The sequence below is a fragment of the Tursiops truncatus genome, chromosome 13, assembly GCF_011762595.2.
Source record: "Tursiops truncatus isolate mTurTru1 chromosome 13, mTurTru1.mat.Y, whole genome shotgun sequence".
NCBI lineage: Eukaryota > Metazoa > Chordata > Mammalia > Artiodactyla > Delphinidae > Tursiops > Tursiops truncatus.
The window spans coordinates 34,734,549-34,967,711 of NC_047046.1; the positions used below are offsets into that span (position 1 = coordinate 34,734,549).

A 233,163-nucleotide genomic window follows, 5' to 3' on the forward strand; every position below is an offset into this window, starting at 1 on the left:
GGCCGGCCTCTCTGTCCACTGGCCGCCCTGGGCTCTCATTTGCAAGCAGTCCTGGAAAAAACATTCTTACAGCATAAGAGAACCTTGGTGGCTTGATGTCAGCCAAGGAAACTTGTTTCTATTGTCCACATCTTTCCCTGGGGCTCTGGGGAGCCCCAGTGGCACTTGGTTGGCCAACAGGTTTTACCAACCTGATGAGCAAAGACCACGCGGAGCTAAGGGTCTGGTGTGGCCGCCCGTAGAGGAGTGAGGGGCCTGGGCTTCCCGGGAACAGAGCGTGCTCTCCACGGGAGGAGTCCTGCTTTCCTCAGATGACCTCGGTGTTCAGTGTGGTCGGTTTTGTGTTGGGCCTCTTGTTGCCTGGGAGCTCAGGAGTCCTTACAGCTGCATCTGCTGCGAGCTGGGCAGCTGCGGGTTCAATGTGAATGTCCAGCGCCCCCTGGAGGAGCCCCCTTTTCAGCTGTGGGGCTCACATGGGGACTCTGACCTCCAAGCACATCTAGTCTGTCTGTCTTTACAAGCCAAGAACAACCCCCAAGTGCACGGCGTGCATGCTGAGGGATAACAGTTGCATGGTTGAGATGAATTGACTCAAGCTTACTTTCTGCAGCCATTGAAGTCATTTACTGTAGTTTGCTTTTCGGCAGCAACTCTCAATCCAGAAGGCACCAGACTGAACTGGAAGTGTTTTACATCTTTATTGACACTCCCTGTCTTGCACTTAAGTCGTACATGTCATTCAAGGAGCCCAACAAGCCACATGACAGTCTCTCTCGTGTCCCTCTCAGCCAGGCAAACCCGGGGTGGGGGGGGGGAGGGGGTGGCGAGCCAAACCTGGGACAGCCCACTGTCCACCCTAGGTCTGTGGTGGCACATGCCACTTCAGTGTTTAAACTCTTCTCCCACATGCAGGGTAAGTGAAGACAGAAGCAGCTGGCGGCAGCTCTGCTCCAGCAAAGCCTGGCCACTGGGGCCAGCTCTGCCTCCTCTCAGCGGCTCGTCCTTCTCCAGCAGCAGGGCGTGATCCCACCGGGCAGCAGTTGGAGCCTCCGCGGTCAGCACCCTGTACGCCCAGCACAGGCCCCTCGGAGAGAGCGCGGGCCACGGCAGAGCCAGAGGTGGGAGCTGGGAGACGCAGGGGAGGAGCCGGCGGGCAGGCAGGGGCGCTTCCGACTCTAGGCGTCGGGGCCACGTTGGCCCGTGGTTTGCTCCTTGCTGCCTTGGCAGCCAGACGTGGCCTTTACCTGGGGGAGGTGGTGGGGTGTCTGCAGGAAACTAGACCAGTGCTCCAGTCACACACACGCTGAATACATTAAAGCTGCCGAGTTCCTACAACTCTCCCCTTCCTTTGCCCGGCCACCTCAGAGGTGGGACAGGAAAGGATATAAGAAAACCCCACTAAACGTGGAGTACATTTCGTCAAAGTCTGTGTGCGCCAACCTGCCCCCGGTCACCACGATGTTGACGCCGTCCCCTGCCTTCAAGTGCACGATAAGGTGGAACGCCCCCGGGCCCCCACAAGTGTGCACGGCCCCCTGGGGCCGGTGGTATTCCAGGAATTCTCTCTTGTAGCCGGCCGTGTGCAGCTGTGCCACGCTGGCGTTGGCGACCGAAAGGACGGCTTCCACGTACGTGTCCCTCTCGGGGGTGAGCGTGGCCGTGATCAGGTAGCGCCCGTCGTACGGAGCTGTGAAGACCCCTGGTAGGAGGAGAGCAGACACCGGTGTTCACGTGACACCATCACAGCCTTTTGCGACAAGCTGACAACCCGGATGAAGGCAGACCAGCCTCTGGGTTTGCCCTGAGTGGCCTGGGTTTGGGCTCAAAGTCCTGCTCAGCCTCCCCCCGGGAGGCAGGCGCACTCAGGGGCGCAGCCCCTCTGCATACTAAACCCACCCAACAACAGTGACAGCCCCCTTGGCCCACACTGCTCTCTGCACTGACCTGGTCCTCGCTGCAGACCCAGCAGCAGCCTGAGGGAAAACTGGCCCGTTCCCCCTCACCGCCGGTCCTGGCTGCCTCTGGGGAGTTTTCTCTGTCACTGAAAGCACCTCGAGGCCAACTTAGAATCGACCTCACGGGCACAATAGCCACAGAACGCCTTAGCTGCCTTCTGGGGAGGCAGGACCAAAAACTCCCCACAAGGTCGGTCATTAACGTAGGAAGAAGAGACACCGAGCCAGGGATGCAGCCACAGCCAGCCTTCCTCCGGTGGAAGAGCCAGGCTCCCTGCTGGACCAGTACCCAGCTGGCATCCACGCGCAGCCGCGAGCTGGTATTTAGACACGCTCTGGGGCTGGGAAGGCAGGGGAAGGGCTGGTCGGAAGTGGGGGGGATAAGGTTCGCAGATGTTGCCCATTTGCAAAGCAGCGGCACGTGGGCCCACAGCCAGACCCAGTGCTGGCAGGAGCGGCCATTGCCCAAGGGCTCCGGGAAGGGGGCTGGACATGGGCCACTGACCACGGGCTGAGAAGGAATCTAAGGGGCCTGAGTCTTTAACCTGCCCTGAAATGTGCCAGGCCGCCCAGCTCCCTTGCCCAGCTCTTCTCAGTAAATTTAGAGCCTGGGGACAGACGGACCCCAGCACTCCGGGCACATGGCCAGCGTCTGCTCAGGGTCACGCAGAACTCTCTTTACTGAAGACCTGCTGGAGAGAGCATGGGTATCCTGGGAACAGGAGAGAAATGAAGGTCACGGTCCCTGTGTGCCGAGAGCACCTGGCCTGTCGGCGTGGACAAGCTGTCCCCATAGCCGAGACTGCGCGGAGTGAGGGCCCCAGGGGAAGCCCAACTTGAGCACAAAGCGAAGCAGCCTTCTCACACCCCCGCCTCCAAGCCCGTTAAAACCAGAGTGTGATGCCGAGCTTCACGCCCCTGGGCCTGGAGGCCAGGAGCCCCGTTTTTCTACGCTCTGCACTTCATTCACTCTGATGCTCGCTAAAACCCGAGGCCCGTGGTCCTGAGACCCGGGGCCAGGGCGGCAACTCACATCTCTGCTCGCAGAGAGCCGATTCCCTCCCAGGGGCCACACAGAGCCCCGGCCACAGCAGCACGTGACACCCAGGTCCGCTGGTGCCTGTGGGCGGGGGGACAGCGGCGGACCAGGGGGTCCTGGCTCTCCTCCCGCAGGCGCGATGCCCACGGCCCCGAGGACAGCAGCCCAGGCACCGGGGTGGCCTCCCGTCCCCGCTGTTCTCGGGGGCTGGGGACCACATGGACCGAACCCCCGTCAGGGCGAGCGGTTCTGCCCCAGAGCAGGCGCCCCGCACTGCTGCTGACCCACTTGGGGCTCAGAAACCAGGAATCCCGCAGGCGGCGGCGTGGGCGCACCTGTCGTGGCAGCGGGGAGGGACCTTCCTCGCAGCCTCCCGGCTGGGAGAGGCCTCCCGAGCGGCCGTGTGTGCGGGCGGACTCACCGGTGCTGGGGTCGTACACGTCCCCGTCGTTCACCAGCACTTTGTTAAAGAGGACGACGCCCGCATCGCTGGGGAAAGGCTTCCGGGTGAGCCCCGCAGAGAAGGACACCAGAGACGGCGCCGGGACCCCTGGGCGGAGAGAGGATGCGCCTTCAGTCAGGCCCCGTGCCGAGGCCTGCGCGCCGTCCCGAGGGGCTGCCTGGGCCTTGCATTTCGCCTCAAAGTGGGCACACCCCCTCCTCACACCCTGGGCCCAACAGCGCCCTTGTCAGAGGGGCAGGCAGTTGGTGGGAGTGCGCATGTGTGGATTGCGTTGGCCGCTGCGTGAGATGGGAGGCTTCGCGCATGCGTGGGCCTTGTGCATGATGTCTGGGGTGGGGGCACTGAGGCCCCACAAGGTGCTTCTGTGTGAGCGCTTCTGAGATGAGAGCTGGGAGGCTGCGCGCGCACACGCGAGGCGGGGGCTTTGTGCATGCGTGATGCTATGCGGCGGGGGGTGGGGGCGGTGCACGCACGCGCGTTTGTGTTCGTGCACACGCGAGCAAGTGAGCCGGGGAGGGCTGCACCCGTGCTAATCGCCCAGAGGGAGGAGACAGGACCCGCCGTGGGGGCGGGGGGGGCGGGACAGGGGCTGCCCAGGACCACCCGCCTCGGCCTCCCGTCCCGGCTAACGTACCTGGGGAGGCTACAGGCGGTGACTTGGGGTACCCTGAAAAACAAAACGCAGATGCAGTGTCAAAGCCCTAATAGCGCACCTCATTTTCCTGAGCCCCTCCTTTTCTGCCTGTTCCTCACACTGTGTGTAAGTAGACATTAAGAGCACCCACTCCCAGCTGCCTGCACAGAGAAGACAGCCCTGAGGACGAACTGGCTGGGGGGAATAGGAAGAAGATGGACTGGAGCCTTGGGGCCCAAGCCGGCGAGCAGGCTCCAGACTGACATGTCCACTCCCACGCTCGCCCTCCAGGAGCAGGGACTGTTCACTAGCTTTGCCCCCAGGTAGACTGGATGCAGTGTTTGTCGTGTGGATGCGTGGAAGGAAGGACAGACATACAAAGGAACAAATTGCCCAAAAGTATGTAAGCATCCAAGATACGTGGAACAGAAGGAAAACTGTCATCTTAGAAAAGTCCCCACACCTGCCTAAGGGAGCTGGGATCACTGGAGCTTGGGGTGGCTGAGAAGGAACGGCAGTGACCCCACCTGCCCAGCAGGCACGGCGCTTCATTCAGGCAGGCTGTCCTTGCCTGTGGCTGAGTGCCTCCAACCGGCAGCTTGGTTGAACTCTGAGGCGACTGGCTGGTACTATCCTGTGACAGCTGACGTGAACTACCCCAAGCAGCGTCACGTGTTTATATGCGCTAGCCCAGAGCCTCAGCTTCCTCACCTGTCAGTAGAATATCAGCTTCACGGTGCCGTAGGGAAAGCTGTAGAGCCAGCCCCTAGTTCAGCCCCTGGCATGCAGTGGGTGTCCCATAAATGCTCCCTTTTCCTTCTCCCGCCTGCCTTCACCTCCTCCACCACCACGGTGCTGACCTTCCAACTCGCATGAAGCACTTAACTGGCCAAGCACTGACCTAGGCTTTTCTCCATCCTCACAATAACTCTCTGAAGTCCTATTATTATCTTCTCTTTGCCGTTGACAGAGCTAAGCCTTACAATGACATAGCTGGGGTTGGAGCCAGAACCTTCCAGCCTACCCACTTTGATGTGTGCTCATCTTTGCGGCTACGCAAGCTCCCGGTATCCTCTTGGTTTCCCCGGTACACTTCCTGCTAGGGAGATCAAGGAGCTGCCTGTGTGGTCCATGGTCCAGGTATTACAGCCCATGGCACAAATCTATTTCTAAGTATGATGTACTATCCCCAGAGTACCACAGAACCTTTGGAGAGCCAAGTTTTGGACCTTGTACCCTGAAGGCTGCACCCATGACCCGCAGAGACCCTGCAGCAGCCCCCTGGGGCTCAGGCTGCCCCCTCTGTGCATCCTCACCTTCCGTAGCTCAGATGCCCCGCAGCGGGGGACCCTTACCTGGTGCTCCCGCGTAGCCTTCGGCCCTGGGGATGGGCCCCTGCCCAGTCTGGCCGTCCACGCCCCGGGGCAGTCCTCGCCCCGACATGCCCATCCTGCCCGGGGGCCCGGCCTCTCCAGTCTCCATAATGACCCCGGTGGAGCCAGGCAAGAAGGGCAGCCCCGTCCAGCCTGGCCGCAGCAGCGGGGGCAGTGGCCGGGGGCGTCTCTTGGGCAGGACAGGCTGCTGGCCTATGTGCGGCTGCTGTCCAGGGTCCTTGGACGGCGGTGGAGGGGTCGGCGGTGGAGGGGTCAGCGCTGGAGTAGATGGCTTGGTGGGGGCCTTCCCTTGGGGCAGAGGCTGGGGTGCTGCTGAGGGCTCCTCCGCTGAGCATTTGGAAAGTGGAAAGAAATACACAGGGTTCAAAACCTCAGACTTGACTGCTCAACCACAGGCCCCTCTGTGAGACTTCCGTGGGCATGGCTCCCTGGAAGGTGTGTGCTTGGGGGGCTGGCCTGTGGCCTCTGCGGGGTCCCTGGGCTGGGCCCACCAGCAGACACAAGAGCAGCCACCACAGAGTGGGGACAGCCTGCCTGGACCCCCTGCCCAGGGGAGGGGGACCTTCACCCTCTTTCTTCATGATGGTCGTACTCTCCAAAACAGCACCCGAACCTCCCTGATTTCACTACATGGTGATACCACAGGGGTATCTGCCTGCCTGCTGCCACCCACGGCCTTGCATTCTCTCAAACAAGCTAGTCTCACGGTCGCAGTGGACAGCCTCACAAGCCGAGGACCTGCTGGGTGCAGACGTCACGGGACCCAGGCAGGTGTCAGGGAGCTCGGGCTGCCTCTGCAGCAGGCACAGCTCCCAAAGGAGCGGCAGTGCCCCCCACCTCTCACCACAGCCTTAAGATCACCAACTGAGGGAATTTCCACTGCAGAAAAGTCGTGATTCACATTTCCCTGCCCTCTTGGGATGGCGCTATGACACAAGCGGGAAGCTGCCACCCTTTCCTCCTATGAATACATTCCTGGAACTAACCTTCCAGGAAGCCCTTCCTGAAGGTCTGTAAGACATCTAAAAATAACCAGGATTGGTCACAATACCATCCTCAAAAGCCAAACCCCACCCACCTCCTCAATCTGTATTATGCCTGCAATGGCCCAGCTTCCAAGGCTACAAAATTATGACCAAGCAAAATCAGTAACTGCATTGTGCCCCACTGCCTAGTTTTGTTTTAAAACTCACAAAGGTAATTATGGCAGATCGAACCCATCTGGTTCGTTGCTAGCCCACCTCCAGCCCCAAAGGGAGACTACTTCTCAAATAGCCTTTCCCACCCAGTACTCCATGAGAGGATTAATCCCTAAGGAAAATGATTTGAATGAAGTGATCACTTTTTAATTTCCCCCATGGATGGTACAGAACTAATACCATTCTAGATGCACTGAAGATAAGTTAATTCACACCATACAGTGGAAAGGCATCAGGCCTTAATTCTCTTCAGGACTCTGGTGGGAAGAGTTGAGCTGGGCATAGAAACTGAGGCAGAGCAATTCCCAACATGGGGACACCACCAGCCACAGTGAAGGACAAGAATGAGAAAGGAAACCAATGAACAAAAAGGAACTCTAAAGAGATAATACAAGAAAATAAACATGTAATAAGGCGTGCTCCTCACTAGCAAGGATGCCCACAGGCTTCGCCAAGTGTGTAACTTTAGCTTCTGCACTAAATAAACCGCTTCATTGCGTGCTCTCCCACACGTACTGTGCTTCTAATAAACGCTGTGCCTGCTTTAAACAAAAACAAAGTAATAATCTCAGAAACAGAAGACACTGCATCCAAAGTATAAGAACAGATTGGTATTGAGAGAGGCCTAACCAGAGAATAAAGATGAGTCTTTGCTGATTAAAAATATACTTGCCAAAATAAGAAAATTCAATGAAACATTTGGTAGATAAAATCAAGGTGCTCTTTCAGAAGGTAGACCAGAGAGAGAAAATAATGGACAATAGGAGAGAAACCATAGGAAAATTAGACTCTTTCCAACCCAGAAGTCTTTCCCAAAAAGAAAGATCAGAAAAACGGGTGTAGGGATGATGAGGTAGTAAGGAGAAACTCAAATACACAATTTCTCAGAACTAAGAAAGATCCCAGCACAATTATTAAATGAAAGACCCAAACCAAAGCATATTCAGAACACTGAGGATAAAGAGAAGACCACACAAACTGTCGGGAAAACTAAAAAGTGACCTCAAATCAGAAGGTCATCACCAGGCTTCTCAACAACAGTACTGGAAACCAGAAGACAAAAGAACACCTTCAAATTTTGAGGGAATATCATTGCTAACCTTGAATTCTGTACCCAGCTAAAATATCTGCCAGTTGTGAAACTAGAATAAAGACATTTCCAGGCATGCACTATTTAAAGACAAACAAACAAGCAAAACTGTTGAGCACCCTTTCTTAGAAAGCTATTGGAAAATGTACTCCACTGAAACGAGAGTAAACCATGAAAGAAAGAAATGCAGAGTAAAGGAAAGGGTCTAAGACAGGAGAGAGGTTCAAGAAATTTCTAGGATGGTAGTGAAGGAAGTTTCAGATTGAAAGCCTTAGAGCAAGTCCAGAGAATAAGCAGTCCAGACTGGGTCAGGAAGAGAGAACTCCCGGAGAGGTCACTGATTTAAAAAATGGAACTGACAAATGATCTGATAATTTTTATGGTATTGAGAGGGTGTCAGAGAGTGAGAAGAATCCAAAACAGATATGTAAAATCTAGCAAATAATAATGCAGCACTACCACTAATTCAGAGGAAAGCAAAACGAAAAGCAACGTGATCATATTTGGCCATTACTGAGCTGTTTAGCTCCTCATAGCATAAATACTGACGATTTTTGTGGCATAACTCCACTGGGAGCTGGGAGGAGGGGAAGCAGGGGGAGACACGAGAGAGCCTAATAGGCTAATGTCTACAGCTGATAAGTAATATATATAATGTCAAATAATACCCATATAGAGATATCTAAAGCTAATAAATTGATGGTAAACATCAGGGGGAGAAAACAGCTGAAAGTGGCACGTGGCCACCTCTAGGGTGAGAAGGGTAACAGGGAAAAGGGGGCAGGAAAGCTGGTTTTCATTATGAACTTCTCAGAACTATTTCATTTTTATAAGACATAATTATGGAAGACACCCAGGGCCTGTTTCTAAACTCTTTTCCCTCCAGTCCAAGCTCAGGTCCTTCCCTGTCTGTCTCCCCTCCCTCCTCACGCTGTTTCCAGGCTCACAAGCTGGCCTCCCTCCCAGGGGCACAGGCTCCTGCCCTAGCCCCACCTCCCTTCTCTGCTGGAGATGCTCCTCCAGCATCACTCCTCTCTCCTCCATCTCTTTCCTTCCACCCCACCAGCTCCTTCCCTTTAGCCCATGTTTATGTGTCTCCACCCAAAATTTAAAAACAAGTACTTTTCCTCAGTCCTACAACCCTCAATGAATTACAGTTGGCAAAGCACCTAAAAATAGCCAAGTACAAGCCCGTCAACTGGGTCCTTATTTTGGTACCTATCCCCCCCAAACCCTTTAAACCAGCCCTCTTTCTCTGAAGCCCCCCTATCTGTCGCTTGCCCCATCACCTAGTCCAGGTGCTCTCACTTATCACACACACCCCGATCTGGGCTAAGTCCAGCTGATTCTAATTTTGAATCGTCCTTTGCGTCCTTCCTCCACATCTTTCTCAGAATACTCTTAGAACGCGTCCTAGTCATCTTCCCTGCTCAGAAATCTCCGGTTGTCCTCCACTGCTCATAAAATCCAACAGAATCTCCTCTGTCATCCGTGTCCCCACCCCCTGCCCCATCGCCTCCTGCCACCTTCAGTACGCCCACGGGGGCCCGGCTCTCAGCTGAACATCCCTGCCTTTGTGCTTTGCTGTTCGCACTCCCTAAAATGCCTCTTCAGGTGCCCCCACCGAAACACACCTCTCCCTGCAGTCCCGGTTCAGATACCCGCTCCTCGTGAAGCTGGCATGAATCTGCCCAGTAGGGCTTGAACATCCTGCCTCCGAACCATGAACCACTTTGGCCTCTCAGGGGTCTTTGCAGGTTTTTTTCATCTCTCCTTTCTTGCTAGATGATGAGCGCTTGAGGACCCATTTTAATGATCTTTTATCCCCAGGGCCTGGCACGTGACATTGAGACATCTAAGTATTTGGTGAATGAAGGAAGGCTGGAAGTACAGCAGGTACCATGGGCTGCACCCTCACTCCTGCCAACCATTAAATGAGGTGCCCTAATTTTGCCAACGATAATCGTTCTGGGGTCCTATAAGGGCAATGCCAGTACCTAGAGTCAGTGATGGTTCTCTTTTACGTTCATCACTCCCTCAACACCCAGGCTTGTCATAGCAAGTGGAAGGCAGGGGGAAACAAATGAACAACCTGCTTGGGCCAACTATCCTCCGCCAATCTCCGTGGGGAGTCCGTCCAGCACGCTGCGCAGGACAGGCAGCTCCAGAACACCACTCACATCACGGCAAAGACGGTCATGAGAAAGCGGCCCTGGATCCAGGCTGCTCCCCAGCCCTGGCCCCCAGCACGGGCTCAGCCCAGTGCGTCACGTGGTGTTTCTAAAGCACACATTCATTACATGGTTGTAACAAAGGTTGGACAGCATGTTGCTCACTCTGGAAAGATGACTCTCGTCTTTCCAAAGCGAACATATGTTTCTAATCCAGAGAGTGACCATTTGTACTGAGTTCCTCGTAAGAGCCAAGTGTTGCTGCCCATGTTTCACGTGCGAGGAATGATCAGCCATACGTGTGCTTGCTCTCGTTCCAGAACTTGCCCCAAGGCGTTGGTCCTGATGCCACAGTGTGGCCTTGTGCCACTGTGTGCGGGATGGGCAGGGCCACAGCCTTACCAAGGATGGACCTGACCCCATGTAGGAAAGGCCACTCCCTCTCCATTAAAGTTCTTATTAAAAGCCAATTTCAACCTTGCTAAGACAAAGACCTGCCTAAGGAAATCCGCAACAGTCCACGAGACTGACATGCCTTCCTCCGCTCTCAGGAGCCTGGGTGGCCTGGCTCCTCCTGCAGCCGCCACACAACCCTGCAGAGTGGCAGCTAAATCGCCCAAGTTCCGGCCCCGTGGCTGTGCCTGGCCACTTGGTGGTACCTTGTCACAGAGCAGGGATGTGGGGACAGACACGGGCCTTGGACGTTAGTCTTGTTGGTGGTGTGGCTGAGGGAAAGCCACAGAAACCTCCTGAGTTATCAGCTCAGCCATCAATCGGGCTAAACCGGCAAAGACTCCTGACAAGCAGGCGGAATCGGTGCCAGTCAGATGAAGTGATGGGTGCAGGGGCGCGTCCCTGACTGTAAAACACTGCAAACGTCAAGGGCAATTCCCAGTTGGGGGGAAGCTGAGCTGCCTGGCCTCCCAAGGGTGTGTCTGCTGACCAAACCCTGCAACTCCGGGGGACTATTTTAAAGAGGTCAATCAAGCCTTATGACTTCATATTTTCTTTCTTTCTTTCTTTCTTGGCCACGCCGCACAGCTTGCAGGACCTTAGGTCCTTGACCAGGGACTGAACCTGCGCCCTCAGCAGTCACAGCGTGGAGTCCTAACGACTGGACTTCCACAGAATTCCCAAGACTTATGACTTAAAAAAAACGATCCACATGCTGACATACAGCAGGCTAAGTGGACGGAGGGCCACACTGCCCGGCAAAGCTCAGCTCTTGGGAAGCGCCTGAGAAACGCGAGGCTCAGCGGGAGGTTCTGCGGGACTCTGGTGCTCTCACTGACGGGCACAGGGCGGGCCCGAGGCAGGGGCTTCCAAGGAGACGCTTGCTGGTCTCCCTGCAGAAAGGCTGAGGGAAGACGGGCCGTAGAGGCATGTGAAGGACTCTCAGGACTGGGGAGACAACCCACAGAAACCCTGCACTGCTCCCCTGACAACAGAGGAAGGGAAACCATGCGTTCGCAGGAACGGTCCTACTCTGAGCAAATGGCAGTCGAAATGCTGCTTTGGGCTTTGGTTGGAATGAAGAGGAAAAGCATTCAAGCTCGTCCAAGGGGCGCCGTGGTTTCATCACAGAAGGGCCCGGACCGACTCTTCCTCTAGAGGACAGAGCCCACTGGCCCAGCCGAGAAAGGAGTCCAGACGCGATCACACAGAAGCTGGTGGAATCAGCCTCAACAGGGGAAACAGGCCGGCATTTCTGAAAAGTACAACCTAGAGAACACTGACACAGAGAGACGGCTCCAGCCGCTCCTGTTGACATCGGGGGCAGCTCATGTGGGACGGAGACTCATTCGATGTCACTGAATCCCAGAGAGGCCGACCCAAGCATCAGCGCCACTGGGGGATTTTTTTTGGTAGAAATTCACAAGCTGATTCTAAGTTGTATATGGAAATGCAGAGAGAGGATCTACCTGATTTTCAGCCTCACTATAAAGCGGTAGTAGTCAAGGCCTAAGGAGACACGTCAACAGCGAAGAGCAGAGTCCCCCAGCGGATGTGCACGTCACGGTGGAGCTTGCGTGGGTGGCGCTGGGTCAAGTCCAGGATTTTATCCTCTCTCCTCACCGCCCTCCCGCCCCCGCTTCTCTTCTTTCTGGGCACGGCAGCCCCAGTGCCGCCTCTGAGGGGGCCTGCCTTCCACTTCTGGGACCAGAGCTAGGGGGTTCTTTGTTTTAATTACAAATTTAATTACAAATTCCTGGATGTGACCTCATCCCTGCTGAGCAGGAATCTCCCGAGTGAGCCCGGAGTCCTTATTTTTGTAAAGCTCACAGAGGATTTTGCACGCAGCTGTGGGAGAGCCCTCCCGGAACATGGCAGTTCTAAAGTCAACGTTAAGATGGAGAAAGGCAGCTGCAACTTTCACCAACTAAAGAGCTTTACAACAACCAGATGCTCACAGGGCAAAAGGGCAGGTATCGTCTGGAGTTGGTGTGGTCTGAGTGTGGGCAGTTTGTTTAGCCTTATATGTATTTATAAAACTCTGACTTACTCCATCATAATATCTTGGACCTACACTGGCCCCAAACTCAGCCAATTTCAAGTTGAGGGCCAAAACCCTCATAACACTGGCATCAGGCCACACTTCCCCTGGCCATGCTTTACGGTTAAATGCTTATTTGAAAAATCTGTGCTTTTTCATTCTTACAGCACAGCTTAGGCTAAGCAACTGGATAAAGATGGGATTCTTAAATCTGTAATACCCCTGAATGAAACGTTATTAATATAATTCAAAACTAAAAATAGAACTACCATATGATCCAGCCATCCCACTCCTGGGCATCTATCTGGAGAAAACCATCATCTGAAAGGATACACGCACCCCAATGTTCACTGCAGCACTATTTACAACAGCCAAGACATGGAAGCAACCTAAGTGTTCATCGACAGAGGAATGGATAAAGATGATGTGGTTCATATATACAATGGAATACTATTCAGCCATAAAAAAGAATGAAATAATGCCATTTGCAATAACATGGATGGACCTAGAGATTATCATACTAAGTGAAGTAAGTCAGACAAAGACAAATGTCATATGCTATCACTCATATGTGGAATCAAATTTTGTAAAAAATGAAACAAATGAACTTGTTTACAACACAGAATCAGACTTACAGATATCGAAAACAAACTTATGGTTACCAAAGGGGAAATGTCAGGGGGAGAGGGATAAATCAGGAGCTTGGGATGAACACACACACACTACTATATACGCTAGATAACCAACAAGGACCTACTGTATAGCACAGGGAACTCTACTCAGTATTCTGGGATCACCTATATGAGAAAAGAATCTACAAAAAAGAATATATGAATATGTATAACTGAATCACTTTGCTGTACACCTGAAACTAACACAACATTGTAAATCAACTATACTCCAACAAAATTAAAATTTAAAAGAAGAGAGAAAAAAAGTATTTATGAGAAATTGCCCTAAGACATTTGCAGAAGAGGTGGCAGATTAGAAAGAGGAAGCAGTGCCGCTGTCACTGGAGTTGCTGAAACAGTGCCGCGACGTCCGGCAGGCATGGCCCTTCTCGGAACCGTGACGCAGGGGAGGAGAACTTCCCTGACGCGCAGACTATTCCCCTGCCCCATCTCGGCTCGGGTGGGAGCCCCAGGTTTCTCAGCAACGGGAACTCCCCTTATGTCCCAACTGGAAGGGGAACAGCAGAAACGTCACAGTCTGGTCCCGGGGCCCCGGCAGAAAGCAGACTCTGGCTTTCAGCCACGCTGGGGGCAGACCCTGGAGCTGCCAGCGACAGAGCGACCCCTACCCGACAATTTCAGTCAACGTGGGGACAAGCTGCAGCTAAAGGAAAGGGACAGGGTGCTGGGGAGATGGTGTGAAGAACCAACACTGAAAACAGGAGCCAGTGGGACGGGGCACAGAAGCCCAAAGCCTAGGGCCACATCCACAGAAGAACAAAGGACTTCTCCATCTCCTTGCCCTTCACAAGCTAATTTATTTGAACATGAATCCTGAATGCTAGGAAGGGGAGATTTCTAGGCTTTTTACACTTTCTCCCTGACTCCCAGTTTAGAAAAGAAGAAAAGGAAAGGGAAAGAGGAAAGAGACAAAACCCTCTGGCTTTCTAGAAACACTTGACAGAGCAGCCAGGAGCCCCACACCCAGGGCTTTCATCCCATGTCTGCGGTGTGGACAAGCCTGCTCTCACTCCTCTGAGGCTGCAGGCCCGGGGGCTGGTAGGAAGAGGAAGAGAGAAGTTCACCCAGGAGCAGAATGAACATCCACCATAGGGGACAGAGGGTCGACATCACAGCTGGTATTTACTGAGGGATTCCCAGGTGCCAGGCACTATTTAATACTCCACTAGTTAGGAATATTAATCCTCATACTAACTTTCTGAAGTATTATTATTATCATGATTCGCTCCAATTAACAGGTGTAGAAAGTGAGGCATTAAGTAGATAAATAACTTGCCCAAAGTCCCAAAGAATGTGTAGAGTAGCTGGGATTGCAAACCTGGGAAATAATAATCACTTCCTGGCTCTAAATTCTCCAAGAGTTTCTCATGATACTTAAAATCCGTTATCACAGCCTATAAAATCCCACCTCATCTGACTCCTACTCCCTGACCTCACTGCCTAAGACTTTCCCCCTTGCTCACAGACCCGATCAAACTGGCATTCTGAGTCCTCAATCAGGACAAACACATTCCTGCCTCAGGGCCTTTGAACATGCTTTTTCCCTCTGCCGGGAACACAGATCTCTGCAGGGCTCGCTCCCTCATCTTATTCACGTCTCTGCTCAAAGGTCATCTCCACTGAGCAACCCTCCCCGACCTCTGATCTAAAATACAAAGTCCCCCGTCCTCTATCACCCTCTCTGTTGGGTCTTTCCCCACACACTGATCACCAGCTGAAATCAGATCTTCATTTGCTGAGCTGTGCATTACGTGTCTTACGCTCTAGAGTGTAAGGTCCTTCAGGGCTGAAACGCCAGCCCTAGGACATGACTCAGTAAGCATCTGTTGAGTGAATGACTATATAAATGAAGGGGTGGGGCATATGGGGCCCAGGGGTGTCACACCCACATCACAGAGCGTTAAGGTGAGACAGTCATGAAAATACAGTGGTTCTTCACCTTTTAGAAGTTAGGCAGTGCTGGGCTTCCCTGGTGGTGCAGTGGTTAAGAATCCGCCTGCCAATGCAGGGGACATGGGTTCGAGCCCTGATGCGGGAAGATCCCACATGTCATGGAGCAACTAAGCCCGTGTGCCACAACTACTGAGCCCGCACTCTAGAGCCCGTGAGCCACAACTACTGAGCCCGCATGCCGCAACTACTGGCAACTACTGAAGCCTGCGCGCCTAGAGCCCGTGCTCTGCAAATGAGAAGCCACCACAATGAGAAGCCCATGCGCCGCAATGAAGAGCAGCCCCTGCTCGCCACAACTAGAGAAAGCTGCACACAGCAACGAAGAACCAAAGCAGCCAAAAAATAAATTAATTAACCGAAAAAAAAAAAGAAGAAGTTAGGCAGTGCTGAGTCCTAGATGACAGGCATGGACCTTTCGTCCAAAAAAGTAACCAAACATTTTTGTTTGGTTTATAATCTCAAGGATCAGAGGGATAAATTGGGAGACTGGGATTGACATATACACACTACTATATATAAAATAAAATAGATAAGTAATAAGAACCTACTGTGTAGCACAGGGAATTCTATTCAATACTCTGTAATGACCTATATGGAAAAGAATCTAAAAAAGAGTGGATATGTGGATATGTATAACTGATTCACTTTGCTGTACAGCAGAAACTAACACAACATTGTAAATCAACTCTACTCCAATAAAAATTAATTTTAAAAAAATCTCAAGAATCTCTTTTAAACCCCAGGGAGGAACATCTGCACCAACGACGCAGGAGGTGGCAGGTAACAAACAGACTCGGATCTATCTGAGCGTCAGCTGAAGCCCCTTCTGCTGCCCCGGCTGCCTCGTGGGTAGTTCTGCCCCCTCCGGGTGCTTCTAAAGAAAAGAAGGGGGTCTGTGAACAGGGCGGTAGAAACAGCAGAGTGTGAGTCCCTGGCCCAGCAATGTGGCTTCTGGTGGCTACATCCTGCATTCTCAGCTCTGGACCTTGGCTCGCAGTGGGAGAGATGATGACTGTCGTTAATATTCCCTCTGTCCTGACGCCCACCAGCCGCATCACCTTGCCTTGACCAGTGGAATGTGGCAGAAGGGACACCATGCCAGCTCCGGGCCTCGCCTGGAAGAGGCTTCCGCTTTCACCGTGTGATAAGTCTGACTACCCGAGACCACCTGCTGTGAGGAGGCCCAAGTCAGCCACACGAAGAGACAGGATGGCTGTGTGGAGGGACCCCTGAGGCACCGGACACGTGACCCGTCTGCCTGGCCCTCCCAGCCCAGCCGGGCCCACCAGCCCCCTGACTGCAGCTGAGCGAGTGACTCACGCTGACACCAAATGGAGCAGAAGAACTGCCAAGCCAGTTTCCTGACCCGCAGAGTAATGGAAAATGATACAGCTCTGTTGCTTTAAGCCACCAGGATCTGGAGTAGGCCGTCACACAGCAGTAAATAACGGGCCCATTTACACAACTCCTCAGCAGGGATGTCCTCCCCTCCTGCTTTGCTGAACCCTACCCACCCCTCAGTATGAGCTCCAGTAACGCCAACGCCTCCTTCCAGAAGCTTCTCTCATCACTCCACCTCACCCTTCACTCCACCAGCCCCTGAACACTCAACCTCCTCATCTTTGGAGGCTCCCTCCTCCGAGAAGCCCTCCCTGACTTCCACAGTGGCCATGTGCCTGTGCCCGTGACCATCTGTCTGCCTGTTTCCCCTCAGAATGTCACTGTCACACACACTGTCACACATCCACATACTGCACAGACATAGCTCATTACTCCCACAAAGTACGGGTTCAGTAAGATCCAATGAACTAAAAGGATAAACCCTGACACCACTCACTGGGCCCTAACACACCACCTCATTCATCCTCTCTGCAGACCAGTGCATGTCGTTAGCCCCGTGACTGAAAACGCCTGGAGCGTGAGGGTCGTGCTACTCACCTCTGCACCCCTCACAGAGCCCTGCGCATAGTAGGTGCTCAATAAATGTACTGTTGACTCTTTTTTTTTTTTTTTTTTTTTTTGGCTGCGTTGGGTCTTCGTTGCTGCGCCCGGGCTTTCTCTAGTTGTGGTGAGCAGGGGCTACTCCTCGTTGCAGTGCACGGGCTTCTCATTGCGGTGGCTCCTCTTGTTGTGGAGCACGGGCTCTAGGTGTGCGGGCTTCAGTAATTGTGGCTCTCAGGCTCTAGAGCACAGGCTCAGTAGTTGTGGCGCAGCATTTGGGATCTTCCCGGACTGGGGCTTGAACCCGTGTCCCCTGCACTGGCAGGCGGATTCTTAACCACTGCACCACCAGGGAAGCCCCTGTACTGTTGACTCTTAACTGGTCCATGTGACCTGAACTCCAGATTCACCCACAGACCTCTCATGCTCCGGTTCTCCTAGACCTGGATGCACTGCAAGGATGGACAGACTCTGCCCGTTTGTCTCTTTCCAATCAATGAAATTCTCGGAAATCCATGCTTTCTACACTCAGAACAATGAGTTCATTCCGAAAGGATCATCTTTTGGAAGCCACATTCTCTTTAAAGGCGCTCACCCCCGACCCCTCCTTTCACAGCCAAGCGTGAAGGAGTAAACACAGCTTCCCACGCTGCCTGGGAGCTGCAAATCAACTGGAAATATCTGGTTCAATCTGTTGTTAAAAAGCACAGTCCAGACAGAACTGTCACCATGAGGGACAATCATTCTATGAATACACACATAGTCCTGTGACCTTTACCCAACATTCCAGAGATAGGGGAGCTGTGTGGGCCTGGGGGGAGGGGAGGGGGAGGGTTATAAATATAGGGACTGCCTGGGTAATTCCTTATCTACAAACTCCTTATCTCTGGGAAGGTTCAAAGCACTTCCCACCCACCACCTGGGACCCTCCCGCCTCCTGTGGACCAGGCCCTGGCTCTCCCCGGCCAGGCCAGGGCTCCTCTGCTTCTCCCACTCCAGCCTCCCCTTCTCAGGCTGTAAGTCTCAGATAGGACCTGATCCTAAAATTCTACAAGCTCACACCAGGCCAGGAACTTGCATCAACAGGTAAGGGCCTTTGTCACCTGTAGCTGAGCAAGGTGGAAAGGTGATAAAGGCCAACAAAGAAGACAGGACTGGTCAGGAAGTGGGGTCCTCTCGGGCACATGGCTGGCCCTCCCCAAGTCCTCATGGACCCAGTAAGTGTGCGTTCATCTCTGGGAGACATAGGGGAGATGTGTGCAGGCCTGGAGGACAGCGCCTGGGGTCCTCACCCCACCTCCACCACTTCCCAGCTGTGCGACCTTGGAACACATCCCTGAGGGGACTAGGCCAGTGCTGATTCAAATAAAAAGCGCTCCATAAATGTGAGCTCCCCGCTCATCCCTCCCGCGTGCATTAGAAAAGGCTGGCTCAGTACTGAGGCTACTGAATCCAGGTACAAGGGAGGCTCTACCCTTCAGGGATGACGTGCTGAACCCCCAAATAACAGAAATTAACTTGACTATATCACTCAATACTATTAAGGGACCATTCATCCACTCAATTCATTAATTCATTCAACAAACATTTGTCGAGCGTGGCACGTGCAGCCGGCATTGCCCTAAGCGCAACTTACGAGCGTCCTTGTTCTGGACACTATGGGGCTTTAAACAGTTACTGCCCCTGAAGTGCTTTTGTCCACGGTCCTGTCTCTGTCTTTGGAAAGGAATACAATGCATTCTACCTGCCATCACGTAGGCCCTAGATTTTAGGGAACAAGAGGATGCTCAAAGCGGATGCTCTGTCATGATAATGACAGAGATTATGACACCAGCAAACAGAAGTGATGCTCACACGGAGGTGAATGGACACACACAGGAGACTCCCTGAGTAGAAAACAAGACAACATATCCACTGCCCCAAGCTGTTATGCCACAGATCTGACCCCGACTCTAAGCTCACAGACATGACAGTATAGATCGACCTTCTACCACCTACCTGCGGGGAAGGACCGGTTCTCCTTTTGTATTTTCAATTTGCTGTCGGCTGATCATTTGCAAAATGCACAGATCGTGTGCTTGAACGCTACGGTGATGTCAAATTATGTTAAAAGTTTCTAAATACTTTCTCTCGCTGTTGGTATTTGCCTTAATGTTACCCAGCACCCAACGATTCACAAACTGGCCCCCACCTATGAAGCACACTTCGGTTAGCAGTGATGTAGTTAATTCCACAAACCATCCAAAACCTAGCATAATACGTGTTGCAAACAATTACAAGAAATGGAATTGTAAAGGTCCACTTACCTGCCGATGGTTGAAATCTGATCAGGTCTTGCAAGTCCGTAGAAATCTGGAAAACATGGCTATAGAACTGCTGGACTGAATTCTTCAGGCCAGAGATGTCTCTGGAATGTGCCCGGAGCGTCCCGTTCATCTGCCTGACACAACTCCAGAGGCTGCTGACATGCTTGTTGAGCCCTTCCTTGATTTTCTGAAGACTTCCTGAGATGGAGTCCAGTTTGCTGCAGGTTTTCTCCATATGAGACACCCTGTCCTCCACCACAGAGACCCCCCTCTGGACCCCGTGTGTCTTCTCCTTACAAGCGTCCAGCTCGGCGAGGACCTGGCCCTGCAGCCGCTGCCACCTCTCCTCCAGCTGGTCGCAGCAAGGCACCGAGGCGGCCGGGGGAGACGGGAGGGGTTCAGCCCCCTTAGGAGACCCACGCCCTGCAGCCTTTTTACCTTCTCTACCACTGCTCAGCTCATTATGAAGATGACTCACGTGGTCTTCTGTGTGGCTTAGTTGAGAATAAAGAAAACTAAAATTCTGTTGAAGTCTCTGGATGCTATGCTCGGTTTCTTGAAACTTCCTATGCATTGTGTCATTTAGAGATTTCAAAAGGCTCAAAGCATCACCTGCTGAAGGGTCGTCTCCATTTCGCAAAGTATCTTCTCTCCCACGAGGCTCTCCCTGGAAGTTCTGTAGGCACATATCCTCCACCACTTGCACTTTGTCCTTCAGGTGGTTTAACTCCACCATGACCTGTTTGTTCCCAGCCCCCGAACCATCAGGCAGGGCTGACGCTGGGGGAGCAAGTTCTGCCTCCGAGCCGTTGGCCATCGCCAGGAGAGCGCTCCCCAGCCGCTCCTCCAGAGACTGTATTTTCTGATCAAGAAGGTGCTTCAAGTCATCTACCTCCCCACTGATGGTCCCCCGGAGGGTTTCTTCAATGTAAAAGCAGTGTTCCTCTGCATTCTTCTCTGTCACGTTGATCCTTGCATCCAGTTCATTCCATCTGGCGTCAAAGTCCACATCTGGCTCTGGAACTACGAGGCGGTCAAACTCATTGTCTAGTCGTCCGTTCAGCATTCTAGTCGCTTCAGCAACTCTTTCAATTTTCTGGTCTAACGTCTTGACCTGTTGCCCAAAGTCACCATTCTTGGCACCGTCACAGCAGTTTGCCCTGGTTGGAGGGTCTTGGATCCGGGCTCGAAGGTCACTGATTTCTTTTCTCAGGTTGGTTTCCTTCTCTCCTATAAGCTCCATCACTCCCAGGTAGCTGCTCCCATAGTCATCACAGTGCTGCTGGAGACCAATTAGCTTATACTCACATGAGTTCTTCAGATCAGCCAGCTTCCTGTCCATTCCCTCCATGAGCTCCTCTCTCAGGGCATCAATCTGACTATCGACATACGCTTGGTAGAGCTCATTGGTCGTCATGGTGACCGTAGGGCCCTGGGCCGCCTCCTGGAGCTGTCTGAGCTGCCCTTCATAGCCCTTCACCTTCCCATCCAGCTCGTCCAGCTTGCTACTCTTGGTCTTCAGGGCATCCTTGACTTCAGCCAATTCAGACTTGATGTCCTTCATGCCAGATTCCTTACTGTTGAGGACACCAGGAAGCTGGACCGTTTCTGGTTCTCCACCCACGGCACTGTCGGGCACTGGCTGGGGGTGCAGGTTACTGAGCCACGATGCCAGCATTTTGCTGGCGTCATCCTGAATGGAGTGTTTGAGGTTTTCATTCACTCCAGCAATGGAAGACTGGAGATCAAGAACCGTCCTTGTGAGTCGGAGAACCTTCTCCTCAAGCACCTGGATTTTCTTTTCCTGAAGTTCTAGGGGCCCCTGTTTTGGATCTACAGTCCGACTTAGTTCTGCTGCAGGAGTTGGTGACAAAGTCTTCCCAGGCTCTGAGACTCGGCTTGGTTCACTGTCTGTTACAAAGAAAGAGTTGGACATGACTTAACATCTTCTACCTTTACCCAGTTTCTGCAAAGACAATAAACAGGGTATTCAAGGGATTCACTTACAGCTCCCTTCTCACTGCAGGTAATTATTGTGCCAGAGTCGAAAAGACTATGGGCTTTAAGTAAAAGAGACCTCCAGGGGCATTCTGGCCCTGCTGTTTACAGCCTGCCCTCGAGCAGGCTAACTCACTTCTGTGAACTATAATCCCCTCATCTACGAAGCAGAGGCACTATCTCCCCTCTTGGGCACATCATAGATACTCAATGGCCTCTTTCACCCTGAAGGGAAAATTCTTGATTTGCGTTATCATATGAACATACATCATTCCCTCATTAGTAACTGCACCCACACCCCGGTGGTTGACCGCATGCTGTAAAACCACAAGAACCCACTTGAGATCCACCCATTAGCAGTTGGGTGGTATGATATCACACGAGCAGCAAGTTATCCTCCAAGCAACCCCTAAACGTTTGCTTACTTTTAATAGCATCCCTGTGCCAAAAGACTCTCATAGACATCGTTCGGTGCTGTCATGCAGCTGGGGACACTAACAGCGAACGAGAGATAAAGCAACAGAGTCTACTGGCGTCTGCCAACAACAGAGCTACGTGGCCCTAAGCAGTGAGAGTCACTAAGTCAAAGAATACGAACATTGAATTTGTTTGTGGCCAAGCCCCGCGTGGCTTGCTGGACCCTAGTTCCGGGACCAGGGATCCAACCCGTGCCCCGTGCAGTGGAAGCACAGAGTCCTAGCCACTGGACCGCCAAGGAATTCCCCAAACATTCCATTTTTGATAATCCTACGTTAAGAAATGTACCCTGCAAGGAAACAGTCCAAAAGAAAAAAATTATTATAAAATAATTGCGATGAGTCATAACATGAAAATAAACTAACGTACAGAGAGAGAGAGAAATTAAACAAAAAGCAGGTTATCAGAATCTGAGGCACTGGACTTCCCTGGTGGTGCAGTGCTTAAGAATCTGCCTGCCAATGCAGGGAACACAGGTTCGAGCCCTGGTCCGGGAAGGTCCCACATGCTGTGGAGCAACTAAGCCCGTGCACCACAACTACTGAGCCTGTGCTCCGGAGCCCGCGAGCCACAACTGCTGAGCCCGTGTGCCACAACTACTGAAGCTCAAGTGCCTAGAGCCCGTGCTCTGCAACAAGAGAAGCCACTGCAATGAGAAGTCCGCGCACCGCAACAAAGAGTAGCCCCCGCTCACAACTAGAGAAAGCCCGCACGCAGCAACGAAGACCCAACGCAGCCAAAAATAAATAAATAAATTTATTTTTTTTTTAAATCTGAGGCACTAGGAGAATAAGCAGCAAACCACGCCCTTGAACACAGAATACAAGGAATTCTAGAATACCATCGACAAGCCTACAGATGATACTGAGACCTAGCGTGTAAAGTGGAAAAAGTCACACACGACATAGGTTACAGTGAAATAAAATGCATTAATGTAAACTGACAAACACTGGAAGTAAATTTAGAATGTTGTCGATATTTGAGCTTCATGTTCATTGTTTTCTCCTCCTCTAAACTTTTGCAGATGATCATATCAACAGTTATCATTCACTAAAATCAACATAGTGTTAAAACCAAGACTGGAATTCAGATGTCTAAATTCCCAAGGAGAAAACTAGAAAGAACACCTTGTTTTCCATACTGAAAAATGTATTCTATCTCAGGACACCAGAAATAAAATTCATTGAATCACGTACAAATGAAATGTTGTTCTGAGCAAAGGAAATTTTTTTCTAAGGGCTGGAGAAGCAGGGAAGGATCAGGATGTAAGCAGAGGTTTTCTTCATACACTGCTGGTGACTATAAGAATTGTTACCACTTTTTGGAAGGATAATTTGGCAAGTGTATCAAAATACTCAGAATCCTTTTGACTCTGCAATTACACTTCTAGAAATTTATTCTAGTAAATAATAAGGATGAATCCAAAAATTTAACAGGAAAAAATACTTATTCAAATACTATCTATAATAATGAAAAACTGCAAACAGTCTAAATGACCAACGGTACAGGATAATGTCCAAACAATGACACTCTATGAAGCCATGAGATGATATTGTAGTATATTTAATGACATGAATGTTTTTTCATGAAGTTAAAAACTAAGTTCCAGAAACAGTATGTTCATTACAGTGATAGTGGGTTGAGGATAGGCGCTTCCTTTCATTCTCTTCCGAAATCTCACTAAAATGGCATAAAACAAAACAAGCAAAACAAACCCCAACCAAGTCACATATAAAAAATTGGGAATCAGAATGGTTTTGGACATTTTCACAGTGCATTGGAAACTAGAAGAAAAAAAAAATTTTAATTGAAGTACAGTTGATTTACAATGTTATGTTAGTTTCAGGTGTACAGCAAAGTGATTCAGATATATATATATATGTATATATATTCTCTTTCAGGTTCTTTTCCCACACAGGTTATTATAAAATATTGAGTATAGTTCCATGTGCTATACAGTAGGTCCTTGTTATCTATTTTGTATGTAGTAGTGTGTATATATTAATCCCAAATTCCCAATTTATCCCTCCCCCGCAGTTTTCCTCTTTGGTAACCATAAGTTTGTTTTCTATGTCTGTGAGTCTCTTTCTGTTTTTCAAATAAGTTCATTTGTATCATTTTTTTAGATTCCACATATAAGTGGTATCATATGACATTTGTCTCTGACTTACTTCATTTAGTATGATAATCTATAGATCCATCCATGTTGCTGCCAATGGCATTATTTCATTCTTTTTATGGCTGAGTAATATTCCGTTGTATGTATACACACCACATCTTCTTTATCCATTCACCCGTCAATGGACACTTAGGTTGCTTCCATGTCCTGGCTATTGTAAATAGTGCTGCAATGCACACTGGGGTGCATGCATCTTTTCAAATTATAGTTTTATCTGGATATATGCCCAAAAGTGTGATCGCTGGATCATACGGTAGCTCTATTTTTAGCTTTTTAAGGAACCTCCATATTGTTCTTCATAGTGGCCGCACCAATTTACATTCCCACCAACAGTGTAGGAGCGTTCCTTTTTGGAAACTAGAAGAAAATTGAGTGATGCTTTCAAAATTCTAAAGGAAAATTATTTCCAACCTAGAATTCTGAAGCTGGAGTAAATATATTTTCAGAATATCAAAAAGTTTACCTCCCATGCAATCCTCTCATGAAACTACTAGAAGATGTGCTCTACCAAAACAAGGGAATAAACTGAGAAAAAGCAAGCAGGGGGTACAGGAAGCAGGGAACGGATGGGAGAGAAGTCAGTGAAGGTCACAGGGTGGCAGCTGTGAACAAGGACAAGCAGATGACCAGTCCAGGTGGGGCAGGTGAGAAGGCTCTAGGAGAGATTTCTTCAAGGAGATGAAACCGATGTGTCTGAACAAAACGAGGGGACATGTAGATAACCAGCGGAGAGTCTGGGTTGAAATAGGGATAAAAATATAGAAAACCAAGCAAAGGAAAACATACTTATTAACTCTAGAGAAATCCAGAAACAGTGTAGGAAAGGCAGCATGTTCATAGTACACTACAGAGCTCCGCTGTAAACATTATATAACTACTACAATGTAACCAATAAATACTGAACAGATAAAAACACAGTATAACTGAACGGAAAGGATGGCAGTACAGGAGCCCCATGTTAGATGAAAGGGACTTAAATCCTCACCTTCCATAATGAGAAGTCAAGGGGCGTGGAGGTAAATTCCAAAAGACCATCTAACGAGTTTAAAGCAGTGCTCACTTCAGCAGCACATTTACTAAAATTGGAATGATACAAAGAAGATTAGCACGGTCCCTGCACAAGGAGGACAGGTAAATTTGTGAAGCATTACATATTTTTAAGCAACCTAAGTGTCCATCGATAGATGAATGGATAAAGAAGATGTGGTATATATACACAACGGGATACTGCTCAGTCATAAAAAAGAATGAAACAATGCCATTTGCAACAATATGGGTGGATCTGAAGGGTTTTATGCTTAGAGAAATAAAAGTCAGACAGAGAAAGACAAATACTCTGTGTTATCATTTATATGTGGAATCTAAAAAATAAAACAAATAGATGTATATAACAAAACAGAAACAAACTCACAGATACAGAGAACAAACTGGTAGTTACCAGTGGGGAGAAGGAAGGGGGAAGGGGCAAGACAGAGGTAGAGGATTAAGAGGTACAAACTATGCAAAAAATAAATAAGAAACAAGGACAACACAGGGAAATATAGCCATTATTTTGCAATAACTTTAAATGAAGTATAATCTATAAAAATACTGAATCACTGTGTTGTACACCTGTAATTAATATAGTATTGTAAATCTATACTTCAATTATTTTAATTTTTAAAGAGTTTAAAGTAATTACCCCTGAGAAGGGAAAGTGGGAGAGAAAGGGAATTTGCTAATACCCCTGAGAAGGGAAAGTGGGAGAGAAAGTGCTTTTCCTAATAGTCCTTATAAAGCTACTGAACTCATTAAACTACATGTATGTTTAAACTTTTATAAAATAAAAAGTAAAACTAAACAAAACAGAAATAAACTGTCCACTATGATCCAACACGCCCCCTCACTACTTGTCTAGTGTCTGCCTTTCATGAGGTCAGGGATTGTGTCTGCCTTGATTTTCTCTTTTCCTAAGAACCTAGTATAGAGCCTGCAGATATAGAATAAATATTTGTGGGATGAATGAATGAATTTTTCTTTAACAAAATGTATGCGCAGAAATAGAAAAGAGAATAGTGTTCTATAGTAAAATGTTAACAGTAGTTGTCATTTGGTGGTGAGACTATGTGTACTTAAATATTTTTCCTATAAACATTCTGTAATAGATATGCATTACTTTTATAATAAAAATTATTTTAAAGTCTGTTTTACGGACAATATTGGGAAACACCACTAGTTTCAAAATCGAAAACACAGGACTTCCCTGGTGGCACAGTGGTCAAGAATCCACCTGCCAATGCAGGGGACACAGGCTCGAGCCCTGGTCCGGGAAGATCCCACATGCCGCGGAGCAACAAAGTCCGTGCACCACAGCTACTGAGCCTGCGCTCTAGAGCCTGTGAGCCGCAACTACTGAGCCTGCAGGCCGCAACTACTGAAGCCCATGCGCATACAGCCCATGCTCCGCAACAAGAGAAGCCACCACAGTGAGAAGCCCGCGCCCCGCGACGAAGAGTAGCCCCTGCTCGCCACAATTAGAGAAAGCCCACGCACAGCAACGAAGACCCAATGCAGACAAAAAAAAACCCAAAACAGACTGAAAACACCTCATGGGAAAATATAATCATTTAAAGATGACTTAAACATTTAACTCATAAGAAAATCTAGGTTTTTCTCACTGAACTTTAAAAAAGAAGAAAGATAAAGTGATGTAGAATAATGTCAAAATATTTTTATCCATAAAAGTCAGTTTCTTAATGTTACACTTAAAAGCCAAGGTGAAAATTATCATTGCTTGCTAAGCTATTCATTGAGTTTGTGCTACTTCACTTAAAAAAAAATCAAAAGCAAATTTAAGAACAGCCTCATTGGACACTTCTAACTTGGGGCTTAGCTTTGCAAATATCTCACCCCAAACAGAATAAGAATGATTCTATTTACCTTTTTTTTCTTTTTGAAAAAGAAACAATTTTAGTTTCTTCAAATTCAGGTTTATGGGAGCTTGTACATGAAAAGTAAAGTAAAAACAACCCAAGCATCATTACCTCGTTACACTTGACTCTCTTTTGTCTGTGCCTCAGGCCACACAAGGCTGAGACCAGCAGCATCTCCCACTCTAAGGCCTTGGCTTTCACAACCAGTTGGCCCTAACAAAGCAATTTACTTTTTTTTTTTTTTTTTTTTTTTTTTGCGGTATGCGGGCCTCTCACTGCTGTGGCCTCTCCCATTGCGGAGCACAGGCTCCGGACGCGCAGGTTCAGCGGCCATGGCTCACGGGCCCAGCCGCTCCGCGGCATGTGGGATCTTCCCGGACCGGGGCACGAACCCGCGTCCCCTGCATCGGCAGGCGGACCCCCAACCACTGCGCCACCAGGGAAGCCCGCAATTTACTTTTTAAAAGTCTGTCTTCCGATCGCTACTGCTTCTGCAAATAAATTTGTGTGCCATGTGTCTACTGCAGGCATATGTGCGTGTTTGGGGCAGAACTTGGAAAGCTCCACACATCCTGTAGTGTGAAGGAGCAGGGGCGGCCGGCAAAGCAGAGCGCAAGTCAGAAGGTACCTGTGGCTTTCTTCACGCTGCTTCTCGGCCGAGCGGGCGTGGGGCGGGGCGTCTTCACGGGGTCTCTGGGACCTTCTTGGCAGTCTCCTCCCCTGAAGCCAGGGCAGCACCTCCATTCCAGCTGTGTCACCGTCTTGTACCTGGTGACGTATCTGGGTCTGACATTCACACGATAACTGCCGAAGAAAAAAGGTGGCATCTCTCTTTACTGGCTGCTGTTGCAAACACCCCCGGCCCCCCTGGCTGAACCCGAATGAAGACGCTCCAGGTCACTGCTCTCTCCAGGCTGACCCAGCGGGGATCACTGGTCTCCTCTAGTCCAGCCCTGCCCCCCTCCTTCCTCCAGCTCCTGCATCCACCTGCCCCCAGGTCCCCTCCCACTAAAGGCTGGAGAAACAGACAACTCAGAAAAACTCGGCCCATGAATCTCATTGGATGTGGACATTGTTCACAAACTGGGCTTTTATTTCACCGACAAACTTATACAATTCGCTGCTTTGTGGCGGTTTTTCCAAGGTAAGTCAGGGCCATTTGGTTTGTCTTTTAGAGAAACACCCCGGGTGCCCTCACCTCCCATGGCCCCCTGTGTATTCACCTCGGCACCCTCTTTCCCAACACCAACAAAGGGAGCAGCGAGCCCCCCTGGAGACGCATCTCACGCTATTTGTGTTCAGATCTTTTTAAAAAGATGCCCCGGTCCACACAGCTAATGACAGAAATAAGGAAGCAGAATTGGAACCATTCAAAAATCCCGTTTATGGTGCACTTGTGTATCACATAGAGACCCTGGCAACAAGCTGGAAAGTCCTTTAGACCCAGGGCTGGACCTCAGCCCAGAACAGACAGCGCTCAGAGGGACCAACCAGGAGCTCACCCCCCAGGGCCCTCCCTGCTCACAGCACGGAGGCAAGCCGGCTCCTGGGTCACCCCGGCTTCTCTTTCTGACTGGGAACGACAGCTCTCTTGAACCTCGTCACTTTCTCTTCATTTCCAACACCCCAGCACGAGCAGCTAGCCCCCTTTTGGGACCGATTCCCAGAAAGAAACGGGCTTTGCATCACGTCCTCAGGGCTGCTGTGTGCTGCTCAGGGGGGCATCCGGGGGCCTGGTGCCAGCCTAGTGACTCCATCAGGCCCCGGCCTTGTGGCAGGTAGAGTTCAAAGCTACATTCCTGAGAAAATTATAAATGGCTAAATGTAGTGGACTTCTGGCATCCTCCCTGAGGGTCCAAACCATGACACCCCAAACCTCACATGCCAGGAACCACCTCACGTGCCAGGACAGGCAAGGCGACCCTTTGGAATTCCAGGAGGGCCCGCTGACAGCACTGCCCCAGCGGGAGTGTCCCAGCACTTCACTGACCCGTCTCACCTGGTCTTGTAGGGCAGTGGTTCTCAACCTTGGCCGTGTGTTAGAATTACCAGGGACCTGTGAAAAACTACCCATGCCTGGGTCCCACCCTCAGAGGCTCTGATTAATCGGTCTGCAGTGCGGCCTGGGTGTGCGGATTTTCAGATGCTTGGGTGGGAGGCGTTTTAAGGAAAACTGATGAGAAAGCCCAATAAGTAAAACAGAAAAGAAGGGCTGCTCAGGGGGTCAGGGGCAAAGCAGGTGCAAGATCGGCCTTCCCGGTTCTTCATTCTCTCATTCCCGCCACGTCCCCCATCAAGGCCCCACTATATACATCATTCCTTTTTCACAAATGAGAAAACAGAGGCTCGTAGAGGTTAAGTGACTTCTCCCAGTTCCAATGGTCAGGAAGGGCCAGGACTGGACTTTGAAGCCGTGTGCTCGCCTGGACCCCGCAGGGCCCCCCCCCGGCGCACAGAAGCAGCCAATCTCGCTGGCAACTGCCTTCAATCTGAAGCAACCGCGCCCACCCAGACATGTTCCAAAAGGGCCCACAAGCTGGGTAAGAAGGCAGCCTGAGCACTTAATTCGGTCCAGGTCCACACTAGCCCTCAGCCCCCTAGGACCCCACCTACCAAAAGCATCCTCTGTGTGGTCCCAGAAACTACAGGAAAAGAAAGAAAAATTCCACTTCGTTGTTTTGCAGGCTCAAGCACAGCATAATGCTGGAAAAATGTGTCATCTCCGAAAAACTTGGTTCCTCTGAGCATTGAGGACTGAATGTGAAAATGTGTCTGCTCTGGGGTTTTCTCCGTGTGCCGGGAGATGACGGCCCTCATTAAACCCTTCTGGCCGTGGCTGAGCCGGGCCGAGGGGCCCAAACCCCGCAGCTTTGATGCCGAGGGACGACCCCCCACCCCACCCGGGGGACTTAGCCCCTCACTGCCCAGCCGAGCGCAAGAAAGTTCTTGCTTTTCCAACACACTTCATTCTTTTCGCTGAAGGCAGTGATGATTTCAGCGCTAGCGCATAACTTAGGAAAGCTCCCTGGAGCACCCTCCTTCCTCTCCGCCCCACCCCCCACCCCCACCCCTACCCCTATTGCTCTAGGTTTCCGGTTTCAGTGGACTTCAGGTTGACTGCATCTCCAACCAAGTTTCCAGCCCCGCGTGTGAAAGCAGTGACAGCTGGAAGCCACTGGGGGCCACCTGAGCTCACGGCCACATCTCTGTGCCCGAGAACACGATCCCTGAGGCACCGGCAGGTCCCCAGGACTCATTTCAGGGGGGCGTGATGGGGGGAGGCGGGTCTGTCCAGCCCCACAGCCCTACTGGGATATCCTGGCAGAAACCGGGCTGCTGCTTCCACTGGGGCAGCCAAGGGGCCCCCCAGAGGATGGGGGAGCACCAGGCAGGACTCCCAGGCCTGCCCGCATGCCCTGGATCCGCGGGACAGTATCCTGGCCAGGGGGCCTTAAAAAAAAATGCTTAGGCCTTTACCCTCAAAATTCTAATTTCATTGGTCTGAGGTGGGGGGACCCAGGTGTCTGTACCTTTCAAAAACTCCCCACGTAATCGCCAAGCGCAGCCAGAGTTGAGAAGCACCCCAGACCCAGGCACCCAGGGGCCCAACAACCAGGCAGCAGCCCAAGCGTCACCCCAGGGCCCCTGGGAAGTGGGTGTTTGGAAGATGCTCCGTGGACATTTACTAAATCAGCAAACTGCACCCAGCTGGGGGCGGCCAAGGAAGGGCCCGCAGCCAAAGGGACAGAGTCACTGCCCGGCGGGGCTGGAGCCCGGAGGCTGACTGGGCTCCAGCCTGGGTCCCCATCCCAGCCTCGGGTCAGGTCTGTAACAGCATCCCTTCCAGGGGGAGCCCCGATCAGCTGCCTCAGGCACCCCTGGAGGTGGGCAGTGAGCTGCCCCACAGCCCTGTCCACTCTCCCCAACTCTCCCCCCCCCCCAAGCCCTTTTCGGGGGTGAGACAAGGGGTCACCATTTTTACAAGTTCAGTCACGATGTCAAGGCACCAGATGGGCCCAGGAGATGCTAATGAGAAGGAAGTTGGAAGAAAAGGACTGCAAGAGTTGAATCAGAGCTCAGGGACCACATGACGAAGTGTCCCTGTTAAAACAGAATGGGACAAAGTGTACATCCATTTGACGTCACCCCCACCAAGATTCCTTCCCACTGGTGGGAGGTGAGACCTCGCCTCACCTGCTTCCATTCACATTTGTATTTGCTCATCCAGAGTTCCTCCTCCCTGCCAACCGCGGGGCCCTTGAGGGCAAGAACGCCTGTTGGCTCTGCTCTCTACAGGACCCCCACTTTTCAACACAGTGTCTGTCCTATTGTGCTTAATAAATAACTGAGTATTAATCGTTAATCAGTAACTGATTGATCAAACAATTAATTAATGACACTAGGCCTACTTTTGACAAGGTTTGGGGAAGTCCAGTGTCCATAATAACAACCCCAGAGCGACCCTCAGGTCTAACCCAGCTGAACCCAGGAGGTTCAGTCCTCCCAGAACCCAGTCGAGCTCCAGGGTCCACAGTCATGTGAACAGGACAAGAATCAAACACCAGAAGGTGAGCCAGCGCTGGGCTTTCCAAGACAGCCATTAACCGGGGGGCGGGTGTTTAAATGTAAACTGATTAAAATTAAATAAAACCGAACATCTACTTCCTCAGTCACACTATCCACATTTCATGAGCTTTACAGCCACAGTGACTATGGTATTAAATAAACAAAGTGAATATCTCCAACATCACAGAAAGTTCTGTCGGACAGGACTGGGAGAGAGCGTCGCAAGATTGTCAAGGGAACAGCAACGGGCTCACGTCTATCTGTTCATCTGATTTCTCCTCCCATCTCCCCAGCACTGCAAGTAGAACATTGCTCTGAAATAACCACACATCACTGGCACAGGACCATCTAGACAGTGGTTCCACAAAGTAAGGATCTTTTCCCTGCATTTAGTGTTTACCTGTATTTTATTTTAACACTCTGCACAAACTGAAAACCCAGAGGACCCTGGGGGCACTCATTTGACTGGGATTTCTCCCAAGAATGGACTTGACAGTAAACTCCTCTCCCTCCTCCAGTCCCTGGCTTGCCCCCCAAAACCTGGAGTCAACTCTTGTTGCTTCATTCCGTGTGTGTAGCTCCGCCCAGTATCAATCAGAATGGGACAGAGGATGGAAAAGAGGCGCTTCCCCTCCCTGGTAGGGAGCACCCAGGCCTGGGGAAATAACCACCTCCCCAGGGACAAGGAAAGTCCACACGAAAAGGTGAGAAGTCATCTGCCAGAGTTTCCAAAGGCGCACCCAGGGCAGACCTGGGTGTCTGGCATTCAGCCACTGCTCCAGGTTTTCCACAGGGCGGTTCACTGCAGCCACAGCAATCCCATTTTTTAAAACCGTGGTACAGTTATGTACGTACGTAAATACACATTACATAAAATGTACCATCTTAACCGTTCTTAAGAGTACAGTTCAGTAGCACTAAGTACGTTCACAGTGCTGTGCAAACATCACCACCACCCATCTCCAGAACTTTTGCATCACCCCAAACTGAAACTCCGCACCCATATTAAACACTAACTCCCCATTGCCCGCCCCAACCCCTGGGAACCAGCATTCTACTTCCTGTCTCTAGGAATCTGACTGCTCTAGGGACCTCATATAGGTAGAATCGTACAGTATTTGTCCTTTTGTGACTGGCTTGTGTCACTTAGCATAATGTCCTTGTAGGCGAGGAAAAGACTTTGCCTGTACCCTCTTAGATTTGTTCCTGGAGTCTGTGAATTAAACTGACAAAAGACAGATTAACAGGAGAAAAAGACTACAAATGTTATTGATATGAATATTTTTATGTGCATGGGGGCTTCAGGAAAGAAGTGAAAACTCAAAGTAGCAGTTAGACTCAGAGGCTTATGTACCATTTTAACAAAGGATGATAAAATGTGGAGAAGGAATCAGACAAAGGAAAGGGAGTTTGGGCTTCTAGGGGCAATAAGTTGTGGGAATGTGGGTAGGACACTAATGGGTGATAATGGCTATTTTAGTAAGGTTTCTTTTTTTTTTTTTGCGGTACCCGGGCCTCTCACTGTTGTGGCCTCTCCTGTTGCAGAGCACAGGCTCCGGACGCGCAGGCTCAGCGGCCATGGCTCACAGGCCCAGCCGCTCCGTGGCATGTGGGATCTTCCTGGACCGGGGCACGAACCCGTGTCCCCTGCATCGGCAGGCAGACTCTCAACCACTGCGCCACCAGGGAAGACCAGTAAGGTTTGTTTATACAGACTCCTCTCTGTGCTGGCTCTCTGTCTCTGGTGATTAGGGTCACACCCCTCATCCCGGTATAGGAGAGGCAGGAAACTCACACCCCGCTTTTGGGAATAAATGGGAAGGGCAGAAAGGTCTTATCTCTGAGGTTTCTCAATGGCCTTCAGCTCAAAATAATCAATATGGAAAAGTGGCATGTTTTGAGGTGGTCTTTCCTGATCCCCTTCATCTCAGGCTCATCCATATTATAGCATGTATCAAGATTTCCTTTTTAAGGGGGCTTCCCTGGTGGCTCAGTGCTTAAGAATCTGCCTGCCAATGCAGGGGACACGGGTTTGAGCCCTGGTCCAGGAAGATCCCACATGCCGCAGAGCAACTAGGCCCGTGCACCACAACTACTGAGCCTGCGCTCTAGAGCCCGTGAGCCACAACTACTGAGCCCACGTGCCACAACTACTGAAGCCTGTGCGCCTCGAGCCCGTGCTCCACGAGAGAAGCCATTGCAATGGGAAGCCCGCACACCACAACGAAGAGTAGCCCCCACTCGCAACAACTAGAGAAAGCCCGCGTGCAGCAACGAAGACCCAACACAGCCAAATAAATGAATAAATTTATTTTAACAAATTTCCTTTTTTACACAGAAATTCACTTTTACAAAGTTGGGTCTCAGCGCTCTAATTTAGAAATTGCCAAGACAGTGGACTGAGTTTCTAGGAACTGCTTGTGACAAATGGGTTTGCTTTCTCTTTTGTTGTCATTCTACCAATCAATGAATAAATAAGTGAACTTTTTATTAAAGTAACACTTTGCCAAAAGTAAATACAGCAGTGGCTATAAAGTTTGAAACAGAAGGGATTTCAGAACTACATGAAGGAAAAGTTGTTCTGTACTAGCAGAAGAGACACTTCCATCTGAATCCACTGTGTCTACTGACGATCAAAAAATTGGCCATTTGAGGGGCTTCCCTGGTGGCGCAGTGGTTAAGAATCCACCTGCCAATGCAGGGAACACAGGTTCAAGTCCTGGTCCGGGAAGATCACGTGTACCATGGAGCAACTAAGCCCGTGAGCCACAACTACTGAGCCCATGTGACACAACTACTGAGCCCACGTGCCACAACTACTGAGCCCGCGCACTGCAACTACTGAAGCCCGTGCACCTAGAGCCTGTGCTCCACAACAAGAGAAGCCACTGCAATGAGAAGCCCGCGCACTGCAACAAAGAGTAGCCCCTGCTCGCTGCTACTAGAGAAAGCCTGCGTGCAGCAACAAAGACCCAACGCAGCCAAAAATAAATAAATAAATTTGTAAAAAAGAAATCGGCCACTTGAAACCATGTGCAAGACAATCTGAGGAGGTGACTCTGGTTCCCAAGGCTAACTGTCCACATTCTGAAAAAGTCTCCCCCCACGAGAGAGTGAAGAAACCAGATAGCCTTCTTCCAGGTTAAAACACATCACACACACAAATCACAGTTCTCATCTTATCTTTTTCTGCTCCATTGCACATTTTTAATTAGATCCCTGCCTGAAGAAATTAATAATGTGGAAGGAAAGAAATGCTCAATATTTTGCTTGACTCCTTAGGACAAACCACTTAAGTTTTAAAAGTCAGAAGGCTTGGGCAAATATATTTCTGAAATACAAAATGCATCTGATGAATCTCGAAGTCATATTGAGGCACCTAATTAAAATCAGATTACAATACAGCTTTGTACATTTTTTTTTTCTTTTGGCTGTGCTGGGTCTTCGTTGCTGCTTGTGGGCTTTCTCTAGTTGCGGTGAGTGGGGGCTACTCTTCATTGTGGAGCACAAGCTCTAGATGCACAGGCTTTAGTAGTTGCAGCACGTGGGCTCAATAGTTGTGGCACACAGGCTCAGTAGCTGTGGCTTGCGGGCTCTAGAGCACGGGCTCAGTAGTTGTGGCGCATGGGCTTAATTGCCGTGCGGCATGTCGGATCTTCCTGGACTAGGGATCGAACCCATGCCTGCCAATGCAGCGGATTCTTAACCACTGGACCACCAGGGAAGTCCCTGCTTTGTACATTTCTTAAATCACAGACCCTAGACCAAGGCAATGTGCTCAAAATGAAAGTGTATGTATAGCAGATTGTCTGTTTCCCAGTACAAAGGAGATTCTTGCTAGAGAAACCACAATTGTAAGCTGTTTCTTTTTCCATTTCTTCTTGAATTAATTTCCTTCCGTACTTAGAGTGGCAAGTTAGATTCAAACCCTAAAACCCTCTTTACTTCTCAGCCATTTTCTCTGATCATACAGCATAATGAGTAGAATAAGTTTTCCCCACGACGGATCACCCTCCTTAACCCTGAGGACAGAAAAAATTCTACAGTCCTGAAAGAAAGGTGATTGAAGGAAAGCCCAGCGGCTCAACTGAGAGGCTGTCCCAACTCGGCTGCAACAGACAGTGAAGTGTCATTTTCAGATTTACCATAAGAGCGGCCTGTACCTTCCTTCGGAGCAAACTTGCATTGCTAAAAATGACATCATCTCCAAGCGCGGGGCGCGCCCAGCAGCATGAAATACAGTTTACGCGTGTGTGCTATGGAGTCCGCATTCTTGGTTTTAACTTCCTCACTTGGGGAAATACATGACAGAGCTCAAGTCTGCAGTGGGGGAAGGGCGAGCGAGCGCGGAGGCCTCCAGGGCCCGAGCACCACCCCGGCTTTCTGGCGGCAGAATAATCCAACACTAACGAAGGCCCACGTTCCCCTAACAATTCTTTTGGGGAAGGGCCATCGCCGCTGCAGGCTGCTTTCCGCAACTCCATTGTACAGGATTCCATTTCTCGAACTCACATCTCATCTCCTCATCCCCGGAGTCAGGATCACAGAGCACCCTCCGCCCCAATCGCGCCCAGATGCGCTCATTCCCCATGTTCCCACGGTGTGGCCCGGAAAACAGCTGCGGCCTCAGCCTTTGGCGTGATGCTCACCCCAAGGGTGACTTTCTGTGGTTCGGGAATGCAAATGTTTCTTCTCAGAGCCACTGAATAATTCTTGATCATTTCCTCTTTCTTTAAGAGGAAAAATGATTTCCTCAAATTCTCCTACAGAAGTCACAATAATTTCGAAAGCCCTTTTCCTGTGTGTCCCCTGCCTCGGTTTGCAACATTCCTCCCCCCTCAGGCTCCAGTCACTCTGTGCTTTCTCTTTCTCAACTTCCATATCTGCCAGCCACCCTTCAGCTTGCAGCTGCCCACCCGTCATTCTCAGTACAAGCAGCCCTCTGGATCGGCGGTTCCGCGTCTGCAGGTTCAACCCACAGCAGATTGAAAATATTCATGCAAAAAAAAAAAAATCCTGGAAAGTTCCAAAAAGCAAAACGAATTTGTCATGCACCCAGCCACTATGTATTTATATAGCATTTACATTGTATTGGGTATTATAAGTTATCCAGAGGTGATTTAAAGTATACAGGAGGATGTGCATAGGTTATATGCAAATATTATGCCATTTTATATAAGGGACTTGAGCATCTGTGGATTTTGGTATCCGTGGGAGGTCCTGGAACCAATCCCCTATGGAGCCCAAGGGACGACTGTACTGCTTTTCCAAACAGAAAGGGAACTGGCTATGATACCCCATCTGTAATCAATTTTGGACCTTTGGATGGTGACCACGGATGGTGGCAAGCTCTTAAGCAGGCCTCACCTGGAACTTGGTGGCAGTCACTTAGAAGCTTAGAAAATCCTAAGACAGTAGGAGTTTCTCTGCAGGTATAAAGACAACATTTTCTTCCTTTGGGCCAACTCATTCTCATTAAAAAAAAAAGAAATCTGGGAATTGAAAACACAGGAACACTTATATTTCTTTTCTAATTTATATCACACTGGGGGAAAAAAGGACCAAACTGTTATAACCTAGTTTCATATTTCTCACATTGTCCAGGCGAAGCCCATATTACTTTGTGTCTTTTAAATCCACACTTAACAAAGTAGAGACATTTACATTTGCCTGCCCTCTGCTTACAGGGAACATGGTTTTTCTTTGGAAGATGCTACCACAACCCAGCCCACCTCCAGGCCTGAAGGTGTAGACAAGGAGAGGGGGAGGGGCAAGATAAAAAGAAGCATTTTGCTTCTTTGCTTTTAAATAGAAAGGGGTGATGGAGGCTGTGGAGGAGAAAGAAGCGAGGAGGAACTTTTCTCCAAGGAGACTTGGGGTGGCCGACGGATTTTTAAGGTTGGGAACACCTGCCACGTCCGTTAAGCCATTTGTGTTGCTACAGTATTCACTGAGCCCTCGTGCTCATACCGGCTTGTAGAACTGGATTGTTCTTAAGAACCTGAGGGTGTGGTGTTCCATACCTTGGCCAGACCCATGTGGTTCCGAGAAAACCCCCCGGAACCCAGGTACTCAGGGACTGCAGGACAATAGAGTGTGGGAAATGTCCCAACCTAGAGGGAAGCTTCCAGGCATCACAGTTCTTGTAAGTTGAGGGGAAGTGAGACAAATACACAGACTTGGAGGTGAAGAGAAGTGGCTTGCTTTCAATCTCCTTAAAATCTTTTTTTTTTTTTTTTTTTTGCGGTACGCGGGCCTCTCACTGTTGTAGCCTCTCCCGTTGCGGAGCACAGGCTCCGGACATGCAGGCCCAGCAGCCACAGCTCACAGGCCCAGCCGCTCCGCGGCGTGTGGGCTCTTCCCGGACCGGGGCACGAACCCGTGTCCCCTGCATCGGCAGGCAGACCCTCAACCACTGAGCCACTAGGGAAGCTCTAAAATCTTTTTTTTTAAGAAAAATTACATAGATTGCATTATCTTGTTTTGTTTATTTAAATAAAACCACTAAGATCTGTGGTTTGCATAGTAGCTCTCATCCTCCTCATAAGCTGGGGCCTAAGCTGTCCCATTACCCAAAATCTTCAGTACAATTTACTTCAATGAGTCTTTGCAAATAAAATATACAAGCAAACATAGTATTTTCAAAGACGTCTCAAAAATAATCTTTAAAATAATTCCCTATATTTTCAGTATTTAACTTTTTTTTTTAAACATCTTTATTGGAGTATAATTGCTTTACAATGCTGTGTTAGTTTCTGCTGTATAACAAAGTGAATCAGCTATACATATACATATATCCCCATATCTCCTACCTCTTGTGTCTCCCTCCCACCCTCCCTATCCCACCCCTCTAGGTGGTCACAAAGCACTGAGCTGATCTCCCTGTGCTATGCGGCTGCTTCCCACTAGCTGTCTGTTTTACATTTGGTAGTGTATATATGTCCATGCCACTCTCTCACTTCGTCCCAGCTTACCCTTCCCCCTCCCCATGTCCTCAAGTCCATTCTCTACATCTGCGTCTTTATTCCTGTCCTGCCCCTAGGTTCTTCAGAACCAAGGTTTTTTTTTTTAGATTCCATATATATGGTTAGCATATGGTATCTGTTTTACACTTTCTGACTTACTTCACTCTGTATGACAGACTCTAGGTCCATCCCCCTCACTATAAATAACTCAATTTTGTTTCTTTTTATGGCTGAGTAATATTCCATTGTATATATGTGCCACATCTTCTTTATCCATTCATCTGTCTATGGACACTTAGGTTGCTTCCATGTCCTGGCTGTTGTAAATAGAGCTGCAACGAACACTGTGGTACATGACTCTTTTTGAATTATGACTTTCTCAGGGTATACGCCCAGTAGTGGGATTGCTGGGTCATATGGTAGTTCTATTTTTCAAAATGCACTTCTATCTTTGGTCACTGTATCCTCCATTTCTTAGAGCTGTGTAGCATGAACCCTCCCAAAATCAAAGCTGTATCATACTTCACCCAGAGAGTCAATGTACGCTTACACCTCGGTGAAAGAGCTTTCCAAGGTCACGATGAGATGACCAGTTCAGGAATCTAAACGACAATGTATATCATTACTTTGCTTGATTTAACTGGAGTCTATCATATCACAAATCCTCATTTTAGCTGCAAGCCACTGTATTTTCATTCATCACGAACAATCATTTCAAAGACTATACGTATGTCACAATTTCCATTTTAAAAACAGCCACGGGGCTTCCCTGGTGGCGCAGTGGTTGAGAGTCCGCCTGCTGATGCAGGGGACGCGGGTTCGTGCCCCGGTCTGGGAAGATCCCACATGCCGCGGAGCGGCTGGGCCCGTGAGCCATGGCCGCTGAACCTGCGCATCCAGAGCCTGTGCTCCGCAACGGGAGAGGCCACAACAGTGAGAGGCCCGCGTACCACAAAAAACAAAACAAAACAAAACAAAACACACAGCCACGGACAGTTGTTCAAACTTATGGTCTCCGGGCCTGAAACCTGAAAACCAAACTCAGCACATATGAGTCTTAACAACGGGAGGAAAAACAAGCTAAAACCTTTCTCTCCCAAGAATGAACGTTAACGCAAACTATGGGCTCTGGGTGATGATGTGTCAGTGTAGGTTCATCAGCGGTAAGAAATGCACTGCACTGGTGGGGATGTCGATAGTGTGGGAAGCTGTGCATGTGTGGGGACAGGGGTTTATGAGAAATCTCTTACCTTCCCCTTGGTTTGCTGTAAACCTTAAACTACTCCAAAAAAATATAGTCTTAATAAAAAAAATTCACATGCTTTCTCTTTCATCCATTCATTCAGTAAACAACCTACGGGTGCCCACCAGGACCACACTAGGGCTTTCCTTGGGCCACCAGTATCTACTATGGAAGAACCATACTTAGCTGGAGCCCATATACTCCTATTATCCATAACAGTCACTGTTCTGGTGCCAACTAGCCAAAGACCAGTTACATCAGTCAGGACATATATAATTATTTTTACCATAAGGCAAAAATTTGCAATAAGACTAAAACTATGGGCTGCTTCTATAAGAATAGACCCAACTGCCCACATGCAGGATTAGAGTTGATTCCTGATCAACAAAGGTGGTGAATAATGAGGTCCTGATCGTTCTGTGGATAAAGGCAATACTGCCATAACCTCCAAACAACAGTCCATGAACGAATTCACCTTCTTTCACAAGGTAGGGCCCTTTTTACCCACACTGTTGACAACGGACTCACAGATGCTCAGAGACCCTAAATCTCAGCAGTGCTACTGTGCGTGAAGCACAGCGAAGTGGTCACCTGGCCGTTCCAACTCGGTCACTGCTCAGCCCTCCACGGGCAGACCCACTTCTTCCGCTACCTGAGCACCGCCCACCGGGGACCCCGGCCAGGCTCCCGACAGGGCCCCTCCTGCCGTCCCCCAGACCCATCCATCCTCTCCCCTCTCAAATTGCCAGATTAACATTCGGAAGCTCTGCTGGCGTCCCTGATCTAGAACCTTCCATGACTCCCCTTCGCCTAAACGATAAAGCCCGAACTCCCAACCCTGGGTTATGGCTTGAATTCTCTGTCGCCCCCAGAATGTTGGAGTCCGAATCCCAGTATCTGGGAATGTGGCCTTATTTGGAGGTAGGGTCTTAGAGGGGTAAGCAAGTTACCATGAGAGCATCTGGGTGGGCCCTAGCCCTCATAAATAAGGGGAATGTGGACAGAGACATACAGGGAGACGGTGACCATCTACAAGCCAAGGGGAGAGGCCGGGAACAGAGGCCCCTGCACAGCCCGTCAGAGGGACCAGTCCTGCGGACACCGAGACTTACTCCTCCCTTCACCCCCTCCTCCAGGCCGTGGCTAACATCCTCTCTTGGCCTCTGCTGGTATCCTCTCCCATATGCATATATTTTCAACTGGAACCTGCCTTCAAAGCCCTGCTAGGATGTCACCACCTACAAACAAGTTCTCAGATTCCTCCTGGCTGGAAATAGTTTCCTCCACCTCTGAACATCCTCAGCTGTTTGTGCTTCTCTCATTGCAATTCTCTTGCCTACCTTTTACTTTGTAATTATTTCTGTTTATGTCTCATTTCACCTACTGGACATGAACTTCTGGAGGGCAAGAGAGAGGTCGGGTTCCTTGCTGTGTCCCCATGGGGCCTAGTCCTGGGCCAGACAGGGGCCGTGCCCAAAAATATTTGTTTAATGAAACCAAGGAACAAAGACTCTTCAAATAATAAGCCTACTTTAACCCTACTGAGCTGTGTGCCAATTCGAAATGGTGTATGCTAATTACGCAGCCTCAATTCAACATTTCCCGGGGCGAAAACGTGCAATGTGTTTTTCTTACTCCATTATGTTTTATCCAGCGTGTTCTACATCTGTTACGTATTTACCATCTCAATGGGTCTTCGGATAAATCAGAGCAGTAACCTTACTATCAGTATAAATGAGTTTCCACACTGTATTTCACCAGGAGTCCTCAGCTATAAAACAACTGTATACAAATGGTGGTGGACACATACAAAGGAATCCTACTGAACAATAAAAAGTAATCAGCTATCGTTCCGTAGTACAACATGGATGTACCTTAACATAACCATGCTGAATGAAAAAACCTAACGCGATACCACAGAGTGTTGACTCGACATAAATCTCTAGAAAAGGCAAACTCATCTGCAGTGATGGAAAACAGATCATCAGTTACCTGAGGAGGGAATGTGTGTGGGCAGCTGGAGGAAAGGATTACAAAGGGGTGTGAGGACATTCCTGGGGGTGATGGAGATTCTCCATATCCTGGTGTGATGTTGGTTTCACAGGTACAGACACATGTTAAATTATACAACTTTAAATATGTACAGTTCATGTAAATTATACCTCCATAAAGCTTTTATATATATATATGTACATTTTGTATATAATATACGTATTTTATATATAAACATATATTTTATATATAACATACACCTTATATATATATTTTTATGCATTCAGGTACTTTAAAATCTCATCAGGGACTTCCCTGGTGGCACAGTGGTTAAGAATCCACCTGCCAATGCAGGAGACACAGGTTTGAGCCCTGGTCAGGGAAGATCCCACATGCTGCGGAGCAAGTAAGCCCACGCGCCACAGCTACTGAGCCTGCGCTCTAGAGCCCGCGAGCCACAACTACTGAGCCCATGTACCACAACTACTGAAGCCCGCGTGCCTAGAGCCTGTGCTCCCAACAAGAGAAGCCACCGCAATGTGAAGCCTGCACGGCGCAACAAAGAGTAGCCCCCGCTCGCTGCAACCAGAGAAAAGCCTGTGCGCACAGCAACAAAGACCCAACGCAGCCAAAAATAAAATAAATTAAAAAAGAAAAAAATCTCATCAGAATTGCAAAAGCAAAGTGCTAGATAGTCTTGACTATCTGATTATATATCTCAGTGAAGAGAAAACCCAAACCAGCATTATTAAGTCTTTTTCAGAGTTTCAAAATGAGGATTTAACTAAAGTTTTGTTTTTTTTTTTTTTTTTAATGTATCAGATTACTGTTCAGACACACAACCAATTGTTTTATCTACTGGGAACTCAGGCCTAATATTTATTTTTGTACTTCTGAAGGTATGGACCAGTGATTAAGGAAAATACAACAGAATTTTCCTTTTTACAGCCACCTTCAAATTGCCATTTTGTGTAAAATAACACAAAACGTCAAAGATGTAGATGAACATTTTAGACATATGACAAAGAGTGGCTCCTCACCAGGATGGCTATTTCCCACTGTCGATTCTGCTAAGGAGGGCTTAGAGGGCGCCGTGCAAATTGGTTCAGGAAACAAGCCATGAATGGTATTTCTGCCTTCCCCCCCTCCTGCACCGTCAGTGAGCAGGGAATCTGGGTTACATCTTGCTAGTTGTCTTCTGCAGTGATGCAACAGAACGACTCCCAGATACCTTGAGAGTGGCCAGAAGATGACGCAACATGTTGGGATGAGAACAGGCACATCGTTTATCATGACGGAGCCAGGGCCCTGACGCTGCACTGCGGTCCTGGAAAGCTGCTGCCCGAGCAGACAGCAGCTGGGGCATCTCCAAGGTGGGCCACCTGATGTATAAACCAGGCCTGAGCACCATCAGGGCCACGGCCGGCCTAGAGATTCTGTAATGTTCAAAATATCCAGAAAGGCTTGCGATGCCTCCCTGCGCAAGGCTGTCATCCCCCCAGCATGTGAGAGCTCTTGGGGTTGAAACCAACAAGAGCCAGAGAATCACTTTATTGGTGAAAAGATCTCTAGTGAAGGGCTGGATTGTGAAACTCGTCCCCGCCCCGAGCTCTGTTGCAATCACCACCACAGCTTTCGGGCTCCGCTTTCAAGATACACGGAAAAGCTTCAGTTAGCAGAACACAAGTGGCATTTTCACCACCATGGTTTAGAAAAAAAAATAATAATAATCTAGGTACTTCTCTCACGATCCTTTAACAGCATCCGGGCTGGGCAGATGCCGGGAAGCAGCTTTCAGCAAGAGGGAAATCTCTAGTACCTCGTAACGGGCCATGAGCAAATCTCAGACAAGATGATCTAGTAAAGCCCGCACATTCGAGTGACCCTAACCATCACAAATGTGGAGAAAGATGGGAGCACGACGGGAAAAGCTGAGAAGTCTCACGGCAAATTCCCTTTCGTCGGAAGGTCAGCTTGAGAAGACCTCATCTAAACTACCTGTCTCAAATTTCTTTGAACCAAATGCTCAGCAAAATACACTGTCCTGAAAGGCTGATGCTGCAAAGAATAATTTTTAGGCGTATTCCTTAATCTTCTAATATTTTTTTAGGTGGAAAAAAAAAAAAAAGCAGCAGCTGGGTCCTGACACACCCAGAAAAGTTTGCTTCCACAGCATTTTCGAACCAGGAATTTGGTTCGTTTGAAACCTCCCTACTTTTTTTCAGCACCCATCACCACTTTAAAACAGGAAGGAAAGAAGAAAACTTATTGGTGAGCTTCGTTTTCATCATTTCATTATTTTTTCCAGTGGGAACTGCTGTCATACTGAAAACTACTCTGTTCTTCTCTTGATCCTCGCAGGAAAATCGTTCGTCAGGCAAAGCCACGCTCACGTCGTTTTATCAAGTGGGTCATTGTTATTTTTAAGTCCAGAAAAGTGCTTCGTCAAGCACAGAAGCAGTTAATTCTGAGTAGTGAAACAGTCATGTAACCAACGATAAATCAGAACATTTGGGTGACAGTCTGGAAGTAATCTGAACACTGGCAGTCTGTCAGTTTTCGGTTTTAAAAAAAAGTATGTAAAACACTGGGTAACTGTCATACACAGTACCTGCCTCATTATTCACACTCAGTAAACATGAATAACATCTTAATGTTCCCAGCACAAGGAAGAGGAGTTTTTCCAAGAGCAAAGAGTTAAAACAGCGTGCTCTTGGCTGGATGCAAGATGGCCTGGGCCTCAGCGAAGGCATCCCTGAACACCCAGCTGACCTGGCTCTACGGCCCCGCCATGGACACCCAAACACCTGCAGAACCAGGAACCAAGGTTCCCATGGCAACCAGAGCACTTATTTAAATCGACTGTAACCGCTTGCGTGCTTTCCCCAAAGACACTCTACGAGTGGCTCTGCTTCCAAAACAACCTCTGGGTTTAACTTCACATTGAAAAGTCGATTTCAATCATTTCATTTTCTTAATTATTATCTTAGGTCACTGAATGTATTTATTTCATTCTTAAGCACCTCAGCCGTTCTCTAACTTGGCGGGAAAGTCAAAGTCTTCAAAGAGGAGACCACTCGAGAAGCAATAAATCCAAACAGTGAGAACACGGGGTGTTCGTTAGACATGGCTGGTGACAGCTCGGTCACCTCCCCCATAATGTAGAGATGAGGAAAACGCGCCTCAGAGAAGCTGAGTGACTAGCCTGAAGTCACACAGCTCAGCGGTGGTAGAGGTCGGGCCAGAAGCCGTATTTTCTATCTCCTCTTCCAGAACACATTGGCCACACCAGCCAGCCTCGAGGGACTACCTCAGGGGACACCTGCCCCCTGACCTTCCCCCGCCATCTCCCCTTTTCTCGCTGTCTCAGAACTTTAATTCAATGACCAAGTGCCAAAGTGGTGGAATCACGGATCGTTGGAGGAAGACCGGTTAATGGGAATAACATGAGGTTTCACAAAAACAAACTCTTTTCCTTAAGGCCATAACCGCTACGTGAATCCTATTCATTCTTCTCCAAGATAAGAAAGCTAGAAAGTATAGTCCATAAGCATAAAGTTCTTTTTCCAAGACCTCAATCTCTGCCCTACCTAATCTCCTGGCTGAGCTTGTGATGAGAATAAAATAAAATAATGAACGTGAAAATGTTCTGGAAACACCAAAGGGCTCTACAAACACAGCATCTTATCTACTGGGACCCCAGGAGGAGGAAAAGAGGAAAAAAAGCAAAAGAGCAAAGCCACTTGAAAGGAAGGCCTGAGAAGCCCAGGGAGGCAGAAAAGGCTGGTAAGGACAGGGACCTGAAGAGGGGGAGGCAGCAGGGCCCTAAGCAGCTCTAGGCGCCTCTGTGCAGGTACTCCTTCCCCAGGGCTTGATTTGGGGTCCCTCGGTACCAAGGAGCAAGCGCTCGTCACAGCCAACGAATCGCAAGACGTTGGCTAAAAAACAGAAAGAAGAGACACTCTCTCAAAGCTATACACACAAAAGGCACATTTGGAATCGAAAGGAATTCTCTTTCTAGAGACATAAAACACGTAGAATTGGCTCTAGAAGATGTAAGCCCTCATTTCCCCCCCCCCAGTCTCAAGTGTTTTCTCTTTTTAAGCTTTTCCTGGCTGAGATTGCTCCCTCATAGAAAACGTTTCTTCCAAATGAATGACCATCTGCTCCCCCTAGAATCGAAGGATTAGAGTAGTTTTGGAAACTCGGCACTCGGAACTCACACCTGCTGCAAATGCACAAATTCTCCCTCTGTGTTATCACAGCAGCAAAGGCTCCTCGAGTGGGCCTCACCCAGCTCCCCTGCCTGACTGATGAGATTTTTTTTTTTTTTTAAGGGCTATTAGGAAAAATTTCACCAAGACTCTACACACCCAAGAAAGGGGATGGGGGCCGGGCTGGGTGGACGCTGATAAACCCCCGTGAGTTTGCAGTATCAGAGGGAAGTGAATACAGGGGAATAACCCTGCCTTACATCTGGGGTCCTCCGTGTCCTTACCAGCGAGGCAGCTGCTCTGCACACTGGACGCCCCCGAACGCCTCAAATACTAACAGCAGTCAGCTGGACCAAGCTGAGTGGGAGGGTCCAGGAAGGAGAAGAAAGACAGTGCTGTTTGCCACCAGCCGTGCACCCAAGCATGGCCAGCCCACGTGGAAGGGGGCTCTAAGGGAGCTCAGGCCCTCCCCTCCCCCTCCCATCACACCAGGGCTGTCAGTGCCACAGCGTCACACGTGGTCGCGCGCACACACACACCCCCTCGGGCTGCTCCTCAGAGGGTGTGGGTTTAGACAGCAAGGGGTGCGGGGGTGTGGGGTGGGAAGAGCCTAAGGCTTAGAAATGACAGACCTGGATTTAGGGGTCCAGGCTCTGCTACTTCCTGACTATATGCCCTCCTGTAAAATTGGGATAATGCCCTGGGGTTGCTGTAAAGATGGAAGATAATGAACATAAAGGGGCTCATCACGTTACAAGGATGTGCTCTGGGGAGAGATGCTCACCAAGTCAGCCCTGGACACTGTATCAATCCTCCCAAGAACATCAACCTGCCCAATTCCCACCTCACAGGAAGAATTCTAAGTCGCCCACATCCCCATGTCTCCCAAAAGGTGTCCCTAAAACCAGCCCATGACCAAGACTGACCCTCTCCATGCTCAGGTGCCGCTGCGGAGACCCCAGACTCGGACATGGATCCCCAGGGACCATCCCAAGTGCTACGTGGTGGGTGTGTGGGGGGGGCAGTGTGACAGTGACAGTCTACCAAACGGGCGGAACTGCCAGAGGTTTTTTTTTTTTTTTTTTACAATGAATCAGAAAAACTCTTCAATGCAATGAAATTTTAAAAGATTTATGCCTTCCTTAACATGGAAGTGTAAAGTGAAACAATGATCTCAGAGGGAGAAAAAATCCTTACATCCATCTTAAGAATTAGGAGTAAATGGTAAAGCACGACCCAACTTTATGCTACTTCAGAGTCTACAGCTGCTGCCCTTCCTCCTCAGCGGATAATTATCACCAGATAATTCCCCTTATCTCCTCTTCAGGTCCGATCAGCCACCCTTAGGAATTAGCTGAGGGAAGACAAAGCGGTGTCTGTTGACACAATCCTGTGCTTTGGGGATCCAGACCGCTCCCACATCTAGTGCGCAAGAGACACAGACCGACAGATAGAGCCCTCATTTTAAATTCCTAGTGACAGAAAAGTCTTCATAAGAATTAAGAATTCTCTGCACACAAGAATGGTATCACTACCTCACAAGCATCAGGACATGAGTTTTTTTTTGTTTTTTTTTGTTTTTTTTTGCGGTATGCGGGCCTCTCACCTCTGTGGCCTCTCCCGTTGCGGAGCACAGGCTCCAGACGCGCAGGCTCAGCAGCCATGGCTCACGGGCCCAGCCGCTCCGCGGCATGTGGGATCTTCCCGGACCGGGGCACGAACCCGTGTCCCCTGCATCGGCAGGCGGACTCTCAACCACTGCGCCACCAGGGAAGCCCAGGACACGAGCTTTGAATGGTTTTTCCGGAAGCATACTTTTACCTCCATCCCCCGGTGACAAGTTTCAAGGTGGTGGCTCAGCCGGGGGGCACAGGTGTGGCTTCCCCAATGTCTCAAGCTCCACCACTCCAGCCTCCCTAGTAGTATCCTTTAAACAACCAGCCTAACAACCCAAACAAAGAAAGCAAATCGGCCAGTGATTTCATAACATAAGAAACTGCACAGCACGGTGGACAGTGTGAAAAATGATGTGGTCCACTGTATCCTCACAAATGACCCCCGGGAAAGAGAGTAAAGCACATGGGCGTGAACACACATGCACATGCTTGCACACAGACCAACGATGCTCACTCACTTTTATATGGGAATTGCCTTCCGTGAAAGAAGGTGGAAATGTTCCTAGTAGTTGAGTAGTATGCTAGTGACAGAAGGCACACACTCAAACACACACATATACACACTCTCTCTCTCTGTGTGTCTGTCTCTCTCTATTGTTACAGGGACAGAGGCCGGTCCACAAAGGCCAGGTTTGGAGGCAGCTCAGCCACTTACCTGTCAGGCGACCACAGGAAAGTCAGGGAACTTCTTGCCTTGTTTATTCATTGGTAAAATGGGGACAGTGGTATTCATCTTGAAGGGATGTTGCAAGAATTAAACTAACATATGGAATGAACAGCCTTAACACAGTGCCTGACACACAGAAGGTTCTTTACGGCTTCAGGAAAGTGATTACTCAAAATGTCCACAAATCACACAGAAACCCTCTCTGCTCCCAGTTTCACAGGACGACACCCAAATTCACAGTCTGGAATCTAAGTCTCTCCATATATGCAAACGGAGCATCGTCTAAACCTTCCGGAAGCATACCCGTGCTAGGTCCCCACAGCCCATGGCGGCTGAGCGCCCAACGCCTCGCCGGGCTCAGAAGTTCTCCTCTTGTTGCAGGACTTCCCCATCGAACCCCTCGTTTCCCTGACGATTTCCCCTCAGTCTCAGAGCATATTCAGTCTCTCCCTTTGGCTTTTTCACTTTTGTCCTAAAACATGCCGAGTTTTCTAATTCTTCACCTGCTCAACTTCCTTTTCCCACCAAAACCTTTGCAACACACTTGATCCCTGGTAAAGGGGTTTCCTCACGACCCATGCCCTGAATCTCACCCAAGTTACAAGGCCTATACCCCCCGCTGACCTGAAGTTGCCTCCTTCTGCATAAGCAAATCTTCCTGCTGCCTAAAAGCCCTGGCCTTTCTGGTCCCCTCGGCCTTCCGGGCTTCTCCTCCCGGGGTCTCTAAGATGGATCTCCCTCCTCTGAAGTCTTGGCTTTGCTCTCTCTCCTCTCTTGGCTTCTCTTCCTCCGTTCTCTCCACCGCCCCTAACAATTCAGCTCTGCTCCGACTCTGTGAAGTCCTCACGGGCTCCTACCTGCTTCTCCCAGACACTCGACTGTCACCAGCAGCTAAACTTCACTCCTCATTCAAGCATCTTGCCAGCCTCCACGCCTGCACGTCCCACACCCGGAAAGGATCCCGCAGTAACTCCAGGCTGAGTTTCCCAAGAACCTTCACTTCCACAGGTCTCAGGTTCTAAGGATCAAATAATGAAAACCTGACAACACCTGTGAATTGAGAGGCGTTACTCAGGCTCCTGGACTCATCAGAAACACCTGGGAAATTCCGTGTTAAATGCCCCTTAGAACCAGAGACACAGGCAGTGTGACAGCACTGTGCCCTCTGACAGGTTACACAACTCAATGTGACCAAGAGCAATTCAATTTCGACCTCATGCTCTGCCTACAGCAAGTGGGGAATCTCTTCTAAGTTTCTGCTTGTTTTGTTGGGAAGGGGGGTTGTTTGTTTTTCCTTTCAGTTCTCACCCCAGCCCATGTGCAATGATCCAGGGACCACTACCACCTCATAGGCCTGAAGGCTCATCTACTGCCTTCTGACATAAGGTTTCCTGCAGCACAAGTTCCAGTCTGTCCCTCTGCTTTGCCCAAGACAGATCCGCCTACTGGCTATTCTTTGCTGTAAAGACAACTGTGCTCTGAGACAATCAGTTTATTCTTAGGGGAAAACAATTAATTTCAACCATCACATGCGTTCCCCAACAGCCACTGATTCACATCAGCTCATCCTCTGATATCTGGCTTACACAAAAACACAAAGACTTGCCAGATGACAACTGAATGAACGTGATGTATGTAACAAAATCTGTACTCTGTTGCTTCACTTCCTCTTTTTTTTTTTTTTTAAGACAGTGAAACCTTTATAAGGAAGAAGATTAATTCTTCCCTTGGTCTTTAAGGACCATTCTCTCCTGACAACCACTTAGCTGAATCCCCCAAATCTAACTTGAAAAAACAACAATCGCACACTGTCAAGCAAGTTGTTCCTGGGGACTTTAGAAATCTACAACACCTACAACCGAAGAGGTCAGTTTTATGGGGACATTTGGACAAAACTCGCCTGTTCACTGGCTAGAGCAAACCTCTAGAGCAAACCTCTCAGCTAATCCTACATGTAAGTTTTCAGCAGTATACATTTTGGAATCTTCTCTGTGCCCCAGAACACACAATATGGATCTAATTAGGCCCAGCTGCTTTACGTTAGTAATAAAATTGAAAGAAAAAGAGAGAGAGAAGTGGAGGTCGGTGGCTTTGTTCGTCCCCTCCTATGCCCGGCGATGGCCAGGCCGGTGCATCCCCAACGCTGACTCCAGGCAAAACACGCTCCTTAAAAACCCCAGCGAGCCTGGTACCCTGCTCAGCGCTGAAACTTTTCAGCTGCTGAGTTTTCACTCGCTGGAAGAGATTTACTGAGCGGCTGGAGCCCAGCGCTCTGACCCCACCCCCGCGGCCCCGGCGCGCCCCGCCCGCCCCTCGGCTCCCGGGACTTACACGAGCGCGGACGGACAGGGCATCTGGTTCCAGGCACAGTTGTACTGAGCCTGAATAAAACTCTCACTTCCTTCCAGCACCGAGCAGCTCACGTTCTTGTTCACGATGTAGGCGCACCAGTTCCTGGGGTGGAGAGAGAGGGAGAAGGGCACGGTATAAACCGGGAGAACAATGAGGCTGGGGGAGACGGGACGAGCCGACCCGGCGGCTGACCGCGCGGGGCTCGGGGAGCTCGTCGTCCTCGCGGAGGCGGGAGCACGACCAGCAGATATTCGGACGGTGCGCGGGTGCGCCTTTGGAGAGAGTGCACCTTTATCCCACAAAAGACAGACGGGAAGAGCCCCCACGGCCCCAGGGGCCCCAGTAATTCCCGGGGGGAGTTTCCTGATCGCCCTGCTCTGCGGGACACTCCTTGCGCCCCACGGCCCCGGAGGCAGCACTGCTGGAGGCGAGGGCGAGGTTGCCCGGGACGCCCCGCGCCGGCCACGGAGCGCGCGGCCACCGCGGAAGAGGCGCCGCCCCGGCAGCCCGAGGGGGAACCCCGGCTGCGGCTCCTCGCCTCGGCAGGGCAGCTTCGGGGCCGGCGGCCGGTCGGGGAAGGGCAGGCGGGGGCCCACGGCTGTAGGCCGTCCTGGGGCAAGGAGAGGCCGCGCACTTACTTGTTCCTGGCGCTGGGCCGCGCGGGGTGCCTGGGCTGAGGGTCGGCGTGGCACAGCCCTGCGCCGCCCAGGGCCAGCAGCGCCAGAGCCCAGAGCCAGGGCGCGCGGGGCCGGGGCCGTGTCCGCTGCCACATTCTGTGCGCGGCGGGCGCGACCAGCCGGCCGGATCCGGAGCGCGGGTCGGGCGAGCGCCGGGAGGTTGCAGGCTGCCCGGGCGCGGCCGAAGGCAGGAGGCTCGGGCGCTGCGCGGCGCCCCCACCCGCGCTCCGCGGCCGCCCCCTGCGGCTTCTCGCTCCCACTTCTCCTTTTCCGCCCCGTGCTCCCGCGCTTCTCCCCCTCAGTGACGCACAGGTCCCCCCGGGTGCCGCCCTCTTTATTTCACTTCCCTCTCCGGAACGTGACTCTCGCTCCACCACGTCTGTCTCCAGTCCTCTTGCTTCTCGGCAGGGGGTTGTGGGGCGTGAAAGGGCTGTAGGGTTTGGGAGAAGGGTCTCTGTTACAGAATTTCCAATTACTCATTCCTTTGGTCTCATCCCAGGAGCGGGGCAACTCCGCCTCCCACCTTCCAGCAGGCGCGCCCGGCCCCTCGGGAAGGGCCGCCGTCAGCGAGTCTGGCGGTCCACACGTCGGGCCTGGGTGCCGGCTTCCCAGGGCGAAGGAGGAACATCTTTATCAGTCCTTTATCGGATTCCGATTTCCTCCTCTGGCAAGACGCGGCCATTCCTCCGCATTTGAACTTGAGAGTTTAGGGGAAATGAACGCGGGTCCCCTTCTCTTTCTTTCCCTTACGCATCCATTAAATAGTTTCTAAGTCAACGTGCGGGGCAGCAGGGGACACTGGAAGCGACAGCCCCACCACTTCCCAGCAGATTCTGAAGCACAGCATCCGGCTCTAGTATACAGATCATCTCTCGCAGCCTCTGCTTCTGATGTCCTATTCTGAACTTTCTTTTTCTATCAATATTAAAGACATTTACCCCACAACAATCGCCTTTGCTTCTAGACAGTTCAGACACTGCTAGACATTTGTCGTTTCACTTGCTTGCATATTTTCTGCCTATTTTTTTGGGGCAGTTTTCAATCCTGTTATTTAATATGATTATATAATGAGCCATAATTATAATTTACCATAGATCTTAAATTTTCCTTTAAAAATACTACTTAATGGCTGTATAGTATTTCATTTTATTTCTGCCTGTTTTTGAGTTACACTAATCTCTACCAATTTCTTTTGGGGATGAAGCAACTCTGCAGAAGAATGTTACATAAAATCCCCACTGGAGTGTTGTGTTCTTGGGGTGAGGAGAGAACTATATATTGATATTTGAGTTAACTTACTGCATCTAATGAACCGGAGTGGGGTTATGTGTAGACTGCATAGATTAACTGCAATATCTGTGAGTTGACGGGACACTGTTGGCTGTGAATTGTGATGTGGACCATAATAACACTCTGCTATGTTCCCTACTGTAACTAGATGAAACTAGTGGTCCATTTTACTTGATATGCTTTGATGATGTTGTAGGGCCTTTTGATTTGCAAATAGAAGAAAATTCCCTAAGTAGAAACTTCACAAGAGCGAAGCAGAAAAATACACCATGTAAGGACATAGTCTGTCCATGAACTCTCTAAATGGAAGATCATGCAAATAATGGACTGATGTCATCCCAGCCTTCGAAAGAGCCACCCTGAGGGGGAAGGAACAGAAAGGGATAAAAAGCTGTCTTGCATAACCCTATCTCTATCTTTCTGCGTGGCTTCCCTATCCTTCCCATCCTAACACCATTTTTGTCCATGAAGTGTCTTAGGGAAGAAGCAGAGCACAGAAATGAAGGAGAGGGACAGAAGGGGAAAAATGGAGGAAACACACAAGTTGTGTATGTCTACAGCTGACAGCTAACAAACCACAACTTCTCTTAAATACTGGTAATTCTCAAACTTGAGAGTGGGTCAGACTGATCAAATCACATCTAGTTTTTTCATTGACTCAAAGTTATACCGGGAAGCTGTCTTCCAGTCCAAGAGTTAGGGACCAACTTTTTATTGAGATGACCACGACACCAAATTTAATCAGCTATAAATGGCATTTATCAGTAAATAAATGTTATTCTGAGAATCTGGTATGTGCGAGGCACCTTGCAAAAATAGTAAGTCATGGGTGAGTGAACACGGACGGGGGGCTGTGTTTACAGAGCTCCCAGGCCTTCCTGTGCAACGAACCATGTGATGTTTCTGATGTGCAGTCAGATAAGTTAGACAATATTTGTCCCATGCATCTCTCTAGACACATTTCCACGGGTACCCACTGTGGGGCTGCTCTGGGAAGATGGAAGGCTTGAGGCCAAGATCTCAAAAGACCCTTTTCTTTTTTTCTTCTCTAGCCAGAGGAAGGGACCCTTCAGACTCAGGAAACAGAGAGACTTCCAGAAGAAGCAAAGCAGGAGAGGCTTCCTGGGGAGAGGGTGGAAGCACCTCAAGAAACAGTCTAACTGGGCAGATCATCTGGTCCCAGTCATAAGCAACAGAGTGGAAATGATGGGCAGAATGCTGCACGTGTGAATTCTTTGTAAGCCGCCAACTTCCTCAAATAAGCACTTGAAAGCTGTCAGTTTCCTGTAACAATCCAAAGTAATTTCTTTCTCTTTTAAAACAAACATGCCCCATAGTGACTTATATTCTTGATTGTGTCACCAACTTACAGAACCGAACTTGGGTCTGCTCTCCCCATGAGCAGCAAAGCCAATCTACTGATACCGGGTTGTGGTGAAGGAAAGTACAGCATTTATTGCAGGGCACCAAGCAAGGAAAACAGGCAGCTCATGCTCAAAAGACTCGAACTCCCCTTTGGCTTTCAGGGAAGGGTTTTAAAGGCAACATCTGGGGTGAGGGTCGCAGGATGTGTGATCAGCTCGTGGACTTTCTTTTGATTGGCTGGTGGGGAGGTAACAGAGTGATGTGGCAGGACCCTTAAGCATCAGTCCTCTGGTTCCACGTGCTTATGGTCAGCATCCTCCACCGGGGTGGGGGGGGGTGTCTTAGTTCCTGCAGAACAACTCAAAAATATGCGTCAGATTGTTGTGTACATCCCTTGAGGAGGAACTAGGACTCTGTTTTATTGCTCAACTGTTGTTTAAGCTACCGTTACTTTTCTTGCTTGACTGCTTTTCCTTTGTTTCTGCATTCCCTCACTTCTCTAATTAGTAACTGCTTGAGTCTGCTCTTTGGAACGCAGGCAAGGCCTGAGAGACTAAAGCCTTTTTCTCTACAAAGAAGAAACAGGGAACACAGAGGGGCTTTTGTACCCAGAGAGGAATCACAGGGTCCTGCTAGGTTACAATCTCCACTTCTTTTTTTTTTTCTCTTTTTTTTTTTTTTGCAGTACGCAGGCCTCTCACTGTTGTGGCCTCTCCCGTTGTGGAGCACAGGCTCCAGAGCACAGGCTCAGCGGCCATGGCTCACGGGCCCAGCCGCTCCGCGGCATGTGGGATCTTCCCGGACCGGGGCACGAACCCATGTCCCCTGCATCGGCAGGCGGACTCTCAACCACTGTGCCACCAGGGAAGCCCCTTTTTTTCTTTTTTTTTTTAAATAAATTTATTTATTTTATTTATTTATTTTTGGCTGTGTTGGGTCTTCGTTGCTGGGCACGGGCTTTCTCTAGTTGTGGCGAGTGGGGGCTACTCTCCGTTGAGGTGCACGGGCTTCTCATTGCGGTGGCTTCTCTTGTTGCGGAGCACAGGCTCTAGGCACGCAGGCTTCAGTGGTTGTGGCACATGGGCTCAGTAGTTCTGGCTCGCGGGCTCTAGAGCGCAGGCTCAGTAGTTGTGGCGCATGGGCTTAGTTGCTCCGCGGCATGTGGGATCTTCCCGGACCAGGGCTTGAACCTGTGTCCCCTGCATTGGCAGGGGGATTCTTAACCACTGCGCCACAAAGGAAGCCCTCCACTTTTCTTGATATGCCTCAGTCCTGAGGGGAACAGGGGCTGGACAAGAAAGGGAATAAGGTTTTGTTTATTTATTTATTTTTGGCTGCACGCGGGCTTTCTCTAGTTGCGGTGAGCGGGGGCTACTCTTCGTTGCGGTGCGCGGGTTTCTCATTGCAGTGGCTTCTCTTGTTGCAGAGCACGGGCTCTAGGCACGCGGGCTTCAGTAGTTGTGGCACACGGGCTCAGTAGTTGTGGTTCGCAGGCTCTAGAGTGCAGGCTCAGTAGTTGTGGTGCATGGGCTTAGTTGCTCCGTGGCATGTGGGATCCTCCCGGATCAGAGCTCGAACCTGTGTCCCCTGCATTGGCAGGTGGATTCCTAACCACTGCACCACCAGGGAAGTCGCAAGAAAGGGAATAAGATTTCGGATAGAGAGGATAATCATAAACTCAGTAGGGGAATTCGGATTTAGGGGGACTCAGTCCCATTAACTAAAGCAAAAATGCAAAGTAGAACTATTTCATAAAATCCATTCCTTCACTATTGGTCATGATAAAAGAGCTCATCAGGCTCTGTACTTGGGGGGTACTTCTCGTGAAGCAGTGAGCCTGCTGGACCCCTACCACACCCAGACTCCCTTCAGTTGCCTAGAGGAGGAGAGTGGGTGACCATTACAGAGGCAGCAGGCGGGTTCATTGCCTCCACCCCACCACCAGTCATCTGGGCACAAGACATTTGATCAAGATGAACTGATCTGCATCTAGGATGTGGTCAAGAGTCATATGACTTGGCCTGGGTGTCCCAACCTACTCATTCCTCATCTTTTGTTTTCTAGAACTCAAAAAAAGTCTCCCCTGATTTCTAGCTGTAATTTTAGGTGTCTTAACTTCTTTGTGCTGTTTACTAATGATGAAAAACGGAAGTCCTTGAAGATAAGATATCTTGCATAAATTTTGATTGCAAAGCATTTCTAACATAATACACCCTCAGAAAATGTCTTACACATTCTTAAGTTAGTGATCTTTGTTTATTTGTTTTTGTTTTTTTAAGTGCGGTTGGGTAGGGAAGGAGAGACAGAAATGCCTCCAAGGAAAATGAACTGGCTGCACCACGTAGCTTGGTCTCTGCTTTGGAACGCCAAGATTTGGTTGATACAATTTTGTGTAGCTCCATTCGCCATAGGCACAGCATTTGACAAGGCACCTTTGGAAAGAAGTCAGTGAGTCCCCAGACTTCAAAATTTACAAACAAGGGCTACTTTCCCATCTTGTCAAAGGCTTTGCTCAAATAGACCCAAACTGAACAAAGAACAGTCGCTCTCTTCATTTTTTCCTAACTGTATATTTGCAAATATCCCATCAGCTATACAGAGCTAAAGATTCAAAGTCTCTTTATCTTCTGAACCCAAGACTGATCTTATTTATCAATTGATTGATTTAATAGCATTGTGAAAGATGATGGCCATTATGTTAATCATCTTTCATGAGAGATGCCAGGAGCATACCTCCCTTTATGGGTCAGGGGTGTGTGCCTTAATACATGCTAAACTATCATCTGAGACCTTCAAAACTGCGAAAAGTTGAAATTATGCCTGAAATCACACATGAAAAAAAATGTTTAGGAGCTCATGCAATGGACTTAGCATACTGTTCAAAACTGGGTACCCTCACCTCCTGAGCAGAACGACGGGGACAAATCAAAAGCCTCCCAATCCTCCATTTCCTCTTCTGGAAAGGGGATGTCTCATGTAGCTGTTGGGAGGGTGCATTGTGTTACCACAGGTACACTGTTTAGCACAGTGCCTGGCACAGGGTAAGTGGAGGATAAATTTTCACAACTGTTATTGTTACCACTTTGGTACTGCAAAAAATTTGCAGTCAGGTCCAGGAGCTTTGTCATCTTTTTGTTGTGTCCACTGATGTGGGAAGCTGACCATCTACTGCAGTTCTTCTTTCCAAATAAGAAATATATATCAAGAGAGCACGTGCACAACTCAATCAGAATGACTCTAAGTGTGGTCGTCGGGAACAGAACACTGGGTTCTTGACTTCTAGCTCAGTTTTCTTTCTACTGCTCTCCAAGAGAAAACGTATAGCTCAGCTGATTGTTTAGGAGATTTCATCCTCTACATTGCAAAGGAATTTATTTTAGGACAATTCAATGAAATCTTTGGGAGGATTAATAACTCTATAAAAATAAACTCAGATCATCAGGCAATTCGATAATAAGTTTCTTCTTCTTCCTCAAACAGATGAAACTAGTAACTAATTCCATTTCCTTTAATTTTTTTCAGATGTTGCTTAGATCTAAAAATGCTTCCTATAGCTAACTGTGGGCCATATACTGCATTTGAGAATTCAGTGCTGTCACACTGATGGTGTGGTTTTGAACACATTTTTTTCTTCATAAGAAATATGGCAAAAATAGGCTCTTAGAATTTTGTTTGTTTACAAGAGAATTATAATAGCTTAGGCAATAATGCTTTCATATATATGAGTCACATCAAACTATGTTGTATAGTTCATGATTTATTTATGGAATGAGAGTCAATTGTTCTGGAAACAACAGAGTATTTTAAATAGGCAGAATGTGTTTGATGATTGTAAAATAAATTGTTAAAGTTTAGGACAATCTTGGTCCATACTCATTAGAATAGTATTCATGAGCAAATGAACTCTTTCTAGTATTTCAGGTTGTGCAGTTCTAAACCATGTTTCAAGTATTTAAGTATAGTCAGCTCTCATTATTTGGTGTCGTATGTTCTATTAAGTTGCTGCAAACACTGAATTCATGAATACTGAACAATTGCTTGCAGAGGAAATACAGGAGTAAGAAGCCTCTGGTCAAAATGTTTTTGTCAACCAATCAATACATAACCTTCTTTTCTGTGTGTTTCTATTTAAAGACACCTTGTTTGATATTTATTATTGATTCATTGACAGTGAACTCACAGCCAACCCCACTATAACTTGTGCCTGAACTAAGCTTATCTCAAACACATGTTTTCTCCATAAGGCACATCACAGCCTTCTTGCGCTAAGGAACACAAGACAGCGCTTCAGCACTGCGCTTGGGGGCCATTTTAAACAACGAAATCACCAAAAAAAGCACAAAAATGCAAAAAGCATAGAATTCAATTTTCCAGGAAAAGGACACTTCTTTACAGTATGAGACCTAAAACAAGAAGGCAGAGCACTGCCTTGCTAGACCTCCGCTGGAAATGTGCACAGTTGGGCAAGTCAACATTTTTGCCACTCTGCTCAGGTCCACCGATGGCCACGAAAGTGCTCTAAGTATTGCTTTTGTAGTTAAAAATAAATTCCGTGAAGAGGCAACTTCACAAAATATAGAATCTGTGAATAATAAAGATTGACTGTATTTCAACTTAAGTCTGGGAACTTTAAGAAAATATTACATCTGGGAGGAAAAGGCAAAGTTCTTGGAATTTTGTGGCCATCAATAGATTTGTTTCATCAGTAAGCATATTGAGGAAGTTCTGCGTATGGAACACTGCCAGGCAATATGTGAGCCAGAGAAAAAAAGATTTAGTTCTTTACCATCTTAATTGGCTGGAAAGCAAAACACACATGTATGAAATGACCTAACACATACAAAGTTACATTCAGTAAATAAAATATTGCATAGTAAAAACAGTGTACCTAGGTTATGATAAAGAAACAGAGCCTGAGGCAATCAGAAAAGTTCAGTATTAATTAGGAAAGACCGTGGAGAAGTGTGGGTTTGAGTTGAGTATTTCATTTTTTGTTTTGTTTTGCTTTGCTTTAAATCAGCTATAATATCAAAACCGAATGTGATTTGCAAGAGAGGAAGGAGCAATTAATGTGACCTTGTACACTGTATGTGTTTAGTAAATAAAGACATGGGCCAGCTTGTAGATTAGCTAAGCCAAAGTGTGTGGCCTTAGAAGTAGCCAGGAGGTTGCAGCAACGTGAATGGACCTAGAGAGTATCAAACTAAGTGAAGTCAGTCAGACAGAGAAAGACAAATATATCACTTATATGTGGAATGTAAAAAAAAAAAATGATACAAATGAATTTACTTGCAAAACAGAAACAGACTCACAGAGATAGAAAACAAACTTATGGTTACCAAAGGGGAAAGGGAGGAGAGGGATAAACTGGGAAATTGGGATTAACAGATACACACTACTATACATAAAATAGATAAACAAGGACCTACTGTAGAGCACAGGGAACCATATTCAATATCTTATAATAACTATAATGGAGAAGAATCTGAAAAAGAATATATATTTTTTATTTATATATATGTATAACTAAATCACTTTGCTGTACACTTGAAGCATTGTAAATCAACTATATTTCAATTTAAACAATTTAATTAAGTTAAAAAAAAAAGTAGCCAGGAGATAGGTGAGGTGGGGAGGCCAGTTGGGATTGAGGGGTAATGAACACGAGGAAAGGGTGAGGATGTGTCACTGTTAAAAAGTACAATATAGGTTGGTAGAAAAAACAAACAAACCTCTAGTTCTTTTTTCCCCTCATCTAAAGAGAGGTAGGGTGACCAGATGTCCCTGATTTGCCCAAGCCAGTCCCAGGGTACTCCTGTTGTGGATCAGTTGACACTGTTAATTATCCTTAGTGTCTCCTTTCATCTTCCAAAGTGCCTGGGTTTGGACAATAAATTATATGGTCACTCTAAGGACCTAAAATGAACTGAAAATCACAACTCTGTTTAACACCAATATAGTGTTTATAAAAACTGAATGAAACATTAGTAAATATCAATGCAAATGACAAAATCAGAAAATAGGAATGAATTGGACTGCTGTAAGTCATAATTTTACTCAGGGCAAGTGCTTCTGTTCTGTTATTGCCTCATGCAGTTTATTTATTTATTTATTTATTGGCTGCGTTGGGTCTTCGTTGCTGTGCCTGGGCTTTCTCTAGTTGTGGCGAGCAGGGGCTACTCTTCATGGCGGTGTGCGGACTTCTCATTGTGGTGGCTTCTCTTTGTTGCGGGGCACAGGCTCAAGGCACGCGGGCTTCAGTAGTTGTGGCTCGCGGGCTCTAGAGAGCAGGCTCTGTAGTTGTGGCGCATGGGCTTAGTTGCTCCGCGGCACGTAGGATCTTCCTGGGCCAGGGCTCAAACCCGTGTCCTCTGCATTGGCAGGTGGAATCTTAACCACTGCGCCACCAGGGAAGTCCCTGCCTCATGCATTTTGGTGACGTATTATATTTTAGAAAGTTGATTAGGCACTGGAGACTTGGTTTGTTTAGTTGGTTGTTGATGAAGCTGGTTATTTTTTATTTATTTATTTATTTATATTTTTTTGCGGTACGCAGGCCTCTCACTGTTGTGGCCTCTCCCGTTGCAGAGCACAGGCTCCGGACACGCAGTCTCAGCGGCCATGGCTCACGGGCCCAGCCGCTCCGCGGCACGTGGGATCTTCCCGGACCAGGACACGAACCCGTGTCCCCTGCATCGGCAGGTGGACTCTCAACCACTGTGCCACCAGGGAAGCCCATGAAGCTGGTTATTTGCATGAACTTTCCTTGGCTCTGTCTTCTCAGACGTAATCATTTTAAACGTCATCCCCAAGAGCTACGGAAGAAGAACACAGTGCCGTGGCTACATTCTGCTTAAATGCTCCGGCCCAGCCACAGCTCCTTTAAATAGTGCAGAGCAGGGAAGACCCTACTCAACAGCGGCTCACAATCTAAACCCGCTAACATCTTTGAACACTTATTGGTTGAAGAGACTAAAACAACATAAATAATCAGCCATGAGCAGATAAAAGTTGCTAATGTCTTTTGACTAACGGTAACTACAATGTGAGACCAGAGTTTCACATTCAGAGAATGTTGAGGGGTCAAGGAAGAAAACTGCCTTCGTTTTTTATTGCATTCTCACATGTTTTTCCCCATCTTTTAAAAATATCAAAACAAACTACGGGACTTCCCTGCTGGTCCAGTGGTTAAGACTCCGCGCTCCCAATACAGGGAGCCTGGGTTTGATCCCTGGTCGGGGAACTAGATCCGGCATGCCGCAAATAAAGATCCCGCACTCTGCAACAAGATCCTGCATGCAGCAACAAAGACCCCGCATGCCGTAACTAAGAGCCGGCGCAGCCAAACAAACAAATAATAACATCTAATTAAAAAAACAAAACTTTATTCTCTGAGTATTCTGAGGTTATGCTTTCCAAAGCGCTGTTGGGGGCAAAGTGGTGTCAGGATTCCTGGGAGAAATAGGAAGGACATTAGAAAACGGGCACCAGAATTCAGTTCCTATGTTTTTCAACCCTGAAAGAATCTTCACGTTCCTGCTGGGGATTCCAATTTCATAAAGGTTTTTAAAAAATAAATATTTGTAGATTGTGGTTTTCTAATGTAAATTTTATCAAAGGATAGCATTCTTGCCAACAAGTGCATAAAATGTGATAAGCTCACTGAATTTTTCACAAAGGGAAGGCAGCCGTGTGAGCAGCACCCAGATCCTGAAGCAAAACATGCCTTCAGGGCCCCTCACAGTCCCTGCAATCATTAACCCTCCCTTCCCCACAGTCACATCAATTCTGACCTCCAACACCATCACTTAAAGATTTGTTGAAGAAAAACTATTGATTTGTCTTATTTTGTCCATAATAACTGGCACAGTGCCTGGCACATAATACTTGTTTAATAACTTGTTTAATACTTGTTGAATGAGTGAAAGAAAGCAAACGGGTGTCTAACTTTTACAAGACAGTGGATCAAATTAACATACATAATATACTAGGGGGAAAGGGGCATTACACTGGGTGAGAACTGGGATCTGGGGATGCTAACTTGGACAAAAGTTGAAAACTCAAACTTCGAACAGAAGAGTACATTTTAGTTTTATCTTTTAACAAATGTAAACAATTTGAATAAATCTAATCCTCTGCAATTTTCCTTGGGCTTTAATCAACTCCGCTCACATCACATCCACTGTAACTGGTGAGGCCAACCTCCAGAGATCTTGTTTCTCTTTCTCATTTGTAAATGGACCCATGCAGCCAAGAAATGACTATTTTCAGCCCTTCTCCACCCCACTCTGAGGCCCAGTCAGTCAGAAAACAAAATAAGAGTCACCCTCTTCCTCAGCCAAAGCATGTGATCTCTGGCCAGAGCCCTTCCCGCCCTAATGAATGAGGTAATGAGGGGCCAAATAAGGTTTCATATGTATGTCGCCTCAGAATTACAGTTTATCTTCACTGTGCTTTTAAAAAGCTGGAATTAAGAACCTAGCGCTGCCAAATCACAGCTTAGAGAGATCTGTCAACTCTAGAGATAACAAATAAAAGGAAAACCCATTTCAAGCTTTGAACTGCTGCTCCTAGATGATTCCCAGGGAAACACAAATAAATTGTCTTCAGAGGACAGATTCATTATGAAAAACCTCATTAAGTTGGGGTTTTACATATTTCTTTAAGATACTTCCAACCTTTAAAGGAAGCAAGTCTGGAAATGGAAACTATTTTGCTTAGAGGATGAAACCCTCCAATTTACACCACCCCCCCGCCCCCGAAACATGTCATGCTTTATCATAGATGAACCTTCAAAGGCAAGGTGCAGAGATAAAGGCCAGACTGGAGAAACACACAAATCCACCAAATCCATTTAGTCTACATTAAAACTAGCCTTCAAAAACAGGAGTGTTTGATCCAGAAACAAATCTAATTTGCCTGAGGAGGAAGAGCAGGTCTTTTCCCTTTTTTACTTTTTTTCTAGTTATGTTTGATTGGAGGCCCATAAGCAAGTATAATCTTTGCATAAACTGTTCTCTGTGTGGAATTTTCTGCACGCCTGGAGAACTTCACCTATGAGACCCTGGCAGTCATTCGTTCTCTGAAGCTTTCCAGGTGCCTCCAAGCCCTCTCACATGTTGCAACATATAACTGATAAAGAATTGATAGAGGAATTGATTTAACAAATGAACAAATCAACAAGAAAAAGAATCCAGGGACTTCCCTGGTGGCGCAATGGTTGAGAATCCGCCTGCAACTGCAGGGGACACAGGTTCGAGCCCTGGTCTGGGAAGATCCCACGTGCCGTGAAGCAACTAAGCCCGTGCGCCACAACTACTGAGCCTGCAGTCTAGAGCCCGCGAGCCACAACTACTGAAGCCTGTGCGCCTAAGAGCCCGAGATTTGCAACAAGAGAAGCCACCGCAATGAGAAGCCCATGCACCACAAGGAAAAGTAGCCCCCACTCACGGCATCTAGAGAAAGTCCACGCGCAGCAATGAAGACCCAACAACGAAGACCCAATGCAGCCAAAAATAAATAAATGAATTTTTAAAAATAATAAATAAGTTCCCTCTGAGGAAGTGACATTTAAAAAAAAAAAAGAAAAAGAATCCAATAGAAAAATGGGCAATCTGCCCTTCACAGAAGAGGAAACGCAAATGGCCAATGAAAAATATGTTCAGCCTCATTAATAATCATGGACGTGCAGAGTAATACCTAAGTAATTAATTAATATCTAATGCAAATAGATACCACTATGTACTACCAGATTAAAATTTAAAAGCCTGACAATACCAAGTGCTAGTGTGAATGCGGAGAGAAACTCTCCCTCACTGCTAATGGGAGTGTAAGCTGGTACAACTGCTTTGGAAAACAGTTCTGGCGCTTCCCTTGTAGCGCAGTGGTTAAGAATCCTCCTGCCAATGCAGGGGACATGGGTTCAAGCCCTGGTCTGGGATGATGCCACATGCTGCGGAGCAGCTAAGCCCGTGCACCACAACTGTAGATGTGGCCTGTGAGCCACAACTACTGAAGCCCACATGCCACAGCTACTGAAGCCTGCGCGCCTAGAGGCCGTGCTCCGCAACAAGAAAAGCCACCGCAATGAGAAGCCTGAGCACACAATGAAGAGTAGCCCCCGCTTGCCGCAACTAGAGAAAGTCCATGCGCAGCAACAAAGACCCAATGCAGCCAAAAATCAATCAACCAATCAATTAAAAAAAAAAACAGTTCTGCACTACTTTTTACATTTGAACAGTCACGTACCCTAAAAGCCATCAACTGCACCCCTAGATGCATAACCTAGAGATGGATGAAAAAATTGGGGCTGCCAAGGGGAGAGCCTCAACACTATTCTTTTCATCTCAACAAGCCCAGAGTAAGCAGCAAACCCTATGCCATAGTGATGGTTCTATCTCTGTGCACAATTACTATTGTTCTTTTCAATGAATTAAAACAGTTTCACAGAGTTGTGATTAGAAATAATGGAATATGTTTAGCCCAGTTTCTAGGAATTTGTCTATTTCATCTAGGTTATCCAACTTTTTGGCATACTTTTTGGTTCATAGCAGTCTCTTATAACCCCTTTTATTTCTCTAGAATCATTAGTAAAGTCCTCACTTTCATTTCTGATATTAGTAATTTGTGTCTTTCTGTTTTCTGTAGTCCATCTAGTTAAAGATTGTCAATTTTGAACCAATTTTTGATATTAATTTTCTCTTTTTTTATACTCTATTTTACTTATCTCTACTCTGGTCGTTATCATTTCCTTCCTTCTACTAGCTTTGGGTTTCATTTGTTCTTTTTCTAGATCTTCAAGTTGTAAAGCAAGAGTGTTGATTTCAATCTTCTTATTTTTTAATATGAGCATTTATAGCTATAAATTTCCCCCCTCAGCAGTGCTTTCATTGTGTTCCATGTTTTGGAATATTATGTTTTCATTTTCATTAGTCTCTAAGTATTTTCTGATTTCCCTTGTGATTTTTTCCTTGATTCATTGGTTGTTTAAAAATGTGTTGTTCAATTTACACAAATTTATGAATTTTTAGTCTTCTATTTCATTTATTTTTAAAATTGAAATATAATTCACATACTATACAACTGACCCATTTAAAGTTTACAATGCAGTCGGTTTAGTACATTTACAAACATGTGCAACAATTACCACAGTCATTTTTGGAACCTTTTTTTTTTTGCGGTACGCAGGCCTCTCACTGTTGTAGCCTCTCCCATTGCGGAGCACAGGTTCCGGACGCGCGGGCTCAGGGGCCATGGCTCACGGGCCTAGCCACTCCATGGCATGTGGGATCTTCCCGGACTGGATCACGAACCCGTGTCCCCTGCATCAGCATATGGACTCCCAACCACTGTGCCACCAGGGAAGCCCTGGAACCTTTTTATCATCTCACGTAGAAACCCTATATTCCTTAGCTATCACCTCTGGTAGTAGTTTCCTAGGGAAACTTTGCCATTATAAAGTACCAAAAGCCAGGTGGCTTGAAACAACATAAATTGTCTCGGTTTTGGAGGCTACAAGTCTGAAATAAAGGTTTTGGCAGTGCCATGCTCTAAGAATCTCCTGTTTTAGTCTCCTTAGGCTGCTATAAGAGAATACCACAGACTGGGTGGCTCATAAATGAATTTATTTCTCACAGTTCTGGAAGCTGGGAAGTCCAAGATCAAGGTGTGGGCATATTTGGCATCTGGTGAGAACCTGCTTCTTGGTTCACAGAAGGCCGTCTTTTTGTTATGTCCTCACATGGTAGAAGGGATAAGGGATCACTCTGATGTCCCTTTTATAAAGGCACTAATCCCATTCATGTGGGCTCAACCCTCATGACCTAATCACTGTCCAAAAGTCCCACCTCCAAACACCCTCACGTTTGTGAATAGGTTTCAACATGTGAATTTGAGAAAGACACAAACATTCAGTCTGTAACACCTTCGTCGCCTCTTCTAGCTTCTAGTTCTTTGGTTTGTAGATGCATCATTCTCATCACATGGCCATCTTCTGCCCACATGTCTCCACACGATCTTCTCTCTGTTAGTGTCTGTGTCCAAAGTTTCCCTTTTCATAAGAACATGTTAGTTACATTGGGTTAGAGCCAACCTTAATGATCTCATTTTCACTTGATTACCTCTGTAAAGACCCTATTTCCAAACAAGACCAAATTCTGAGGTACTAGGGTTTGATCTTCAGGATCTTTGGGGGGCATACAATTCAATCCACAAGGTTAACTCTGTATCCTTTGGCTATCAGAACCCTACTCCTAGACACCCCCCACCCCACCACTAAGCAACCACTAATCTTTGTTTCTATAGATTTTCCTAAATTTTCATAGGAGTGGAATCATACAGTATGTGGTCTTTTGTGACTGGCTTCTTTCACTTAATGTTTTTGTAGTTCATCCATGTTGTAACACGTATAGGTACTTTCTTCATTATTATGGCCAAATACTATTTCACTGTGTGGATGTTAAAAATTTTGTTAATTCCTTGATGGACACCTTTTAGTTATTATGAGTAATGCTGTTATAACATTCATGTACAAGTTTCTGTGTGGGCAAATGATTTCATTGCTCTTGGGCATATACCAGGAATGGAATTACTGGGTCATGTGGTAATACTATGATTAATCATTTGAGAAACCACCTGATTCAGATTGTTCTCCAAAGTGACTGGATCATTTCACATTCCCACCAGCAATGCATGAGGCTTCTAATTTCTATACCTTCTTGACAAAATTTGCTGTTATCTGACTTTTTGATTATAGCCATCCTAGTGGATGTGACTTCTCATAGTGGTTTTGATTTGTGGTTCCCTGATGAATAATGAGGTTGCACATCTTTTCATGTGCTTGTTAGGCATTTGTGTATCTACTTTGGAGAAATGTCTATTCATATCCCTTGCCATTTTTAAATTGGGTCATTTATATTTTTATTATTCAGTTATAAGGGTTCTTTATATATTCTAGGTATGTCCCTTATCAGGCATATGATTTGTAAATATTTTCTCCCATTCTGCTGTGTTGTCATTTCATGTTGATAGTATGCTTTGAAGCAAAATTGTCTAATCTTGATGAAATCCAATTTACCTCATTTCCTTTTGTTGCTCTTGATTTTGGTGTCATATGTAAGAATTCTTTGCCAAATCCAAGGTCATGAAGATTTACCTCTATGTTTTCTTCTAGGAGTTTAAAATTTTTGCTCTTCTATTTAGGTCTTTGATACTTTTTGAGGTAATTTTTGTACATGGTGTGACGTGGGATCCAAGTTTATTTTTGCTTGTGACTGCCCAGTTGTCTCAGCACCATTTGTCAAAAAGACGATTGTTTTCCCTTTGGTTGATTCTTGACACCCTTGCTGAAAATCAATTGACCATAGAAGCATAGATTTATTTCTGAACTCTCTTTGGATAACTGTTGCTTTCTAGTAAATTGTGAAACTGAAAACTACATCTGCCTATTCATTGTTGCACATTTTCTCTTAGCCTCTGCTCATTTTTCTTCATTCTTTTTTCTCTGTTCAACCTGCATAATCTCTATCAATCTATCTTCAAGTTCACTAATTCTTTCTTCTGCCAGTTTAAATCTACTGTTGAGTCACTCTAGTGAATTGCTTATTTCAGTTATTGTACTTTTCAACTCCAGAATTTCCATATAGTTCTTTAACATTTTTCTTTTTATTGATATACTTAATTTGATAAGACATTGTCATTGCACCTTTAATTCCTTAACCAAGTTTTCCTTTAGTTCTGTGAACATATTGATAATGGCTAATTCAAAATATTTTTCTGTTAAATCTGACAACTAGTAGCTCTCACAGGTAGTTTCTGCTGCCTTCATTATTTCCAGTGTAGGAGTCATACTTCCCAATTTCTTTGCATCTCCTAATTTTTTGTTGGAAATGGCACATTTTAGATAACATATTGTAACAACTTTGGGTACTGGTTCACCATCTTCTGGGGCTTATTTCCTTACTTAGTGACTGGCTGGATTATTTTAGTGAAATCTGGGCCCCACCCCATCCCCCAGTGTTAAGTTGGATGCTCCTCTTCAGCGAGGCACAGCTCTAGGTGTGCCCCACAGTCACTCTGGGAGAACAGTGGTGGTGTTAGGGCTCTCTTCTCTTTCCTCAACCCTACAACCAGCTGTCAAACTCCATTAATAGCTGGTTGACTGCTCTATTTTTTATATCAATGCCCGGAACAAAAATTCCTGCACAAACTAATTTAATCAAAGTATGGCTTTTTTGATGGGGATGGAAGTTTCTGAGGTGTTTGATATTTGTTCTAACCCAAGGTGGGCTTCTTCCAGGTGTCTTATTGCTCCATTCTCTCCTGAAAACTAGCCAGCCTATATCTTCATTAGTTCCATGGACCTCTTCCCAATTCCCTATACAACCTCCACTATTTTTGAGAATGCTCTTAGGTTTAGATTTCTCCATGTTGTGAACGAAGCCAGTTCCTTTGCGAAGTGATTAGGAGCTATTTGTTTGACATGTTTATCTCCCCTCCTCCCTCTGAAACAAAATCTCAGAGCCAGGGCTCTGGAGCTGGGAATGATGGCAAATTTCTGAGTAACATCTGTGCCCTAGGAGCTAAACGTGGTAGAGGCGGCAGTAGCCCAAGATCCTCTTGGCTTGCTTCTCCTAGGGTGGAACCACCACCTCACGAGCTAGAGGAAGGGCTATCAAGGCTCCACTATTCTCAGCATGCCAGGTCCAAGGCGGAGCCTCCATCCCACAAGTGGGGCCAGGGAGGAAGGAGACAGCCCACACTTCTTGACCACACTGACCTGGGACTTAGCTTTCAGCAAAATGCAATTGTGGGCATGGTAAGAAACCACTGAAGTCTTGCTCCTCCTGGAAAGAAAGCCCTCTGGCTGGGAGATGGAGGGTCAAGGGAGCACAGGGTTCTTGGCTGTAGCAGTCTGGACTGGGGTCTCCACCTTGCTGAGCTGGGAGGTCGGAGGGGGACAATGAGGTTTGGTTTAAAATGCCACAGATCCTAAACTTTCTTACAGAATTTTCATAGATTTTCTTGAATAGATATTTCATTTACTGTTTGCCCTTAGGACCATTCCAAGAGGTTTTAAATGGCTGCTTTTAATACTTCTCACCAGCTACTGGGGAGCAGGGTCAGCAGAGCTCCTCAGGCTGTCTTAGCAAAAGTTAATCTCCCTCCACATTTTTTTTTTAAACAAACATCATCATGGAATTAATTTTCTTTTTTGACCACAGCGTGCAGCATGCAGGATCTTAGTTACCTGCAGGGATTGAACCTCCGTGCCCCCTGCAGTGGAAGCACCAAGTCCTAACCGCTGACTGCCAGGGAATTCCACTTTTTTAAAATTTAATTAATTTTTGGCTGCGTTGGGTCTTTGTTGCTGCATGCAGGCTTTCTCTAGTTGTGGTGAGTGGGGGCTACTCTTCATTGCGGTGCACGGGCTTCTCATTGTGGTGGCTTCTCTTGTTGCAGAGAATGGATTCCAGGCTCGAGGGCTCAGTACTTGTGACTTGCAGGGTCTAGAGCGCTGGCTCAGTAGCTGTGGTGCATGGGCTCAGTTGCTCCGCAGCAGGTGGGATCTTCCTGGACCAGGGCTCGAACCCGTGTCCCCTGCATTGGCAGGCGGATTCTCAACCACCGGGCGACCAGGGAACCCCCCTCCCCCGCCCCCCACTTAATTCTTAAAGCATAGGTTTGATTAGAACTGCTGGAAAACTTGTAGTTACTTGTATTGATTCAGTATTTCCTTAAAAGCCCAAAGCTTTAGAGGTCTGCTCCCAAATTAGATCTAATTTTATTTCCCATTGCACTCGAGTCAGACTGAGCTCCTTCCAAAGACATGCTCTTTTGTCTCATTGTCTTCCCTTATAGTGTCCTTTCAGCTCCTCCCTCCTTCCCCAAACTGCAGCATACATAAATCCTACATACCCATCAAGGCCCAGTTTCAGTGTCATATGCTCCGTCACCCCTCTGCAATTCACACTTACCTCTAGTCAGATTTAGTGATCATATCTTCTGTCCATGTAATTGCCTAACAAAGGGAAGAAAGTGATATCCATTGGAAACTCACCAAATGCCAGACCCTATACTAATCATTCAACTGTTTCATTTGATTATTAATCAACCTTACAAAATAGGTACAATTATCCTCATTTTAAAGATGAGAAAAACTGAGATACAGACAGGTTAAATAATTTGTCCTAGTCATAAAGCGGGTAAGTGTTAAAGCCTAGATTAGCATAGGCAGAGCTTACACAATGCTTCTTTAGCTCGGGGATCCAACATGTATGAAAAGAATATATGTAAATGTTTTACTCGGCATATAGAAGCTATTATCTCCTTCCACAGGTCAGATACGCTGGTTTGCAAAAAGCACATATATGTATTTGCTAAATTAATGAATTTATGAATGTTCCAATAAAAACCATTCTGTATTTATTTATTTTTATTTTTTATTTTTTTGCGGTACACGGGCCTCTCACTGCTGTGGCCTCTCCCATCGCGGAGCACAGGCTCCGGACGCGCAGGCTCAGCGGCCATGGCTCACGAGCCCAGCCACTCCGCAGCACGTGGCATCCTCCCGGACTGGAGCACGAACCCGTGTCCCCTGCATCGGCAGGTGGACTCTCAACCACTGCGCCACCAGGGAAGCCCTCATTCTGTATTTCAAACAACTAAGGCCAACTACTTCATAATTTTACATTTTGAAACATCCCAATAATCATATTTATAAATCTTATGAAACTGGCACTCCATTCTAACAATAGGATAATCTATATTCTATTATAAAAACATCAGGCAATCAGCACATGAACATTTAACACAAATGTAGCCAAAGCTCAATATATTATTACTTTTAAACACATATGATTGGTTTTTTAAAATGATTTTTGACTTTTCATTAACATTTGATACAGGGATCACTGTTGAACTGTCAGCAGTCCTTTTTTTCTTTTTCTTTTTTTTTTGGCCACACCCCACAGCTTGCAGAATCTCAGTTCCCCGACCAGGGATTGAACCCAGGCCACAGCTGTGAAAGCCCAGAATCCTAACCACGAGGCCACCAGGGAACTCCCAGCAATTCTTCGTACAAGAGATTCACTCTGCAAAACTACTAAAGAGAAGTATGCAATATGCTTAACAAATCAAGACATAATTCTAGTCTATGAAAACACGGAAGTAAACTTTTTCACTGAACTTGGTAGTCATTTATCAATATATCACAGAACTAGTGAAATCAGAAGAAATACAAAGTAAAAGATTTCTCTTTTAAATACCATCCTATAATTACTAGCCCAACATAACGAATGGTCTTGTATAAAGCATAAAAGTGAATTCCAGGGCTTCCCTGGTGGCACAGTGGTTGAGAGTCCGCCTGCCGATGCAGGGCACACAGGTTCGTGCCCTGGTCTGGGAAGATCCCACGTGCCGCGGAGCGGCTGGGCCCGTGAGCCATGGCCGCGGAGCCTGTGCTCGCAACGGGAGAGGCCACGGCAGTGAGAGGCCGGCGTACCGCAAAAAAAAAAAAAAAAAAAAAAATCCAATTATGTTTAATTATACCTAATAAAAAATTCAAATCTTCACCAGTGGACTAATAAATAGGTCAAGGTACGTAAGTTTTTATTTCCACTAAAATGAAAACATAGAAAAATGAAATGCTATGTTCCATTTCCACCAAGAATTTAACAAGAGCTTAAGAATAACTGAGGAGAAACACAAGTGAAAAAGATGTAAACAAATTCTATTAGTAAGATTTAAATATGGTACTACACAAAGATATAAATATTTTCTAGTCCATGTTATTTGTTTTATTGGAGTGTGGTCTAAAGAATCAGAATACTAGGAATTTATATTATCAGACATTATTTTACTTTGAAATTAGGCTTCCTAACATTAAAAAAATATATCTAATGTCTCTTTATTGCTTGTCACTTGGGATAGTGATTCTTTAACACTAATTTGATCTCTCTCCAAAATACTTAAATAGTATCTTCAGATACTCAAGTTATTGATGAATTCATAAATGAAATAACTGCTTGCATAAGGTGAGATGTGGAGAAACTTTACCTTATATTTAAAGATAATTAATATTTTAAGGCCAAGTGTCCTACCATGAATTTTAATGCTGCTAACCTATCCCTAAACATATACCTGCTAAAAAGAAGCAACCTCTTTTTGAAGTCAAAGGAGGTACTATGTGTTCAAAAAAAAATGAGAAATATGAAATTAACATGTATAAAAGTAAATTTATAAATATAATTACATAACCATGAAGAGATGATACCATGAAAATGTTTAGCAGGTATAACTGAAAAGACATTATGACAGTAGAAAAATGATAGAAATTAAAATTTGTTTTACTAAAAAGTATTATGTGAAAGTTACATACTAAAAATATTAATCCTACCCATTTCATAATGACTGTAAGTAACCAAGTCATAACCTCAAGAAGTTAAAAATCTCAGAAGGTGAAACTTACCTTTCTGGCACTAATATTTAACAGTTAATAAGTAGTGGTTTTACTTACAAGGAATCCAATCTTTCTTTTAGTTAATTCTTATTACTGCCATTTTGTTTCTTCAACAAAACAGTTAAATGACTTCCAATTATAAAGAGAGGTTAAATATCATATTTTACCAAGGTAACTTTTATGGAGCTTTAAATTTTGAAAAAGGAAAACACACCTATTCAACAGGGAAGAAACAATCTTCTTTATTAACCTCACTGTATAGTCAGAAAGGATTAAAAAACACACACATTTCCTGGGCCACAAAACTGTACCAAAAGTATTTCCTTATAAAATAACTTCACAATCCAATAGTTCTGGACTGACACAAAGACATATATTGACATACATTAGCATGAATTAAGACACAATTCAAATGTTTTTGCAGCAACTTTCTAGTAGACCCTTATTCCCTTAATGAGGGAGTGTACAATTTCTTTAATCCCTTAAAAATAGTAATAAAAAATTACAAAATAACGTAAGCATAGAATTAAGGCTGAGACTATATAATCTAGTATTAATAAAGTCAAACAATACTTATAAAATTGCTGCTGCTGCATATTATATATATATACACATATATATACAGGATAAGTCTTTAGAAATTTAAAATGCTACTGCTGTCACAAGTCCACCCATCACTTTAATGTTTTTCCATATATCTTAACATCTGAATTCCCAGATACATGTGCTTGTCTACGTTTATTCTGAATTCTTAAAAGTTTCCTTGCATATTTACAATTAAATACCTAACCTCTAGAATTTTCCTTAAACACAACAGACATAACAGTTATGTTAAATAAATTCACATAAAAGTAATAAAAAGGTTTGCTTTCAAGAAATAGTTGTAGCATATTCATGATAAACATACTGAAAAATAGTACATACACTTTTCTTCAGGATTAATAAATGCTATGTGTCAGTTTTGCAGTCACTACCATAGCTGCATATCTCTGACACACCTGCAAGATAATGACAACCAAAGGGCATGATGACTGGAAGAATTCCAGTAAACCCATATTGTTCGGTGAGATTCACAAAACTGAATGGTTGTTTCCAGTGCCATCTGGCTAGACATGGAAATACATGTCTAGATACTTGTTATCATCCCCAGAAGTATTCGTCTGTAAGTCACCCTCTTGGTCTTCTGAAACAGAGCTGCAGAAGGCAGGGCATTCTTAGTGAGACCAATGGCCCCCTCTTCTGTCACCTCTCACACATCTGTTTTGGTTATAATCCTGATCAAAATGGAAAAAAAAAACAGTAAATTTTATGTACCAAAGTTTTCCTTTCCTGTAACTCCCTCATCAGACCTGGATGGTTAAATATCCAGTGGAACTATGTTCTACTAATTATAATAATTCTTGGTATAAACAGACAATTAAATCCTTGTATATAACCACTTCTTTCACATGTATGCAGCAAACAAACAAAAGCTTAACATAAAAACAGTAATTAGTATATACAGAGGAAGGGATAAGTAATTTTTAGCACAGTTCTCTGGAATGGTGTATCCCAGACCCAAATTCTGCAGATTTTTGCCTATTTTCCCCTTTCCTAAAATGAAATGACCACTTTAAAAATTAACAAGAATTACAATGCTCATTAGAGAAAAGTCACAAAGACAAGCAAAAGGAAAAACACTTAAAAATACCCACAATTCCATTCACGTAGAGATGAACAGAATGAACATTTTAGTATATATTTATGCAGATATTTCCTTATTCAGATATACTTTTTATTTATTTAATTTATTTATTGCGGTACATGGGCCTCTCACTGTTCTGGCCTCTCCCATTGCGGAGCACAGGCTCCGGACGCGCAGGCTCAGCGGCCATGGCTCACGGGCCCAGCCGCTCCGCGGCATGTGGGATCTTCCCGGACCGGGGCACGAACCCGTGTCCCCTGCAACGACAGGCGGACTCTCAACCACTGCGCCACCAGGGAAGCCCTATATTTCTTAATAATAGTTCCCTGAACTGCCATCTCCAAATAGAAGACACACAATTTTGATAAAAAGCTATTTTGTAATCTTTATTAGTAGAAAATCAGGGCTTCCCTGGTGGCACAGTGGTTAAGTGTCCACCTGCCGATGCAGGGGACACGGGTTCGTGCCCCGGTCCGGGAAGATCCCACATGCCGCGGAGCGGCTGGGCCCGTGAGCCATGGCCGCTGAGCCTGCGCGTCCAGAGCCTGTGCTCCGCAACGTGAGAGGCCTGTGTACCGCAAAAAAACAAAACAAAAAAACCCCAGAACTGAAGCCTCTACTGAAGAAAATGAGTCTATTGCATAGTATATATTGCTAAGTATATTTTGTTGATTCTAAAATCCACATTTTTCCACATTTAACATCTCTGAAATCTACCTTATAATGTCATGAGTTAATTTGCAGTGTTTTAATGTTTCATGAAAAATGGTGTTTCTAATAATTACTGACATCCTACAGTTGATGAAATATGGTATATAATCCCTATAAAAGCTAACAATATATAAATAGGTAATAGCCACATACTAATATAAATAATAACATAAACACACACACATTTTGTTATTATTTCCTACTACTGAATTTGTTTCCAATTGTATGGATGAAATATATCACTATTTCAGTACTGTTAAAGATACTTTAATTTCAAGTGCTGTAACATTTTTGATATGGTGTGATTTATGGAGAACAGGCAGAGACTGGGGCAGAGGCTGGGGATGAGGAAATTACTAATTAAACAGTGGCTTAAATTTTAAACTGAAATTTAAAGTGATTTTAAATTTCCCAAAGGTAAGCAGGATGCAAAAGGGAAGCCATAGGCTAGAATACACCAAATTTGCAACCTAAATCTTCTCACCTGCCACCACAAAGCTAGACATTTGTTTTCTGTGTGCCAAAAGCTGTACTGACAATATGGTCTCTCTTGCTCTATGAAAACATTTACACTCCTCCTCCTTTTCTTGATATTCTACAGTTTTGCTATGAATTATCTTGGTATATCTTTTGTCAGTCATTGTGCTGGGCGTTCAACGGACCCTTTCATCCCTGGGAATTCTCTTCCACATGATTTTCTTCTCCATTTTCTTCTTTCTAGGATTCCTGATAGTCTCAGTTGGTTCTCTACATCTCCTCTCCTTTCTCTTCACATATCTTCCCTATTTTTCGGTGAAGTTTCCTTTACTTTAGTCCTTTGAATTTTTTTTTCCCCCTCCTTGCCTGGCTTCCCCCACACTTAGTTCTTTGAATTTTTAAATTTCAGCAACAGTATCTGTAATCTTGTCCTGGCTGTTTTTTCTCCTAATACCCCCTTAGTTTCATGAATATAACTCCTTCGGCAATCTAATCAAGAATTATGTACAGTTTTAAAAGAGTTCGGTTGAATCATCTTCCAGGGGTGGTTTTGCTATTTATCTTGGATCTCCCCTCACATGTTGTTGACTCCCCTCATATGTGTGATGTCTCTTGGTTGTACGATTACATTTAAGAAAGAGGACTGTGCTGCTGGCCTGGATTTCTTCTGCTGTTATAAAAATAGAACTGTTTTCCCATTATGGCTCCTCTCTGAGTGGGAATTTTATGGGATAGTGGGAGCAGGGGCGTGGACAAACAGGCTTTGCTTTAAGGGCGTGGCTGGAGAGCCAACTAGTAGGTTGCTAGTCCCTAGATGCTGGCAATAGACAAGCCTCTAGGGTGCCACCAAGTACACCAGAAGCCAATATACCAACATTTAACTAACTAATTACCATCATTATCTAACTTCCTGGTGGGAGCTTTAATACCTGGAACAAGGGAACAAAGCTCTCAAAGTTTGGGGTTGAAAATTTGGCATGTTCTAGGCTAGGTTTCCTCTCCTTTTCCATTCTGCTCTCATCCGTCCTGTTTTGGGCTGGACTTCTCTGACTGAGTCTAGGGTTCCACCAGGCATTGTGTCCCTCTGTCTCTCGACCACTCCCAGTACCTTCTCCTTTAGTATATTCCAGCCTTGTTTCTATCCTGTAATTCCCAGAAAACCTCAATCAAATGTGAAGGCAGAAGGAAGACCGTTTCAGACATGCAAGGGCTCCAGTTTCTTTCTACACGCTTTTCATAAGGAAGTTATCAGAGAAAGAAAGACAAGGAGGGCTTCCCTGGTGGCGCAGTGGTTGAGAGTCCACCTGCCGATGCAGGGGACACGGGTTCGTGCCCTGGTCCCGGAAGGTTCCACATGCCGCGGAGCGGCTGGGCCCGTGAGCCATGGCCGCTGAGACTGCGTGTCCGGAGCCTGTGCTCCGCAACGGGAGAGGCCATAACAGTGAGAGGCCCGAGAACCGCAAAAAAACAAAAACAAAAACAAACAAAAAAGAAAGACAAGGAATCCAAGAAACAATGGATTCAACTCAAGAGAGCTGCCAAGGAGGACCCAGAAGGCCTACATGGTTACTAGTTACTAAAGCAGGTGGAAGAATACATGATCAAGTTACATACTGAACGAAAAAAGAAAATTAGAAACTCCACAGAAGTTAACAACATCCAAGAAACAGTCTAAATAAGAACTGGATTAAAATTTAACATGATTTTAAGAACTGATACAATATAGAAGATTTATTTGACTTTCATGCTTGGAACACTGACTCACGGCCTAAGTAAGTGTCATGACGTTAGAACCTTACAAAGAGGGAAATGTAATCCTAGCACACACTTTGCCTACACTATATATTTACATAGCCATAATAATATATGTTGTTTATCACCTTCTACCTTTGAAAAAAGCATGGAGGACTGGGTTGATGGTTACAGGAGAGAATATAACTAAATAATCACGAGAAAGGGTAAGTTCTAAAATAATTCAGAACAATTTAGTCCAAAAGTCATGAGGTGGGCCAGGCAAGACAGACCTCCACACCAAGGTGTTGGGTGGGCTGTGCTGTCTGAAAGCTGATAGAACAAGACCAACATAATGTATACAAAAAATGGAGGCAACAACAGAATAACCACAACAGTTAAAACAAAGGTTGCCTCTGGGAAATGGGACGGGGTAAGGATACACAGGAGCAAGATTTCATCATCATAAGCTCTTTCAATACCTGTGCTGTCCAATCTGGTAGCCACTAGCCTCGTGTGGCTCCAGAGCACTGGCAATGTAGCTAGTCCTAATAGAGATTTGCTGTCTTCTGAATTTTGAAGACTTTGTATGAAAAAAAGAATTTAAAATATCTCATTAATAATTTACTATTTGCAGTATGTTGCAATGATAGTATTTTGTACCCTGTGTTCAATAAAATATACTATTAAAATTAATCTCGCTGTTTCTTTTAAAATGGCTCCTAGAAAATTTTAAATTACATGTGTGGTTCACATTTTACAGTACAACACTAAATCTATACACCAATTCATTTACATACATGTATTACTTTAATGAAAATGATACTATTACTAACAACTTAAATATAAACTAAAAGAAACTTTAGCCCATACCACCTCTGAATTGCTACAAAATCTTAATAAATAAGATCCAAATTAATGACATCATTTGTAGTTCTGTAGAACTGTAAGGTCCTAGGCTAATTCAGTGCTGAGGCTGCAGGGTAGCCTCAAGAATATGTACTTTAAAACTGCTTGACAGGAATTTCCTCACTTGGTCTTTTAAAAAACTGGAAAAATGTTTCCCATCTTCCATAAAACACTTCTTTTGTTTGTTTGTTTGTTTTTTTTTTTTTTTTTTTTTTGAGGTATGCGGGCCTCTCACTGCTGTGGCCTCTCCCGCTGCGGAGCACAGGCTCCGGACGCGCAGGCTCAGCGGCCATGGCTCACGGGCCCAGCTGCTCCGCGGCATGTGGGATCTTCCCGGACCGGGGCATGAGCCCGTGTCCCCTGCATCGGCAGGCGGACTCTCAACCACTGTGCCACCAGGGAAGCCCCATAAAACACTTCTTGAAAAATTATGGCAAACCTACAGAAAAGCAGAAGAAATAATATAACATTTTGCCCACTCTTATTTTGATATGCAGTCGCTTTTTCATCCTGTAGTGTTTTAGAGTATATCCCAGACATCATGTTATTCAACTGGTAAATACCTCAGTACACATTTCTAACTGTATATTTATCTTATTATAAACTCTATGATGCTGTTATACACAAAATTCACAATTCCTTAATATATCTAATATCCAGGTGATTTAAAAATTTCTCCAAATTTTTTCAAAATTGCATTTTAAAGATTCAAATCCATATCCAAACAAGGTCTACAATTTGCATTTGATTATTATACCTTTCAGGTACTTTTATTCTATAACAAACAGTTCATCCTTCTCCCTATGCTTCTTTTATGTCATTAATTTATTCACAAAACCAGTCATTTGTCCTGTACAATGTTATATTCTTGACATTCTAGATTTGGCGTACTGCTTCCTGGTGGCATCATTTAACTTGTTCCTAAATTTCCCTTATTTCCTGTACACTTGGAGTTAAACTGAAGGCACTTCTCAAATTCGTGAGAGATTTAAGCTTTGATACCTTAAGGTATCTATTGTATGCAATGAATTAACCTCCTTCCTGGGCATCTAGAATGTTAGATGACCTATCCTGGGGAAAAGTCACCCAGTTTTCTGCAGTGCTTATTTCCTGCACAGAACCCCAGCTGAGAAAGGCTGACTGGAAGCTTCATTAGATTCAGGTTATTTCTCTACTGAATCACGTAATAGCAAATATCCTGCTTTTTAGTCAGTGGGTTCAGGAATGTCCATCTGATCTTTCCATTATTAGCATTACTATTATTTTTTTTCAGGCAAGGCTTTATTGGGGCCCCTCCTACAGCAGGGGGGCCATTATTATTAACTTTCCCCCTCAACTTTTTACCTAATAATTTGGGTATCCATTGATTATTATTTCCTAAATCCATTATTTTATTAGGAGTGGCCAAAATGTGATGTTTTAATTTTATCATGCTTCTTATACTTTATTCTTATATAAAGAACTTTATAAAGAAGACCTTCTATAAAAAACTTTCTCCAATTATTTGGTTACCCTGAAAGTTCACATAAGAAAGAATGAACATGTCTTTTCTATATGAATATATCAATGAGTTGGTGTCATTATCTCACAATTTTTTTGCAAGATATTATTTTGGGGAGGGGCATACTATGGCTTCAGTCTACCTCTCCAACCACGTCTTGGGACTTTCTCCCTCTTACCCACTATATTTTAGACTCACAAGCATCTTCTCAGTTCCTCAAATATGCCAGGCTTGTTATTTTCTCAGAGCTTTCATACCTATTCTCCCTCTGACTGAAACCAATCCCTACATGGCTGGCTTCTCATCCTTCAGTTCTCTGTTAAAATGCATCTTTCCCAACAACCAACATAGTTTTCCCATTATTCTACATCACTTCATCCTTTGTTCTTTTTTTTTTTAATTTATTTTTGGCTGTGTTGGGGTCTTTGTTGCTGTGCGTGGGCTTTCTCTCATTGCGATGAGCAGGGGCTACTCTTCGTTGTGATGTGCGGGCTTCTCACTGAGGCTGCTTCTCTTGTTGCGGAGCACAGGCTCTAGACATGTGGGCTTCAGTAGTTGTGGCATGCAGGCTCAGTAGCTGTGGCGCACAGGCCTAGCTGCTCCGCTGCATGTGGGATCTTCCCGGACCAGGGCTTGAACCCGTGTCCCCTGCACTGGCAGGAGGATTCTTAACCACTGCGCCACCAGGGAAGTCCCCTATCCTTTGTTCTTTTGTAAAACTTAACATTATTCTATATTTTTACATATAGAAAAAGGTTTACTTTTTTGAATTGTCCTTCTTCTGCACAGGATTGCAGACCTCCCAAGGGGGCAAGAACCATATCACTTTTATTTACCCAGCAAGATACAGCACAAAATAATCAAATGGTTACTGAATAAATGTAGAATATGTAGATGGATAGGGCATAGAATACCAATTCTAAATACCACGGTCTCAAAGGAACTCCTCAAAGGTCAATACGAGAAACTTATTCAGGCAGAGTCTATATTTGAACCTTTTGAAATAAGGTATAATAAATCCCAGTACTATGGTATCTTTCTGTGGGATGGCCTTACTAGCATCTATACTGAAACAGACAATTTTCTTCACTGAGTTAGGATGCAGATGGCTTTGTTGGCTTCTTGGTGAGCTATGTAAGTGGTATCTGATTTTCCAAACCACATATCATAAGCAACTTCTATATGAGTAATGTACAAATGATTCTGCATATTCTATACTTAAGTTGCTGATCCTATGAAGCAGAATACAGTGTATTAGAAAGTTTCCAAATAATTTGCAAAAATCATTTAGAAAACTGGAGCATCCTAGGAGAAAATAATGATTACATCTTATCTTCATTACCCATCATCATTCAGTTCACTTAAAAAGAAACAAAATTAATTCTGGTTCAAGGTGGGTAAAATACCCTCATGCTATATTTAAAGTATAAAGAGCCAAAACCTTGACAAAGTAAGCAATCATAACTTTCGGGTCACAGTAGACTCACCTATTTTGTCTTGTAACTTCTCTTCTCATTCTCTTAGGAGGAACTGGACAGTCTGTCATTGGATGACGCAGTGAGTCATTACACTTACGTGTGGGAGTCATACCTGTAAAGACAGAAAATTTAGAAAATAAACCTTTAAAAGACTGGAATTATTATAAGCAATACAAGTGAATGTCTTAATTTATAGAAGAGTAATTAATAAATAATACTGAGAATGCTTCTTACTACTCTTGCTGACCGAACAGCTTACAAACATTTGTCAGTTCACTTGGAGGTCAAGAGTGTCTGTAATTTAAATTCTGGATCATTCGCATACTTTCTTCTTGTAGCTGAACTCTCTCTAATCATGAACACTATCTTCATGCAGAGAAAGATGTTAAAAAAAAATACAATACCTAGTTTTTGCTCTATCAGTTTGAGATTCTTCTCTTGTTCATCAAGTTCCTGTTTTTTCTTCTTCATATCCGGAGTGTGAAGGTATTCCAACTGCCCGTTAAGGTCCTTGTTCACACTGCTCAACCTGCACACAGCAGTGCGGTACTGCTGAAGAAGATCTGCAAAGAAACCAAAGACATTCGATTAAAAGTACTGATATCATATCAAAGCAGTGTTTTAGGAAAGAAGAATCAGCAACACTGAGTGTTGTTATAGTAACGTGGGAACTACTTTTAACGTTCGGTGTAAACAAATACAATAAAAAAGCACAGTTTAGAGCCCAGCACAAGACTGGTGCTTGTTAAATATTAATTTTTTTCAGCTGCTTGACTTTAATAAATTTCTATGTCAGGAAAGAGTTTTTTATATAAAAGCACTCTGAATTAAATCACTCTCTCAGTCAGTGTTTACATCCTGTTTGATACTCAGTATTCAATCTAACTCCACAGAAATTTGTGAGAAGGGGAAGAATGCACTAAATATAGCATTATTAGAAAATCCCTGCTTCCCAGTACTGATGAACCTAGTGGCAGGGCAGGAATAAAGATGCAGACGTAGAGAACGTACTTGAGGGCACGGGGGGCGGGGGGGAAGGGGAAGCTGGGACGAAGTGAGAGAGTAGCTGACATATATACACTACCAAATGTAAAATGGATGGCTAGTAGGAAGCTGCTACATAGCACAAGGAGATAAACTTGATGCTTGGGCTTCCCTGGTGGCACAGTGGTTGGGAGTCCGCCTGCCAATGCAGGGGACACTGGTTCGGGCCCTGGTCCGGGAGGATTCCACATGCTGCGGAGCAGCGAAGCCCGTGCACCACAACTACTGAAGCCCGCGTGCCTACAGCCCATGAGCCACAGCTGGAGAGAGCCCGTGCACAGCAACAGGGACACAATGCAGCCAAAAATAAATAAATAAATTAAAAAAAAACAAAAAAAACAAAAAAACCTTGATGCTTTGTGACTATCTAGAGGGATGGGATAGGGAGGGTGGGAGGGAGGCTCAAGAGGGAGGGTATATGGGGATATATGTATACATATAGCTGATTCACTTTGTTGTATAGCAAAAACTAACATTGTAACAACACTGTAAAGCATTTATATTCCAATAAAGATGTGAAAGAAAAAAAAAGAAAATCACTGCTTCCAACAGACATGATCATTACCTTAAACACAGCTTTCAAAAACACTCTTGGATACTTAATTTTCAGAAAGCTTAACTTGCATTACTTTTTTAAAAACATATTACATTGGTCAAGTTTGAGACTATTTATTGCCTGTTTGTATAATTTATTAGACACCAAAAATTAAATACATTGACTATACTTTAGTCCAGGGGTCAACAAACTATGTAGTCCATGGGCCAAAAATGGTTTATACAGTTTTAAATGATTACATTCTAAATGGTTATATAAATATGTTCATAACACCCTCAATTTTGCCTCCTGGATCACAGAGCCTAAAATATTTACTATCTGACCCTTTGAGACTCTAGTCACACAAAGATTATCAATATTCATGGGAATGGGCATAAAAACACCCAATTGCTTAATAAATATATACAGTGGGTTTACATATAAAACTGTGGAAGAAATTATTTGAGTCAGGGTACACGAGATACGAGATATTCTATACTTTAAGGGTCAATAACAGTATTTTAAAAAAACTATCAAGCATTCTGGGAACGAGTGAACAAACACACACCTGTGAACACTTATGAGAATATTCATATATTTAAATATGAATTCCATATGTGTAACTGAGTGATGACAAGGTGCTTATGTTTCTTAATTCTTTATGATTTATTGGGAACTCAAAGGTAACTAAAAATGTCTGGTTTTCTGGTTTGATAGTATTTCTAATTTCATGTTAAAGTTATGTTTTCTATATGCATAAAACTATATTTATTTTGTATGTGAATGAGTTACAAAATTATGTTCAGATCCATATGTTAGGGATGCTGCCTAATTCAGAAGACGATACACAAAAATTTCAAGTTGCTAACGGTTGAAATCCTACTTCTTAACATAATAAGTTAGTTATGAGGTTCTTTTACCTTTTAAATACTCAAGAAAAAGTATGTTCAAAAGCTTTAACAGAACATTAAGTCAACTTGTTATTTATAAACTGAAAGATGGATTATTAAATACTTCCCATTAAATGGAGCACTAATATTAAGTTCATATTTTATGTATAAGGTAGACAGAAGCAACTTAATTTAATATGCCTTAGCAATTCCCAATTTTTTGTACATGAAATGTAATTTCTATTTACCATAGTGTCTATAAAAGTCTTTTCTAAGTCATTTAATAACATTTTGCCAAAGAGAAAAGCTAAAAATTCATATTTAATTCTGTTTATAAATGATTTTAGAGCTCTAACATTATATGTTGTCTGAAAATTTTAATTATCTAGGAAAAAAACTAATGATGCTTTACTGTGAAAACAGCAAAATACTTTAAAATAAAAAATTAGGGACTTCCCTGGTGGTCCAGTGGGTAAGAATCCACGCTCCCAATATAGGGGGCCGGGGTGCAATCCCTGGTCAGGGAACTAGATCCCACATGCATGCCGCAACTACGAGTTCGCATGCCGCAACAAAGACCCTGTGTGCTGCAACTAAAACACGGCACAGCCTAAATAAATACATAAATATTAAAAAAAAAAGTGTAGCTTAAAATTAAAAATAAAATTAAATTAAAAATTAGTTCATGTAAAGGGACAAAAGCTCAAATTACAGTGTGTTTATTTCTCTATGCTACATATTAAGAAAGATATATAGATTATTTCAATGTATTCAGGGGTAGACTCTCTGGGAACGAATCAGAGAAGTTCTTGTAAATTTTGTTACTTAATTTTTAGGTGACACATTGTTCACTGAGGCAGATCTGGAAAAATATATAGAAGAGGATAATGGAGAAGTAAATTATCTCAATTATGTAATTCAGGAAAAAAACATTTTTCTTTCTACTCTTTTGTGTCACTGTGCAAATGAATACATACACTGTCCTGAACTTGGCAAAGTTATCTTTTTTTTTTTAAAACATCTTTATTGGAGTATAATTGCCTTACATATCTAACATTTTTGAGGTTGAAATTCCTCATCTGTAAAATGAGGGGAACAGCAGTAAATGAAATAATTCAAGTGACAACCTTAACAATGTATGTGGGACATAATAAGCCCTCAAATAGTAACTATTATTATTCTCTTGAAAATTGCTTATTCATGTTATCCACTCATTTTTCTATTAGTCTTTGTCTTATTTCTTGATTTTTTTTTTTTTTTTTTTTTTTTTTTTTTGCGGTACGCGGGCCTCTCACTGCTGTGGCCTCTCCCACTGCGGAGCACAGGCTCCGGACGCACAGGCTCAGCGGCCATGGCTCACGGGCCCAGCTGCTCTGTGGCATGTGGGATCTTCCCGGACCGGGGCACGAACCCGTGTCCCCTGCATCAGCAGGCGGACTCCCAACCACTGCGCCACCAGGGAAGCCCTTTTCTCTTGATTTTTAAAGGTTGCTTTTAATAATAAGACTATAACACCTTTGTCTACTATATATGCAATTTTCCCCAGTTTGTCATTTGCCCTTCCATTTTCTTCAAGGTACTTTAAAATTTTTATGTAAACTTAAAATAAATTAACTATAAAATGTTTTCTCACATGTGCCAGTACTTGTCTGTCAAAAAGCCCTTCTCTCCAAGGTGGGTGTTTCTATTTTAGATAGGCTGATCAGGGAAGTCCCTGAAGGTGTGACATTAAAGTATAGAACTGGAAGGAAAAGAATCAAGCCATGAACGTATCTGGGGCAAAACCATTGGAGATAAGGGAACATTAAAATAAAGTGTTCCTTTCAAGATTAAACTTTCTAATTTCTATTCAACTGTGCTAAGAACTTCCTGAACACAGCTGAAGAATGGTGGTACTATAAGTCTTCTTTGCCTGTGCCATTTTGGGAAATAGGTTTATTAGTTTCATAAGATGCCCTGAGTGATCTCCATTTTTATCTATACTCTGCAACAAATTATATTTGAAATTCACTTATGAAAAACCTATAGGATGGAGTTAACTTTTTGAACACTTCTTCAGGCAATGGTCTGTATAAGTTTTCTTCCTTATTTAAATCAATTTTGTTCACTTGCAATTTTCTAGAATTTAGTCCACTTTATTTGGACATGCTAAATGTATTTATAATATTATGAAAACCTAAGAAATCTCTATTTCTGAATGCATCCTTTGAGCCATTACTCCTATTGTATTTATTTTTGCCCAAAGACTGTCTTTACAAATTGTATATTCAATACAAGGGTTTTCTTTTTTTGCAATCCATTTGGTTGTACTTGTTTCTTGAGATGTATTTTTTCCCTCCTCTCATTTGAGTTGAATGGTTAATTTGTTTTTCTCATTTAATAATAAAAGCGTTAAGCCTGTAGGTTTACATTTGATCTCAGCTGTCTTCATGCCTGTTATGTATAATGTGTAATATTCTCATTCTTTTTAATATTTAAACTTTTTTTGACAAAATAGTTGTTTCTAAATATCCACTATTTGAGCTTACTTTGGGAGGAAAGGAATAAGTTATTTTTTAGTTCTGTTACTATCCTAAGTAAATTTTGCTTTTCGTAATTTGTAGTCTCATTGTAGCTGAGTAGCAATTTGATCAACGAATTTATGGCCATTTTTTGTGACATATTACCTTCTTACCTAAGAAGGTACTGGTATTACAACTTATTAGGTAGAAAATTCCTTGTTTTTTGACTAACGACCTGTCATGGATTAATGGTTTCTCATAACAATATTTCTGTCTCTGTATAATCAACAGTTTTAAGAAATTTGATTATGTAATTTATTGCATCAAGTTAATTAACTTTTGGTCCTCTAGTATGGAATATATCTGTTATCAAAACGAATCTATCTTTGTCCTTTTAGTGCCATTGCCTTGAAGTTAACTTTGACACTAATACTGTTACTTGTGATTTTGTCTATTCAATGTTTACATTTCTTCTTTGTTAATTCTTTAATTTTACAGTGTATTGGTGTAGAAGGGAGTTTCTTATAAAAGCTATAAAGCAGTGTCATGGAGAGAATAGCCTTCAGGTACAGCTGGCTCTGGGTTTGAGTTCTGTTCTATGGCTTACTGACCATGTGGCTTCTCATGTCATTTAAATTTCCACACTTCTCTCTTTACTCACTTTATTTAACTTTACTTCCTGGCACATGTTAAGCACTCGATAAATGGCAGCTATTTTTAATATATCCTAGCACTAGATTTTAAAAATCTGAATGTCTTTAAATGAAAGAACTTCATGTATTCACATGTTATTCAAGGTCTTATTTCTAATCATCTTATTTTACAACATGTAAATACTCATTTTTTCTTCTGTTTTATGCTCTAAATTTATTTGCTCTTATTTCATTATCTCATATCAAATACTATAATGCAAAACACGGTCTATGCAAAATTAGAAGACACTCTGCTTTTAATTGTGCTAGTAAGCAGGCAATTTTTGTGGTGGTAGTCTAGTTCAAAATTGCTTTTTCTCTGCAAACAATCCCATGATACACAAGGAAGAGTTTCCTCAAAGCTCTGTTCTATCTGATCCTTACTATGGCTGGCTGATTTCAGAGGGAACTTCTATCTCCTAGGAGGTGCGGGCTCTGAGTCATGTTAAGAGATGCCCTTCTAGGTGAAGATGCAAGGAGCTCACGCTGCTGAATGTCCCAGAGCCATCCTTGTTTTTGTCTTGGCTGTTTCCAATCTCCTTTGAATGTGTGATTTCCTCCACTTTCTTTCCAATACATTCCTGTTTCACTTAAAAGTGGTCAGGCCTGGGCTTCCCTGGTGGCGCAGTGGTTGACAGTCCGCCTGCCGACGCAGGGGACGCGGGTTCGTGCCCCGGTCCGGGAAGATCCCACATGCCGCGGAGCGGCTGGGCCCGTGAGCCATGGCCGCTGAGCCTGCGCGTCCGGAGCCTGTGCTCCGCAACGGGAGAGGCCACAACAGTGAGAAGTGGTCAGGCCTGGTTGCTATCGCTTAAAATCAAAAGTACCTTATACATATCCAGTAATTTTAAATTGTCTCATTTGATTTTTCAAACCGTTTGTCTAATATTTGAGTGCTTATTGTTGAATCATTAGTCTGTATGTGGAGTGTATCTTTGAAGATATTTATCAAGAAGAAAAAGTAACTGTTATATTTTTTAAGTCCTTGCATTATCTGTTAACTTTACATGTTTGACAAACCAATAGGGCACAGAAGTCTTTAATTATAATCTTTTCATCCCAAAGATCTATGGATAAGGCCTTACTGTTATACTGACAGTCAGATGCCCAGGTAAACTGGAAATTCTGTCAAAAATACCTGCGCATTTTTAAAGTTCCACAGGTAATTCCTTTTAGTTTGGGATCCACTGCCATAAACTGTAGTGCTGGAGTGATAAGGGTTGAGGGTTTTTTATGCTGATTCACTGCCTCTGACTAAATTGTTTTCTCTTATTTCTTATAAGTTTGTTTAGATGTTCACTTATTTTCTATAGAGAAGATTTTTTCATGCATTCACTGTCATCATTAACAGAAGTATGAAATTCTGTATTGTTTATAACTTAAACTTTCTGTATATTATGATGTTTTGACATCTTAAAAAGCCTTTCTGGCTGGCGAGAGATTGCCTCGCCTGGGACGAGCCAATTCTTAGAGATAGCTAAGCGTCTAGCATGCCTTTGATACACAAACTAACCAATCCAGAGCCAAGCTTCCTCTATCTGGCACCTGCACCCCAAGGAGTAACATTCCTCTGCCTTAATCATCTCAGAGCCAGGTACCAGGCAACTAGCTAGAAACCACGCCTAGAGCCCAAAGACCACTGAAATTATTCAAGCAGGTCAACCCTAAACTGTTGACCTTGTCATCCCTTTGCTGCAGAGACCCCAGTAAAGGCTGTGGCTGAAGTACTCTCCTTGCTCCTGTCTTCTGCCTCCTGACCACCCTGGTGTTCTTCCATATGGCCCCTGTGTGGCAGGCTGTGCCTCCTGTCCCTAGGACCTGTGAGTATAATAAACTTTGTTTTCCTGGGCCTCTCTTGTGTCTCCTCTTGCAGCTGCACCTGACTATCTCATAAAAGGAAATATGAGATATCCTACCATCTTTCTCAATTACTATTTTAAACATTGCTGGGGGCTGAAGTAATAACGCCAAACTGGATACTACCCAAATTCCTCAACAGCAGAATAATAAAGAAATAAATTGTGGTATACGTACACAGTGGGATACTAACCTGCAATTAAAATGAACTACAACTACATACACAGTGTTGAACAAAGCCAGACACACAAAAAAGCATGGATTGCATAATTCCATCTACATAAAGTACAAAAATGGGAAAAACTAATCTATGCTCTTTTAAGTCAAGAAAGTTGTTATCCTTTGGAGAGGGGGTCGGGCTGTGACTCGAAGAGCCCTGAGAAGCCTTCTGTGGGGCTGATAATATTCTATTTCTTAATACAGAAGCAGTGTTCATTTTGTGAAAAGCCTGTATATTTATGAAATGTGCACTTTTCTCTATGTATATTACACTTAAAAAATTAACAACAAAATGTGGTGTATACAACACACAATAGAATATTATTCAGTCTTAAAAAGAAATTCTGACACATACTACAACACTGAAGCGCCTGGAGGACATTATGCTAAGTGACGTAAGCCAGTCACAGAAGCGCTAAGACTGATTCCACATACTTGAGGTGCCTACAGGAGTCAATGCACAGAGACAGAGACCTGGGCAGTTGCCAGGGGTGGGAAAAGATTTCTGAAGATTGGCAGCAGAAGAGTATGAATGTACTTAACACTAGTGAACTGTACATGTAAAAATAATTAAGATGATAAACTTTGTTGTATGTATTTTATTACAATTTACTATATATTTTTAAAGTTAACAAACTACTTTTTGCTGGAAAAGTAGATATCCAAGCATATTAGAACTATATAAAATTAAGAGCAAACAGGCTCTTAGATGATGGCCTGCAGGGGAACGTCCTGTGAAGTATAAGCACCTCAAAGCACAGACGTACAGATAATTATATCGGCCAACTAGAAACAAGGGGACACAGCCTGCAGAAGGGAAAATGGGGAAGGGAGGTCACATGTCACACACACTAAAAAAGATATATCTAGATAGTTACCAACTTTGAAATAAAAAGAAGTATTATGATTTGATGACATACTAGTTTCCTCAACAAGGAAATCTTTTATTTCAAGGTAAGAATGAAAATATGGGGCTTCCCTGGTGGCGCAGTGGTTGAGAGTCCGCCTGCCGATGCAGGGGATACGGGTTCGTGCCCCAGTCCGGGAAGATCCCACATGCCGCGGAGCGGCTGGGCCCGTGAGCCATGGCCGCTGAGCCTGCGCGTCCAGAGCCTGTGCTGCTCCGCCTCAGGAGAGGCCACAACAGTGAGAGGCCCGCGTACCAAAAAAAAAAGAATGAAAATATGAAGGAAAACCTACTTCCTATATACGTATTTCAAAACTATTTGGTGTAAGAAAGCTGGAAGTACTGGACAAAAACATCTTATTCATATCTGTTAGTGGTTACGTTTTGATGTTAGAGTCTTGATAAACAAGGTCCAAATAAATGGTTAAAATCAAATGAGAAATTATTAAGTACTTATTTAACCTACCTATTTGTTCCCCTAAGATCAGGCACTGTTTTGGTACTGGAGCTCCAAAGACCATTCCCCGAAGTTTATCCATTGGAGGAGCTTTATTCTGAAGGCCCCCAAACTTTCCATTACTTCGAATGCGATCTCCATCTCTGGTCAGCAGTGTAGGACAGTATGTAATTTTAACAACCTATTGTAAGTAAATGGATATTAATTAGCGAGTCTATAAAACTTATTTCAACTGCTCTAAGAAAACAGAAATCACTTAAGGGTTCTGAGATAAGATATGACATGATCATGGTAGTATTTTCACAAAATTAATTACCTAGTGATGTGTAAGATGACTAGGGGAAAAAACCAGAGGCAGGGAGATGATTTAGACTACCTCTCAAGTGTTAGCCTAAACTAGAATAGTGACAACACAAATGGCAAAAAGTGAAATTGATGACCTGATTGATGGCTTGACTGATATGAGGAAGGAAGAGAGAGGGCCAAGCCAGAGACCTGTGTGCTTCTGAAACCCAAGGCAGTACCCAGCCTGTAGCACTAGCTCAGTTTCCTTCTGTTTGAAGTTTTCCAGATGACCAAAGGCTAGCAAAAAGGATATTATATTAGACTGAAGAGAATGCAAACTCAAAAGCAAAGGGACAAATCTTCAGAGGACAATACTATGAGTTCAGTTGTAGGAGGAAAAAGAGCTAGTGTGTTGAGAATTGGGGGAACTAGAATTATATAGTAAAACCTAAGTCGTGGAAAGGGAAGTAGAAAGTGTTAGTCAAGAACTAAATTCTTCAGAGAAGTCAGAGAATAAAAGAAAAACACTAGATTTAGTATTTTATGATCTTCAAGAATATTCTTTCAAATAAAGGTCTAGGATATACAAAAATAAAACGTTCAACTTCACTGGTAACCAGAAGTGGAACTGAAATAACTTTAAGTGGAATTCAAATGAGATATTTTCACTACTCAAAAATGTTAAAATACACACACACACACACACACACCCCCACACCACAGAATGTTGGAGAAAGGGTCTTCTTGTACTAATCTGCTCTGGGACAGCCCTTCTCAAAGCAAATGTGCCAAGTGTTTAAAACCTTAACAGTTAGGGACTTCCCTGGTGGCAGAGTGCTTAAGAATCCGCCTGCCAATGCAGGGGACACGGGTTCGAGCCCTGGCCTGCGAAGATCCCACATGCCTCGGAGCAACTAAGTCCGTGCGCCACAACTACTGAGCCTGCACTCTAGAGCCTGAGAGACACAACTACTGAAGCCTGCGCGCCTAGAGTCTGTGCTCCCCAGCAAAGAGAGGCCACGTCAATGAGAAGCTCATGCACCACAACAAAGAGTAGCCCCCGTTCGCCACAACTAAAGAAAGCCCACGCACAGCAATGAAGACCCAACGCGGCCAAAAATAAATAAAATAAATATATTAAAAAAAAAAAAGCTTAACATTTTGCATGACGCAGCAATTCCACTTCTAAGAATATTCTGAAAAAAATCATCACAGATGTGAACAATGTGCACTGAAACATTGTTTTAATAATGAAAAATATGAAACTTGCACATTTCAATAAGTTACATAAATAAATTATGGCACACTCACATAATGAAACAATGCATACATTGAAAAAATGACTAAAGAATAATTTAATAACATGTAAAAACACCTAATCCAAACTAATACTGTGGATTAAGTAGTTTCTGAATTATAAAAGATTAAATAAAATATAATTTTTAAAAACGAAAAGCAATAGGACAGGTAATAAAAAATCATGACTAGTATTTATTCTTTTAATATAATTCCAAGGTAATTTACAGGTATTTTGCCGTCAAACTGGGTACTTTCTATAAAATTTAAATGCAACAGAATGTGTATCTCAAGAAAATCTGTGGTGAATTCTTTGGTGAAATGAATCTTTTAGTAAAACAAACCACCACACCTTACTTTCTTAGTTCTGGTTTGGATTTGTATGTTTCCTAAAAGTGAACATTAAAAATACAGACTGAATTAATGTACTATTACCATATTGTTATTAAATTATATAATATATAGTAAATTAAATTATTCTTATTAAATTATCAAATTTCAGGCAATGTTTTTACAGATTTAGTACCATCTTAAATAACAAATACACTCAAATTTCTTGTCTATTTTCTTGTTAACACACTCACTGACAGTATGAGTTACAGGCCTCTGGCAGAAGGGACAGTTTTTCAATTCTCAAATGGCACGGAAGAAAGGGGAAATGACAAGTTGCTATTTAATGGGTACAGAGTTTCAGTTTTACAAAAAGAAGAGAGTTCTGCAGATTGGTTGTAAAACAATGTGAATGTAACACTACTGAACGGTGCACTTAAAAATGGTTTAGATGGTACATTTTGTTATATGTATTTTACTATAATTTACCATTAAAAGAAACTTCAGTCCTCACTAGGCACTATATTAGGACAAAAAAGATCATGACAGCTTTTACAAATTCAGTGAGTGAACAACAGTGCTACAGTTCTGGGCAATACTTATTCACAACTGCTGTAAGGATTAGCAAGGGATGGAATCAACAAGGGGTTGAAGTAGTATAAATGGTATGAAGAATTTAGGAAGAGAAAATGATAACAAAGACTACTGAAACCTAACAAAATCACCAAGAGATGTCATAACAGCCTTTTCTTAGAAGAGCTTTAAAACAATATTTAATAGGTGGATTGACCTCACTAAAAACTTTGGAAGCAAAGAAATCAGTATGTGCTGTTCCAGGTGTCCCCAACCCCCAGGCAGCACAGCAGAAGGTGAGCAGCAGGCAAGTGAGCGAAGCTTCCTCTGCCGCTCCCCATCACTCGCATTGCCGCCTGCACCATCCCCGCCCTCCCACCCCATCCTTGGAAAAACTGTCTTCCACAAAACCGGTCCCTGATGCCAAAAAGGCTGGGGACTGCTGTGCTATACCAATTATGAGGAACAAATGCTGTCCCCGCTTTTGTCACATATGCTGTTACTTAAAAAAAATTTTTTTTTTTGATGTGGACCATTTTTAAAGTCTTTATTGAATTTGCTACAGTATTGCTTCTGTTTTTCGTGGGTTTTTTTTTTTGGCCATGAGGCATGTAGGATCTTAGCTCCCAGACCAGGGACTGAACCCACACCCCTGCATTGGAAGGTGAAATCTTTTTTTTTTTTTTTTGGCTACATCAGGCAGGTGTTAGTTGTGGCACGAGGGCTTCTCTCTAGCTGTGGTGTGCGGGTTTCTCTCTGGTTGTGGCATGCGGGTTTTCTCTCTCTAGTTGTGGCACACAGGCTCCAGAGCATGTGGGCTCTGTAGTTTGCGGCACGCAGGCTCTCTAGTTGAGGCGTGCGGGCTTAGCTGCCCCGCAGCATGTGGGATCTTAGTTCCCCGACCAGGTATCGAACAAGCGTCCTCTGCATTGGAAGGCATATTCTTTACCACTGGACCAGGCAGTCCCTGAAAGGTGAAATCTTAACCACTGGACTGCCAGGGAAGTCCTTCCTACTTTTTTTTGAAGCTATGGATTGGTGTCTTTCATCAGTTCTTAAAAGTTTTCAGCCATTAGTTCTTCAGATATTACCTGTGATCCTTTTATCCTCCTCTTCTTGGCACTCTGATTAGATTTTTTTTTTTTTTTTTGCGGTACGTGGGCCTCTCACTGTTGTGGCCTCTCCTGTTGCGGAGCACAGGCTCCGGACGCGCAGGCTCAGCAGCCATGGCTCACAGGCCCAGCCGCTCCACGGCATGTGGGATCTTCCCGGACCAGGGCACGAACCCGTGTCCCTTGCATCAGCAGGTGGACTCTCAACCACTGCGCCACCAGGGAAGCCCGTACTGGATCATATTTTAAACTGACCTCTGTTTTCTCTTAAGTAACTGCATCCTTACTCACTTTCAGCTATAATAATTTGCAAGCTTATAGTGTTTACATACATGTTTATCACCTGCTATTTCCAAGTCCCTAACACCGTATTTATTAAATTTAATACTTCTTCTGTATCAAAGAATTCAAAGACCTCTGGATTTCAGATCCAAAGAGACCATTCCTCTACTGAAATTTTATTCTATTTCTATTTTATTATTTTATTCAATCTTTACAGCAGCCCTCTGAAAGGTGTTTCTTCACAGTGGATTGCCTTTCTTTTCTCATTAAGTAAAACTCAGAAGTAATATAGAAGGGATAATCTTTCTTAATATATACAACAGTATACAATATATTCTCCCATCTTGTTTAAATTATATAAGCTTATTTTTAAAAGGGCATCATCTTATATATTATCATTTGGCAACTTTTCAACAAAACAATATATTTTGTACGTCTTCCTTGTTAGGACATATCTATCTGCTTTATGTCTTTTTAACAGCTACATACTACTCTACTGTATAAATTACTGTAGTAGAGTTGTGCAATCCCAACTGATGGACTTCACACTGCTTCCAAAGTGTCTTAAAAATTCTTAAATATTCTAATGAATATTCTTTCTTTTAAACATCTTTATTGGAATATAATTGCTTTACATCTAATGAATATCCTTGTACATATCTTTATATACTTGTGGGAGCATGTCTGTAAGATAAATTATTTTAATACGTTGTGATGGTACAAAGATGGCGGCAACTTCTTTGCCCCTCCCATGGAGAGGAAAGAGTCTATTTCAAACTCCCCACTCTCCGATGTGGGTCTGGGCTGGCCAGATTCTGAACTGACTGCTGGGACTTAAGAGACCTGCAACTTCTGCCATCACTGCTCTGATTTCCCTTCTTAGGTCCCAGATTCCATTTGAAAAAGCCCCCAGCAGCCACAAGGAGAGAACGGTTTGCATAGAGATATCTAAGTCTGCCAGCCTACCAAGTGCCGAACCAGTAGCCAGTATCAACTAGCCAGTACAGGTGGGAGATAAACTAAGTAGGAACTAATTCATTTTCAAAAATAATTTCAAGGAAATATTTCCAACCCAGAACTTGCTGGGTTGGACTGTTTTTCCTCCCCAGCCTGTTCAGCTAACAAAAGATTCTTGAAAAAGAAACGGAAAGCCTCAGGGTTAAGATCAAATCCAGGGTACAGCCAGTAAAATGTGGCCTCAAAGTCAAAAATCAAGTGAAGGATGCCCCTATGTTGAGACCTCAGAAAGATTTAAGGCACTACTTTCCAGATCCTCTTAGCTAGAAAAAGGTTTCTAAAAGCCTTCATGGCATTATCTCACACACCCGTTGAGTGGGGGTGAGAACAATGACCCCAGCAGACAGCACCAGCTGAGCCTCTGGCCAACTCCAGCTGAATCCCAGATGGCTACCAGCATCAACTGCCAGCTACCTGAGTGAGGCATTTTGGAGCTTTCACCATCTCAGTGCAACTAGCTAACACTACTGGGAGAAACCCACAGAAAAATGAGTACTAATATGTTGTTACTGTTTAAAGCCACTAACTTCTGAAGTGCTTGTTAGGTAGCAATAGATAACGGAAACACTTATATTGCCAAACTGCTCTCCAAAAGTATTATGGGTCGAATTGTGTCCCTCAAAATTCCTATGTTGATGTCCTAACCCCCAGTTCCTCAAAAATGTGACCTTATTTGAAGACTGGGTCTCTATAGAGGTAATCAAGTTAAAATGAGGTCATAACAGTGGGCTCTAAGCCAATGAGTAGTTTCCTTATACAAAAGGGAAATTTGGACACAGATATGTATAGCTGCGAACAGACACAGGGAGAAGATGACCATCTACCTACAAACCAAGGAGAAAGGCATGGAACAGACCCTCCCCTCATAAGCCCTGGAAAGAACTGACCCTTCTCACACCTTGAATTTCGGTTTTAAGCCTGCAGAACTGTGAGACAATACATTTCTACTGTTTAAGCTACCCAGTCTGTGGTGCTTTGTTACAGCAGCCCTAACAACTAATAAACAAGGGCTACGTCAAATTACATTTCCAACAACATTATCTGAGTGTACTCTTTTTCAATACCACCATCAATAACAGATACTGATTTTGAGTCTTAGGACAATTTCATAAACATCTCATTTTAATTTGCATCTTGGCAAATTCATTCCTATATTTTGCCCAATTTTATGCTGCTTATCAATCTGTAGGATTTAAATTGGTTTTGACAAGGTTACTTAGTCATTTGCACATGTAACCTAAAATAAAATTATTTCTATACAGAGCTATGTATTAAATTTTTAAAGTACACATTAAAATTGGAGCTACAAATTAAAAAATAATTCAAATACATACCTCTTTTCTATAATGATTAGCAGCATCCAAATTATCCAAAATAATGGTGTCTCCTAACAGCATACCAAACACTAAAAAATTCAATTAACAAATTATTAAAATTATGACATCTTTTTTGGTCATATTAAAATATTAACACAAACTTCTGGTGGTGAGCATGCTGTTGTGTACTCAGAAACTGAAATATAATGATTGTGCCCATGAAACTTCTATTTTTAAAAAACTGAGATATTTTAAAAAATCTTAACATATATTACAAAGTTTTATTAGAAATAATGCTAATAACATAAGAATTTTATTCAATATTTTCCTCTAACAGGAAAAATGAGAGAAGTAAATATTAATAAAACTATCACTTATAAACTAAATAAGAACATAATTTTCCATAGTCAGTAATTTATGTATCTGGATCACAAATGTTAACATCTGTATAAAAAAAGCCATCATAATTTCCTTTACCTGTTTCACAATGTTCTACGTTATCTGGAAACGTTAACAAATCTCGGGCAAAGACAGGATCTCCAATGGGTTTAAAATACAATTTTCCATTTCGGTAATGAGGCAGAGGTCTGAATTTTAAAAAAATTTAAACAAAACATGTAACTTTTAATCAAAAAGTATATATATACTATGAAAAACATATGAATATACTGATTATTTTTGTGATCATTTAATCAACTCCCTATGCAAGGTAATACTGCTAAATTATTAACCGTTATGCCTTTAGAAATGAAAACGATATTTACCGTATAAAAATATCTTAGTTTTATCTGTACTGCTATTGTCAATTAGTTTGTAAAATCAATATAAACTAACCTTTGTTTAGTTTGACAAGGAAAGGAGAGAAGCAGCCTCTCAAGCTGGCCCTAAACGAGGATGCCAATGATATGACTGTCTCATGTGGAGAGTGGCCCTAGAATAGACGGGGGGAAGGGGCAAGGCCCAAGACTGAGCATACGAGAGGGAAACAGCCCAGTACTCTGGCCACCTATCCTCTGACACACTGTACAGAATGAGCAACTGAAGTCCAGGGATAACAAGGAGATTCAAGAGATGGAGGCTGACTGCGGTGTCAGGGCTTTCCCCTTCCACATACGGTAGCTTTTCCCAAATCTTGTAGGTAGGAATAGAGGTTGGGGTGGCTTTAAGAGCTAGTTAACTCAATCCCAATAACAGGCACAATACCAGAAAGAGAGAATAACTAGCTTTTAGAGCAAGCATTAGCCTTAAATACCAGATTCATACTTTCCCTAAATCAAGAATTCTTAACTTGGTCCTCAGGGATTATGAAAAAAAAGAGAGAACCTCCTGGAGGTAAAATTACTTTTACAAAAATTATTACCCTTATAAACACAGTCATTATGATTTGATAGGATTTCCCATGTTGTTTAAAAATGGGTGCTGACTGGTAGCAGAGTAGGAGATTTTAGAAGCAGATAGATTTGAGTTCAAATTCCAGCTGTTTCCTGAATATATTTTTAGATTACAAAGTGAAATAAAATGTTAGTTTAATGACACAGTAAGCTCTTAACATTAGTTTCCATTCTCCTTCAAGTCCCCATACCTACCCAACTGTACACCTTGCAAACTTGTTTAGGAATCTGAGAAAATTATTGGTCAACACTCTGTTATACATTTTAAGATTTTTGTTTTGTTACCACCATTTTGTTTTAGTCTTTTAAGGTAGATTTTTAAAAATAGCCAAAAATTAGAGAACATATAAAATATTTTAAATTTTAGATTAAAAATGCCTAATTGGTTTGCACACTTATTTCCTAAAAACATACTTTGAAAAGTAAATGGGAAAACACTTAAAGAAACCAGATTTATATTAAAACAAAGATGTAACCTCCTTAAAAAAAAAAAAAAGGTGTAACATCCTAAGTAGATGGTCTCTTATATTTCAACTTAGCTAATGGCAGTTCCAATAGAGAAACCTTCTCTACCTAAATGATGGCTGCTTATTTTCACACGACATAAATAGGACAAAAGACATGTATCTATACTCTTACTCCAAATAAAGGTGTTCCATATTCTGTTAAGAATAATGACATCTTACCATCCTTCCTGTTGCAAAGGCCAAAAATTCGCTTTGGGTTTGTGTGTTTGTATGTGTCTCTCTCATACATACAAATAACATTTAATTGGCAAATTAAACTTGGCCAGCATATATGATCAAATACACTGCAATACTGATCTTAACGAAGATCATATTTGTGATGAAGACAAAAATAATGCACATACTTTGCGTCACTTCTCTGTTTAAGCATCTTTTAGAGAAATTTTAAAATTCGGTGATTTGATAAAAAATAGAAAAGAAATTTCTGAAAAAAATCATTACTTTCACTTTTTTCTAACCTTTTCCAATCTGGAAGAGTCTTCTTATAAATAGAATCAAGGGGCAACACCTGCTGACGACCTTGGGTTTCATCATAGATACGACGTGCAGCATCAGTGGTCAGGGTGACCACACAGTCCATGTCACTTGCCAGATGCCAAGAAATAACCATTGCGGCTCTATCATCTTCAATTTGTGCCAGGTGCGCAATCTATAACCCATTTTAAAAATCAAGTAAAAAAGTTTTAAATATATATAAATTTGACATTAAATATTTTAAAAGCCCAAGTCTAAAGCAAAAACACTTTTTTTGAAACACTCACATAAATTAACAAAAAAATCTCAAACTGTAAAAGCTTACTGGCTTAAACATATTAAACTGTCTCTTCTGCTATTAAATTTTAAAAAACTGTTCCCCAGATTAAACTACAGTAAGTTTTGCAAGTAACCAAATAAAAATACTTGGAATATTATCAGCTAGGTGATGTACTTTTCCCCCCACATTTAATATCTCTACTATTGGGGTGTGTCAACTGATAAAGTAATCATAAAATACACTTAAACCTAAATACAGTTATATACTATACCCTTCTAAGCAGATCTTTTACTCAGATGACTTTTCAGAAAACAAATCTAAACATCACAGATAAGAATCATTTCTTCTGCTTATATAAACACTGTAGAGCTTAGGATTAACAGTCACTCTCCTATTTACAAATACAGCTGACCCTTGAACAACGTCGTTAGGGCCACTGACCCTCCAAGCAGTCGAAAATCTGCATATAACTTCACAGTCGGTCCTCCATACCCACAGTTTCACATCTGAGGATTCAACCATTAGGCAGTACTGTAGTCGGTATTCAGTTTAAAAAAAAAGCTGTGTATAAGTGGACCCTCACAGTTCAAACCCATGTTGTTTAAGGGTCAACTGTATAGCAAGTCCATCAGTATCCATAGGGGACTGGTTCCAGGAACCCCCTCAGATACTAAAATCTGTGGATACTTAAACCCTTTATATAAAATGTCATAGTATCTGCATATACCATCTTGTACACTTTAAATAATTTCTAGATTACTTATAATACCTAATACAATGTAAACGTTATGTAAATAGTTGCCAACATATGACAAACTCAAGTTTTAGTTTTTGGAACTTTCTGGAATTTTTCCCCAAATAGTTTCCATCTGCAGTTGGTTGTATCTGAGGATGCAGAACCTGTGGATACAGAGGACCCACTGTATTTTAGTCACAAGCTTGCTCAAAGTCCAACAAGGTTGAAATTTTGTGGCAGATTTCTAAACCTCATTTATTGCACTGATATGGTCACATCTACCCTTTATTCTTACCTGATCTGGTAGCAAAAACCTGCCCTAGCAATGAGAACATCACAATGTCTACTCTTGTACAGCAGTCCCCCCTTATCTGTGGTTCCTCTTTCCCCAGTTTCAGTTACCCACAGTCAATGGCAGTCTGAAAATATTAAATGAAAATTTCAGAAATAAACAATTCATAGGTTTTAAACTGCACACCATCTCAGTGGTGTGATGAAATCCCACTCTATCCTGCCTGGGATCCCCAAATATCGATATCGTCATGGCTCCATGATCTAGGATCACCCAAAGCAGATAGAAAACAAGATAATAAAATGTAATGCCTCTTAAAAGGCTTAAACACAAACCTTTCCTAAAACATCTCCACTGCCTTTAGTATAGTTTGGAAGAGTACATGATCTTCTGGGTTTTTTCTTTAGTTCTTCCTGTTCTGACATCTTATTCTTCAAAAGTGCTTCAATGTGTGGCATCTGTAATTTAAAAAGAAAAATTAACTGCAAGGCCAATTACAGTTACTCTTGTACCAGGCAGAGAAAATAGCAGAGAAAAACCAACAATTTAGACAACACGAGAACATAGTTACAACTCAAGAACATAAAAGTTACTAAGCAGCTAGCTATTCCTTTCTTATAAGAACATGATCATAGTAATGTGAAGAGTCAACCTCACTGATTCTTTTTTTTCTTAGTTAAGAAATATATAACGTATAATAGGACTTATGAGTTATACACATAAAGAATGTAAGCTTTAAAAAAATCTATTGTCTTTTGTTACTTTCTCTCATTTTCTTTGCCACCACATATACTGATTATCACTTAGGTCTCTTCAACGCAAGTTCTCAAGTTGGTGTATTATTAATTTAATTTACTGGTGTCATTAGATTAGAAACACAAACTGCAATTTCTTTGAAAAGAGCACTCCGTCATTGTTAGCCCATTTTAATGTCTAGTGAGTGACTAGATTATAATCCACATATGGCTTAGTACCCCAAAACAACAGTGTACATAACATTCCTAATAAAGTATGAATGGTAAAAAAAAAAATTATAGGTTAGAATTTAATTAAAAAGAAAAAACTTTCACATATACTTGGAAACTGTACCTGTTGTGTTGTAGGAATGTCAATATTGTGTGTTTTTAGTTCATTTCGCAACTGGGCCTCTTTTAATTTTGCTTCTTCAACTTGGCCTAAAATTAAAAACAAACAAACAAAAACTATCAATTTGTGATAGCCCCCAAAATATAGTTTTTGAAGAATGTTTTCAATCCCTTGTTTTTTTCCTTTTAATGACTGATGCTAAAATGAAAAATGAAGAGTATTATAGAAATTTTAAATTAAACTAAAATCTAAAATTAAAGTTCATTTCTAATAAGGGAGAAATGAGCTAAGGCAGCTAAGGGAGGTATTATGATATGTTTGTTGCAAACCACAAGTAATCTTGGAAAAGCTATTTAATTCTAATCCACATGACTATACATAATTTATACATAATTGCATAAGGTTATTCTAAGAAACAAATAGGACTTTTTAAAAACAAAATTTCAGTGCTACAAATTGTGTATTATTTCATTACTCTACTTAGTTCCTATTATCCTCTAAATATCCTTGACCTGTGGAAAAATCCGACAAATAGAGCACAACTCAGCAAATGCCTTGTCTTAAACAGTATACAAACATTATTAAAAACTGTAGCAAATGTTCCATGTATTTATTAAAAAATAAATTACATATTTCTCTGCTGTAGATATATTTTTTGCTGCAGATATTTTTAAATTGAACTACACACAGTCGCATGGCTCAAACTAAAACTTAAATTACATATCACTCTTTCAGTGATATTGTCATCCAATGTCTTTTGCCAAATGCTAGAGCTAGATAAAAACCTTATTACTGTTATGTCAAAACCTTTAAATTTCTATAGATTCAGATTTCTAGTAAAAGTTTCAAATTTTTGTAGGTACACAAGATATACACTTATTTAAAATGCAGGAATACTTCATCTTAAGAAGATCGAATGATGAGTAATATAAACCATCACTACCACCTTTCTGCCGTGTCCTGCAGTTTACTTCTAAGTTCAGGAAATTAGACAATGTTTGTGTCTCATGGCCTCAACCTTCTACCTCACTATTCCCCAAAGCATCATTTGAACACAAAATGACTTACACTTCATCTCATCAAGAAGCTGTTTGCTGGCATCAAATAAACTTCTATACATTATAATAGACTTAGATAATTGGTCCTTTTCTTTTGTAAGTGCTGCCATTTGTTGCTGCTTCTTAACATCTAAGAAAAAATATTCAGACAATTTATTTCAATTTTTAAATTGTGACTTTTCCGAAATGTCATAACATGATTAGATAACTAGTAAGCACCATGTTAATGGAGAGCAAAACAAAGTTATATAAAGTACCACAAACATACGAGTTTATCCTCTATTTTCCTAGAAACTTACCATTGTAAAACATAAATGGTAGGATATATGATTCTAATATTCTTGATAAACCTGGTAGCCGAGGCTCAAACACAATAAAATACTCAGTGCTATCCCTTCCAGGACTATTTTCTGCCAGAACTAGACTCTGTATAAAGAAAAAAACAGCAAGGAAAAACGAGATTTAAAAAGGTATTTGTAAATGTATAAATGTTATATATCTCATTGTACTCTGTTTTCAAGTAAGTGGTAAATTTTAAAGGCAAAAGGCAAAATTGACTGACCTGTGAGATTCATTAAGCATTCATTAAAACATCAGCAGCACCATCCAACACATAGAACTCTTTACCTTTTGTTATTGGTTTGAAAGTCAAATTATCTTATCAATAAATAACTTACACAAAAATTATATACAATGGAAAACTATAAGAAAAAGTATCTTTCCAGGCCAGAAATATCAATGGCCACTTATATCCTGACTAGAAATATCTTCCTGATTCCAACCTTTAAGTTCAAGCAGTGTGAAACAGCTGACGGTATGAGTTATAAAAATAATCACAAAGAAATGCACAAAGCCCAATGCTGAGTTTAAGTTACAGCTGTTACCATGAAGTAGACCCACCAGTCCCAGGTGACCAAACAAAAGGTCCTGAAAAGCTCTAAAGATTTGTTTTTTGTCTTTTTTAATGTATTTTCTTCATTAATGAGCACACACACGTGCGCGCGCGCGCACACACACACACACACACACACTTCTGATATACTTTGAGACCATAACATATAACTAGTAAATAATGCAATATAAATATTTATATCCTAAATAACTTTTTCAGTCTTACAAGGAAACAATAGGTACTAGTTGCTTTGTTTTTTTAGACCACAATAAAATTCAGATATAAAATTTTAAAAAATCTAAATTGATAGAACACTGTAAAACAATCCACGAAATAAGAAAATTATAAGTCCATCATTAAACCAATCCCCAATCCCACCACTTAATTTCTGAAAACTGTTTTCAATGTATTTACATGAATATAAACACAAAAATAAAACTGCTTGCACTTTAAAAATAACACACTTTATACCGTAGCAATTTGCTTTCAGCACTCATTTTGATCTATCAATTCAAGTGAATGTTTAAATACCAATTTTTTACATTTATGCATAATATAGATACAATACACTATAATATCCTTTCACTGGGTGATGAACATTTCATTTAAAAATTTTTATCTATTATTTATAATACAGCAAAGAAAGTAGCTTTCAGTACTTCTTGGTGTATTCTCCAGAATAGAGAAATATAATGACTTTTTCCCCCATAAATTTTTGGGGTTTTTTTTGCGGTACGCGGGCCTCTCACTGCCGTGGCCTCTCCCGTTGCAGAGCACAGGCTCCGGACGCGCAGGCTCCGAGGCCATGGCTCACGGGGCCAGCCGCTCTGCAGCATGTGGGATCCTCCCGGACCGGGGCACAAACCCGTGTCCCCTGCATCGGTAGGCGGACTCTCAACCACTGTGCCACCAGGGAAGCCCTCCCCCATAAATTTATCTATCTATCTATATATGGCTGTGTTGGTTCTTCATTGCTGTGTACGGGCTTTCTCTAGTTGAAGTGAGTGGGGACTACTCTTCTTTGCGGTGCGTGGGCTTCTCATCGCGGTGGCTTCTCTTGTTGCAGAGCACGGGCTCTAGGCACGTGGGCTTCAGTAGTTGTGGCACACGTGCTCAGTAGTTGTGGCTCCTGGGGCTCTAGAGTGCAGGCTCAGTAGCTGTGGTGCACGGGCTTAGTTGCTCGGCAGTATGTGGGATCTTCCCAGACCAGGGATCGAACCTGTGTCCCCTGCATTGGCAGGTGGATTCTTAACTACTGAACCACCAGGGAAGTCCCTATAGTGACTTATTAAAAGTTTATTTTAATAGGTAGTATCAAATTTCCCTTCAAAAAGGCTACATCAATTTATCCTCTCACCATCAGTGTATAAGAATATCCAGTTCCCCTGATGTGTCTGGCCAACACTACTTTTTTTTGTTGTTGTTGTTGTTTTTAACATCTTTATTGGAGTATAATTGCTTTACAATGGTGTGTTAGTTTCTGCTGTATAACAAAGTGAATCAACTATACATAAACATATATCCCCATATCTCCTCCCTCTTGCGTTTCCCTCCCACCCTCCCTATCCCACCCCTCTAGGTGGTCACAAAGCACCGAGCTGATCTCCCTGTGCTATGTGGCCGCTTCCCACTGGCTATCTATTTTACGTTTGGTAGTGTATATATGTCCATGCCACTCTCTCACTTTGTCCCAGCTTACCCTTCCCCCTCCCCGTATCCTCAAGTCTATTCTCTAGTAGGTCTGTGTCTTTATTCCCGTCTCCTAGGTTCTTCACGACCATTTTTTTTTTAATTTTTAGAGTCCATATATATGTTAGCATACGGTATTTGGTTTTCTCTTGCCCTTTATTATTTTTTCATCTAAGGAATACAAGTTTTGAAAGAATTCTAAAAAGTGGTATTTCTCAAGGAGTTTTAAACAATCAAAGCTTCTTCTGATTGCGTGGTATAACTAGCCAGTGTTACTCAGCACAAAAGCTGAGCCTTTAGTTAGCCTACGCAGCCGCTGGGCTTTTGTAAATAAGGAAGATTGGTCCCAGGTCCTCATGATTACCTTGTGGATCCATAGGGGCCTGGAGGCCCTGGGTTGTAAATCAAAGACCTATTTGTTCAGCTGATAGAGATAGGACAGCAGGGTGAAGAAACTGCAACTAGAGCCTACTTGTATTGAGAAAGTTCAGCCATCACTCAGTCATACAGAGCTGATGTTTATTATGTTTATTCACAATTTGATTATGCTCAGTGGATAGCACATCTCCAGGAACCTCCCGGAGCCTGGGGATCTGAGCTATGGTCACAGACCATGCAGGACGCTTCACTGGGGTTGGGAGGCTGAGGGCTTTCCCTGGGCCCATCTGCTGATAGGGAAGGAGGAGAGGCTGCGAGCATCACCATTTCTTAAGTTAGGGCTTTCTCCTTTCTATACTTCTCCACGCCCTATTAGTCGTCATCATCATCATCCTCTGGAACAAAAATATCATGCTCCTCAACTAGAGCAGCAAAGTTCTTGCTAATTAGCGTCCCGACATAGAGAAAGGGGATCACAATGGAGAACACACGGAGAGGGCCGAAGGACATTTTCACCGGTTTGGGCAAAATGGCGCCGCTGCGAGTAACGATGACTGACCTCGATGGTACCAGACTCCGAATTAGCCGCCCCGTCCGGCGGAGACATCGCCACCTTTCCCCGGACTCAGCCCGCTCCGGAAAGCCCCAGATCCGACATGTGCCAACGCCAGCCAGCGACCCGCTCCGGACGCCATCTCCCAGCTCCTCCCCTCGTCTGGGCACCTGCACCCCACCACCCGGCCCCCTGCCGCCCTCGGGAAGCCAACACTGACTATTAATCAAGTACTTCTTTCTTCTAAAATGATGTATTAAAAACAACCAGTCATCATTGTTTTAACTAGCATTTCCCTGATTAGTACTGAGGTCATGCTTCCTGTTTATTAGTCATTTATACCTTCTCGTCCATTAACTACCTGCTTCTGTTCTTTGGTCATTTATTTTTCTACTAGATTGTCTTTTTTCTCATTGATTTGCAGGAAGTTCTTTAGCATGTTTTAAAAATATGTTCAATATACTGTACTAATATATTGTTATACCAATATATTAATATTATTAATCCTCTATTTATATATATAAATATAAAATCTTTTCCTTTATGTCCTGTTTAAGGAGGCCCTTCCTATCTCAAAGTTTTATAGTTTGTAATCTGTGATGTACAGTTTACCAAGATACATGGAATAACAGAACTGAAGAGAACGGAGGAGTCCAAAACTGCATCCATACACAAATGGCAATTTGGAATATGAGAAAAGGATAAATATATAGCAGAATAAAACTCAGACACCTCTTTCAGAAATTCCCAGATCAAGTAGGCAAATAATATAAAGAATTTGAATAACACAATTAACAAACTTGAATAATTATAAATTTAGATTAAAACTTTAAAGAAAGCAGTACAAGTTCTTTTTAAGCAAACAGGAAACATTTACAAATGATTGTGTTTTATACCAGTGTTTCCCAAACATCCCTAATGATAAGAATCACCTGCAGAAACCAGATTCCTCAGCCCTGCCCCAGGCCTACTTAATTAATATATGGGTCAGGAGCCAAGTAGGACCTGAGAGATTTCTGCTTATTCAGTGTGATATTAGGAACCTCTAGTGGAAATTCATATGCATGACATGAAGCTGAGATTCCATATGCAGCTGTGGGGCAAGCCTCAGCAATGTGTACAGCAGGGTAAGTAATTTCAAATGCCCGTGGCGGGGCCAAGGAAATAGGACAGAGGTAACCAGGATATAGGTAGTGGGCTACGTGTGTTCTTCCAATACAAACCGACTCTGCATACTCAACATGTCTTCCCCACCCTTCTTTGTTTTTCAACCTCTGGTTTTCATTACCTAATTTTTGTTAGGGTACAAGAAAATTTCACTTTACCATCCACTATAAAAATAAGAGAACAAGTGTAAATATAAGTAGCAACTGACACTTGCTCTCAATGTCAAGAGATGAAAAGAAGTATCATGGATGCAGCTGACTGGAAAATCCTGCTGCTTTAAGAGATCTTGGCCTCATACTGCCAAGTCTTTAGAATTCTCCGAATAAATCAGGAATGCAAATCTCTTTGTGAAAACTCCAGAATTTTTAAAATGTTGAGAACTAATTAAAATGGAAATGCTGTAATGTTCGGTGACTGCCAGACCAACCAACAAGTTGAACTTTAGACCAGGTACAAGCTGGCAGTCTCCCCTACTGTAAGCCTAATATTGCTAAAACAATGTGATTTTAGCCCTGGATTAGATAAAAAGATGAACACCACCACCAACAAAAAAAATACAGAAAAGGTGAAATTTCATATTTAATGGTACAGGAAGAATTATTCAATAAACGATACCCAAAAATTTAGTTAATAAATTTAAAAAAAAGATAAAAATAAAATCAAGACCAATAAAAAAATTAAAGGCCTAAGAATACAAGAGCTATCACTGTGAATACAACCCTTCCTCCTGCCCTAATATAAACAAAGTTAAAATCTAAAAGACAAACTCAGGAAAAAGCTACTTATACACAAAAGAGCATTAACATCTTTAATATAAAATTAAGAAGAAAATGATGAATCTCCCAGAAGAAAAAGAGTTAAGGGATATAAAGCAATTATACTCCAATAAAAATGTTAAAAAAAAAAAGTTAAGGGACAATCCTACAAAGGTCAAAACCATGAAAAATGTTCAAACCTTCCTAGTAACAAAGAAAATACTTAACAATAGGAAGAGTGGTTGAATTTTAAAAACCATTCTATTCAGGATTGGTAATATGAGAATGTACACGTATTTCTGGTGGGAATATAAACTGAAAGGCAATTGGCAATAACTACCAAAAGGCTAAAAATGTACACTCCCTATCTCCAATTCTATTTCTAGCAATTTCTTAAGGAAACAGATTTGTGCAAAGGATATACATAGAAGAAAGCTGATGGAAGCACTGTTGATAAAACTTTGCAAAGAAACTAAATTTTCACTTAGGATTGATCAAATAAATTATGATCATCAATACAATGATGTAGGTTTATACTTGCTGGTAAAGAAATGTATCAAGGATGTGTTAAATGAGAAAAGATTTTCGGGTTTCCCTGGTGGCGCAGTGGTTGAGAGTCCGCCTGCCGATGCACGGGACACGGGTTCGTGCCCCGGTCCGGGAGGATCCCACATGCTGCGGAGCGGCTGGGCCCGTGAGCCACGGCCGCTGAGCCTGCACTCCGCAACAGGAGAGGCCACAACAGTGAGAGGCCCATGTACCGAAAAAAAAAAAAATAAAAAAATAAGATTTTCATGAAAGCAGAGTTCTATTATATTAATGAAATTTTATACCCTCCTCCATGTCTATATAAATCATACTCACAGAACACATCCATGCAGTGTCAGTGTATACACAGAAAAGTGTGGAAGGTTATACACTGAATTGCTAATCATCAATATCTCTGAAGGGTGATGATATAGTGATTATTTTTGATGTTCTTGCACTGTGTATTTTTTATAGAAGTAAAACTATTTCCATTTTGGAAAAAAAAATGAATAACAAAGGTTAGCTGGTTTTACTAAACTTTCCTAGATATATGTACATTTTACCTGGGCTATGTTTGATTCTATTTCTAGCCACAGAATGGTAGCTTTTCAATGAAACATGAATATCAAATTGTCACTGAAGTTAAAATCACTCCAGTTACAGAAAACAGTCATCCACAGGGGAAAAGAGGGTCTTTCTAATAGTAACAATGATCATGGGTTCACTGTGTAATAGCTTAGAGCAAAAATCTCAAAATATTTTAGCTGACTTTCCAATTTAATGCTATAATTAGAACATCTTCATAGCTATACAAAAGAACAGGTATTGTAATACTGTGGTTTAAAATATTAAATATGGAAACCTTATCTACCGGAAGACAAAAATATTACCGTGATTTCAGCTGAACCTTTCACAAAGGGAAATTCAAGTGTTCTAACTTTCCCAATAAAGAGTGGGGTGTCATCTTCCTCATTAGAGCCTTTGATGGTAGCCATTACAGTGCCAACCAAATCAATTCCAGTATGATTGTTGTAGTCATCCTTAAAGCAAGTAACAAAAAGTAACTAATTAGAAGAAGTAGAAAAAGATTAAACCCAGAGAAGGGCATGGGCAAATCAGAAATATGACCTATTTATAAAGCCCCAAATATTAAATCATTCTGATCCTTCTTACTCCAAACACAAAATTCAGTTCTCAGAGTAAGTGCTCCACAGGCAGGAAATAATCCCAGAAACCATAAAAGAACCATCTAATACAATAGCTTCCATCTAATACAGTGGCTCAACTCTATTAAAAGGACTCCCATTTAAAAATTAGCTATGTACTATACCTTCAGCATCTATATGTGATCTAGGGAAGACCAGTTTAAGAACGACTCATGTGTCTAAAACAAGAAAATACACTGAAGGAGTTAAGTACTCTATCAGGCAAACTTTTCATAAAAATGAAGGGCCACTAGTGTGTCTTACATGTTTTTGTTAATATTCTTAGCAGCACTATTGCTGCTTACCCTCTGGGTAACTGGAAGCTTTGAGGAGCTCATTATGATCAGCCATGAGAGCAGATCTCTTCAAAATAAATACTTTAACTACTTCCTGCCCCTCAGTGAAACGGACACTGAAGAATCAACTTACTTCACACATTCATAACGCATACATAAAATAGTGGATTAAAGATATATTAGGAAAGGTAGGCAGATTTCTGCATTTTTTAGTAATTTCTACTTAGTATATCTGGATTTTATGTATAATGTTAAACATTCTCTATTTGTATTCAAGTATAAAGATATTGATAAGTATTTCATTCATCTGCACAAAGTTTTCCTATAAACTTAAACTGAATAATCCAGATATGATTCTATAATAACTATCTTGCACCCTAGAACTAGGAATAATTTTTCTTGTTACCCTTTGTAATTTGGAAGTAAATAAACATTACCGTGATACGAAGATATAAATCTTTGACCAAGGTCCTACTGGCAACTGAACGAACATTTGAAACAGCTGGTGTAGCTGGCTGAATTTCAGGAACTAACTTCACAGGTTGATTAGGTAGAACATCCACTATAATCTAACAAAAGAAGCATTCTGATTAACAATACATTAATGGCTTAGTATTAAAGATGAAGAGAAGAAATAGAGAGCATATACTAAATGAAATATTACCTTCTAAAATGTATTTCCATTAAATTCTTAAAACTAATCAACTTGTAAAAATTGAGGATAAAAGGAATATCAGGTTAATTTTTGGATGTTTACCATCTAAAAACAAATTTAGAAACACTTAAAAATATATGTAATTTAAAAAAATTTAGTGCAGTAACAATAATGAAGATAATGTATGTTAAACTACCTTAAACTTCATTATCTAGAATCCTAGTACCTGAAATGTTATTAACTGAAACATTTTCATGTACAATTGATAGGAGTAACCTTACCATGATATAGATTAAAATGTTTACTAACTGAGTCCTCGATATAAAGAGGGATGGAAAAGTAACTTCTGCATCCGGTCAAATTTAATCAATGTAATTTAAGTATGTACTATGCTAAAATTCCTGAAGATGGCATTATTTATACCTTTCAACCAATAATTAACCCACTTGTAAACAAAACAACACACTCCTCAACCAAGCAAGAAAGTTAGCTTTAGTGAAGCTAACTAAAGCTAACTGCCATGCATAAAAAGAATAAACAAACCTGCTCACTGTTAAGGATATTTGCTTTATCCATCATAAAACCAAACTGGATACAATATGTCCCCACTTTGTTAGGAATTGCTTTATCCCTAAGTTAAAAAGAAAGAGACAAGATCACTGAAACCTTTTAAATAAAAGGGGAAGAAATTCAAAACATTAACATTTCTTTTCCTTCCACAAAAAGTAAATGAGTAAGAGGAGAGTTACTATTACTACATTCACCTTCATTCACCAAATATTTCCTGCAATATCAGGCTTAATTCCAGATCCCTCTTACCTGGACATTCCATCACAAAACATCTAGAACACAAACTCTGGGTGTGGCAAAAAATGAAAGAATAGGAATACAAAGTTGACAAAGTAAACACAAAAAGTGCTGAATTATATATCAACTGAATTTTGCTTCATTTCTACTCAGTTTTATATTGTGAATTTCCTACTCAGTTTTATATTGTGAATTTATAGATTATCCAGCTGATCTTTTTTTTTTTTTTTTTTTTTGTGGTACATGGGCCTCTCGCTCTTGTGGCCTCTCTTGCCGCGGAGCACAGGCTCCAGACGCGCAGGCCCAGCAGCCATGGCTCACAGGCCCAGTTGCTCCGCGGCACGTGGGATCCTCCCGGACCGGGGCACAAACCTGTGTCCCCTGCACCGGCAGGCGGACTCTCAACCACTATGCCACCAGGGAAGCCCCCAGCTGATCTTTTTATGTTGCTTTGTTTTCCATTTATATATTCTAAATATATAACTATATATATATAGAGAATATATTTATTGTGATTTAATTATCAATAAAGAACTCAGTACCCAGTAAGAGGTAGACTTACTAGACTATTTTGGTCACAAACACAATGAATATATAAACGACAGTCTACGGTGTACCTTGTCTGATACGTGCAATATGGTTCATGACCTCTAAGTTGGCTCTGCCATGTCATTCATATTCTCAAAATATTGGCATAATGTAGTAAACAAAGGCTGTGAACACACATCTGAATTGAAATTCTGCACTATAACATACACACAACCTTGGAGAAAATTATGTAACCTTTCTCTAGGTTGTGTTTTTCTCTGAGGATAATTCCTAATAGAGTTCCAGTAAGAATGAAACAAGACTTCTGCTCCCAAACGGCAGACCAACACTTCTGGATGAAGGTAACCATATTAAAAAAGACATCTGCTTGAAAATGTTTAAGAGATAATAAGCAAAAGTGAAAAAAATGACTCAGCAGGATACAAGAGAGCACGGAGACCCTGGGAAGTCAGTTTCATATTTAAGGTTGCTTGACTCCTGGGAGAATATCCTAGGAGTAGAGGTGGACCTAAAGCAGACAGGCTCCCAAGGGAAAAGCAACTGAGCTTAGAATTATCTCAATCTCTGAAAATGGACCAAAATGATAATAGACCTCTAGTGTCTATCCCAGACAACAGACAGAAGCAAATGTAAACTCCATCTAGAGAAAGAGAACATCTTAGACTTCAAATTATTTCTATAAATATGCATAAATAAAAAGTATGGTAAAATAAAATAAATAGATACATGAAGAGGCAAGAGAATCAGAATGAAAGCCAACAGAAACAAGAGACAATCAAAACAGACCAAAACAAACTCCAGACAGATTTCAATAAACTCTGATTACTGCTCAAGGTAATAAAAGACAAGACTGAAAATTCCAACAGAGAACTGGACCTTTAAAAAAAAAACTAAAAATACCAAACAGAAATTGATAATTCAAAGATGAATTTAACAGCAATTAGATACCACTGAACAGAGAGAGATTAGTTAATTGAAGGTAGCTGAGAAGAAAGTATCTAGAATGAAGAAAGACAAAAATATGGCAAATAGAGAAAAGAGGGTGAGAGAGAATACTGTAAGGACTAAGTGCATGTAAATAAGAATGTAAGGAGAAGAGGGAAAGAATGAGGCAGAAGCAGTATTTGATGAAATAATGGCCGACAATTTAAAAAAACTGAACAAAGACCACAAAATCAAAGCCTATGAAAACCAAACAGGATAACTTTCAAAAAATCCAAACATAGGCACATCACAGTAAAACTGCTGAAAACAAAATTCAAAGCAACCAAAAAGGAGGGTAAATGATAACTTTTCAAAAACAGTTAAGACTGATCGTTAACTTCTAAATAGAAATGATGGGACAGTGAAGGATGGCTTGAAAGTACTGCAAGAAAGAAACGGCCAACCTAGAAAATCATGTCCAGAAAAATCGTTTTCAAGCATGAAGATGGAATATATTTTTAGGTAAAAATTAGATAATTTGTCACCAGCAGCTGTGCACTCGAAAATATTAAAGGAACTTCCTCAGATGAAAAATGATCCCAGATGGAAGCCCTGAGTTGAAGATTAACAGAAAGGATAAATGAATTAAAGTCTAAATGAACACTGACTATATAAAATAATAATGCCATGAAAGATTTAATATACACAACAACAAAGGCATGTTAAGTTGGGAGAGAGAAAATGGAACTTAAGTGTTCTATGATTCATGCACTGACCAAAAAGAGGGTACAAAATGTAAATTGCCATTTAGACACTGATATGTCAACTATGCATGTTGTAATCCCTAGATTAATTAATTTAAAAAATAAACAGAATCACTTAGAAAATTGTAAAAAATTGCATAACTACCAAGTTAATGAGGAAAAGAAAATGAAAATAAAAACAATAAATTTTTTTTTTAAAAAGAAAGGAACAAAGAATAGTTGGATCAATAAAAAACAGTAAGATATAGACTCAAAAAGCAAGCATTGGATTGTTCTCAATGGTGAAAAACTGAAACCATTTCCAATAAGATCAGGAAGAAGACAAGGTTGCCCACTCTCACCACTATTATTCAACATAGTTTAGGAAGTTTTAGCCACAGCAATCAGAGAAGAAAAAGAAATAAAAGGAATCCATATCGGAAAAGAAGAAGTAAAACTGTCACTATTTGCAGATGACATGATACTATACATAGAGAATCCTAAAGATGCTACCAGAGAACTACTAGAGCTAATCAATGAAGTTGGTAAAGTATCAGGATACAAAATTAATGCACAGAAATCTCTTGCATTCCTACACACTAATGATGAAAAATCTGAAAGAGAAATTAAGGAAATGATCTAGCTTAAGGAACTAAAAAGGGTTGTTTATAGATGTTGATTTCAATGTTATTTATAATAATGAAAATGGAAATAATCTAATTAGCCCAAAATATGTGAATAGGTAAGTAAATTATGCTGTATTTTCAAAATAAAATAATCTATTAAAAAAAAAAAAAAGCAAGCATTGGACTTCCCTGGTGGTGTAGTGGTTAAGAATCCGCCTGCCAATGCAGGGGACACGGGTTCGATCCTTGGTCCGGGAAGATCCCACGTGCCACGGAGCAACTAAGCCTGTGTGCCACAACTACTGAGCCTGTGCTCTAGAGCCCATAAGCCACAACTACTGAGCCCGTGTGCCACAACTACTGAAGCCCACAGGCCTAGAGCCCATACTCCACAAGAGAAGCCACCGTGATGAAAAGCCCACGCCCCGTGACGAAGAGTAGCCCCTGCAAGCCGCAACTAGAGAAAGCCTGCACACGGCAACGAAGACCCCCAAAAATAAATTAACTAATTTTAAAAAAGGCAAGCATTTTTGAAATACGTAATAGCTAAACTTTTTAATTAAAAATTATCATTATTATTATTTTTTGGCCTCATTGCGTCTTTGTTGCTGCACGCAGGCTTTATCAATAGAGAGAAAACTTAAAAGGAAACCAAAAACAAATTCTGCAGCTGAAAAGTACAGTAACTGAAGTGAAAATTTCACTACAGGTATTCAAAGGCAGATTTGAGAAGGTAGAAGAATTAGCAAACTTGAAGATAAGACAGTGGAAATGAGAGTCTGAGGAACAGAAAGAAAAATGATTGAAGGAAAGTGAACAGAGCCTAAGGGTCCTGAGATGCTATCAAGTGGACCAACATACACATTGTGGGAGTTCAAGGAGAAAAGAGGGAAAAGGGGGCAGAGACCATGTTTGAAGAATGGCTGGAAACTTCCCTAGTTTGGTGAAAGACATGAATATAAGTATCCAAGATGCTCAAGGAATTCCAAGTAAGATAAACTCAGAGACCCACACCAAGACACATTATTACAAACTTTCAAAGGACAAAGAAAAAGAGAATATTAAGAGCAGCGAGAGAAGAGCAAATCATTACATACAAGGGATCCTCAATAAGATGATGGGATTTCTCATCAGTAAGTTTGGAAGCCAGAGGCAGTGGGCCAATGTTTTCAAAGTGCTAAAAGAAAGAAACTGTCAACCAAGAATCCTACATCCAGCAACTGTTCCTCAAAAGTGAGGGAGAAATTAAGACATTCTCAGATAGGAATTCCCTGCAGTCCAGTGGTTAGGACTCTGCACCTCCACTGCAGGGGGCACGGGTTCAATCCCTGGTCAGGGAGCTAATAAGATCCTGCATGCCACACAGTGCAGCGACATTCTCAGATAAACAAAAGCTAAGGAAGTTCATTACCACTACACCTGGCCCGGAAGAAATGTTCATGGGAGTCCTACAAGGTAAAATGAAAGAACAATAGACAGTAACTTGAAGCCACATGGAAAAATAAATACCTCAACAAAGGTAAATACACAGGTAATTGTAAATGCTGGTACTATTGTAACAATGATTTATATCTATACTTGTACCTTTTGCTTTCTATATGGCTTAATAAACTATACACTTAAAGAAATAAAACAAAGCAATTATTAGTCTAAAAGGAAAGAAACATTTTTAATAAATAAAAGAAACCTTAGACACCATCTCTCCAAAACCATTTTCAGATTTCAAAGTACAGGTCCAGACTAAAGAAGCAACACTCAAAGTCACATAGTTAAACAATAAAAACCTAGTTCAGCTTTTTTACTTCATAAGATCTTAAGTTTAGAATTACAGAAATGTCCTATATAATAAAATATAAAGTGCTCTGACAACAGAATTCTTCTGATGTTTTTGATAGTTTTGAAAACAAATATATCTATCACAACAATCTTTCCCCAAACCGTTTCACAAAGTTTGCAAACAAAATATTTTCTCAAAAAACTTCCTGACCAAAAATTAAGAAAATAACATTTTCTATTCAATCATAAATTATTTCTCCCTAGCTGAGCAGGCAAATGTTGCCAAGGCTGATTAACTTCATAACAAAATATGCATTAAAATATGAAACAATTTGAGAAATACCTGAAGTAGAAGCAGCCATCTTCCTTGTCATTATCCTTTATTTTATTACAACTAAATATTTCTGCCTAGAAGGAAAAGTAGGGAAGAAGGGGGAGAGGGAGAAATCACAAACATTAAACACAGTGTATTTACGATAAAAATTTCTTTTTCCTTTCACCAAGTGTGAACCCAGATCACATCTGGATTGATAAATACACACAAACACACCCCTACATGTATATATCTTTACCATGCATGTATGACACAAAAGTGAGATTAGTCACAATGGAAAGATATACCATTAATCATTAAAGGGCACAAAACAGATCTTAAAGGCGGTGACATAATTTTAAGGTAATAGCAGCTTGATGGGACTGATGGTATAAATTAAGGAAGCTAGTTTCCTAAACAGATGACTAAACTGAACCATAAATCCTCAAAGATGTCATTAAATCAGGACCCCTGATATGGCTTGGTTTAGTTTCCAATTTGAGATTTATTTTAGATTGGCACTGTCTGGTATGGTAGCCAATAACTACATGTGACTACTGAGCACTTGAAATGTGACTGGTCCAAACTGAGGTGTTGTAAGCATAAAATACAAACCAAATTTCAAAGATTTGGAAAGATACAAGAATGTAAAATATCATAATTAAATTTTAAAATATTGAGTTCATGGTGAAATGGTAACTTTTTGTATATTAGTTTAAAACTATATTAAACTTAATTTTACTTACTTCTTTTTATTTTTTAATGTGGCTACTAGCAGAATTCAGAATATGAGTATCACGTGTGGCTGGTATTATATTTCTATTGGACTGTATGGCTTTGGACTCTCAAACTGTTCTCTCCACTCTACCCCCTTCTTTAATTTACTCTGTAGTCTATCAATCACATCTCCTTCTCTCACTTTCTGTACTATCTCTCAGTGATATTTAGTTTTTTGCCTGTGCTACTGTTCTTTAGACTTAATTCTGAAACATACTCTGATGCATCTTTTAAAAATCCTAAGTGATGGAATGGGTTACTTTCTAGTTCTCCAGGATATACACACTGCATTTTTATATTAAATTACATTTAATTTTATGTTAAATGTAAGAGCTACTTTTAATTTCTAAAATGCTTTCTATGACTCACATTTGCTGGTGGTCGGTTCCCACTGTTTGACAGTTTCCACATTTTCATGGAAATACGTGCTGGATTAATATTTTTAATGATACTGTCATCTTCAGAAATAACAGTAATCATAAAATCTGTAATGATGAACATTAAAAAATTATTTTCTTTCTAGTTCAATTAGTGGATTTGGCTAAATAACTGTATGTCTTAAAGCATACATCTTGTTTAAGTGTTAATAATAAAATTCTAATGAAGAAATAAAACTATTCTTTAATTAGTCTTCCCCAACAATTTGTCTACAGAACTTAATCATAACAGGTAACTCTCCAGTGCTAAATCTCCCACAGAAATCTAATAAATACATCTTTGCTATTAGTAATCCTTTGTCTTATTTTCACAGTCTGCCAAGCAAGACCAAAAAGGTTAGACTGTGTTATTTGTAGCACAAGGAACTATATTCAATATCCTGTGATACTACTGGGCATATACCCTGAGAAAACCATAATTCAAAAAGAGACAGGTACCACAATGTTCATTGCAGCAGTATTTACAATAGCCAGGACATGCAAGCAACCCAAGTGTCCATCAACAGATGAACGGATAAAGAAGATGTGGCACATATATACAATGGAATATTACTCAGCCATAAAAAGAAACGGAATTGAGTTATTTGTAGTGAGGTAGATGGACCTAGAGTCTGTCATACAGAGTGAAGTAAGTCAGAAAAACAAATACTATATGCTAACACATATGTATGAAATCTAAAAAAAAGAAAAAAAATGGTTCTGATGAACCTAGGGGCAGGACAGGCATAAAGACGCAGACACAGAGAATGAACTTGAGGACACGGGGAGGGGGAAGGGTAAGCTGGGATGAAGTGAGAGAGTAGCACTGACATATATACACTACCAAGTGTAAAACAGATAGCTAGTGGGAAGCAGCTGCATAGCACAGGGAGGTCAGCTCTGTGCTTTGTGACCACCTAGAGGGGTGGGATAGGGAGAGTGGGAGGGAGGCACAAGAGGGAGGGGATATGGGGATATATGTATACGTATAGCTGATTCACTTTGTTATACAGCAGAAACTAACACAACATTGTAAAGCAATTATACTCCAATAAAGACATTAAAAAAATACATCCTGTGATAAAGCATCATGGAAAAGAACATGAAAAAGAATGTATTTATATGTATAACTGAGTCACTCTGCTGTACAGCAGTAATTATCACAACATTGTAATTCAACTATACTTCAATAAAAATTTTTTTAAAAAAAAGGTTAGACTACAGATACTCAGCAATCTAGAACGGGCCAAACAGTTACAAATCTATATGCTTTATGTAGTCTGAGAATACAATGTTTACTTTCTTTTATGATTTTCAATAGCATACAGTAGCTAAACTATTATTACTTGTAATAGTCCCTTATATTTATCACCTGGAATATTCTCTTGTCACCTATTACAGTTTTTAATCACAGGAAATAGGTCTTATCTCCCCTAACAGATTTCAAAGGCTATAATTATTTAAAATTATTGTTAATATTTCAATCTAAATATTTCTGGTCTGCTTCTTTCACTGCTTGTAACTATGAACAGGAATTCATCCTCTCAAGAAAACCAAAGTCTTCAAGAAAATTACCTATACAAAGCAAATACAATTTCCTATTGACTCGGCTCCTGCCATATTACACTGAAATCATTTGCTTACTTGACTGTCTCCTACATTAGACTGAACTCATTGAAAACTGTCTTGTTCATTACTGGAATTAGGAGTCTAGCATAGTGGATGGACATAGCAGGTGTTCAGTAAATGTTTGTTGTTCTGAAATATCTTTAATCATAAATTATGATGTGATGCATTTCCATCCAAATTAAGTTGAACAGCCCTGGTTCTGTCTGGTTTAACAGTGCAACATATTTAGTAGAACACACCCCCCCAGTTTTGCCATTTAGCAGTTCATACTTCTTTTGCAGAATCTCACAATTCAGCAAATGAACAAACACAAACTGGTTATCTTAAGCTATCAGTTTATATATGAACTTTTAGTTCATTCTTGACCACTAAAGGAATGTAGGATATAGGGGAGAGGGAAGACATAGCTAAGTCAAATGTACTTTCTTATTTGAAAAGCCACAACATGCTTGCTTTTTTATCATGCTGAACACCCAGGATAAATAATTTATTCCATTAATGTAAGAGGCAAATTAATACTACAAATTTATTTTAAAACTGTGAATTACTCACCAGTGAAAATACCCCCTGCTAAAAAGGAAGCATCTTTGTCATATTTAACATTGAGACGAACGGGTTTTTCAGGGTCTGGAAGAATCATTAACTTAATTATAGGTCCTTCTATGGTATTCTTGTTATAAATGGCTTTAACCTGCATAATATGTTCTCCTCTAAAAAGAAAAAAGGGGAAGGGGGGAAGGGGGTTCAAACTTCATTAGTTATAACTAAAAATTCTGAGACAATTTATACAAAGTTTAACTCATTTAGGAAACCTCTCTACTCCTGTTCCATTCCAACTCCTGACTATCACTAAATAGAAGGCTAGTTACTACTCTTAACTTAATCAAGTAATAACAAAAATCAATCTCTATAATACCAATAACTATCAAACTTTCAGTTCTTACCTAGGGGCATAAACACTGAACACTCCCAAATTAGCCCTGCCCCTTTCATCGGTTTTATGCTGTTGGTTTGAAGGAGTGAGCTAAAAACAAAACAAAACGGTTAATTAGAAAATTCTAGGCATCAAATTCTTTTCCTCTATTACTATTTAAAAAGCTACATTTGCACACAGTCTAAAATCTAAAATTGTCTAATTTGAACTAGTTGAAATGATATAATACGTAATCACATAATCCAAAGGATAATAATCACTCACACTCAATTAAACTAGAATTTTGTGTATTTCAATTATTAAGTTGCAGAATTCAATGTTCAGTTTCAATAACGCTGATATATCAAGTGAAGTTTGGTCACACAAACACTGAAGGTATATTCCAAAACTGGGGGGCTGTGAGAGTCGGCGCAGGAAAAATAAACATAAATACACGTACATAATTTCAAGTCAAGGCATAATACCATGTCCATCGTTAGTTACTTCATCTTTCTCTTAATATTTACTCAGATGTGCTTCTTAAATCTTTGTTGCAATACTACTTTTGCATTGATAACCAAGCTTTTACTTTTAAGTGATTAAGAATCAGTGGCCACATTTCCTAATCATTGGTTAGAAGAGTCTTTCAGTCTTTTGCAGATGCTTCTCCAAAAAACTAAGATCATACTCTTATTACCAGTAGGAAATAATCACTATTTAACTCTCTTGGAAGCAAACATTAAGAACAGAAGTAAATGTGAAGACTGTAGAAGCAGGAAAATCAGACTCTCTCCTAAATTCTAATACCAAATTTCTGTTTATCGGAACCTGAAGATTAGGTGATTCTGGTACATGCAGACAAAAAAAAAAAAAAACAAAAGCAATAGTTGGTGAGACAAAAGTGAGAAAGAGTAATTGAACTGCTAGAATAAAACCCTATATTTGTACCTGTCTCATTTACCCTCCAATCCATCTTCTCTCAACCTATCTCAAAGTCTTTCCTCCATCTGGGTCCTAAATCTTTGTCGCTAAGCCAGAGAAGTAAGTCTTCTATTTCAGGCTATATAGCAGCAATACTGTAGTCTTTTTTGACAGGCTAAGACCTCTGACCCTTTTCACTTTACTTTGAAAATAAGTTCATGCGGATCACAAGTCATTCTTGGCACTTTAATCTCCTGTATAGCTTTTATTTATTTATTTATTTTCGTTTATTGTCTTTTGGCCACGCACATGGCATGCAAGATTTTAGTTCACCAACAAGGGATTGAACCTGTGACCCCTGCAGTGGAAGCATGTAGTCCCAACCACTGGACTGCCAGGGAATTCTCTCCTGTATAGCTTTTAAGATAAACTTGTTGAGTCCTACAAAATCCCCACTGGGATTCTTAATGAACTAATAGATTAATTTCAAGTGAACTGTGTATTTATATAATACCAACTTTTTGCATCCACTAAAATTATAAAATTCATGGAGGGATATTCAAGCCTGGCTAAATATAACTCCAAGAACTCGCTTCTGTGTTGCCTGGCAACAACCTGGCTGGGACAAATGAATTCCCTTCAACCAACAGGAGAGACTTGTGAAAATATAACTTTGCAAGGGACTGGCAGCTTCTTCCCTTACCCCTTGCAGGAGGGCATAAACTTCGTGCCAGGCATCCAAAGTCCCCCCTACATCCTAGTTACCCCAATACTAATGTAAACACTTGGTACCTAATCTTGGACTCCCGGTATCCAAGCACTATGTCTGTGCCCAAACATTACGAGGCCATGTTCATGCTTGCCGAATTCCCTAGAACACAAGCCAGTATAGGTCTAACAGCTATGCCCAGGCCCTGGTAGCTCTCCAAAAGGTAGGTGGAGTACAGCTACTCGCATGACTCTTTTCCTTCACCCTTAGGGCTTGTAAGTTTCCCCAATAATACCTGTTTCATAACCCATACTGCAGGTCATTGTATCTGCCATCATTCACCTTTGTCAGCATTATCTATTCTTAATCTGAAATCCAAATATTATTAATATTGTGTAATAAACACTCAAGACATAACTGCAGAATGTTGCTCCTTGTTACACTGTTTGCAAGATATAAACTATACTTCCTCAAACTATTAAAAATTTTAGGTTAACTTAAACTAAGCAATAATGAAGATTATATAAGACTATTTTTTTTTAAAAAAAGAAATGTGACACCTAAAGACGTAATCCTGAGGATGAAAGCCAGAATTTTAAGTGAAAATGTTTAAGAATGTTTAAAACTTACCTTTAAATTGTTAGCTTTTATAAGGCTTATTTTAACCTGTGGCACAAGTGCTGGATTATCCCACTGATCACAAAGTTGAACAATGAGAGGATTCTGTAATTCTCTTCCGTTAATCACTGGAATGGACTAAAACAGATATAATAATTTTAAGAAGCACTAAAACATATATGCCAAACAATATGATTACTATTTAAGTGAAACAATCACTTAATGTATCTGTTTTATTCACAAATAGCTCCCTTCATCGATTAAAATAAACTTCTGAAAGTCAATTATGTTGTCACAAATGATCCTCTTCTTATAGAAATGATTGAAAATTTGATAAACGGGAAAATATCATTTGACATTACTGGCTTCTAGAGCCAGTCAAGAATTCTAAAAATTACATATTAGAAGGACTTCCTTGGAAACAGAAGCTTATCTTAGGTTCTCATCTTTAGCGCTGTCATCTACAGTTTAACTCCTCCATCAATTGTCAGCACTCTGCCAGTCTACACAAAGCAATAATGCACAGCTTTCCAGCTCTTGGTTAAACAGGACTAGTCACTGATAATCTACACTGTCTTGTTGGCTTAAGATGTTTCTTGCTTTTCCATTACTTCATGTAAGGCCTGTGTAGCTCTGAGAATTTGTGTGCCAACCTATTAATACTGGATATATCAAAGGAAAACACATTGTCAAGCAAGAAACCTGTGAAAGTCCAATCCTCTGTGTCAGATTTTAAAAGTTAAAAAAAAAAAAAGATAGGAAAGATATAACTAGCAAAAAATGAAAGCTGACTTATCATCTCTCTCCTACTAATAATGTTCCCTCCGCTTCCTCCACCCCTCACCTTACTTGAGGAAGTTGTTTACCAAATTACGTTAGGAGGTTGCTAAAAGTGGGAGAAAAATTAATAATGTGTTAGGGCTAGAACTTTTTTTTTTAAAGATACCCCTGAAGCTGGTTTAGTTTAAATGCTTGACTACCAAAAGATTTTCATGGATAGACTGTATTTTATCTGAAAAAGTTTATAAAAAGCTTGAATATATAAAAAGTGCTGATGTTTCCAAATGTAAACACTACAGGGTCTTTATTCCTAATTATGTAATCGTCTGTCCATCAAATAGTAACTACTTTTAAAGAATATCTTTCAGTAAATGACTTGTAGCAAAAGCTTTTAGTTGAACATTTTTCTGGGTAGTAGTGGGGAAAGCAAATATCCAAAATCAAATGTTCATGAATACAAATCTGTCCTTTGCCACTTTTTAATATTGTCGTGTAATGTAATATTTCAGAATTTGTTTCCTATTTATAAAGAATGATAATATATCATAATGTTGCTGAAGATTAAATGAGAGAATATATGTGTATATTTAATATATTTTTTCTATTTATCATGCTTAGGTGTTAAATCAGTTCCCCTTTTCTATTAAAGATCCTGTAGGGGCACGGTAGGTCAAAAATTAAATTAGGAAATTCTAGGAAAACCACATATTCAAATGACTACGTTTTCAAGCTTACCTACATATAATGTATCTCTTAACAGAATGAGAAATTTGTTTTAGGTTTTATTTTTAAAACTGTTGGATTTCAATGGTATCTGCAAATAAACCTTGTAATAAGTTTTTGAGTTAGCAAGCTGTCATTATTTTTTATATTCCCCTCCTACAAAATCATATAAAAACATGAACATGTAAAGATTTTTTCCACCTCAAATGTACACAATTATTCCATGATACAGTCAGTCAACAAATCCTTTACTGACATCATTAGGCACAAAGAATGTATTGATTTATGCAATATATGTGCTTCCAGATAAAAAATAAGTATGCTCACTTTTCAGTGAAATCCTTCAGTCAACACATTACAAAAAAAATTGTTTTTAAAGCACATTCATACACTAGTTTATCTGTTTTTTTAAACTCACAAATCAAAAAAGGGCAATCTCAAACTAGGGTGCAGATATGTAAGCTTTTCTTACATGATCAGTTCCTTTACAGGATAATTTCATTTACTACCACGGTCATGTGAGATCATTTCCCCTTAGAAAAAAATAAGCTTTCATACCAACAGATAAGGCCCTGCCACACCATAACTGAACACCAGAATGTGAACATTTTAAAATGAGAATTCTAAAAATTGACTGAAAACTGAAAGGTAACAGATTTGATAGACATTTGCAAAATTAGTATTGAAGTATTAGTGATTAGTATTTAATTCAAAAAGAGTCATGTCCCACAATGTTCATTCCAGCTCTATTTACAATAGCCAGGACCTGGAAGCAACCTAAGTGTCCATCGACAGATGAATGGATAAAGAAGATGTGGCACATATATACAATGGAATATTACTCAGCCATAAAAGGAAACGAAACTGAGTTAGTTGTAGTGAGGTGGATGGACCTAGAGTCTGTCATACAGAATGAAGTAAGTCAGAAAGAGAAAAACAAATACCGTATGCTAATACATACATATGCAGTCTAAAAAAAAAAAAAAGGTTCTGAAGAAGCTAGGGGCAGGACAGGAATAAAGAAGCAGACGTAGAGAGTGGACCTGAGGATGGGGAAGAGTAAGCTGGGATGAAGTGAGAGAGTGGCATGGACTTACACATATTACCAAATGTAAAACAGATAGCTAGTGGGAAGCAGCCACATAGCACAGGGAGATCAGCTCAGTGCTTTGTGACCACCTAAGGGGTGGGATAGGGAGGGTGGGAGGGAGACGGAAGAGGGAAGAGATACGGGGATGTATATATACATATAGCTGATTCACTTTGTTATAAAGCAGAAACTAACACACCATGGTAAAGCAATTATACTCCAATAAAGATGTTAAAAAAAAAGATTTAACTATTTGCATAGGAAGGCAAACTGAAGTTTTTATGGATATAATGAATGACTTGATACCTGGTATGCTTTTAAAAATTCCAGCAAAAACATTTTTTTAGTAAGTCAGTGAGAGAGAACAATGAAATAAAATTGGGCAAAAATCAGTAACTGTTGAAACTGGGCGTTCATTATACTTTACTTTTATGCATATTTTAAAATTTCTATTACAATAAAATACTTAGAATTTGAAGTATTACACTTTTTTAAACAAATGAGGGCACAGTGATGAATTAAATAATGAAGTATTAAAATTCATATTACTTTGTCCTTTTGTTATTGTTACTATTGCTACTGTTATTACTTCAACAACAAAATGTAACTATTCTGATCTACTGACATTTTGAAGCAGTAAGTCATGTGATATTAAATTCTGTCAATCAAGGCAGGAAGGTACTTACCTCCTTTAACTCTGGCCAGTCTACAAGGAGAAGTTTAGCTGGTGGCCCAGAAATTAGCTGCACTCGAATAAAGTCAGAAAACTCACGCCACGTAAAACAAAGATCCTTATTTCCAGGGGGACCTGGAATAAATTTGATGCCTCTCACACTTATACTTTGTGTATTTTCCTAATGAGGAAAAGCACATTGAAAAGAAACCGGGAGATAATGTTTAGTTTTCAGAAAAATGAAAGAAAATGTCGTCACCACCTATGTGCATACAGATGTGCTTCTGGTATAACAACAGCAAGTAACTTACACATATGCCAATACTGGAGTTCCTTGAATTTCATCTCCTTGAGAGGAGAAACTGAAATTCTTTTTTGTGAGGGAGAAATCTAAAAGGTTCAAGCTATGTCCTTTTTCCTGATATTTTCCTAATTTCCCTCTTATTTACACTTGCATTGTCTCCTTTTTGTTCCCCAAATAGCCATGCACGTGCTTGCCCAACACCCTTTGCACTCGCTCCTTCCCTGTGACTGCAACATTTTTTTTACCTACATGGCTTTTCTTCAGGTTTTTGCGCACAGAATACCTTAACCAGAGGGGTTTTCTGTGACTACCCTATATGATGGTGCCCTATTCCCACAGCCCACTTTAATTTTCTTCCTGTCACTCATTTCCTACCTGTTATATGCTCTCCCATTACAAGGTAATCTCCGAGAAGGCAGGGGCTTTGACTTGTCACAACCCCATCGCTGGTACTTAGAATGCCTAACATCTGTTAATGGGAATCAATGACACTAGCCTATAATCTTTGCCAAGTGACTGAAGTAGATAAACTGATTCCATACTGGCATGAGCACTGTAGTATTCACATTTTAATAGTGACCCTTAATGATTTCATCATCTTAAATTTCCATTAAGTACAAATATATTCCAGAAGATTTTAAAAATCAGAGTTAAAATGTCATGTTTTATGATCTGAAACAACTGTTCGTAGAACATTTTCTGTAAAAAGACATTGCAAAACGATAAAAATTAATCTCCCCCAAAAGCCCACTGAGTGCAGGGGAGTTTTTTCATTATTTGGAAAACAAATTAAGCATTCATTAGTACAACACATTGAAAAGTTCAAAATACGTGAAGTCTATAGAATCCCACATTTAATAGTGAAACACCAAATGCCCTTTTGAAGAGGTGATGTCTTAAGTAATCTTGAAAGTTATTCTGGTTTTACCTCATATCTTAAAAATAAAATTTGCATGCACATTAACAAATTGTAGATGAGTATAAATAGAATTAAACACAAAATTCTGAAAGGCACTCTCTAAGGTCTAATGTTGATATTATCAAGGGAATGTACTTCAGAAGAGCAGTACATTTTATGAAGATGTGGAAATGATTTTAAGAAACAATGGCAGGGCTTCCCTGGTAGCGCATTGGTTGAGAGTCCGCCTGCTGATGCAGGGGACACAGGTTCGTGCCCCGGTCCGGGAGGATCCCACATGCCGCGGAGCGGCTGGGCCCGTGAGCCATGGCTGCTAAGCCTCCGTGTCTGGAGCCTGTGCTCCGCAACGGGAGAGGCCACAGCAGTGAGAGGCCTACGTACCAAAAAAAAAAAAGAAATAATGGCATATTAAAATCAGTTTTTTAAAATTTTTTTTTATTTTTTTGCGGTACGCAAAAATAGTGCTTTTAAAAATAGTGCTTTTTAAAAACAACTTTGGTTTAAAAAAAAAGAAAACAGAGGCTCCCTTTTTTCTGTAGAAACTAGGGGTAGACTCCTATTGTTTTGAAAGTGAGTCAAGATAGTATACATCAGTTATAAAATGACAGCAGAAACAAAGAAAGTCAATTTGACTGGAGAATGAGCCATGGGAGGAGATAGGTGTGCTGCAGTGGAATACTATGGAGTACTTTAGGTCACCCTAAGGAGATGGAGTCTATAGTATAAAATGCTGATAGGTGGCATAAGATGGGAACTGAAAACTGACACTAGATTCGGTCAGGCGGCACAGGGCAGAAAAACAGTGACAGTGGCTTGCCTGGGAATGATGGTGAAGAATGTGAAAAGAGAGTAGACACAACTCTTCCAAGGAGCTGTACTGTAAAAAGGAGGAGAGAAGGAGGGCCGTACAAGGAAGCTGTGAGCGTTTTTTCATTATAGCCTGTCTATATGCTGATGGGAATCTAATTGACAGGGAAAACAAGATGTAGGAAGATAGGTTACAATTTAGGAATAATTAGTGAAAGAGGATGGGAGCCTGTGCATAAGGCGACAGGAAGCAGAGATAGTTCATGTATAACAGCAGTTATTATCTGACTTCATCTACACAGAGGGTGAAGCTAGACAAGAGAAGAACCTGAAAGTCAAAGATGAAACCTTATCTTTTACAGTAAACAAAACACCATTAAAAGTTCCTCAGCAGTGCTAAGATATAGTGAAAGTGGTGTTCTGAAAACTAGAAAATAATAGCCCAGCAGATTAGTGGAAACAGAAATTCTAGGCGGGAGGGGCAACAAGGAGGCTATTATGATCATTCTGTCGGGTAAAAGGTATAATGGAGGCTCCAAAAGGAAGAAGAGTTTTGAAAACCATTAAATGCCCTAAATGGATTCAACTTTACTTGGGCCTTAGAATTCCTTCTTTTTGACCTACTCGAGCCTGGTAGGTTCCTTGAAGGCTCAACTCCAACATCTTTTCTCAAAAACTGCCTTTAATCTCTCCAAGAAGAATACACTGTGTTTCCCTGCTTGTTTTAAACTGAAATAATTCCACCAGGGTTCTTATTTTTCAAGCTAATCTCAATTAACTGCACAGCTGCAAACTTTCACCACTAGTTTTCTCCCAGGCATTCTATTTAATGCAGGGACTGAGCACCAAGAAATTTTACTCAAATAGCTACATGAAAAACTATCTTCAAATACATATCAAAATATTTAAGGATGAAATGATATGATGTATGGAATTTGCTTCAAAGTGATGGATAAGGGGGAAGTGATGAATGTTGAAGCTGACTGATGGGATCATGGGAATTAATTATACTATTTATTCTATTTTTGCATATGTTCAAAATTTTTCATTATAAAACTTATTTTAATGCCTTTTATAATTTTTCACTGTAAACACTGAAATCAAGTCTCTCTTATTTTTGTTTTTCCCAAACATTTTGTTATATATAAACTGAATGGAATAAGCCAACTGTTATGGAAAACAGCCATACCTGAAAAGTAGTTTTCAAATGTGAGCTATCAAGTCCAATCCCAGCAATTCCCAAGGAAGATAGAGAACTTGGTGAAAATGCTTGAATCTGATTTCCATACTGATCTGTAACTATTATAACTATAAAAAGGGGAGGAAGTTTAATTTTAAAGTATCAATAAAATATACAAATATCTATAATAAACACTTATACACTTAATTAAAATTATACTTAGAAACTCATTCTAACTTTGTTCTTGTGTATTTTTTTGGTAAAAAGTAATTATAATCACTTCTTTTATAATCACTATAAAAATAATAAGAATATACATAAGTACACTTATATTATTTACATGTTTAACATGATGCTGATGTTAATCATATTTACATATTTAACATGATGCTGATGTTAATCAAGTTTTTTACCATGAACATTTGAAGGAAATAATTTAGTATTATGTAATATTCTAGATATAAGAAAAATACAGGATACATATGAACCCACTAATATATTTACTTTTCACTCTTAATATTAACTATTATCATTTCTAACAAAAGTCAACATTCTTTTCAACAAACTATTTTTGCCAAACTGATTTCACAGTTAGGTCAGCATAGGCAAAGACAGGGAAAATGCTTCAATCTTTCCAACAATGGAATTTAAACCATAAACCGTATATAAATCCCAAGTTTTCCTTTCAGATTATGTATGCCAAAACATGAACGTAAGGACATATTATAGAAGTGTTTTAAAGAAAGAAAGCAGGCCATACTAACCTATTTCTCCTTGAAGCTCTTGGCCCATCTGCACAGTTTTTCCTCCTTTTAATTCACATTTTAGATGTTTAGGTTCATCAGGAAGTGGTCTGCAATTGATTAACAAGTTAAAGGCCTTACTTGCACCATTAATTGTAGAAAAAAATTAGTTTAAATATGCTAAAGAGTAACAAATACAACACTCATTTTCTAAAACTTAAAGTAACACCCCTCTAAATACCTCCATTTATATAACGTAACTATTAACCCAAAAGGAAAGAGAGAAAAGATAGCTTGCAAAGAGAGTAGAGAATACTGAAAAAAAAAAAAAAATACACATGTGTTAGATCACAGTTAGCTATGCTGGATTAAAAGGAATTTATGCCATGAGAGCACTGAGAAAGAAAACAGATGGGTCTCTAAGAATGACTCATCAAGAGATCTGTCTCTGGCTGAAGAGTTGTACATCTTACGATTTTATCTCAAACGTGGAGCTATTCTAAGTGTTGGAATAGTATGGAAATGTGTAGAGGAATTAAAGTGAAAAAGGTTTGGCTTCCCTGGTGGTGCAGTGGTTGAGACTCCGCCTGCCGATGCAGGGGACACGGGTTTGTGCCCCGGTCCGGGAAGATCCCACATGCCGTGGAGCGGCTGGGCCCGTGAGCCATGGCCGCTGAGCCTGTGCGTCCGGAGCCTGTGCTCCACAATGGGAGAGGCCCCAGCAGAAAGGGGCCCACGTACCGCAAAAAAAAAAAAAAAAAAAAAGTGAAAAAGGTTATTAAAAAAGAGGCAGCCGAGGAACTGACAGGCCAGGGTGAAGGACAGGTTTTCAATATAGCTACTTAAATCTCCCCCTTTTCTATCAGGTGGACTCAGCTTTGAAAATCATCACTAACCAATGAAAGCATTCTTCCTTCTGAACAACACACTGACTGATCACACTGTATCTTTTGGACTTTTCATGTCTGTCATTCTCCATGAGTTTTCACTGTTGCTTGTCCTAGAAGGGCTTTCCTTTATCAAAAGTTCTAGTTCTGACAGATACTAAAGGGTCAATTAAGCAGAAGCTTGTAACGATATTAAGAATTAATCACTATCTTCAGTGAAGCTTTATTCCAAAGACAACCTATTTCCAAAAAATTGTGAAAATTTCTATATTAAAAAACAACGTTGGGGCTTCCCTGGTGGCGCAGTGGTTGAGAGTCTGCCTGCTGATACAGGGGACACGGGTTCGTGCCCCAGTCCGGGAAGGTCCTACATGCAGCGGAGTGGCTGGGCCCGTGAGCCATGGCCACTGAGCCTGCGCGTCCGGAGCTTGTGCTCCTCGATGGGAGAGGCCACAACAGTGAGAGGCCCACGTACCGCAAAAAAAAACAAAAAAAAACAACTTTGGCATGTGTGCTTTGGAGAAAAGCACTTTTGTCGCCATATGCTGAATTTTGAAATACCTCAAAATATAATATGCCCACAAACCTTACTGTAAATGAACTTTCCAAAGACACATGATCATCTTGGAACGAAACCTGGCAATAGCGCATATCTTTTACAGATGTTGGTACTTGTACATCAGGAAGCAGACCCTGTAGTAAGTGCTCTTTGTTAATCTCAGGAGTCCAGTTAACCTAGAAGAAAAATTATATATTTAATAATAATATAAAGCTTAATCTAATGCCTTCCAACTGCCACTTATCTTACCAAAGACTCTTAAAATTATAACCCATCCTCCCCACCTCTAAGGAAAAAGCCCCTGATGACCAGAAATGATGGTCGTTCATATATTACTATAATAAAAAAGTATCTTCCTCATTGTCTTTCCTGATAATGTTGCCACCATATCTTTCAATGCAATAAAATAAATATTCCTAAGTCATTTCTTTAGCTTTTGTCACAAGATTATCACTGTGGTCATTATAGTTTTAAAAAAATCATGTCAATCAAATCATGTGATCAATTCTGAGAATTAACAGTCACTCTGTTTTTTTGAAAAGAATCTTATTAATACAGGTTTTAAATGAGATCTAAGTGGACCTGATTCAGCAAGGTGAGAAAAAAAGTTAAATCCACTAATGTACTTAGCAGCCTGGTCACATCTTGATCTTAATCCACTCTGGAATGTTTTCAGCTCTAATTTTAACTTTATATCTCTTAAATTCCATATTTTGTTACCTGATCCATTTTTTAAGTTGATTACCCTACACTATCCTTTTAAACTTCCAATCCTTTCTATTTAAGAATTTTTACCTCAACTTTATGCTTTTAGCCTTCTATAGTTGTGATTCTTAAATCATTGATATTCTAATATTTTAATCCTAGTTTATGTTGTTCTTTCTTAGTTACCTTTTTTTTAAAAAAATAAATTTATTTGTTTATTTTTGGCTGCGTTGGGTCTTCATTGCTGCACGCGGGCTTTCTCTAGTTGCGGCTAGTGGGGGCTACTCTTCGTTGTGGTGCACAGGCTTCTCATTGTGGTGGCTTCTCTTGCTATGGAGCACGGGCACTAGGCGCGCGGGCTTCAGTAGTTGTCACTCGCGGGCTCTAGTGCGCAGGCTCAGCAGTTGTGGCACACAGGCTTAGCTGCTCCGCGGCATATGGGATCTTCTAGGACCAAGGCTCGAACCCATGTCCCCTGCATTGGCAGGTGGATTCTTAATGACTGCGCCACCAGGGGAGTCCTCTTAGTTACCTTTTTAAACCGTATTTTTATTCTTTTATCATACCTTTTTTTCCTTTTTTTTAAATAATGGAAGCAGCAAGCAGGAGTTACACAAAAAGGCTTTCTTCTCTCACCCTAGTTGTGCTCTCTTTTCAATGAATTCCTACATCGGTTTGGGTTGACTTTCCTCAATACTGGAGAATTCGCTAAAGACTACAAAACCACTTTAAGCATATACATTTAATAAAAGTATTTAATATCCTTTATTATCAATAAAGGTGCATGTTTTAAAATGTTTGGAACCCAAGAAATATATAACTACTAGAATTGAGGCAAAATGTGTCAAAAGCTGGCCATGAGCTTAGAGAATGGCAAAAAGAAGGTTATATACAGAAAAAGGCTCTGAAGTCAATGTTTCTCCTTACCCTTAACATGAAAGTAAACTGTGGAAACATTATGAGAAAGCAAGGAATCAGTTCAGAAGCTAGGTTGCTGGTACCACTTTTAAACTACTTGCCTTCAAATCTGCTGACAGAGATAAAAATGGCTTGCCTCCCTTCCAAGCAGGATAAGGATTATTTATCTCGAAATCCTCCCTTCCCTCATTATGGAGAGGAAAATAAACTGGCTGGAGCAAGGGTTATTCCAAGTAAGATTTAAAAAATAATGTCAGCTGAATCCTGGTAAACAATTCTTTTAAAATATCAGATCCTATATTTGGAGACTCAGGATGGCTACAGAATACAGCAGTGCAAAAGAGTGGAATTCCCTGGTGGTCCAGTGGTTAGGACTCCACACTTTCACTGCCGAGGGCCTAGGTTCGATCCCTGGTCGAGGAACTAAGATCCCACGAGACACACGGCATGGCCAAAAATAAATAAATAAATAAATAAAATAAATTAATTAAAAAAAAAACTCTAACCATTTTGATTTGGTTCTCTGTTAAGTGAGCTGTTAAAGTTTCAACATATAGATTTACCCTATCAAGGAACAAATGATACATTTAGATGGCAGGTCTATGAGGACCATCTGAAGCTACTGAGAACTGACAAAAGCATTGTCTAAGGATCACACTTTCAGAGATTGCTATACCAATTTCAAATGGGCAAATCAGGAGTCTGTAGTTAACAATACTGTTTTACCATTTTCCTTTAACAGACTTTTTATTTAGTGCCTTCAGAATAGCTACAAAAACACTGCTTTGGTTGGGGACTTCCCTGGTGGCACAGTAGTTAAGAATCTACCTGCCAATGCAGGTGACACAGGTTCGATCCCTGGTACAGGAAGATGCCACATGACACAGAGCAACTAAGCCCGTGCACCACAACTACTGAGCCTGCGCTCTAGAGCCTGCAAGCCATGACTACTGAAGCCTGTGCTCTGCAACAAAGACAAGCCACCACAATGAGAAGCCCGTGCACCGCAACAAAGAGTCCCTGCTCACCACAACCAGAGAAAGCCTGTGTGCAGCAGCGAAGACCCAACACGGCCATAAATAAATAAAATTTACAAAACAGACAAACACTGCTTTGGTCAAGTGGTGATCTTGATTCTGAGTATAGAAATACAGTTCATCAGGACTGGAATTTTGTTTAGGTGTCAAAATCATTTTTCTAAGCATGAATTTGTCACACATGAATCATTCAACATTTCAATCTAGTGCATGAAAAAGTATCTTATTTAGCCCGGGATTTTATATAACAGTACTATTTTTCTTTGATAAGCTTCTTCTTAGAGGATAGCCTATAAAACTTGTACAGAGTCTTCCAAGCAAGAAAATGAACAGAATTCTTGCAAATAAACAATCTGTTTGAGATACTTACTTTAATTTTCTCTGCTAAAGCTGATGTTATATGGATTTCTCTTTCTCCTTCATCATACATTTGAAAAATAAGGTTATGCATAGTATCTCCTGCTATCCAATTAACCTCATCCTGATGTTTGATCTGGATTGCCTTTTGTCCTTCTACACTGAATATCTGTAATCTTGCAACATGGCTACTGGGAAGCAACTTAATAGTCTTCTCCACAGGTGCCACATCTTTACAACTCTAGGAAGAGAGGAAAACACAAATATATACTGAATGACATCTGTAATGAAAACACAGTTTTTGGCTTTAATGGTGAATCTTCCATATTGCTTAAGAATTTATTTCCAATATTATGGGAGATCATCTTATATACTGTTAACATTCATAGATTTTCTCATTAAGAGGATACTACAGTATTAATAATTCCATATTTTATACCATGAAGTTATAAATAATGACAGGGGCCACATTCTTAAAACCAAAAACTAGCATATCTGGACTTAAAAGAACTTCCTTCCCCTTTATTTGTAAACTTACTTAAAAGTGTTGCAAACCTGTGAAATTTTAATCATGACACAGATTTGGTGACCAGCATTTATTAATAAAAATAAAGGTGTAATAAATTAAGAATTTTCTATAAATTAAAGATAAATATTGCAATAAAATGTCATTTAATGAGCTTCTAGAGCTTTTTCAATTCATTTTACATTGGGGTGAGTGGACAGAGTTGCTTGTAGCTAGATGAGGACTCTAGATGCCCCTAAAGGTTGAGCTGGCGTATTTATAATTTGTTATGGGCATATCAGTGTTCCAAAGATCAGTAACGATGAGCTTGTGTGCTACATAAATTGATTTTAGGCACACAAAATTAAAACACTACATAATTATTTCAGAATGTAGGTGTAGTGCATTCCACAGGATACAAAAAATTCACATAAGTCTAAGCTTAAAATACCTCTACAATCCTATTTCACTCATGTCTCCTTCCTCATCCAGTTGCAGTCATTTTACTGAAGCCCATTCACATGAACAATGATATATTCAAAATTCCTACCTCACAGAGTATCAGGCAAATAATCCATCCCCTATTATAAGCACATCTTATTTGCCTGGCTCAAACTTAAGAGTCACTGCTTTTGGATAATATGTTCTAACTGCAGGTTACAAGATATACCTTGGTCTTTGTCTTAACTGACCAGGACTCTTGGTGTTCTGCCTGTTGCTGCTCTGTAGTATTTACATAATTATATGTAAATGCTCTCTTGCTCTCAAGCCCAGATTTCTCCCTAACTCCAAGTCTTTTTCCTGAATCTCCTGATCTTTTGCAAGATATGGTATGCTCAAAAATATGTTGCCCACATTATTGAAAAAAGGAAATGCATAACAAATATTTGAAGATTATCAAATATAACCAGCTTCAAAAGAAAAGAATTAGAATAAAGTCAAATCATTTCATTCTAATGTAAAAAAATAAAAGCTTTTACCCTTTTGAGGCTCAAGATATGTTAGCTGATATATACTTAGTAGGAAAAACATTGGTTAATCAACTGATCAAGTAATTTATCATCTACTAACCATATCAATTATGAAGAAATCACATTTAGGTATTTTACTTGTATAAGTATTTGTTATCCCATTTAGCAGTCTTAGGAAACCAAATGCTTATATCAACTGCCTGTCCTTCTCTAGGCTGGCTTCACCTTCAGCCATGATGTATATCCAATAACCAGTATCCTACTGGCACATTAACACAGCAATCTCTTTATAGGAAAACACTACTGAAAAACCATGTATTTACTTTGTTAATTATACACACATATTAAATGTTCATATATCCTTCCTTCAGTGGTGGTTCCATAGGGACATTTACCAAACTTTCTAACAAACAAGTGTAAACTGTAAGAAATAAGAGAATAAAATAAAACTGATAATTGTCACATTTTAATATAGGAAAAAAAAATTTTAGGAACATGTAATCAATAATAGCTATAGATATTATAAAAGGTTTGATCAAGAAAATTACTAATATTTGATACAAAATGTTATTTACTATACCATTTCATTTTTGCCTTTTCTTCCCTCTGGCCAGAAGAATCACAAATATCTCATTTTAAAAAGTCAAACAACTTTACATAAAATATTATAAAGCTGTTAAAGAATATTTGTATGAAGACTCAATATAATACCAATGAATAACAGTAACAACTTACAGGTATTTCAATTTTTGCTTTAAGCGTCTGGTCTTTTTTGATATTCTGAACTTGAATTGCTGGTCCTGACAAAATACTGGTTCCAGAACTACTGCAATCCACAACATAGAGTGGAAGGTTTGGAGCACCTGAAAACTATTGGAAGCGTACAAAATAATTTAAGACCTCAATCAAATGTAACTTATTATTCAATAACTGTTATTTAAATTTTCAAACAATTTAGTACAGCTACTATTTCCGGCTATAAATTAGAAAACTATAAATATAATTCACTAATATACTAGACAATTTCTGAATGAAAAGAGTAAGTTTCTATAATTCTAGGTAAAATTTGTTGATTTTGGAAGAAAAACCAACTTCCTAAACGATTATTCTTTCTTTTTTAACACCACCTATTTGGGTTTTCCTTTCCTTTTTGTGCTCTTTTACTCATATTCATTTATCCATCCATCCCCAATCCTAAAGGATATTTCCACCAACCTACTCATAAATTAAATACTTCACCTGAAATGAGGAGGATGGACTAAGGAAGGAGAGGGGAGGAATCTGTGGTCCAATACTTGGCACAGCTGGCATCATTACTGGCTTAGGGATGCTGAAAACTATTGACAATGAGATAGCCCAAAAATTTCTCCATGGAATAATCATTACACAATCTAGATATAATATAAGGCTTACTATGAAGGAGCCAAAAGATACAGTGATTTAGTGATTTCCATTTAGTACCACGGGACTCAAAATCTACATATTCTTATCTTATAACAGCTTACCTTACAATGAACAATCAATTTTGGTTGTGCTGTTATATTGTCTGATTCATCCAAAACTTCTACCTGAAATGGGAAAGCTGTTCCATTTTCTATAACTAAAATTTCAGAATCAGGTTTCACTTTCAATCGATGAGGGGGACCTACCAGAAAATTATATAATAAAATAGAGATTCAAGTTTCTAAAACTGAAATGTTAAAACAGCAAAAGAAACAGCTTTTAACATTTCAAGTTTTAATATCTTTTAAATAATGCCAAGAGAGAAAAAAGAAATATCCATGTTTAATCATTTCTATCCCCCAAATGCATATCTTCTATACATCACGAGAGTGATCTCAATTATATTAAAATGTTTGATGTCTAGACTTAGTTTTATGTAACAAGCTAAGACATGGTGATAACTCATGTTAGAAATCACCCAAACGTGAAATACTAAAAAGATTCTGGAAAAAAGTATTCAAGAATAAAAATAAAAGTTTATTAAACTACTTTTTTATTTACTACTTTTAACTTTACACAATGAGACTGATTTCTCAGGCACACTACATACCTGTCTCAGGTAATTTTGTTCAAAGGATCAGTTCATATAATGACATAACCAGATAACTTACTTGTTAAGACTGCCCACAACACTTTGATATCCTAAGCAAGCTGCACCACAAGTTTCCTCTAAACTAATAAAAGAGGGTTTATATTTCTGCAGCAAGATGACCTGATGTGCCCTATAAACACTGATATTTTAAAATACAATTTATGCTAAATAATGGAAACACAAGTTTACAAAGAACAGTTATATCAAAGAACAGTGTTTTTACCATATGCCAACTCTGTTCTCAGAATCCTTACAATGATCTTGATCAAGAAGGTAATATTATTATCCCCATTTTATGGATGAGGAAACTGGGACCCAGAGAGATTAAGTATTCTGTCCAGGTCACATGGCTACTAAATGGCAGACTCAGGTTAGATCCTAATTTTGTAATTTGAAACCTCTTGACCATTATCACTACCACAGTCCCACTTGCTACTTTACCACGTTTACTCGCAAATTCTAAAAAAATATTAGAACTATCTGGTTAATAAGAATTTCCTTTGAGTAGATTTGAGTAATCCATACGTTTTAGCTAACCTCTTAAAATAAAAGCATTGTAAGTAAGTATTAACACATAACAGTTTTTTCTTATACGTCTACCAATGGGCCAATCTTTACTTCTAAATCAATTCATGCCTCAGGGAAAGCTCAAACTACACGAATTTGTGAAAGGAAATAGCTATTTTGTTTCTTTTCATTAAAACCAGTAAAAAAGGTCATATATGGACAAAGATATGATCTCAGTATTATTAATATTAGAGCTAAAACTTTCATAACAAGTCCTGTTCTAGGTGTTGTACAGCATATGCACTTCTCACTCTGCACAGTACTGTGTTAATGAGAACTCATGCATATTGGAAGTGTATCCTCCACTGAGTTACCACCGAAACCATGCAAAGTAAGGGCTGCCCATATTAACTCATTTAATCCTCACAAAAACCCTGTGAATTATGTATTATCTCATTTTACACATGAGAAAACCGAGGCACAGAACAAGTGTACCTCACTGGTAAGTGTCAGAGCTTAGATTCAAACGCAGAAGGGCCGATGCTAGAATATACTCTTTGAACCTCCACAATAGACTGATTCTCAAATTAGCTGGCTTTTTCTACCCTAACTTTACTGCAACTTCATTTACGAGTTGATAAATCATTATTCAAATTAACAACATAAAAGCATAAGAAACTTTCCTTCTTAAAATATTAAATATTTAGTTATATCAGAAAAAGGACAGATCCAGTTCTAACGTAAGTCTAATTAGTATATCCTTAAGAACAGTTCCCCAATATAGTTTCAATATTCACATTTTTCTCCCAAGATTATTTTTAGAACTTCACTCAAGTCTTTCTAAACGTTTTCCTGTCTTTTATTTTTAACTGGTCATTTCTGTTAGCACTATGTTTGTCATTCAAATGTATTTTCAAGATTTGTACCATATCCAAACCAAAAAACACTTCACCTTTATAAGTGTCATTATATTTTATCATAAGAATATTATTTAAAAGGTAATTAGGAATATTTCTTAAAGTAATATTACCTGGCAGTAATCTAATTTTCTGACTGTGATAGTCTTCTTTTAAACCCGGAAAAATAACCTTCAGAGTAAAATTCTGTTGAAAAAATTATTTTAATTAAATTTAAGTCCTAAATAAATACTTAAGTAATTTACTACCTCAATTCTGATTTACTTTTTGCTTTTCATTTTCATACCATTATAGAAATCTACTCAGCAAATTTATATTGACTAAAATTATCATATATATGTATGAAAGAGATGCAGGTGAAAAAACTGATTTATATTGCCTTCTTTATAGATAATACTATCTTTGAATTCAAAAGGCATAACCTCTGAATAATTATCAGAATTAGGATGGGCACTATAAAAAATGTGGAAAGTAGTGAAATGGAAATAACCCAATATCTAGACATATCTAAAAACAATGCAGTGTTCTAGATTAGATCCTGGAATAGAAAAATAATTGTGGAAAAACTGGGAAAATGTTAAAGCCCAGAGTTTTGTTAATAGTATTATATCAATGTTAACTTCTTAGTTTGGATAAATATATAATAGTTGTATAAGATGTTAGTAGAGGAAGCTGGGTGAAGAGTATATGTGAACTCTCTATACCATCTCTGAAACTCTTCTGTAAAACATAATTATTTCAAAATAAGAAGGTTTTTAAAATCTAGAAATCTTTTTAGCAAGTTTATCTTACTAAAGTCAAATTTTCCACGCTTTTCAAGTTCTTTTTCCAGAAAAAGCTTAATTCAGAAAGATGTACAGAACTTGCTCTTTAATTTGATTAGGTTATACAATGCAGTATAGTATACAGTACTTAAACTTACATGCTCTATTTTAAACATTATTTTGATAGGGAAAATTTTTAAAATATATATTGAAGGTAATGATACAATGGAAAAAAAGTAACACAATACTTAAGTTACTAGCCACAGTGTTCCCATTAGTCATATTGATCTATTAGCTACTTTATATACTTAACTGAAAAATTACCTTATTGGAGTTTGTCTTTACTATCTCTAACCTTATTCCTCCCAAAACACTTCCCTTATACAAATACCAAACCCAATACTTTTACAGAAGTGAGCTAAAGTTTCTCATATTTTTGTTCCTATTCTAAGAAAAACATTGAAAAATGAAAAAACTTACAGAGAAGAAAGAAGCAACATAGTACTAGATAACTGTTGTAAACGGCTTTGAATGCAAAAAGACTGGAATGAAAATGAAGACAGTTGAAAATATTTAATTCATAAACGTTTAACAAACAACAGCAGCAAATATGCTGGTCTTCTCAAGAGATGTAAATGGTAATGGTATGTCGGGTGACATGATCCTGATTAATTCCTAAGAACCTGACATTACTGTCATCTTGTCACAAAAATAGGTTTTTAAATTTCCAATTTCATTTTTACCATATAAGAAATAACATGCATTATAACATGTATGTACAATGCTTACCTTGCCTTGACAAGAGTTTACAGGGCCCTTAGCTGTAACACCTCGAATGACACAATTTGGGCCATTGGTTATTTCTTCATAATGTAAAGATAAACCACTGGAAAAAATAAATTATTTTTTAACTTTCCCTCCATTACCTACAAATAAGCTGCAAATGTTCTTTTCTCTTTTCTTTCTTTTTTTTTTTCTAGCTGTGCCACATGGCTTGCAGGATCTTAGTTCCCTGACCAGGGACTGAACCCGGGCCCTCAGCAGTGAGAACACGAAGTCCTAACCACTGGACTGCCAGGGAATTCCTGCTGCAAATGTGTTTGTCTTCTCATATGACATTCTCATTTTTAATTCATTTTTCTAATAAAATTGTATTTTTTTAAAAGAGAGAAACAAATGAACAGAAGCAAATTCCCATGAGATTTTTACAAAGAAAAATGATCCAACAAGTATTAATAAGTGATACCATTCGTGCAGTGAGTAAAGATACAAGGTAGGAAACAATGAAATGCTAGACCATGTATACAGGCCAAAGAAAATGAAACATCCAAATCGATCAGGCTTAAAGATGTCTACAGACTTTGTCCTGGATTCTTTCAAATCCTTCACCCACAGGGATTTTAGAGACTTTCTGGCACCTATTAAACTGAATGGCAATTTTAGATAAAGTCCAAATAATTAAGTGCAGCCTTGTGCTAATGTAACCTTGCTAGAATGTATACTGAGACCCTCTAATCTACTACTATGAGTAATGTGATTCCTAAACCACCTTTGACCACCTGTAGATACTTACAGTGTCAACATTTTACTCTGTAAGGGGTAAGGTGATAAAAAAGGAGGAAAGATATACCATGATGGAGAAAAGACCTAATTTTTCTGAAGAATGAAATTAAATATTTAGATATTATCTGAATAAGCTGTAAAAATTAAATAACATGGCTTGTTTGAAAAAAGCTCTAAAGAGGCATGTAAGGTAAAATAAACTCCCTGAGAAAGATGGACATTAACCACAGACATCTACTTTCACTATCTCTTAAAGCCTCACTAATATAAGAACAAAGGGATTCCTTTTATTTACTTTTAAAGGCAAAGATATGGGAGGTATGGAAGAAGAGACAAGGACAATAGAAATTATCTGCTAGAAAAAAGGATAGACAAGTGGCAAATGACCTAGTAACTTCCCAAGAAAACTGAACTGTGAAACAGCAATGGAAGAAGCTCAAAACCAATATATACCACAGAATTCCCAGGTACCATTAAGGAACTGGTGTTATTAGGTACCCCTAGAAGCAGGGCCAAAAAGAAAGGCCAAAAAAAAAAAGGTGGGGGGTTGATTAAAATTTCGATCCCCAGATCTCCCCTCTCCACCTCTGGCAGATGACTGGAAAATTATTCTCTGAAAAGGTTTAAGCAGAGAATCTGTGAACCTGGGCACAAAAAGTAAGTCGCAGGAAAGGGTAAAATACTAAAAAGAATACAAGGGTAATCCTGAACGGACCGCATAGGGATACTGAGACCTTTTCATTCCCATTCCTACCCTAGTCTTGCTCTTGGACTGGCTAGGAACCTGGACAGCCAAATTATTCCCCTCCAGGCAAGAGACTAAAGATTGTTCTTTGAGCAAACTACCCAGCCCAAGAAAAAGACCTCAAGATACAACAGGATTTCCCCCAACAAAATGTTACAGACAGATCATCCTGTAGTGGAGTTCACACTCAACAGCCTCTCCCAAACTCTCACACTCAACAGCCTCTCCCAAACTCCTATGTGCATTTTAGTTCTCCATCAGATATAAAAGCAGATAACCAAAGATTAACCAGATATATGAAGAAACAGATCAAAATCCAACAAATAAAAAGCAACTAACTTGGAGACAATAAACATTATCAGTGTAGGTAACCTTTTTTTAAAAACTACCATTTATTTATCAGCAAAAAAAAAAAAAAATGTGTTACATTCATAAAACAAGAACAGAATCTACAAAAGAACATTCGGAGAACCAGGAAGAACACTTGGAAATTAAAAATACAGCAAAAGGAAAAACTCAATGGAAAGATATAAACATAAAATTGAGAAAGTCTGTCTAAAAGTAAAACAAAAACACAGAAAGATTAAGAAAAATGGAAAAATTAGGAAAATCAGAGAACCAGTCCCAAAGGTACATCATCAAATAAATAAGGATCCCCCCCCTTCAAAAAAAGAGAAAACCGTGATGATGGAAGGTAGAAAATGAAGTACTTCAAATAATGAAGAGACCTATACAAAGATGTACCATTATAAAATTTTGCCCTGTTGAGAATTAAAAGTGGGTCCCTATAAGCTTCCAGACAGAATACATAGGAAACATAAAAAGGAAAGTTAATCAGAACAAGTTTAAATTTATCAGCAACAGGAGAAGCTAAAAGGCAAAAATGGAGCAATGTTTTTATAATTTCGATGGAAAGTAGTGTTCAACTTTCAATTAAATCAATCAAGTAGAATACAGACATTTTCAGAGCAATAATTTTATCTTACATGTAAATCCTTTCTTAGGAAACTAGTGAATAATGTACTCCAGCAGAAGGTAAGGGACAAGGGATTCTTTCAAAACTGAAGACCCAGGGAAGGTTAAATGCTAAATAAAATAAGCTACTTAACAATCTCACAAATTCAGGAATGTTTCCTCAAGGACCTGAGAGCGAACTCTACGAAATTTAATCATCAATAAAGGTAAACCCCTATCTCCCAGTTTCCTGGGCCTAACTTCTGATCAATTGACTCCAAATTGCAAACTCTACTCCCAGTCATAAAGATACTTAGCAATTTTTCTTGAAAACATGAATGTGATAGATTTTATTTACTTACCCATGTAACAGAGTAAGATTTCCTTCCTTGCAATCTCTATCAGATTGCGATGAGAATAATCACATTCTGGTTTACTGATTATTCAATAACAAAATTGTCTTCTTTCTCTTCTACCTTTGTGAAGAAGTTTTCTAGCTTGACAGTAGGTTTTGTTTTTACTATATTTCCCCAACACAAAAGACAAAGGGTACTCCCAGGATGAAAGTGAAGGAAGATCACAGAAGGACAAATGTAACAAGCGTAAGAACAACTGATCCAGACCAGAGCACATGGCAAAGTTCCAAGAAAGATGTCTACAAGAGTATGAAACTGAGGGACTTCGCTGGTGGTGCAGTGATTAAGAATCCGCCTGCCCTTGCAGGGGACATGGGTTTGAGCCCTGGTCTGCGAAGATCCCACATGTCGTGGAGCAACTAAGCCCGTGAGCCACAACTACTGAGCCTGCGTACCACAACTACTGAAGCCTGCATGCCTAGAGCCCATACTCCACAACAAGAGAAGCCACCACAATAAGAAGCCCACGCACCGCAACGAAGAGTAGCCCCCACTCGCCGCAACTAGAGAAAGCCCACGTATAGCAACGAAGACCCAATGCAGCCAAAAATAAATAAACAGAGAAAAAAATATGAAACTGATAGGTTATCTATGTACCAAGCATCTTGAGAAGAGACCAGGCAACTGGCAGAGAGTTACTTAGCAAAGAAAAAAAGAACAACAGTTGTGCAATGAAGAAAGTAATTAGCACTTACATAATCATAATAAAGCAAGCACTAAATACTGATCAAGCCAGAATACAACTTTAATGAAGAATGTGGGAATAGGAAGGAGGTTTATTTGTAATGTAAGTGGCAACAAGAGAGTGTGTCCTCATCTTCCATAAGTCAAGAGATAATGCTTAAAACTGAAGAATCAAGAAGTAACAATATAAAAGTTACTTAGAGGGCTTCCCTGGTGGCGCAGTGGTTGAGAGTCTGCCTGCTAATGCAGGGGATACGGGTTCGTGCCCCGGTCCGGGAAGATCCCACATGCCGCGGAGCAGCTGGGCCCGTGAGCCATGGCCGCTGGGCCTGCGCGTCCGGAGCCTGTGCTCCGCAACGGGACAGGCCACAACAGTGAGAGGCCCACACAGTGAAAAAAAAAAAAAAAAAAAAAAAGTTACTTAGATATGTGCAATAGGTACCAAAACATTCAAGTAAGAAAGCTGAAAGTGGTTCTGAGAAGTCGATTGTGGGTGGGGTGGAGAGGGCAGAGGAACTACTCTTTTTTTATATAAACCTCATCCAACTATTTGATTCTTTAGGCTACATGTGTGAATGATTTTTTGTTTAATTTAGTTAACACTGAGAAAAAAACAAACAAATTTACTGAAGGTAAATTCACATAGCCAGGCCACCAAGATTTTTTTTTAAGCCCCAAATCTTAATTACCAGTATGTACGTGTGATAGAGACTTTGTGTGTAAGAATGTCCTATCAAGGATAAGAAGGAAGTTTAATTGAAAACAGGGGTCAACTAATGCACAAATATTTTCCATTTGTGACTAGACATTATTTTTAGTGTTTCTTATTAAGCACATAGATGCTTAAGTATTCAACTCTTCCATTATGGTTTAATATTCAAATGAATATAATATGTCAAAATCACTTTTTGCAACTCATTTTCAATACTTTTTGTAACTCTGTTTTGTTTTTCAGGAACTTAACCATGGTATAAATCTGGACACTAAACTAGTCTGTGAGCTTCTAGAAGGCAAATACTATGCTCTTATTCACTTCTATATCTCCAGCTGGCAAATGCCTGGAATACAGTACGTAGTCAAATGATTAAAAGAGTGAACAATTACACCAACAGGGGAAAAAAGTACACGGCGATAGCAAAAGCATACATTAAAATGTGGGCCCAGGGACTTCCCCGGCAGTCTAGTGGTTAAAACCGCGCTGCGAGGCACGCAGGATCATACCTTAACCAGGGGGCACGGGGTTCAATCCCTGGTTAAGGTATGATCCTGCGTGCCTCGCAGCGCGGCCAAAAAAAAAACAGTGTCTCCAAAAACGACAAATTTGGCAGAAATTTGAAAAACAAGAATTCTTCCTAGGCACCTCAAAAAAAGGTAATGGAAAACAATGAACATCCTCAATTATATAACTGGACACATTGTTTTTCAGGGCTATTTTTTAATATAAGCCAATCATGTCACTCTATAGAGCTCTTAAGTAAAGGCAAATTCTAAGGAAGGACACAATTTCCATGGAAAGTGTAAACTTTATTGCTATGGTTTTAAAAGCAAACCAAAATAAATTTTATTAGCAGGTTAAAAACCTACCAGTAGGTAACCACTAAGTTTAAATGGCCATAATTTCTAAGCAAACAACAAAATAAACATGGTATGGTTTATAAAATTGCCAGGAGAAGTCATATTATACTTGCAAAAAGAAATGGACTAAGACAGAACTATATCAGTCTCACCCAAACAACTGTAACAGTAAATTCAGTCAAAACAAACTTTATTGAGGTAATGTATGTATGACACTACAGCCACAGAGAATAGACTGGGACTAAACAAATCCCCCAGATATCATAAAATATCCACTAAGCATTTTAAATAATAAATCTGAAGTTAACCGAACATAAATAATTTAAGCTAAAAAAAGAAAAAAGTGAATACTTAGCAAATATGAAAACTCAGATTACCTTGCTTCAAAAACTGGCTGAATATCAGTTGATAGTTGACTAGTATGACCAAATTCATCCTGAAACTCCAGAGGGATATTGAATGGGACTCCAACACGATAAGGAGGATCCGAAAGATCAAATGAAAATTTCTCTGGTTTACCCTCTTAATAAAAAAAAATAAACATGAAAAGAAAATTCATCCGTCAGAAGATTCATTGTAGGTAGAAACATCCATTATATATATGGAAGATTAGACTACAATAAAGATGGCATTTTAAATCTGTGCAAAGTTTATATAAATTATATCTATAATCCACCTGTGAAAATAATAAAGCTAGAACTTTATCTCACACCATGTATCAAAGTCTAGAGATAGAGATAAATGTGTTTTTAAACTATGAAATTTTCGAATATAATAAAGGAATATGTTTATAATTTTATCATAGGAAAAACTAAGGCAAAACACAATACTCAACAGCTATACAACGATGTATTTGATAAAGTTCAAAATATTTTATTAGATACAAAGTTAACAGAGAAGCTCTATATGAGAAAGTACTTGCAACGTATGCAATAAAGGATTAAAATCCACAATACATTAAAACTTCCTATAAAGATAACAGTTTCAAGTCATCCCCTGGGAAATTATTAGAAATGCAAATTCGAGGGCTCACATCATCCTACTGAGTCAGAAACTCCAGGAGTGAGGCCCACCAGTCTGCATTTTAGTAAGCCCAGCAGGTGGTTCAGGTAAAACTTAAATTTGAGAACTACAGCTTTACACTATTAAAATAGGCATAGTAGGCACTTCCCGGGTGGCACAGTGGTTAAGAATCCGCCTGCCAATGCAGGGGACACGGGATTGATCCCTGGTCTGGGAAGATCCCACATGCCACAGAGCAACTAAGCCCATGCACCACAATTACTGAGCCTGCACTCTAGAGCCTGTGAGCCATGACTGCTGAGTCCAAGTGCCACAACTACTGAAGCCGGCACGCCTAGAGCCCGTGCTCCACAACAAGAGAAGCAACTGCAGTGAGAAGCCTGCGCACCATAATGAAGAGTAGCCCTCGCTCCGTGCAACTAGAGAAAGCCCGTGCGCAGCAGCAGCAAAGACCCAGCACAGCCAAAAGTAAATAAAATAAATTTAAAAAAAATTAAAAATAAAATGAAATAGGCATAGTAAAGGAACAGACTTTCACAGATGACAATGTCCAATAAAGGCTAGAAGAGGTACACAACCTAATAATTAAATAATTTAACCACCAACTAGGCTAAATATTATAATATAGGTTAGCCAGGAATGAGCATAGGGAAACAAGAACCCTCAGTCTGTTGATGAGGGTACAAAACCTTTTGGGAGGGCAACCTGACAGTAAATATGTATAAAATGTTAAAGCACACACATTGCAGTTGGCAATTCTACTTCTTGGTATCCACTCTAGAGATATTCAAGCACTTGTACACAAAGCATCATAATTTTTTTCCGTATAGGAATGTGATTTGTAACAGCCAAAAACTTGGAAACACCTGAAATGTTCATCAAAGAAAACTGCTGAACTACAGCATGTCCGTACTGTAGAATGTTTCACAGGTGTATTTAAAGAACATGATCTGTATGTACAAAAAGGAACACTCCCCAAGGTGGTTGTCTGATTAGAGAAGGCAAGGTAATCACAGGCACTTAAATCAGCTCTCTAAAACCCCATAAAAATGTGGCACTACAGAGATTTTTTTCAAAGGGGCCTAAACCTACAAAAACAATGAACAAGAAAAAAGACAACAGTAACAGAATTTGAAAGCTGGAGAATATATGGGCAAGTATAACTGACTTAGCAGAAAGACTCAAGAAATCAAATCCTCAATCATCAACAAAGCAAGCAGGGAGCCAATTTAATTCACACTATATTAACACTCAAAAGTCTCAAGAATGGCTCTATCAAGTAGGAGTGAAATTGAAATAAAAAAGGAAGACTTGTTCAAGTTTGTTTGAGAAACAGTTCCTCAGATCCCACCCCTCAACACACAGAGCCAGTCAACTGCCTTCCTCATCTTCAGCAATATCTGGAAGGTTTCTTCTCCAGGAAAGGTTAAGAGTTGGTCCAAGGAGTAAGGGACACAGCACTACTGAAAGCATTACAGTTTACTGAAAATAGGAAAATCAAGTGAAAGATCAATACTGAACATGAGCAATCCCACAACTGGGCATATACCCTGAGAAAACCATAATTCAAAAAGAGTCACGTACCACAATGTTCACTGCAGTTCTATTTACAATAGCCAGGACATGGAAGCAACCTAAGTGTCCACCAACAGATGAATGGATAAAGAAGATGTGTACATATACACAATGGAATATTACTCAGCCATAAAAAGAAACAAAATTGAGTTATTTGTAGTCAGGTGGATGGACCTAGAGTCTGTCATACAGAGTGAAGTAAGTCAGAAAGGGAAAAACAAATACCGTATGCTAACACATATATATGGAATCTTAAAAAAAAAAAAAAAGGTTCTGAAGAAGCTAGGGGCAGGACAGGAATAAAAACACAGACATAGAGAATGGACTTGAGTACACAGGGAGGGGGAAGGGTAAGCTGGGACAAAGTGAGAGAGTGGCATGGACATATATACACTACCAAATGTAAAATAGATAGCTAGTGGGAAGCAGCCACATAGCACAGGGAGATCAGCTCAGTGCTTTGTGTCCACCTAGACAGGTGGGATAGGGAGGGTGGGAGGGAGACGCAAGAGGGAGGAGATATGAAGATATATGTATACGTACAGCTGATTCACTTTGTTATAAAGCAGAAACTAACACACCACTGTAAAGCAATCATACTCCAATAAACATGTTAAAAAAATAAATACTGAATATGAAACCTCTAACAGTCTTCCCCAGCTTGGCTCCCCAAATGCTGGCACCCAGGTGTTTACACTCCACTCTGGGAAATCTGAACAGCCAAAGAGAAAAAAACCTAAAATTCTCTTATCATAATCTCCCCAAATGATATAAACACTCTCGAATGTTCTATTCTTAACTGTGTGCAAATAACTAGTAATGTAAGAGAGCATCTAATAGAAAGGACCCAGAGCAGACGTGTAAAAAAGCAACATGGAGGAAACAAGCTATGAATAAAGTTTGAAAGCGTCAAGAAAAAATGCCACTATTATTAATAGCCTCAGAGAATTAATAGATACTGAATCCATGAAGTTGGAGAAAATACTCTGAAAAGGGAATAACCAGAGAATATTTCAGAAACTAAAAAAATTATAGCAGAAAGGAAAAATTCAATAGAAAGTGTCGAACATCATGTTAAAGAAGTCTCTTGTAAAGTACAGAAATAAAACCAAGAGATGTAAAGCAGAAAAAACAGTATTAGTACACCAGTCAAGAGGTCCAACGTCTTAACACTAGATGTTGTAGAAAGAAAAAACAGAGTAGGAAATCAAAGTAACTCAAGAAAAATCCCTAGAATTTAAAATTTCAGAAATTGGGACCCCCCCCCACACACAAAAAAAATTATCCTAACTTCTGGGGATTGCGGAAGAGGGAGAATAGGGGCGGTTGGACTGGGAGTGGAGGGTGTTTAACATGCAAAAGTTAGGAATCAGAATAACTTTAGACTCTACCAGTAACAAGGGAAGCTAGAAAACAATGATGCTTTCAAACGTTTATAAGGAATATGATTACCAAGCAGAATTATAAAGCCATTCTAAGACCAAGATGGTTATACAATTGGTCAAACATCTTTTATTAAATTACCTGTTTTCCTCTTGATTTAAAATGCCACCTTTAGCATACAGAGTTACATACTGGTGTTTTGCTTACCTTTGACAGAAAATTTAATTGCTTTAGATGGTAGTGGTCTTCCTGCATAAGTGTCTGCATTACTTTCATTCAGTACAACTTGTAATTTCAATGTATAATTCCCCAACTTTTGAATATTTTCTGGACAAATTAAGAAGAAATTAAAATTCAAGTAAATGTAATACTGATAGAATTTTTAACATTCAGAATAATAACTCACCCATTTTTTTAAACCAGTAAGGCCATTTTCCTCCATGTTGACTAATATGTGAAATGATTTCTTTATTTCCATTTGGAGCTTAATAAAAGAAAAAAATTTTGAGAAATTAAATATAGAACATGAATAAGAAATGTCACACTAGCATCAAATGTCTACCTGCTATACATTTTTTAAGGTAGTTTTGAAACCTCGAAAAATCTAAAGCTATCCTATTCAAGTCAATAGCATAATGAAAATTTATTCATTCAGCTGATTAAAATTCCTTTATTTCAATTCTTAAAAATGTATCTGTAAATAAGCTTAACTGGCACAAACAAAAGAATATAGAAATAATTTTCTTTTGACATTGAAAATCATTTCTTTAAAAGTTTTCTTAAAGAGGAAAATAGCATACTTTATTTACATAGAGTAATCTCTAAGACCTAGTGCTCTATTAAGAGAAAAAAGCAAGACCTAAAGTAGAAGAAAACAAATAGAAGGATGATATCACTTCTCTGAAATATTCCTTGTTATTTATTTTTGACTTTGGAATTACATGACTTAAAATATTCACAAAATAGAATTAAAATAAAGCAATTCATAAGCAAAACCAAAATGTAGGTAGGCGATATGACCATATTAAAAAATTTTTTTAAATTATTTCAACTGACTTCAACTTTAATAACTTTAAGGACAAATAGCGCTTCAAAGAAGTCAAATTTAATCTAATAGTACTATTAGTAATTTTATAAGTATCACTATTTTGAAACTATATTATAGGATAAAGCAGTAACTAACTGTTAATGTTGTTAAGAATCAAGATTTTCAACATAAAAGAAATGAAATCAAAGTGGTTAAATAAAAACTCAGAATATCGATATGAATTCATGTTTTTTCTTTTCCAAAAATATTCATGCTTAGCTATCAATCGAAAAGGCTTAGAAACAATTTCGCACAGTGGCCATGAGCAATCCTAACACTCAGGCCTCTAAATGCCATTCCCCACTGAAAGGAGCGGGGACAAAGTTAGAGAGTAGCATGTACATATATACACTACCAAATGTAAAACTGATAGCTAGTGGGAAGCAGCCACACAGCACAGGGAGATCAGCTCGGTGCTTTGTGACCACTTAGAGGGGTGGGATAAGGAGGGTGGGAGGGAGACGTAAGAGGGAGGAGATATGGGGATATATGTATATGTATAGCTGATTTACTCTGTTATAAAGCAGAAACTAACACACCACTGTAAAGCAATTATACTCCAATAAAGATGTTAAAAAAAGAGTAATGGGTGAATTGAGGTTTAGGGTAAACATGTACAAGAAGATTCTAGGATGTCTTGAGCCAGAAAGCAAGAAAGCTCAAATCAAAGACAAAAAAGGGTCTTATCAAGAGGACAGAGGAGCAAACAGGAAAGCACATCAAAATCAAGGAAGCATGTCAAATCTATAAAACCCCATACATTCAGAAAAACACATTTATAAAAATCAAAAAAAAACAGTCTCTGAGCACCACAGTACTGTACCAATTCCTGACTGGTAATTTGCAATTAAAGAAAAAGGATTAAGCCTTTATACTGCCTTTCCTATAAAAGCTGTGTTTCAGAGTAAACCAATGACCCTAACTGAAATTTATTACTAACAAATAAACTAGGAAGGATAATAAACTGGGATAATAAATTAGGAAGAAATAAAAGAATGAGGGGATCACCATTTTGCATACCAAATAACTAAGCAAAAATCATTAATGGATGAAACCATTACATCACGGATGAAAGGAGAACTTTATAATCATATTAGCCAAGTGAATTCAATAATCCATTTTAGCAGCACTAAAAGTAGGACAATTAATTACAGTCATCAAATGCCTCTTGATGTAATACCCTAAGAAACACAAATTCGCTATGGAGTATGGATTCTTGCTTTAGGGGGGAAAAGTGGTGAACCTAAATCTGTTTAAGCTTTTGGGGTAATTTCCAGTCTTCAGGAAATAGAACAAACAATGGAACAAGTTAAATGACATTCCAAAGAAACAAATATGTGAAACACTCTACAGTAAAGTGTACATTTAAAAAATAATTGAAATGGTAAATCTATTATATATACTTTAACAAAAAAAAATCTTCTAATTAAAAAATATATATATATACAGGCAGACCTTAGAGATATTGCAGGTTTGGCTTCAGACCACCACAACAAAACAAGTATCGCAATAAAGCAAATCACATAAATTTTTCCGTTTCCCAGTGCATATAAAAGTTATGTTTACACTATACTGTAGTCTACTGAGTGTGCAAGAGCATTATTTCTTTAAAAAAATAAAATGTTCATATCTCAATTAAAAAGTACTTTATTGCTAAAAAATGCTAACCTTCATCTGAGCCTTCAGCAAGTTGTAGTAATAACATCAAATATCACTAATCACAGATCACTGTAACAAATATAATAATGAAAAAGTTTGAAATGTTGCCAGAATGACCAAAATGTGACACAGAGACATTAAGTGAGCAAATACCATTGGGAAAATGGCATTAATAGACTTGCTCAACACAGAGTTTCCATAAACCTTCAATCTGTAAAAAAATGCAGTATCTGCAAATGGCAATAAAGCAAAGCACAATTAAACAAGGTATGCCTGTGTGTATTTTTGGTTTTGGTTTTAAATAAGACAGAGGCAGGAGGGTCAGAGTCACAGAGACGCTGGAAGATGCTACACTGCTGGCTTTGAAGATGGAAGGGGCCACAAGCCAAGGAATGTGGGTGGCTTCTAGAAGTGGAAAAGGCGAGCCTTCCCTAGAACCTCCAGAAGGAACACTATCCTGCTGACACTTTGATTTTAGCACAGTGAAGTCCACCTGGGACGGATGACCTAGAGAACTGTAAGATAATAAATATATGTTGTTTTAAGCCATCAAAAAAAGTTGGAGAAATATAAAATAGAGTGTCACAGAGGCCAAAAATAAGAGTACTGCAGTAAAATTAGTCAAACTGTTCACTGCTGCCGAGGCTAGCAAGACATTTATACAATGAAAGTATACATGACCATTGACTAGTTTATAAATGTTGGAAATAAACGCATAGTGAATAAAACATCTTTAAACATCTTTAAAATCCATGGACCAGACATGCAATATATAGTGATAGAACAATTACTGAAAATATAAATTGAAAATACTTTCAGGCAGTCAAGACAAAAACAACAAAGAAAACCGTAATTCAAAAAGAGTCATGTACCAAAATGTTCATTGCAGCTGTATTTACAATAGCCAGGACATGGAAGCAACCTAAGTGTCCACCAACAGATGAATGGATAAAGAAGATGTGTACATATACACAATGGAATATTACTCAGCCATAAAAAGAAACAAAATTGAGTTATTTGTAGTCAGGTGGATGGACCCAGAGTCTGTCATACAGAGTGAAGTAATAAGTCAGAAAGAGAAAAACAAATACCGTATGCTAACACATATATATGGAATCTTAAAAGAAAAAAAAAAAAGGTTCTGAAGAAGCTAGGGGCAGGACAGGAATAAAGACACAGACATAGAGAATGGACTTGAGTACACAGGGAGGGGGAAGGGTAAGCTGGGACCAAGTGAGAGAGTGGCATGGACATACATACACTACCAAATGTAAAATAGATAGCTAGTGGGAAGCAGCCGCATAGCACAGGGAGATCAGCTCGGAGATCAGCTCCGTGCTTTGTGACCACCTAGAGGGGAGGGATAGGGAGGGTGGGAGGGAGGTAGACGCAAGAGGGAAGAGATATGGGAACATATGTATATGTATAGTTGATTCACTTTGTTATAAAGCAGAAACTAACACACCATAGTAAAGCGATTATACGCCAATAAAGATGTTAAAAAACACAAAAAACAACAGACAAGTTAACAAACAAGGTGATTCAAGTTAGGAAAATACAAGATGAGCAATAATATGCAGTTCTCTTCCTTTACCAAAGAGTGGGCCAGGATTCTCAACTGAAACAAGTACTTCTGGCCCATAGGTTCAGAGACACAGTATTTTTGATTTAGAAGGGATCATAAGGATTATCCAATCAAAATTCCTATTGTACAAACTACTACATGCATGCACATCATATCTTTATTTTAGCCCACAGCTACCTACATAGGAAAATTCAGAATAAAATGTTAAAAAAAAAACCCTCAGAAAACAATTGATTTTTTTTAATGTGAATTATTCACACCTTTGAAACTCCTAACTTTAAACAAATGTACTATCTATCAGATTGCTAGCTCATAATTACACAAAGATATTAAAACATATGTTATATATTTAAGAACAACAATAAAGATCCAAATTAGTTTGTATACTTACAGTGTAGTATAACTTTGAGCTCAACCAGGAGTTTCTTTGACCCTCCATGACTTGTTCCTGGAAGCTTTTGCATTGCTTCCCCCTTTTTATTCAATATTTCAATTCTTAATGCACCTATCAGTCCAAAATTAAAAATAAGAATGTCTCAGTCACACCCAAAGAATCTGATGAATCTGCTAGGTCTTCACACAGCACTTTAATTTTTCATGGTCTTTTACTATGAAATGTAAGATGTAAGAAAAGCATTTTTTCAGTATTTAAAAACAAACAAACACACACAAAAAACCCAAAAACATACCAATGGGGGTTCCAGCAGGCCTAATCTCATTTGGCAATAATTCATCTCCTTCAGGCCAAGTTACTGACAATCTATCAGGGAGCCTATTATGAAACCAGCATATTAATTATTCATGAACTGTGTTAATTATGGTCTTATTTTTAAAAATAATAGTTACTAGAAATTTTAATATTTATTTCTAATTTTTTTTGACAGGTTAAATCTGAAATCCTGAATGATTAATACTGTAAACATTTCCTTCTCCTCAACCACTGTTGTGGTTACAGAGTAAGACAAAATCTCCTGGTGTTAAGAGCCAGGAACTGTGGTTTTTTGAGATTTTTCTATTCATTTATAGTACAAGCTACCTTTGGGAGACAGGATAAACTCTACAAATAAAAGAATTACCAGTGAGATTCAGTAGGAATCACAATGACTACGTCATTAGCTATACAAGAGCCACAAACCCTTTTATTTTTCGATTTCCTTTTACTTCTTTTGTACTAATCTTTATCTCTCAGCAGTTACTACCATTTTCTTCTAGCTGTAGGCCAAAGTTTTTTTTTTTCTTTAACAAACTTAATCATAGTGCTGATAACAGTGACACTGTAGATATAAGATTTCCTCATTTTTCTATGAAATACAGGATTCTGTTTTTATAACAGAGAGCTCTCAGGTTTTTTTTAACAGCAAGAAGTTTGTCACAATACACACATCTAAGACTACAAGTGCCCAAATAGAAGAGCATAACGACACACTCAATAACTGCTAAAAGGACAATTCCTCTTGATTTTTCTTGTTATTTTTTACCATATGCATCTTGAAATGTAAATTACCTTGCCATTTCATCTTCTACATATTTTTTCACAGCTTTCTCAGCAACTGTCCTATCCAGCTTTGCAATTGGCACAGTTTTTATTTCATCATACAGTGCCTGAGGTTCCTGAATAAATAAAATTTACACCAATATTTAAAAAAAACTATTTAAGTATAGTTGCAACAAGAACATTTCTTCCAAAGAAACATATTTTTACCCTAGTTAAGTATATAAATCATAATAGCTATTATTACATTATACCACAGTGTTTACTTCCATTTTTCATGTAAACTCCTTAGGCCTAATTAAATAGGCCTTAGGCCATTCAAATTTTAACAAGAGCATAGTATAAGGATAAAACCAGTTCTAGTTTTGAAGTTTTTCATTCTTGAGATAGAAGTCCGGCTCCAATGTTTATGTTTGTGGGCCTTGGATGAAATGTGCACTTTACAAAATTACTGTGTTAACTAGCAATAATATATGTAACATTAATTAAACACTGGGCACACAGATGTTGTTCTATAGATTATTAAAAACATCAAATGTGAAACATAAAAATTCATGCTACCACTACTTTAACCAATGGAAAAGCCAAATACGAGGCAAAACAGAATACCGTATCTTTATTTTAACAATTAAGCAAAAGAACGTAGTACCAAGAGACTGAAGAAATATTTTTTGTTATTTGGGGGTCTTACCATTGCAATTTGAACCTCTCCTCCTGTAGCATATACTTCTCCATCATGATCACCATAAAGAAAAAATTTTACAATGCTTCCATAAAAGAGAGGAAGTGTCTTGATTGTCTTGACCTAATATTTAGTTTTAAAACAAGGATTTAGTATTAATATTTACTTTTAGAAAAACAGGTTTAACAATTACTTAACAGAACTACGTTATGCAAGGGGAAAACTCAGCATCTATCATTAGAAAAATTAACAAAAAAAGCATTCTAATATTCTAATAAAGTTATATTTGTGAAGTTCTCCACTTATTTGTAACATATCTTTGAAAAGACACAGTGGCTTCTTCATACAAAAATGTCATCGCTATGCATGTGTCTAAAATGCCCAAAGCCTTCCAAATCAATTATTATTAATGCAAGTTATCTCAAACCCCCATAAATGTTCCTTGCAGACTGTGAACGGTGACTTACAAAGTCATCATTTATTTCAAATAAATTAGCTCAAAACTTGCCTATAATGTATTTCTTCTCCTTACTTGGCTTGAAAAATCTAAGAGTAATTTCCATTAGTCCAATTCAAAACTTCCCAACTACAAGGACAACAAAAATTTACACCCAACCTACCTTCCAGCCTCATTTCATTTCTGAACTATTTCTCCTCACACACACAATAGGTTGCAGCAACCCAACTCTGTTGCTTGCGGTTTCCCTGCATTTACCTGTCTTTGTCTGTGCTCAGATTATCTTCTCTGAGAAAGCGTTTCACTTGACTACCACACAGAATTTGACAAAACTGATCACTCCCTCCTTGTAACTCTTCACAAATACCTTATTCTCCTGGTTCCCTTCTATCTCACTATCTTATCCCTTTCAATTCTCCTTTGTCAGCTCCTCCTCCTTGTTTTCCTAACCTCTAAATGTTGGAAAAGCAAGCTGTAGCTACACACACTACTTCGAGGTGACCGCATCTGATTCCAAAGCTTTCGATATATGATGATGAGAGTGTCACATTTGTGCATTTATTACCTTCATAATTACCTCTGCAAACCTGAGCCTTTACCTCTTTCAAGTTCCATACACATGCCACTTCATGCACAAAGAATTGCATGATTCACCCTCTTCTCCGAGGCCAATCCGAAGTCAGAAAATTCTCTCCTAAACTATGAGCACTATTCATTCTCTTTTCATAGCACTTACCCCCTTCTTACCTATGATTATCTGCTTAGGTTATCTCTGTTTTCAGGCTGTAACAGCCTGAAGAACAAAGGACATCCCCTAGACCTCTGCATTCTCCACAATGCAGTCAATAGCACAGTAACTCACGAGCAGCACTCAATAAAAATTTGCTGAAAAATAATTTCTCCATATCACAATTAAAAAAACAAAATGGAATTCTCCATTTGAGTAAAGTTTAGTGCAAGAAACAATAAAAACCTTGTTAATTGAGCCTTTGGCAAAAATCAAGTTTTTTATAAAATGTCCTGTTAAATTACGTAATTAAAATCCGTTTGGCCTTTTCGTTCTTTTCTGGCTCCCAAGGAGCCAAGAGTAAATATATTATTTTTGGTTGTTGATAAATTCTAATACATCTAATTTAGTTTCAAATTCTACTAAAAATTAAATCTAAAACTAAGTTAAACTTACCAGTTGTCCTGCTTTGTATATTTTTCCATCCCATTCTATTGCTGAATAAGTCGCCCAGGGGCCCTGCTTTTTAGAAGGAAGATCAGGACGTGTAATTATTCCTTTAAAAAGTGTAAATTTTATTTGTTTGTCATACTTTTCATGACAGTCCTTCAGCCATAGAGCAAATTCTCTGTCAATTTTCATTCGCTGCTCCTGTAAAATTTTAAAATGTTCTATGAAATATAGCTACTAATAAACAAATACAACCACAGACACTTCTCATTCATTTCATTTTTCCTTTCACATACCTGCCCACCCCAGAAAATCTAATAAAAGACTAAAATATTTTGCTGGATCCTTCTCCCATATGAATTTAGATTTCTATCAAAGACATTACTAAAGAAAGAAAAATCTTTGCTACACCCTTGGGTCCAAGGTCTTAATGGTCAATATCAACAAAGATTTGCTTCCCTGTTTTAAATCCTAGGATATACCAAAAAATGACAAACACTGGCTGCCTAGGATAAGGAGAACTAGCTGATTAGGGGAAAAAGGTAAGTGGAAGTCTTCTTACTGTGAACGATGCACATTCTCAATAGGGCAATAAAAATATCTTTTTATGTATCAGGCACAGATTTAAATACATATAGTACTTAAACATATATATGGTATATCTATGGTATTAAAATGTCATTGTGGGGAGTGATTAGGGGGAGAAAAGGTCAAAAAAGCTCTTTTTATAAAGTGATAGTGAAAAAAAGGTTGACAATCATTGCTATGCAAAACACATCTTTCCTTTTAATTATGTATTATATATCTATATTTATTCAGAAAATAAATCATAAAATAAAAATTGTTTTCTAATAATATATAAGAAAAAAATGTGCTATTGCTTATCATTCTTCACCCTGATGGGAGACAGTATAGAGATTTACATTCCAGCGTAAGGTGCTATATACTTGTTTAATGCTTATCTTTAGGAGAATGAGTAGGGAAGATAATCTTTACATAACACGCTTTCACAGAAGACTTTGCATAAAGTTATAGAAGTTCATTTCCCCCTATATATCTTATTCCACAATATACCATTTCCAAATGAAAATGGGGCAAAACTAAAACTGATTTCAGCTTAAGTTTTTGCAGCTTATAGTCAAAGGGCCAGTATGTTAATCATTAAAAAGAAAAAACTTTTGGTTTTAAAAAGTTATTTCAATAAGAAGTAACATGTACATTGTAAACACTCAAAAATGGCATATACCTTCAAGGAAATCTTCCCCCTAATCTGTTCCCAGGTACCAACTCCTTCCTGAATCAGCAAATTACTGTTATCACTTTGTCAACTTGACAAGAATATTAAAATTATTAACTAGGAATGGGATAGTCTGCCTACCAAATTTTTATGCTGTATTTCAATGTACAGCCCTCGTATTCGATAAAAGTATATAAGACTCAGTATCTTTTTATTCAGAGCAAAATGAATTTCAACATGTTGTAGGGATGACTGACTATAAATACTGTGTGTCATGTATTGTGCTTATTGCTTAAGCAATTTTAAATTCAGAATAAATGCATCCATCTCTTGGCAACTTAACATTAAACTACTGAAAGAGTAGCATCAAGTAAGTTTCTGAGGTGCTTAGGTAGAATAAAAGTACACTAGTTCTATCCTATTTTTTAAAAAATTTATCACTCTTTTTCTATTGATTAATGTAGATTTTAATACTGATCAATCTCACAGCACCTTTTAGCCCAAAGTATTTCATAGTTCTACCTCAATTTTACCCCCAAGATTAGATTAAAATTGCATATTTAGGTTATTAATATATAAACACAGCTTTTGTATTAGATAAAATTGTTCTTATATGCTCTTATCAAATGGACATGGTTCTGTAGCTTCTATTTACTATGTCAAGGTACTGATGAAGATCTGATAAAAGATCTGTAAATTTTACCTGAACAAGATCTAATCAATTTGAAATTTTTGAGTGAACACATAAATGCTCATGAATGAAAATTTATATTCCAGATTAAATAAAAAGTATGCAAATTGTCAGTACAAATCTACACTACTAGTGACTTTTGTTGTACTTAAAATAGAACACTTGCAAATATTCAAAATTTGATACTTAAAACCATACCTGTCCATTTAAAATCCTTGTAAAAAGGGTGTTCTTATCTTTCAATTTTAGCTCAAGATCCATAAAGGTCAGTTTATTTGTGCTGACCTGGAATTTGTCATTAGTGAATAATGCACCAGATATCCTATTGTAGCACTCAATCGGTGCAAGCCCTCTCTTCTTAGGAGGAGTACACCAGTCAAAGCTTGAACAGAACAAAGTATTAGTTAGTAAAAAGATTAGATCACAAAACAATATAATTTCAGCAAAAATCAGAACTTACTCTTCAACAGATGTATATGGTATTAGTCGTCCATTCCAAAAACATTCAAAAATAGGTCTTTTCCCTCTTGCTGCTTTCTCAAGTATGAAACAGTCATCATCATCATCTTCATCTTTTAATTCTAGAACAAAGGAATATTGGAACAAAATGTTTATTGCTATAAAGTATACGCAATTTTTACCACTGAGAAATCAATTTCTGTAAGTGAAATGTTAAAGCTACTTCAGAGAAATGGTAACAAAAAATCTTATGATCTTTAACATTGCATTCTATCAAATCGAAAGGTGGCTTTATTCTGTCTGCCCTCAAAAAGGCAGATTTTCAAAGTGGTTCCACATTACCAATAGTGTTTCTCATTACAAAGTCAATAATTGCTAACATACTAATCCATCTGTGTTAGGAGTACTATAGTAGCTACTGAGCCTGCAATCTTTAAAACCTATTTATAAATATGGGAGCTTGAATCCTGTACCTAAACCACAAGCTTCACAACTCTGTCACAACCAGTTTACTTACATAAAAATCATCTGGAAAATCTACAGTATCGAGCAACAGCAAGTTTGCCTAGCTTGGACAAATTAATAACACTGAATGTAAGTTTACTTTATGATACAGCTAGAATTATAACCTATGTTATAAAGCTCAACTGTCTACATTTTTATGTTTGTTAGTAATACATTTTCATATATTTAGATAAATTAGATTCAAACATCATGATCCTGACATAGTAATATCTCAGTTATTCTGGCATTAAGTCATTCCCCCCACCCCCAATAAAGCCTTCTTCTCCCAAAAAAACCCTCACAAGTCCATCACAAGTAAATATTCCTTTCAATCACACCATTTCACTTGCTCTTAGAGAACCCCTCTGATCTCATTCAACTTACTGGCTATTATTTTAAGACATCATTTGAAGAACTTTATCTTTTTGTCTATAAGCATGCAAAAATTACAAATGGCAAATGAAAAACATGCTAGAGACTTCACGGGAGGGAAGGTCACTGAGTAATAACATGTATGAGCACTTACTAAACAAAGTCGGGCACTATTCTGAGGACTTGAAGCAGTTTCTTATTCAACCCTCACAACACATCTATGAGGCAAGAATTATTACCCCCCCAACTTTACAGATACTGAGGCAGGCGGTACTTTGTCAAAGTTTACACAAAGTGGCAAAGATAAGATTCAAATCAGGAAATCTGGTTCCAAAACCTACAATACTAAGGCTATACTAAAGAATTATTCTGAATGAGAAAATTTAATACTGTTAATCTATGAAAATTCAATGCAATCTCAATAATACCAGTAGGATTTTTTTAAAGTGAAAGTACAGTACAAAGTGATTCCAAAGTTTATCCAGAAGAGCAAAAGATTAAGCATTAAGAATTTTCTCAAAAAAGAACAATAGTGTCTTGCCCTATAGATATCAATATACAGTATAAAGGACAAGAGAGTATCATTACTCATGTATAAAAACACAAAATAGGGACTTCCCTGGTGGTACAGTGGTTGCCACAGTGGTGGCACTCTGCCTGCCAATGCAGGGCACATAGGTTCGAGCCCTGGTCCAGGAAGATCCCACATGTCGCGGAGCAACTAAGCCCGTGAGCCACAACTACTGAGCCTGCACTCTAGAGCCTGCGAGCCACAACTACTGAGCCCACATGCCACAACTACTGAAGCCCGCGCACCTAGAGTCCGTGCTCCACAACAAGAGAAGCCACCGCAGTGAGAAGCCTGCACACCGCAACAAAGAGTAGCCCCCACTCACAGCAACAAAGACCCAACACAGCCATAAATAAATAAACAAATACATAAATTTATAATAAATAAATAAAAACACAAACTAGATCAATTCCTTATAGTAAAAAATCCGGATCTATGCACTTATGGGAACTTTATATTATTATGAAAGTGATATTTAAACTATTACAAAAATCATAACGTTCAATAATTGGTGCTAGGAAACTGGAAACCCACAGGGAAAATATTAAGTTAACCCACACACAAAAAAGATTAGAGATGTGTTAAAGATGTAAACATAAAATGATTAAGAAAAAAAACCACAGGATCTTTTTTATAATCTTGAGGTATAAGATACCTTTCTATAGCAAGGCAAAAATCAGAAAGCATAAAGAAAAAACTAGTATGACTAAGTGAAGTTTAAAACTACTTTATAAATACCTACAAAGATAACAGGAAGACAACATGGAGAATATATAAAGGATTACTATGCAGTATATAGCTAAAAATTCACTTCAGGAAGAGATCTATGATAAAAGAATATATAATCTTTCTTAAAGCCACTGCTTTATTCATCTGGAAATGAATATACACAAAAATTAAGAATTATAAAAATTATAAATACTTTAATAACTTAAGAAGATTTGCATGAGGGAAAAAAGTTTTTAAATTTATCTAACCTCAACAGCTCAACTAAGAATTATTATTAAGAAAACAAATCACTATCCTAAATCACAACTTCACATTTTGTAGCTAAGATAACAGATTAACATACTTGATGGAAAGCATGGATCATCAGGATACGTTTCTCTATCATATAAAAAAGGGTGATATCGGATAATCCCTTCCACTACACCATCTCCTTCAACATGAGCCTTGAACTCAAAACTATCGGCTGCTGTATTTATATACAACGTCTGCATGTCATCTTGTATTTCCCTTAGGTTGATAATCTTAGGTGTCTTCCCCTTTTCAAACATAGAAATCTAAAATAAAAATAAAACAAAAACAATTAAATTCTATAGTGACTTTACTTTTGTTCTCACCTATGATCCAACAACAGAACAGGCAAAAACTACTTTTATTTGTACAAGTAATCATCTAGCTTATTGAAATACATATATATTTTTATTTGGATTAAATAGCTCTAAGTAGCATCTCAAAAAAAATACACTATAAAAACTGAAAGTAAGCAAAGAAAGAGCAAAGCAGAGCTGAAGGATATATTAAGTGATGAGTACATTTAATTCAAGGTTTCCTGCTAGAGGTAGGAAGTGGGATAAAGATGTACATGAAATTCTTCCTGACGTGTGGGCAAGGATACTGAGAACTCAACACTCAAATATTCTTTTCTTCTAAATCTTACTTTACCTGTTATAAGACTTCTGTGAACAAAAGAAACTATTTATTCCTTTTCTTCCCTGCTTTTGAGACATGATATTCAGTTAACAGCTCATATCTCTAGAGAAGACAGAGAAAGGAAAAACCATATACTATAGTAAACAAAGGTTCCACAAAAATACATCTAGGAATAATCTCTTTACTTGCATATCAAATTAGGGAAGTGTTCTGGTAAAAGACAAGGACAGAGAAGTTGTCTATTTACTGATTGAGTTTTCTTGTCCAGAGTAACTTGGAACTAGAACAGATACCTAATAATTCACAATACTTTAAGAAAGAATTTTATCTTACTTCAATATCAATGTTGTTGAAAGGTCCAACTTCCTTTGATGCACGTTTTTCATTCCCTTTTGGGCCATGAATATAGTAATGATAAATATGCCTAAAACATAGAAGAATACCTTTACACTTTTAAATCACATAAAATTACAGTTCATCTAATCTTCTACCAAAAAAAATTCTATAACTACTATTTGGCAGTACTTACTAGGTGCCAAGCACTATATGAAGCATTTTTAAACAGAGTAAACCATTTAATGGTAAAAACAATCCTGAGATTCAGATATTATTACCCTTCATTTTATATAGAAATTGGCATGCAAGAAACGTATATAATTTAATTTACTTAAGGTCACAGAAGTATAGAGTTGGGGGCGCTTCAATCCAAGTCTTTCCAACTTCAAGGCCCAAATACTTTTAAGTATAGTTTATCAAAAAAACTAAAACTAGAAGTTAAGAGGCTATAATTCTACTTGTTAGGGATGTTCTACAAAGGACTCAAATATCAGGGACTATACAGGATTCAGTAACTTTAACTTATGTCCCCAACATGAGAGTATCATTCTGTAACTCTCATCTTTCTTCTCCTATGACACTGAAACAATCTTATGCCAATACTCCTAAAACTAATAAATTCAACATTATCCCATCAAAAACCACCACTTCAGAAATCTTTGTTATTTTATTTTGGCAAATGTTTCAAAAGATTATATTTGGAGGAGATTATTCACCTCTCCCCATATCCCGTATCACATGTGTAATTATTCCTCAAGCAGGAATTTAAAATATTCCTTCATATGAATTTTAACTTTTTAAAATTACATTAATTGTCCTAGTTTAAAACACTACTAAGATAAAAGGAAATCACTGAAAATCATGATTTCTTTCTTCAGACATCTCAAAAGTGTTAACATCATAGTCAACAATAAGTTTACAACCATACATTAAGAAAGAGTGCTATAAATAGCTTAGCAAGCGTCTATTTCAAAGAATGGTTAAAGTTATACATCATTCTTTTTAAAAGCAAGAGTTAAGTTATAATTATGTCATTAATGTACACTGAATTCCTTCAGTTAAGAGAAATAATAAAATAACTAATAAAAGATGTTCTTAGAGAAGAAACATTCCAAAGTCCTATTTAAAACTCTTGTGTTACAGAGCCAATAAACATCAATATTCAAGAAAAAAGGCATTCCTAAAATCAATTTCCCCATAAAAAATTTTAATTGTTAATATATATGTATAAAATAGAGAATCTCAAAGTAAGTACAACAGCCCTTTGAATAAATAAGAAAAGATACTTTCTTTAAAAACATGAATTTTGTACAGTATACCCATTTTGCAAGACTAATTAATTCAGGTTAATACAAATTATGGAAACAATCCAGTCAAAGGTCTATACTGTGTAACTACAGAGGAAAAAACTTAAGAGCCATTAAATGTATATACTTCTGATTTGATCTAATGGAATATATACTTCCTAAAAGTTTTCCTGGAATAGATACACTAAGATTTATTTTCAGTATTACTCATGTCACATGAGTGATAGACTCAATACATTCAATAGACTCAATACATTTCAATAGACTCAATACATTCATTCAGTAAACTTTTATTGAGCATCTACTATGTAAAAGGAAACACTGGGATACAGCAGTGCATAAAAAACGACAGACATTCCAAGGTAGAAGGCAGACAAAAATATAAGTAAACTGTGTGGTATGGAAGATTATAATACATGCTACACAGCAAAAGCACAAAAGGGGGATCTGGGAGTGATGAGCTGAATTGGATGAACTCAAGTTTATTTTAAATGTTATCACAGTTGTCAAAAAGCATGGGCCTCATGTTTGTATTTGTAATGACCAATACATTACCGGTGATCGGTACAATATTTCCAGAATACAGAACCACTTTAATGCTAACATCAGAGTAATGATTCCTGTACTGAAGGGAAGGAAATGGGATAGGAGTAAAGCAGACAGCCAAGAGGCTTCAATATGTCTGTAATATTTTCTATCTTAAAAAAGATAAGAAGAAACATGTCCTGAATCAAATGTAAATACTTACGTTAACTGTCTCGTCCAAAGAAGGAAATAATTTTTCAAGTACTGTATGTGTTCTGGTTGTACCCCTGTGATAACCACAGCAGTAAAGCTATCTTTTTCCTTCTCCTCTGAGATAAGATGATGTAGAAATCTTTCATCATCATTTGTAATGTGAACAGAATCAGACGGCTACAAGAGTGAACATAAAGTACAACACATTACATGCACCTTAATTGTAATTAACAAATAACATTTACATCAACCTTTAATGTGATTCACTTGGATAATTTCAAATACAGGCTTCAAAAATCTTTTGGAGGAAAATGGCCAATTGCAAATCAGCTGAGTGTGTGACAACAATGCTGTGAGGAGAGGGAAACTTTTACATAGATTACTAAACTGGCATACATCAAGGAGAATGCTAAACCATAATGCTACACGAACTGGAGAATCATAAAGAAAAGGGTAAAGAAAAATAAATACTGAGTTTAAAACTGTGCCCCAAAATTGAGAACACTTACCCTAAGGTGGAATGAGTCCTTGCTTGGGGTACCTACCACTTAACTTGGTCAGGACCAATGCCCAGCCAGCCCTCCAAGTTCAGGAAAACTAGGATGCAGCCTGAACCCAGCTGGCTTAGCCCAAAGGCACTCTGTTTAAAAGGGAGTAAAATCATCCTGGGCCCCAGTCCACTTTCAGAGGGAAGTGGGGAGGGGGGAGTGGGGGAATGTTTGAGGATAAGAATTACAAACTTCTCAGTTTTTACTATGAGTCTGTATGTTAAAAATTTCATGCATATATATATACTATATAAGTTGTACACATAAAAACGTATAAGGATAAAGATACACACTGAACTATTATGTCTAGGAAACTGGTTTTCTTTTTTTAGTAAGTGTGTATTATTACTTTCTTAATAAAAAATAAAAACCAACCCTCCAATACGATTCCAATGCATCCCTACACAGTAAATTACTAATATTATAGCTACAATACATAATATATAAGTAACATTTTATACAGTTTGAGAGTTAGTAGATTAGCTTGGGTTTACTGATGAGGCAGGTTCATTATCCAAATATTTGGATAGCACCTTCTAAGCCCTATGACTCAACTTGGGCATGAGGAAAATAGGGTTCAAGATAAAAGAAAGAGAGCATCCTTCCTCCCTACAAATTCCATCTAATAGATGAGAAACAAATGATTATAAAACAATGTGCCATTAGAAAGCTATAAGCCAAGAACTACAGAGTTAAAAAAATAAAAATGGGGTGACATTCACCCAGCAGATGACTTAATAAAAACATCCCAGACCAATGAGAACATGAAGGATTTGAGACTATAAGGGATACAAGGTAGTTTAGAATGTATGTTAAACATATGATGAAGGACGTGGCTGGAAAGGCTGAATCAAGCAGTGGAAATGAGTGCAAGAAAGGATAAATGAAAGGAACTATTTTAAAAGAATTAAATGTGGTGAATGATTAACAACAAGGATTACAGTTACTACTATACTGTTAATAGTTGGAGGAAAGGGGAAGAAAATAAGAAATGCTTATAGATATTTGATTTCAGATGTACCAAAAGGGAGTTATTTACAGAACCCGTGGAGAGGGACATCTAACTCAAACTGGAAATGCGTGTGCTACATAGGATCAATTGGTATTCAGCTGCCATTTGTACCACCTTATGTTGTCCCCTCCCGGGCTGCAGAGGATGGAAAGAAATCAAAAAACATCTATTTCTCAGACTCTTAAATTTTTGCTTGTGGATGCAAATTAGGTTTCACCAATTAGATGTACTAGCCAAAGATTTAGAAGGGAAAAGTGAGGCAAAGGCCATCTCCTGAGGTTTCTTAAAAGTTTTCTGTTACCATGCAAGGTACTGAAAGACCAGTATCCAGGTTCCAGCTTAAGCATCAGCACTGATACAGCACTAGTAATGGCCAGAAATTCTGTGTCCATTGTTGGAACAATTGTGGCAGCAAGACTTTTCCAACTCCTGGATCAGAGATAAGGTACTGTGTTTCTGAATTCCAGATCCAGCTGTGGTCCTCCAGCTACCTGATTACAGCAGATGTTGCAGCATCCCTAGAAGGTCAGTTTGGAATACCCTGGCATCATTCTACAAGACTCAGCCTAAAGATCATTCCTTCAGCCCAATAATCATCTAAGCATCTAACTCCCTTTATGAAATCCTTTTCTGTTTAAAATGGCCAGAATGGTTTCTTCCCTTTAAGGAGTCCAGCCTGATTCAATGTTTCAATCTTAAGAAAAAAGTCTTGACAAGAAATACATATTTGAGAACTGTTGGTATTAAGTGGTATATATAAGAATGAATATATATATATATGGGGGGGGGGGCGTGTGCATGCTAGTCCCCATAGATCAAAAACCATCAACCCCCCACACACCGTACTAACTGATAACAGCGCAGGAATAGAGGAGGAGCCCCCAAAAAGTAGGCTGGAAAGGACAGGTCAGAAAAAGAAAAGGACTAGGGACCTACTGGTACCCATGAAATGTTTGCTGGGATGAACTAAGCACAAAACACAGGAAAAGCTGGAAGAAATGATAACCCAAGAGACCTCAGTACTATCCAAGCTTTATCATATCCATACAGTTCTGAAAAAAAAATCACTTAAATTCTGTTTCTATTTTTCACCAGTTTTAACACGGCAAATAATATTTCCACCAATATACTTTATAGGGCTTTGTGATTTTAAGATAACATAGAAAAGATAAGACAGAATACTGTTACATAAACAATATATTAAGATATGTAAACTGTTAAATAAATGCAATAAATTTAAAGAGGAAAAGGTGGAATGACAAAATGAAGAAATTTCTCGGACAGAGGATAATGTTCAGTTATAAAGAAAGTAAAAGTAGCTAATAAACATGAAAAAAATTCAGCCCACTAGTATGAAAGAAAAGGTATTATTTTCACTTATCAAACCACTAACATTCTGCTATCATTCTTCCCTCCCTGCTTTGTTCTTTTGAAAAATAAGGAAATGATCCAACAGGCACTTCCAATATACCTTTGTTGGGAGTGTATTTGATTTGGGTTCAACCTTTCAGAAAAGCGACTTTGTAATATACACCATAAATATTTCTAAGTTCAAATTCCTTATTACAGTTATAAAAATTCTAACAATTTATACGAAGAAAAAACTGCAGTTCAGGCAAAATGTTGTGCAAAGATACTAATAGCAGTGTCTTTACAATTATAATAAAATCCTTCAAGTAAGCTAAATGCTTAACAGAATAGTCAAATTACTGTACATTTAGCCAAAGATACTATGAAGCTATTAAAAGTGTGTTGTGTACCAAAATACTTTCTAAAATGAAGTAATACTCAAAATATTAATAAAACAGAGCTCAAAGCATAAGTATATGATAAAGTTTAAACTAGAAGAAAATTTGACTAAATATGTCATAAGTACTTTTTTCTGGTATTTGAGACTATTTTTATTTTCTTTATAAAATTTTTACAATTTGCTTTATAAGCAGAAAAGAATTTTTTAAATCTTACTTTTAAAAAAGGTTTTAAAAAATTTTTTAATTCTAAAATGTTTCAAACAGAGAAAAGCTGAATGAGTAATACAACAAATACCATGTGCTCACCAACAAGATTCAAATTTGTGAACACTCTGCTTATTAAAATGAGCATTTGAATGCAAATTTATAACAGAAATAAGTTTCTCGTTTACTTATTTCTCTGGAGCTCAGATTTCTTAAAAGTCTATTACCCTATCACTGTTTTCTACTCTGCTTCTATAATTATTATACAACAAATACTTAAAAACTCACACTCAGTTCAAGGAAAAAAGTTTACAATCTTATGAACAATTTCCAGAAAGCTTACTTGGCTTTATGAAAAAATCTGTTTTCTGAAGACTTCAGCCTGAGAAAGCACATAAATGATCACGTTTGCTATTCACATAATTAAAAGAAAAAGAATGAAAATTTAATTTGAAAATTCCATATCTTCAAGTTTTTAAAATGACATTAGCATCTCAGAAAATGAAGAAAATGTTCTTGTCCTATCATCCATCCAAAGTAATGCATCTACAATTACTGAGTTCAAATGTATTGTACCTTTCTGTTTCTAATATATCCGCTATATATTGCCTCTTTATTTTTCTCCTTCTTCTCAAAATCTTCTTTAGAAAGTACAAGTTCATGAACATCCTGGGAATCTGCAGGTTTGCTTATCATCTGTTAAATATTTAAAAGAGTACTTTATAAATTCCCACAATTTAAACTGGATAAACACATTTAGAAAGTCAACCTCAAAATATTTTGATCAACTTTCACTTTTAAGAAATATTTTTACTTACTCTGGCTGATTGTCCAACAAAGAAAACAGCCTGCTTGCCCCCAACACCAAAATAGGAAATATCACTATTTAAACTGCGTGGCACTGGTAGTGGTCGAACATATCCTGAATGATCACTAAAATAAAACATTACATTAATGCAATGATGTTAAACAAACTACTCAGGTGCTAAAGGAAATTGTTATAGCAGTTTTATAAGTGTTAATAAAATGATCCCCGAGCCAGATAACACCCCTATTCAAATGTAAAAGAATCAGAGCCAAAAGCCAAAACATCATCTGGTCCAATGGCTCTCAAAGTTTATTACCCAGACCAGCTGCATCAGCAACACCTGGAAATGCTAAGAAATGCAAATTCTTGGGCCCACCCTGATAAATCAGAAAATCTCAAATATCTGTATAACTCTACAATCTTCCCTTCAAAATTGTTTACTCCTTCAAAACATTAAAATATTGCCTCAATACTAATGGGAATTACAGCAAAGAGATTCTTATTTCCATGTATCATGACAAACGAAGAGCTCTGATTGAACCTCCTACTGCACCATAACAACACTCTGGAGAGTAGGCATCCCTGGTCTCTCCAAATATAGGCAAGATCGCTAGGGACACCATTTCCCAATATCAGAAATAAACAGAATTGGGGATGAGGCTGGAACCACTATTACACCAAATGAAAAGGTTAGAGAGCAGATGCAGCATAGCTGGAAAAATTTAGAGAACACAAAGATACGTTCAAAAACACTTACCCACAAGAAACAAAGAAAAAAAGGAATGAAAAATATCAAAGTGGGACTAAAAACATGAACGACTGAAGGATAGTATCTCACACAAGTTTAAATGTACTTGGAGAAAGAGAGAATAGATAAAAGCTGCAAATATTCTCAAACTACTAAAAGGCATAGATCCACAGATTCAGACCAAAAGAGCCCAAACAGGATACATAAAAAGAAATCCGCATCACAGTGAACACTAAAAACAAAACAGAAGAACTAATAAACAGACTGAGAGAGAAATGGCTTTGCAGGCTTTGACAGCAACAGTATAAGACAGTGGAATATTATCTCCAAAGGGCCAAGAGAAAAGGTCAACATAGAACTGCGAACTAGGGCTAAATGAAGAAGTTACAGACGATATCCAAGGAAATTTACCATTAAGAGATTTGCTCTAAAGGAATGTTCGTACAAGCACAATCTGACATACAAGGTTATCATAATATGGTAAGTACAAAGGTAATTTTTAAAATATGTATTAAAAAATTTTTAATGTGTTGTTAGAAAAAATGGTGAATATAATTTGTGGGATTTCCGTAGTCAGACTTGAAATACTAGACAACATAAGTATAACTTTGGGAAGGAAGTGATCAGAGATAAAGTGTTCCAAATTTTTTAATATGGGCAAAGGGAGGTGTTCTTTTAAATTTTGAAGTCTGACGTTAATACACATTTTTAAATTTCAAAGACAACCAAGAAAACAAACAGATAAATTCTAAAATATTAAAAGAGAAAAAAAGGGAGAACAACATTTTCAAAAGCAACAACAGAAAGATGCAATGAATTTAAAAACAAAGAGAAAACAAAACAGAGAAATAATGGGATAAATAAAAATATTTTAATTGGTATAAAAAGTTCTCACCCATATATCAATAATCAAAATAAAGACAACAATGACCAGGTAAAACACCGTAATACCAGACCTACAAAACAAAGCACACAAAAAATAGCCCTGACAACATACAACCGCCATACACAAACTCATCTCCACACAACAAAGACACAAACATGCCCCCATGCAAAAAAGCATGCATATACACAAACACCCCACACAATACACAAACCACACAACATGCATGCACACTTACAGTGCTCCCCCAACACAAACACACAATGTATACAACACCAACTATAAAAAGAACATTTAAAAGAGTCAGAAAAAACAGACACCATACATTCTGAGAAACAAAGATAAGAATGACAATGGATTTTTCACTGTAATCTGTGCAAGTCAGTAGAAATGGAGTAGCATTTCTAATGTACTGAAATGTTTAACAAAGTCAACCTAAAATTCTATACTCAACAAAAATATGTTTAAAGGGGGAAGGAGGGTAAGGAATAGATCCAAACTTTATCAGACATACAAAAGCTGAAAAAATTCACTGAGAGCAAACATGAATTATAAAAACTGTTAAAAGACCTTTAGGAATGAAAATGATACTATGGATTTAAACAAAGGAATGAAGACCACCAGAAATGGTAAATATGTGGGTAAACATAAACTGACTCAGGGACTCAAACTAATACTTGTATATGAACGTTCATAGCAGCATTATTCACAATATACAAAAAAGGTAGAAACAAGACAACCATCCATTAACCTATGAATGGAAAAATGTAGTACAGCTGCATAATTCAGCCATAAAAAGGGGTGAAGTTCTGATACAATCTACAACACGGATGAACCCTGAAAACATTGCACTAAGTGAAATAAACCAGAAACAAAATGACAAATATTGTATGATTCCTCTTAAATGAAGTACCTAGAATAGGCAAATGCATTGAAACAGAAAGTAGAACTGTGGTTACCAGCAGCTGGAGGTGCGGAGAATACACAGTTATCTTTTAATGGTTACGAAGTTTCAGTTTGGGAAAGACAAAAATCTTTGAAAATACATAATGGTAATTGTTGTAAAACACTATGAATATAATTAATGCTACCAAATTATACACTTTAATTTAATGTTACACTTTTTTTTCACATTTTTAAGAAAATAACTGTTAAAAAGAGAAACTCATAGAAACAGCAGAAAAATGGTTGACAGGGACTGGGGAGTGTGGGAAATAGGTGGAGGTTGGTAAAAGGGTAAAAACTTTCATCAATAAGATGAATAAGGTCTGAGGAGCTAATGTATAACATCATTAAGTACAGTCAATAACACTATTGCGTAATTTAAATCTGCTAAGAGAGTAGAACTGTGATAAATTAAAGATGTATACTATGCCAGCAAAACAACAGAACAGAGTAGCAGCTAATAAGTCAATGAAGGAAACAGTGGAAACGCGCGCGCGCACACACACACACACACACACGCTCAATTTGAAATAAGGCAGAAAAAAGGGAAATGTGGGGAAAAAGGGAAAAATAAACAAGTAACAAAGATGGTAACCAAGCATACTGATAATCACATTAAATGTAATTGGTCTAAACATCCCAATTAAAAGGCAGAGATCGTCAATTTTAATACATAACCAAATGCTGCCTAAAAGAAACACTCTTTAAATATAACGAGACAGTAGGTTAAAAGGTTGGAAAACGAGTTACCATTTCAATACTAATGAAAACAAAGCTGGAGAAGATATATTAATATCGGACCAAGTTAATAAAAGAATATTACCTGGGAATAAAGAAAAATGAAACAAATATGCACGTAAATAAAATAGGCTACCTTTCTCTGCTTGAGTTTTTAAAATTACGTTAGACTGTTGAAATAAAAATAACACGGTCTGATATGGTTCTCAGTATATGTAGAGGTAACACTTAAAACTAAATTATAAATGGGTGAGCGTTAAAATACCTAAATAATTTGGTGAGATTTCTGTAATTCACTTTAATTGCAAAATGTCCATACTAAGAGACTGTAATACAGTATTCCCTGGAGCAGCCATTAAAAAATAAATAAATAAATAAAAGATATACTCGAAAACCACTATAAAGAAAACAGTGTAGTAAAATATGTTCAAGTAAACCGCAAAAAGGCCAGAAAAGACAAATGCAAAACAAAGGGAACAAACAGAAAAGTTAAAACAGGACATATTTGAGTCCTAATGTACCAATAATTAAAAATATGTAAATGTAATAGTACAAATACACTAAATAAAACTAACAGAGTGAATTAAAAACTGACCAAACCAGGGACTTCACTGGTGGTCCAGTGTTTAAGAATCCACCTTCCAATGCAGGGGACGTGGGTTCAATCCCTAGTCAGGGAACTAGGATCCCACGCACCGCAGGGCAACTAAGCCTGCAAGCCGCAACTACTGAGCCCATGCGGTCTGGAGCCTGCACGCCACAACTACAGAACCCACGAGCTCTGGAGCCTGCATGCCACAGCTAGAGAGAAACCTGTGCACCACAACTACTGAGCCTGCGTGCCACAACGAAGATCCCGCATGCCACAACTAAGACCTGACACAGCCAAAAAAAAAAAATAAAAATAATAAATATTCTAAAAAGACTATAGTAAAAAAAAATTTTTTAATAAATTAAAAAATTTTTTAAAATGACCCAACCATATGCTGTCTACAAGAAACTCATTTTAAATATAATGATATAGGTATTTTAAAAGAAAATGGATAAGAAAAGGTATACCATACAAACATAAACAAAAAGAAAGCTGGAGTGGCTACAGTATCAAATAAAATACACTTCAGAGCAAGAAATTATCAGGGACAGAAGCATTATGGGAACTTCCCTGGTGGCGCAGTGGTTAAGAATCTGCCTGCCAATGCAGGGCACACGGGTTTGAGCCCTGGTCTGGGAAGATCCCACGTGCTGAGGAGCAACTATGCCTGTGAGCCACAACTACTGAGCCTGCGTGCTGCAACTACTGAAGCCCACGCACCTAGAGCCTGTGTTCTGCAACAACAGAAACCACCGCAATGAGAAGCCCACGCACTGCAACTAGAGAAAGCCCGTGCACAGCAACAAAGACCCAACGCAGACAAAAATTAATTAATTAAATTTTTTTAAAAAAGGCATTATGATGAAAGGGTCAGTTCACTGAAAAGTCCTAACAATCTCAATTATGCATACAAAAAGTAACACAAGTTAAAAATACACAGAGCAAAAAATTCAGAGAACTGAAAAGATCAGCAAACCTGCAAATAAGTGGAGCTCTTCAATACTCCTCTCTTCATTACTGCTACACAGAAAATCAGCAAGGATAAGAAAGAACTGAAAAATATTATCAACAGATGGAATCTAATTGAGATTTACAGAACACTCCTCCCAGCAACAGCAAAATACACATTCTTTTCAAGGACACAGAAAATTCACCAAAATATAGATCATATCCTAGGGCATAAAACAAATCTTAACAAATTTAAAAGAACTGAAACCATATAGAGTATGTTCTCTGAATATAATAAAGTCAAACTAGAAATCAACATACAGACAAGAAAATCTATTGGGAACATTTGGAAATTGAACAACACATTCCAATAAAGATCCATGGATCAAAAAGCAAGTTGCAAGGGAAATAAAAGTTACACTGAACTGAATGAAAGTGAAATTACAGCGTATTAAAACTTGTGGGATACAGCAAAAGTAGTCCTGAGAAGAAAATTTATAACACAAAATATTCATCTTAGAAAAGAAGTAAAAAAAAATCTGTAAGATTCCACATCAAGATACTACAAAAAGAGCAAATAAACCCAAAGTAAGAAGGGCATAAATAATAAAGAGCAGAAATCAAAGAATTTGAAAACAGGAAAACAAAATTCATCAAAGCAAGCACTGGTTCTTTACAAACACTACCAACAACTATATGCCAATAAAATTGAAAATTTAATGAAATGGACTAATTCCTACTAAAATGTAACTTACCAAAGCTAAATCATTAAGAAATAGAAAGCCAAAATATTCTTATAACTCTATGAAAAAATCAAAGCAATACTTAAAAATTCCTCCTGCAAAAAACATACCACACCCAAATGGTTTCCCAAGTGAGTTTTATCAAACTTTCATAAGTGGTTAAAGTATAAATTAATACGATCACTTTGGAAAATAATTCGCCATTACCTTGTAAGTTGGAACATTCATTTTTAAATCCTACAAATTCCCTCCTAGGCATATACCTAAAACTTACGTAGATTTGGACCAGGAAACATATATAACATACACACACACCCCATATATAAGATAGTACTGCTAACAATTGCTAAAACTTGGAGGAGAAAGCCAAATGCCCACTGACTGGAGACTGGATAAATACAGTGGGATCCCTTTTTGGTATATACTAAAGATAACATGGCTATGAAAATGAATGTTCTACAGACTCACACAAATATGCAATCTTAGTAACCTAATACTAAATGAAAATGCAAGTCCCTTGTAGATCAACATATAGTATCATTACATTTTTTCATATTATCAAAAACAAGCAAAATTAGATATATACATTTAAAAAAAGGAAATAGCTAACACATATATATGGAATCTAAAAAAAAAAAATGGTTCTGAAGAACCTAGGGGCAGGACAGGAATAAAGACACAGACGTAGAGAACGGACTTGAGGACACAGGGAGGGGGAAGGGTAAGCTGGGTTGAAATGAGAGAGTGGCATGGACATATATACACTACCAAATGTAAAATAGATAGCTAGTGGGAAGCAGCTGCATAGCACAGGGAGATCAGCTCGATGCTCTGTGACCACCTAGAGGGGTGGGATAGGGAGGGTGGGAGGGAGACACAAGAGGGAGGGGATATAGGGATATATGTATACGTACAGCTGATTCACTTTGTTATACAGCAGAAACTAACACACAATGTAAAGCAATTATACTCTAATAAAGATGTTTAAAAGAAAAAAGTAAACAGAAAAACAATACAAGATACTTGTTAACTTTGGTGGCGGGGATGAGGAGGACACAGATATAAGTTACAGTATATTCTACTTACTGGATTAGGTGGCAAAATTCTGGTTATTCAGCTTATTAAACTTTTCAATAAATAAACTTTAAATGGGCATGTCCTGCATTGATACATTGTCATAAACCAAGAATTAATTAAATTCTATGAACAAAATGTCTATTAAGAACAATAAAGAGTTAATAGGTTCTAAGACTTTAATTACTATGATAATACTTCTAGGAAATATGCTGAAAATACCCTCCCCTAAATATTCTCCTTAAAACACATATGGGGAAGTATAATAAAAGTTTGGGAGGGCAGAACTCAGAGATAAAACAATATATACATACTTAATCTGATTCAAAACTAAGGAATTCTGTTCACTGATTAGGAATGGACACACTTAATGACCAAGCAGTAAGTTTCCTTTTTCAACCTTTTCCCTAAGTTTCCTTTTCCATTCATGAAAGCCTAACCTAAGCAAAAACCCTAATACAGCAAATAAGGCTGAAAATACTAATTTCCAGTAGGTTTTAGACTTGTGTAAATGAGTCCAGAAAATTCCTATATCCACACTCACGGGCTATATAGATCTCCCTTCATGAAGATAAATATAATCTAAGATCTTAAGAAACAATTTTGCATCACAGAAGGAGTCCTCTGGAGAATTTAGAAAGTCGCCTCCCTCAAAATAAATTTCTATCACAGTCTAAAAAAGTTTCAGAAACTATTTCATTCTTATTCTTCATACAATATAAGAGGACACTATATCTTTGTGAAACAATAGTATTTATTAGAAAAGAGAAGCAAAATCTGCATGAAAATGTATGATAAAAGGTGTAGAAAGTAAGAAAAAGGAATAGGAGAGACGATCAAATTAGTAAAAAGAAACAATGTAAGTGATTGCCAGGAAATATGGTAGAGAGACTATGTATATATATTTAGATCTCACTATCTCCAATCTATCACAGGGGAAAAAAATCAGCCACAATGAAGAAAGTAACAAATGGTCATAGGTAACTAACTGAGCTTCTGGAATACACGTGTCTCATCTCGATACAGATGTGTCTCATCTGTGAGACACAATGGAAATAACCAAATTAAAGTAGGATGCCTAAATCTACATTCTCTAAATTCAAGTAAGTACAAATATCTACTTGAAAGTTCATCTCAATTGCAGACAATTGAGCTTTTTCTTTAGGAAAATTAGGGAAAATCCTGTTGGGAGTCCATTTCTACAACCTAAAAGTGGCATGGGAAATGGGCCATGTGGCATGCTATTTTTATTTTCCCAAAAACGGCTGACTGAGTTGAGAGCTTTTTAATTGCTGAGCAAGTTTAAAGTGCAGAAAGTAGCACTGATCCAACACACATCTGAATTATGGCCACCCCGCTGACCTAACTGATGTCACCCTTCTTTCTTCCACAAAATAATTAAATGAACACATAGTATTACAACAAGGTTCTAGGTATCTAATTTAACTTATGATTGTAACAGTGCCTCAGTCATGAGCAAATTTCCTAGGTCCAGGTAATGTTCTTTACCTTAGGGGTTTGGATTAGACCAGTGTATGCACTTGTCAAAAATCAGTTAACTGAGTGATCACTTCCAGAAGAACCTATGAAAATCCACTCGTTGATAAACACAAAAACAACACCCGAACAAATTGTCAAATTCAACTTTTTCAGAACTGCAAAAATTAACTTAAGTCTTGCAACAATCCAAGGAGTGTTTATTTAAGACACATTGATGAGTTTTGGTAAAAACTGCAAGCTGCTACTTTTTAACATACCCTCTCCCATTCCCCTCTCACCAGGTCCACAGAAGCCTTGAAAACCAACAGCCCTGCAATCATGTTGAAAACAGCTTAGGAGTCACTGGAATGTGTTTGGAGTTCCCCAAAAGCTCCTTCCCCATAGAATTGCCATTATTGGATCTGACAGTTCCATAGAAACTTCCACTTGCAGGGTTTGTCTTTATTTGACCTAACTCAGAACTTGCTCACTGTGAAAAGCATTTTCCTTGGGTCATTTGTCAAAAACAATCAGTGGCAGATGTTTACCATCAAAGCTGACTAAGGCAATGAAAACAGTTTGGAGAAAACAAGAATCTGGGCAAAAGCTTAGAAGAAAAAGCTGGGGAATAAAAGGTCCATAGTGGGTTTTTTTTTTTTTTTTTTGCGGTACGCGGGCCCCCCACTGTTGTGGCCTCTCCCGCTGCGGAGCAGAGGCTTCGGATGCGCAGGCTCAGCAGCCATGGCTCACGAGCCCAGCCGCTCCGCGGCATGTGGGATCTTCTCGGACCGGGGCACAAACCCGTGTCCCCTGAATCGGCAGGCGGGCTCTCAACCACTGCGTCACCAGGGAAGCCCCACAGTGGTTTTTAAAAGCTCCAACACAGTGATGAGTATCAAGGTCACACTCATGTGCAGGATTGTATACATACTCAAGAAAGAACTGAGAAGGCTCTAATCTCTTATTTCTGGTTGACTTTGAGGTTTGGTGCAACCAAGAGTTAAAGGCTAAGGCAGAGCTGTAAACTTCCTGCTGGAACAATAAAAACAGCCCAGTATGCACACAGAACCCCTTGGCAAGAGCTGTAACACTTAGTGGTGCCAGACATTCAAGGAAATGTCTGATCAGTTGACCACCAAATTAACTGAGCAGAGACTTAAGGGGCAACACAAGATAAAGAATACAGGTTTTACAGAATTAGTTTAGGGAAGTCACTACACAAACAACAAAAAGACAAAAGCAACAGTAAGCCCTGGGGAGAGAGATAAATCTGATTTCCAGATTTGCCACACTATATAATTTAAAATGTCCTATTCTAGGGACTTCCCTGGTGGTCCAGTGGTTAAGATTCTGCGCTTCCAATGCAAGGGGCACGGGTTTGATCCCACCTGCCAGGCGTGGACAAAAAATAAATAAATAAAATAAAATGTCCTGCTCTAAACAAAAAAACTATGTGCCACACCAAGAAATATTAAAGTCTGGCCTACACATAGGGAAAATAGCACTCAATAGAAACTGTCCCAGAGAAAGCCCAGGGATTAATTAGACTTACCAGACAAAGACTTCAGTCAGCTTTTTTATAACAAATGCTGGAGAGGGTGTGGAGGAAAGGGAACCCTCCTATACTGTTGATGGGAATGTAAATTGATACAGCCACTATGGAAAACAGTATGGAGGTTCCTCAAAAAACTAAAACTAGAGTTGCCATATGATCCAGCCATCCCACTCCTGGGCACATATCTGGATAAAAATATAATTCAAAAAGATACATGCAACCCTATGTTCACAGCAGCACTACTCACAATAGCCAAGATGTGGAAACAACCTAAATGTCCATCAACAGATGAATAGATGAAGAAGATGTATACACACACGCGCGTGCAGGCGAGCGCAATGGAATACTACTCAGCCATAAAAAGGAATGAAATAATGCCATTTGCAGAAACGTGGATGGAACTAGAGATTATCATACTAATTGAAGTCAGAAAGAGACAATTACCATATGATATCACTTATATGTGGAATCTAAAATATAACACAAATGAACTCATCAACAAAACAGAAACAGACTCACAGACATAGAGAACAGACTTGTGATTGCCAAGGGTGGGGATGGGAGAGGGATGGAGTGAGAGTATGGGATTAGCAGGTGCAAACTATTATATATACGACAGATAAACAACAAGGTCCTACATTATAGCACAGGGAGCTATATTCGATATTTTGTGATAAACCATAATGGAAAAGAATTTTTTAAAAAAGGAATGTTATATATATGTATAACTGAATCACTTTGCTATGCAGCAGAAATTAACACATTATAAATCAATATTTCAATTAAAATTTTTTAAAATAAATCAGCTATTTTAAATACATTCAGTGAACTAATAGAAATTATGTCTAATGAAGTAAAGGAAAGTATGAGAACAGTATTTTACCAAACAGAGAATATCAGTAGAAACAGAAACTACAAAGAACCAAACAAATTCTGGAATTGAAAAAAAAAACAACTGAAATGAAAAATTCAGTTAGGTGGCTCATGAGCAGATATGAATTGGCAGAAGAAACAACCAGTGAACTTTAAGGCAGGTTGATTGACATTATTCAGTCTGAGAAACAAACTGAAGAAAAAAACCCCATCAATGGAGGGGATAAAGATGAGCCACAGAAGGACAGGAGAGGAAGACTATTTGAATAATGGCCAAAAACTTCCCAAATTTGATGAAAACATTAATCTAGACATCCAAGAAGCTCAACAAACACCAAATAGTATGAACTCAAAAACTAGACATGCCACAAACCATTAAAAGCCAGAGAAAAAAGAGAATCTTGAAAGCAGAAAGAGAGAAGTGACTAGTCACATACAAGGGATACTCAAGATTAACAGGTGATTCCTCATCAGAAACTATGGAGTCAGAAGACAGTAGACTAATGTATTCAAAGTGCTGATAGAAAAAGACTGTCAACCAAGAATTCTTCATTCAGCACAAGTAGCTTTCAAAAGGGGGCACAGGTTCAATCCCTGGTCAGGGAACTAAGATCCCATATGCCGTGTGGCGTGGCCAAAAAACAAACAAAAACAAAATAATAGGGGCTTCCCTGGTGGCGCAGTGGTTGAGAGTCTGCCTGTCGATGCAGGGGACACGGGTTCGTGTCCTGGTCCAGGAATATCCCACATGCCGCAGAGCGGCTGGGCCCGTGAGCCATGGCCGCTGGGCCTGCGCGTCCGGAGCCTGTGCTCCGCAACAGGAGAGGCCACAACAGTGAGAGGCCCACATACCACAAAAAAAAAAAAAAAAAAAAAAAAGTAAAGGAAAGAGATTAAGACATTCACAGATGAACAAAACCTGAGGGAATCTGTCATCAGCAGATCTGCCGCAAAGTAGCTACTGAAGAAGAGTCCCTTGGACTAAACTGAAGAGACACTAGAAAGTAACTTGAATACAAGAAAAAATAAAGAGCAAAGCAGAGATAACTACATAAATAGAAAAAGACAGTATAAGTGTATTTTTTACTACTCTTCTCCTGATTTAAAAGAAAGGTGTATAGGGCTTCCCTGGTGGCGAAGTGGTTGAGAGTCCGCCTGCCAATGCAGGGGACACGGGTTCGTGCCCCGGTCCAGGAAGATCCCACATGCCGCGGAGCGGCTGGGCCCGTGAGCCATGGCCGCTGAACCTGCACGTCCGGAGCCTGTGCTCCGCAACGGGAGAGGCCACGACACTGAGAGGCCCGCGTACTGAAAAAAAAAAAAAAAAAAAAGAAAGGTGTATAAAGCACTAACTATAGAACTGTGTTGACAGGGTTATAATGTATAATGATGTCCTTTATGTGAAAATAATAATACAGAGCAGTGGGAGGGGAATGGAGCTATACAGGAGCAAAGTTTGTGTGCATTATTGACATTAAATTGGTGTTAATCCGAAGTGGACTGTTATGTATTAAAATGTTAATTGTAATCCCTAAAAAAACAACTGAAGAAGTAGATTAACAACTATTCAAAGTATATTAGCGACGGCAACGAGAGACAAGATTGACTACAAGTGGTTACAGGGTTTCTTCTAGTGATGAAAATGTTCTGGAATTACTGGTGATGGCTGCACAACTTTGTGACTATATGAGTTATATTACCATAAAAAAAATTTAATGAAGATATACTTAAGACAGATGTGAGCCTTTCAATGTAAATTTTACCTCAAAAAAACCCCCTGAATTCTACATAATGATACCAATACTTAAAGCAGCAGGAGAAAGTTTACTGATATCTGTAATTTATTTTGAACTGAATCAAAAAATGAGATGACCTCAAGGTTAGTCGGATAAAAAGATACGTGGTAACGCAACTGTCAGTTGTAGAAACTTAGTATGAGTATCTTGGGTACTGACTGTAGAATGTCAACTTCTCTGTATATTTGAAAATATTCATAAAATTTTGAGGAAAAGAATAGTGTTCAGTAAACATTCAGATCCACCTTGTGGACTGTTCTACAACTAGCCTGAACTCTACCAAAAAAAATGACAATTTCATGAAAGACACAAATGTAGGGAATTATAGAATAAAGGAGAAAAGAAAGACATGACAAAGGGGAAAAATCTGAATATGGACATTAGATATTTTGAATCACTGAGAAATGTCTTGGGTATAAAGGTATTATGGCTATTTATGACAACACTGCTGTGAAGGAAATAGATGCTACAGTATTAAGCAGTGAAATACCATAAAGTTTGCAACTTACCTTCAAATGATTTAGGGAGAGAAAGTGTGTGTGCTGTGTGTGCACGCATGTGCACACCCACACATACATAAACAGATAGACAGAAGATAACAAATGTGGCAAAATGTTAACATAAATCTAGGTGAAGGATATATGAGTGCTAATACTGCTCTTTCAACTTATTTGCTGGCTTTTTATTTGACGTTTTTTCAACTTATTTGTTGGTTTATTTGAAATTTTCAAAATAAAAAAGTGGAGGGAAAGGTAGTACCAAGGTGGGTGAGAGTTAGAAAGAATATTGCCAAATTAGAATTCTCACCTCATCTCCCTCTACCCTCCCCTTCATATGCACTTAACAACACTGGTCTCCTCTCCGTCTCTCAAACGAAACAAGCTGATCACAGTTTCAGGGTCTTTGCATGTGCTGATGTTCCTTCTACTTGGAATACTCTTCGCCCAGATTTTCGCTTGGGTGTTTTTTTCTAATCATTCAAGCCTCAACTCAAATGTAACCTCAAAGAGGCTGCCCTCTTTTCTAGTCACCTTACCTAAAAGAGATGGCCATCAGGTTCTAACATATTACTCAATATTTTCTTAACAATCAGTAACTGAAGTGCTTATACATTTTTTGGTTTACTTTTGGCTTTTCCTCTACTACAACATAAGCTACAGTCAAGATAGTCAGCTTTTTTGTATTTGTAGGCTGTCCTTCCTTTTCTTCCACCGCCTGTCTCCTATGATACCCATCCTTATATCCAATAAAAAACTAAACTGGAAGCAGTAAAACAAATGATAATTTTTTCTATAGGAGTAGAAGCTAGAGGAGTGAGGGGGGTACAACTGATGCTAACAGAAACTGGAGTGGGTTAAGGGACTGATACTGGACTCAAAGACAGTATGAGTACATAACAGCTATAACAACAACTGACTTTACTGATACAACACCTATAAAAAGCTAGGACCTATAAAAAGCAGAACATGCAACAGGTAGATTTCTACCAAAAATTAAAATTTCCCTAACATTTGAATTAAGTTTAAAAGTCTGTGTTGTGCTAAAATCTAGAGAAATCTTAATAAACTGTAGGCTCTACTTCTTTCTACTCTTCCACTTGATTTAACTAACATTTTTCTGACCTTTTTGCCCCAATCTACCATCTGTTCTCCTTTCATTTCTACCTAATATTTCTATCTTATGCTAAATTCTATCTTTAGACTATGAAAGATGTGATCTTTGCCTTCTTTATGGCTATTTTATAAATCCTTGAAGTGGCACATATTCAAGAAAATAGTGAAAAAGAATAGTTGCAGAAAAATCTGAAGCCACGAATGAGAAGTAATAACTAAAATGATAGCTTGTATTTATTGACTGCTTATCACTTGCCAGGCTCTAAGGATTTTACAGGTACTAATAACTCACTTGGTTTTCACAAAACCTTATGAGGTATTATCCCCATTTTACAGACATGTAACCTGAGATAAAGAGAAGTAAACTACTTTGACCAGTGTCATACAACTAGTAAGGCTAGAATTCAAATGAGACCAAATGATTCCACAGCCCTTGTTCTTCACTTATTGCTGCCTCTCATCATGGCATTGTAAGTCTTTACAATTTTGATGAAAATTCTGAGAGTGCTGAAATTTCAGAAGTGAGAAGGCAAATGTGTTAACTATATTAATTTTACACATTATTGAGACTGGTCCTTAAATTTGGGTGACTTTCCTTGACACAGCAGAGAGAAAAACAGGACACGAACAAATACTAACTACTTAATAAGAACACCAACTGATTCTTCCCTAATGTGTTTCCCGAAGAACACAACATAGCTGCCATAACTATCGTATTTAGAGCCACGAGGTTGGATGGAATCACCAAGTGAGGAATTACGAGAAGATAAGGGACCAAGGACTAAGTCCTGAGGCACTGAAACATTAAGAAGATGGGGAGACTTCCCTGGTGGAGCAGTGGTTAAGAATCCGCCTGCCAATGCAGCGGACATGGGTTAGAGCCCTGGTCCAGGAAGATCCCACATGCCACAGAGCAACTAAGCCTGTGTGCCATAACTACTGGGCCTGCACTCTAGAGCCCACAAGCCACAACTACTGAGTCCATGTGCCACAACTACTGAGCCCGCGTGCCACAACTACTGAAGCCCATGCACCTAGAGCCCATGCTCCACAACAAAGCCAAGCCACCACAATGAGAAGCCCGCACACCTCAACAAAGAGTAGCTCCCGCTCGCCGCAACTAGAGAAAGCCTGCATGCAGCAACGAAGACCCAGTGCAGTCAAAAATAAATAAATAAATAAATAAAATTAAAAAAAAAAAAATTCCTATATACCTCAGGAAATGCAAAAAGAATCATTCAATGGAAGGGTGCAATGTGATTTATGCAGTTTTGACTATTTCTAAGTATTGTTCATAAAAACTTTATTATAAAAATCTAAATAAATATGCTGATAACATCAAAACCGCCAATGTATCATGTATAACTAAAGAAATATGAGTTCTTATCCTCATTAAAATACCCAGCTGCCCATAAAAAAAGTGAGTAAGGTTTTCTAACCTTTCAAAGTCACCTTGCCTTGTAAATTTTGACAACCTATACACGGCCCAGTTGTTAAGCTGTTTAGAGGTCATTCCTCTTCCATTATCTATCACTGCAACGGCAGGTTTTCCTTGTGTTTCATCAAAATGCTATGAAATAAAATAAGTTCAAAAAGATAGGAAAAGTCAAATCAATATTAAAAACAAGAAAGGTTAATATAAAAAAAGTGATTCATTGGGCTCACTCATACATTGCTGGAGGAAGTATATATTAATACAACTTTCTGAAAGGCACTTCAGCGGTATGAATCAAAGGCCTTAGAATTCTTCATGTCCTTTAACCCAGAAATTCCATTTCTCAGAATTTAGCTTGAGAAACTAATCAGAGATATGTACAAAAATCTATAAGGATACTCATCACGCCAGCACTGCTTACAATGGCAAAAATATAGGAAAAAAAATCTAAAAGTTCAACAACAGTAGACTGATTACATTATTTATATTATAGTCAATAAACCAAACTGCAGCAGTGGTATATTATATTGCAGAATATTCATGATATGGCTGTGTTTACAATGTACTATTAAGGGAAAATAAAAGATCACAAATAACAAAATGTACACTATGATCACACATACATGTATACATATATGCATAGAAAAAGGGCACGTGAAAAAATTTTAATGACTGAAGAGACATCAGATAATTATTTCTACTTTTAGTTTATCTTTCTTTCCTAATTTTTCTCCAATGAACCTGTAGTACTTCTATAAAAGGACAAGTTAAATTGCTTTAGAGTATTATTTCCTTACCAATTTGATCTGTATTCTTCTAACACCAGTGTTACGAGACGTGGCAGACAATGAATTATCAATTAATTCTGCAAGAGCAAATGCTGGAAGAGAATGAGAAACGTTATTGCTTAAGTTTTCCCTCCTAAATACTTCATATAAAAGTTCAAAGTAGAAGAAACTCTGAAGTACCTTAAGCCATCACTTTTATTTTCCAAAGAGCTAGAATTAAAGTATTATCCTGATCCTAATGACACAAACATAATAAAGGCATCACCAATCACCACCAGCATAAAAAAGCAGTCACCAACCCGTACTTGCATGGCACTACACATCATGAGTCAGCCAGCCATGATTCCTGGCTTCAAGGAGTTTATAATCTAAAGACAGACATACACACATAAGAGACAAACAGAAGACCATAACCATAAAATCAAATAGTAGTCTGTGGTATGTAATTACATCATGCACAAGTCAAACGTAAGCACATTTTGAGATATAAGGACAACTATAAAGCAACTATAAAAGTGTCTATTGAGAGCTAATTTAAATACAGATATCTCACAACAGCAACTTGTGAAATGGCAGAATGTATCTGCTTAACTGACACAAAACTGCTCTTAATTTCCTACTACAAAATCAGCCTGACCTTCAGTTTATCACTGGCTCGGCATCGTTCCTAACATTCTCCTTTCTCCAGGGTCAGTACCCAAACTATTCCTCACTTTTATTCCCTTAATTAAAAGGGGGAACATAATAAATTAATGTCTCTTCCCCTGAGGCGTAACCCAACTTAAGCGTAATTAACCCACAGAGTAGCACTCCAGCAAGCACTTCCACACCCTCAACACTCAGGGGATGTCTATGTTTATAAGCTAGTTAGAAAGAAGTTACCACAAATCAGATATGTATAAAGACCTGGTGAAGGGTATTAACTAGGAAATGGAGAAGTAGGGACACTGTAGGAAATGCGAGGAAAAAGAGTTAAGAGAAACCTCAAAGAAAGAAATGAGTAGAATTTAGTATATGATTAGATATAAAGGGAGAAAGAAAAAGAAATCCAAGGTGGTTTTGAGTACTTGCTCTAGAAGACTGAATAAATGGTCATATTTTCCATAAAATTTGGAAGGAGAAAAATTTAGAAGGGAGGAAAGAAAAATTCAGTTTTAGATGCGATGCCCTATCACTATATCAAGCTCAGTGAGTAGAGGTGTTCCACAGAGCTGGAACAGACTATGCTTAATAGAGAGAGTAAAGACAGCCAGAGATAAATGCGTCATTGACACAGAATAGTTTAGGCTTGGGTAAGTTCACTTCAAGTATAAAAAGATCAACATGACTTAAAGAATTATCCACCATACAGTCAACAATAACCAGAAGTAGCATCAAAGGCACAGGAAACAGAGGCAGGGAAAGACCCAGGAATTTAATGTGAAGTTACAGAAATCAAAGCAGGAGTTTAAACAGTGATATTCTCTGCCTATTCATATAATGACAGTAGGAATGAAAACCCATATAACCAATCTGGAAGGTAATTAATCTATATCAAAAGTCTTAAAAATGAATGTATCTACTGACTCCCTGATTATACATTTAAAAAATTATCCCCAGAGAAAGAATTAAAGATTCATTCAATATGCAGATACTTAAACCCTTTCACCTAGATTTACATGTTGTTAACATTTTGCCACATGGCTCCTATGCATTTTTTAATTTAATTTTTATATTAAAGTATAGTTGATTTACAATGGTGTGTTAGTTTCAGGTATATAGCAAAGTGATTCAGTTATACATATATATAAATATATATATTCTTTTTTTACATTCTCTTCCATTATAGGTCTGTGCTATATAGTACGTCCTTGTTGATTATCTATTTTATATATAGTAGGGTGTGTATTTTAATCCCAAACTTATAATTTACCCCCCACCAAATGCATTTTTTTTTTTTTTTCGGTATGCGGGCCTCTCACTGTTGTGGCCTCTCCCATTGCAGAGCACAGGATCCGGATGCGCAGGCTCAGAAGCCACGGCTCACGGGCCCAGCCGCTCCGCGGCATGTGGGATCCTCCCGGACCGGGGCACGAACCCCTGTCCCCTGCATTGGCGGGTGGACTCTCAACCACTGCGCCACCAGGGAGGCCCCCGCAAATGCATTTTTGACTTAGAATATTTCCAACTTACATGGGTTTATCTGGTATAGAGGCATAAAGGAAACATAGTTTGCAATTTTAAATAGGGTGAACAAGATAAGTTTTGTTGAGAAGGTAATAGAAAAACAAGACTTGAATGAGGTGAGGGACTGAGACAGGGGCTATCCAGGCAGAGGGTCCTAAGCTGAGAATAAAGCTGGCAGTGAAGAGGAATGAACAACAAGAAGAGTTGTGGAAACAGAGTCAGAGAGATACAAAGCACAGCTTCTAAGACCATGCATGTAATTGTAAAGACGTCGGCGTTTACCCTTAGTGAAACAATCTGACTTCTCAAACCTTACGTGTACAGGCATGAAAAGAGAGAGACGAGGCCACTGTATAATCTCGGTAATCTATGATGGTGCCTCAGACCTAGTGTTACCAACAGAAGTAAAGAGAAATGCTCATTTTAAGATAAACACTGATGATAGTGCCAAAAGGATTTTCTGAAAGATTGAATGAGACAAAGAATCAATTGGATTTTTGGTTTAAGCAACTAAAAAGAACCAAAATTAATTTGGATGGAAAACTATGTGTAGTATATTCCCATCTTAGATATCCTAGTAGAGATGCCACATGGGCAAGTGGATAGACAAAACGGATTCAGGAGGTAAGTCTGGCATTATTTTCAATATTTAACTAAAAATGACCATTTCTCACTACCTCCATTTGGGAGTCACTTCCATAACTATGGTATTTAGAGCCATGAGATTGGATGGAATCACCAGTTGAGGAATTAGGAGAAGATAAGGGACCAAAGACTAAGCCCTGAAGCACTGACACATTAAGAAGATGGGGGGACTTCCTTGGTGGCGCAGTGGTTAAGAATCCATCTGCCAATGCAGGGGACATACTTCCCTTGTCTGGGAAGATCCCACATGCCGCGGAGCAACTAAGCCCGTGCGCCACAACTACTGAGCCTGTGCTCTAGAGCCCGAGAGCCACAACTGCTGAAGCCTGCATGCCTAGAGCCTGTGCTCTGCAACGAAGAGTAGCCCCTGATCGCCGCAACTAGAGAAAGCCCACGCGCAGCAACGAAGACCCAACGCAGCCAAAAATAATAAATAAATAAAATAAATAAATTTATTAAAAAAAAAGAATTAGTCACAAGAACATTCAGTCATTTGTAACAATTAAAAAAAAGACTGAAATAACCTGAATGTCTAATAACAACAGTACACTGTTCAAATAAATTACGTTATCTAAATACTGTGTAACCCCTAAAACAAATATACATTGACATGCATATTAAAGATGTTCATTACATTTTAAATAAAAAGGTAGGTTAAAAAAGTATGCATTGGGAATTCCCTGGTGGTCCAGTGGTTAGGACTCTGTGCTTTCACTGCTGAGGGCCCGAGTTCAATCCACGGTCAGGGAACTAAGATCTCACAAGCCATGCAGCGCGGCCAAAAAAAAAAAAAAGGATGCATCATACAAAACCATTAAAAAAGAAAAAAAAAAATCAAACAATATAAAGAGGTCTGAAATGATAAACACCGAAGTGTTGGTGGTAGTTACAACTGGGTGGTAGAGATAGGGATGTTCTTTATGCTCTTTTTGCTTATCTATGTTTTCTAATTTTCTACCAACTCTAATGCATATACAATGAAAAAAAATTTTAATAAGAAAGTTCATAGGGAGTTCCCTGGTGGCCTAGTGGCTAGGATTCCTGGCTTTCACTGCCAAGGCCCAGGTTCAATTCCTGGTTCCTGGTTGGGGAACTGAGATCCCACAAGCCACAGCACAGCCAAAAAAGAAGAAAAAGAAAGTTTATAATGAACATCTAAATAGTATTAAACACTTTGGCAGGGTCCAGACAGAAAAGATTCTCTAAATCAACTAGCAAACAATCCAAAGGAAGGATAAAAACTGGCAAGTAGTAAAGGTGGAAGGAAATGATAAAGAAATGATAAAGAACACAAACCACTTACTTGTGCTGTTCAGCTATAAAAAATGTGCAAGATAAAACAAATATTTTCTCAACTGGGAGAGGTGTACATGAGGCCAGGAAGAATAAATCAGGAAAGGAGAGTGTACAGGAGATAGATGTGTAAGTACAAGACCTCTCATGAGTCGAAAAGGAATGAATTCTCATTCTACATTAGTTTTCAAGGAGAGGTATCTTTATTCTGAAGTAAGATGACTTAGGTAGAAAAAGAAATACACTGTGATGAAGAGACGAAGTAAGGACACTCACAAAAACTGATCACAGTCTGTGAATAAAGTAGAATGAGAGATCTTTTTTAAAGTGAAGGACTAAGACGTGTGATCAGGGGATAAAGGTGAGTGACAGTTTATCAAAATTAGTATAAATGGAATACTTACGTAAAGGATTTTGTCCTTCACTTGCATAATATTCATACATGCCACTTTTAACCAATGTGTCATAGTGAGGTAGGAAGTCAATTCGTTCTTTTGTAGCTGTTAGTAGTAACTGACTGACTGACTGTAGCAGGTACAGAGTGACTCCATCTTTAACAGTTTCATCTGTAATCAAGAGGTAACATCTTAAGTGCTAAGCTAGTATCCGAAACACAATGAATTTATAATTTTAAATATACAAACTGTATCTATGAAATGACTTTAAAAATTGTACAGGCAAATCCCCAAACAATGGATCCATCTATAAATTCAGTTGTGTTGTGTTTTGTTAAGAATATCAATGGAATAGGTTCAAATACTTCCACTCATCTGAAACACTCAATTCTTAAGTTGTCACAGAAAATCAGATGAGGAACTATATTAAAGTGGTATCAATATGAATGGAGAAGAATGATTAAATCCAAAAAGGAATCAGGCATGAAAAATTGGCAAGTCTTAGAACATAACTGGGTAAAAAAAGAAATGGAAGAATCCAAGTTGGTCAGAAGAATTAGCTTCTTAAGGGCCCAAGTAGAAGATCTGTGCTAGGTGTTGTGCTGAGCAAGGTCTCATCTTCTGTAGCCATAAATGATATCAACTCTTTTCCTATAATCTTGCTTGAAAAATATGACCTCTGCACAAACTGGATGCATATAGCTAGTTTCCTCCCCCATCCTCAAAACATCACAGTTTTTTGATGCTTATCTATCTCATAAAATAGTCATTGCTCTATGATATACTAGAACATATTAAATATAAAAGCATAAACATAACATTGCTTACCAAAATTATCACAGGTAATTTCTTTCCTACTTGTTGTTGTAATAACAAATTTTTCTTCAGGTGAAATGCCAAGTGTCTATCCAAAATAACAGAATAAAATCAATTATTATATAAAGGAAATAAATACACTATTCAAGTTTACAAAAATATGAAAATATTAATAAGGATATTATAATCTTCTAACAGTTAGTGTTACATTTATTTGAGAAATATGTCTTAATGTTCTAAAATTTTGCCTTTGCATAATTAACCACAAATCTATCTACAAATTACCTAGATTTTTCTGCTATTATATGTCACCTAGGAACACAAGTGATTAATTGAACATTTTGAAAGGGTTTAACATCAGCAGGGCTCTCTTAGAGAGATATATATATTTTATGTCAATATATAAGTAAACTTATTTGGAGCAAAGTAAACATATAATTTTATGTCAATATATAAGTAAACTTATTTGGAGCAAAGTATTAACATAACACTTATGTTCATATATATTAAATATTTAAATATGCAAAAACAAAAGTACTAGAAGAAAACAGAGGTTAATATTTTATAACACTGAGGTAAGTATAGCCACACTATGCAGGGTATCTGCATAAAGAATCTTTATATCTATTATAACCCCTTCCAAAAGTATAACTTAAAAAAATTAAGGCAACATAAATTATGGGGGGAAACTACAACAGGAAACAAAGTGTTAGCATCCTTACTTCTGTTTCAGGTAATGATGAACTAGTTAATCTAGACCAACCTTACACAGAAGATTACTAAAAAAATCTAGACTAATGATATTCAAGTCTTCAATACTGATACTAAAAACCCTACTGGTCACTACTGAAACTAACTGAGGCACTAACTCCTTACTCTAAACACTGACAAATTAAAGGCAAAGAACAAAGCATTTATCCTGTTTTCTTGTACCAATTAGATTTCAGGGTAACCATATATCTCTAATTGATGAGGCAAAGTTGTTCTTTTGCCTCATCGATTAGAGAGGCAAAGAATTCCTGCTAATAAATACAGGAGGAATGGCAATCAGAATAGCACCATCAATGAATGAACCTTAAATTAAAACTTGTTTATGGAGGAATCCTGCTGAAACCACCTGAATCCCACTAATTCAATCTTAGCATTTCTAAGAGTGGGTAAAATAGCCTTACATTATGTGCCTCCTGATATGATGTAATACGAAGTACCAGCACCACCTATGAGGTATTTTTTGCTTCCCTACCCCAAAGAAGCTGAACCTAAATCTTAATTATAAGCCTTTAAAAATAACTTCTAGTTTATAGGATATGTTGAGTTAGAACAAGCTAAATTACACCATAAAGGAGCACAGACAAATCCAGAATGTGGAATATGAGAGACAAACCAACTTGATTTCTTCAACAAGTCAGTGTCAGGAAAAACAAAAAAGACTGGGGGAAGGTACTTTGCTCAAATGCTCTAAATTTTAGAAGAATTAAGAAACATAAAAAACCAAGTTCAATATAAGGACCCTGATTTAAACAAACCAACTATAAAAAAAATATTTCTGAGATAAACAAATCTGAATATGGATTGAACAATACTATTGAAAATGTTAATTTTGATGGTGTGATAATAGAAGTGCATGTTGAGTATACAGGAGTGAAGTAAACTAAGGCCTGGAATATGCTTCAAAAGGCAAAAATGAAGCTAGTGTGGTAAATACGTGGAAACTGTTGAATGTGGATGATTATACGTGGTTTCATTATACTATTATCTCTTGTGTATGTTTGAAACTTTTAATGAGAAGAATTTCTAACTTAAAATATACTATTATAGGGCTTCCCTGGTGGCGCAGTGGTTGAGAATCTGCCTGCCAATGCAGGGGACATGGGTTCGAGCCCTGGTCTGGGAAGATCCCACATGCCGCAGAGCAACTGGGCCCATGAGCCACAACTACTGGGCCTGCACGTCTGGAGCCTGTGCTCCACGAAAAGAGAGGCCACGATAGTGAGAGGCCCGTGCACCGTGATGAAGAGTGGCCCCTGCTCACCGCAACTAGAGAAAGCCCTCGCACAGAAATGAAGACCCAACACAGCCCCAAATAAATAATAAATAAATAAATAAAAGCCATTTCTAAAAAAAAAAAAGAGAGTTTAAATAAAATATATATATATATATATACTATTAGAGACCAGTGGAAGAGAATAGAGAACCCTGAAACAGACCCAGACCCACACATACGTACACAGGGAGCTTGGCAAATAGGGGAATGACATTACAGATTGACGAGAAAAGAATAAACTATTCAATGAATGTTACTGAGACAACTACTTAATTGTACAGAAATAGATTTTTAAAATCCCCATCTCAACATACACAATAATAAGTTCCAAGAGAACTAAAGCAGCTACATTTTAATCCAAAATTGTAGAGGAAAAATAGGGAGATCATTCTGAGAGGAGAGAGAAAGGATTTCTGAAAATACATAAGAAGTGCAAGCCATAAAGAAAAAAACTGGAAAACACGAAAAGATGCTCATCCTAGTTATCAGAGAAAATTAAAACTTTGATTATCATTCCTACAAGGCTAGTAAAAAATTTAAGTCCTGATAATATAAAGTATAGGCCTCCATTAAAAGAATCACACATGATGAAGTGGAATTTAACCCAGGGATGAAAGCATCTTTCAATATCAACAAATCAACGTGATACACCACATCAACAAACTGAAGAATAAAAACCATATGATCATCTCAATAGATGCAGAAAAAGCTTTTGATAAAATTCAAAATCCATTTATGATAAAAACTCTCCAGAAAGTGGGCACAGAGGGAACATACCTCAACACAATAAAATCCATATATGACAAACCCACAGCTAACATCATACTCAACGGCAAAGAGCTGAAATCATTTCCTCTCAGATCAGGAACAAGACAAGGATGCCCACTCACACCACTTTTATTCAACATAGTTTTGAAAGTCCTAGCCACAGCAATCAGTGAAGAAAAAGAAATGAAAGGAATCCAAATTGGAAAGGAAAAAGTAAAATTGTCACTGTTTGCAGATGACATGATACTATACATAAAAAATACTAAAGATGCCACCAGAAAACTACTAGAGCTCATCAATTAATTCAGTAAAGTTGCAGGATACAAAATTAATATACATAAATCTGTTGCATTTCTATACACTAAGAACAAACTATCAGAAAGACAAATTAAGGAGACAATCCCATTTACCACTGCATCAAAAAAAAAACAAAAACAAAAACAAAAACCTAGGAATAAACCTACCTAAGGAGGCAAAACACCTGTACTCTGAAAATTATAAGACACTGATGAAAGAAATTGAAGATGAACAAAGAGATGGAAAGGTACACCTTGTTCTTGGATTGGAAGAATCAATTTTGTTAAAATGACCATACTACCCAAAGCAATCTACAGGCGCAGTGAAATCCCTATCAAATTACCAATGGGATTCTTCACAGTACTAGAACAAACAATTTAAAAAATTGTATGCAAACACAAAAGATCCTAAATAGCCAAAACAATCTTGAGAAAGAACAGAGTGGAAGATTCACACTTCCTGACTTCAGACTATACTACAAAGCTACAGTAATCAAAACAGTATGGTACTGACACAAAAACAGACACACAGCTCAATGGAACAGGATGAAAGCCCAGAAATAAATCCACACACTTATGGTCAATTAACCTGAGACAAAGGAGGCAAGAATATACAGTGGACAAAAGACAGTCTCCTCAATAAGTGGTGCTGGGAAAACTGGACAGCTACATGTAAAAGAATGAAATTAGAAGATTCTCTAACACCATATACAAAAATAAACTCAAAATAGTTTAAAGACCTAAATGTAAGACCGGATACTATAAAACTCCTAGAGGAAAACATATGCAGAACACTCTGACATAAATCACAGCAATACTTTTTTTGGCTCTGTCTCCTAAAGTAATGGAAACAAAAGCAAAAATAAACAAATGGGGCCTAATTAAACTTAAAAGCCTTTGCACTGCAAAGGAAACCATAAACAAACCAAAAAGACAATCTATGGAATGGGAGAAAATATTTGCAAATGAAGCAACCAACAAGGGCTTAATTTCCAAAATATACAAATAGCTCATACAGCTCAATATTAAAAAAAAAAATTAAAAATGGGCAGAAGACCTAAATAGACATTTCTCCAAAGACAGACAGACAGTCAACAGGCACATGAAAAGATGCTCAATGGCACTGATCACCAGAGAAATGCAAATCAAAACTAGAATGAGGGACTTCCCTGGTGGTACAGTGGTTAAGAATCCGCCTGCCAATACAGGGGACATGGGTTCAAGACCTGGTCTGGGAAGACCCCACATGCCGCGGAGCAACTAAGCCCGTGAGCCACAACTACTGAGCCTGCGCTCTAGAGCCCGTGAGCCACAACTACTGAGCTCGCGTGCCACAACTACTGAAGCCCACGCACCTAGAGCCCATGCTCCACAACGAGAAGCCACTGCAATGAGAAGCCCACGCACTGCAACGAAGAGTAGCCCCACTCGCCACAACTAGAGAAAGCCCACATGCAACAATAAAGACCCAATGCAGCTCCGCCCTCAAAATAATGATAATAAATAAATTTAAAAAAACCAAACTAGAATGAGGTATCCTCTCACACTGGTCAGAATGGCCATCATCAAAAAGTCTACAAATATTGATGCTGGAGAGCGTGTGAAGAGAAGGGAACCCTCCTACACTGTTGGTGGGAATGTAAACTGGGACAGCCCCTATGGAGAAGAGTATGGAGGTTCCCTTAAAAATTAAAAAGAGTTACCATAAGATCCAGCAATCCCAATCCCACTCCTGGGAATACACCTGGAAAAGACAAACTCTCTAATTCGAAAAGATACACACACCCCAATGGACATTCCAGCACTATTTACCATAGCCAAGACATGGAAGCAACCTAAATGTCCATCAACAGATGAATGGATAAAGAAGATGTGGGGTGTGTGTGTGTGTATGTGTACACACACACACACACACACACAAAATGGAATAGTACTCAGACATAAAAAAGAATGAAATAGTGCCCTTTGCAGCAACATGGATGGACCTAGAGATTATCTTACGAAGTGACATCAGACCGAAAGACAAATATAGTATATCACTTACATGTGGAATCTAAAAAAAAAGATACAAATGAACTTACTTACAAAACAGAAACAGACTCACAAAAATAGGAAACAAACTTGGGGTTACCAAAGGGGAAAGCAGGGCAGAGGAGATAAATTAGGAGTTTGGGATTAACAGATACACACTACTAGGGAATTCCCTGGCGGTCCAGTGGTTAGGATTCGGCGCTTTCACTGTGGTGGCCCAGGTTCAATCCCTGGTTAGGGAACTACCTGCAAGACGCATAGCCAAAAAAAAAAAAAAAAAAAAAATACAGATACACACTACTGTATATAAAACAGATAAACAACAAGAACGTACTGTATAGCCCAGGGAACTATATTCAATATCTTGTAATAACCTACAATGGAAAAGAAGTGTGTGTGTGTGTGTGTGTATGTGTGTATATATCTGAGTCAGTTTGCTCTACACCTGAAACTAACATTGTAAATCAACTATACTTCAATTTTTTAAAAAGTTCTACTAAAAAGACAGCTATATTTTGAAGGATAAAAAAATAAAGTATAGGCCTCCATATAGGGAAGGTGGATCTTACACATTTCGGATAGGCCCGAAAGTCAGTACAACCATATTGAAAAGCAATTTGGTATACTTTAGTAAAATTAAAAATACTCATATCCTATGCAATTCCACCCAAGAGAAATGAAGCTATAGACATAAACTGATGGGGAAAAGATTCTATTTGTTTATAGAAATAAAAATTGTCTTCACAGATCTTAGGCTTTTGTATAATCAAGACAGTCTTTATTTCTCAGTTCTTTACTACTTTATTTCTACAATGTCCCAACTGTTAGATCATGTGGTTACATATCCTGTAGAAAAAAATACATATTTTTATAATTAAATTAAATCTTTAAGATCTATGTACATCTGAAAAGTATTTATATATATATCATACAATCTCTCCATAGTTTTATTATTCAATTAAGATAAATAAGCTATCTTTTTTCTCTGCTTTATCTATAATCCTTTATAAAAATTATTTCTCAAATTCATAACTTCTCTAAATATTTTATAGCTCTGGTATTCGACAGACATAAATTAAATATTTTTACATTATTCATTATGCTTTTATTCAAGATGTCATACTCATCTCTCTCCAATTTTTGGTCTAAAAATCTATCTTATCAGATGTAAACTAAAGTCTTCCGTGTATCTGTACTCACCTGGCGTTGAATACAGATACATTTCCTCTGCCTTTCTCTATATGAAAGCAGGATGACATTCTATTTGGGAAAGAATCGTAACTGGGCTTTTTCATTTTTATAAGAGCACTTCAATTCCTCCTTTTTCTGGGTTAATGTTAAAGCATATGGATCTTCCAAAGTACCAGCCCTACATGTCTTTAGGTTAGCTTCAAACTATCTGCTGCCCAACTTCTCTCAAAAGCCAATTTTAAGAAATATTTATGAAGGGCTAACTAACTTGTAGTCCATAAAATCCTGACTACTTTAAACTTCATCAATGGATTAGGTCACTCAGAAGTTATATAGTTCAATGCATCTCTCTGAACAAAAACTAGCCTTTAATGATGTGCTTTGGTATTATATCCAGTCGCTCTGTCCCTGAACCACACCAAAACCAGGAACACCCACATTGCACTTGGGCGAGAAATCTCTACAAAAATTTGGGTGGTAACTGCTTAAAGCAGGCTGCAATACCCTAAACAACACACAGCGTACCTTGCATTAAAAGACAAGATAAGAAGAGCCTCTCCTATCTCTAAGAATGTTGTCCATTTTATCAGGATTTGTGAGGAATCTAGGGAGAAATTTTTCTCAAATCAAAGGTTTGCATCGTTAGCAGCTGGAATGTTTTTATTTTATAGACATTGTGGATTTTGTATCAATTAACTTTCCTTCTTTGTTTTGACGCCCAAGAAACTCAAAGCTGATTTCATGGCTCAGCACTGGTATACGCTTTAATCAAATGAACTTCCACTTACTAGTTCTCGTCAGGTTACTTTTCTACTCTTTCCTGCATCTACCTTCTTTTACCTTTTTTCTTTTCAACTTTTGGAATTTTTAACGTAATATAGCTTATGTACAAATTGTGTTTGAAGGAACAGATTGATTCATTTAACTAAACGCTATAAACCAACTATTAGGTAAGGCTCCTACCTTCAAGAAGCAGAGACTATTTTTTAAGTATGATGGTATAACAAGTGCTATAGAAGGGTGACAAGGAATAGTGGAACCACACAAGAGAAGGAGTAGGCATTTCCTCAAAATTAGGGGTGGAGAGGAGGGTTTGCACATATGGGTCTTAATGCCTGGGCATATTAAGAACTAGCCAAAAAAGTTATTTTCTAATCTTTGATTCTGCAAGGTCACAAGGGCTCAAGTGAGTCAATAACTGCTTATCACAAGTGTAAGGGCTTCTGCCAAATCCACCTTTTCCTCTTCCTTCCTCTTGATTGCTCCTCTTTTCTACAAAGTGCGCTTTCCCCAAATAACATTTTAGGACCCATAATACTTTTTAGCACTACAAAACACTTATTAGTTTGTTTTCAGTTTTAATGAAAAACTTTAATTTAGTGCACTATCTGCCTCTTCCCCTAAAACGGAAAATGAAGCCTTTAGTAAATAGTGTGGACATTGTGGAGATTGTTTTAAAAAAATACAAGCTTTAGAATCAAACAGACCTAGATTCCAATCCCAGTTTCATTGCTCATGAACTGTATAAACTCAGACTTCAATCAGTAACTTATTTCAGTTCTTCATGTCTGTAATGGGGACAAAGTTATGGGATTAGGTGGCATAATCTAATGATGTTTTAAATTCTCAAAAAAAAAAAAGTTAGCCTTCCTTTTTTTACTAGTTCTTCCCTCCCACTTCTAATCAAATTTAACCTTCTCTGTTCCAGCAGGAAAAAGTGGGAAGGAGAGGAAAAGAATTAGTCAAAGAAAATATTTTCCTTGTTAAAATACTGAAGGAATGGAATGAATATATCTGTTCCCTATAACAAAGAACATCATTTGAGGCTGAGTGGAATAACAAAAAGAACTTGGCTTCTGGGTTTGAATTCTAATTTTTGTACTATCTGTTTGACTTAAGTGAGTCACCATCTCCAAAAGTGAGTTTCCACTTCCGTAATAAGAGGTTATTATACTCTTCCCCTATATATGTAACAGACTTACTGACACTTCTCATATGGGAGAATTATTTCTAGAGGGAGGGTAGATTAGTACAACCTTTCTGAAAAACAATTTAAAAATACGTATCAAGAGCTTTAAAAATATTCCTGACCTTTGATCCAGGAATCTCACTTCTAAGATTCTAAACCAAAGAAAAATAAAGACATAAAAGACTATGCATGTAAGGGGAAAGAATTTTAAAAAGAATATATATATATGTAACTGAATCACTGTGCTGTACACCTGAAACTAACATGACATTGTAAATCAACTATACTTCAATGTTTTTAAAAAAGGAGGAAAAAAAAGTTTAAAAAACAAAATAAAATAAATCTCCAAAAAAAAGACTATGCATTCAAACATGTTTATCATGGCATTGCTTAAAATTGGAAGTAATGTAAACGTCAACAAAAAAGAGAGATCTGGTTATGTAAACAGTGGTACAAAACAGACCACTTCGATTATGAAGACTTGCATTAAAACAGAAAAATACTGACAATATTAAGTGAAAAAAATGGAATATAGACATGTATTACGGTTATTTAAAAATGGGGGGTGAGGGTAAGGATACAAAGAAATAACTCCAAGTGCTAACAGTGGTTATAAATTTCACAGTGAGTAAAAGGTTTACTTTTTTCCCTCTGGTTCCTTATTTTCTTTAATGTGCTGATAGTTTAGAATCATTTTTACATGTCATGACTTTAAATCATTTACATATAATCAATATAAATATTTTATATAATCAACTACAAAAATAATAAACATGAAGAGTTTCCTTTCCCTGATGCATATAAAACATTCATCCAAAAAAAAGAGCATTCATTCATTCACTTTTCAAAGACATGGGAATCTGCTATAACCATACACAGAATGAACTTCTGAGTTTATAAAGTTTTGTCTCCATTCTAATTTGGCCATTTACTATGTGCCAGGCACAATTCCAGATGCTGGGAATACAGAACAAATCAAAGTCCTTCCTCTCAAGTCGTTTTTTCCCCTGAGTCTTGATTTCAATTATTTCAGCAACTAGTATACAGAGTTAATAGCACTAAAAACATCAGCCTGCTCAAGTTAAAACACTGCTTCACACCAAGTCCTTTTTCCTTGGAAGCTAAGTGTTCTCTATCGCTTAAAAAGAGCCCCAAGTGGTTAATGCAGCTGACGAATATACCCCTTCTTTGAAGCTCGAGCACCAGCAACACCTCAGATCTAGAAAAGACTTCCCAGTTTAAAGTAGGACTTTGCCTACATAATCATTAACTTTTAAAGCAAACTAGTACAGGGAGTATATAGGTCCTTTGGTGTTCCGCAGATACCCTCGGACACCATTTGAGTGGTTCAGGAACTCCCAGGGGGCTGGGGGATGCAGGAAACCAAAAGGGCAGCTCCACCTGCTAAGCTCTCTAGATCAAGTGCTTCCACTACGGAAGGACCCCGCCAGGGCGGGCCTGCAAGCCTTCTTGACAGAACGACCCAGGAAATTACTGCATCACTGAACGAACCTGAGAAAAATCGACTCCAGGAATTTAACAACTTCTATCACAACACTCCTAACAGAGCCATCGGGGAGAACTCCGCTCTCTTCTTAAAAAAAAAAAAAAAAAAAAAACAAAACTTCCACCCGAAAGAGAAACAAGTGGCTTTCCTGACTGGAAGAAGAGCTGCACGGCCTCAGAGGCTAAGGTCGCCCCGGGCCCATGCAACCCGCGGTACCAAAGTCTGGGAGGCGCGACCCCCAGAACAGGGCCGGGGCAGAGGGAGGCCCACCAACCGCCGGCTCCGCACTCCAAGGCCCGCGCCCGGACCGGCCCCTGGCTTCGCCGCCCCTCTCAGGCATGGCGGGCACCCGGGAGGGAGAAGCCAAAGCCGCAGGACCGGGGCCGAGTGACAGGTTTATTGCCCCCAGTGAGCAACTTGGGCTTCTCGTCACTCTCCCAACCTCAACTCTACCCGCGCATCCCTCCTTAGCGTACCTGACACACTGAAGCGCGGAACGCCGCAAAGTCCGAGCGCTCCGTGACCTGCAGCGCCCGGTCCCCGAGCTCCGACTCCTTCTCGCGCCGGTCAAATAAGTACACCGTCCTGGAGCCGTCGCCTCCGTCGCCCTCTCCGGTCCCCACCGAGGGCCCGCCGTCGTCCGCCGCTGCCATATTGGGGAAGAGGAGAGAAAACAGCAGCGCCGGCCCCTGCGGCCGTCGCGCTAAAGGCCGAGGTACGGGCTCCGCGCGGCGCCTTCAGCTCCAGCCCCCGGGGCGGCACAAGGCCTCTACCCCGGCGCACTCAGCTCCTCCCTTGGCGGCGGCGGCGGCCGAGCAGCCGCAGGCGCGAGGATCACCCGGGAACCGATTCGAACGAGCTCCTACCCGTACACCACGTCACTTCCGCGGCCCGCCGCTCCCGCAGAGGAGGGGGCGCGCGGCGCGCTCCTCGGAAGGCCTGGTCCCGCGCCCGCTGCCGCCCAGGCGAGGTCGCAACGCTACCCGCAACCAGGCCCGCCGCCTGTAGCTGTGGCGCAGGAGAAAGAGGGGCCGTCGGCGGCGCGCAGGAGGCGGGGCGAATCCGGCAATCCGCGCGGGCCGGGGCGGGCCTTCGGAGCCCGCTGCCCGGGGCCCGCCCCTTTCGCCCTCGCGAAGTTGGAGGGAAGCGCGGTCCCTAGCGGGCGGCGGCACTCTGAGGGAGCGATCCGGTATCCGAGGCGGGAGAGCGTATCCCGCGAGCGGCGGGGGGAGTCTTCCGAGGGACTGTTTTCTCCCGGCCCAGAGGGTCCTGGTACCTTCCCGCCTCTCCATAACCCCGATCGAGCCTATCCGGCTTCGAGCTCCTGGCGCCGCGGCAACGGCTGCGACTTCAGGACCAGGTCGCGTGAACGCGGCGGTGGGAAGCGCCAGGCCCGCGGGCCTCGCGGTGTGGACCTGACCCCGCCACGAGCACGTGGGTCCCCACGCGGAAAAAAACGACGCCGAGACACCCTGAGCCGCTTTTTCAGTCCCATTTCCTAGTGGTTATGTGTGGGCCGCGGCATGGACCTCCGAGACAAAGCGGGGCCCGGAGAACCTCCCCACCGAGGTTCTGTGACGTCACCGCGGCCTCCAAGGGTCCCGGCGACCATATCTGCCCGATGTACACGCCTACCCAACGCCGCCGCCACCACGCGTCTGGGAGTCGTGCACAAGCAACCCTATGCCACAGAGTTGTTAGGAATAAGTTAAATAATGTTCGCAAAGGGCTTTTTTTTTTAAATACAGGAGGTTCTATTAATCTATTTCATACATATTAGTGTATACATGTCAATCCCAATCTCCCAATTCATCCCACCACCCCCCCGCCACCCCTCGCATTTCCCCCCTTGGTGTACATATGTTTGTTCTCTACATCTGTCTCTATTTCTGCCTTGCAAACCGGCTCATCTGTACCATTTTTCTAGATTCCACATATATGCGTTAATATACGATATTTGTTTTTCTTTTTCTGACTTACCTCACTCTGTATGACAGTCTCTAGGTCCATCCACGTCTCTTCAAATGACCCAATTTTGCTCCTTTTTATGGCTGATTATTATTCCATTATATATGCCACATCTTTATCCATTCATCTTTCGATGGACACTTAGGTTGCTTCCATGACCTGGTTATTGTAAATAGTGCTGCAATGAACATTGGGGTGCATGTGTCTTTTTGAATTATGGTTTTCTCCGGGTGTATGCCCAATAGATTGCTGGGTGCATGGTAGTTCTATTTTTAGTTTTTTAAGGAACCTCCATACTTTCTCCATAGTGGCTGTTATCAATTTACATTCCCACCAACAGTGCAAGAGGGCTCCCTTTCCTCCACACCCTCTCCAGCATTTGTTGTTTGTAGATTTTCTGATGATGCCCATTCTGACCAGTGTGAGGTGATACCTCATTATAGTTTTGATTTGCATTTCTCTAATAATTAGTGATGTTGAGCAGCTTTTCATGTGATGCACATGGCTCCCCTCCGCCACCGCCAACACGCGGCTGAGAATCGTGCACGAGCATGCCTATGCCACAGAGTTGTTAGGAATAAGTTAAACGATGTTCACAAAGGACTTAACGTGCACTACGCTTTCAGTAACAGCCTTTATTGCGCTTCATTAAATATCCTTATCCTGGCCTGTAGTGCCCTAACTCAACAACAAATAATATTGTCATTGTTAGACGACTAGGTTTAGTCATTTACTCTCCAGGTCTTAAAATATTTAGTGAATATTTTGTGCTTGAGAGTGACACGTAAATTCATTAAGACTGGGGGATTTTTTTGATTCTTCAAAAGTTTGGGTGATAAAGTATATTTTCCGTTTTACTAGGTTTGCCAAAACCTTCATGGTTAATTACATGGATAGACTAATCATTGGTGTATGTTAGAAACCTAGATTTGCTTGTCCAAATAAAGATGCTCCAGAATTGTAGCGTGTGTGTGTGTGTGTGTGTGTGTGTGTGTGTGTGTGTGTGTGTGTGTGTTTGGCTAGACATATAAGGTATTAAAGGTGGAACACCCAGTTGGAACAAAAGTGTGAAGGCATGTGTTTGGGAGGTGCATAAATAATAAGGGCTGGAAGTGGGGAGAATGGAACAGTAGATGGTGGAAGATAAAACTGGGAAGAGGCCAGATGTGGCCAAACGCCATTCATGTTCCTGAAGGGAGATATGAGGGAAAGCTGAGACCAAAGTAACCCCGACTCCTGTGGGATTTCTTTGACCTCTCGCATTTTACCTTTCAAATTCAAGGGAACTTTTTGTTATAGTCCATATATAATGGTGTTTGATTTAAATGACAAAAAAAAGTTTTTCATATCTTAATGAGTGAAATGAATTGCCTATTTCATCAAATTGGGACTAGAGCTAGAAGTTCATCATCAGGACAATTTCTCATTTCTCTATAATACTAAATTATGCAAATGCATGGGTACAAACAGAAACTCTTTGTATGTCTTTAGAAGAGATTTAAAGATAATCTCACTGAGGAGAGATACAAAATGCTGCCAGAGGAGTGTACTACAATATTACAGGCAACTATTGGTGGAAACACAGATATGTATCTTCTTGAGAGGTCAACTCTGAATCACTGTCTTCTGTGGCAGTTTGGCAGTCTGAGACATTTGCCAGTCAACTTTTGTTCTCAGAGAGAAACTCCCCAGATAACTTTTTCAGCAAAGAAAGATGATGTTTGTTTTTTTTAATTAAAGTATAGTTAATTTATAATGTTGTGTTAGTTTCAGGTGTACAGCAAAGTGATTCAGTTATACATATTGATATATATATTCTTTTTCAGATTGTTTTTCATTATAGGTTATTTCAAGATATTGAATATAGTTCTCCGTGCTGTACGGTAGGTCCTTGGTTTTTTTATTGATGATGTTTGTTCTTTAATTTTCATCACAAATAAATAAGAGTTTGAAATGACCCAGTGCCACAATTAGTTCTCTTTAATTGACTAGTAATTTTTCTTTTTATTAGCCATCTTATCGTATAGAGTATAAATATTTAAGTATCCACGTATCAGTTATCTCTTGCTGCAAAACAACATACCCCCAAACTTAGTGGCCTCTTGTACAACTCCTCACTGCCCTCCTCCTGGGAGAGAGTGAATAACAGCTCTTCAACTCCACAATTTAAAAACTCCTCCAATAAAACTGTGCTGCAAAAAATGGGAAAGAAACAGAATAGAAAAGAGTAAAATGAGTCAAAGAGGTAGAGCCTGAAGGTTTTGTGATGGAAGAAATATTGGACTGATGTGTAGTGAATGGGAAGGTGGTGTATATCCTTCAGCAGAAGAGATTTACAGGTGCTAACAATACTTGAAAACTGGAAGAAAATTCAGATCATTCAAAGTTAAAGTATTTCTTATTTCTGAAAAAGCTGGTAAAGAAAAAGATGGCACAAAAGTAAAATCTTTATCTGACAGTGAATCTGATGACAGGAAATCAAAGAAGAAAAGAGATTCTGCTTTGCCAAGATGCTTTGCCAGTGGTCTTGATCCTGAGCAAATAACTGTGTTACATACAGCAGTGGATAATTAATATTTCTCATGAAATGGAAAGATGCAGATGAAGCAGACTCGATGCTGTAGAAGAGGCAAACATGAAGTGTTGTCAAATTTTAATTGCTTTTTACAAAGGGAGACAAACTTGGCATTCTTGTCCAGAAGATGATCAATAATTGTTTACATACATACAAAAATCTGGTCTTGGTTTATGACTTATTAGTATGAAAAATAACTACATTCTAATGAAAATCAAGTTTGATGTGTTCATTTTGAGTAGTATTAAGGGAATTGTTGAGTTGTTCTAGTTTTTATTTTTTTCTGTCAAAAGCACTGTTTACTTTGAATAAATAAAACTTTCTGTAGTTGCTTCATTTATCAGAACAGAACGTTTGATACCATGGTTTATTATTTTCTCTGCATTAGAGAACAGCTTTTCTAAAATGTTAGAAAAAATTTCCATAGTCATTACTCAATCAGAATTTCCATTTATTATTTTTAACCTATAATGCCCAAGGACCATTCTGGGTTTATTTGTTTTTATCTGTATACATAAATACATACTTAAATGCTTGTTGTTGGGTTTTGGGTTTTTTTTTTTTTTTACATTCACCAAAACAAAAAAGGCATTTTTTCACAACCGTGAGTAAGTGCGTGTTGTTTCTGGGATGCCATCATTCTGAGCAACCTAGAAAATAGATCACCTCAAGCTAAACTGAAATTTTCCTGAAGCCATAACCTTTCAAATCAAACAGATGTCCCTAACACCATACACAAAAATAAACTCAAAATGGATTCGAGACCTAAATGTAAGACCAGACACTATAAAACTCTTAGAGGAAAACATAGGAAGAACATTCTTTGACATAAATCACAGCAAGATCTCTTTTGATCCACCTCCTAGAGTAATGGAAATAAAAACAAAAATAAACAAGTGGGACCTAATGAAACTTAAAAGCTTTTGCACAGCAAAGGAAACCATAAACAAGATGAAAAGACAACCCTCAGAATGGGAGAAAATATTTGCAAACGAATCAACGGACAAAGGATTAATCTCCAAAATATATAGACAGCTCATGCAGCTCAATATTAAAGAAACAAACAACCCAATCACAAAATGGGCAGAAGATCTAAATAAACATTTCTCCAAAGAAGACATACAGATGGCCAAGAAGCACATGAAAAGCTGCTCAACATCACTAATTATTAGAGAAATGCAAATCAAAACTACAATGAGGTATCACCTCACACCAGTTAGAATGGGCATCATCAGAAAATCTACAAACAACAAATGCTGGAGAGGGTGCAGAGAAAAGGGAACCCTCTTGTGCTGTTGGTGGGAATGTAAATTGATACAGTCACTATGAAGAACGGTATGGAGTTTCCTTAAAAAACTAAAAATAGAAGTACCATATGATCCAGCAATCCCACTACTGGGCATATACACAGAGAAAACCATAATTCAAAAAGACACATGCACCCCAATGTTCACTGTAGCCCTATTTACAATAGCCAGGTCATGGAAGCAACCTAAATGCCCATTGACAGACGAATGAATAAAGAAGATGTGGTACATATATACAATGGAATATTACTCAGCCATAAAAAGGAACGAAATTGGGTCCTTTGTAGAGACGTGGATGGATCTAGAGGCTGTCATACAGAGTGAAGTAAGTCAGAAAGAGAAAAACAAATATTGTATATTAACGCATGTATGTGGAACCTAGAAAAATGGTACAGATGAACCAGTTTGCAGGGCAGAAGTTGAGACACAGATGTGTCTCAGGTGTAGAGACACAGATGTGTCTCTACAGATGTAGAGAACAAATGTATGGACGCCAAGGGGGGAAAACCGCGGTGGGGTGGGGATGGTGGTGTGCTGAATTGGGTGATTGGGATTGACATGTATACACTGATGTGTAAAAAATTGATGACTAATAAGAACCTGCAGTATAAACAAACAAACAAACAAACAAAAAAACAACTAATACTAAACTTTCTTTGGGTTATTTGTATGGAAATATGTTAATATAAATGTTTCAGACATTACATGAAATTTCTAAAAATCTTATATGTTCTGGTATAATGTTATAAGTCATAATTCTAGTTATTACTTTAAAATGTATATCTCAGAAATAACTAAATTTCCTTGTCAATTGCATTATTATGAACTTTCATCAAATCTTTAACCGTGGTCATTTTTAGGTCTTTTGTCATTTGCAGACAGTTCTGGGTGTACTCTGATGCTTTTGCAAATATATTCCTATAAAAGGGTTTCATCTTCAAGGAATTCATGGAAAAGACTGACAAGTACAGGTTTCTGGTAACTGACTATACGGCTGAACTGAATGAATAAGCATTTTCAGAACTCTAATGGAAAACTGATGAATTCATAAAATGCTAACAAAAGATCAAGATGAAAAAAAATTAATTACATGGGACTGAGTGAACTGATGAGAATGATTCTAATTTCTGTGACTTTCTGTTTGAATAAAAAAAAAATCCCACAAGGACTCAGAGGCAAAAAATACACAAATCAATTTTCACTGCAATGTAAAGGAGCTTTTGCAGTGGAGGATTACTGGACTGAATGTCAATATTATGACATAGTATGAGTGTGTTTCGTGTTTGGTAATTGCAATCATTGTTGCTTTTGTTGTGGTCATCCATTTACAATGCTTGGTGTCAGTTTATTTACCTCTTGTAAAAATAAAATACAGTGTGTGTGTGTGTGTGTGTGTGTGTGTGTGTGTGTGTGAGAAAAATTAATGCGTACTTATGGAAAGGAAACAAGCCTTTCCTAAAAGAATATGTTTGTTGAAATGAGGGTCCACCAAAGGTGATGAAACCAAAACAACTCAAATAGATGATTCTGTAATTAGTTGGTCAATTTAAATATAAACAATTTAAATTGGATAATTTAAATATAATGTAAGCAATTTAAATTGGACAATTTAAAGCAGTCTTATCAGAATTCCTATCTATATCTATAGTCATATAAATGCAACAGTTTATTTGTAAAACTCCCTGAAAGGAAAAATTTTATCACTACCAACAACCTCCCCACTGCTTAGGAAACTAAACAAATACTGGTGTGTTTAATTAGCCAAACAAGGCTTTAATGGGCATTTAAAGTTCCTTCTAGAGAACCATTCCTTTATGAAAATTTGAAATCCTTATGTTACATTAACTAAAAGATCATGAGTCATGGACTGTTTGCTCATGAAACTAATCAGATGATTAGAGATGTTGGACCCAGTAGGATAAACGAGTGACAAACTTTTGCAATCTCAACTAGTCATCTGCATGTTTTTTCTTTACCCAACCATTCCTTACATGTAGGCTCGTTCTTTTCAGTATATGTGTTACTGGTTCAGCAGAAATCAGGAAAAACTAATTTTGTATTAATCAGAATGTTATCCAACTGTATATTGCTTATTATACTGTAAATATTGGTGGACAGTGGTCAATAAATAGTTTCACATTAAAAAAAAAAACTTAGTACAATAGCTCAAATAGGAACCATTTATTTGCTCAGGTTTCTGTAACTTGGACTGAGCAAGAACTTGGGCAGTTCTGCTGTGCTCACTTAAGGTCACAAGCAGCAGTCACCTGGCCGCTTGACTGGGGCTGCATGGTCTGTGATGGTCTCACTCACATGGCTGGCAGTTAGCTGAGGCTGTTGAGAAGTGAAGCTCACGTTCCTCTATTAGTCATCTCTAATAGGATTGCTTGGTTTCCTATTTAGCTGTCACAGAACTTCAATAGAAAAAGCTCCAATATGCAAGTGCCTATCAAAGTTCCACTTGCATCACGTTTACTGATCTCATTGACCCAAACTAGTCACGTGGTCAAGCCCCTGAGTGGTTCCCTCCCATAACAAAGGGAAGCTTACAGAAATCCCTGCTGATCTGGAGGATAGCATTGCTATATGTGTACTGTGATGAAACCAGTTTGAAAAAGTATTACAGATATAACATAGTTGGCAGAAAGCAGAGGGGGGGAAAGAAATCTTGTTAAGATTTGCTGATGAGACTAAATTCCCCCAAAATAAGAATAAAGGGCGCGGAAAGTGAGTTTTTAAATACTCCTATTTTCTCAAATTTATTTTTTAAGTATATTTCTTTCTGAAAATGTAAGGACAATTTTAGTGACATGAGTTCAGACTTTGCAAGCTAAAACACTTTCTGTAATACAGTTTATGACTCTGAGCTCCAATCTACCAGACTGGTAGAGAACATTTAGGGGCTCCTTCTGTTTCCAGTTTTTTTGTTTGTTTGGCCGCTTCACAGGGCATGCGGGGTCTTAGTTCCCCATCCAGGGGTCAAACCCGTGCCCCTGCAGTGGAAGCACAGAGTCTTAACCACTAGACTGCCAGGAAGTCCCTGTTTCCAGTTTTAACAAGTTCCAAGCTCTGGGTGGTAGCGGAAGAGGCTCACCCTTGTCTATATACCCTCTTTAGATCCGGTGGCTTCCTGTTGATTTTGTGCCACTTGGGATGGGGGAATCACTTGCAAGCCTTCTTTTGATCCTAACTCCCTAAATGTACTGTATAGCTATTTAGGGGAGTAGGGAGGACCATCTCTTCCTACCAGCCTAAAGGAATCTTTTTTAATCTGGAGAAAATTCTTCTCTCTTCATCCTTCTTCAAGGTACTTTATCGATGCCTCTAAGTCCTTTTCTCATCTCCAAAGTCCTTTTCTCTATCCCTTCTCCAAAACCCTCTGAATTCTCCTAAGAATTTAAGTTTTTAGGAAAAAAAAAAATTCCCTGGGGAAAGTATCCTTTCTACTCTGCAACCTGTTTCAGTTATCCATTGCTGTATAACAAATTACCTGAAAACCCAGTGGCTCAAAACAGTCATTCTCTTTATTTGCTCACGGTTTGGGCAGGGCTTGGTGGAACCTGGTCTACGTGGTATCAGCCTGGGCAGTTTTTAGAGGAGTCACTTCCCAGACACCTTACTCACAGGGTTGGCAATTTGCTGCTGGTTGCTGGCCAGGATCTCTGCTTGGGCTGTTGCCTCTGTCCCATGCCTCTCCTCATGGCTAAGTTGGGATTCTCACAGAGGGGTAGTCAGACTTCTTACGTGGGGGCTGGCTTCCCCTAGAGCACAAACAAAAGTGGAAGCTTGTAGACCTTAAATTTTAGGACTTGAATTGGAACAGCATTCCTTCTGCCATACTCTGTTGGTTAAGGCAGGTCACAGGGCCATCCTGGACTGATGGTACAAAGGACTATGGCACAATCTGGACTATGGGAAACTTGGTCCTTTGGGGGCTACAAGAGTAATAGTCTGTATCAAAGTTCTCCTGGGGCAAGAAAGCACAGAGCCTGCTATTTTCTTGAATTAATGTAGGGAGTTGGTTGTGGTTGGTTGAAGGAAAATAAAAGAAGAAAAAAAAAAGTTAGAATATGTTAATATCTCAAGATATACCTCTAGCCACATAGGCCTTTACCAACTTTCTCCTGATGCATTAACTTTAATTTCCATGTCATCTAAGGAACTAACTTTGAAAAAACATCTTAAATTTTAAAAATTAACTGTTTGTGTTTTCACTTTTTGGTTATAAAACACTGATTATTTTTCCTTCAAAAATCCATGCAGTTGAATTTTTTCTTTATATACAAAAAATAATACTTAGCACTTATTGAGCTCTTCAACTGCCAGTACTTCTACAAGGACTTTACATTTTCTTGTTCAATCTGGCAGCACGTGGGATCTTCCCAGACCAGGGATCGAACCTGTGTCCCTTGCATTGGCAGGCAGATTCTTAACCACTGCACCACCAGGGAAGTTTTTACATTTTTATATTTACTTCATATATATAAAAGAGTATATATAATCTAGATGTCTGTTAAAAGACAAACACACGTGTAGCCACCACCCAACTTAAGAAAAAGAGTATTCCTGCTACTTTGAAGGCCCCAGTGTACCTCTCCCAAAATGTCATCTCTCTACTACTGAGGTAATCTCTATTCTGAAATGTGTAGGTATTTTTTTCCTTCTGTTTATAATAGATTCTTTGGTTTTTTAATGTTTTTGAATTTATATACCATAAAAGAAAAACAATATGCTCCTGCTGTGTGTGTGTCCTCTGCTCTCAATATTCTTTTTATTTTATTTTATTTATTTATTTTTGGCCGAGCCACACAAGTGGGATCTTAGTTCCCTGAACAGGGATTGAACCAGCTCCCCCTGCATTGGAAGCACAGAGCCTTAACCGCTGGACCTCCAGGGAAGTCCCTGCTCTCAATATTCTACCACAACACTATCTCACTTCTGACCCCAGATGTGTAGGTTTTCCACACATCAAACAATCTGTGACACCAGGTGGGCATCCTACAGTTTAATTCAATTCTGACACTATCTACCTAGAGAAAGTGTCAGATCCCACAGCTTAAGGGTTCAGTCCTACAGGACTGCCCCCTTCCCTACTTCAGATGCCCAATCACAAGTCCAGGTTGTTACCTGTGCTTCTAACCCAATGGCTATAAGTCAGAGGGTCCCATGACCCTCTTTGCAGTTTCAATTAATCCTTTAGAGAAGCTCACAGAACTCAAGAACACAATTTACTTACTAGTTTACAGGTTTATTAGAAAAGGTACAAATCAGGAAGAGTTAGATGGAAGAGATGTATCGTGCGAGGTATGGGGAATGGCTGTAGAGCTTCCCTGCTCTCTTTGGGCTTCCGCTCTCCCAGAACCTCTATGTGTTCATCAACACAGAAGCTCTCCAAATCCTGCCTTTTGGGTTTTTTTTTTTGGAGGCTTCACTATGTAGGCAAGATTGATTAAATAAATCTCTGGCCTTTGGTGACTGATTCAACATCCAGCTCTTCTGCCCTCCTGGGAGGTACAGTGGAGGACTGAAAGTTCCAACCTTCTAATCCCAGCTGGTTCCCTTGGCAACGAGCCCCCATCTTTTGAGGCTTTCCAAAAATCCCCTCGTTAACATAAACTCAGATGTAGTTGAAAGGGGCTTGTTATAAATAACAAAAAACACCATTATCGTTCTTATCACTTAAGAAATTCCAAGGTTTTGGGGACTATGTGCCAGGAACAGTGGACAAAGACTAAATAATATATATTCCATATTATAAATAAAAATATTGCATATACATTTATACATTCTTCTGCAACTCCTTTTTGCTCAACGTATTTGTGAGATTCAGTCATGTTGATACGTGTAGCTGTGTTTCATTCTTTTTTTTACTGCTATATAGCATTTCTTGATATGAATACACCACAGTTTTTCCATTTTCATACCAATGGACATTTTAATTATTTCCAGGATTTGGGTGTCTTATTTGCTTGTTTTTGCCTCTTTTTAAAAAAATTTTGTTTTTGTTTTGGCCTTTTTAAAATCTGGCTCCTATGAATATTTGTGTGTGTATTGTGATGTTCTTATGCAATGGATATACTGCACAGCATATATGTCAAGTGTCATAGAGTATGTGTATTTACAAATTTACCCGATAATGCCGAATTATTTCCCAGTAGGATAGAAGAGTTACTGCTGCTCCACTTTCTTGTCAACACTTAGGAGTGCTTTTTTACTTTAAAAAATTTGTCAGGGCTTCCCTGGTGGCGCAGTGGTTGAGAGTCCGCCTGCCGATGCAGGGGACACGGGTTCGTGACCCGGTCTGGGAAGATCCCACATGCCGCAGAGCGGCTGGGCCCATAAGCCATGGCCGCTGAGCCTGCGCATCCGGAGCCTGTGCTCTGTAACGGGAGAGGCCACAACAGTGAGAGGCCCGCAGAGAGGGAAAAAAAAAAAATTGTCAGTCTGGATGTAAATTAGTATTTCATTGTGGTCGTAATTTGCAGTTCCCTCCTTATAAATGTGATTGAGCATCCTACCATATGTTTACTTCCTAATTGTGTTTGCTCTTCTGTGAAATGCCTGTTCATGCTCTGTGCTTATTTTTCTATGGGTTTATTTTTTTCCTATTGATTAGTAGGAGTTGTTTATATATCATGGCTACTAAACTTCGGTTGGTTATATGTCTTATTAACAACTTTCCCTAGTTTGTAGCTTGTATTTACTCTTTCTTTCTGTGATCTTTCAATGAGCAGTAGTACTTGATCTTAATGTGATTAACTTTATCAATCATTTCCATTATCATTTGTCTGTTTTTAAGAATTTCTGGGAATTCCCTGTCAGTCCAGTGGTTAGGACTCTGCACTTTCACTGCAGGGGGCACGGGCTCGATCCCTTCTGGTTGGGGAACTAAGATCCTGCATGCCACATGGAAAAAAAAAAAAAAAGAATTCCTCTACTACCAAGGTTTTCTCAAATTTTATTCTTCAAGTTTAAATTTTTTCCATTAAAAAATTTGTCTTTATTTAGTATGGAGTTGATTCCTATGCATGATACTGAAAAGGGATCCAATTTCTTTTCTTAATGAATAATTGTCCGAGCATCATTTATTGAACAGGTAGTCCATCTTTTCCCTGCTATAACCTGTGTAACTTTTGTCACATACCAAGTTTCCATAAATGCATGCTTCTGTTCTTGGATTTTCTAGTCTGTCCTATTGGTTAATTTCCCCCCCCCCCCCCCCCCCCCGCTAATATTGCACTGTCTTAATTATCTAGCTTTGTTATGTTTTGCGATCCTATTGGGCAAACCACACCACCTTATTCTTCTTCAGGAATGTCATGCAGTTGGTTCTTAAGTGTCACTGCAAGAATGATGACTTCCTCCTCTTCTTACTCAGTGTTTTCTCACTTTAGAGACACTTGAGATTGTGGTCAACTGCATTTCCATGGCAGCAAAACCCATGGTTCAATAAGGAGCTGAGTACATTATAAGCTTTTTAAACTGACTGTATTGCTTGCTATTAAGGACTTAGCTGTGCTCATTACAAGATGCCACAAACCCTTTTTCATCTTGTTCTTAAGTACCCTGTGCATTCTGATTCAATTACAGCACTAACACCAGGTTCCATAACAGCACAGAAGGATCACATTTTCTAATCACTCACTGCTTATATAAAAATTTCTCCTTCTTGGGTTTTCATGATTTTCACCCAACTGAACTAAAGGAGAAAACATGATTCTGCTGATTTTGTTTGTATATATACATGCATGTGGCAATACTTTTAAGACGAATAAAGTTGGAAATGTTCTCCCCCAAATTCTAAAAGCAAAATTGACCCTCTGGACTAGAATGATGTGCTCCTTTACCCTGTGACTTCTCCATCCCCTCATGCCCCAAACTGAGAAGGACAGCTATCAGCAGTCAGAAGCAACAGAAACATTTTCTACATGTGAGTGGCATAATACGATCCGTTCTAAAAAATATAACTTTGGCAACAGTGTTACATTCTGTGCAGACACCGTGTTGTACAGACTATACCTTATTCACATGATAAGTAAAGTGACAGTTATTAAAGATCTATTATCATTTGTTCACTCATCAGATACTTATTGTGTGCCAACTAGATGGTGAAGTTACAAATCAAACTTCCCATCTTCCCCATGCTCATATTCTACAGGGGGAGATGAAAATAATCTAACAATTAAATATACAGAATGTCAGGTGGCAATCAATGTGCTGTGGAGAAGAATTTCAAAGGATGTGGAGTCCCAGGGGCTGGAGGGTCACAGTTTCACATAGTGGTCAGAGAACATTTTCTGATAAGGTGACATTTGAGCAGAAAGCGGAAGGAAGTGAAGGAGCAAGTTGTAAAGGTCTATGAGACGAATGGTCCTGGCAGAGGGAAAAACAAGTACAAAGATCCTGAGTTCTGAGCATGGGTGGCATTTATGACAGTAATAGAGGATGCAAAGAGACAGATAAATGGGGGAGACAAGGAATAATGGGAAGGGCCTTATAGGTCACCATGATAACTCTGGCATTCATGCTGAAGGAAATGGGAAGTACTGGGGGACTTTAAGCAGAGGTGTGATAGGGTCTGACATATTTATTTATTTATTTATTGCGGTACGCGGGCCTCTCACTGTTGTGGCCTCTCCCTGCGGAGCACCGGCTCCGGACGCGCAGGCTCAGCGGCCATGGCTCACGGGCCCAGCCGCTCCGCGGCATGTGGGATCTTCCCGGACCGGGGCACGAACCTGTGTCCGCTGCATCGGCAGGAGGACTCTCAACCACTGCGCCACCAGGGAAGCCCGGGTCTGACATATTTTTTTTTTATTTTTGGGGGTGTCTGACATAATTTTTAAAAGTATTTGTTTATTTATTTGGCTGCACCAGGTCTTAGTTGTGGCATGTGGATCTAGTTCCCTGACCAGGGATTGAATCCACGCCCCCTGCATTGGGAGCGCAGAGTCTTAACCACTGGACCACCAAGGAAATCCTCTGACATATTTTTAAAGAGAACTTCTTTGACTGCTATGTTGAAAACAGACTGTAAGGGGCCAAATGTAGAAACCAACAGACCAGTCAGGAGGCTGATTCAATAATCCAGACAAGAGATAAGAGGGCTTGATCTATGCTAGTAATGGTGGAGCTGAAGTGAGATGGTCAGATTCTGGATATATTTTGAAGGGAAGCTAAAAGATTTGCTAATGATTTGGATGTGTGGCATGTGAAAGAGAGAGGCATCAAACCATTCTCCAAAACATGTGGCTCCTTGGGAAGTGTGGTGCATACTTGCATATTTTTGGATACCCAGCCTCTCTATCCCTTCTTATGTTTGGAGAATTCCCCATCATATAAATCTAGGCGTCAGACAGAGCACATCACCAACTGAAGGTGTGGCTACCAGTGCCAGAAACAACTTGGTCCAGTCTCCCAGGCTGCTGAGGTACACCCATGTGACCAATCAGACATTAATGGGGCGTCCAGCTCGTGAAGGCAACAGAGACACCCTTAGCCCAGTGTGGAGTGGTGTGCGCTGTGCAAGGGGCAGTGGTGTCCTCAAGGGACCTGTTCATGAAGTTAACTATGCTCTGGCCAAGTAATTTTCTAGTAGGGTTTTCCAGCCTCCCAGCAAATCTACAAGCTACACAGTTGCCTAGTCAAAAATACTGTTTCTGCTTTTATTTTTTTTTTTATTTTTTAACATCTTTATAGGAGTATATTTGCGTTACAATGGTGTGTTAGTTTCTGCTTTATAACAAAGTGAATCAGCTATACATATACATATATCCCCATATCTCCTCCATCTTGCGTCTCCCTCCCACCCTCCCTATCCCACCCCTCTAGGCGGTCACAAGGCACCGAGCTGATCTCCCTGAGCTATGCGGTGGCTTCCCACTAGCCATCTGTTTTACATTTGGTAGTGTATATATGTCCATGCCTCTCTCTCACTTCGTCCCAGGTTACCCTTTTTAATTTTTTAAAAAAATTTTGGCCATGGCAGGCAGCATGTGGGATTTTTAGTTCCTCAACCAGGGATCGAACCCAGGCCCCCTGTATTGGAAGCATGGGGTTTTAACCACTGGACCACCAGGGAAGTTCCTGTTTCTGCTTTTAAAAGAGCCAGAGATAGTTTCTTTTCCTTGTAAATAAAAACCCCAGTTGATATATTAGGGATTAATATTCCTACTATGAATGTTATCGTATTAATAGCTGTCATTCATTAAGTGATTGAAGCACTTATATCAATTAATTCTGCTAGATAAATATTATTCCTGTATTAGAATTGAGGAAACTGAGGCATAAAGGATAAATCACTTGCCCAAGGTCATATGGCTAGTAATTGACAGAGCCAGGACTAAAATCCAAATTTATCTGACGCCAAAGCCTGAACACTTACACACTGCAGATAAGTTCATTTTGGGTTCATATAATATTGTGAACTATCATTTTTCCATTAATTGAGCCCTCTGTGTAACCTCTATGTATATTCACAAGTGTTAAATTTCCTTGAAATCCTGAAGTGCTGAAATAGGAAGATGTGTCATTGTTTTGAAAACTTATCATAGTCGGGTGAAAACCGTAAATCTAATTCAAAATAAATACTAATGTTTGTTAGTTTTGTTTGAAATTTGGGCAAACTTTTCTGAAAGTTTCAATTTTAATAGATCTTGTTCTGATCAGTAAGAATTTGGAGGTAAAGTTCTATATTGTCAAATACGCCAAGCTCTTTTTCAGATGGCATCTGTTACCACTGAGACCCTCTAGTATGAGAGCTGACATTAAGTACTATAGCAGACTCAAAAGCACACACTTATTGTGCTCTTTTAAAAAATTAGCTAGAATATCTATAGTTACCTAAAATACAGGGCTGGCTGATGGTTTTGAATATTTGAAACTCGCTGCTTTAAAAAAAATGTTGCTTACTAATAAGAGGAGTGACTAAAAAGGAACGAAACTGGATTGTTAGAAAAGAAATTGCGGTTTGTGAGCCTCTGAGAAGCACTCAGAGGAGGAGCACGTTATAATAAACATCTTGTTTTAATGGTACAGCACTAAAGAAGTGATGTGGTGTTAGGGGCATGAAAACTGAGCTAGAAGTGAGAACACTTGCTCCCAAGTGTCAAACTTACCCCCTCTCTAAGCTATGCAACTCAGGGCAATTCCACAAATATTGAGCACAATATTAACAAGGCAGAGATGAATAAAACAGACAAGAAACATAGAAAACTGTGATGCCTTATTAGAAGTGTTCATTCATTTATTCATTAGTCCATTCAGCATTTGTTGTCAATTACACGCCTATCTTGTGTCAGGTGCTGGGGTTTCAAAGATGAACAAGGAAAAAGCCCTCCCTGCCTCCCACCTCTGTCCTCCCAAGGAGCCAGTGGCCCAGGAAATAATGACCAGCCTTGCTGTGGCACTGACATTCTACTCCGCCCTCCCACAGATTTCCGCGGCCCTTCCCAACTCTTCCTTTCGCTACCAGCCACCTCCCCACACCCTTAGTTTAGCTCACTGGACTCAATTTAGACCTTATTCCCCCAAGTAAGACTTTCCTGTCCCGGGGTGGGGGCTGCCTCTGCCTCCCCAACACCTCCTGGGCCAAAATGATCTTTAGACACCTCAAGCTCTGAAAATATGACTGTTTCTCACTCCATAGATAAAAATACAAACAATACAAAACTATGATAAGGAAAACTATATATAATTAATCTGCTCTTCCAGATATTCTAAACCTTGCAAAGTCAAATGCACTTTATCATTACACTGGACATGTCCGAGAATATACCAACTTTTGCATACACATTCACGGGGTTCATTGATTTTCTGAGGTCCATCATGGTCCCCAGATGATACTAAAATACTGTTTATTCCAGAATTAAGAAAGGAGTCAGATCCTTAAAGGCCTGGACTCACCAGAAGATTCTGTGCTCTGTCAGGATGACGATGGGAGCCAGGAGCTATTGAAGGTTTTTAATCTCAGTTGGGGCGTGCTTACATTTGCACTTCAAGTTCTCTCGAGTTGTAGTATAGAGAATGGATTACAAGCGTTTACCTAATAACTTGTTGGAGGCTGTTATAAAAACCCAGGCAAGAGATTATGGTTAACTGCTAAAGGGTACTGGTTTCTTTTGTGGGGGAGGTGATAAAAAAATATCTAAAATTAGATGGTGGCAGTGGTTGTGCAACTCCATGAATATACATAAAATCATCGCTTGTATCCATTAAAGGAGTGAATTTTATGGTATGGGAATTATAGCTCAATAACGATGTGTTCAAAAAAGCAGCAGATTAAAAAAATAAAAACTCTCACACCTAAACAAATAAATGAATAAATAAGTAAATAAAAGAAGTCATGGTTGGTTTATAGACCTATATGAAAAACTTTCAGAAGATAAGAGAAGGGAGTGAGGAGAGGTAGGAGTCAAGGATGACTCCAGGTTTTGGGTTTAGGCCACTGGGTAGGTGAGGAGGAGAAGACAGGTAAGTGATACTGATGTAATGGAAGGGATTCTGGAGGGAACAATACAAAAGACTGGAATTGCCCCAGGAAGACTCCAGAGACTCTTTTTTTTAAAAAAATAAATTTATTTATTTATTTATTTTTGGCTGTGTTAGGTCTTCGTTGCTGTGCGTGGGCTTTCTCTAGTTGTGGCGAGTGGGGGCTACTCTTTTGTTTTTGTTTTTGTTTGTGTTTTGCGGTGCGCGGGCCTCTCACCGCTATGGCCCCTCCCGCTGCGGAGCACAGGCTCCGGACGCGCAGGCTCAGCGGTCATGGCTCACGGGCGCAGCCGCTCCGCGGTATATGGGATCTTCCCGGACCGGGGCACGAACCCGTGTCCCCTGCATCGGCAGGCGGACTCTCAACCACTGCGCCACCAGGGAAGCCCAGTTTTTTTTTTTTTTGAGTGGGGGCTACTCTTCATTGTGGTGCACAGGCTTCTCACTGCAGTGACTTCTCTTGATGCAGAGCACGTGCTTTAGGCACCCGGGCTTCCGTAGTTGTGGCATGTGGGCTCAGTAGTTGTGGCTCGAGGGCTGTAGAGTGCAGGCTCAGTAGTTGTGGTGCACGGGCTTAATTGCTCCGCGGCATGTGGGATCTTCCCGGATCAGGGCTCAAATCCATGTCCCCTGCATTGGCAGGCGGATTCTTAACCACTGCACCACCAGGTAAGCCCCTAGAGACTGTTGCCTTGAAGAAGGGAAGGACAAATTTACTTGCCCTCAGTGCAAGAGTGTCAGACTTCTTTCTGAAAAAGCCAGAAAGACTGGCTCACCAAATTCAAAACACAAATATTTGAAGGGGAAAAAAAGGCAAAACTATCAAGGGTACCAAGTTTTTATTAATCTGTTCATGGTGGGGAAAAAAAAAACCACACCAACTCTCTCACACAACCACCATATTTACAAAAGTCACCTGTGCTTTCAGACACCAGCATAACAAAGATCAGGGATAACATTGTCTCAAGAGTCCAGGTTTGTAGGAAAATTTTCAGGGTTTATTATTCTGGAGACCAGAACCGTTCAGGATGACCCTACTATTTTCATTTTATCTAGGAGTGCAAAATGGTTTTATCATGTTCCTACCTGTAGTATATGATGAGCGTAATCATTTTGGAAGCAGAACCAAGTGGCAGTTTTGCTTCTATAGGAGATTAGTAACAGGGTAAAGCATGCAGAAGAAAAGAAAGGATGCAGCAAGGATAGGACTGATAGCATGTAAGCATGGAGTTAGTGGGCTGGGCATGGCAGGTGTCTGAGGCAAGGAGGAAGTGTTATAGGGGGAAGTAGTCACTGTTACTGGGCCTCCTGTCAGCCCTGTGTGGTCACTCAGGTGCATCATAGGGCCTGTGAAGACACATAGCACTGAGGTCAAGTAGTTTCTAACGTTTGACTTAGGCTCCAAATAAAATGTTGGATACTTGGAAGTATCCAACATTGTAGATACCTGGAAGTTTCCAAGATTGTAGTACTTGGGGAAAATGGAACTGAACACCCAAGGGGGATCCTACTCAAATTGTTGCAGAAAGATGTTGCCTGCCTCAAAGAGGGTTACCTTCTTAAGGATATGACAGCAGCCCAACTTGGACGCCTCAGGCTTCATCTGGTGGCAAATAATGAATAAGGTATTTCTAGGCTTCTTTAGAAAGAAAGACTCAAAGCTTACAGGAACTCGTCACCTCCTGCAATAACAAAATAAAGGCTCCACATTTGGCAACAGAAGGCAAATTTATACACAGGCTCTATAGGATAGAAGACTTCAAAGCTCCAAACTTCCCCTGGGGAATCTCTTTCTGCTGCTGCCACCACTAGCTCCTCTTTAAGACTCTAACACCTTCATGAACATAGATCCCTCTTTAATTCCTGGCAGCACAGCTGAGATTCTGCTAGGGTATTCAGGCTGTAGTGTGCATAAGAAAAACCTGTAAGGGGTGTTTAAGACAGATTCGTAGCTTCCATACCCAGATATTTTATTTTATTTATTTTTTAAAATAAATTTATTTTTTAATTAATTTATTTTTGGCTGCGTTGGGTCTTCGTTGCTGCATGCGGGCTTTCTCTAGTTGCAGCGAGCAGGGGCTACTCTTCATTGCAGTGCGCGGGCTTCTCATTGGGGTGGCTTGTCTTTGTTGAGGAGCACGGGTTCTAGGCATGCAGGCTTCAGTAGTTGCGGCACGTGGGCTCAGTAGTTGTGGCTCACAGGCTCTAGAGCACAGGCTCAGTAGTTGTGGTGCATAGGCTTAGGTGCTCTGTGGCATGTGGGATCTTCCCGGACCAGGGCTCGAACCCGTGTCCCCTGAATTGGCAGGCAGATTCTTAACCACAGCGCCACCAGGGAAGTCCCTTATTTTACTTTTTAATATTTATTTATTTATTTGGCTGTGCTGGGTCTTAGTTGCGGCATGCCGGACCTTTAGTTGCAGCATACAAACTCTTAGTTGCGGCATGTGGGATCTAGTTCCCCACCAGGGATGGAACCCAGGCCCCCTGCACTGGGACGGTGGAGTCTAAGCCACTGGACCAACAGGGAAGTCCTCATACCCACATATTTTAAATCAATCAAGTATGGGACTAGGAATTTTTTTTTTAATAAATTTATTTATTTATTTTTGGCTGTGTTGTGTCTTTGTTGCTGTGTGCGGGCTTCTCACCACCGTGGCCTCTCCCGCTGCAGAGCACAGGCTCTAGGCGCGTGGACTTCAGTAGTTGTGGCGCACGGGCTTAGTTGCTCTGCGGCATGTGGGATCCTCCCCGACCAGGGCTCGAACCTGTGTCCCCTGCATTGGCAGGCGGATTCTCAACCACTGCGCCACCAGGGAAGCCCGGGACTAGGAATTTTTATTTTTGACAACTTCCAGGTGATTCTAACAGAGGTAGTCCAAATATGACATTTTGAGAAATACTGGACCAAAGAAGACAAAAAGGGTGATGAATATATAAAGGACTGTATAGTCTGATTTACAAAATGCAGCTGAATCATTTGCAGCATATAGCACTTGCCATCAAATGGGCAGAGAAATCTTCCTCTAACAATTGGTAGTTCCCGGAACATGTCTACATACATATAGCTGATTCACTTAATTGTACAGCAGAAACTAACACAACGTTGTAAAGCAATTTTACTCCAATTAAAAAATATATATATAGGGGCTTCCCTGGTGGTGCAGTGGTTAAGAATCTTCCTGCTAATGCAGGAGACACAGGTTCGAGCCCTGGTCCAGGAAGATCCCACATGCCGCAGAGCAACTAAGCCCATGTGCCACAACTACTGAAGCCTGTGTGCCTAGTCCATGCTCCGCAACAAGAGAAGCCACCACAATGAGAAGACTGCGTGCCGCAACTAGAGAAAACCCGTGCACAGCAGTGAAGACCCAACACAGCCAAAAATAAATAAATAAATAAATAAATTAATTAAAAAAAATGTAGTCCCCAAACAAAGCCCAGAGAGAAAACACAGGTTTCCCCCATGGACAGTTTCTATTTTCTATCTAGGTTTCACTTTCCTGAAAGAGATCTAAGCTCTTTCCTAAAAACCGGATATTTCTCATCCTCCCCCTACAGGGCAGTTGGCCTGTTACAGAGTTAGAATGTAGTATCCCCACAAGAGATACATAAGTATTATAGCAAGTAGCTCATTTACTTTTACATAACCATATAAATTATGAAAAAGAAGGATGGCTTGTACTTTTCACATTCCTCAAGTCTTTTTTTTTTTTCTTTAGTTCTAAACACTCTCATCAATAGTTCAAGTTGACCTTTGCCAAGCCCAGGCCAGTTCCTCTTCATAGACCCTCCCCCAGCTTGAAGTGAACATCACTCCTATAATTGCCCCACTGCTGTCCCATGGGACTTAGCTCCTAATACTTCTGGAATGTAATCTAGAAAAGAAATATTCTCCAAAGCAAACAGTAAGTTTGTAGAAATAAAACTGCATAAATCACACTGGATTCATTGCACATCGCATCTCCATTCCCAATCATACATAGATGAAGCCTGGACTTTTTCAAAGAAGTTTAGTTGGAGCAAAATACGCAAAAAACACTCTCAGTTTTCATGTTTTTGTTCTTCAGTTTTAGAGTAGATGTTTCCTGCTTCTACAGCTGTTGGGTGTGTCCTTCCTCCTGTTCCTGTGCTCTAAATGTAAAAAAAAAAAAAAAAAAAAGCCTTCTCAAAAAAGAAGAAAGAACTCAAGCAGAATCACACGTATACACACACACACACACACACACATGCATGTGCACACATACACACAGGGTCTCATGAACGTTTTAGACTTTCAGATTCATAGCATCTCAACCTTTTCCATTTTCGAGAACGTTTTTGCCTTACGTTGCAAAACTAAATCTGTTCAACCCTGTTGCTTTTTCAGAACAAAGGGAAATTTATACCAAATACTGTATTGTCTCCAGCTTTGCTAGCCTGAGACAGAAACTGCTTGCTACTCAAAGTCAAATTCCTCAAGGTGTTCTAACTCAAAGCCAACCACAACAGGAAGGGGAAGTACAGTACATGCTCAGTATAATTTTGCTGTTTTTTCCCCATCTGCCTAAGTCTTCTCACAGAGTAGAACACCCGTGCAAGTGCAGGAAACAGCTTCTGGGTATCCGAGGTGAGGTTCACCTTAGATATTCCAACAACTGATGAGTGACCTCTTATTTCCACGTAAGCTAAATCCCCCCTTTTCCTCTGCTCAGCTGAATTTTTCCTTGAATGCTCTTCTAGAACCACAACCCTACTGAGGCTTTTCCATGGCTTTCTAGTCAGCCAAATTACTTTCCCCAACCAGGACCTCTAACTCTAATTAGGACCTGGGAAAGAGCAAAGCCACTCTGCTAGCCGTCAGACGGTGATAGACAATGTTTTCAACAGGACTCAGTCAGGCCAACAAGACAGTGTCTCTAACCAAACATAACTAAGGCTATGCTGCAGTTGCAAAAATGACTAACGAGCCATCCTTTCTTAGAATCAACCGGCATGAGCCCGAACCGCACTCTGTCTTACTGAGATATCCCATGATTAGTTCTTCCTCACTGCAGTGACTTCAATAAACCCAACTTTTTTCTATAGGTGTGGCCTTTTCTTTGGTTGGTGGCTTTAACTGGCTTTTGCTGGCTCTGGTGGCTTCTTCAGCTCTGAGTGCTGTCTCATAGAATTGGAGTTCCCCAACTCTCCCTCCCCCTAGAAGCCCCCTTACTACCTTCCTGCTCAAAGTGTCAGGGCCACTTCAGCCTCGCCCCCTTCTCCATGGCCAACTTCATTTCTGGCCTGATTCATTTCCACAGCTTTCCTTGCTTGGCTGAGAATGGACAATTTCAAATAATCAGCTGTTTCACCTCTCTAAATTCCTCTTCCAAGAGGTGAGGCACGAGGGTGTAGGTATAAGAACACATCTGGGATTCCTTTTCCAGGGTCCAAATAACTTGAACCTTGACCCTCCTGGTGCCTTGAAATCCAAGTCTCTCAAACAGACCTAACCTCATCTCCCCTACTGCAAAGCTGGCAGGTACCTAGGGAATCAGTTTGACAACCATTCCACTTCTCTCCCAGCATGCTGGTGGAGTTTTGCATTCTCTGCTCTCATGAGCAAAGGACCTAAGGGCCTTCTCTTAAGACCACTGGATTAACTACCTTATTCTCTAATTTGTAGAGAATAGACACTCTATTTCTGAGGCTGAAAGATAAGCAGGGAGTAATTTTTCCCTATAATGACATTGCTCTGTTTGCATCCTCTTTTAGACATAATTCCCAAAGGCTTCCCTAAGACAGACCCATTTCTACCGGTGAACAGACTAGCTTTTATTTTTTAATTTTTTCAATTTTGTGTGTGTGTGTTAGTTTCTGCTTTATAACAAAGTGAATCAGTTATACATATACATATGTTCCCATATCTCCTCCCTCTTGCGGCTCCCTCCCACCCTCCCTATCCCACCCCTCCAGGCGGTCACAAAGCACCGAGCTGATCTCCCTGTGCTATGTGGCTGCTTCCCACTAGCTATCTACCTTACGTTTGGTAGTGTATATATGGATAAAGAAGATGTGGCACATATATACAATGGAATACTACTCTGACTAGCTTCTTGAGCACAGATATCTTTCTCCTTTCTTAGTTGAAAGACCTGCCAGTGGAGAGCAATTCATCACCCCGTCCTCCACCACAGTGGCGCTGTCACCTCCCTTTCATGGGCAAACAACTCAGGACCTTCCCACCTTTTATCTTAACCCAGCACTTGTCTGGTGGGTGGACTCTTCTGCCCCAGAACTGATAATCATCCACCCAGTTGGAGGTTGGAAGGTCTGCAAGGGATAAAATATCCCACTCTCATAACCCTCTTACAGACTGTTGGTGAAGCGTGTCCCCCACTTGCTCAGTTGCTTGATATTAGCCACTTACCATCCCCAGTTTGACCGCATGCACCCTGCCCCTAACATTTACGTGTAGCATTTACATTTACATCCCCTAAATGTAATGCTACATTTTGTACAATTACTCAGCTTCCCCGAGAATAACCTGACTTCCCCAATACTTTTCTAAATTGCTTCACAAACTTCTGTGCCTTTTTTATTGGTTTCATGTTGTTCCCCTGGGAGATCTCTCTTCCTCCTATTAAATTGTTTAACCCCCAAGTGATAACACACAGAGAAAAATCTAATGAATGCCCACAGAACTCAGGCGGCATAATAGTTCAGAGCTGAGGTTCTGAAATCGTACTGCCTGAATTCTGTTTTGCCATTGACTAAAGAACTTTTCCATTTACTATTGAGAACTTGGCAAAATCACTTAACCTTTCTTTTTCTCAATCTGTGAGAGATAAAGTAAATAAAAATAAGTAAATTATGGGAAACTTAGTAATATAATTGATAATTATATATAATTGATAAGGTAGATATGATTAATGATATATCAAATAATACATCCTAAAAAAGAGAATATGCTTTCCTTTCAATTGCCCGTGAATGTTCACAAAAACTGCTAGGCCACAAAGAAAAACCTCAGCAAAGTGCAAACAATAAATAGTAAAGATAGCATTCTCTGGTCACCATGCGGTATAAATAGAAATTAATACAAGTTAGGGCAACAAAGCTCCTTTTATGTGGAAATTTCAACCCATTTTAAACAAATCTTTGAACGAAAAGAAACCACTAACTGAAACTGTAGATGATGAAAACACAGCATCTAAGAACCTAGGGGACTTCCCTGCTGGTCCAGTAGTTAAGACTCCATGCTCTCAATGCAGGGGGCCTGGGTTCCATTCCTGGTCAGGGAACTACATCCCACATACTGCAACAAAAGATCCCGCATGCTGCAACTAAGACCCCGCACAGTCAAATAAATGACCAAATTAAAAAAAAAAAGAACCCGGGGTGGCCTTGCTTCAGCCAGCTCAGCTCCGAGGGCTCCTGCGCTCAGGCTCTCCCTCCTTCGCTCCCAACCTCGGAGGCTCCAAGGCAGGAGGAAATCGCTGTGCTTGTCAGCCACCATGTCTTTGGCATGTGCAATGCTGGCTTTGCTGGAGATAATGCCCCCTAGCTGTGTTCCCATCCATCCTCGGGCACCTCAACACCAGGGTTTCACGGTGGGTGTGGGCCAGAAGGACAGCTACCTGGAGGACAGGACCCAAAGCAGGCGCAGTGTCCAGATCCTGAAGTACCTCGTAGAGCAGGGCATCATCACCAACCAGGACGACGTGGGGAAGATCTGGCACCACCACAGCTTCTACAAGGAGAATGTGTCTTTTACAGGAGCAGGAGCTTCAACCTTGCAGCTCGGGGCATGGGACACACACAGTCCTCAATGGGTGACTGGGAGGGATGGCAGGTGGAACAACGTTGGCTTCCACCTCTTGATTCCCGGTCCCATGGAGCCTTCCTACTGGGGACACGGCTCTACACAGAGCTCTCTGATTTAATAGGTATGTTGTATCTTTTTTTTTTTTTTCGGCTGGGCTCCATGGCTTGCGGGATCTTAGTTCCCCCACCAGGGATCAAACTCCAGCCACCGCAGTGGAAGCGCTGAGTCCTAACCACTGGACCACCAGGGAATTCCCATAAATATGTTGTATCTTAAAGGATGGGGACCTATCCCTTCAGAGTGTTTCCTCTAAGTTTGCATCTCAGTTGTACATTTAGAAGACTAGTCCCCTGGATTGTCCAGTACAAGATAGACCATTGTGTCCCGTGGTCGCGAGTTCAATCCTCTATTTCCTTCATTGATCAGATGTTAAGTGTTTGGAACTCCATGCCTATGAGTCAAGAATTCCAAAAGCCCCAGACAGTGGTGTGGTTGATGCTCCACAGGCAGGAAAGGCAAACTCTATTTTTTTAAAAATAAATTTATTTATCTATTTTTGGCTGCGTCGGATCTTTGTTGCGGTGAGCGGGGGCTACTCTTTGTTGAGGTGCCTGGGGTTCTCATTGCAGTGCCTTCTCTTGTTGCGGAACACAGTCTCTAGGCACACGGGCTTCAGTAGTAGCTAATGGGCTCCAGACTGCAGGCTCAGTAGCTGTGGTGCATGGGCTTAGTTGCTCCACGTCATGTGGGATCTTCCCGAACCAGGGCTCGAACCTGTGTTCCTTGCATTGGCAGGCGGATTCTTAACCACTGTGCCACCAGGGAAGTCCCAGGAAAGGGGAACTCTTACTCAGAGTAGCTATTGATCCTAGTGAGGATGAAGTGCTGCCCCTCCAGGATAGACAGGGCTTCATGTGGTCAATTTGCCACCTAGTGGCCAGTTGGTCTCCTCCAAGGATAGTGCTGTATCAGGGGCTCAGTGTTGGTCTCTGTGGCTGAAAGGTGCACGTTCAGAGGGAGCAGTAACTAGATCAGTCTTGGTAAGTGGGAATCTCTGCGACTGGACCTACACAGAACTTCCATCTCTGACAGCATGACCATTTCCCTCAGGTACCCATTCCACCACTTTTTTTTTTTTTTTTTTTTTTGCGGTACGCGGGCCTCTCACTGCTGTGGCCTCTCCTGTTGCGGAGCACAGGCTCTGGACGCACAGGCTCAGCGGCCATGGCTCACGGGCCCAGCTGCTCCGTGGCATGTGGGATCTTCCCGGACCGGGGCACGAACCCGTGTCCCCTGCATCGGCAGGCGGACTCTCAACCACTGAGCCACCAGGGAAGCCCCATCACACCACTTCTGTTTAACAACTGGCCGAGTGATTTTGTCTGTGCCTATTCTTTGTGTGTGTGTGTGTGTGTGTGTGGCTTATTATTAATTTATTTATTTTTATTGAAGTTTAATTGATTTACAGTATGTCAGGTGGACAACAAAGCGATTCAATCATATATATAATATATATAAAAGAATCTGGGGGGAGGAGTCAAGATGGCAGTGCGGGAAGACCCAGAGTTAGCATCTCCCTACAACTAGGGCACCTGCCAGCTGATGGTGGGGGACTGTAACCCCCAAGGAGATGGGAGGAACCCCAGAGTGAACCGGTAGGACATAGGCGGGCTGAGGGGGGAGGAGAAGTGGAGGCCAGACAAGATTGGCGCCCCTGAGGCCAGGGAGATCAGGAGAGGCAGGTGGGAGGGAGTCTCCGGGAAGAGTGGGAGAGGAGCAGAGGGTGATCTGCTGGGGCCGGGAAGCCTGCTGAGCTCCCAAGCCGGTTCCCCGTCCCCCCCCACATGGTGGTTATAGTTTATAATACTATATTGTATATTTGAAAGTTTCTAAGGGTAGGTATTAAAAGTTCTCATCACAAGAAAAAAAATTGTAACTACTTGTGATGGATGTTAACTAGACTCGTGATGGTCATTTTGCAATATATACAAATATCCAATCATTATGTTGTATACCTGAAACATCATATGTCAATTATATCTCTAAAAAATCACTCTTTGGCAACATAGTAATAATTCATTCAAGACACGTAGATGTTGAAACTAGTAGGTGAAAACTTGATGAAAAACATTATATTTACATAGTCCTCCCCAATTCCTTTTTTTTGGCTGTGCAGCATGTGGGATCTTAGTTCCCTGACCAAGGATCAAACCCATGCCCCCTGCATCGGAAGCACAGAGTCTCAACCACTGGACCGCAAGGGAAGTCCCATATCCTTAATTACAAAGGGGAAAAGAGTAATCTTGCAGACCACCCAAACCAAGTGATTAAAGTTAACATTAATGGAACCATAAATATCACATACCTTTTGATGCAATGTACTGAAAAGAATGTAACATCAGTTCTGTTGTGTCCTTCAAGGAATACGTATCTTATCTAATCACGAGAACACGTTAAGCAAAAATTGAAGGACAGTCTATAAATCACTGGACACTTCAAAAATGTCTAGGTCATGAAAGTCAAAGACAGAATAAGGAACTCTTTCAGTGTAAAAGAGATTAAATAGATTTGACAACTAAAGGCAATGTGTGATTCTGAATTGGATCCTGGACCAGGAGAAAAAAAATCCTAATAAAGGACATTATTGGGACAACTGGCAAAATTTGAGTAAGTTCTGTAGATTAGGTAATAACATACCAATATTAATTTCCTGATTTTGAAATTGTCTTACGGTTATACAAAATTGTCATTGTTTTTAGGAAATATACACTGAAGTATTTAGAGGTAAAGGGGTATCATGTCTGCAACTTACAAGTGAGTCAAGATACAGAGTCAGCTAGCTAGCTAAATAAATAAATAGGGAGGGCGGGGGAGAGAATGATAAATAAGTGTAATAAAATATTAGCTAGGGGATTTGTGTGAAGGGGGTTATTTGTATTAGTCTTACAACTTTTTAAAAGTCAAATTATTTCAAAATTAAAAAAAGAAAAAATATTTCTATAGAGGAAAGGCTTAAAAGAGTAACATTGAAAGCAAGGTAAAATAACAGAGATCAAAGCAATTCGGGAAAGACTGACTTAATTAAACACAGGATCAAACATAAGATAAACAATAATAGGCAACTGATGTCCCTAAGTGGAACTGGAAACTATGACAACCCTACTGTTCTATGACAAAAAGTTGTAACTGGAGGAAGTTACATGAAGGCAGATTTTGGTCCAATATGAGACAGAACTTTCAGGCAAGCAGTGATGCTTAGCCATCAAATGCTTCGAAGTAACGAGCCATTTGGAAGCAGTCCTATCACCGAAGTATTCAGAAGAGGGCCAGGTAACCATCTACAAAATGCTGTGGGGGGCTTCCCTGGTGGCACAGTGGTTGAGAGTCCGCCTGCCGATGCAGGGGACACAGGTTCGTGCCCCAGTCCGGGAAGATTCCACATGCCACGGAGCAGCTGGGCCTGTGAGCCATGGCCACTTAGCCTGCGCGTCCGGAGCCTGTGCTCCGCAACGGAAGAGGCCACAACAGTGAGAGGCCCGCGTACCGCAAAAAAAAAATAAAATAAAATGCTGTGGGAAGTGTTCCTCATTGATTGGAAGGTTGATTTGTATATCTAAAGGCTTTTGTGACTCTAGGATTCTTGGAACTTGTAACTGGAACATCTATTGTACTTTAATAGTGTTACTTCTGGAGATAAGCATGTGCTTAGGAATTCAGAAGAAAGCGTGTAGAGTGAGGTAAACGTGAAGTGAAAAGTGCAAGTACATTTATCACTTCTGTCTCTTGAGCACGTCCCAAGTTGTGCTGAGGTTATCACTTTGGTTAAACTTAGTATAATTTTTCTGTCATTCCTAGAGTCGCTATTAAATAGTATCACATTATGGATAATATTTAACTAGTGGTGACTTTTTCTTTTAAAGCAGTGCACCTCCAATTTTAACGTACATAACGTACATACGACAACTCAGGGAACTTTTTTTAATAGTAATTTTTTAAAAAAAGATTTATTTATTTATTTATGGCTGTGTTGGGTCTTCGTTTCTGTGCGTGGGCTTTCTCTAGTTGTGGCAAGCGGGGTCCACTCTTCATCACGGTGCGCGGGCCTCTCACTGTTGCGGCCTCTCTTGTTGTGGAGCACAAGCTCCAGACGCGCAGGCTCAGTACTTGTGGCTCACGGGCCTAGTTGCTCTGCGGCATGTGGGATCTTCCCAGACCAGGGCTCGAACCCGTGTCCCCTGCATTGGCAGGCGGATTCTCAACCACTGTGCCACCAGGGAAGCCCTTAATAGTAATTTTTAAAAAAATTTATTTTATTTTTGGCTGCGTTGGGTCTTCGTTGCTGCGTGCGGGCTTTCTCTAGTTGCGGCGTGCTGGCTTCTCATTGCGGTGGCTTCTCTTGTTGCGAACCACGGGCTCTAGGCAGGCGGGCTTCAGTGGTTGCAGCATGTGGGCTCAGTAGTTGTGGCTCACGGGCTCTAGAGATCAGGCTCAGCAGTTGTGATGCACGGGCCTAGCTGCTCCGCGGCATGTGGGATCTTCCCAGACCAGGGCTCGAACCCGTGTCCCCTGCATTGGCAGGCGGATTCTTAACCACTGTGCCACCAGGAAAGCCCCTTTGGAGACCTTTCTAAAATGCACATTTGACTTCTGATTTTGATTTAGTAGTCAAAACTATAAGACTTCTAGAATAAAACATAGGTGTAAATCAGTGATGCTGGCAAAGATTCCTTAAATACTACACAAAATGAAGAAAGTATTTTTAAAAAAAGTGATAAATTGGGTCTCATCAAAATTTAAAACTTTTGTTCTTCGAAAGACACTATTAAGAAAATGAGAAGGCAAGTCACAGACTGGGAGAAAAATAAATATATAAAACATATATGGTTGAAAAAAAAGCACATGAAATGATGCTTAACACCTTTGGTCATTAGGGAAATGCAAATTAATATCACAGTAGATAGAACCATACACCCTTAGGATGGCTAAACTAAAACCACACAAGTGTGGTTAAGGACGTGAGCAACTCACACGCTGCAGATAGGAACATATGATACAACCACTTTAGGAAACATTTTCTAAGTTTCATGAAAGTTAAATATGCATCTAGCATATGTGAACTAGCCATTCCACTCCTAGGTGTTTACCCAAGAGAAATGAAAGGAAATGTCCATGCAAACATCTGTACATGAACGTTCATAATGACCTTATTTATAATAGCCCCAAACTGTAAACAACCCAAATGTCCATCAACAGGTACATGGATAAACAAACTCGATATATACATACAATGGAACACTACTCAGCAATGAAAAAGTATGAACTACTGATATACAGTGCAACGTGGACCTCACAATTTTCTGAAAGAAGCCATACAAATGTACATACTATATGATTCTATTTATAGAAAATTCTAGAAAATGCAAACTAATCTATAGTAATAGAAGGGAGATCCGTGCTTGCCTGGGGATGGGTGTCAGGCAGGTGTCAGGTAGGGGCAAGAGAAAGTATTGCAAAGGGCAACGAGGAAACTTTTAGAGGTTTAAGATATATTCAGGGCTTCCCTGGTGGCGCAGTGGTTGAGAGTCCGCCTGCCAATGCAGGGGACGTGGGTTCGTGCCCCGGTCCGGGAGGGCCCCGCGTGCCGCGGAGCGGCTGGGCCCGTGGGCCGTGGCCGCTGGGCCTGTGCGTCCAGAGCCTGTGCTCCGCAATGGGAGAGGCCCCGGCAGTGAGAGGCCCGCGTACCGCGAAAACAAAAACAAAAACAAACAAACAAACAAAAGATATATTCATTACCTTGACTGTGATTTTGATTTTATGGGAGTGTATATGTATGTTGGAACTTAATGAAAAGTTTAAATATGTACAGTCTATGTCAATACACTGTAAAAGGTGCAGATTCTGATTCAGTAGGTTTGGGGTGGGGCCAAGGGTCTGCATTTTTAACAAGCTCCAAGGTGATGCTGATGCTATTTCCATACCATGTTCTGAGTGGCAAAGCTCCGAGTCTTTATTTTGTCATACATATATATCACTTGAGTACACAATAGATTCATATAGCAGGTATCATACAGGATAGTGCAGGCAGAATATTTCCAACATTGAAGCAAGTTCTGTTGGATGTTGGAGTCAAGATTGTTGAATACATTGGTAACCATTAATCTTGC

General features: G+C 40.4%; 2 protein-coding genes, 1 long non-coding RNA gene, 1 other non-coding gene and 2 pseudogenes across 8 annotated transcripts; 3 read left to right on the forward strand and 3 right to left on the reverse strand.

Moving 5' to 3' along the window:
- Positions 1-679: 679 nt before the first annotated feature.
- On the reverse strand, positions 680-51,525 carry EMILIN2 (elastin microfibril interfacer 2). The gene is made up of 8 exons (XM_033837600.2): positions 51,211-51,525; positions 50,552-50,674; positions 27,526-27,701; positions 19,332-21,242; positions 5,447-5,812; positions 4,092-4,124; positions 3,416-3,544; positions 680-1,699 (listed from the first exon to the last, which is right to left on the reverse strand). Exons 1-8 carry the CDS (start codon positions 51,342-51,344, stop codon positions 1,362-1,364), a joined length of 3,210 nt encoding a protein of 1,069 aa, XP_033693491.1. The 5' UTR covers positions 51,345-51,525; the 3' UTR covers positions 680-1,361.
- On the forward strand, positions 25,038-25,144 carry LOC117307756 (U6 spliceosomal RNA). The gene has a single exon (XR_004521635.1). It is a non-coding gene; the product is annotated as a U6 spliceosomal RNA (small nuclear RNA).
- On the forward strand, positions 49,993-61,630 carry LOC117307685 (uncharacterized). The gene is made up of 3 exons (XR_012325339.1): positions 49,993-50,174; positions 53,592-53,838; positions 60,461-61,630. It is a non-coding gene; the product is annotated as an uncharacterized lncRNA (long non-coding RNA).
- Positions 61,631-72,578: 10,948 nt separating this feature from the next.
- On the reverse strand, positions 72,579-201,777 carry SMCHD1 (structural maintenance of chromosomes flexible hinge domain containing 1). 5 transcript variants are annotated; one of them, XR_012325340.1, is made up of 49 exons: positions 201,348-201,741; positions 191,078-191,153; positions 190,259-190,420; positions 185,760-185,842; positions 184,967-185,097; positions 169,551-169,665; positions 169,309-169,428; positions 165,228-165,394; positions 163,170-163,260; positions 162,253-162,463; positions 159,735-159,855; positions 159,473-159,656; positions 157,353-157,547; positions 155,722-155,835; positions 155,043-155,149; positions 154,228-154,310; positions 153,930-154,043; positions 149,614-149,691; positions 149,415-149,534; positions 145,604-145,748; positions 140,079-140,175; positions 138,639-138,711; positions 136,512-136,651; positions 135,742-135,876; positions 133,544-133,771; positions 130,541-130,689; positions 129,089-129,177; positions 128,334-128,452; positions 125,128-125,295; positions 121,861-121,986; positions 119,632-119,711; positions 119,240-119,397; positions 117,012-117,127; positions 115,896-115,960; positions 110,671-110,758; positions 109,910-110,041; positions 108,862-109,011; positions 102,309-102,435; positions 102,020-102,139; positions 100,955-101,040; positions 100,201-100,323; positions 98,542-98,732; positions 96,643-96,752; positions 96,184-96,254; positions 89,964-90,135; positions 81,257-81,415; positions 80,862-80,964; positions 77,998-78,312; positions 72,579-73,635 (listed from the first exon to the last, which is right to left on the reverse strand). XR_012325340.1 is itself a non-coding variant. In XM_019920711.3 (48 exons), exons 1-48 carry the CDS (start codon positions 201,522-201,524, stop codon positions 73,611-73,613), a joined length of 5,994 nt encoding a protein of 1,997 aa, XP_019776270.1. In that variant the 5' UTR covers positions 201,525-201,741; the 3' UTR covers positions 72,579-73,610. The 5 variants fall into 5 exon arrangements, 3 of the variants coding, with proteins under 3 accessions (XP_019776270.1, XP_073646664.1, XP_073646665.1); XM_019920711.3 differs by lacking the exon at positions 77,998-78,312; XR_012325342.1 differs by lacking the exons at positions 190,259-190,420; positions 191,078-191,153; positions 201,348-201,741 and adding an exon at positions 185,931-186,040.
- LOC117307686 (essential MCU regulator, mitochondrial pseudogene) lies at positions 105,089-105,678 on the reverse strand (annotated as a pseudogene).
- Positions 201,778-204,881: 3,104 nt separating the features above from the next.
- On the forward strand, positions 204,882-207,572 carry LOC101322122 (chromobox protein homolog 3 pseudogene; annotated as a pseudogene).
- The last annotated feature ends 25,591 nt before the right edge of the window (positions 207,573-233,163 follow it).

Excerpts from the sequence above, each read along its gene's own strand:
- EMILIN2 (XM_033837600.2), bottom strand. The coding sequence starts at position 51,344 with ATGTGGCAGCGGACACGGCCCCGGCCCCGCGCGCCCTGGCTCTGGGCT. Across the intron at positions 4,125-5,446 it reads AGGCTACGCGGGAGCACCAG|GGTACCCCAAGTCACCGCCT; the intron begins GTAAGGGTCCCC and ends TTTGTTTTTCAG. Across the intron at positions 1,700-3,415 it reads CGTGTACGACCCCAGCACCG|GGGTCTTCACAGCTCCGTAC; the intron begins GTGAGTCCGCCC and ends TCCTCCTACCAG.
- SMCHD1 (XM_019920711.3), bottom strand. The coding sequence starts at position 201,524 with ATGGCAGCGGCGGACGACGGCGGGCCCTCGGTGGGGACCGGAGAGGGC. Across the intron at positions 191,154-201,347 it reads TCCGCGCTTCAGTGTGTCAG|ACACTTGGCATTTCACCTGA; the intron begins GTACGCTAAGGA and ends TATTTTGGATAG. Across the intron at positions 165,395-169,308 it reads GATATATTAGAAACAGAAAG|CCGTCTGATTCTGTTCACAT; the intron begins GTACAATACATT and ends TCACTCTTGTAG.